The sequence below is a fragment of the Carcharhinus amblyrhynchos genome, chromosome 9 (genome assembly GCF_965287045.1).
Source record: "Carcharhinus amblyrhynchos chromosome 9, sCarAmb.v2.hapA, whole genome shotgun sequence".
NCBI classification, from domain to species: Eukaryota; Metazoa; Chordata; class Chondrichthyes; order Carcharhiniformes; family Carcharhinidae; genus Carcharhinus; species Carcharhinus amblyrhynchos.
The window spans coordinates 49,453,329-49,730,430 of NC_137332.1; the positions used below are offsets into that span (position 1 = coordinate 49,453,329).

General features: G+C 41.5%; 4 protein-coding genes and 1 pseudogene across 9 annotated transcripts; 4 read left to right on the forward strand and 1 right to left on the reverse strand.

The window, feature by feature from the left end:
• Window positions 1-24,837: 24,837 nt before the first annotated feature.
• On the forward strand, window positions 24,838-80,097 carry slc35d1a (solute carrier family 35 member D1a). The gene is made up of 12 exons (XM_080195581.1): window positions 24,838-25,155; window positions 27,042-27,075; window positions 27,186-27,272; window positions 41,307-41,374; window positions 41,465-41,536; window positions 59,074-59,142; window positions 60,299-60,401; window positions 65,230-65,322; window positions 70,813-70,880; window positions 72,255-72,333; window positions 74,705-74,787; window positions 76,447-80,097. Exons 1-12 carry the CDS (start codon window positions 24,887-24,889, stop codon window positions 76,553-76,555), a joined length of 1,134 nt encoding a protein of 377 aa, XP_080051707.1. The 5' UTR covers window positions 24,838-24,886; the 3' UTR covers window positions 76,556-80,097.
• LOC145348219 (adenylate kinase 2, mitochondrial pseudogene) lies at window positions 68,636-69,299 on the forward strand (annotated as a pseudogene).
• An 11,020-nt stretch (window positions 80,098-91,117) lies between the features above and the next one.
• Window positions 91,118-138,658, reverse strand: LOC145347783 (mesoderm induction early response protein 1-like). Of its 2 annotated transcripts, none has more exons than XM_080195589.1 (13): window positions 138,645-138,658; window positions 137,644-137,668; window positions 137,098-137,243; window positions 119,399-119,602; window positions 113,785-113,917; window positions 112,480-112,544; window positions 109,637-109,709; window positions 107,844-107,995; window positions 104,494-104,575; window positions 103,303-103,397; window positions 101,161-101,288; window positions 99,324-99,463; window positions 91,118-93,775 (listed from the first exon to the last, which is right to left on the reverse strand). In XM_080195589.1, exons 3-13 carry the CDS (start codon window positions 137,194-137,196, stop codon window positions 93,408-93,410), a joined length of 1,539 nt encoding a protein of 512 aa, XP_080051715.1. In that variant the 5' UTR covers window positions 137,197-137,243; window positions 137,644-137,668; window positions 138,645-138,658; the 3' UTR covers window positions 91,118-93,407. The 2 variants fall into 2 exon arrangements, with proteins under 2 accessions (XP_080051715.1, XP_080051714.1); XM_080195588.1 differs by lacking the exon at window positions 138,645-138,658 and adding an exon at window positions 138,449-138,489.
• Window positions 138,659-138,902: 244 nt separating this feature from the next.
• On the forward strand, window positions 138,903-240,608 carry dnai4 (dynein axonemal intermediate chain 4). Of its 5 annotated transcripts, none has more exons than XM_080195583.1 (18): window positions 138,909-139,066; window positions 146,361-146,541; window positions 150,231-150,412; window positions 159,995-160,101; window positions 169,311-169,467; window positions 176,208-176,347; window positions 181,522-181,683; window positions 188,517-188,711; window positions 190,348-190,502; window positions 195,464-195,550; window positions 200,587-200,738; window positions 204,094-204,251; window positions 207,549-207,673; window positions 211,462-211,560; window positions 215,075-215,304; window positions 223,988-224,138; window positions 229,136-229,252; window positions 239,829-240,608. In XM_080195583.1, exons 1-18 carry the CDS (start codon window positions 139,041-139,043, stop codon window positions 239,838-239,840), a joined length of 2,436 nt encoding a protein of 811 aa, XP_080051709.1. In that variant the 5' UTR covers window positions 138,909-139,040; the 3' UTR covers window positions 239,841-240,608. The 5 variants fall into 5 exon arrangements, with proteins under 5 accessions (XP_080051713.1, XP_080051712.1, XP_080051709.1 ...); XM_080195584.1 differs by lacking the exon at window positions 138,909-139,066 and adding an exon at window positions 144,898-145,121; XM_080195586.1 differs by lacking the exon at window positions 181,522-181,683 and having other exon boundaries at window positions 138,908-139,066.
• Window positions 240,609-255,504: 14,896 nt separating this feature from the next.
• insl5a (insulin-like 5a) lies at window positions 255,505-257,122 on the forward strand. Its single transcript, XM_080196474.1, has 2 exons — window positions 255,505-255,966; window positions 256,691-257,122. The coding sequence occupies exons 1-2, from the start codon at window positions 255,792-255,794 to the stop codon at window positions 257,005-257,007; spliced, it is 492 nt and encodes a 163-aa protein (XP_080052600.1). The 5' UTR covers window positions 255,505-255,791; the 3' UTR covers window positions 257,008-257,122.
• Window positions 257,123-277,102: the final 19,980 nt, after the last annotated feature.

The following is a 277,102-nucleotide window of genomic DNA, read 5'->3' on the forward strand; positions in this document are numbered from 1 at the left end:
GCAAAAGTTCCATTATCACCCTGTCTAGCCTGCCATCAGCATGTAATGGCTACAGAGCAGGCTTCTTTCAGTTGCATCAGCTACCATCATTTAGAAGTGTGGTACAAACAGGTTGCAAACATAGAAACAAAGGAAATTGGAGCAGAAGTAGGCCATTTGGCCCTAAAGCCTGCTCCATCATTTAGTACGATCGTAGCTGATCATCTATCGCAACACCATACTGCTGCACTCCCCAATAACCCTTGACACCTTTAGAGAGTCTAGAAATCTATTTCCTTCTTAAATATATTCAGTGACTTGGCCTCCTGAGGTATAGAATTCCATTGGTTTACCATAATCTCAATGAAGTTTCTCCCCATCTCAGTTTTAAAAAGCCTATCCAGTATCCGGACACCGTGACCTCTTGTTCTAGACCCTCCAGCCAGAGGAAACACCATCCTTGCATACAATCTGTCCAGCCTTATCAGGATTTCATATGAGATCCCCTCTCATTCTTCTAAATCCCAGTGCACATAGGCCCAGTTGACCCAACTTCTCCTCACATGACAATCCTGCAATCTCAAAAATCAATTTGGTTAAACTTTGCTACACTCCTTCCACGGCAAGTGTATCCTTTCTTAAATAAGATGACCAAATCTGTACACAATACTCCAGGTATAGTTTCACCAAGACCCTGTATAGCTGCAGTAAGATACTTTGCTGCTGTACTCAAGACCTCTTGCAGTGAAGACCAACATACCATTTGCTTTCCTAACTGCTTGTGTACTTGCATGCTTGCCTTCAGTGACTGGTGTATTAGGACTCCCAGGTCCCTAATGTCAACATTTCCCAATCTATCATTGTTTAAATAATACTCTGCCATTTTGTTTCTCTGTCCAAAGTGGGCAACTTCACACTTATCCACGTTATACTGCATCTGTCATGCATTTGTCCACTCACTCAACTTGTTTAACTCACCTTGCAGCCTATTAACATCCTCCTTACCATTCACATCCCCACCAAGTTTTGTGTTGTCATCAAATTTGAAAGTATTACTTTTGGTTCCCTCACCCAAATCTTGATTTGATTTGATTCATTATTGTCGCATGTATTAACATACAGTGAAAAGTATTGTTTCTTGGGCGCTATACAGACAAAGCATACTGTTCATAGAGAAGGAAATGAGAGAGTGCAGACTGTAGTGTTACAGTCATATTAGGGTCTAAAGAAAGATCAACTTAATGTAAGTCATGTTCATTCAAAAGCCTGACAGCAGCAGGGAAGAAGATGTTCTTGAGTCAGTTGGCACATGACCTCAGGCTTTTGTATTTTTTTCCCAAGGGATGAAGGTGGAAGAGAGAATGTTGGGCTGTGTGGGGTCCTTAATTATGCTGGCTGCTTTGCTGAGGCAGCAAGAAATGTAGACAGAGTCAATGGGTGTGAGGCTGGTTTGCGTGATGGATTGGCTACATTTACAACATTTTGTAGTTCCTTGCGGTCTTGGACAGAGCAAGAGCCATATCAAACTGTGATAAGACCAGAAAGAATGCTTTCTATGGTGCATCTGTAAAAATTAGTGTGAGTTGTAGCTGACATGCCAAATTTCCTTAGTCTTCTTAGAAAGTAGAGGCATTGGTCGGCTTTCTTAACAAGAACACTGTGTTGGTATAGGGGGAGCATGGTTGTTGGTGATCTGGACATCTAAAAACTTGAAACTCTCGATCCTTTCTACTTTGTCCCTGTTGATGTAGACAGACGCATGTTTTCCTTTACACTTCCTGAAGTCGATGACAATCTCCTTCGTTTTGTTGACATTGAGGGAGGGATTATTGTTGCCGCACCAGTTCACCAGATTCTCAATCTCATTCCAATACTGTGTTTCATCATTGTCTGAGATCTGACCCACTACGGTGGTGTCATCAGCAAAGTTGAAAATCAGATTGAAGGGGAATTTGGCCACACAGTCATAGGTATATAAGGAGTATAGTAGGGGGCTAAGAACACAGCCTTGTGGGGCACTGGGTTTGAGGATGATCATGGATATATATTGTGAATAACTGAGGGTGAAGTACTAATCCCTGCAGGACCTCACTATTCATTGCCTGCCACTGTCGTGGTTCCCCAAGACGACAACTTATTTAACCCGATTGAAACAGAGAGTCTGAGTTGTAATCTTCCAAGCAGTAGACTTTATTTTCCAGTACAAGAGAAATAAAGCCGGGAGGTCCGGAACACTCCACAGAGCCCTCGGCTTACAGTCTTTTTATGCACATTTCAGCTCCATATCTCAAGATTCTTATCTCGCTTTTACAATGCGACCTCGTTTAGCCACCATTGTTTCTGTACTGACCCCTTATTTACCTTGCTTGAGATTGGTCACCCATTGTTATGTCTCTTTTCCTCTCGAAACCATGGTAGTTACATCCTTTGCCCTTATCTTTACGACTCTGCTTGTACAATAGTGGTTTAGCTGACTTAGGCCGAATGTGAAGAAAAACATGCTCACTTTATTCTTTCTTGCTTGTTACGATCATATATTAAGCTGGACAGCTGTATAGTACCCATTGTCTCCCCAAGTGACTGCTGTTTGCATTTGCTAATAAGTAACTGCTATACTACTTCTCTGGGTCTCCTGCTCTGATCACATTTGCTACACTTGATTATATTAGGTTACAAATCAGCTATACTTGATTACCCATCCCAATTCTACTTCAAGGAAGACACTCTAATACTATCCGTGATTCCATATTTCATACCCAGTTTAGGTACAATTGTTCAGTACAAATTCTCTAAGTACTAACATGCTTACATATTGAGTACAAATTTCCTTACACCACATTGAAAAAGACCCATTTATTCCTACTCTCTGTTTCCTGTCAGCTAAACAATTTTAACTTTTGCATACTAATCTATGAAATATTTTATCAAAAGCTTTCTGAATATCTAAATACATCACATCAACTGGTTTACACTCACCTGTTCTACACATTATGTCCTCAAAAAACTCCAGTTGATTTGTCAAGTATGATTTCTATTTTAGAAATCCATGTTGACTTTGTTTAATCCCATTGATATTTTCTAAGTGTCCTGTTACCACACCGTTTATAATAGACTTTAACATTTTCGCTACTACTGATGTTAGGATAACGGCTTTGTAATTCCCTGTTTCCTCCCTCCTTTTTCAAATAGTGGGATTACATTTGCCACCTTCCAATCTGCCAGGACTGTTCCAGAAGCAACAGTGATTTGGAAGATGATAACCAATGTGTCCATTATTTCCATGGCCACCACCCTGGGATGTCAATTATGGGCCTGATTTTACCATTTTCATTCTAAGTGCTGAATCTGGGTGCAATTCAGATCCGACTTAGAAATCTGCTTTCAGGCATCCCCACACGCACTCAGCCTAAAAAAAAAATTGCAAGTCTGAATCACACTGTGGGCGGGACTTACTGCACCCGAAATGATTGGAGCTCTGAACTGCGCGTGCGCAGTTAGAAAAAAGTTTGAAAAAGCGTGCCCATGTCAGATCGCTCCCAGGCCACGGAAAGCAGAGAAAGCAGTGCAGGAGCGAAACTAGACAACGATAAGCCCTCCTTCCCCCACCAGAGAATGATCTGACCTCCCCACCGCCCCCATCATCGATCTGAGTCGTAGAGCGGTTGGAAGCTCTGAACTCACCTCTTCAGCAGCTGGAGCGCCGGAAAGAAACCTTTATTTAGCATATCCATTTCGGCGCAATTCCAGATTGGCAAACGTGGTGGTAAAGGGGGAAATGCTGATAATGTTGGGCGGGCAGTTCATTAATTCAATTGAAATGCCCGTTTCGGGCACAAATTGGTTTGTGGCTGTTCCCAGGCCTCAGTAAAGTGGCCATCTGCACGAATGAGTTAATGGCTCACACCCAACTTTATCATATTTTTGCACTCGAAATTGGGCCCACTGAGTCCTGTGGATTTATCAGCATACAGATCCATTAATTTCTCAGCCTTTTCTTTAGCGATACTTTCTCTTTCTTAATAGACCCTTGATTCTCTAGCACTTCTGGAAACTTATCCGTGTCTTCCTCCATGAATTCAGAACATATAATATAAGAATATAAGTAGTAGGTGCAGGAGTAGGCCATCTAGCCCTTCGAGCCTGCCCCGCCATTCAATAAGATCATGGCTGATCTGAAGTGGCTCAGTTCCACTTTCCCGCTTTCTCCCCATAACCCTTAATTCCCTTGCCTCCCAAAAACCTATCTACCCGTGTCTTAAATATATTTAATGAGGTAGCCTCCACCACTTCAACGGGCAGAGAATTCCAGAGATTCACCACCCTTTGAGTGAAGAAGTTCCTCCTCAACTCCGTTCTAAACTGCCCCCCCCTTATCTTGAGGCTGTGCCCTCTAGTCCTACTGTCCTTTCTGAGCGGGAAGAATCTCTCTACCTCTACCCTATTCATCCCCTTCATTATCTTATACGTCTCTGTAAGATCCCCCCTCATCCTTCTAAACTCCAACAAGTACAAACCCAGTCTATTTAGTCTCTCTTCATAGTCCAACCCCCTCATCTCCGGTATCAGCCTAGTGAACCTCCTCTGCACTCCCTCCAAGGCCAAAATATCCTTGCGCAAGTGCGGCGACCAAAATTGCACACAGTACTCCAGCTGCGGCCTCACCAGTGCCCTGTACTGGTGGATTCAATAGGATAGATATAGAGAAACTATTTCCTTTTGTGAAGAAAAATAGAGACTGAAGGTACATAACCTTGCTAAGCCTTCTGGGAGAGAAAGCAGATTCAGGCCGATAGGTCTTTTTGAAATTAGGAGAATGCACATATAATTTGAGCAATCATGAGTAAATTGAATTGAGGTACAAATAATGATTCACATCTTTATTTTTAAATTCCCCTATGGCTTTACACCTCTATCACTATCCTTCTCCAGAACAAAAGTAGTTATTTAATTAATCCACCATTTCTTTGTTCTTTATTATAAATTCTCCTGTTTTGGACTGTAAGGGACCTACATGGCCGAATGGTCTACTCCTGTTTCCATGCTTTTGCATTTATCTTCACTAATTGTTTTCCCTTTACATTCTTAAAGGAGTTTCTACCATTCTTTTGTTACTTGCAAATTTTTCCCCTCTTAATCAATCTCTTGGTCCTCCTTTGCTGAATATGGAACTTTGATTTGATTTGATTTATTGTTGTCACATGTATTAATATATAGTGAAAAGTATTTTTTTCTTGTGTGCTATACAGACAATGCATACCATTCATAGAGAAGGAAACAAGAGAGTGCAGAATGTAGTGTTACAGTTATAGCTAGGGTGTAGAGAAGGATTAACTTAATGCAAGGTAGGTCCATTCAAAAACCTGACAGCAGCAGGGATGGAGCTGTTCTTGAGCTGGTTGGTACATGACCTCAGACTTTTGTATCTTTTTCCTGAGAGAAGAAGATGGAAGAGGGAATGTCCATGGTCCATGGGGTCCTTGATTATGATGTGGGAGGTGTAGACAGAGTGAATGGATGGGAGGCTGGTTTGCGTGATAGACTGGGCTTCGTTCAAGACCCTTTGTAGTTTCTTGTGGTTTTGGTCAAAACAGGAACCATACCAAGCTATGATACGTCCAAAAAGGGTGCGTTATATGGTGCATTGTAAAAGTTGATTAGAGTTGTAGCAGACATGCCAAATTTCCTTAGCCTCCTGAGAAAGCAGAGGCATTAGTGCGCTTTCTTAACTATTGCATCAGCATGGAGGAACCAAGACATGTTGCTGGTGATCTGGACACTTAGAAACTTGAATCTCTCGACCATAGACAGGGGCATGTCCTCCACTACACTTCCTGCAGTCAATGACTATCTCCTTCATTTTGTTGACATTGAATGAGAGATTATTGTTGTTGCAACAGTTCATCCGATTCTCTATCTCTTTCGTGTACTCCATCTCGTCATTGTTTGAGATCTGACCCACTATGGTTATGTCATCAGCAAACTGGAAAATCGAGTTGAGGGGAATTTGGCCATGCAGTCATACGTGTATAAAGTTTATTAGTGTCAGAAGTAGGCTTATATTAAGACTGCAATGAAGTTACTGTGAAAATCCCCTAGTCGTCACCGTCGGTGCCTGTTTGGACACACTGAGAGAAAATTTAGCATGGCCAATGCACTTTAGCCAGCACATCTTTCAAACTGTGGGAGGAAACCAGAGCAATCAGAGAAAACCTACGCAGACACAGTGAGTGCACGGACAGTGACTCAAGCGATGAATTGAACCCAAGACCTTGGCACTGTGTATGGCAGCAGTGCTAACCACTGTGCCACTCAGGAGTATAGTAAGGGGCTGAGGACACAGCCTTGCTGGGTACTGGTGTTAAGGATAATCGTGGAGGGGATGTTGTTGCCTATCTCTATTGATTGCGGTCTGTGGGTTAGGAAGTTCAGGATCCAGTTGCAGAGAGAGGAGCCGCTCTCCCAATCCTTAGGCTTGCTACTTTTTCTAGCAACGATACATAACTCCTCTTTGGGTCTAATACCATCCTTAAATTATCTTGTAAGCCGTGGATGTTTCTTGTTTTGCTTTTGCCCCAAAAAGGAATGTATAACTGTTGCAGTGCATACATTCATTTTTTAAAGAGTTTTCCAATCTATCTCAGCCTCATACCTTCATAGTTTCTTTCGTTTAGATTTAAGACCTATGTTTCAGATTGGATTTCTTCACTTTCCAGCCAAATTAAGAATTCAGTCATGTTATGGTCATTGTTCTCTTAAGGACTCTGCCCAACAAGGTTATTAATTAACCCCTTCTCATTGCATAATAGCAAATCTTTGAAAGCATGTCCCCTTGTCAGTTCCTTGACATACTGGTCTAAAAAAACTATCTTGCACACCCTCTAGGAATTCATCCACCATAGTATTTTTGCTTATTTTGTTTGCCCATTCTATACGTAGATTAAAGTCACCTATGATCACTGCAGCACTCTTGTTACTTGCATCTTGAATTTCCTATCTAATTGCATCCCCTAATCCACCACCACTCTTCTGAGGCCTATAGGCAACTTCCACTAATGGTTTCCATCCTTTGTTGCTTCTTAGCTCCATCCAGAATGATTCTACATTTATACTTTGTGAGCCAATATCTTAGATTAGAATCACTGAACCTCTACAGTACAAAAGGAGCCCATTCAGCCCATCATGACTTCACTGGCAACAATCCTACCAAGGCCCTATGCCCCTAAACCCATGTATTTATCCTGCTAGCCCCCCGATACTAAGGGGCAATTTAGCATGGCCGATCCACCTAACCTACACATCTTTGGAACAAAGAACAAAGAAAATTACAGGACAGGAACAGGACCTACGGCCCTCCAAGCCTGAATCAATTATACTGCCAGACTGAACGAAAACCCCCTATCCTTCCAAGGACCATATCCCTCCATTCTTATCCTATTCATGTATTTGTCAAGATGCCACTTAAAATTCACTATTGTATCTGCTTCCACTACCTCCCCCGGCAGTGAGTTCCAGGCACCCACAACCCTCTGTGCAAAAAAGTATATCTCCTTTAAACTTGCCCCTCGCACCTTAAACCTATGCCCCCTAGTAATTGACTCTTCTGCCCTGGGAAAAAGCTTCTGACTATCCACCCTGTCCATGCCTCTCATAATCTTATGGACTTCCATCGGGTCGCCCCTCAACCTCTGTTGCTCCAGTGAAAACAAACCAAGTTTCTCCAACCTCTCCTCTTAGCTAATGCCCTCCATGCCAGGCAACATCCTGGTAAATCTTTTCTGTGCCCTCGCCAAAGCCTCCACATTCTTCTGGTAGTGTGGCAACCAGAATTGAACACTATATTGCAAGTGCGGCCTAACTAAGATTCTATAAAGCTGCAACATGACTTGCCAATTTTTAAACTCAATGCCCCGACCAATGAAGGCAAGCACGCCATATGCCTTCTTGACTACCTTCTCCACCTGCGTTGCCACTTTCAGTGACCTGTGTCACTACACCCAGATCCCTCTGCTATCAATACTCTTAAGGATTCTGCCATTTGCTGTACATTTCCTATTTTTATTAAACCTTCCAAAATGCATCACCTCACATTTGTCGGGATTAAACTCCATCTGCCATCTCTCCACCCAAGCCTCCAACCAATCTATGTCCTGCTGTATCCTCTGATGGTCCTCACCACTATCCGTAAATCCACCAACTTTTGTGTCACTAACAAATGTATTAATAAAACCAGTTACATTTTCTTCAAAATCGTTTATGTATGTTATGAGGAGCAATGGTCCCAGCACTGATCCCTGAGGAAGGCCACTTGTCACAGCCCTCCATTCAGAAACACACCTTTGGACTGTGGGAGGAAACCCAGAGCACCTGGAGGAAATCCACGCAGATGCAGGGAGAATGTGCAAATTACACACAGACAGTGACATAAGGCCAGAATTGAACCGATTCCCTGGTGCTATGAGACAGCGGTGCTAACCACTGTGCCACCATGTTGCCCAGTGCTCTTTCATAAGAACGTAAGAACATAAGAAATAGGAGCAGGAGTAGGCCATCTAGCCCTTCGAGCCTGCCCCGCCATTCAATAAGATCATGGCTGATCTGAAGTGGATCAGTTCCACATCCCCGCCCTCTCCCCATAACCCTTAATCCCCTTGCCTATCAAAAACCTATCAACCCGCGTCTTAAAAATATTTAGCGAGACAGCCTCCACCACTTCAGCGGGCAGAGAATCCCAGAGATTCACCACCCTTTGAGTGAAGAAGTTCCCCCTCAACTCCGTTCTAAACCGCCCCCCTTTATCTTGAGGCTGTGCCCCTTAGTCCTACTGTCCTTTCTGAGCGGGAAGAGTCTCTCCACCTCTATCCTATCCATCTCATTCATCATCTTATATGTCTCAATGAGATCTCCCCTCATTCTTCTAAACTCGAACGAGTACAAGCCTAGTTTATTCAGCCTCTCCTCATAGCTCAACCCCCTCAACTCCAGCATCAGCCTAGTAAACCTCCTCTGCACTCCCTCCAAGGCCAAAATATCCTTGCGTAAGTACGGCACCCAAAACTGCACACAGTACTCCAACTGCGGCCTCACCAGTGCCCTATACAGCTGCAGCAAGACCTCCCTACTTTTATATTCAATCCTCCTCGCTATGAAGGCCAGCATCCCATTAGCCTTCCTGACCACCTGCTGCACCTGCAGGCTGGGATTTTGCGACTCATGCACAAGGACCCCGAGGTCCCTCTGCACCGTCGCATGCTGCAGTTTTTCGCCACGTAAGTAATAGTCCTTCCTACCATTATTCCTACCAAAGTGGACAACCTCACATTTGCCAACATTAAATTCCATTTGCCAGTTCCTGGCCCATTCGCCCAGCCTATCTAGATCCTTCTGCAGACTCTCCACACCCTCCGTACAATTTGCCATTCCACCAATCTTGGTGTCATCAGCAAATTTTGACACCATACACTCGGTTCCCTCCTCCAGATCATCTATATAAATGGTAAATAGCTGAGGCCCCAGCACCGACCCCTGGGGCACTCCACTAGTCACCAACCGCCAATCCGAATAGCACCCATTGACCCCCACTCTCTGCCTCCTATTTGACAGCCAATCCTCTATCCACGCTAACACCCTACCCCCAACTCCATGCCCCCTGACCTTCTGTAATAACCTCTTGTGCGGCACCTTATCAAACGCCTTCTGAAAATCAAGAAACACCACATCCACCGGCTCTCCTCTATCCACCGCCCTAGACACATCCTCATTATTGCACTAATTTCATTCTTAACTAACAATACCTTCCCTTCTCCTTTCTCTTTTTGCCCGTCATTCCTAAATATCAAATATCCGTCAATATTCAGTTCCCAGTCACCTGACAGATATGTCTTTTGTAATCACCATCATATTGTACTGGCATGACCAATTTGCACTGTTTATTCATCTACTTATTCTGAATATTCCATGATTTCAGATACAGTGTTTTTATACTTGGCCAGAATTTTATGTTGATCGGGTGGGTGCATGCCTGACTCTGAAGTGCATAAAATTGCAAGAAAAGATGCGGGCACACATCCCAATGTCATCGCACAATCATGCAATGTTTCAGTTAGTGGGCACGCTTGAGTGAAAGTGCACCTGTCAACCGTCAAGCAGTAATTTAGCCCATTAAGGGGCCAATTAAATGGCATTTTACATGGTCTGTCTGTATTTATAGTTGGTTGGCTGGACAATTGGCCAGGCAGTCTTTACATTTTCGCTGCAACCTCGATCCAGAGTGGGATAAACTATCCGAGCTGAAATAAAATAAACTAATGTGCCTGGGATCAAATGTCTATTCTTGATTGTGCTGCATAGACACACGTGGCATGGTTTGACATCAATATTTATTTTTCATGGGATAGCAGCTCTCTTGAGAGGAAGCACATTGGAAATGGAAGCTTGCACTCTCCCTTTTCTTGGTGACTGAGCCAGCTTCTTCCAGGATGCTCCTCTGTCATCTCTGTTAGATGTTTATTACTGGGAGGGACAGTAATTGCTTTCATGCCAAACATATTAGGCCACAATCAGGCATATTTCTATATGCACTGAGCCTATTTTATTTTATTGCCTATACCAACATGGTAGGTGGCACACTCCCATCTATTTCATAATGAACATGCATTTCAAGGTTTGGGGGTTCATTTGCTGCCTGAAAAATGGAGGTGATGCCTTGAAATTTCTATACAATTATATAGGGTGGTATGGTGGCACAGTGGTTAGCATTGCTGCCTCACAGTGTCAAGGATCCGGGTTTGATTCCCGGATCCTTGGGTCATTGTCTGTGCAGAGTCTGCGCGTTCTCCCCGGATCTGCATGAGATTCCTCCAAGTGTTCCATTTTCCTCCCACAGTCTGAAAGACATGCTGGTTAGGTGCATTGGCCATGTTAAATTCTCCCTCAGTGTACCCATACAGGTGCCAAAGTGTGGCGACAGGGGGATTTTCACAGTAGCCTCAATGCAGTGTTAATGTAAACGTACTTGGAACACTGATAAGTAAACTTTGAATTGAATTAGCTGATAAACCCTGGCTCCTCGACATAAAAAAGTGGAGGATTTGAAAACAAGTAAAATAAGTAGATGTGAAACGATGATGCTTTTTATTTTGATGTCTTTAAAGTAACAGTTAACGTCAGCCGCCGTCCTTTCTCACAGGTTGAAAATGAACCATGCCCTTTTGACCCTGAAGTTTGGAATCAAACAGTTGAAGAAATAAACTTCGGTGGTCTTCTATCATTTACTTCTTTTAGCAAATTTGAGGACCTACCTCCCTGTATAAAAGCAAGTGATGAAGCAAAATCTTGTGACAAGTCTTCAAAAAGGCCAGCAAGAACAAGAAGAAAAAACACGAAACTGCTGAATCAACAAATATATTTTCTGTCAGATGATGGGACGATCAAACCCTCAGATACTACACAGCACATAAAAAGTCAACCAACAACGAAAGCAACTGGGAAGACTTACGGAATGAAAGGTGTTGTTTGTCCCAAAAAATGTTTTCCTACTGTCCAAACAATTTCACCTCGTCTTATGGATACAAAAGAATCTTCAGTCTGCAAGAAACAGGCTCGAGAACTGGAATCTGTAGGTATCATCAATCCAGCCAAGACTAGTATGAGTAATAATACTTTGTTACGTTTGACTGGTAAGGCTTTCTTGCGTTCAGAAAATAATATTGTAAATGAGGGACGTCCTGAATCTGTACAAAATCCTGAAGCTTCCACTTCAATTGCTAAGTTGTCTGTTTCCTTATCTGACACAAAAGTACCCGCTGAAAGTACTGCTTTTGGCACACAACATGAAGTCAAACCAGGAGCTCAATCTTCTCAATTCATACATTCAGTGAAACAGCTGGATGACAATGCTCTGATACACTCTCTCTAAAATCTTGAGGGCCAAAAGTCATCTGTACGTATATCCAGCTCTTTACCATTACTTGATGTTATGCCAATTCTTGCACTTAAATCTACTCCCAACAGCTCTTTGCCTTCACACTTCAACCCATCTCATTCCTCTTCATTCACAGAGAAAGGTACAAATATTAGTCCATCAAAAGGAAGAATAATGATGGAAGAATCTCTGAAGCATAATCCTGCCATCATATCATCTGATACCAGCCAATACCCTGTTCTTAGCATACCATCTATGAGCATTTCTGGAGAAGACAATGCAGACTTGGATGAACAATTGTCATCAGACACAACAGTACCTCTTAAAAGATCTGGAATCAAAGTCTTCAATGAATTGATTGATAATGATGATGAAGGTAACAAGAAGTATTTCTGAAATGTTAAATGCTATTTCAGGTGGTTGAAAATGAAGTAGGCTTAAAAAAGAATTAATTAGCATTTCCTCCATAAGGATATTACTGAACATTTTTTCCCCTATTTGAGCTACAGTTCAAAGATAAAGAACTTAATTAACATTACTTATAATCTCAAGATACCTCAAAGTATTTTAAAGCCAATGAAGTACTTTTTGCAGTGAAGCCTCTAATGTAATGTAGGAAATCTAGCAGCCAATTTGTAGACAGCAGAATCCTACTAGCAACCATGTGGTAACGATTAAGTCAGCTATTTTAGTGTAATTGATGAGGGGTAGATTTTTTAATACTTTTTGTGGGATGTAAGTGTTCTGGCAAGGCCAATATTTCTTGCCCATCCTTAATTGCCCTTGAACTGAATAACTTGTTCAGTCATTTCAGAGTGCAGTTAAGAGTTAATGACATTGCTGAGGGTCAGGAGTCACATGGCGGTCATATAAGATAAGAATGGCAGATTTCCTTACCTAAAGGGTGAACCAAATGGGTTTTTAACAGTTGCCTCTTAAATTAATTTTACACAAAGAAACAGGTTCATCCCTTCCATTCTTATCCCTTATTAATATGTTTGCCTTCATAAAACTATCTGGAATACAAATTGTATCATCAGTCACCACTGTAAGACCATAAGACATAGGAGCAGAATTAGGCCACTCGGCCCATCGCATCTGCTCCACCATTCAATTGTGGCTGATGTTGGTACTTTTCTCTCATCTCTACCACATCTTCCTAGATTTGATTCCTTGCTCACTCTATTTAGTTTTAAACCCATTATATGACTTGCTAGAAAGTTGAATGCACTCATATCTCATTCCACCCCCTCTTTTATTTGAAAATGAAGGCCAGTTGTAGACTAGTAAATGACATGGTTCTGGAATCTTGTATTTGGTTTAGTCATACACCCTGAACTTATGATTCCCAGTTGGCTGTGCTGGAGGTGGCCTCAGTATGGATGGCATCGGGCATCCTTGAGGTGTATGCAGTGGCTGCACGGCTTGCTGGGATGGCCTCCATTTCCATTGGAGTAAAAGGCCTGGATTATAGGCTGGATATTTAGTGTGCTGTGGTGGAATGTCAACCTTGATTTTGTGTTCAAGTCTCTGGGCTGGGAAACAAACCCACTTATGATTTAAAGGCGTTAACACTAACCACTAAACCATGACTAAGTATTGATTTTAATATCCTTCTTCAGTTCAAATCCCGCATGATGTAGTTATGAGTCATAGAGGTTATACAGAAAAACCTCCGATTTTGTGATGAATTAACTGATCTCAGTTATGACAATTGGAAGATTACTAAAATTTGAATGTCCTGAGCCAAGCCAGAGAAACAACAGTCAGGCTTCCTGTTCATGAACATTGTAGAAGTGCTGGGTTCCAAGGATTTAGAATAATAACATTAAATACTCTTCCAAGTAGCTCTTATAGTCTATGTGTCCGGGGAGCACTCCGTGCTACTGACTTGTGACCCCTTACGTACCCGCACCATCCCAGCATCCACATGACCACCCAGTCTACATTTTCCCTATTTAAGTTTGGACTACCGGTAATACTGAGATATATCAATGTGCAGGAATAGGCACTGGAGGTGAACTATTTACAACATACAAATTAAACAGGCTAAAGCACACAACTTTTCACATTGTGTGAAACACGATATCACATTCCACCTCCTCTTTTATTTAAAAATGAAGGCCAGTTGTAGACTAGTCCATGACATAGTTCTGGAACCTTGTATTTAGTTTAGTCATACACCCTGAACTTGTGATTACCAGTTGGCTGTGCTGGAGGTGGCCTCAGTATGGATGGCATTGGGCATCCTTGTGGTGTACGCTGTAGCTGCGTGCCTTGCTGGGTTGGCCTCCATTTCCTTTGGAGTAAAGGGCTGGATTATAGGCTGGATATCTGGAGTATTGTGGTGGTTGATGATGCTGGTTCAGGTGCCAGCAGTCGTGGTGTTGCCAGTTTCGTATGTAATGGACATTGCCTAAACCATTTGGAATGCCAGTGTCTGTTGGAATTTTGGAGGGATAGAATGCTTTGTAGTGCATCTGATGACATGAAGATGGACAGTAAAGTAAATTATGAAGAGGACATAACGTAGCTAAAAAAAGGACATAGATGGGTTAAGTGAATTGGCAAAGATCTGGCAAATGAAGTATTGTGGTAGGAGGGAAAAAAATAGCTTATTATCTAAATTGAGTGATTGCAGAGCTCTTGAGATTTAGATGGAACGTGGTGTCCAATCACATGAACCATGTAAGACTAGTAAGTACAGCAAGTAATTTAGAAAGCTGATGGAATGTTATCATTCATTGGGAGAGGAATCAATTACAAAAGGAGGGAAGTTATGCTTCAGCTATAAAGGGCACTGGTGAGACCACAGCTGGAGAACTGTGTGCAGTAATGGTCTCTTTATTTAAAGAAGATTGTAAATATATCGGAAGCAGTTTGGAGAAGGTTTATGTGATTAGTACCTGGAATGGGTGGGTTGTCTTACACGAAAAGGGTGGTCAAACAAGGCTTGTATCTGCTGGAGTTTAGGAGAATAAGAGATTACTTGATTGAAATGTATAAGAATCTGAAGGGATTTGACAGGGTGGATGTGGAAATGATCATTCCTCTTGTGGGACAATCTAGAACTAGAGTCTGCTAGTAATCCAGAGACTCAGGGTAAAGCTCTGGGGATCCGAGTTTGAATTCCAAGTTTGAATTCAACAAAAGAATCAGCAATAATCAGACGGACTTGAATAATTTATATTATATGCATTAAGATAAAGCACAAATGGTAGTGTATGTGTGATAAGATCTTTGACAAATGTTTAATCTGCCTCTCCTTCAATGTTACAGATGAAGATGCCACTGAAACATAGACACAAATGCTGCCCTACAGTGCCCTGATTGTTGCTATTCCTCATCAGGAAATTAACTGCTACCACACTCTCCAAATATTTTGATGATTGCTGTCTTGTCCATTGTTAATCCATGCACTATGCTTAATATTGTTTTACATTCATTGTGCAATAAAACTTCACAGTAGCAACATCTGCCACTTCTAAGTGTATGTGATATATTTTTATTCACAAGATTATGTTTAATTTGGTATTTCTAAAAAATTAAATTCATTAAACAATGTTTTGGTTTACTTTCATCCATCTAATCCTGCCTCCTAGAGTTAGGGGGATTAGCAGGGTAAACACATGGCCTAGGTGGGATTTTGTCAGTGCAGGCTCAATGGGCCGAATGGCCTCCTTCTGCACTGTAGTGAATCTATGATTCTATTGACTTGTGCAAGATATCAAAATGGGATGGAATGAGACTTCACACTTGTACAAGTAAATTCTTCATCTCAGAGAAATTGTTTCAAGTAGTTATGACTTACCATGTTGTTATAAATTCAATTACATTTGAACAGGCAAGCGCTAACTTTTTCTATGTTAATTAATGAGAATCTAGTGGATAAATTCACAACTTCATGCCCTTCAAGTGTTTGAAAATTGAATCTCATGGCACAATATTATTATAGCAAAGCTTGTGGAGGAAGTAACAGGACGACTTGAACAGCTTGAACAGCAACTGCCTGATATCTGCATTTTACCATGTCTGCAGAGATTTGATATGCTGTTAAGTAACAATGAACACCAATATCCTCACCATTATTCCTACTGCAAAAGCTGGACCATTATGCCAGCTAGTAATATGCATCTACATGCTAATGTCGTGATGTTGCACAATAATGCCACCACATTACCCTCCACAAACTGTTCTGCAATCATACATATTTTTAATGAGGCCAGGTAGATTAGTGAAAACCAGCAAGTTTCAGTAAAAGCAGTGTCCCTGAAATTCCGAGGGATTTTCCCAATTCTCCTGTTGACATGCCTAGTTATGGAATGGAGAAAGCTAGGTGATTTTGAAAAAAATGACCCAAGATAATTCAAAGAGTTACACAATGAATAACTAAATAAATAGTAAATGGGGTATTGACATTTTTGTGAGGTTCTTCTGATTGTCCATTTTAAATCTTAAACATTTCAAAAAATAGAATTCCTACAGTGCAAAAAGAGGCAATTTGGTCCACACCGACTGTCTGAAAGAGCATCTCACCCAGGCCCTCCCCTCTACTGTATCCCTGAGACAATGTACATTTACCATGGCTAATCCACCTAACCAACACATCTTTGGACTGTGGGGGAGAAACTGGAGCACCAGGAACAAATCCATGCAGACATGGGGAGAACATGCAAACTCTACATAGAGTTCCAAGACTGGAATTGAACCGGTGTCCTGGCATTGTGGGGCAGCCATGCTAACCACTGTGCCATCCTTTGGAGCTTTGCTTAGATCTTCCACCAAAGCTTTGGTGGATTGGTCAAGAGGCCTCTAGGTCAAATATTTGAGTTCAATATATCTTCTCTAGCAAGTTCCTGAAACCCTGGGACACACCTGACGTCTGTTCAATGGAATGTGAAAAAATCATTTATTTCTCCATGATTTTGAGCTAATGATAATGAAAAAAAAAATGAAGAGCTGATGTAAGAGATAAGAAACCCAGAATTATACTTTTAAACTGAACACAAGACTGATAACTTCAGTGACCAGGGCTAGAAGTGTCACATTCCTTCAAATGTGTTTACTCTATTGTTATAGCATTGAGGTCAATTCTGATTGACAAACCTCAGCCACATGGGCTTCATGAGGTTGGGTAAGTTGCAATTTGGAGGATTGAATCAGTGACTGTAGAAGAAAGACAAGAAAATAGAACAGTGAAAAAGTAAAGAACAGAAAACTAAGGAAGGGAAAAATGAACCTGCAGTAGATGTTGAAAAACAAGAAAGAGAAAAAGGGCTATTGTTCAGTTTCATGATGTCCCTAATGATTTTACTCTAAAGAAGATGGATGTTGCTACTTTCCTTTTCTGAGCCCAAGAAACAAACCAAAATTTGAGGCTTGCTGTGTTAAAGAGTGGGATTTAACTTGAAGCTTGAACCACGTTGCTCAATCTTACTGTTCGCACAGCATGGAGGTAACAACTACAAAAATAGTCACATAGTCTGGGACATAGAATTGAGAGTATTTCCCTCTGCTGAGCCCATTGGGAAATCTTGGCAAATTGTGCAATGCAGGGCTCATTAATTTTGGTAATTTTTGGTAATTGCAAGTTCATTGACTCTTGCCACACAGAGAGTTCATATTGTGGCAAGTATCATTTGCACCAAACAAGTGCTGGGCAATGATCATCTCCAACAAGAGAGAATCTAACTATTACCCCTTGACTTTCAGTGGTATTATCATTACTGAATCCCTCACTATCAACATCCTGGGTGTTACCATTGACAGAAACTGAACTGAATTAACCATATAAATACTATAGCTACCAGAGCAGCTCAGAGGAAAGGAATCCTGTGGTGAGTAACTCACCTCCTGACTCCTGTCCACCATCAAGGCACAAGTCAGAAGTCTGATGGAATACCCTCCACTTGCGAGTAATTGAGTGATGTGATTGATTGCCACACTTCTGTCCCCAAGAATCATCACCAAACAAATGGATAAAAGCAAATTACTGGGGATGCTGGAACCTGAAACCAAAAGAGAAAATGTTGGAAAATCTCAGCAGGCCTGGCAGCATCTGTAAGGAGAGAAAAGAGCCGACATTTCAAGTCCAGATGACCCTTTGTCAAAGCTGAATCTCCAGAAGCTTTGACAATGGGTCATCTGGACTTGAAACGTCAGCTCTTTACTCTCCTTACAGAAGCTGCCAGGCCTGCTGAGATTTTCCAGCGTTTTCTCTTATGGTCACCAAATATTTCCTTAAGGGGAACTTCTAGCCATCATTGCCCTCTGCTGTGAGTGCACATTGCCATTTGCAAATAAGACTGGATGACAATGACCAAGCCTTTCCCTGCAACTTTCCCCATTCATCTCTACTCTGCCTATTATACAAGTGACAGTACAAGCAACACGGTGATATCTCTATGCATAATAACACATAGAGCAGCCTATCTCAATTCAAGCTTTACTAAACTTTACCAATGCCTAAATTTGTATTTCTTTCTTAATTTCACTAAATTATCAATTAACATGAACATTGAAGAAATTTAAATTTCTGGAAATTTATTTTCCATAGTGTATCCACCTCTATCTATGATAAGAAGGATAGAAGGGAAAGGACATGGAAGAGGCTAAATTAGAGGAAAGTAGAGAGAAAAATGTTTGTTTCTATTACACTGATATCAATTCACAGCAAATATAGAGCTAAAAGGTCTTATTTATGTTTCTATGTCCATCAAGCAACCTCATAGATGCTACTGAGTATTCAATATATTGACTGAAAATTTGCAGCCCAATTTGATAAGACTCTCTGCATTTTCTGTAACAATGAAAGTAGTTGGTCCCTTTTTTTACCACCGGATCTTTCCAGACAGTTTTGGCAGACCTTTTATCATATTTGTCAGACTGTAATTCGCGACTGTATTGCGCAGGTCATTGATGCTTCTTTTATATATGTGTTGCAGATTGTATTTTATCAATGAAAGTGCTGAGTAGTCCAATTTTATGTAATGGCAGGGTCCCCACAGATGCAAAAAAGGAATACTTGTGGTTTTGAAAGCTACAAATAACAATACTAACCACCCCACCTACCTGCAATTTCATTAATTAGAGAGATTTGATTCTATCAAAGAATGTGATACCAAATAATTTATGGTGCACTTTAATGGCTCCTATGCTTAATTAAAATTTATCACATAACATCTCACCATACCAGTCCAGATTACTCAAATCCATGTAAAGGAACAATTGATGAGTCATGAGGAATATTCCCTGCAGCCATTGCCAATGACTCAGTAAGTATCATTTATCTGTGCATAGTGACATACATTCAGGGGGAAATGGTTCTGGAGCTGTTCAACATGTAATTAAGCTGTTAGATTGTGGTCCAGCATCATAAAATGACAATGAGGGATGTTGAATGATGCAAAATGTTGGTTGAAAGACTTGATTCACTAAATATCATTAAGTATTATATCCCTAGATGTTGCTTAAGAAGACCTTGCAAGGTCCATTTGGGTAGGTATGCATTTAATTTGTCTGGGGTTTAGATTAATGTGGGGTGATCTGTCTGCTTTTATTCTTATTGGACTGTCATAGTAATTTGCTATAATTGAGTGCTTTGCTGAACCATTTCAGAGGATAGTTAAAAGTCAACTGCACAATTGAGAATCTAGAGTCATATATTGACCAGACTGGGTAAGGATGGCAAATTTCCTTCCCTAAAGGACTTCAGTGAACCAGATTGGAATTTACAACAATTCTGTGGTTTCAAGGCCACAATTACTGATGCTAGCTTTTTGTTCCAGTTATTTCATTAATTGAATTTAGATTCCACCAGCTGCTACGATGAGAGAGCAGGAGCATCTTTGATTTGAGGTTCATGTCTAGATAGATGGTATCAAATGTGATTTTGAGTCAGGCCTTGGGGCTATTATAACATCAAAAGCATAAGAGGAAATGTTTCAAGAAAAATTGCCTTACAAAAAAAATTGTTTTGCTGAAATTTTTTTTTTGGGCATCCATGGGCAGTCCTCAGAGATGACAAACATCCAGGTAAGGTATCAGAACCAACAAAAATAATGGTCTGTAATTGTAGTTAGAATCCCTCATTGAAGATGAGAGATTTGTTTTGTAGCCTGAAGTTAAATTGTGGCAATATTTTTAAAAAAGGCCATCGCTCAAACACTTGCGGACGTACTTATGCAAGAGTAGGAGGGGGTTGAATTGGATAGTCCCTGAACTCAAGCATGGAAAGATATGATCAATGTATGATTTGAAGTGATGCAGCATATAAGCATTGTGCTGTCTGCTCATTTTTGTGATTGTGGCTTGTATTCAAGCCATGGCACAGGCTAGCACTGAATGCATTGCTGAGCAGTTGGATGACTCAGCAGCCACTCAGGTTAATGCCAAGTCTGCACCACTTGGAGCCGGACTGAATCCCTTAAAGGTAAGGTGCATTTTGGCTGTAGTAAGGACTGGAAAAGTCTGGGCAACATTGGAAGGGCTTGAGGAAGGACCTGAAATGGCAAAACAAGTAAGAGTGTGTGATTCCAGGTTTTCTGACGCTGCATTGGAGTCATTGATGCAGTCATTGGACTAGAAGAGAGAGATTCACACTCCTCAAGGGGCCAGGAAGTCCTATGACAACTCAACAGAAGGCATTGGAAGCAGATAATTGGCAGTCAGCAACAACAATCTGAGCTGAGGATATGAATGCAATGTCACAGGAAGTTTAATAACCTCCTGCATTTGGTAAAGGTCAGTGAAGTATCTTTACATGCCAAGTTCTATCATAGTACCAGTGCTCCAATCACTACACTTACATTCCACATGTATCAGTGATCTATATCAACCATGGCTTAAACCCCATATTTATTTGCTTCACCTCACCCTCACATACTTGGCACTGGTTGAATATGCACACTCATATTTCACAGATTCCACATACCGCCAACAATTCAATTCTGCAAGGCACATTATCTAAGCATATTACAAAGCAATCAGTTTTGGAGGAGCAGGTGACACATAATAGATGGTAGCAGCAGTAAACTAATGGAGCCAGATATGATGCATATGCTAACCCCCATGGGGGAACATGGTGCTGGAAATAATTGCCATAGTCAGAAGCCCTCACTGGAATAATCCAGGATAATAGTGATCTCCTCCTGCCTTGTGCACCTTCTCCAATCTGACTTCATCTTCTTCCCACAGTCTGGAAAATGCACAAGCTGCAGATGGTATAATCATCAATCTCTTGCTTTCCTCCACATACCTTTCTCTTACCATAACCTTCCCCTTGAGTATTTATACTTTCAAAGACCCAGGAACTGCTGTCCTACCAGCCAGACAAGGCTTGAATCTGAAGGCATTTAAGTAGAGCAGACATCTGAATAAGAAACTCTGCCACTTCATCTAACAGTCACAACCATCAACTGGCATATTGGGACTGCACATATCTTGGGGAATAATGTAGAGTGAGGATCTGCATATAGTGAGTGAGCCAAAGGCATAAGAAGGCTTTGGCCAGGAGGACGAATGAAGTGTGCCAGGTGATTGAAGGGAAATCACAGATGAGTTCTGCTCTTCAGGACTCAGGTGATACCTTGATGGGATGATATACAAGAGAACACAAGAGGTCCTGGACACAAAAACATTTGGTGCATAGAAGTGCCTACCAAACAGCATGTTGCCACTGTCAAGTTCTTCATCAGTTGGATCAAGGACTGGATTTTATTAAATTGGGACCTTCTCCATCTCTTTGTCCATAGCCTCATCTCCATCACTTGTAGGGTCTGGTCAGGATGGCGTGTAATGGATAGGGGAATGCCTATCCTCAAAGAGCCACACAGGAGGGTCATTCTCATTGGTGACCTCTACTGGGTGTCTGCTGCCTCTGTCTCCATGTCCAAGCCAGAATCTTTGTCATCCAGATGACTGGCTCTTGAAATTTAAGAGGGTGGAGATCCTGTTCACAGGCCAGTGTGAATGGTACTGACGATGGCGCATCTGCAGAAACAATTACCTTTGGAAGGTTCCCTGTGATGGAGGTGATCTATGTGCTTCTTTGAGGTCTTCCCTTTTTTTTTCTGTTAAGACACTGGTCCTTTTTTTTTGACAATGACTCCAGGAGGCCATAGGACTGTCTGTACAGCCAGGCCATCTAAGGAATGGTAGTAGGGTGCCAAACAGGTGTACTCATAAAGTTCTGCAACTCCCTATTGGTAAACAGAGTCCCATTGTCTGTCATGAGAACCTCAAGTATACTATGCATACTAAAAGATTGATGGAATTTCTGTACAGTATTGCAAGAGGTAGTAGAGGCCATCCGGTGCACATCAATCCATTTTGAATAGGTGTCAATGAGAATTAAAAACATGGAGCCCATGACCCAATGAAATCTTCATGTACTCACACCCAGGGTCTCCCCAGTGATTCCCAAAATTGTAATGAGGCTATGGTTGGGGGGGGGGGGGGGGAGCTTCCGGTTTTCCTGGTAAGGTTTGCACCGCTTGACTAGGTTTTCAATATCACTGTCTATGCCAAGCCACCAGATATAGCTCCTTGTGAGCGTTTTCATTTTAGAAATTCCTGGATGGCCATTGTGCAATTCTTGAAGTACGGGTTGCTAGCCTGGACATGGGACAACCACCTGGGCTCATCGCAAGATGAAGCCAATTTCCATGCTCAACTCCTGATATTTAGAGAGATAAGGTTTCAAATCCTCCATAGCATGCCCTTGTGGTCGACCACTTAGGATAACGTGACATAGTTTCGCCAACATGGGGTCCTTTTGGGTCCATGCTTGCATTTCTTTTGCAGATACTGGCAGACTGTCCATAAAGTTCAGAGTTATGACAACTTCATCCATCTTCGAAGGAGAAAGTAGGCTGGTGGGTAGCAGCAGGCAGCTCAAGGCATCTGCGTTTGCTATATGTCACCTGGAAGATGTTTTAATGTATAGTCACCTTTAGTGAAGGTATACAGTGGTGCCCAGCATTAGATCTAGGTTGATGTGATGGGAAGAATCACCAGAACCCCATGTATTTTATCTAGTCCCATGTGTAACAAACCAGTTTCCAGAGTGTTGTTTGTGCTTCTGATTCCAGTGTGACTGTAAACTGTGTAATTGTAAACTCTGACAGTGTTGAAACTGGACCTGTTGTTACTGCCAGTTTACCCATTGTTAATCATACTCAAAGGAATTTCAAAGGCCAAGGAAATCTTGAACTCATTTGATCAGTAGATGGTTAGAAGATGTAACTTTCCATCACAAATAGAAATATAGGGTGGGATTTTCCAATGGCGGAGATCGTTCACCATTTGCAGCCAATGTGATCTTCCAGTCCCGCCAATGTCTACACTGTTTTGCATAGCTCGGCCATCCCACGACTAGGGAACCTGCTGTGGTGGGGTTCCCTTTGGCAGACCAGATGATCACACCAGTGGGAAGGGCCAGAAAATCTCATCCATGGTCCATAAATTCTATTAGAGTATTTCAATAATTGCTTGAAAAATGCTTTTAAATCCATAGAATCCCTACAGTGCAGGAGGCCATTTGGCCCATCAAGTCTGCACCAACCACAATCCCACCTAGATCCTACTCCTGTAACCCCACATATTAACCTTGCCAATCCCCCTGACACTAGCATTGCCAATCAACTTAACATGCACATTTTTGGACTGTAGGGGGAAACCAGAGCACCCAGAGGAAATACATGCAGACACAGGGAGAATGTCTGTGTGGTTTGCACAATGACCTGAAGTCGAACCCAGGTCCCTGGCACTGTGAGGTAGCAGTGCTAACCACTGTGCCACCATGCCACCCAAGTAGTGGTCTTAGTACTGAGCACTGGGAACCTTCTATATATATACACTACAAAAAAAAGTTCACCACTACTTTTTATTTTTGTCACACAGAAATGCTGCTACTGTCCCTCTTTTTAATGAGCTTTAACTTTGCTGACAATTTGCAAAACTTTATCAAACACCATTTATAAATACAAGGCTTGGCCTCATCTTAAGAGATTTATTTTGCCTCCTCTTCAATAGTTTTGAATCTTTCTTACATCTTGCCTAGATTTGTCAATGACAGATCTGTAACATACAGTTGTGGCACAGTGGTTAGCACTGCTGCCTCACAGCTCCAGGGACCTTGGTTTGATGCCTGGCCTGGGTCACTGTCTGTATGGAGTGTGCACGTTCTCCGTGTCTCTGTGGGTTTCCTCTGGGTACTCCAGTTTCCTCCCACAGTCTGAAAGACGTGTCAATTTCGTTGCGTTGGCCATTCTAAATTCTCCCTCAGTGTACCTGAACAGGTGTTGGCGTGTGACAATTAGGGGATTTTCGCAGTAAGTTCATGGTAGTGTTAATGTAAGCCTACTTGTGACATTCATAAAAATAAATTGATAAAAGTTTGTTAGCAAGATAAATGTAAAATACTGCAGATGCTGGAATCTAAAACAGAAAAATGCTGGAAAATCTCAGCAGGTCTTAACAGCATCTGTGGACATGGTGTGGAGATGCTGGCGTTGGACTGGGGTAAATACCAACAGGTAGCTACCAAATAAATCTGTCGCACTTTAACCTGGTGTTGTGAGACTTCTTACAGCATCTGTGGACAGAGAGATAGATGATCTTCCATCAGAATTCTACTCTCTCTCTCTCTCTACAGGTGCTGTCAGCCCTGCTGAGATTTTCCAGTAATTGAATGGTTTTGAACTTTATTGGGAAGTTGCCTTTGGCCACACTATGCATGAAGCAAAGCCCTTCCCGGAAGTGTCCGAGCTGCTGGGATTGGGTCTGCACCGCACGTCGCTCAGCTGAGTGATGTCAGCACGCTGGGGGGAGGACGCAGGCTGGCAGCCTTCATGAAACACAAAGAAATCCCACCACACCAGTTTAAAGTCCAAACAGGCTTGTTTGGACTTTAAACTGGTGTTGTGGGATTTTTTTTTTGTGTTTCACCTCAGTCCAACGCCCGGCATCTCTACGTCATGAGCCCCCATGAAGACATCTTGTAGCTCCGGCAACGTCACTGTCACCATGTTGGAGATCCGGCAACGTCACCATGTTGTGGTTAAAGGGAGGCGAGAGGGGAGCGAGGCGGCAGCTGGAGATGCTGCTGATGTTAGAGGAGCCGGAGCCGGAGCCGGGGAGGCGGACATGTCGGCCGAGACGCTGACTGTTTTCCTCAAGTTGTGCGCGGCGGTTTTCTACGGAGTCAGCTCCTTTTTTATCGTGGTTGTGAATAAGAGCATCCTGACCAGCTACAGGTGAAAGGCAGGCGCCAGCGATGGGGAGAGGAAAACCGTTAGGAGCAGACAACACCCCCACCAAACTGAACCCAAACCCCCTAACCTCTTTCCCCCCATCCCCAACCTAATCCCCACCCCGAGCGTCCCATTGATCTAGGGGCACCTCACTTCTTCCTTCCTCACCTCGGGTGTCTCTCCACCCCCGCCCCATCAAATCCGCCCCGTCCACACCCCCATCAAATCCGCCCCCCCCCCCGTCCACACCCCCATCAGATCCCTCCCCCCCCCCGTCCACACCCCCATCAGATCCCTCCCCCCCCCCCCCCGCCGTCCACACCCCCATCAGATCCCTCCCCCCCCCGTCCACACCCCCATCAGATCCCTCCCCCCCCCATCCACACCCCCATCAGATCCCTCCCCCCCCCCCCCCGTCCACACCCCCATCAGATCCCTCCCCCCCCCCGTCCACACCCCCATCAGATCCCTCCCCCCCCCCGTCCACACCCCCATCAGATCCCTCCCCCCCATCCACACCCCCATCAGATCCCTCCCCCCCCGTCCACACCCCCATCAGATCCCTCCCCTCCCCCCGTCCACACCCCCATCAGATCCCTCCCCCCCCCCCGTCCACACCCCCATCAGATCCCTCCCCCCCCCCGTCCACACCCCCATCAGATCCCTCCCCCCCCCCGTCCACACCCCCATCAGATCCCTCCCCCCCCCGTCCACACCCCCATCAGATCCCTCCCCCCCCCCGTCCACACCCCCATCAGATCCCTCCCCCCCCCCGTCCACACCCCCATCAGATCCCTCCCCCCCCCGTCCACACCCCCATCAGATCCCTCCCCCCCCGTCCACACCCCCATCAGATCCCTCCCCTCCCCCCCGTCCACACCCCCGTCAGATCCCTCCCCCCCCCGTCCACACCCCCATCAGATCCCTCCCGCCCCCGTCCGCACCCCCATCAGATCCCTCCCCCCCCGTCCACATCCCCATCAGATCCCTCCCCCCCCCGTCCCCATCAGATCCCTCCCCCCCGTTCACACCCCCATCAGATCCCTCCCCCCCCGTCCACATCCCCATCAGATCCCTCCCCCCGTCCCCATCAGATCCCTCCCCCCCCCCCGTCCACATCCCCATCAAATCCCTCCCCCCCCGTCCACATCCCCATCAAATCCCTCCCCCCCCGTCCACATCCCCATCAGATCCCTTCCCCCCGTCCACACCCCCATCAAGTCCCTGCCCCCCTGTCCACACCCCCCTATCAAATCCCTCCCCCCCGCCGCGTCCACACACCCCCATCAAATCCCTCCCCCCCCCCCCGTCCACACCCCCCCCCCCGTCCACACCCCCCCCCCCCCCATCAAATCCCTCCCCCCCCCCCCCCCCCTGTCCACACACCCCCATCAAATCCCTCCCTCCCCCCCCCCCGGTCCACACCCCCATCAAATCCCGTCCCCCCCCCCGCCCCCGTCCACACCCCCATCAAATCCCGTATTCCCCCCCCATCGAATCTGCCCTATCCCCCCGACCCCCTCCCATCAAATCCCCCGTTCCCCCCCCAATCAAATTCCCCCTGTCTCCCCAAACCACATCCCCCACCGTCCCTCCCTCCCCCCGTTCCCCATGCTGTCAAATTTGAGCTCTGCTTTTCTAACTATTTTTAATTCGCAATAAAACAGTTTTAACTTTTTGTCAGCATCACTTTCTGTATTGGAGTACTGTGGGGTTTTTTCAGGAGAGAAACCGAAGGTGGTTTGGCAAATGTTCATGTTCTCCACTTAATCGGTTTGCGAATTGTGGGAAGAGGCACAAAGTACATGATGTCCCTTAATTCTCTCTTGTCCTGACTTGTATACACTGTATGGAACTACTCCTTAATGTCAATGCAATTACATTTGCAGATTTCCATCAATATTATTTGTGGGCATTGGTCAGGTAAAGTTACTTTCAAATTTACATTCTGCATGTCAAAGTTAATTTTCATTTTAAGTCAACAAATAAAAAGTAACGTGACCCATTTTTAAAACCATTTCTTTCACATGTAGATGTTGGCAACAGTGACCTTGCTGTGGGTGGGTAAGGCATGCAGGGTGGTGAAGTTTCCCGGCCTTGACTACAGCATACCTCGAAAGGCAAGTCCAATGTTTTTATTTTCAGGCAGGCATCAGATCAAGCCCAAGATCAGATGCAATGCCTTTTCTTGTCAGCTTGGATCTTGTCGCTTTTGTGATGATCATGAATGGTATTCAATTTGAATTGGTTTTTGAACAAGTAAGGAGATGAGTTAAGAACTTGCCCTGTCCACTTTGCACATGTGCTTTGTGACTTTAAGAAAGGAATAAAAATGTAAAAATTCTTATAAACAGCCCTTTTACATTAAAATGATAGCATTGATAATGATTTTGCATGGTATTAACAGAAGTAGACATGGTGATGTGCACTTTTGATTGCATTGTTTTTGTGAACATGAAACTATTATTATGAAGATTAGTTTATTTCTTGGTGGCAGCAGAGGTAGTGGAGGCATTGGTTATAATATTCCAAAATTCCCTGGACTTTGGAAATGTTTCAATGGATTGGAAAAAGGCTAATGTATTGCTCCGTTTAAAAAGGAAGGCAGAAAGTTGGAACTGTAGACCAGTTAGTTTGTCCTTGGGGAAACTGGGAAACTGTTGGAATCCATTACTAATGAAGTATAACAGGAAAATCAAAATTCAGTCCATCAGAACCAGCATGGTTTTGACTAATTTGCTGATGGCCTTTGAAGATGTAACAAGCACGGTGGATAATGGGGGTCCTGTAGATATAGTGTATCTGGACTTCTGGAAGGCATTTGATCAGATGACACCCAAAAGGTTGATAAACAAGATAAGATCCCATAGGTTTGGCTAACCAACAGGAAGCAGAGAATGGGGATAAATGTTTTATTTTCTGGTTGGCAAGCTTTAATTAGTGGTGTGCCACAGGGTTTGGCCCTCGGGGACCCCAACTATTTAAAATCCGTATTCGTAATTTGGATACAGGGCTGTAAGGTATGATAGCCAAATTTGCATATGACACTAAAATAGGTGGGAAAGCAAGTTGCAATGAGGAAATAAATCTACAAATTAATATGAATAGGTTAGGTGAGTGGGCCAAAGTTTGGTAGATGGAATTTAGCATGGATAAATGTGAGGTTATCTGTTTTGGACAGTGGAATAAAGAGGCAACTTATTATTTAAGTGAAGAGAAACTTCAAAATGCTTTGGTGGAGAGGGATCTGGGTGTCCTCGTGCACAAATTGCAGAAAGTTAGCATGTGGGTGCTGCAGATAATGAGGAAGGTAAATGGAATTTTGTCATTAATTTCTAATGGAATAAAATATAAAAGCAGGGAAATGCTGTTGCAATTGTATAGGGCATTGGTGAGACTGCATCTGGAATAGAGTGCATGGTTTTGGTGCTTTTACTTGAGATGGGACATAAATGTTTTAAGGCCTTTCAGAGAACATAAGAACATAAGAAATAGGAGCAGGAGTAGGCCAACTAGCCCTTCGAGCCTGCCCCGCCATTCAATAAGATCATGGCTGATCTGTCGTGGCTCAGTTCCACATTCCTGCCCTCACTAGATTGATTCCAGGGATGAAGGACTTGTCTTATGATAGAGTGAGTAGTTTAGGCTTATACTTGCTGCAGTTTAGATTTAATCAAGGTGAGTAAGATGCTCAAAGGGGATTGACAGAGTAGAAGTAGAGCAGATGTTTTCCTTTGTTGGATGTTCCAGAACGATTGGCCATATTTTTAGGCTAAGGGGTGGCAGATTTAAAACAGCAATGAGGAGGAATTACTTCACTGAAAGGGTTGTGAATCTGTGAAATTCTCTATCCCAGAGTGCAGTGGACGCTAGAAGACTAAACAAATTTAGGGAGGGGATAGATAGGTTTTTAGTGGGATGAACGGTTATGGGAAATGGCAGTAAGTGGAAATGATGCTGAGATGCATTCAGCCATGTTCCTGTTGAATGGCAGAGCAGGCTCGATGGGCTGAATTGTTTCCTTCTGCTCCTCCGTTCTGATGTTTAATCAGAATTAAAATTGAAGTCTCCCTTTAAGTCTCCCCATATTGTATATTTTCAGATTATGGTGTCTTAAATGCTGTTTTAATCCTGTATTGGATATTACAGTATTTTGTACATGATTTGACATTTACAGCAGGGCTACACAACGATGCTTTTGTAGTTATTTCCTGAGTTCATATTGGATGATCTGAGTTTTGTTTGAACTATCTCTAGGTTGTTCTTGAATTAAACGTTGACCATTTTGCCTTTTAAAAAGTGCAGAAATGTTTTCAAGATATTAGCAGATATACAAGACCCAACATTCTTTACTACTTTTTAGATGGGTGAAGGTAGTTTGATGTTTTAAATTGCACCCTCATCCTTCCAGTTGGTGATACTTTATAGCAGACTTGAGATTATGAATTCCTCTGGATTGAATTGATATATCACTAACTTTATTCAGCATTTGTTGTAATTATTGTAAAATTGTCTTTTTTCATTTTTGGCTTGAAAAAGCAGTTGGATGGGCAATATAAAGACTCCTTTTGATTCACTTGCTGAGTGATGTGATACTGAAATACTTAAATCAGGAATGTCAGTTTTGGTTTCTGGCTTGTGACAATGAGAGTGCAGCAAGTGACCTGAGCTCCTCTGGACAAGGAGTGGAGGAGAAAAAACAGCGTTTCTACTTCTGGTCCTTATTGTGTAATCTCTTTCAAAAGAAAATTGCATGAGGGCAAGATCTATTTTAGCTGTAATACCTACACCAAAAGATAAAGGAAGACCAAGAGATAAACACTAATCTCTCCCTCAATGTCAGCAAAACGAAGGAGATTGTTATCGATTTCGGGAAGCGTAAAGGAGATATGCCCCTGTCTACACCAGTGGGGACGAAGTAGAAAGGGACGAGAGCTTCAAGTTTTTAGGTGTTGGCCGGCAGTATGGTTAAGAGAGCCCACCAAAGCCTCTACTTTCTCAGAAGACTAAGGACATTTGGCATGTCAGCTATAACTCTCATCAACCTTTACAGATGCACCTTAGAAAGCATTCTTTCCAGTTGTATCACAGCTTGGTATGGCTCCTGCTCTGCCCAAGACTGCGAGAAACTACAAAAGGTTATGAATGTAGCCCAATCCATTACGCAAACCAGCCTCTCCTCCATTGATTCTGTCTACACTTCCTGCTAGCTCAGCAAAGCAGCCAACATAATTAAGGTCCACACACATCCTGGACATTCTCTCTTTCACCTTCTTTCTTCTGGAAAAAGATACAGAAGTGCGAGGTCACGTAACAACCGACTCGAGAACAGCTTCTTCCCTGCTGCTGTCAGACTTTTGAATGAACTTACCTTGCATTAAGTTGGTGTTCCTCTACACCCTACCAATGACAATAACACTTTGTTCTGCACTCTCTCGCTTCCTTCTCTATGAATGGTATATTTTGCCTGTATAGCATACAAGAAACAATAGTTTTCACTGTTAATACATGTGACAATAGATCAAATCAAAGAACCTAACGTACAGTGCGTGTAGCAGATTTCTCATGAGTGACAATGTTCAGTGCTTATGAACAGCAAATACTTTAAGAAGATTTAAAGTATTGGGCAACAATATTGGTGGCCTAATTCTGCTTGTATTTCTTGTGGTCTTGTGAACTAGTTGTAGCTAAAGGATACACACGCACATTTCATTGAGTACAATATACAATGGAAATTGCTCTTTTTTTTAAGTTGGATGTAATCTACAATTTACTGCTATTTTATATTTTTATAATGCAGATGAGGGCTTCATACTACATGAGTTATTTTTGTCTTCCCATTTATATGCTATATCCCATGGTAATAGAATTTAGAGTACTTTCCTAAGTGAAAAAGAACTTGGTCCTTTGCCTATCTTCCCCAAAATTACCCTGCTGACAGGGTTGAAAATGTTAGTCAAAATCATGATTGCTATTCTGTTACTGCAATCATTGTGCATGTTAATTGATGGAATTCATTTGATGCTTTTCCCCACAACCTGAAAGATTTTCCTCTTCAGATAATTACCAATTACTTTTTGAAAGCCAGGATAGAAATCATAGGTTTTTGCATTCTATGTCTTTGCCACTTGTTAAGCAGGATAAAACCTTTTTGTCCTCATATAGCCATTGCCTCTTTTGCCAGGCTGATGCTCTTGAATTCTCAGTCCTTGTATCAATGGGAAATGTATCTCTCTCTATCCAGACTCCTCATGAATTTAAATACCTTATCCAAGGAGAACAGCCTCAACTTCTCCAATCTAGCATCCTTGTGAATCTTTTTCACATCCTCTCTAATGTCTTCACATCCTTCCTAAAGTATGATGTCCAGAACTGATTTGATTTATTATTGTCACATGTATTAGTATACATGAAATATACTGTTTCTTGCGTGCTATACGTACAAAACATAGCATACATAGAGAAGGAAAGAGAGGGTGCAGAATGTAGTGTTACTTTACATAGGGTGTCGAGAAAGATCAACTAATGAATGATAGGTGCAGTCAAAAGTCTGGTGGCAGCAGGGAAGAAGCTGTTCTCAAGTTGGTTGATACGTGACATCAGACTTCTGTATCTTTTTCCCAATGGAAGAAGGTGGAAGAGAGTATGTCCAGAGTGCATGGGATCCTCGATTATGCTGGCTTTTGATAATGAAGCTCTCGACCGTTTCCACTTCATCCCCATTGATATAAACAGGGCATGTCCTCCACTACACTTCCTGAAGTCGATGACTATCTCCTTTTGTTTTGTCATCAGTTCCCCAGATTGCCCCTCTCTCTCCTATATTCTGTCTCATCATTATTTGAGATCTGACCCACTATGGTGGTGTCATCAGCAAACTTGAAAATCAAGTTGGAGGGGAATTTGGCCACACAGTTGTAGGTGTATAGTAAGGGGCTGACGACACAGCCTTGTGGGGCACCGGTGTTGAAGATGGTCGTGGAGGAGGTGTTCCTGCCTATTCTTACTGATTGCAGCCTATGGGTTAGGAAGTCGCAAGAGGAGCCGAGCCCCAGTACATGGAGCTTACAGAGAGGTTTTGTAGGAATAATAATGTTGAAGGCTGAGCTGTAGTCAATAAATAGGTGTCTGACATAGGTGACTTTGTTAGCCAGGTGTTCCAGGGTTCAGTGTAGAACCAGGGAGATGCTGTCTGCTGTGGACCTGTTGCGGTGATAGGCAAACTGTAGTGGATCCAGGCAATCTGTGAGGCCAGAATTAATTTGTACATAACTAATCTTTTGAAGCACTTTATAATGATGGATGCAGAACTGGTTGCAGTACTCCATTTGAAATTGAATTAGTTTTGAGTTTATAATAATTTCTTGCTTTTGTATTCTATGCCCCTATTTTGAAAGTACAAGATCCCATTTGATTAACCACTTTCAACCTACTCTGCCACCTTCAGTGATTTGTGCTCATGTCCAGGCTGCTGTGACCCCTTTAGAACTCTACCCATCATTTTGTAGAATCATTGAATCCTACTGTGCAGAAGGAGGCCATTTGGCCCATCAAGTGCACACATATCACAGCCCTACCCAGACCTCTATCCCCATAAGTCTATGCATTTACCCTAGCTAGCCGCACCCCCCCCCCCCACCCCACCCACTAAGGGGCAATCTAGCAGGCTAGTTCACCTAAGCGCACATGTTTGGACTGTGATATGAAACCAGAGCACCCAGAAGAAATCCATGCAGACAGTGATCCATGCTGAGAATTGAACTGGGTCCCTAGCGCTGAGAGGCAGCAGTGCAAACTACTGTGCCACCATACTCCTCTATATTGTATGCTTCTCTCCAATCTTCCTGCCAAAATGAATTACTTCACTGCATTAAATTTCAAGAACTGGTCTGCCTGTTATTCCAACCTGTTTGTCTTTTCAGATTTTTACAGTATTCTTCTTGCATTTCAAAACACTTCCAAGTTTTATCATCTTTTTTGAAATTGTGCCCATTAAACCAAAGTCTGGGTCAATTTGTGTGTATATCCAAAACACTGACACCTGAAGAACCCCATCTTCCTCTGGTCCTAAAAACAATTCTGCACTACTGTTTCTTGTTAGTCTGCCAATTTTTTTAATCCATCTTGCTATTGTCCCTTTTATTTAATGAGCTCTAACTTTACTGTTATGTGGCACTTCATCAAATGCCTTTTAGAAATCAATGTGCTCATGGTCTGCACTCATCAAAAAACTCAATTTAAAAAACAAAAATCATTTACTGGGTGTTGGTGTTGTTGACTAGGCCAGTATTTATTACCTATCTCTAGTTGCCATTCAGAAAGTGGCGGTGAGCTGCCATCTTGAACTGCTCCAGGCCCTGAGGCATAGGTATGCCCACAGTGCTCAAAGAGGGAATTCCAGGATTTTGTCCCAGTGATGGTGAAAGAATGGCAATTTATTTCCAAGCTCAGTGGTGAGTGACTTGGAGAGGTTTCCCAGGTATCTGCTACTCTTGTCATTTGCACTGGTAGTAGTTGTTGGTTTGGAAGGTGCTATCTAAAGAACCTTGGTGAGTTCCTGAGTGCATCTTGCAGATGTACGCATGGCTTCCATGTTCACTGGTGATGATGAATGCTACCCCTTCCACGAACAATCAAGAGGGCTGCTTTGCCCTGGATGGTGTCGAGCTTCTTGAGTGTGGTTGGAGCTGCACTCATCCAGGCAAGTGGAGAGTATTCCGTCACATTCTTGACAAACCTTGTAGATGGTGGATAGGTGTTCAGGAGTCAGGAGGTGAGTTACGCACCACAGGATTCTTACCCTTTGAGCTGCTCTGTTTTTATTTGGCAAGTTCAGTTCAGTTTCTGGTCAGTGGTAACCCCCAGGATGTCGATAGTGGGATAGTGACTTGATAGATGTTGATAGTTATATGCCCTGTTGATGAACAGAACTCTCACTCACCTGGTGAAGGGGCAGTGCTCTGAAAGCTAGTGGCTTGTGCTACCAAATAAACCTGTTGGACTTTAACCTGGTGTTGTGAGTCTTCTTATGATATTGGGGGATGCAGCCAATGGTAATTTGCCCTCTCTTAATTAACCTGCATTTGCCTGAATGACTATTAATTTTCTCTCAATTTATTATTTCTAAAAGTTTCACTTGCTAATTAAACAATAGCAGAGTCCAATGGTGGTAGGACTGGAGGGTCTTAATGACATTACTGTTACTAGAGAGGAGGTGCTCGACAGACTGGAGGGACTGATTGTGGACAAGTCGCCAGGACCGGATGGAATGCATCCGAGGGTTCTGAAAGAAATGGCGGAGGTGATAGTGGATGCTTTGGTGGTTATTTTCCAGACGTCGCTGGATTCCGGGGAAGTGCCGGAAGATTGGAAAGTGGCTTATGTTACGCCGTTGTTTAAGAAGGGTGCCAGGCAAAAGGCAGGGAATTATAGGCCGGTTAGTTTAACGTCTGTTGTAGGTAAAATGTTAGAATCCGTCATCAAGGAGGAAATAGCGAGGCATCTTGAGAGGAATTGCTTGATAGAGCAGACGCAGCACGGTTTCATTAAGGGGAAGTCGTGTCTGACAAATTTACTGGAGTTCTATGAGGATGTGTCTAGGGCGGTGGATAGGTCTTTCTGGATTTTCAGAAGGCGTTTGACAAGGTACCTCACAGGAGGTTATTGCAGAAGGTCAGGGGACATGGAGTTGGGGGTAGGGTGTTAGCGTGGATAGAGGATTGGTTGTCAAATAGGAGGCAGAGAGTGGGGGTCAATGGGTGTTATTCGGATTGGTGGATGGTGACTAGTGGAGTGCCCCAGGGGTCGGTGCTGGGGCCTCAGCTATTTACCATTTATATAGATGATCTGGAGGAGGGAACCGAGTGTAGGGTGTCGAAATTTGCTGACGACACCAAGATTGGAGGAATGGCAAATTGTGCAGAGGGTGGTGAGAGTCTACAGAAGGATCTAGATAGGCTGGGCGAACGGGCCAGGAAATGGCAAATGGAATTTAATGTTGGCAAGTGCGAGGTGGTCCACTTTGGTAGGAATAATGGTAGGAAGGATTATTACTTACGTGGCGAAAAACTGCAGCAGGTGACGGTGCAGAGGGACCTTGGGGTCCTTGTGCATGAGTTGCAAAAACCCAGCTTGCAGGTGCAGCAGGTAGTCAGGAAGGCGAATGGGATGCTGGCCTTCATAGCGAGGGGGATTGAATATAAAAGTAGGGAGGTCTTGCTGCGGCTATATAGGGCATTGGTGAGGCCGCAGCTGGAGTACTGTGTGCAGTTTTGGGCGCCGTACTTACGCAAGGATATTTTGGCCTTGGAGGGAGTGCAGAGGAGGTTTACTAGGCTGATGCTGGAGTTGAGGGGGTTGAGCTATGAGGAGAGGCTGAATCAACTAGGCTTGTACTTGTTAAAAGTTTAGAAGAATGAGGGGAGATCTCATTGAGACGTATAAGATGATGAATGGGATGGATAGGACAGAGGTGGAGAGACTCTTCCCGCTCAGAAAGGATAATAGGACTAGGGGGCACAGCCTCAAGATAAAGGGGGGGCGGTTTAGAACGGAGTTGAGGGGGAGCTTCTTCACTCAAAGGGTGGTGAATCTCTGGAATTCTCTGCCCGTTGAAGTGGTGGAGGCTACCTCGCTAAATATTTTTAAGACGCGAGTTGATGGGTTTTTGATAAGAGAGGGGATTAAGGGTTATGGGGAGAGGGCAGGAATGTGGAACTGAGCCACGACAGATCAGTCATGATCTTATTGAGTGGCGGGGCAGGCTCGAAGGGCTAGATGGCCTACTCCTGCTCCTATTTCTTATGTTCTTATGTACTCAAGCTCAGCATGTCTGTGGAGAGAGAAAAACATAATTTGTGTGTTGAGTCTGTGTAAGTCATCAGAGGGAGAAATAGAGCCCAGCAATGTAACAGTATGACTCCCTAATGAACTGAAATAGATATTATGCCATTCTCTTGTATCCATCTCTAATCTTTCTGAAGGTGGACTGCAAATAACTTAGTGTGACAAGGTCAGACATGCTTATCTGCTTCATTTATAAATAGCACAGTCAATGTAAATTCTACTTAACTTCATTCAATATTCCTTAGCAATGGGGAAATCTGATGCTCCTTCTAAGTTTAAGTTGTTTTGGTCATTACGTTTTTCCTGAATAGAATGTAACTGGCTTCTTTGCATTTTACATTCCAGCTCCTGACTTCCAGACTATATGTTGTCATCTCTTGTTTTCAAACAAAAAACCTTGCTATTTGAAAGTGATGTGTTTTCAGTCTTTGTTTCGACTCCTCTTTTTCTCTCAACACATCGCTCTAAATTCCTCTCTTTAAATAAATTTTCAAACCCATATTTGTGGTAATCTCACAATCTTGTCATCTCCCATGACCTCTACTCCCATTGTCTTTGTCACAGATCAATACACCCTTTGACCACACACTTTATTTCTCTAATCAGCAAAATCCTCTTTCTTTCAATCCTTTTTCTCTTGTGTCCGCGCCTACGTTAATTCTTCACTCCCTCACCCAAGTCACCTGCAGACACGTTTCCTAAACTCTGATTGCCTGGCATTTGGCCCTCCATTTATCATAATCTTTGTGTTTAATCCTAACACCATGTTTTCAGTAACCCAGACCTTCACTGCCTCCTATTCTGGTGCTTTCCCACCTTTGCTCTCATGTGCATACCTGCACATATGAAGGTACTTAGCACATAACTGGATTGTCATCCAGCCTCAGATCTGGTTGGTCAAATGCCATCCTGCCCCTTTCTATCCAAAACTACTGCATCACTATAGGATTCTTCTAAACAGCAAATATCACTCCAGCTACTTTTCTTCAGCACCAACTTTTCCCCTAAATATCTATTCTACCCACTCCACCATCACCTCCGACAAATGTGAGGACCGCAAGGACTTTTTTGTTAACAAAATTGAGGTAATCTGTTCAGCTGCTTCCCTTTGTCATTAGCCACAGGTTCCATAGAAAATTACAGCTCAGGAAAAGGCCTTTTGGCCCTTCATGTCTGTGCCGAACCATTTTTTTTGCCTAATCCCACGGACCTGCACTTGGACCATATCCCTCCGCACCCCTCTCATCCATGAACCCATCCAAGTTTTTCATAAATGTTAAAAGTGACTCCACATTTACCACTTTATCCGGCAGCTCATTCCACACTCCCACCACTCTCTGCGTGAAGAATCCCCCCTAATATTCCCTTTAAACTTTTCTCCTTTCACCCTTAACCCATGCCCTCTGGTTTTTTCTCTCCTCTAGCCTCAGTGGAAAAAGCCTGCTTGCATTCATTCTATCTATACCCATCAAAACCTTGTACGCCTGTATCAAATCTCCCCACGTTCTTCCTCGCTCCAGGGAATAAAGTCCTAACCTATTCAATCTCTCTCTGTAACTCAGCTTCTGGAGTCCTGGCAACATCCTTGTGAACCTTCTCTGCTCTCTTTCAACCTTAGTTGCATCCTTCCTATAACTAGGTGACCAAAACTGTACACAATACTCTAAATTCGGCCTCACCAATGCCTTATACAACCTTACCATAACACTCCAACTTTTATACACGATACTCCAATTTATAAAGGCCAATGTACCAAAGTACCACTTGTCCTAATTCTGAACTAATCTTTGTATGGTTTCCTCCAATTCCTTGTGCCCTCTCTGAGCTCATCTTGACTTTAGTGCTGATGGGGAGCATTTAAACAAGAATGGACCAGAACAGGGAGAGACAAAAGAGGGAAACAAAGATAAAAATGGAAGGCAAAGGAAACCAGTGCTAGCAGCAAATAGGGCCATTGTAAAAATGTTAAAAAGACAAACCTAAAGGCACTGTTTCTGAATGCATGAAGCATTTGCCATAAGGTACGCAATTAAAACATAAATTGATATAAATGGGTAAGATATAATTGCGATTAGAGGCAAGACAGGGAAATGAATATCCAAGAGTATTGCTCAGTAATTAGGTAGAAATGTAGGGGTAGTAGGGTGGCATTAATAGTTAAGAAATCAGTGCAATAGTGAGAGAGGATATTAGCATAGAAAACCTCGATGTAGAATCATGATAGGTGGAGCTAAGAACCAACAAGTGGCACAAAACATTAGTGAAGTTAAGTGAGCAAAATACTGCGGATGCTGGAATCCAAAACAAGAACTAAGAATGCTGGAAAAACACATTAGCTCTGGCAGCATTTGTAGGGAGAGAAAGCAGCTAGCATTTTGAGTCCATTTTACTCCTCTTCAGAACATGAGTGGGAGTGGTCCATAGGTCTCCAAACAGTATTGGTAAGGTAGAGCATGGCATTAAACAGGTGATTAGAGATACTTGTAACAAGTGTGTTACAGTATTCATGAATAAATTTAACCTACATATAGATTGGGTAAACTACAATTAACAATAATGCTGTGGTTGATGAATTCCTGAAATGTGTACGAAATGGATTTTTAGACCAGTATGTTGAGGAATCATCTAGAGAACGTGATTTGATATAACGAAATGAGAAGGGGTTAATTAATCCTATTATGCAATAGAATGCTTTATTAGGATGGAAAGTGAAGAAGTCCGATCTGAAACTAGGATCCTAAATCTAAACAAATGTAACTACAAAGGTATGAAGTGGGAATTAGCTAAGATAGATTGGGGAACTTCATTAAAAATCATGACAATGGATATGCAGTGGCTAATATTTAAAGGATGAATGCATGCATTGCAACAGTTGTACAACCCTTTCTGGTGCAAAAACATAAGAAAAGCAGTTCAACTATGACTAACAAAATAGATTGAGGATAAATTAGATCCAATGAGGAGTCATGTAAGATTGCTAGAAAAGGTAGCAAGCCTGAGGATTAAGAGTAGTTCTCAATTCAGCAGAAGAGAACCCAGAGATGGATTAAGGGGGAAAATATGAGAGTAAACTTGCAAGGAACATAAAAACGGACTGTTAAAGCTTCTGAAGTATGTAAAGAGAAAAAGTTCCTTACATTCTGAATTGGAGAATTGAGAACAGGGAAATGGCAGAACAGTTAAATAGCCACTAGTTCTGCCTTCATGGAGGAAGACAAACTTTCCAGAAATGCTAGGGAATTCAGGGTCTAGTGAGAAAGAAGAATTGAAGGAAAATAGTAATATTTAAAACAAAGTGCAGAAATATTAAAGATGATAAATCCCCAGGGCCCGAATATTTGCAGGGTACTGAAAGCGGTGGCCATGGAATAATGGATGCTTTGGTTGTCATCTTCCAACATTCTGTGATTCTAGAACAGTCCTAGCAGACTGAAGGGTGGCAAATGCTATTTAAAACAGGAGGGAGAAAATAGAATCACAGTCTGGTTTAGCCTAACATTAGTAGTACAAAGAACAAAACAGCATAGGAACAGGCCCTTTAGTCCACCGTGCCTGCATGAAGCCTCTAGGCAGTTAATATCCCTCTATTCCCTGCCTAAAAGAACAAAGAACAATACTAGGGAACATGCTGGAGTCTACTGTAGAAGTTGTTAAAACAGGACATTTAGAAAATGTCTGTGGTATAATGAAAAGGAAATCTTTGACGAACCCTACTGGAGTTTTCTGAGGATGTAACTAGTAGAATAAATTAAGCTCAAACACTGGATGTGATTCATTTACATTTTCAGAAAACTTTTGATGAAGTCCCACATAAGAGATTAGTATGCAAAATTAAAGCACATGGGATTGCGAGTAATGTATTGGCATGGATTGAGAATTAGTTAGCAGACAGGAAACAAAGTAAGAATAAGTGAGTCTTTTTTAAGTGGCAGGTGGTGACTAACGGGATCCTGCAGGTCACAGTGCTTGGGCTCCAGCTATTCACAATATACATCAGTGATTTGGATGAGGACACCAAATGTAGTATTTGCATGTTTGCTGATGACACAAAACAAGGTGAGATTAAGAGGCTTCAAGGTGACTTAGTCAAGTTGAGTCTGGGCAAAAACATGGCTGATGCAGTACAATGTGGATACATTTGGAGCTGTCCGTGTCACATGGAGAAACAGAATGGCAGAATAATATTTAAATTGTGATAGCTTGGAAAATGTCAACATAGAAAAAGACTTGGTTGTCCTTGTACACCAGTCACTGAAAGCAAGCATACAGGTGCAGCAAGCAGTTAGGAAGACATATATGATCAGCATCCTCTCCCTCTGTGTTTGCTGCACTCCCCACTCCCCTCTCTCCCCATACAAATTTCATACTCCTGACACTGATTCCATCCCCCTTCCTCCTGTTGTCACAGGTGGGCGTAGACTGATTTCAATCTTGATCTGAGATACTGACCTCCATATTCTCCAACAAATTACTTCCTCTATTGTCTGCCTCAGCCCTTAAAATCCTAGAGCATTTGTTAACATAAAACATGTTACGTTTTAAAACAAACGTACTTGTGTGTTTTAAAGTTGTCTTGTCCAGCCTCCCTGCTCCACACTTTGTAGATTTCAGTTATTCTAAATTCTGCTGCCAGTATCCTGTTACCTAAACCAATGCTGCTTGCACTTCATGTTGGCTGTCAATTCCCCAGTGCGTCGTTTTATGTATTACACAGTGTGATGAACTCTTTTGCCGTTCTTCAGCACTATTTGAAGAAGGACAGAGATGTTCCTCTGACATCTAGGCCAACATTTGTCTGTCAACCATCATTCCTAAGATAAATTATCTGGACGTTCTCTCATTACTGTTTGTGGAACTTTTGTGTGTGCACATTAGCTGCTCATTTTCTACATTACAACAGTGACATGCTTTGGAATGTTATGAGGTTGTGAAAGATTTTACAAGTTTCTCTTCCTGTTATCCTTCAACTACAATGAATGAATGAATATAGGAGATTCAAGTTTAAGTGAAGCTGTGTATATGTTGGATAAACAGTTAAATTCGATCTTTTTTTTATATAAGTGCCATCTCTTTTGCCCCATCATTTGACTTGTGACATTTAGTAAGTAATGACTGCAATAAACACTTTTAAAGGCCCTGAGTTATGACAAATTTTAAATATGATTTCAGGTAGATTACAATGTTTGATTATAGCATTACATGCTTTGAGGCTGCAATGATCTGTGACTTCTCCACGTTTTTTTTATATCTGTGAAATGGGCTCTGCAGCATACTTTTGTTAATGTTGACAATTATTTACTTTTTTTTAGGTGTTTCCACTACCTCTTTTATACCTGGGGAACCAACTTACAGGATTGCTTGGCACCAAGAAGCTGAAGTATGTATTAATCAATTTTGAGAGGGTTGAGGAAAATGTTTTTGTTTCAACAGTGACTTTTTCTAACTTAGTTTAACCTTCTTTTTCCAGCCTACCAATGTTTACAGTCCTAAGGAGATTTTCAATTCTGTTTACAATGATAGCGGAAGGGTTGTTACTCAAGTAAGTATCAACAAAGTCCTAGTTTCTTTACGTAATATTCATTTCTATTTGTTGTGACATCCATAAAGTAAACTATAGATAGGGCAAATGTTTTGTCATGAGAAACTTGTGGAATTGCTGAGCAGTTATAAGCCCAGCAAGGGCTGTATGCATCCTCTATATCACAGCTGGTCATGCTCTGCGTAAACCATTTTAGGCAATTGATAAGAGCAAGCAGCCAGTTTATCTCTATTTCAATTAAAAGAATTGTGAATATTATTAAAAGAATATATCTCCCACTTCACCCCACTGGCTTTTGAGGCAGATTCCTACATGATTTTTATTTAAATGCAGTATTACAGAAAATAATAGGTGCAAAATATTGTACAATACTGTTGTGACAACCCCTTAATGCTTATTTATAATTTCCTGGATTTAAGAAAGACAGTGAAAAGTCTGACAACACCAGGTTTTAGTCCAACCTATTTATTTGATAATATACTCACAAGCTTTCGGGTTAGTCCCTTCGTCAGCTGCATTGTTAAGAGAACGCTGTTTCCTACGAGACTCATTACCAAACTTCATGGCCTGGGCCACGGCCCTTCCCTCTGCAACTGGATCCTAGACTTCCTAAACCACAGACTGCAGTCAGTAAGGATAGGTAACGACATCTCCTTCATGATCATCTCAGCACTGGTGCTCTGCAAGGCTGTGTCCTCAGCCTCGTAGTACGCCTTTGGCTGTATGGCCAAATTCCCCTCCAACTCAACTTTCAAGTTTGCTGATGACACCACCGTTGTGGGTCGGAGCTCAAACGGTGACAGGACCCAATACAGGAAAGAGAGGAGAGTCTGCTGAACTGGTGTGATGACAATAATCTCTCCCTCAACGTCAACAAAATGAAGGGGATAGTCATCGATTTCAGGAAACGTAGTGGAGGGCACGTTCGTGTCTACATCAATGGGTCCAAAGTGGAAATGGTCAAGAGCTTTGAGTTTTTAGGTGTTCAGATCACCAAAACCTGTCCTCGTTCCTCCATGCAGGCACTATAGTTAAAAAAGCCCACCAACATCTCTGCTTTCTCAGCAGACTAAGGAAATTTGGTATGTCCACAAGAACTCTTGCCAATTTCTACAGATGCACCATAGAAAGCACTCTTTCCAGATATATCACAGCTTGGTAGGGATCCTGCTCTGTCCAAAACTGCAAGAAACTACAAAGGGTTGTGAATGAAACCCTATTCATCACTCAAACTAACCTCCCATCCATTGATACTGCCTACACTTCTCCCTGCCTCAGAAAATCAAGGACCCAACAAACCCCAGACATACTCTCTTCCACGGGAAAAAGATACAAAAGTCTGAGTTCACATACCAACCAACTCAAAAACAATTTCTTTCCTGCTGCCACCAGACTTTTGAGTGGACCTATGTCACATTAAGTTGATCTTGCTCTACACCCTATGACTGTAACTCTACACTGTCTCCTTTCCCTCCCTATCTGTGGTATGCTTTGTATGTTTAGCATGCAAGAAACAATATTTTTCACTATATATAGTAATTCATTTGACAATAAATCAAATCAAAACTGTTTCTTATGCGCCTGTTGACTGGGTAGAACATATTACTGGACCAGTGCTGGTGTAATATTCTCTGGGCAAGCATGCACTCTATGGGCTGAGTGGCCTAATTCTGCTCCTGTGTCTTATTGCATTGATCATATTCGGAGCTTACTTCCACCTTGAGTTGAAGTTGAAATTCTGCAAATACTTAGGAACTTCGCACTTTTTCTTCTGAAGTATGAATGATAGTGTCACATTGTCTTTATACAGTGCTTGCTCGTTTTCTTGTCATTGATATGTACTGTATAGGCAGGAATCCAATTCTGTTATTGTGATTTGTGCAATTTGTAGCCAAAAATTATAGTTTTATATTCATTTCAAGGCAGGGGTGTCTGAGGTGCTGTTCATTGTTTAATTCTGACTATGAACTCTTGTTGTTCCAGTTTTTGAAGCTGTGGTCCATTATTTCCTTAGCGCATTTGTCTGCTGTCTCCTAGCTAGTAACATTAGGAGCTAGTTGAGGATGGTTTGGTTCACTTGGCTGGACAGCTGGTTCATGATACAGAGTGAAGTGCATATTCCTGTATTGGTGTAGGTTATTCATAAAGGTCCACCTTCTTAACTTTTCCCCTTGCCTGAGATATGGTGATCCTTTGGCTAAGTCACCTCCAGTCAGGTCTCCCCCCTCAAACAGCCTATGGTCAGCTAGGACAATGGCTCTGCTAAAAATTTGAAATTAACTTAGCACATGTGGGATAGGAGTGGTATATTGTATCCCATTTTGTCACACTTTGTCAAATGCTTTTCCACTCTGCTGCACACTGCCAGTTTGCAGTATTTTCTTTCAAAGGATTTGAGAATCAATTTATCACAGGGACTTCTTCAACATAATATCTGCCTGCTTGATTTGAAGAAGGTAGTGCTCTGATGTTGGAGGTGGTAGATGTTTGCTCTCTTCACCTTCCCCAAGCAGCTCCAGAAGCTGCTTGACTGGTAATTCCTGGGTCACTAGTCTTTTCCTGGTTAGTGGATAATTGTGATGAGTTGGTTTCCAGCATTTATGGAAATAACCCAGCACCATTAACTAGTATTGCAGCAATGGTCTTGACAACTACCTTGCTTAAACCTACATTTATCATATCCTCCTCTCCTGGAGCTTTTTTTTTATGCTCTTTAACCCAACCAAAATTCAGTGGCAGTAATTACCTGAACCAAGGTGTTCATTTTACTTTTGATGTATTATCTTTACCGTTGGTATATTATCTTCATTATTTAACAATAACTTTGGTGGAGTGTTTGGACCAGTTTTCTTTTTTGGTTAGTTATAATGGTCTACTTTTTCCCTTTTACTATTGAGTTCCTAGTGATTTTGATTTTTTGATTCTTTTAAAATCCCTTCCTGAGATTGTTCTATTATCTAGCCCAGAATATACAAAGTTGACAACATAGAACATAGAACGTTACAGCGCAGAACAGGCCCTTCGGCCCACGATGTTGCGCCGACCAATTAAAAAAGCAATGACCCTCTAACCTAAACCAATCCCTTTCCATCCATAAACCTATCCATGGATCTCTTAAACGCCCCCAAACTAGGCGCATCTACAACTGCAGCAGGCAGGGGGTTCCAATCCCTCACCACCCTCTGGGTAAAGAACCTACCTCTGACATCGGTCCTATATCTACCGCCCCTTAATTTAAAGCTATGCCCCCTCGTGCTAGCTTTCTCCATCCGAGGAAAAAGGCTATCACTGTCCACCCTATCTAAACCTCTAATCATCTTATATGTTTCAGTAAGGTCCCCTCTTATCCGCCTTCTTTCTAACGAAAACAACCCCAAATCCCTCAGTCTCTCCTCATAGGACCTCCCCTCCATACCAGGCAACATCCTGGTAAACCTCCTCTGCACCCTCTCCAATGCCTCCACATCCTTCCTATAATGTGGGGACCAGAACTGCACACAATACTCCAAGTGCGGACGCACCAGAGTTTTGTACAGTTGCAACATGACGTTGCGGCTCCTAAATTCAATCCCCCTACCAATAAACGCCAAGACGCCGTATGCCTTCCTAACTACCTTATCTACTTGATTCCCAACCTTCAGGGATCTATGTACACATACACCTAGATTCCTCTGTTCATCAACATTATTCAGAGTCCTACCGTTAGCCCTATACTCTACACATCTGTTATTCCTGCCAAAGTGAATTACCTCACACTTTTCCGCATTAAACTCCATCTGCCACCTCTCGGCTTAGCTCTGCAACTTATCCAAGTCTCTCTGTAAACTATGACACCCCTCATCACTATCTACCACTCCTCCGACTTTGGTGTCATCAGCACATTTACTGATCCACCCAACTATACCCTCATCCAGATCATTTATAAAAATTACAAACAGCAGTGGCCCCAAAACAGATCCCTGAGGCACACCACTTGTAACCGAACTCCATGACGCATACTTTCCATCAACCACCACCCTCTATCTCCTATCTGCTAGCCAATTCCTGATCCAATTAACTAAATCACCCCCAATCCCATACATCTGCATTTTCTGCAGAAGCCTTCCATGGTGAACCTTATCAAACAACAAGGTGCACACAAGCTGACACTGCATGGTATAGTAGCTGGAGTCTGTTGTTGCCTTAGGGATTTGATGCCAGAGTTACTTGAGATCGCACATTTATTTAGCTTTGCTGCAGAAAATATTCCCTAACTAGTCTATCCAGACCATTCATAATCATCAATATTGAATATCTCAATCGAATCTCCTCTCAACCTTTTCTTCTCCAAGGGGAACAGTTCCAATCTATCTACATAACTGAAGTTCCACATCCCTAGAACTATTCTCATGAAACCTTTCTGCACGCCCACTAATACCTTTGCTCTCTTCCTAAAGTGTGGTGTCCAGAACTGGACTCGGTTCTCTATAGCCTGGACCAGTCACTTATGCAGTTTTAACACGACTTTCATTAGTTGTGCTTTAATGTAGGCCTTTCTGAATTTTTTTAAACAAATTAGTCCAATAGTGTATTTGGATAGCATACTAAGATTGCTACTTTGTTTAGGGCATCAGTCAGTAATTTAGTGGCTAGCTGTTGGTCCTTTTTAAGATTTTCACGTGGATGGCTAATTTTTGTTGCTTTAGTCTGAGTACAGATTTTGTAATCGGAGGAACAAGAGAAGGCCATTCAGCCCTCGAGTCTGTTCTGCATTCACCTAAGGTCATGTCTTACCTATACCTTATTTTCATCTAGCTGCCTTGGTTTTATAACCCTTTAATAGCCTTGCCTAAGATAAATATATTAATCTCCTTTTGGAAATTTTCAATTTCAATTTTGAGGATAGAGTTCCAGGTAACCACTCCCTTTTGTGTGAAAAAGTGCTTTTTGATGACACCACTTCGAATGGCCTTGCTGTGTATAGAACGTTGCAGCACAGTACAGGCCCTTCGGCCCTCAATGTTGTGCCGAGCTACATCCAACCCCAAGATCAAGCTACCCCCTCCCTATCATTCTGGTGTGCTCCAAAAGCCTATCCAATAACCGCTTGAAAGTTCCTAAAGTGTCCGACTCCACTATCACAGTAGGCAGTCTATCCCATACCCCAACCATTCTCTGAGTAAAGAATCTACCTCAGACATCCCTCCTGTATCTCCCACCATGAACCTTATAGTTATGCCCCCTAGTGACAGCTACATCCACCTGAGGAAATAGTCTCTGCACGTCCACTCTATCTGTCCCCCTCATCATCTTATAAACCTCTATAAAGTTGAAGTTTTTCTATGGTTTTCTGTATAATTTCTGTGTAATTCTATGGTTATAGAACTATAGGTGTCCTACAGTGCCATTCGGCCCATTGATGTGGGAGGAAACCCATAGAGACACTGAGATCGTGCAAACTCTAGTCACCGAAGACTACAGTCAAAATTCCTTGGCGCTATGAGGCAGCGGTGCTAGCCACTGTACTACCATGACTTTCTCACTCGAATAAATCAAATCTTTTAATTATCTTAAACATCTCAATTAATCTCTCATATTCCAGAGAATGCATAGCGGATGAGAGTGTCGGCTCTTGATATCAAGGCAACATTTGGCTGAATGTGGCATGAGCCTCCTTAAAATTGAAATCAGTGGAAACCAGGAATGGAGTGGCTAGCAATCTCTACTGAGTGGAATCATGCTACCACAAAGGAAAATGTTTGTGATTGTTAGAGGCCAGTCATCTCCATCCCAGGTCATAGCTGCAGGAGTTCCCTAGGGCAGTGTTCTAAGTCTAGTTACCTTCAGCTGCTTCATCTGTAAGTTTACCTTCGTCATAAATTCTGAAATGGGGATGTTCACTGACAGCAAGTGATGGATCAGTCCTCCCTTCTCTTGCCACCCTGACCCTTGCATCTATTTAGACATATAATCCAATACATATGTTGCATAGCTATTATTGATTCCAGCTACTATTTCATGCTATGTCAGCCTTACAGATAATCCCACTGTGACCAGGAGGACAAATTTTATTTTAATTGCATCATGCAATATAAATTCATAATATCCCATTTATAGTGGTGCAGATGGTAATACTTATTTTGGTGACTGCCATGCTGCAGCTTGTATTATTTCATTATTGGAGAGTTGGCAAAGGGAACAATAGAGGGAGGAGGAGAGGATACAGTATTATTCACTTGCTTCCATAAGCTCCCTCCTCCCTCCCCACACGCTGACACAGCACTGATCCTCTCACTTGTTAACTTTGTACCACTAGAAGAGAAGTTCCAGTTCTCTGACAGTGACTTGTGCTGCGAGCGCAGGTGGCAATTGTGCAAGATCTGGCATAAGGCAGCATGATGTCTTCCCCTGGCCTGTTGTGGCCTTTTTACAGGCGGTGACTCCATCTTATTATTTCTTTTTCTATTTATTGACCTCGGAAGATATCGTCACACATTGTTCAGTACAGGTTAAGGATCTCTTGTATGGTAGCCAGAAGGATCTGCGGAATAATGGCTCTAGCTCTCCAGTCACAGTTTCCTCTCTCCCATCCTTGCTACTCCAATCTTAGAATTTTTCAGTGCTTAAGTAACAAGAACAGGATGAATGGAATCCATGATTGGAGGAATTGGAGCAATGATGAACAATGAATACACAGGGCTGTGACGAACGGTCATCTTGACTCAACATAAGAACATAAGAAATAGGAGCAGGAGTAGGTCATCTAGCCCTTCAAGCCTGCCCCACCATTCAATAAGATCATGGCTGATCTGAAGTGGCTCAGTTCCACTTTCCCGCTTTCTCCCCATAACCCTTAATTCCCTCGTCTATCAGAAATCTATCTACCCATGACTTAAATATATTCAACGAGGTAGCCTCCACCACTTCAATGGGTAGAGAATTCCAGAGATTCACCACCCTTTGAACGAAGAAGTTCCTCCTCAACTCCGTTCTAACGTGCCCGCCCCTTATTTTGAGACTGTGCCCCCTAGTTCTGTTTTCCTTTCTAAGCGGGAAGAACCTCTCTACCTCTACCCTATCTAGCCCCGTCATTATCTTATATGTCTCTATAAGATCCCCCCTCAGCCTTCTAAACTCAAATAAGCACAGGCCTAGTCTATTCAATCTCTCCTCATAAGCTAACCCCCTCATCTCTGGTAACAGCTTGGTGAACCTTCTCTGTACTCCCTCCAAGGCCAATATATCCTTTCACAAATAAAGGGGACCAAAACTGCACACAGTACTCCAGTTGCGGCTTCACCAGTGCCTTGTACAGTTCAGCAAGACCTCCCCTGCTTTTATATTCTATCCCCCTCGCTATAAAGGCCAACATTCCATTCACCTTCTTGATCACCTGCTGCACCTGCAGACTGAGTTATTGCAATTCGTGCACAAGGACCCCCAGGTCCCTTTGCATTGTAGCATGCTGCAGCTTTTCACCCTTTAAATAATAATTCCTCCTATTTTGTTTACCAAAGTGGATAACCTCACATTTGCTAACGTTATACTCCATCTGCCAGGTCCTTGCCCACTCAGCCTATCCAGATCTCTCTGCAGACTTTCTGCGTTCTCCACGCAATTCGCTTTTCCACTCATCTTCGTGTCATCAGCAAATTTTTTTACCTTACACTCAGCCCCCTCCTCCAGATCGTCTATGTAAATGGTAAACAGTTGAGGCCCTAGCACCGATCCCTGCAGCATGCCACTAGTCACCAACTGCCAACCAAAAAAGCACCCATTGATCCCAACACTCAGCTTCCTGTTAGGCAACCAATCCTCAATCCATGCTAACACTTTACCCCCAATTCTGTGTACCCTAACCTTCTGCAGCGACCTTTTGTGAGGCATCTTATCGAATGCCTTCTGGAAATCTAAAAACACCACATCCACCGGTTCCCCTCTGTCTACCGCACTAGTCACATCCTCATAGAAATCCAATAAATTCATTAAACACGACTCCCCCTTCACAAATCCGTGCTGCGACTTCTTGATCAAACCATTCTCTTCTAGGTGTCTTGCTATTTCTTTGATGGATTCTAGCATTTTTCCAACTATGGACATTAACCTAACCGGCCTATAATTCCCTGCCTTTTGTCTGCTACTTTTTTTTAAACAGCGGCGTAACATTAGCTGTTTTCCAATCCTCCGGCATTTCCCCAGAGTCCAGCGAAATTTGATAAATAATTACTCAGGCATCCGCTATTATTTCTGCCATTCCTTTCAGAACCCTGGGATGCATTTCATCCGGTCCCGGGGACTTGTCTACCTTCAGTCCCGTTAGTCTACCAAGCACTACCTCTCTAGTGACAGTAATTAAGGACCTCATCTCCTACCATCCCTCTATCTTTAATATTCAGTAAGCTATTTGTGCCCTCCTCCATGAAGACCAACACAAAAAACTTACTTAAAGCCTCAGCCATTTCCTCGTTACCCACCGCTAAATCCCCCCTCTTGTCCTCCAAGGATCCAACATTCACTTTAGCCAGTCTCCTCTTTATATATTTGTAAAAACTTTTACTATCATGTTTACATTTTAGAGCTAGTTTAGCTTCATACTCTATCTTTCCTTTCTTTATTGCTTTCTTAGTCATTCTTTGTTGTTTTTTAAATCTTTCCCAATCTTCTAATTCCTCACTAATTTTAGCCGCTCTGTATGCATCGGCTTTTAATTTAATACTTTCCTTTATTTCCTTCGCTAACCACGGCTGGTTATCCCTTCCCTTACAGTCCTTCTTTACCATTGGAATGTATTTCTGCTGAGTACCAAAAAAGATCTCCTTAAAAATCCTCCACCGTTCCTCAGCTGTCCTACCAACCAATCTGCGCCCCCAATCTACATTCGCCAATTCCGCTCTCATCTTATCATCCTCCCCTCTGTTCAAACAAAGGACACTGGTTTGGGACCCTACTATCTCATCCTCCATCTGCATCAGAAATTCAACCATACTATGATCACTTGTGCCAAGAGGATCCCTCACAAGAAGATCCCTAATTCTACCTGCCTCGTTACACAGTACCAGATCTAAGATAACTCGCTCCCTCGTAGGTTCTGTTACGTACTGTTCAAGGAAACTATCCCGACAGCATTCCAAGAACTCTTCCTCAAGCCCACATTGTCTGACTTGAGTCAACCAATCAATATGCAGATTAAAATCCCCCATAATTATCGCTGTTCCGTTTCTGCACGCATCAATTATTTGCTTGTTTATAGCTCGCCCCATGACTCAACGTAGGCTGAATTCTCTTTCTGCAGATGCTGTCAGACGTGCTGAGATTTTCTAAAATTTTCTGTTTTTGTTTCAGATTCCAGAATCTGCAGCATTTTATCTTTTAATACACAGTCTTGCCCTGTCTCATTGGTTCCCTGTTAGATTGCATTCACCACATCTTAGCAACTCCAAAGGAAGAAAGTCCTTAGCAGTGCATTCACACCTGCCAATCTGTTGTATAAAGTCCTGGAACTCCCACCCCAACAGCATCATGGGTGTAGTTGCTCCACATGGGCTGCAGAAGTTCAAGCAGGTATCTCACCACCTTCTCAAAACCAATGGTGGGCAATAAATGCTGACCTAATGATGCTCACGTCCCATGAATGAATTTAAAAAATCTTTATTTTTCATCCATAAAATGAAGTACATTGCAAGATGACCTTCATAGACAAATCAACATTAGGGAGAGAGGATCAGAAAATGAGCTTAGCAAGCACATCACCAACAATCAAAAAATGAATAGAAGAACTTGTTTACATCCAGCGTGGGAGGGATATAATCTGCACTAAGGAGCAACTCTGCTCTTTTCTGCATTGCTACTGCTTCAGCTACTGCTCTATCATTTCCTGCTGTCAGCAATTGAGAGTTAATTTTTTTTTAATATTCTGACAGTTGCTGAGAGTTTTGGAGATGACCTGCTTTTTTAAAAAAAAACCTGAACTCTGTTTCACTCCGGTGATTAGATTTCAAGAGTAGTTCATTGCAAATGCTTTGTGGTGACATGGTCAGTCATGTGAGGTGCTATAAATCCAATACTTTCTTTTTCTGAATGTAGGAATATGCACCTTCATTAACCACTCAAAATGCAAATAGATCAAATTGTATTACTTCTATATTGTAGAAATTCCAATGTGTTTTATGCATTGGATGGTTGATGACAAGGTAATCTTTTTTGCTTGACTCATTATTTAAGAACATTCTGCTGTAATATCTATAGTTGATAGATCTTGTTGACATCAGGGTTGTTGCTGTCCGAACAGTGCAGAGTCATGATATAAAAATATTGGATAGTGATGTAGAATCAGTTTGCGTTGAAATTGTGAATAACAGAGGAATGAAGACAAAGGTGGGAATAGTCTACAGACCCCTAAAATGAAACCTCTCAAAGTCGGAGCATAAATGGGGAAATATCAAGAGCATGTTTGAAGGGAACTGCAATTCTCATGTGAGCTTTTAATTTGGACAAACCAAACTGGCAAGAATAGCATAGAAAAAGGAGTGTATGAGGGATTGCTTTTTGGAGCAGTATTTTATGGCACCTACCGGGGAATGGGCTATTTTAGATTTGGTTTTGTGTGAAGAAGGACTAATAAGGGATCTTGTGGTTAAGGACCCCCTGGGGAATAGTGACCACAATATGATAGAATTCTGGATACAGTTTGAGGGTGAACATCATAGCTCCATAACCAGTGTCTTCAACTTGAGTAAGGGCAAATAGTAGTATGAGGGAGGAATTGTCTAAGATGAACTGGGTAAACAAGCAAAGGCAGATATTCAGGTAGCTGGTTCAAATGCTCAGCAGGAGTTTATCCCAATCAAAAAGAGGGATTCCGTGAGAAACAGGCAAAATCCATGGTTAACACATAAGGTCAAGGATAAAGTTAACTTGAAAAGCAGGATAAACAAAGTGGCAAGGCATTGTAGTAGACCAGAGGACTGGGAAGTTTTTAGGATCCAGCAGCAAAACACTAGAAAGGAGAAAATGAATTTTGAGAGAAAACTTGCATGCAGAATTAAAACAAACAGTGAGAGTGTCTATGGATATATAAATAGGAAACAGGAGTCTAAGGTGAATGTGGGATCTCTACTGAACGAGGCATGTGAATTGATAGCAGCAAACAAGGAAATGGCGGAGATGCTAAATAAATTGTTTGCCTCAGTCTTCGTCGTGGAAGACATTGCAAATGTCAGTAAGTGATCAGATGAACTGAATTCATAGATAACATAATAAAACTATTACTGTTTTAGACAAACTTCAGGAGTTAAAGGCAGACAAATCACCAGGACAAGATGAACTGCATGCTAGGGTTTTAATGGAAGTGGCTACAGAGATCGTGAACTCATTGATTGAAATTTTTCATAACTCACAGAATTCTATGAGGGTATCAGAAGATTGAAAAACAGTCAGTGTGACACCCCTTTCTCAAAAAGGGAGAAAGGCAGAAGGCAAGAAACTATAGGCTCGTAAGTTTTGTCTCTACTTTTGGCACAATGCTGAGTCAGTAATGAAAGAGGAAATAGCTAATCATTTAGGTTTGTAATTTTTATTAATGATCTGGATGAGGGTATAGTTGGGTGGATTAGTAAATTTGCTGATGACACCAAAGTCGGAGGTGTGGTAGACAGTGAGGAAGGGCGTCATAGTTTGCAGGAAGACTTAGACAGGCTGCAGAGCTGGGCCGAGAGGTGGCAGATGGAGTTTAATGCGGAGAAGTGTGAGGTAATTCACTTTGGTAGGAATAACAGATGTGTCGAGTATAGGGCTAACGGGAGGACTTTGAATAGTGTGGATGAGCAGAGGGATCTAGGTGTATGTGTACATAGGTCCCTGAAAGTTGGGAATCAAGTAGATAAGGTTAAGAAGGCATACGGTGTCTTGGCGTTTATTGGTAGGGGGATTGAATTTAGGAGCCGCAGCGTTATGTTGCAACTGTACACAACTCTGGTGCGGCCGCACTTGGAGTACTGTGTGCAGTTCTGGTCCCCACATTACAGGAAGGATGTGGAGGCTTTGGAGAGGGTGCAGAGGAGGTTTACCAGGATGTTGCCTGGTATGAAGGGGAGGTCCTATGAGGAGAGGCTGAGGGATTTGGGGTTGTTTTCGCTGGAAAGAAGGCGGCTAAGAGGGGATCTTATTGAAACATATAAGATGATTAGAGGTTTAGATAGGGTGGATAGTGATAGCCTTTTTCCTCTGATGGAGAAATCTAGCACAAGGGGGCATGGCTTTAAATTAAGGGGGGGTAGTTATAGGACGGATGTCAGGGGTAGGTTCTTTACCCAGAGGGTGGTGAGGGATTGGAATGCCCTGCCTGCTGCAGTTATAAATGTGCCTAGTTTGGGGGCGTTTAAGAGATCCGTGGATAGGTTTATGGACGAAAAGGGATTGGTTTAGGTTAGTGGGTCATTGTTTTGTAACTGGTCGGCGCAACATCGTGGGCCGAAGGGCCTGTTCTGCGCTGTTATGTTCTATGTTCTAGGAAAGCTGAATGTAATCAGACTTAGTCAACATGAGGCGGTGCTCGACAGACTAGAGGGACTGATTATGGACAAGTCCCCAGGACCGGATGGAATGCATCCGAGGGTTCTGAAAGAAATGGCGGAGAAATGATAGTGGATGCCTTGGTGGTTATTTTCCAAACGTCGCTGGATTCCGGGGAAGTGCCGGAAGATTGGAAAACGGCTGATGTTAAGCCGTTGTTTAAGAAGGGTGCCAGGCAAAAGGCAGGGAATTATAGGCCGGTTAGTTTAACGTCTGTTGTAGGTAAAATGTTAGAATCCGTCATCAAGGAGGAAATAGCGAGGCATCTTGAGGGGAATTGCTTGATAGAGCAGACGCAGCACGGTTTCGTTAAGGGGAAGTCGTGTCTGACAAATTTACTGGAGTTCTATGAGGATGTGTCTAGGGCGGTGGATAGAGGAGAGCCGGTGGATGTGGTCTGTCTTGATTTTCAGAAGGCGTTCGACAAGGTACCTCACAAGAGGTTATTGCAGAAGGTCAGGGGACATGGAGTTGGGGGTAGGGTGTTAGCGTGGATAGAGGATTGGTTGTCAAATAGGAGGCAGAGAGTGGGGGGTGTTATTCGGATTGGCGGATGGTGACTAGTGGAGTGCCCCAGGGGTCGGTGCTGGGGCCTCAGCTATTTACCATTTATATAGATGATCTGGAGGAGGGAACCAAGTGTGTGGTGTTAAATTTTGCTGATGACACCAAGATTGGTGGAACGGCAAATTGCGCGGAGGGTGGTGAGAGTCGACAGAAGGATCTAGATAGGCTGGGCGAATGGGCCAGGAACTGGCAAATGGAATTTAATGTTGGCAAGTGCGAGGTGGTCCACTTTGGTAGGAATAATGGTAGAAAGGATTATTACTTACGTGGCGAAAAACTGCAGCAGGCGACGGTGCAGAGGGACCTCGGGGTCCTTGTGCATGAGTTGCAAAAACCCAGCCTGCAGGTGCAGCAGGTGGTCAGGAAGGCTAATGGGATGCTGGCCTTCATAGCGAGGGGGATTGAATATAAAAGTAGGGAGGTCTTGCTGCAGCTGTATAGGGCATTGGTGAGGCCGCAGCTGGAGTACTGTGTGCAGTTTTGGGCGCTGTACTTACGCAAGGATATTTTGGCCTTGGAGGGAGTGCAGAGGAGGTTTACTAGGCTGATGCCAGAGTTGAAGGGGTTGAGCTATGAGGAGAGGCTGAATAAACTAGGCTTGTACTCGTTCGAGTTTAGAAGAATGAGGGGAGATCTCATTGAGACATATAAGATGATGAATGAGATGGATAGGATAGAGGTGGAGAGACTCTTCCCGCTCAGAAAGGACAGTAGGACTAGGGGGCACAACCTCGAGATAAAGGGGGGGCGGTTTAGAACGGAGTTGAGGAAGAACTTCTTCACTCAAAGGGTGGTGAATCTCTGGAATTCTCTGCCCGTTGAAGTGGTGGAGGCTACCTCGCTAAATATTTTTAAGACGCGGGTTGATGGGTTTTTGATGACAGGGGATTAAGGGTTATGGGGAGAGGGCGGGAATGTGGAACTGAGCCATGACAGATCAGCCATGATCTTATTGAATGGCGGGGCAGGCTCGAAGGGCTAGATGGCCTACTCCTGCTCCTATTTCTTATGTTCTTATTTTATGAATGGTAAATCATAATAAATTTGCTTGAAGTCTTTGAGGATGTAACAGAGGGATTAGATAGAGGGAAACCTGTAGATGTAGTGTATTTAGTTTCCAAAAGGCATTTGTTAAGGTGCTGCATAGGATGCCGTTGCATTAAATAAAAGTCCATAGAATTGGAGGAGTGTGTTAGCATGGTCTGAAAATAGAATTGAAGTGAATGGCTCCTTTCGGAGTGGAAAGATGTAACTGGCATAGTACCACAGGGATCTTTTCTTGGCCCACAATTGTTCACTATTTACATAACAATCCAGAGGAAGGAACTGAATGTAAGGTCTCCGAATTTGCGAATGATATGAAGAAAGGTGGAAGGGCAGCTTGTAATAAGGATATTATGATGCTGCAATAGATTGGATAACTGGGTGAAAACCTGGAAAGTGGAGTTTAATGTGGGGAAGTCTGAGGCCATGCATGTTTGGTAGTAGGAATCAAAAGGCAGATTATTATCTAAATTGAGAAAGACTGCAGGCGAGTGAAGTATAAAGGACTTGGGTGTCGGAGTGATTTTTTTAAAAAATTTATTTGCCCATTGAATATGGGTGTCACTGGCTGGGCCAGCATTTATTGCCCATCCCAGAGGGCATTTGAGAGTCAACCAGATTGCTGTGGGTCTGGAGTCCCACATGGGCCAGACCACATAAGGAAGGCAGATTTCCTTTCCTGAAGGGCATTAGTGAACTATGTGGGTTTTTATGACAATCAGTAATAAATTTGTGATCATCATTAGACTTTTAATTCCAGATTTTTATTGAATTCGAATTCCACCATTTGAACCGGGGCCCCAGAGCGTTACCCTGGGTCTCTGGCTTATTAGTCCAGTTACAATACCACAACGCCACTGCAGGCTCACTACCCCACCCCACCCCACCAGAATTGAGTTGGCTCTGAATTGGTTCTTGGGATTTCACTTGACGTTTTTCAATTAGATTAGGCCAAGAGTACTCCCATGTTATGAACTACTGCAGCTGACCTTCGGGCAGCTTTGTGATTTTCTGTCGTAGTTATTTTTTCATTTCGAACCATGAAGCTGAGGGTCAGAAGCAGCAACTTGTCAGTAAAACTGACCTGAAAGACTGGCTTTAAAATAAAAATTGGATGTGACTGTTCCTAATTTTTTGAAGTCAGTGTTTCAGGGTTGAAGTCCTGATGCTCAATCTAGACAATGATGAGAACTACATGCAGGAAACTGAGTCAAGGTCTCCCAGTTTTTACATCTTGTTTGCTTTCCTCTCCCGTGCCTTGGATTGAGGCAGTCCATGTTATGCACATGGTATAGATAATGGATATTTCCTTGTCAAACAAACAATATTTCATAATATTGATACAGTAGAATTTGTACACTCTGGCTTGTTTAATATTGGGATCACCAATAGATTGCACATAAACTTGCTGCAGTAACTAGATGTTGTTCCTAATATTAATGATCCATTTTGTATACATATCGAACACAGTATTTGCAAGCAAGCCAGGGCTCATGATTCTTCTCCTTGGCACTGTCTATATCCTCTACAGTGTCTACTTTAACACCAAAGACCATACCACTGCACATTTGTAGAGTTAAGGAAGGAGCAATTGTAATGTTGCTTCAAAACCTGAATCCAAAACATGGGGTTTATCATTGAATAAGATTAACATTTAGGAAGCTTTTTCCTTTAATAGTTGTTGAAAGCAGATTTCAAGGAAAGAAAGCTTTCATTTCTTGAATAGCACTGAATACATCAGATATAAACCTTTCTTTTCAGCTTTGGAGAAAACAGTTCCCAATTGCGCTTTCATATTCTATGACCAAGTAAGTCACAAGGCCACAGTCCTGACATGTTTCTCTATTCCTAGGACTGCTTGTACACATGGAAGCTTTTCCAAAAGCCTTAATTATGTTAAAGTTTTTGGGTGGAAGAAGAACTAGAAATCTTGTAACTAAAGAAGCACTGTTGTAATAAAGATACTAATTTAATTGCAGATATTTTTCAGTTCTCTATGAAGCATTTAACAGGTTATTTTGTTATCCTGGGCAGATTAGCAGATGTCAGGGAAGGTAGAGAGAATTTTCTGATACAAGTGGTCTAAACTATGGGAAGCTAAAAATCTCAAAGGAGGGTAGAAAAGACTTTTTTTTTAAAAAACTGCATCTTGCATTTTTTTAATACAGCAGTGGTGAACAGCATATAGCTCAGGTGATTTTTTGGAAATTATTTTTGGGGTGATTTCTTAAAAATGTTTATGGGCTCCCTTGACAAAAATTGTTTTTTCCCCCAATGGACTTGTATGAATAAACTTTGCTATGCAAAGTCAAGATAAGTGAATGCTGCTTTAATCAACTAATCCTGTAGATTGGTGATGGTCATTGGAAGAGTTGTTCTTTGTGGTTTTAAAGTGGAAAATTAACAACGCTTAGTTAGAAATTAGAGGTTTAACACTATAAATATTTACAAAACAGCATTTTGCTTTAATATTGGGCAGCACTGTTCTACACTTGCTTGCAGACTGAATGGAAACAAAACTGTTGCTAAGATTGTCTTCCAGTATTTGAAGCTCTTTCTGGCTGCTCTTGGGGTTCTTGTCTTTGAGACTACCTTCATTCCTCCCTCTCTCCCTCCCTCTCTCTCTCTCCCTCTCTCTCTCCCTCTCTCTCTCCCTCTCTCTCTCCCTCTCTCTCTCCCTCTCTCTCTCCCTCTCTCTCTCCCTCTCTCTCTCCCTCTCTCTCTCCCTCTCTCTCTCCCTCTCTCTCTCCCTCTCTCTCTCCCTCTCTCTCTCCCTCTCTCTCTCCCTCTCTCTCTCCCTCTCTCTCTCCCTCTCTCTCTCCCTCTCTCCCTCCCTCTCTCCCTCCCTCTCTCCCTCCCTCTCTCCCTCCCTCTCTCCCTCCCTCTCTCCCTCCCTCTCTCCCTCCCTCTCTCCCTCCCTCTCTCCCTCCCTCTCTCCCTCCCTCTCTCCCTCCCTCTCTCTCTCTCTCTCTCTCTCTCTCTCTCTCTCTCTCTCTCTCTCTTTCCCCCCCCGCTTCACCTTCACTCATTCTGTCTTCTCATGAAATGCTAGGTGTTGTAACATGATTACACGTACATAACCAAGTTACAGACAATTAAATCTTGGATTATAGTTCAATATATTAAACTAATTGTATTTGGAATAGTCTTGTGTGTTTCTGCTATTATGTAAATTTGTGGATTTCTGATTTATTAGGGATGTTTCTGCTATTGAAAATCAATGGATTATTAATAACCACTTTTAAAAACTGTCATTTTGTTTTTCCTTGTATCTATTAATAAAATGCATGGGACGTTTCTTACTGCAAAGTATCATAAATGCAAATCTTTCATTTTGAAGTTCAAACTAATCATTTTTTTTTTCACCCTAATTGCAGTAAGAACTTCTCTCGTTCTGTTCAGGTGACTGTATTTGCAATGATACTTGGTGCATTTGTTGCTGCCAGGTAAGATTCATTTAATTGAAGGATTAGCTAGGATTGTTAATCTTTTGTTTAATAAATGTTTTATTATTTTACTAAAAATTCATCAGCGAACTCTTAACTGTTCAGTAGCTGTTCTCCACATTTCCAAACAAAATGATAAATGTTATAATCTATTGGGCTTAGTTCCACCCTAAGATCTGACTTGCCCAGTTGTGTAACAAATTGGGATCATAACATAGATGGCAATCTACCTAATCACATTCTCCTCACTCTAACACTTCATAATCTTTTTCAAACAACTACTACATTTCTCTTTTTTTGAAAGACAAAATAATTGATGGAATAGTCTTAAACAATGATTTGTGAAAACAAAATTGACATTGTATACCACCTGCTCTAAGTAATTATTTACCAAAGTTCACTGTCAAATCTTTTTTCGTCTTCAATTTTTCCTCAACTGCTCATCACTTTTTTAAGGATCAAGCTCTACAATCTTTTCTCCAGTGTCTCTTCCAAAGAATCGGAGACGATTAGGCAGCTGTCCTGCTGTTGAGCTCCTCCTCTTTCAGGAATATTGGATCAGGATTGGCTCAAATCCATCAATAATCTGTAGACCCCTGACTCCATCTGACTTTGACTACAGATGCTGGTGTACTGTGGCCAACATAGGCTAAAATAACTCTAATTTTTCTTGACGCTAAGAGGATGGGTAGTGCATGTTTAGCCCTTACCGAATGTACAGTTGAGTTAACTGAGGAACATCTTTGGGAGAAAAATAATTATTTTTTCCACCAGTCCCCACCTGCTTTCTCCCCCTGTAAGAACATCAAGCATAGAAATCATAAATACACCTTCCTATGTGGTTCCTTCGGTTCCACAAACATTCTGTTGTGAGGAACGTGAGCATTAGAAGATAGACAAATCAGTTGTCACCCAAAGAACCTTGAATTTGGGTTTCTTAACATGGAGCAAGCACACTTAATATTGGATTGAAGTTAAGATTCTGATGCTAGCCTTGAAATAATAAAACTGAGTACGCTTGCTTCCAAAGTTATACTCAGAGATGCATTCTAGACATTTTAAATTATGATCTAAATATGATAATAGTGTTTTGTGTGTGCATTTCTGTTTTGATGTAGGAACTGAAATGCAATAAAAATGCACTGGTTTCTTTCAGTTCTGACATGGCATTTGACTCTTTTGGATATGGATACATTCTTACAAATAATGTATTAACAGCTGCCAATGGAGCTTACGTCAAGCAAAAATTGGAGTCAAAAGTGAGTAGTCGTTTTTTAAAAATTGTTTCAAAACCTAATGTTGAGAGTTTATTCTGGAACATTTTGGAAATGATTCAAAATCTTTAAATATCATGTTCCAATCCTCTGAAACTTCCTGGCATTTCCAATTACAATTCTATGCTTCATTGAAAGTACTATTTCTGAAGTGGTTGTAATTAGATATGTTTTCCTCTTCAAGAAAAATAATCAACAGGGGTTAAAAGAACACAGCGCATACGTGAAATCCTACTATTGGGTAATGAAGTGAGGTTTTCTTTTCCCCCAGTTTTCTCCCCTTACCTCTTTTATGGATGTTGAAGTGTCATCTCTACAGTACTACAACTGTTGTACTGAAGATGTACTTGGCTAAGCTGTTGCAGTACTGTTGCAACAGGGTACCTACCTGTCAATGTGGAACATTAAAAGGACTGTGCAGTGAAAAAGTGAAGAACATTTCAAGGAATCTTTGAGGATGCTGTTAATTTGAGATGGGAACTCTGACCAGTTGTAAAATCAGTGTTGAGTAGGACAATGTTTTTATTTTTTGCTTGCAGCTCTCCTGTCTTTTGAATCATGGACTGAAACAGCCTCCATAGTGTTTAACTTTTAGAATGATGGTTGTTGGAATAGAAGCTCTAGTTGAGAGGAAGTGCATTGTTGGCTAGGAGATTACGTCAGATGGGATGGAAATCTTTTTACTTTATAAAATATATAATGGGGAACTTAACACACAAGCTTTGATTCTCCAAAATTTACGGAACATTACAATTCTTTTCAGTTGCTACAGATCTCAGTATTTGTGAGATAAGCCATGTTTTATGTATAAAAATGTAATTCTTACTCTTGAGCAATTTTTTTTTGTTTAGTTTTATCTTGGCATTTTATTGAAAAAATCTTTTATTGTGGTGACTCCTTCATGTTCTTTCTGAAGGCCAGACAGCTAAATCCTTTCAAAACTGAATCAGGTTCAAAAATCTAGATCAAAATTCTTTTTAAATAAATGTTTGCTGAGCAGTGATTGAGCCTGTAGAGATGTCCTGTTGTAGGAAAACTTGAATTTGTGGTTAACTTGTGCAAGATCTTAATTAGACTGCAGCAGGCTGTTGCCCTTCATTCTTTTCTGCTGCACCTTATTCTATGCCCCTTTAAGCATTCCTTATTTTTTTGGTCATACACATTCTCTCCTTTGCACTACAGAGAATCACAGATTTGTTATGCTGCAGAAGGAGGCCACTTGGCCCATCATTTCTGCTCTCCAAAGGAGCCATGATGTGGGTATGCCAGCGTTGGACTGGCATAAACACAGTAAAAAGTCTGACAACACCAGGTTTTAGTCCAACCTATTTATTTGATAATATACTCACAAGCTTTCGAGGGACACCCTCTTCGTCAGGTGCACCATGGCTGTACTTTTTCTCATACCTCTGTACACTGTTTCAATTCAGGTAATCATCTAATGCACTTTTGAATGTCTTGCTAGAACCTGCCTCCAAACTGAGGTGACTGTGCAGAATCTGCATGTTCTCCCTGTGTCTGTGAGGTTTTCCTCCCTGTGTTCTGGTTTCCTCCCACAGTCCAAAAGATGTGCTTGTTAGATGGATTGGTCATGCTAAATTCTCCCTCGGTGTTCCCGAGCATGTGCTGGAGTGGAGCAACTAGGGGATTTTCACTGTAACTTCATTGCAATGTTACTGTAAGCCTACCTGTGATACTAATAAGTAAACTTAACTTAAAAAATTTGAACAGCATCACACTTCCAGGCAATGCATTTCAAACCTGAACCACTTTTTGTGTGAAAATTTTTTTCTCACATCACATTTGCTGCTTTTGCAAATCAGTTTAAATCTGTGCCTCTCATTCTCGATCCTTTTGCAAGCAGGAGCAGTTTCTGTCTATCCTGTCCAGTCCCTTCATGGTTTTGAACATCTCTATCAATATTCTTCTTAGACTTTTCTCGAATGAAAACGGTTCCAACCTCTCCAATTTATCCTCATAACTGAAGTTTCTCATCCCTGCAGTCGTTCTTGTAAACATCTTCAGCACACTTTCCTGTGATGTGGCACCAAGAACTTACATGGTTTCCAGCTGAAGTCTAACTATTGTCTTGGACAATTTCCTTATTCTTGTACTCAATGTCCTTGTTAATAAAGCCCAGAATACAATACATTTAATTAACAGCTCTCTCCACCTGTCCTGCTACCTTCAATGATTTATACATATATTCAGGTTCCTCTGCTGCTGAGCTTGGTCTTGCATGTGCTTTTTGACGTCCATTGTTAAATTTGCTTGCTCTTGTGTTCGCTTCCTCTTTCACATGCTCACTCGTTTTCGTGCATACTGTGCCAGCTTGTTCGTTTCTGTGTACACTCACACATTCTCTTGTATAAGTGCAAACTTACACTTATTTGTTCTCTGGTGTTCCACCCTATCACCATCCCCTATACCCTTGTTGCCACCTGGAATTAGTTCACCTTGATTGCATGTTTGTGATGCAAGAAATTATTAGAACTCAGCTAGTCTCTAGCCTATGACTGCTATTTCCATTGAGAAGCCTCTTACAGTAAAGGAATGCCTTGGAATGAAAGTTAGAGCATCTGTTTAGTTGCAATATTGCTACCTAGGGAACATGGGAGCACCCATCTTACATCTTTCTTCAAGGGCTATACAAAAGTTGTGATGATACCAGCATATCTCTGTTTTTGCAAGTAGGTACAAATAATCTTGGACAATGTGGACATTCTTTAGCTCAGTTTTACAGGCTGCTGCCCTTGGTTTATCTGCAGCTGTCCCAATAAGCAGGGTTCGAGCAAACTTTCCCAAACGTTGAGCTGCAGACGACACACACACACACACACACACACACACACACACACACACACACACACACACACACACACCAAGGAAACCTCAAGCATTCTCATCATATCGGCACCCTTTTCTGCCTTGAAATGGGTGCAAACACAAAAATCAAATGTAAACAAATCTTTGTTGCCTGTGTCTATGCATGAATTAAGAAGAGGCACACCGTTACAAATACATTTGCCAGCTACATGGCTCCCTCACATTAACCCCTGGCCAAGCCACCCTCCTGTGTCCCCTTAACATTAACCCCTAGAAGTACTATCCACTTCAGGAGTGAGTAATCTGGTAATTATTTTTTAAAAAACTTATACAAATTGTCATTTTTAATGGGAGGAATGATGTTGGAAAGCTGATTCTCATATTCGTCACATGCACCTCTCTTTCCTTCACAAACATATACACACTCTCATTCCTCATTCACACACATACACACCTCTTTCCCACCACCACTACCACCCCACCCCACTTGTCTGCTTGCTTGCCCCCTCAGTTGCGAGCTTGTTCATGCTTGTATGTTACCTGCACTCCTGGGGATAACACCCATGCTCCTCTTCTGTAACCATGGCATCACATAACCAATTGACCTCCCAAAAGGACATCAGACTATATCTTGATTGTAATTGCAAGTAAAATAGGATTGACCCAAATGGTGGGGGTACGACTCATAAGTGAGCTGTCTTCCACATGGAAGTAAACTTAATATGTGGAATAGTTAATGTTATCACTGATCTTACTGTGGTGCCTGCAGATCAGCCTCATTGTTCATTGGAAAAAGGGCAATTTGTTTAAAAATCCTTGATTGAGGAGCCCACTTCAGGTTTTGCTTCAGAAGCATGCTGTGCAATAAAGTCAGAGTGCTACTCATTTACTCTTTGGATCCATGTTTTAATATAGCTTAAATTTCCTTTCCTGAACCTGGAGTGGAACAAGTTGGTGCTGTTCGTTTCTTAGCAAGAAGGTAATTGATGTAGAAAATTGTATTGCAGGTGTTCTTCTGTAGCTGAGCTCTGTTTAATGGATACCAGTGCAGCTTTGAAATATCAAGCTCCTAAAAATAATAGTATTTTTCTGGGCAAGTACCTGACCTCTGCTCAACAGTTCAGCAATAACAACTCAGCTGTATTCAAGAATTCCATGGGTGGAAATTCCAGGTGCAACAATCCTTTTTACCACTGCTTCATTGTGATTAGGTTTGAAAGATGTTTGTGCTGAGGAATAGAAGACTTCTTGTTTTAAACGCTAAATGTCAAATGCAGAGTAAAAATCGCACTTTTCTGTCCAAGGTGTATGCCTTTGACTGTACAAATGTGAATTTTTTTTCTATGTTAACCATACAAATAAGATAGAGAATGATGTTGAATTGGGTTTTGTGCTGAAGGCCCTTAGTTGAAGGAACTGAGATTGAAAGAATAGATTTTTTTTAAAACAGAATCCCTACAGTGTGGAAGGAGGCCATTCGGCCCATCGAGCTTGCTCTAACTCTCAAAGGAGATTTTACTCACCCCCCCCCCCCCCCCGCCCCCCAACCTCCACTCGCGCCCTCCCTGTAAACCCATGCATTTATCATGGCTAATCCACCTAAACTACACATGTTTGGACACTAAGGAACAATTCAGCATAGCCAATCCACCTAATCTGCACATTGTTAGACTAAGAAGAGAAACTGGAGCACCCAGAGGAAACCCACACACATGATGAGAATGTGCAAACTCTACACAGAGAGTCACCCAAAGTCGGAATCGAACCTGGGTCCCTGGCACTGTAAAGTAGCAGTGCTAGCCACTGTGTCCTGGTGCCTCCGTGTTGGAGTTTTTGAGCTCAGTTCCAAAGTGCTTGGCGAGAAATCCTCCTCCCACAATTTAAACTTTGGTCTCAAAAATTAAAGGCTAATATTATTTCACTGCACTGCTCAGAGCTCCAGTATTTATGTTATGTGATTATACTGATTACTGTGGTTTCTTTTTAGGAGCTGGGTAAATATGGATTACTTTATTACAATGCCCTCTTTATGATTTTGCCTTCAATGGCCATTGCATACTTCACAGGTGATCTTCAAAAGGTAAGCATTTGGCTTTTTTAAACAAAAATTTGAAACGCTGGTGTTCTAATTTTCAGAGTTTAACAATGAATTAGTTATCTCTGGCACAAGTTAGTAACTGAGATATGCATCAATCTGCCCCTGATGCATTCTTTTTCGTCCAACTATCTTCCTCAGCATCCTTCCCTTTTTTCTTCTCGAGGATATCTATTGCCAATGCATGTGTCATTGCGGTTCCCTTTACAGTCCAGAGTCTTGCCTAAAGTTGTATTGCCCTAGATGCAGACTGTTTCTTGTCTTGTGAGCAGAAATTCCTAATCCTGCAGTAATTGTTTGCCACATCAGAAATTCCTAGCTGCAATGTGGCAATGAATCTATGTTCAGAGCTGAAGATAGTTTTGAGTAGTACCGTGCATTTTAGATTTTTTGGCTTTCTGCAGATACATTATTACTGCTAAGTACAAAACATCATTCTTAGCAAGTTCTTGTACCTTACAAACTGAGGTATGACGAATGTAGCATTGCCCTAGCTGATGACATGCACCTTCTAGTGCACCTATTTCGTTCTTGAAAGACCAGATTGCTTAGGCTTAACTGTAAATATATGCAAAACAAGTTTTTGAAAAATACACACTAAATACATTGTATTAGATTAATTTAACTTACAACACTTAAATTCATCAAACAATTAAATGCAACCAAATAAGACTGATTTTGGACTACAATATACCTTGCTGGACTTGAGTCCACCCCATGGAACCATCATCTGTTCATCCCTACACAGGCTACAGTACAGCAGAAAGGGAAATGCCATTGAAAGTAGCCAAAAGCTACCAAAAATATCTCTGAGCATAGAGCTGTCAATCAATGCCATCAGAGCTCGATGCCTAAATTCCCACCACCATTGACCCCCAACAATTCAGGATAGATTGGTAGATCCCTCTTATCAACAGCTTCCAAGCAATAACATCTTGCAGGAGTAAAAGGCTTTTGATACTTGTACGTTTATACAGCCATATGGCTGGGACGAGCCAGCTTTCAAAGTGGATGACTGAGACATCTGCAGCTGATTTTGAACTTCAGGGAGCTTTGAGATCATTGCTACTACAGAGAAACTAGATCTGCAGTGATCAGTTTAAAGTGAAGCTCAGTTGAACTTTTTTTTTAAAACATCTGAATTCTAATTGCTGGAAACAGGTTCTATCTTTACAGAGATGGAAAATAGGAACTTGCATAGAAACTAGTCAGAGTCAGCAGTGATAACATAAGAAATAGATACAGGCACCTGATTCACCATTCATTTAAGCTCATGACTGATTTACATCAGCAATTCCTAATACTGGAATATCTGAGCTGCGCTAAAGTTGGCATCAGCATTTTAAAATCTGAAAATACTCTTTAGCTTTGGATACTGTGTTCTAAACTTAGATTGACCATTAATATGACACAACCATTCCCTGACTTATTTAAGGATCCCCTGTTACAAAAAGGAACGTTTTGCGACTGCTGCTTGTAACTATGGTTAGTCCGTGATGGGTTTAAAATATTTCAATTTCCTTCAATGAAAAGGAAACTATGGTTAGCCCTTGATGGGTTTAAAGTATTTCAGTTTCCTTCTATGAAAAGGACTCCTTGTTTTGAGAGGGTATGTTTCAAGTCCTCTTTTCCATCTACTGAGTTAACTAGTTTGTCTGATGGCCAGATCTATTTCATTACAATCACAGACGCTAACCAAAATGAAGGTTTCTGCGAGGGGAGCAAAGCTGATCTCCAGTACCAAACCAGCCAATCCCTCTAGCAGCTGGTAACTTTCTTCATTATCAGGTGAATGGAGAGAAACAGAACAATGACACTTCCGTTTTAACCAAAATAATGTATTAAAGTTCCAGCTACTGGATAAACTGTTGAGAAAAGCTGTTGGAATAGTTACAGCCCAAGAGAACAGTTTGATAACACTCCAGAGGAGTACTCATCTTGTTCAACTGTGTGAATTGTAACAAAACTGTGAAATTTGTGAATGTTGTTTCGATGTATTTATCTCCAGAGTCTGTCTAATATAGAAAAACAAAAATGGTTAATTTTTGTAGCCTGGAAATTTATTACATACAGTATGGGCCTTCTAGAATTTTTTAAAAACCCTTTTTTCCTCAAGGGTGCTACCATGAAGAAAATGAACCTGACCTAAAAAGACAATTTTATCAACTGCAAGGAAACTTGGGAAAAGGAAGGCAAGAAATGTGTAGTGGGAGCCTGAAATTAGCTCAATGTGTTGATTGTATTCTTTAATTTTGGTGAAATGCTTTTGTAGGATTCTTAAAGTGCTTATTTAACTTGGATAGTACTTTAATTGTGCCACTCCTATTGCAAGGCAGCTAGTTGGAATATGTGAACACTGGATCATTTGTGAAAGATCCCCTGCTTGTGGCTGTAACAGTACAGAGCTGTTAGAGTAAATGCCCAGACTTGATGTCTGCCCAGTTGGAATCTTGTCAAGAAATATGTACCTTGTGGGGGAAAAAAAGAGACCAGGGAGCCCTGAATAGAATGGAGCTTCTGTTTAATATATTGCAGTGATTTAATTGACCGTGCTTTTGGCAGGTACTGTGGAAAATTCTGGGGAGAGAGAAAAAGTTTGCATATTTACAAGTTTGCAGATTTGTACATTTGGGAGCAGTAGCTTCAGAAACTTTTTTTTGTTGTGAGTGGTATTACTAACCAAATTTGCTTTCACCTTTTGAAATAGTTGCAGATTTTGAACATCAAATCTGTTCGCTGGTGCGATGTATCCAAAACACGCCAGTAATATGTTTAGTTGAATGATGGCCTGTTCCATGAAGATAGCTCATATTTTCCTAGAGCATAGAGTAGGACAATGAAAAATACCAGTTTCATTTTTGGTTGTCAAAAGATAATTGCTTAAAATAATTACTTTGGCTGAAAGGAGAAAGTATTTAAATTTCATGGAAATTACTCAATTCTTTACAATATTCTTTAATCAATTCTTTGCACAAGCTGTGCAGTGAATTAGTCTGATATACAGCATTCTGGAAATTTATTACGCTTACCATTGATTCCTGTGATGCATTCCATATTAGTGAAGAATGAAATTAGAAGATGAGCTGTTCTGGAGCAATGTGTTTTGCAGCTTTTGGAACTGATAGTTTTGACAGGTGTTTGGTAGCATGTTGCATACCCGTGTTTCCCAATATAGCCTGACGGAGATGGTAAAGTAGAGAAGTAAGTACTACTGTGTGAGGATAAGGGAATCCCTTGAGTAAGCATGGCAAGCAGGGGTTTGTCATCAGTTTTAAAACCACTTAACGTGCAATAAAAGATGACTCCAGGAGCCAGCAAGGAACCAAGAGCTAACCACGTCCAGAAGGAAATCAAGGCCATTCTAATGGGGTCACTCAGGGTGGGGCAGGGCCCACATGCTCATAGACTTGGTGATCATTAAAAGTCTGTCACTTAGCAATAAGTGATATGTTGCAAAGCCATAGTAGCAACAGGATCAGGATTTGGTCGCAAGTTAAAGAAAACACTGGAGGCTAGCAAATTAGTCACTGGTGGTTGAATTGATTTTTAAAAACCTGGACACCCCAGCTTGCAAAAATGTATTTCTACTGGATGGATTTCCATGCATTGTAATTCAGGCGTAGATTTATGATAAACAATTGGAAAAGTGATCCTTGAAACTGGACTGTGTGTTAGAGCTGACGGTTGCTGATAACCACAGTCTGTAGTAGACTGATTCATGAGGCCAGTGGGACGGAATTGTACAACCCATCCAAAAAAAACATTGAAAGGTGATGTTACTGGTGAACCTTCATTAAAATGCTTAGATGACAATGAAAAATCATTAAAACCTTGTCTTGCTGCTTACCGTACCAAAACCAAACCTCTGTTTTTTGTACTATCAAAAAAAAGGGCTGCATATAGCTGTTGATGTCCCACAACTCCCTGCTGTTTTCTCTACCATTCTAGCTGCATTCATCTGAAAATTGATGCCCGAGGCAGTGTTTTTCCTGTTGCAATAGATCAAGTTCTTTACGTAATTTTGAAAGGGATGACGGTAGTAGATTACGGAAATGGGAAGGGGTATTAATTTTAAATCCCAGCAGTTTGTTAATTTGATACTGGAGAAGTTGATGAGTGGATTATTGGAGTGCTGTGCAGCAATCAGGCTTTTAAATTCAGTTTAAAACAATTCAATTTTGAAAAATTGCCATAATAGGGAAAGGGAATATTTGTGGATTGTGCAGAGTCAACTTTGTCAAAGTTCAGATCTAATTGCTGCCCCTTTTTCCCCCTGCTGACCTTAACATAAGTGCGTATTAATCTTTTTAGTGTTGTCTTGTAAGGGTGTGGTTGATAACAGTACCAAATATTGCTATTTTTTAAATTAATGGATGATGATTCAACATTAAACCTGAGATTTTTGCATTGACAAGTAAAACCTGTATTTAAATTTATTGCATATCATACAAGGATCCATTTCAAACTAGTTAACTTAAAGATGTGGACAAAAAAATGAATAAGGGTGCTTAAAAGTAACTAATTTATAGACCAGGACGATGTGTGGGGCTGCTGTGTGTATAGGAATTGTTGCCTTTCCTTAGTATCTGCTTTATGCTGCAGTTTTACTGCTTAAATTTGAATGCATTCAAGATATTTTCTATTTTATGAGTACTATTGTACCCATTATTTTGTGTTTTCCATCACTATTTTTCTGACCAGTTTCCTCCTCCCTCTTTGGAAACTATGAATTCCTACTTATTGGAGTATAATTCATAAGTCAATGTTTATTCCCTGGTGTTTACTCAAGTCATTGTGCTCGATGTGCTTTGTTTATGTGCACAGACTATTTAACTAGAGGTGGCATTACGGAGTCTGAATGTATACTTGTCCAACTCCCCAAATGCATTACTTCTTTATTGGGATTTGCTGGATAATTAATCAGAGCAGGAACCCTGCACTTTTCCCTTTTTCATAAACCAAAGGGTCACCAAGACCACATTCCTGATATCACTCAGTACGACATTGCAACAGTTTTCTTCCCTGTCTTGATTGCATCTTTCAGATCATTGTATGTGGGGCAACATATGTTCACAGCACTTAGAAATTGCAAGATGACATAATTTGAAGTTGAAGCATCCGCATTCAGTAATGATTCTAGATTTCCCCCCCTCATAAAACGCCAACTTTTGCCTGCAGACTAACTGATGTGTGGGATCCGTGGAATTCACAAACTAAGAGCATATTGCAATATTTGAGTTAGAAAGCAATTTGAGCTGGCAATGTGCTGGGTAAACTGGTGTGCTGCTGTGCATGATGTCATTGCATTTCTATGCGTGCGTGGATGGATATCAGCTCGTTATATTGTGTTGACAGGAGTCAGTGGTCCTAATGTAGTTTGTTACTCGATGGAAAAACTGAGATATGTTTAATATACATTTTTCACATTTTAAGACAAGATTATGCGAGTTTTAAGAAGTTATTTTCCTTTTCCAGGCAATTGATTTTGAAGGCTGGTCAAATACATTGTTTGTCACACAGTTCCTGCTGTCCTGTGTAATGGGGTAAGTACATTTTCTTTATTTTAACTCCCCCAAATTGAGTTCTACTGTTGTATAGAAAAAATAATAGATTTGTGGCTCCTTTTTCCTATGAGTAGCTTTCATTTAAACCTGCGGGAGGAGCAGACAGTAAGAAACCAATGACCTACTTGTTATGATACTCAGCTGTACAGACTAGGAAGGTTCTAGGTTCAAATCTTTACTCTATATTGAATTATCTAATACCATCTGAGATAAAAATGGTATGCTTCAATTGGTCACTGTGTCCCTGGGCTACAAGAGCAGTTGGAAAAGAGGAGAAAAGTCAGTTTATACTTCTGAGGGCCGTGCAGTTATCATTTGAATGAAGGTAAGATGCAGTTCTGTTGGGATGCCACCCATAATCGAGTACTATCCTCAAGTTTGGTACTAACCTTGCACGCTTGTAGGACTGTACCTGAGCACCAGAAATGTATTTAATCTTTTAAAAGCATTTAGACGTTCTTTGCCCCTCTTTCATTCCATTCTGTTCCCAGAGCAGAAGACCAACTATCCCACTTTGTGAGTCAACCTGCCCTCACAATTTAGTCCTTTGACAGCGTTAGCTAGAGATTTGGCTATAAATCGAGGCAGTGTTGTATGTGTATAGAAAATTAAGGAAAATTCCTTGTTTCCCTATTCCTTTTCAGGTAAAGTTCCATAACCACCTTGCAGCTTGCCTAATTGAACATCTTCATTTAAAAGATGTGATATTTAGGGCCACTAGACCATCGCAACCAAATCTGCTTTTCTTCTCATTAAACATGCATGATCAAATATTAGTCTTGGGTGACAATCAGCAGTGGGTTACTTGCCTTCCAGGAAACCCAGGGTACTGATGGCATTTTCAGAGTTTTCCACTGGTATCCTGGTTGACAGCCAGATCCTGGGACCTTTGAGTTTGAATGACTCAGCTGCAGGTCAGTGAGAATTAGAAGATTGATGTCAAATGACACAGTTTGAACTCTGACTGTCATATTCTGGTTACTTGCCACTTACTATCTAGCTGTCTTATTTGGTTAGGTGAAAAATCAGGTGATGCGGGTAAACATAAGTACCAGCTATTATTATAAATAGCTGGGCATGGAAATGTGGGGATTGGGATGGTTTGTGAATAATTCAACTGCCAATCCTGTTATCTCAGTTCAATTTATCTCCTCTTAAAGAAATCTAATTCCCAATGGATTAGTTCTCAATGCCTGATAGCGATTGTTTTCTCTTAACGTATTGAATTTTTAAAATTTACTTTTTGATATGGTGCACATTATGTTGAATCTGTAAAATCATCAGTTTTTTTTGGTGTTCAGAATATTTTCTAAAGGCGAGGCTTTAATTGATCATTCAATTTTCTTTTTAAAGGTTTATTCTCATGTACTCTACAGTTTTATGCACTCAATATAATTCTGCTCTTACTACCACGATCGTTGGCTGTGTAAAGGTAAGATGGTACAGACTTGTCTTAAGTATTTTTTTTTCTATAGTGCCTTTTCAATCCTCTTTCTGAAGCTGAGAATTTTGAGGTTGCATGGCTGTTGGCTATGCTCCATTAGCAAGTGGCCAATTATCATGTGGCATACAGAAACAAATGTTATTGGTTATAGACCATAGTGAGAGTAAGGGATGCACAGTTGAGTCTCATCTTCTGTGCTCAATTAGCTCTAGAGGTTGCTTGATGGCAGTTATTATTGGAAACCTGAGTATATTATCTTTTTCCTCCCTGCTTGGCTCCAAATCTTGGGCACTGATGTTACGAAGAAAGTTTTTATTGTGATACCACACATTATCCAACATTGTGTTTGAGGATTGGAGTTCAGAGGTGTGCCCTTTTTCTGGTTCTATTATGGAAAAAAACAACAAAACTGAAGTGTTTGGGATGAAAGAGGAGGGGATAAGAGTACAAGTTTAAGATTTTTCAAATTAAAGACTTTTCCTTTGCAACGTGAGAGAGTTCCCTTTGCAGCTGGAATATGTAGGAAAATTAACTTTAATAATACAATTGTTTTATATAACTGTCTTTTTAAAATATAGAACCAACATTTGGATTTCACTTGCCCAAATGGGCTGTTATATGGAGCGGAAATAGTCTGAAATCTAGATTAACTGCATTATAAATATTCCTATGCATCAATTTAGATAAAATATTCCAAACCCAAGTATAACCCATATTGCTTCATTTCATTTATAGCTGGTCAACTTCTGTATCATTTTGTCATTAATGGGTGCAGCCATTACATGTTACAGTGTTAGATACAATAAGCATAGTGAGAGTCAAATTACTGGAAGGACTGGCAGTGTTGAATTTGGATAAATTACCAGGGCCAGATGGATTGTATCCCATGCTGCTAAAGAAAGTCAGGGAGGAAACAGCAGATGCTCTGAGAATCACTTTCCAATCCTCACTTGAGGTCCCAGAAGATTGGAAGTCTGCAAAAGTTGTACCATTATTTAAAGAGGGTGCTAAGGATAAGCAAGAAACTGTCGGCTGGTCAGTCTGACTTCAGTATTGGACAAATTATTGGAAACAGATCTGACACACAGGATACACTGTCACTTAGGCTCATGTTGATCAGGGATAGTCAGCATGGTTTTGTCAGGGGAAGAGAAGTGTCTTAACTTACTGTAATTTTTTGAGTAAGTAAGTAACGAGGAGGATTAATGAGGGTAACACAGTGGATGTTGTCTACATGGATTTCAGTAAGGCATTCGGCAAGGTTTTACATGGTCGGAAAAGTGCAATCTCATGAAATACAGGAGACGGTGGCAGGTTGGATCTAAAAGAACAGAAAACAAGGAGTTATGTTCGATGGATGTTTTTGTAAACAGGAAACTGTTTCACTGGTGTTCCCCAGGACTCTCTGTTGGGGTCTTTGCTGTTTGTTGATTGTATGTATTAATGATTTAGACTTACATGTAGGAGGCATGATTGCAAATTTTGCAGATGACCCAAAAATTGGCTATATAGTTGATAGTGGAGAAGATGGCTTTCAACACAAGAATGATATCACTGCTTTGGATAAGTGGGTGAAAAAGTGGCAAATGGAATGAAATCTGGAAAACGTGAGGTAATGCATTTGGGGAGGGCAGGAAAAAAGGCAACAGTAAGCAAGAAGATAGCGAGAAGAATGGAGGAAGTGAAAGAGTGCAGCTCCTTGAAGGTGGCAGAATGGGTAAATGTAGTTAAGAAGGCATATGGAATGTTTCTGTTCAATGGATGAAGTATTGAACAGAAAAGCAGGAATGTGATGCTGGAAGTGTGCAAAACACTGGTTAGGCTCCAACAGGAGTTTTATGTAGAATTCTGGTCACCAGATTACAGGAGGGACATAATTGCTGTGGACAGAGTACAGAGGAGATTTACAAGAATGTTACCAGGGCTTGAAAATTGCAACTATGTGGAGCAATTGGATAGGCTAGGGTTGTTTTCTTTAGAACAGAAGAGGCTAAGGGATGACCTAATTGAATTGTAGAAAACTGAGGAAAATCTTGTTTCCCTGAACTGAAGTGTCAGTTACCAGGGGATGTAGATTTAAGGTGATTGGCAGAGGGATTACAGGGGGGCATGAGGAAAGAACCTTCACCAGAGGGTGGTGGGTGCCTGGAATTCATGTACTAAATTGGTGCTTAAGGCTGAAAGGCTTAAGTTACCTGGATCTGCATCTGAAGTGCTGTAACCTGCAAGGGTACAACCAGTTGCTGGAAAGTGAGATTGGCCAGCATAGATATGATGGGCTGAATGGCCTCTTTCTGTCTGTAACTTTTCTTTGGTTCTATGTTAAAATATATATTAAAATATGCTTACCTACCCTCAGAACATTTTGGTGACCTATATTGGAATGTTTTTTGGTGGAGATTATATATTCACATGGACCAACTTCATCGGGTTAAACATTAGGTGAGTGATGAACTTTCTGATTGAACAAAGGAAATAGAAAAATAGCATTTTGCATAAGGTGTTTTCTCTATCATGCTGTTTCATAGTTCTGATTGTATAAATCTAACAGCATTATAAGAGACAACTGATACTTAGCTTTACCTCTTGTGTCAGCACATGGCATTATACTACATCAGTTACATTTTTCCGTGTGCAATCACTTGCTACATGGCTGAATATGGTAAGCATTTTGTACCCATTAATATACCACAAATGGCAATGAGACTAATTACCAGTTATTGTATTAGCTGATGGTGATTGAAGAACTTGACCAGCAACTCTGGTTTAACATCCCATCCATGAGTATTTTACTGAAATTGTATTTGAGTTTTGGAAAGGGACTTGAATCGGCAACCTTCTGACTCAGCAGATGTTATGAAACCTGGAAAAATAAAGTTAAGTATCTGATATAAAATAAAGGATGCTGTAAAATGCAGATCTGGAGAGAGAAACAGTTTAATGGCCTGTAATGTCTTAGCTCTCCAGCTTCAGATTTGGGGGGGGTGTACCCCATAAAATGCTAGTGAATCCCTCAATGGAAGTTCCCTGACGTTTACTTGGCAATTGTCCAGAAACACAACTTTCCTTGGATGATTGCACTGCACTGGGGACCATCCGATAATGCAGTTTAAAACTGTAACTTCAGATGGTTCTGCTAGTGACATGCCGATACTTAAAGCGTTAGAACTGAAAACACTTCTAATAATGTAACTATTTCAAATATCAAGACTGAGTTCTGCACAAACACACCACCCCCTCCTGTCATGCCCTGATGTCCAAACCCCCATTTTCCATTCACTTGCCTTCTTCCTGGCCTGTTATTTTCAATGGGACATTAACCTCAGCTAGTGCTGTAAAAGAGGGGTGTGCCCTCCTTGACATCTTTCACACTTTGCTGCAGGAGCTGGAGAAATGCTGCGCTGCTTGAATCTCATCCGACCTGAGTTAGGAAGGTCGGGGCAAGACATACTTAATTTAAGCACAAGCAAGTTGGTATAGAGCTGTAATCTGCTGCTGATACCTGCTCCGAGAAAGTTATCATCCATTTTTTCCGAGTCCATATGACTCTTCTTCAGAGCATTTATTAAAGTCGTGTTTATCAACTTGGTATTCTTCATCCTGATAATCTACATAGTTGTACATTTGCTTGATTCAGTTCTCAAAGGAGCAGTCATGAGAAGTGAATCTGAACTATAGAAGGAGTTGTGCAAAGAAAGTAGACTAATCCAAAAGGAACATCACTAAATCTAGCTGCATGGGTTAACATGGGTGCACCTTTGGAGTTCTGTGATCCTCACTTTGATCTATTTCTCTGAATTTGTCTTCCTTGCTGTTGCTTTATATTTACCTTTTTATTTCTTCTCAGAGTGTATCATGAATTGAAACTAGTGGATGCTGGAAATTGGATTTAAGAACAGAAAATGCTGGAAATATACAGTGGGTCAGGCAGCATCTGAGAACAGAGAAACTTTCATCAGAACAAGGTCATTGACCTAAAACTTTTAACTCCTTTTTTTCTCCACAGTTGCTGCCTGATCTGAGTGTTTCCAGTATTTTCTGTTTTTATTTCTATAAAGAGCAAACTGGCTGTCATATTTTTAATACTTTTTGTTTTGACAGTATTGCTGGAAGTTTGGTCTATTCATACATTACATTCACAGAGGAGCAATCAGCCAAGACATCAGGAAACAGCAACAATGTGGACATCAAGGGGAAAATAGCTGTATGAACAGGAAGGAACTTCAGAGAGGCATCAGCTATTTTTAGTGCTTTATTAGTTTTAACTTTTAAAAGTGAAATTGTAAATCCATACTCGCGTAGCAAAGAAATTGTAGATGGTTTTGCAATTTTGGTGGACTGCTATTTGAAGGACCAAAAAAAAAATTTAAAAGGGCCCTCTTTTAATAAAGCCTTGGAGTAGCTATAGGCACTGCCGATTTCCCCCATTCTGGTCTTCACCTTCATTCCAATGCTCCAAAAAACAATCCCTACAAGTTGATGTTTCAATCAAAATGTCTATTTTGCCTCTTCCCACTCCTTTTAAACTGGTACGGTTATCAGGTGGTCTCGAGAGTTGGGTACACGCCCTTCTTAAAGTTAGATTGAATTAAACGCTGAAGAGTAGTGTATCTGGTTATAAGACTAGTTGATTATTGTGCCCTCTGGTAACTTTCTTCATTGTTGGTACCCTGACTTTCTCTGCTCATCAGCAATTTTCAACATGCTTCTGATTCTCAATTCATGAACATCAATTTTAAATGAGGGATGTCTTGTGGAACATTGAGCAGCAAGTCATCTTGTGCACTGGTACTACCAAATTTTGATCGCTGTCAGATCTCTAGTAAGATAAAGTTTTACTGTATTTGTAGGTAAATTGAATCTTGGTCTTACAGAAGACTAATATTTAAAAACCTGTAGAAAGTCTGAGTGTTATGGAATCATGGCATTGAGTAGAAAGACATCTTATTCTGTTTCCCTGTCTTCTAATTATAAAAATGAATTTGGGAACAAGAATATAATTACTGATGAAAACTTGCCATTTCAGCACAATTACCAACCATTAAAAATGCATAGAAAATCTTTACAATGCAAAGAGCACAGTCCTGTCAGTACACATATCCCACTAAGTATGAAGTTGTACATGGAATTTTCATGTGGATTATTAGTTGGAGAGTCGTAATCCATTTCAAAATTAACTTCATGGAATACTGAACTGGTTTTTCATAGAATTATTTCTGAAATGCAGTTAGTTCTGACATTGTTAAAAATAATGAAATTTGTAAATTTGAGTTGAATGTTAAAAATTTGAATCAGTAATATTAAATTTTCCAGTGATAACATTTTTAACACATGCCATTTAAATGTGTTTTAAGGCCTGCTAATTCATTTGTGAAGTCTGAATATTACAAAACCCTTGTTTGGATGAAAAATGATGGTAGAGCAGCTGCAAATTATTCACCATTTTTCTTTTTTCCAATCTCATCTGACTTTTCTGGAACTACTTAGTAGATTAACTTAATACTTCATTTCTAAATGGTTAAGAATTAGATGTTACAAAGTGGCAATTGTTCTGCATTCCAGCAACTTGCTTGAAGATATACAAATGTAATGGTGTGACGACTTATTACAATGGAATGTAGATACGAGGGCAGGGTTTAGTGCACATGTGCAATGCTTGAATGAAAACATTTTCTAATTTTTTTAATTCTCTGAAATGTGTACTCTGGCAGAGTAGTTAATCCAATGACATTTGCTAATTGTGATTTTGTGAATGCAATTAAGTGGATGAAATTGATGTTTATGCATATTTAAAGGTTAAATAGGGCCAATGGACCTAATAAGAATCCGCACTGCCCAGACTTTTTGTGGCAGCATTTGCTTTTGTGCAGTACTAAATGTGCTTCTGTGATACAATAAAGCTCCATATGGAGCTTTGCTGTAGTCCGCCAAGATGCTGTATGTTTAGTGGCTGATTACAGAAATGCTACTTTCAGTATTTAAACAAAAATCAAATGCTGGTCTTAGTGATGTGTAAACATGTTGCAATGTTCAACGTTTGTAAACACTGAAGTGCCTAGAAATTGAATTAGAGCTGACTTCTGAACATTTTTAAAATACTTGTGTATTTAACCCATCAGAACCTAGATGTAATTTGGTTTGGATTTTGTAAAGTCTAGATTTTTTAATGCAATTAATACCAAAAATGGATAGAAAGAAGCCTGTAAATGTTTTTTTTTGCTATTTCCTGTTCCAATACTTCGGTTTTTTTTTAATGATGCATTTTACACATCCTTTTTTGATTGTCGTTTGAAATTTGCTTTACAAATATACTTTGTAATATAGTTTTCACAGTTAATTGAGGACTTGACTGTTACAGGTGGAAAGAAAATCACAACCTCCACAATTTAAAATTAATTTGAAAATATGTGGCAATAGATCTTTTTAATTCATTTTGTGGAATGATGGATTCATTTTATATTCTCAAATGTGAACATTTGGACAAAAACTGCTGCCCTTAGAGAAACCGAATTTGTGAATCCTTTAGATGACGGTGCATCATAATGTAATGATTTTAAATTCAACTTCATCAGTGACTAATTATTTTACTTTTACTAAGATCTTTATCCTAATCCAGCAGTCATCATGCATTTCAATAAAACTGAACCTGTCGGTTCTGTTCTGTGATTGACGTTTCTGGTTCATCCAGAGAAATGATTTCATAGTTGTAATTTCTACTACATGAACTATTGTTAAAAGCAGTCACCATATGTATGTTAGTGATATGAGTCTTATTTATATTTAGGACAAGCACCATTGCTCTTGCTATCAATAGCCAAGCAGCTACTAAAGAGAGTGCAAGATAGATTGGTAGGTCTGGATCAAGACTGTCTTTGGCTGTATTCATTTTTGTGATTATGTAATTGTATCACTTCATGTTAAACATAAATCATAAGTTTAGGAAAAGATGATAAGATTCCCCAATTGGCATTCATGGGAATTAATTAATCCAGAGTATGAGAGACGTAGGGCAAATCATTTTTTACAATAAATACTCCTGAGATTGTACTGCTACCAGTTGTAAATAATTGCAATAATAAAGTGTGCAGTATAGCTGCTTTATTCAGACTGATCGGAAGTTCTAAAATTATCCAAACATCCATTAATACTCATCCAAATATTAATTTGAGCCTGATTTTTGTATAGCAGACAATACTATACTTTTGGTATTCATTTCAATTATGTTCTCTTTTAATTTCATGTTATTAATGTATTCCATCATTTAAAATTGATCTTTTTGTGTCCAAATCATTTCAGAAGTGGCTTCAGTCACCATTTGCAAGCTTTTCTGCCAAGTCACGAATATCCTGGCATACTCTAGGTATTGCTTGTTATTACAGAATTCATCAATAATTAGCAAATCTTCTGTTAGACCAACTATCCCATTGGTGTTTACTTGGTATACAAGCCTTTTTTGAACTCTACTCAAAATGACCTTGAATGCATAGCATAACATGTCAGTGCAAGGGTGTGGTCGAAGTCATACTTTGATTATATTAATTGAATATTTTGCAATGGTAACATTTCATTAAGGGCTGCAGGGAGAATATAAAATGTTTCAGATGTAATTGTTATGCTAGGAAAACTGTCCAGGTTATCTAAAATGAGATAAAGTGAGCATGAAAGATAATGTGTAAAAGTGCAGAATGTCACTTGATTCACAAGTTGATGGATATTTTTATATCTTTTCCAAAATAAATATCTCCAGTACAAGTCTGAATACTGTCATGATTGCCTGACAACTACTGGATTTATGTGTTGCTAACTCATTTGTTAATTATGCAGGCCATGTAAAATTAGGCTGTTGCCACCTGATTCTTTTTGAAAATAGGATTTTTCAACTGACTGGATCACCTGAGACAGAGCAAACTGCAACTTAAAATCTTGAAAAAGCAAAGCCACATTTCAAGCTGAAGGTGCCAAACCAATCACCTTTGGGAGATGAAGAGAGAAACACATCCATTCATCTAGACACCCATTGAAACTCAACTGTCTTTAAGGAAGAGACATAAATGCAAAATACCTGAGACAGACACACCCAAAACCTCTTGGAAGTTCACACTAAGTGAACTGTTTCAAGGCAAAATTGCCCACTTGTGCGAGATGAAAAGTTTGTCAAAATCAGCAGAGGAAACAAGCTGAAGGTTGCCCTCTTTTGGGGAAAATGTATGTTGCCAAGTACTAGAAATCTACCACTGAGCAGTGATCTTGTAATAATTGTAACATCTCCCGCATCTGGTCAAGAAATTAGTTAACCTAAAGTGTTTAAAATTTATCTCGCAAAGATGATCAAAAGACACAACCATAGATCTTTTAGTTTTATTGGACTAACTCCTCATTTCATGTTGTGTGTGTCTGAATGACTGCATGATGGCTGAATGCTTGATATTGTATTTTAAATAATTTTCCTGGTTTAGTGGTTAATTTTCTGACTGATTGAGAAATCCATGTTTGATCGGCTTCTTGTTGCTCACAGTTACAATAATTAAATGCATTCTGATTTGGGAAAGGCATATATATCCTCCATAGGGAAAAAAGAAGTTTTGTTGTGACCAACCAAGGAGGCTGAACAGGGAGGTACAAGTTCATTTCTTCTCTCGCCTGGTCAGAATGCATGATATATTTGAATTAGATAGCTCCATCTTGATGGAGCGGCAGAGAGGGGATAAAATGTGTCTACCTTTTAATTATTGTCCAAAAGTCTGCCATTTGTAATTTTTGAATACCTTTGAGTTTTTTTAAATCATGATCTCTGGAGTATTATTAGGAGGAAACCTGGTTGAACATGAGAACCAGGAGCAGGAGTAGGCCATTTGGCCCCTTAAGCCTACTCTGCCATTCAATAAGATCATGGCTGATCTTTTCGTGGACTTGGCTCCACTTACTCACCCAGTCTCTATAACTCTTGATTCCTTTACTGTTCAAAAATTTATCTTTGTATTAAAAACATTCAAATGAGGTAGCCTCAACTACTTCACTGGGCAGGGAGTTCCACAGACTCTCAACCTTTTGGGTGAAGAAGTTGCTCCTCAACTCAGTCCTAAATCTACTCCCCCTTATTTTGAGGCTATGCCCCCTAGTTCTGGTTTCATCGGCCAGTGGAAACAACCTCTCTGCTTCTATTTCATCTATTCCCTTCATAATTTTTGTATGTTTCTATAAGATCTCCCTTCATTCTTCTAAATTCCAGTGAGTATAGTCCCAGTCTACTCAGTCTCTCCTCATAAGCCAACTCTCTCAACTCTGGAATCAACCTAATGAATCTCCTCTGCACCCCCTCCAGTACTAATATATGCTTTCTCAGGTGAGGAGACCAAAACTGTACTCAGTATTCCAATGTGGCCAACTGGAACAGGAAGAAATAGTGAGACATCTGAATATAAATTGTCCAATTGATAAGATGCAGCATGGGTTCATGAAGGGAAAGTCATATTTGACTAATTTGGTGGAATTCTTTGAGAACATTACATGTGCAGTAGACAATGGGGAACCTGTGGATGTGGTGTATCTGGATTTCCAGAAGGCATTTGACAAGCTGCCGCACCAAAGACTGCCACATAAGATAAAGGCGCATAGTGTTGAGGGTAATGCATTAGCATGGATAGAAGATTGGTTAACTAACAAAGCAAAGAGTGGGGGTAAATGGGTGTTTTTCTAGTTGGCCATCAGTGATTAGTGGTGTGCCTCAGGGATCAGTTTTAGGACTGCAATTGTTTATGATTTACATAGATGATTTGGATTTGGAGACTAAGTGTACTGTGTCAAAATTTGCAGATGACACTAAGATGGGGGTGACAGAGCAAAGTGTGCAGAGGATGCTGAATGTCTGCAAAGGGATATAGATAGTCTAAGTGATTGTACTCCATCTGCAGACCCTCGCCCAATGTTGGTAAATGTGAGGTCATCCATTTTGGTCAGAATAACAGCAAAATGGGCTATTATTTAAATAGTTAAAAATTGCAGTATGCTGCTGTGCAGAGGGATCTGGATGTCCTTGTGCAGGAATCTCAAGGAGTTGTTTGCAGGTGCAGCAGGTAATTAAGGCAGCAAATGGAATTTCCTCTATCATTGCTAGAGGGATGGAGCTTAAAAACGGATATGTTGCAGCTGTAGGAGGTGCTAGTGAGGCCCCACCTGGAGCACTGTGTACAGTTTTGGTCTCCTTGCTTGAAAAAGGATATACTGGCACTGGAAAAGGTGCAGAGGAGATTCACTAGGCTGACTCTGGAGTTGAGAGGGTTAACTTATGAGGAGAGACTGAGTAGACTGGAGCTATGCTCATTGGAATTCAGAAGAATGAGGGGAGATCGTATAGAAACAAGATTCTGAAAGGAATAGATAGAAGCAAGGAAGTTGTTTCCACTGGCAGGTGAAACTAGAACTAGAGGGCATAGCCTCAAAATAAGGGGAAGCAGATTTAGGCCTGAGTTGAGGAGGAACTTATTCACACAAAAAGGGTTGTGAATCTGTGAAATGCCCTGCCCAGTGAAGTAGTTGAGGCTACCTCATTGAATGCTTTTAAGGCAAGGATAGATACATTTTTGAACAATAAAGGAATTAAGGGTTATGGTGAGCGGGTGGGTAAGTGGAGCTGAGTCTTTTTGTGGATCAACCATGATCTTATTGAATGGCAGAGCAGGCTCAAGGGGCCAGATGGCCTACTCCTGCTCCTAGTTCTTACGTTCTTAATGTAATCTCCCTCTAGCAATGAAGGACAAAATTTCATTTGCCTTCTTAATTACCAGCGGCACCTGCAGACCAGCTTCTTGTGATTCATGTACAAGGATGCCCAAGTCCCTCTACACACCACATGCTGCAATTTTTTACCATTTAAATAATTGTCCATTTTGCTGTTATTGCTACCGAAATGGATGACCTCACATTTATCAAAATTGTACTCCATCTGTCAGGCCCTTGTACACTCACTTAGATGATCTATATCTCTTTGCAGACTTTGTGTCCTCTGCTCACTTTGCTCTACCATTCATCCTAGTGTCATAGAATCCTACAGTGCAGAAAGAGGCCATTCAACGCATCGAGTCTCCATAGACCACAATCCCATCTAGGCCCTATCATTATAACATCATGAATTTACCCTAGCTAATACCCCTGACATTAAAGGGCAATTTAGCATAGCCTACCTACCTAACCTGCACATCTTTGGATTGTGGTAGGAAACCAGGGTACCCAGAGGAAACCCATGGAGAGTCTGCAAATTTCACACACAATGACCCAAGCTGGAATCGAACCCAGTTTCCTGGCACGGTGAGGCAGAAGTGCTAACCACTGTGCTGTCATCTGCGAACTTTGACAAACTACACTTGGCCCCTGACTCCAAATCATCAATGTAAATTATAAACATTTGTGGTCCCAACACATGCCTGAGGCACACCACTGGTCACTGATCGCCAGCCAGAAAAACACCCATATATCCCCACTCTTTGCTTTCTGTTAGTTAACCAATCCTCTACCAATGCTAATGTGTTTACCCATAAACCGTGCACCTTTATCTTATGCAGTTGCCTTTTGTGTGGCACCTTGTTGAATGCCTTCTGGAAATCCAGATGCACCATGATGGGAATAATGTAGAATTCTAGGATGAGGTCCTTCTTTAGTTATACTATAATAGACTACGTTAAGGTAATTATAAAGTGCCTTATGTATATGGTAAGAATTCACAATGGGCCTGGAACAGTATATTCAAAGGTATTATAAACTAGTGAATATCCATAAATTAACCAAGTATTATAAGCTTAAACTGTATTTTCAACCCTATATTGTGTGCCTTGGCCAACTTCGTTTTGTATGCAGCATGATGGCAAACAGTGGCAGACCAAATTCTGTTAATACAATGGAGCACAGAAAAACAGCTTTGTTATGTTTTTGGATATGCAAAAGGCAAGTCTAATTATAGGCCTGGTATGTAAGGGAGTGCATTTGTTCATGGGTAGCAAGGCTGGAGCAGTCTCTCAAGCTGATGAAAGAGTGACTCTTTTCACCAATTAAAAGTCACAGGTGTTCATTATGGCCTTGGTTACTGGTAATGATGTGGGTTAGGTTTCCTTGGTAAAGGAGAAGGAACCAGACTGGAGAGCCCAATCACAATATTCAACATTACCTTAGCCAATAACGTTCCACTTGCCAACAGAAATAGGAGCTTATTGCCCTCCTATTTCTGTTGACAGGTGGAGCATTATTGGCTAAGGTAATGTTGAATATTGTGATTGGGGGGCCCCCCCAGGTCTGATGAGACTGGGTGGGAGATTGAAATGTTCAGAATAACATAATAATTTTACTTGGCAATATTTGGTCAACCCTCAATGATAGAGAGAGTGTGTGTGTGTGTGTGTGTGTGTGTGTGTGTGTGTGTGTGTGTGTGTGTGTGTGTCTCTCTCCTGACGCACGCATTAGCAAATAGATTTCCTTTTTGTTCTTTAAGTATATGCTGTCTTTTGCAGTCTAAGTATTGGTGACTGAGGTTCAACAAATATAAGGCACCCCAATGGAAACATCCTTCAGAAAATTCCTCTTATGCATCACATCTACCAGCTTCCCCTTGTCCACCACGCATGTAATGTCCTAAAAGAATTTCATTAAATTAAACATGACTTGCCTTTCATAAACCCATGCTGTGTCTTCCCAATGGGAGAATTTCTATCCAGGTGTCTTGTTATTTCTTTCTTGATGATGGATTCAAGCATTTTCCCCACTACAGAAGTTAAGCTAACTGGCCTATAGTTACCCACCTTTTGTCTACTTGTTTAAACAGTGGCGTCACATTTGCTGTTTTCCAATATGCTGGAACTGCCCCAGAGTCCAACAAATTTTGGTAAAGTACCACCAGTGTATTTGCTATTTCCCCCTGCCATCTCTTTTAGTACCCTGGGATGCATTCCATCAGAGCCAGGAGACTTGTCTACCTTTAGCCCCCATTAGCTTACCTAATACTGTTTTTAGGTTCCATATTTCTAGGTCCTCACCTGTCATAGTCTTGTCAACAGTTTTTGGCCTGTTATTTGTGTCTTCTACTGAAGACTGACACAAAATACCTGTTCAATGCCTCAATTCCTATTATTAAATCCCCTTCTCATCCTCTGAAGGACCAATGTGGTGGCTTTCTGTTGACCTTTAAACATATCCCAATCCTCTAGTTTCCCACTAATCTTTGAAATTTGGTATGTATTTTCTTTCAATTTGATACTGTCCTTTATTTCCTTAGATATTCATGGCTAATTATCCTTCCTTATCACTGTATATACTTTTGCTGAGCACTGTGAAAAATTGCTCTAAGTTTTCCACAGTTCTTCAATTGTCTCACCATAAAGTTTTTACCCAGTTTACCTTAGCCAACTCCTCTCGCACCCCATTGTAGTCTCCTTTGTTTAAGCACGAGACACTGGTATTGGATTTATCTTCTCGTGCTCCATCCACATTTTAAATTCAGCCATACTGTGATTGTTCCTTCCGAGAGGATGCCTAACTGTGCGACCATTCCTGTCTCATTACATAGGACCAGATCTAGGATAATTTGCTCCCTAGTAGGTTCCATTACTTACTTACAGTTTGAAGAAAGTATCACAGATACATTCTATGAACTCCTTTAAGATACATGTCAATTGGTCAAACCAGCCTAAAGTCCCCCATGATAATTGCTGCACCATTTTTACATGCATCTGTTATTTCCTTGTTTATTGCTCAACCCATTGTGATATTATTTTATGATCTATAGATGATGTCTATCTGTGACTTTTTTCTGCTTTTATTGTTCCTAATTTCCACCCAAATAGATTCAATATTTTTCTCCATAAAACCATAATTGGCAGTTCAGATGACAGGAGCTTTTTCATTTTTTAGTTCTGAAATGCAGGACAGCAAGTGGAAAAGAAGTGTTTCCCTGTTTTATTTGGAAATTCTACTGCTTATCTGAAAACAAGGTCTTGCTTTTCTGAAGGGAAGGGGGTGGGGGTGGATCTGCTGTTGGTGGCTTGAACAGAGTCTTTCCCAGGGATTCTGGGAGGCTGTCCTGACTTCAAACTGTTCCGAGTCTATCAAGAGAACTGCAGAATTCATCCAAGGGACTCCATTCCAGTATTACATAGATTAAAACATAGATATGTATTTGTTGATGGTTATATATCATTGTGTTGTTTTGTTTTTTATTTGTAACTGATAAAAGTTCTTGCTAATTTTCTTACTATACATGTTAATTATATTAATTAAACTTTGTTTTATAAAAGCTCCCTGGTAGTCATTTGTATCAAATTTGATGTGAAACATATCATGCTTATCCTAGTCAAATTCAAGGTGCAAAACATATGATTCAGGTGGGTTCCATAAAACACTTTGGAATTTCTGACTTGAACCATAACAACTGGGGCCTTGTCTGGGATTAAAATTTACATTTCTTGATTGACTTGGGATTATTGAACTCAACAGTGAGTGGTGAGCATATTGGTATTTTCTTTTCGGGTGTTGAACAATAACACATTACTATTGGCCTCATCTTGGGTATATGGATCTGTGGCACAGTAATGTTATTGGGGCCCAAAACTGAACAAAAGGCTGAAGGTGGAATTTTACTGTAACATCCACCTGAGCTTCATATGATTCCACCTGAGGCCAACAAAGAATGCTGTTCTCCAGATGGAGTGCCAGTAAAATTCCAGCCTGAATGTGAGGTGAGTGACTCTTCCTGACGTTAAGGTCATTTGACCCAGTGTGGCATCAGGAAACCCTCAGCAAATGGGTACCTGGGAAAATTCTCCACTAATTGGAGTCATAGCTAGCACAAAGGAAGGTTGTTGATGTGTCTGAATCATTTTAGCCACAGGACATCACTACAGGAATTCCTCTGTCTGAGGCTCAACCCTTTCCTGTTGCTTCATTGATAATCTAGAGCGAGCCTGGAGCTACATTCAGACTTGCGCTAATAGATAACGTTACTACCTGACACCTAATGTGGCACGGTGGACCAAAAACAGGAACAAAACTGCAGTAAGTAGCTCCAGAATTGCAAAAAGCATTGCTTAAAGTAACAGAAGAATATCTGAAATCTTTAAGATTAATGTGTTGCAATCCCAGGTATTCCTAATGGACTGGCCAAGTAGCTTTACCTTTCAAATTAGTTTTTGAAATGTTGGGTTGCCTGTGGCTAGGTAAAGAAGTCAAGACTTATAACTTACCCACTGCAGTCCCTCAAATATTGCAAATATTCCTAATTGAGCTTCACCTCCTATCACTGAGTTTTTTCCATGAATTTCCTGTAATGTTCCCTTGGTCTGTAATGACATTTATCCTACCAAGAAGAAATAATCTGCATATTTCTAAAAGGAACTGAAACTGAATGTTTGTTTTTCTTTTAGTAGAATTTATTGCAGGCAATTGTATTTTAAAAAGCTGATTGAGCCAAAAGATAATCATTGATAATCTGCAAAGCAGTAAGCCTGGGGCGATGTTCAGACTAGTGCTGATAACTATTAGATAATGTTTGTTCTACACAAGTGTCAGGCAATGAGGACCAATAGGAACATTCATGTTGACTAAGAATTGCTTAAAAGTAATAGAACATCTTATAAATGATATTATCACATTACATACTTTTACTGTTTTCCTGTTTCATGTTGACTAAGAATTGCTTAAAATGCTTAGACCTTGTAAATGATTTTATTACATTACATGCTGTTTTCCTATCCAAAGATGTCAAGAGTCCCTGTTTTTTATATTGGCTGCCAATCTTGTCTCAATCTCTCTTCACTTCTCATGTGCTTTTTTTTTAACCACTTCTCTCTGAACTTTCTGTATTCTATGTGACGTCTGGCATGAGCACCATGTTTCTTCCTCATCTTAATTTCAGTATCCCTGTTCACCTAGGGAGCTCTGGATTTGTTTACCCTACCTTTCTCTTTTGAGGGATATACCTTGACTGTCCAAATCATTTCTGGTGTGAAGGTAACTGATTGTTCAGGTACTGTTATACCTGCCAACCTTTTATTCCAGCCGAATCAGCCCAGATCCATTCTTGTCCTATTAACACCAACTATCCCCCAATTATTTATTATTGCTTTGAATACCCTTTCTTTTTATCATCTTAAATGTCATGATCTAGAATGAGATGTCAGTTTTAGGATAAGGGGTAAATGAGGAGAAATTACTTCTCTTAAGTCATGAGTTTGTCCACACTCTGGGGCAATAAATTCCAATGCTGGGACCTTGAGTAATTTTACGTAAATCGTGGACAGAATTTTAATTAGGGGTTTGAAGGGCCATGGTGAATGGGCAGGTAAGTAGAGTTGAGGCTGAGATGAGATCAGCTATGATCATATTAAATGGCACAGCAGGCATGGGGGTGGGGGCTGAATTATCTACTCCACCTCCACTTTCCTGAACACATTTTAGAAACTTATGCCCCTCACTGCCCTTTCTATTACCACTGTCTCAATCTACATTTGAGTAATTATCCTCCATTATAACCACTAACATTTGCATCTCTTTGTAATTTCCCTGCTGATTTGTTCTTCTGCATGTTAGAGACCAGAGCAGAAAATAAGATATTTTCTGAAGTTAGCCTAGACCACAATTTCTCTTTCACAGATACGTCTAGAAAGGATGCTTTCTGTGGTGCATCACAGCTTGGTACAGCTCCTGCTCTACCCAAGACCACAAGAAGCTACAAAAGGTTGTGGAGGTAGCCCAGTCCATCACGCAAACCAGCCTCTCACCTGTTGACTACACTTACACTGCCTGCTGCTTTGATTATGCTGGCTGCTTTTCCAAAGACCCAACACACCCTGGACATGCTGTCTTCCACCTTCTTACAGCAGGGAAGTTTGAGATCATGTACCAACCGACTCAGCTCCTTCCCTGCTGCCATTAGACTTTTGCATGGACCTACCTCTTAAGTTCATTTTTGTCTACACCCCCTTAGTGACTGTAACACTATATTTTACTTCCTCTCCTTTCCTACTCCCCCTTGTACTCTCTGAACAGTATGTTTTGTCTGTAGTGTACAAAAAAAATACTTTTCACTATATCCTAATACATGTGACAAAACAAATCATTGCAGGACTTTTATATTCTATCCCCCTTGCTATAAAGGGCAGCATCCCATTCGCCACCTTGATCACCTGCAGACTGGGTTTTTGTGACTCATGCACAAGGACCCCCAGGTCCCTCTGCACCATAGCATGCTGCAACTTTTCACCCTTTAAATAGTAATCCCATCTACTATTATTCCTGTGAAAGTGGATAATCTCACACTTGCTAACATTGTACTCCATCTGCCAGGTCCTCGCCTATCTAGATCCCTCTGCAGACTTTCCACACCCTCCGCACAATTTGCTTTTCCACTTATCTTTGTGCCATCAGCAAATTTCGACACCCTACACTCAGCCCCCTCCTCCAGATCATCTATATAAATGATAAATAGTTGAGGGCCCCCAGCACTGATCCCTGCGGCATTCCACTAGTCACCAACTGCCAATCAGAATAGTACCCATTGATACCTACTCTCTGCCTCCTATTAGACAACCAATCCTCTATCCACGCTAACACCTCACCCCCAACTCCATGCCCCCAAACCTTCTGAAGCAACCTTTTGTGTGACACCTTATCAAACACCTTTTGAAAATGGAGAAACACATCCACCTGTTCCCCTGTCTACCGCACTAGTCACATCCTCATAGAATTCCAATAAATTTGTCAGACACAACTTCCCCTTAATGAAGCCGTGCTGCATCTGCTCTAACAAACAATTCTTCTCAAGGTGCCTCGCCTAATAAAGTTTATTAGTCACAAACAAGCTTATGTTAAACTGCAATGGAGTTATTGTGAAAATCCTCTAGTTACCACAGTACCATGGAGAATTTAGCATAGCCAATTTATCTTACATGTACATCTTTGGACTGTGGGTGGAAACCCAGGCATATGTGGGGAGAATGCACACTTCAGAGACAGTGACCCAAGCTGGGAATCAAATTCAGGATCCTGGTGCTGTGAGGCAGTTGTGCTAACCACTGTGCCAACCACTATGCCACCTGCAGACCATGTATAGAAATTGTGTCCCATTTCATCTGAACAAAATGAAAGCATATTGCTGGTTCCTTCCTCAGGGCATTGCTGTGAACAACTTGCTGGATTAACACTTGGCAGTTAACTGTCAGTCACCATCAGTTAGTACATTCTCTATGGCAAGATCTTTATCAGTCCATTTGACAATAAGCACTCCTTTCATTCAATATTAAGTTTTCCCCTCAACTCTGATATACTTGTGAATGGTCCTGATGAGTGCAAAATGAAAAGTTTTTAAGCAATATTAAAAATAGGGAAAAAATTAAACAATTGTTCATATGCATTTCAAGCAAACAATAGAGATAGGTGAAGATATGAAAATTCAAACAAATGTGCAAGAAACAAAAAAGGTAATATTTACCCAAAATTCCCAAGATTGAAAGTAATGCAAATGATCAACAGTATAAAAATTTTGTTTACAACTAGGACTTCTGTCTAGATTAGTATATTTAAAGTAGATGAAAAGGGTATTTTGGAGGTCAATGATGGATAGATGAATGAGATACAAGGGTAGAGAAAGATTTTCTAATATTTTTGCAATGATAGTAGAGATAAGTTAATTGGAATGAATGCATCATGGAATACTTTGCATTGGTTTTTATAATTGAGCTGGAAGACACTGTATGTGCATAGAAAGAGAATATCAAACAACTGAGTTAATTGTATAAAAAGAACAGTTTATTTAAAAAAAATTGTCAAGCACAAGATAAATAAACTTTTATTGCATGCATCCTAGGGCTTTTGAAATAATTCTGTGGCAAATAGTAGAAACTTTGGCCATAGATCTTCAATCCTCAAATTACACAAATTATGCCATGGTGACAATATGAAGACAGTAATGTGGAGATTCAGCAAATGGGAAAACAAGACATACGAAGGAAAAGATAATGCAGCATTATTCCCTGATATGCAATTACACTGAAGCCCACATTTTAAAGCACACCTTTTCCTGGACAGTCAAATTGTGTTATTCCATAATGGATAACATACTGTACTCAACAGGATGGGTGACTGACTGAAAAAGAGCGAGCAAAGATACAGGCATCATCTTACATATTGAGCTGACAATATTTAAGCAAAGTATTCTTAGAATTTGCAAGAAATGTGATAAAATTGTGGCTATGTCTTCCAAATGTTACAGGGTAATTAGAGAATAGAAGAATCAGGTGGAATCTAAATGAATCTGTACAGCTCTTCCAACTAAATGGGAAGCTCATGTACCTAGACAATTGGGTGAGGAGGAGTTGTGTGGGATTGATTCATCAAAGAGTGAAGGCCCACCATACAAATCTAATTGAAACGCGGGTATTTTAGCTGACGCTCAAGAGTAAATTTTTAAGACAAGAAGCCAGAATAAAACCATTGAGGTCTCAACAGGATAAATAATCAGTACCAGACTTCATTACATCCTTTGTCCAAACACTGACATGAGCTTAATTCCAGAGATGAGATGAGATGAGGATAGACCAGCTATATAAATACTTTGGTTGCAAGGGAAGAGGTTTAGACCACAATAAACTTCATGACTTCACAAAATCTATATTCCCCACTTGCCTGAATGAGTGAATATCCATCAACAAGTGAAGCTTGACATTAGCACAAAACAGCCTGCCTAATGGGTTCCCTGTTCACCTTAAACTCCCTCCACGACTAGTACAATATGCTGTAATATGTACCATCTTCACAATGCAATTTGCTAAACTCTTAACAGTATGTTCCAATGACATCTATCTCATCTCTGGTTAAATAGGTTACCCTCTCTGAATGATATCATTATGGGAGAAGCCAACACATGCAAACATTTTCCCAAGACTTTAACCCTTTAATTTGTCCAGACAACAGAATCTTATTGCAGCATTTAACTGGAGGCATTACTCATTATTGATCACTATTTGGAGTATTTCCCCATTGGATAGTTTAGCTCTGTACCATCCATTTACTCAATTTGCCTCATCCTTAAAATAATGCTAGCAGAGAGAGCACATAATAAATGCACGATGGCTGCTGCTGGATATCGCAGATTCATCTGCATTTCCCTAGAACTATGACCAATTGAATCTTCCAAAATGCTTTGCAGCCAGAAGTCACAAACAGGTGCTATATAAATGAAAGTATTTTTAAACTTATGATTCTGGATTGTGCTTTGTCGGTCAATTTAGAATTTAACTGCTAAAATAAATGTACAATATTAGAGAGAATAAACTCAATATGAATCCTGAGAAGAAAACAAAATTAAAAAGGTTCATTTTTTAATGAAAAATATCACAGCTCAGTCTTTGCACAATTTCATTTTGTAACATGCATATCCAACATGTTGTAGGTAAGTCTTATCAAAAATAAAGAAAATGCAGCATATAATCAGAACTGTGACTCAGCAACAGAGGGATGAAGTTTTATATTCAAGCTAAAATATTTGCTGCAGTAATAGAATAGCATACAAAAAGCTTCAATCAATTACAGTCTTGTAAAAACTGTGACCCCGGTAAACATCATCACAGCTCCAGACAGTGTAAAACCACTACCTCTTAAATATTTTAAACATTCCATATTTTAATAATTTAAAAACAAAGTTGTACCAAAATGGAATGAGTCAGACATTATTAGATTCTTGGTATATTTATTATCTTTCTCCCTCCACAATAAAGCTTAGCAACTGTACAAATCAGAGAACTGTACAAGTTTTACAGAAAGGACTGCAAGGAAACTTGAGTACTTATTCAAAAAAATTTCTCAATTCTATGTAGAAATCTGGCAAAAATATAGAATGCATTTTGAGCCCAGATAGTCAGAAGAATTTACATATATATATTAATATATATATTAATATATATATAGATATATATAAAAAAGACATCACTGATGTCAATGACCAAATTTGTACAAACCAACCCAATCATCAATCAGGTTTTTTTTAAAAAAAATGCCATTAAGACCAAAACTGGGTTATTACAAATTCTTCAGATTTGTGAAGCATCCAATTCAACAGACATATGGTGCCTCGATGAGTCAGTCAGAACAGCTAAATTCTCAGAGTCTTCAGATTTCAGATGCAGGCTTGCTTCTGAAATGTTTATACTGTTCTGCTCATTTCCAGAGTCATTATCAGTTTTTGGTCTCTTAGCTTGTCTTTCACACTTTGATCCAGACTCGTCATTATCATTCTGTACATTTAGCAGTTTGACATCACACAAATCATCTTTCTCACAGCCATTGGTGTTCATTTTTGCATGCCCAGAATTGACAGGTCCATTGTAGTTCAATCCCTTGATTTCGTCATAATCATGCCACTGATCTGATGTTTCAACTGGACCATTAGCATTTGTCCCTGCATCAGATACAACAAAAAGATTTCAGTTGGCTCTTCAGTCTATTACCTGCAGATATTTTCCAAAACACAAAACAAAAGTTGTTTTAACATTAAATCTCATTGAAATGTACAATGTTTCTCAGCAGGCCATCAATTACATAAACATCACAGATTTATACACTAATTGCCCTGGTTAGACATGAACATCACATTTATGGGGTAAAATCATTTCCCCTTTCCTAATCATCACACCCCAGTTCCTACTTCCTCTGAAAACATACTACTAAAGGGGCAGGGACAGAATCATTCATGAAATTCTAAATGTACTACAAGTTCAGATAAGGCACAAACCTGCCTGTATTTATTTTTCTGATACTACTGGGAGAAAGCAGTTTTAAAATATACAACAAAATAATTAACTGCCTAAAAAAGGTAAATAAAAGTTTTAACAGAATTGAGATAAAACAATGAAAATGAACTAAATGCCAGAAATCAAACTTTCTTGGAGAGAGCATGTTTGCTAACTCCTCAAAATAAAATAAAATTCATGTTCAATTCCTGCATCATTCCACCTGCGAGGTGAATGGTGGCAAACAGCTTTCTTAAGCTGCTGAAGTCCATTTGGTGTAGGTACACTTACAGTGCAGTTAGGGAGGGAGTTCCAGTATTTTTGACCCAGCGATGGTGAAGGAATGGCAACATATTTCCAAGTCAGGTTGTAAGTCGCTTGAAAACTATCTGGTGGTGGCGTTCCCAAGTATCTGTTGCTGTTGTCCTTCTAGGTTGTGTGTTTGAAAATGCCGTTTAATGACCCTTGGTGAGTTCTTGCAATGCATCATATAGATGGTACACACTGCTGCCAGTGTATGTTAGTGGTGGAGGGAGTGAATGTTTGTGCAAGAGACACCAATAAAGCAGTGTGCTTTGTGTCAAGTAGATGGTGGACAAGTATTGAGTTGTCGGGGGTGGGGGGGACAAAAGAGTTACACTCTGCAAAAGTCTCAGCCTCTGACCTGCTCTTGTATCCACAATATTCATATTGCTAGTATTTCTGGTCAATGACAATCCCTGGCATGTTGACTGTTGGGGATTCAGGATGTAGACACAGAATTGGGTAGAGAGACGATGAGGTTCTTTAGTTTGAAGCAGGGAGTGAGGGGTACTGAAGGTTTAGGCAAGCTTAAACGTGGCTAAATCCCGAGATCTGGATGATTTGTGTCCCAGGCTGCTGTGGGAGGCAAGGCAAGAAATTATAAAAGGCTCTCAACCAATTTTTAAAAATTCCTCTCTGACCACAGGGGATGTGCCAGAGGATTGAAGGATAGCTAATGTGGTTTCATTTTCAAGAAGGTAGAGACCACCCATGAAATTTCAGACTAGCAGATCTCACATCAGTGGTAGGGAAACAACTGGAGAAAATTCTGAAGGCGTGGCTTTGTCAGTAGGAGTTTAATGATTAACAAATTTGACTTGAGTTTCTCAAGGTGACGATCTGGTATGTAGATGAGGGCAGTGCAGTTGATGTAGCTTGTATGGATTTCAGCAAAGCCTTTGACAAGGTCCCACATGGGAAACTAATAACGAAGGCAAAAGCACATGGGATCCACTGTAACTTGGCTAGATGGATCTAAAACTTGCTTAGTAGTAGGAGACAGTGTGATGGTAGAAGGCTGTATGTGTACCACACAATATGATGGAGGATATCCTCAATGTAAAGATGGGACTTTGTCTCCGTAAGGATTAGATGGTGGTCACTCCCACTGATCGTCATGAATAGATGCACCTGCACCTGGCAGCTTCATGAGGATAAAACCAAGTGTGTTTTCTCCTCACCAACTGCCACACAAAAAGTCAGGTCTCAACCAGCTCAGTCAGTAATGGTGTTATTCAGCTACTCTCGGTGATGGACATTGAAGATTCCCACCCACAGTACATTTTGCACCCTTGCCACCCTTAATGCTTCTTCCAAGTGCTGTTCAACATGGAAGAGTACTGATCCATCAGCTGGTGGGAGGGGCAGTATGTGGCAATCAGCAGGAAGCTTCCTTATCTATATTTGACCTGATGCCATGAAACTTCATGGGCCCAAATTCAATATTAAAGACTCCTAGGGAAGTTCCCTCCTGGCTCCACTGTGCTGCCACACCTTTGCTGGTCTATCTTGTAGGTGGGACAGGACATTCCCAGGGACATTGCAAAGTATGATTCCCTCAGCACAGCAATATCAGGCTGTTGTTTGATATGTCTATGAGACAGCTCTCCCAATTTTGGCACAAACCCCAGATGTTAGTGAGGACTTTACAGAGTCGACAGGGTTTTTCACCTGATATTGCTTCCAGAGAAGAGAATCGATTGATTTTCTTTTAATCAACTTCGTAGTACATTCATACAACTGAGTGGCTCATAAGGCCATTTCAGAGGGCAATTAAAAGTCAGCCATATTTCTGTGGGTCTGGAGTCAGACCAGGCTCTCTTTCCCATAGGACATTAGTGAACCATTTTATGACATTCAGAATGGTTTCACGATAATCCATACATTTTATTTAATCCAAATTCCACCACCTGCTGTGAATGGATTTAAAGCCTAACCAGAACATTACCCTGGGTCTCTAGATTACTAATGCAGCAACAATACTATGCAATAGGCACTAGCACTATGATTGAGAGTATCCTGTTAGATAGATTCATTGTGGGAGCAGAAAACTGCAGGCATACAGCTTTGGATTCATGGGGAGGGGCAGGAAGAGGAGCAGCAAGGGAAGAGCAGGTAAATGGTCCACTTAGAATTGTGGTGAACTGACTGGAAGACGAAATAATTCATTAACACAGTCCAAATTACATTATCAACAAAAGTGACTTTTCCAACAATTCTAGTGGGGGAATAAAAGTTTAATACAATATGCACCAAGGATGCTAATCCTTAAGATAACGCTGTAACATAAAACTAAGACTGCTCCCATACCCGATGATAAAATGTATGCGCCACATGAAACCACTGACTGAAACCAAGTTAATATTTTGCAAAATCATTATTTTCCCATCAAGAATATATAACATTTCACTGTTTGATGTTTACAAAGCTTTACATTACTTACCTGATTTAAGAAAAATAAAATCCCCAGGGTCAAAAGAAAATTCAATCAGATTTCCCTTAACCCAGAGATCCAGAGCAAGACAGCAAGAACCTTGGTATGCAGGAGCAGCAACACATTCAGGCAAGAAAGGACAGCGCATTGATTGAATAAGCCATTTGTTATCTTCTTTTATTTATTTACACAATGGTAATTTTTATTAAAGCATTGCACTTTTGAGGATCAGTCAGCTTGCAGGAAAAGCCTAAAAATTCTGTTAAATATTGGTGATACTATCAGCACGCACAGAGCAATAATTAATGAAAGTTACAAGAGTCTAATGAATTTTAAATGGCTGATTACCAAGTTAAAACTGCTGCAAGTTAAAGCAACATTTAGTTATCTGTTATGTTCCAATTATTAATAGCTTTCAGGCAAACATATGCACTGATATGCCCTGCCATGTCAAAAAGGTTAGTTTTAAAAATTTTTGCACGTTTAACTGATGATATTTTGTTATTCCTTCTGAACTGCATAGTTCAGAACAGAGACAAGTATGTATGTTAATGGATCCAATCAGTAAACACCCATATTAATATATACACAGATTCCTCAAAGTCAAATCAGTTCTGCAGATACAGGATCCACCCCTCAACCAACCAGGCCTACACCCTGTGCATCCTTTTACTACTGACAAATATTAGGAATCTATCAGTGAGCCAGAGCTTAGCTTTCTCACTGGTTTTACTTCAGACAAAAGAGCTGAGAATATTATACAAACTGATAAGATATTCAAGATTCTGGAGGTTTTGACGGGCTGGTCAGTATAGGACATAACCCAAGTATTTCTTGGCCGAGCGTGATTAAAATTATGCATACTCTCAAGAGTTTTGAAGTGATCCTTTCTTAAAAAAATTAGATACTTGATTGAAAAGAGATAAGAGGTGCAAGCAGGAGAATGGGGTGAGATTAGGCTGCTCCTGTAAAAAACATTAGTATAATCTTAATGGACTGAATATACTGTCATTGTTGAATTTTCCCTTGATTTTAACATCACAACTAAACGTGATAAAATGTATTGCAATCCAGTTGGATGATTTAGGACTGTGACATTCAAATATTTAGAAATAAATGTATTACACTGGCGTATTATTTAAAAATTAAGATTAAAATTAAAACTATATCAATACTATTAGACAATTTGCACCAACATCAAATTGCTTAAAAATAATCACCACCACTACTACTAAAACCACTGCTGGTTTTTACAAAACAATGAAGATAACATTAGAATATTTCATATCACTAAACATAAAGCTTGTGTGACTTGCTATTACATCAATGTTATCCCTCAACTGATGTTACGGTTTTAATTTGTGGAAACAATATCTTAACAGTTAGAATATCTTGAAGCTAGCAAGACAATACAATACCTGAAAAAGTACCTTAAATCAAAGTAGTAGGTACTTTGAGTTGCACTCAACTTATTTTGTCTACTTTTGATATTTGGTGGTGGAGATCTTTAAAAACCAACAGCTGCCGAGAATATCAGTGTCAGAGATTATCAGAGGTAAATACCTGAAACTAAATTTTAGTACTGATTTCTACTCAATTTTGTATGCATGCTGTTAAGTTTAATATTTTCAAAAGGCCTTAAGCACATTCAACCAACTTCACACTGTAGGCCTCAAAACAGTTCACATTTTCTGACCAATTTATCAAGAGTGGTCTCTTAGGTATCAACACAAATGCAGGTACATTCCAAATCAAAAAGAGCACGGGGGTTGGCATGGTGGCACAGTGGTTAGCACTGTTGCCTCAGCACCAGGGACCTGCGTTCAATTCCTGGCTTGGGTCACTGTGTGGAATCTGCACGTTCTCCTGTGCTTGCAGGGGCTTCCTCTGGCTGCACTGGTTGCCTCCCATAGTCCAAAGGTGTGCACATTAGGTGAATTGGCCATGCTAAATTCTCCCTCAGTGTACCCAAAGAGGTGCCAGAATGTGGCAACTAGGGGATTTTCAGTGGCTTCATTGCAATGTTGGTGTAAGTCTACTTGTGAATAATAAACTTTACAATTTACTTTAGTAAGGAAGGTAAAACAAAGATAGCTCTTCATCTAGTAATTTTCCAGTCTAAGGAAAGGAGCCCAGAAAATATCAAGTAGCTTGTGACAAACTAACCAAATTAAGATGCACGCTCAGTAAAAGACAATATTACATATTTTCTCCCACTTGGCTACTGTTTCTGTAGTATACATACTGAAAATAACAATGAGATATACTAAACATGCAGATCCTTTAAACTTGAGAGCAGTAAAGGGAATAAACATAGCAAATGCAAGCAAAACATAACTGAAAGTTGTTTTAGTATGCATGTTTTATGATGACAAAGTTAATAGTAAAAGCAACATATAGCATCTTTATATCCCAATACACAAGCAGAAAGAAGAGAGTATTAAAATCAAGATGAGACAAAAAGTTGATTCACAACTCACCATTCACATTACTTCCTACTGCAGAAGTATCTTCCCTCTCTGTCTGGCTACTGCTACTGTTCGAGGTGGTTGGAGGTGGTGAAGGTGCACAACTGGAAGCTGTGCTCTCAGTTTCATCCAGTAGGCGGTCCATATAATCCCTAAAACCAATTTGACATTTATTATACAAATACCTGACTGGCCATTTCAAATTGGGTGCACTTGTGACTTGGTCCACCAGAAATTTTTTTTTGTGCCATGACTTTATTTTTCTGACATACACAGCTCCAATCCCTTTCCTGCTTTGTGAACCCAACCTGCAAAACCTCTTTGCTAGCCACAATAACATTTCTACATAACCAAACTAAAGCTGATTTATGATTCACTTGGACTCCATGCTCTGCAAGGATGGGATACCGAACATCCACCATGAATAGAAACAATGAAATTAAGGATCTTGGCTAAAAGTATATTGCTCAGATCTCCTATTGAAATTATAGTCCTAGAATATTATTTCATTGCAGGCTTAAGTTCTTCTGCTCTGACTCCTTGTCAGTTTAAGAATGGGATTCTGAACAGATGGGTTTCAATACTGCTACTCTGATGGATTCTCCACCAGAGAGATTACCTCTGAGGTGATATTACTTGCACAATGGCAGAGTGTTTACCATTGCTGCTTCACAGCACCAGGGACCCAAGTCTGATTCTGACTTTGTGGAGTTTGCACATTCTCCCTTTGTCTGTGTGAATTTTCTCCCACAGTTCAAAAATGTGCCGATTAAGAGGTCTGGACACACAAACTGCCCCTTGGTATGCAAAGTTGTGTAGGTTAGTTGGATTAGCTATGGTAAATGTGCAGGCTTACAGGGGTAGGGCTGAGAAGGGAGGCTAGGTGGGGTGCTCTTTGAGAGTTGGTGCACACTTGATGGGCCAAATAGCCTCTTTCTGCACTGCAGGGATTCTGTAGTACAATACTGGTCTCCAAATTCAGACAAAGACATAGAAAGTAAATAGTGCTGAATGCCTGACCCCCGTCAGAGAATAAAACTCTGACGGGGCAGCAGCAGACCAATATTAAATAATGAGCGGGACTAATATGCCATTTGTCCTGGGAATACCAGGTCAGTTTTAACAAAACAGATATAACTACAGAAAGAGCTTAGAAAACCAGCAGCAGGTGAATACAATTGAGCTGAAAAATTATACCTAATATACTACAGTTCGACTTTGTATCCATTCTTCTCTTCAACCAGATTAGAACAAAATCTTTGCTATATTATGCCTACCTTGTATTTAAACGGTTTTATACAACAAAACTAGACTATGGAAGGAGAAAGGGTCATGGCAGTTTAAAACACACACATTGCTGGCCTTTCACAATATATCAATATAGAACACACTTGCTAATGCAATGCCAGAAAATAAATTGCCACATTACAATGGATAGAAGCAAATTACTGCGGATGCTGGAATTTGAAACCTAAAGAGAAAATGCTGGAAAATCTCAGCAGGTCTGGCAGTATCTGTAAGGAGAGAAAAGAGCTGACACTGAGTCCAGATGACCCTTTGTCAAAACTCTTTTGGTGCCATATTATACAACTGGGGGCTGGAGGGGAGTGGGGGGAGGGAGGCAGATAGATAAATGGTTGGCGTGTGGATCAGATTAATGTCAATTGATGGAGTTTGATCTCTGTTCTGGCTGAGGTGCAGATCTGGGGCCTGCTTCTCATCCCACCCATAGTAAAACAACGTGGCACTTCCCCACAGTTTGTTGATTAATTGCCAAGGACCTGCCTTCCAGAATAGAACCAAAGATGATTATATAACTACTTACTGTCAGTAATTCAAAAACACTTACGTAACACCTGGATGAAGATTGTATTTCTTTTTTCCGAATCTAGTCTGCTGTGCAAAAAAATCATAACGCTCAGACTTCTTCCACATGTAATAAAATGCTACACAATCCCCTACTGACCGTGTTCTCACCTGAAACACAAAAAAATCAGTAATAATTTACCTTAAAAAAAGATACACAAGTGTTACTTTCTGCAAGACAAATTTTGTTTGCTTCTGTATTTTACTCCAAATTATTTTGCTATTTAACATTTGATATAAAATGTGTTAGTTTATTTATAACTAGATTTATCTTGCACATGAATTGTCTTTATAGCATGTCTTCTAATAGATTTTTAAAATATTTTGGTTCAAGACCTGAACATGCCTCATACGCTAGGCTTCAATGAAAACATACACAAGGAAAATGCTGCAGAATCTCTATAGTCTGGGAACATGCAATTTTCAAGAGTTTCCTAGCATGAAGTACTAGATTGATCTGAAACAGCTGCATTGCTTTTCCACATCCTGGAAAATTTCTCCTTTTGCTGAATGGCTTTTTAACAAAAACTAGAGACCGAATTCAATATTTAGGCATGGTAAATGTGTGGTGTTATGGGTATAAAGGTAGGCAGGGTGCTGAATGGAATGCTCTTTGAGAGTCAGTGCATGCTTAATGGGCTGAATAGCCTCTTTCTGCATTGTAGGAACTCTATGGAAAAAAATATTATCTTATAGCAACATTTGTGGTTTGTTTTCGTCAACAAAAGTTGTTAAACTTTTTTTGGGCTGGTGGGGAAACGAGGGATTTTTAAAAAGTTTTATCTGGGAAATGGCAATAGTTTTGGGCACTGAGATAACTTCTGTTTGGGGGAAAATTTATTTTAAAAACTACTCAGATTGACAAACGTATCAATAGTGCACTAACAGCTATAAGGCAGAACACATTAAAATCTAGCAAAGTTATAGCTGGGGTGCCTGATGGCATATCTGGTATATTCTTGGGGGGGGGTGGTTTTGGGTACAATGGCCTGGAAGCATTCATGCAATTTGAGTCCTAGTCTTAACATCACAAAGCTGAATCTATCTGACCAGTACTGCCAGCTATCAGCAACCTCTAATTCCACCAGTCTCTGTTCTCTCAAACTCCCAAGTCATCTTTCCCCAGTCCAATTCAATTCTTCAAGATCACCTGGCCTCATACTCCATCCCACTCCCAGGACACTAGTTCAACGCTCAAAAACTCCTGCACTACATTCCTTACGCTCCCTGATCTGTCCTTAATGCCAAAGATTTTTAAATGCCAAAATCTTTCCAGGAGTTCCTAGAATGCACCAGTCTAATTTTCCCAGAATCGTGGATGTCTTCCCACTTCCCCAGACATTAAACTCCCTCTCAAAATACTGGTAGATATTGAACTCCATCCTAGTACTGCTAAACCTGAGGTACCTTTCCCAATGATTTCAGATGTCTGGGCCAACCCCAATACTGATAATTGAGTGATGCTTGACACAGAGCCCTTATTATCACAAACGTTGATTCACTGAACATTGTCAAAAGAGAACTTCTATTAGCTTAAAAAAAATAACCATATAATTGATGGATCAGTGACAATGGGAGGAAAGGTCAGTTTCATTATATTGCGTGAAAATGACTTTACATGATTATTTGTACTAAGTAGTAAAATACTTTTCTCAATGCAACTCTGAATGGAGGAAAATTGCTGTTTATGTAGAATCCACAGGATTCCACTATAAAGGTTCTAATGGGTTCTAGTTCTGCTGACAATGTCAGGGAATATATACACATCAATAAAGAACACCTACAAGAGTTCACAGGATCATTCCATTTTAACTGCAGAACTATCCTGTTGGAATGCCTCGCTGAAATAAAAGAACGTAATATGAATAACCTTGTTGTATAGTAGCTCTAGAAATCACGTTTGCAACTTCCCCAGTGCCACTTTACTTTGAGGAAAACTATGAAACTATCTTTCAAAGTGAGTTTGGACAAGACACATGTTAGCTGTATTATAGTATAAAATGGGGCCTGCTAATTAGCATTTCAAATTCTGATAACATTTTACATTCAGAATTTTCTAACAAAAGCAAAATTTAATCCTAGAAGTTGAGTCCAGGATTGCAAACGTGGATGAGATTTTATATACCTTGTTAGCCTGGATCAGATGGAAATCTTTTCCGTATGCCTTAAGTCCCTGTTCAAAATTCCTACATTCTTCTTCACTCCAAATTGAGAGTTCTTCTACAGTAAATGGAGGCAAAAAAAAACAGCAAATATAGTATACACGTCAACACAACAAGTGTTACATATACAGGTACTGTAATTCAAAGAGTTGTGTAATATTTGCAATAGTGCTTATATATAGCACTTGGCTATTGACAGATAAAAATCCTAGAAAATTCACCAAATGCATGATTTTTATTGACAGATTTTTGCCAAGTTATGAGTTATGAGAATGGTACTTACGACAAATATAACTTTGCATCCTATTTTGGCTTTACAATGCCAGTTTTGACATTACACACCATCCATCTTGTATATTTTTGGATGGCTAACTCTGAATGAGCCCATGGAAGTAGAGAAACCTCCCTCTGATTTTCTAGTTAAACTGTGATCTCACAGCAGAGGTATGGGGACAGAGATAGGCAAGATTATAGATGAACATGGAGTACTGGAGTGGGAAAGACAGAGACAATGCTGCTGTCTTGGTGGGGTCTGCCTACTTTAGGCAGAAATTACCACCAAGAGCAGGAGAGCACAATAAGTATGCCAACACAGTAAAAGGCTCATCTCCTAGTGCGTGTGTGGTTTAATCTACAATTACTTGTTGGCTGACAAATAGCTTCAGAAAAGTTGCTTACCGCAAGTAGATACATAAAAACTCAGATATTGATTTGTGAACACGTCACTCATTTTTAACATTTTAAGACTTTAACATAATTGGTTCCTGCAAACTCTATTGCAAGTCAGAGGACTTCAATTTTGGAGAAACAAGCACGCTGCAAATAGGGGTAGGTATATTATGGATGCAGAACTTAATTTTATGACCCATAGGAACTAAACTAAAACAATGTTGAAAGTTTTCAACCAACATCTTTCAAGTGGAGAAAATAAAATAACTAAAGCATCTGAAGAACAATCCTGAAGTTAGAATTTGGGGCAAAAAACAGATACAAGGAAAAATGTATATGAAACAATCTATTCAATTAACCTTTACTACAACTAAAGTAATTATTGCAAAGCCAAGTGGAAATGGTAGTGAGGAAGCAAGACTATAATGCTTTCATCAACTGTAAAGGAAACATCACCACCTAGTGGGAAATTAATATGCTTTTACCTCTGGCTGCCTTCACATTAAATCTCAATCTTCGCAATGCTTCCTCCGTATCAAAGTTGCACTTAACCAGTTCATACAATGCCTGAAAAAGATAAAAGAAACTCCTATAGGTGTGGATTTTTCCAGATTAGTAATCAAATGTTATTTTTTAAGATCTTATTGCATGATATTTTGAAGGATGCTCACCAGAAATGCTTGGTTTATCAAATTAGATTCATTTTTTTTAGACACAATCTATGATTATAGGTATTCATTTGAGTACATTTAATAATTAGAATTCATCTAATGATAACATTTTCATTACATTTGTTTAGCTTAGAGATAACAATATACAACAGGAAAACTACACTTAAATGATGTAATACCATTGAATGTCAAGAGAAGAGTCAGATTCTCTTGTTAGAGACATTCCTGAAACTTATGTGGCATGATTGTTACAGGCCACTTATCAGCACATGACTGAATCTTGTCTGGATCTTGTGACCAACTGCTTTAGTATCTGAGGAGTTGTGAAGGGTGAACACAGAGCAGTCATCAGCAAAGATTCCTATTTCTGACTTCATTGAAGCCTAGAACACACCCAGAGGAACTCCTGCTGTGATGTCCTTGGATTGAGATGATTAACGTTTAACAACCTCAACCGTCATCCTTTGTCCTCAATACAATTCCAATCATGGAGAATTTTCCCTGATTCCTATCAATTCAGTTTTGCCAGGGCTCCTTGATGCCTAGGGCTGTGATTCACTCCCCCCAACTTGCTTTTAGTTCTTTTCTCCATATTTGGACCAAGGCTGCATTGAGATCAGGAATGGAGCAGCCCTGGTGGAACTCAAAGCTGAGCGTTACTAAGCAGGTTATTACTGTGCAAGTGTCATTTCAAAGTACCGGTGATGCCAATTTCCATAATTTTATGATTGAGCAGTAATTGGCTAGGTGTTGAATTTGCCCTGATGCTTTTATTGGATAGGGCATACCTGGGCAAGCTGCCACATTGGCAGGTAGATACCAATGTTGTAGCTGTACTGGAACAGCTTGGCTAGGAGCGTGGTTAGTTCTGGAGCACATATTCAGTACAATTGTCAGGATGTTGTCAGGGCCCACAGCCTTTGCAGTATCAAGTTCCTTTAGCCGTTTTTTTTGATAACATGTAGAATAAATCAAATCAGCTGAAGAATTGGCACCTACTGGAAACCTCAGGATAAAGGTGATCATTCACTCAGCACTCCTCACTAAAGATGGTTACAAATGCTTCAGCCTCATCTTTTGCACTGATGTGTTGGGACTCCCCTATCATGGAGAGTGGAGATATTTGTAAAGCCTCCACCTCTGCTTCACCGTTTAATTGTCCACCACCATTCATGACTGGAAGTACAGGACTTCAGAGCTTTGAGCTGATGTTTGTGAAATCGCTTAGCTCTGTGTGGCATGCTGCTTTAGATGTTTGGCATGCAAGAAGTCCTGTGTTGTATAAAGCTGACACCTCATTTTTAGGTATGCCAAGTGCTGCTACTGATATACCCTCCTGCACTCCATTAAACCAGGGTTGTTCCTTTTGCTTTATGGTAATAACAAAGAGGGGAATATGCTGGGCCATGAGGTTATTGATTATGATTGTACACAGTTCAGATGCAGCTGATAGCCTTCCACGCCTCACTGCTGCCCAGTTTTGAGTTGCTAGATCTGTACTGAATCTAGTCTGTTTATTAAGGAGGTGGTGCCAAATCCAATAGAAGGCTTATGCTCAGTGAGGAGACACTATTTTACCTCAGGAAGGACTGTAAGGTGATGACTTGTAGCCATACTGTCATGGACAAATGAATTTGCACAATCGAGATTGGGAAGGACAAGGTCTAATAGCATTTTTTCCCCTTCCTTTTGGTTGCTTCACCACCATTGCAGGCCCACTCTGGCAGATATTCCTCAAGACTCAGTCAGCTCAATCATTTATGTTGCTACCAAACCACTCTTTGGGATGGATACTTTATCACCTTCAGGAATTGCATTGGTGATACTCAGCAGATCTCTTGCCCATGTTTGACCTGACACCATGACAATTCATGAGATCTGCAAACATTGAGGGTTATCAGAACAACTCTTCCTGACTGAATACTATACGGTGCCACTGTCTCAACTGGGATGGTGGAGAGAGAGAGAGAGACAAATGTTGCATCAGAAAAATTATGTTTTCAGCTAACTATCCTCATAAGGATAGGATAGCCAGTAGGCAATATAATTAATTTGGCATCATGACACATAGACTAGAGAATGAGTGGATGTTATCGGGGGCCGGGACGGTAAACTGAAGGAAAAACGGCATGCATTTATACAGTATTTTTCTTGACCACTGAACAGCTCAAAATATTTTAAAGCCAATTAAGTACTTTTGAAACACAGTCACAATTGGTGCAATGTAGCAAACATGGCACCCAATTTGCATACAGAAAATTCTTGCAATGTGAAAACGAACAGGAACTGTTTTTTGAATGTGAGGGATAAAATATAGAGAACAATGGAAATAATTTTTCCTGTGGTTCTTCAAAATAGAGTCAAGGGATCTTTTACATCAACCCAAGCAGACAGATGGGATCCCAGTTTAACATCTCTTCTGAAAGACAGCAGCAAAAGTGCAGCTCTCCCTTAGTTCTGCACAGGAGCATAGGCCTCAGTTTCTTTTGTGCTCAAGCCCCGGAATGGGGCTTGAATCAGGAACCTTGCAACTCAGGGACAAGAGTGTTACCAACTGAGCTAACACAAACACAAAGAGCTGTTGATATAGTAGCCATTATGGAAACATAAAATGATTTGAGATTGTCTGACACAGGAATTGAACACATTTTGAAATTGAATGATGATTCCTCCAGGAATATTAGTAATTGATAAATGTTTTGTTTTGTTTGTGCTGCAGAAATTATTTGAGAATGCAATTTGTTTCGTATTTTAAATAAAAGCAAATCATACTATTTTTGAACAGTAAAACACATTGCGATGGAATACGTCTATCAGCAAGAGGAAATGTTTTAGTAACCAAGTTTTTTAAAAATTGCACTTCCAACTAAAAAATAACATTTTAAATAGGAAATATCATTTATGTGATGTTACACAAGGATGCGTGTAGTGATTTTACCCAAGGCAAGAGTTTGCCCCACAACCTCCTTATGATTCCATGTGATTGGTTTGAAACAAACCTATGTATGCTATTTTCTCATGCTTCACTGCATGGAGTCAAAAAGAATAGATATATTGTAGTTTGAGCATTGATTTAGAACACTACTCAAAATTCTGATTCCAGTTGTAAGTTGCTCCTCTAAGAGATAAAACAGACAATTCCAATTTTAATTTGCATGACAAACCTGTTCATTGTCTTTTATGTGCGAGCCTTCTGGTATTGCATCCAATCCTTTCTCCTCACCCGTGCGCTTACTAGCATCACAAAGAAATTCCACCACTTTATTCTCAGGCAGAAAATCAGGATTCCACAACAACTGGTCTTCATTCTCATATACTAGACATAGATTTTTATAAGATCCATTAGTGCACAGCTTTATGGAGGTCACATACTTGCGTTTACGACACGTCTTTCTTTTCAAACAAAAGGGCAGCATTTTTACAAAAGATACCAAAGATTTTTTTTACTAATCTGTAAGGATTTGTCCTATCTGAAGGAAACATTAGCAGATTAAAAACAAACAAGGGGGAGTTCATTTCACTACATTTTTTGTCCCCAAGTGGCAACTTATTATAACAGAATGTTTCATATGCTGGAAGAGCTGTGGTAGTTCACCCAAGTGACATCGCTTCACATGCATACCAAAGAATACCAACAGGCTATTTCATAGAAAAGGACATCAGTGCCATGTACAAAACCTTTCAACACAGCTTTCAGGAAGCTGGATAATGATCAGGGCAGAAACCTATGCTGACTGCCTCCTGGCCCCAAGACACCAAAGTTCATTTTGGTATCACACCAACATCCTGGCAGAGATCAGCTAACACCACAAACCAAAAGGCTTCTTGGTCATGTGACACCAGGACATAGGTTTAAAACAAAGAACGCACCCAAGCAGTGGGATTAAATTTTGAATTGTGCCAGCACAAATCAAATGAAGCTAGTGGCCTGGAAAACTTTAAATTTTAGCTTTTACGGTTGTCATACATAACTTCCAAGCGTCCAAATAAAATGAGGTTATACTCTTGCTCCATAGTGCTAAAGATGTCAGCTTGATGAGGAATGCATCAACATCAAATGTTATCAAAACTGACCACAGTTGTGATACCCCACATTAGAACAGCCTGCCAGTACTCATTATCCAAGTTTGGATAGAATATTCAAGGGTTGGTGGCAGCTATGGAATCTTGCCCCAGCAGCAGTCATTGGTTAAGGATAGGTTTGCACTTGAATTTTTGGAAATATGTACAAATTATATGCAAAGTTGAGAGCTGTGTGCAGATCATCATTACAAAACCATTAGGCATTAAAGAATACTGATGGCATAAATGGTAGGGGCTAGTTTCATCACAGTACTGTGTTAATAACACACTGGTAACAATTCTGTAGAAAATAACTCTGAAAACGTTGAAGTTAATCTGAATAGGTTAGGAACTAAATGGCTAATTCAGAATGCTATGGTTCTATTGGGCAATATTTAGTCTGGTCAGATCAGGGACAACATTGCTCAAAGTATTTCACTCCACTTTGACCACTGAGGTGAGGGTAATACTAACACTAATGAATTTCAATTCTTGACGTTAAGATAGTTTACATGGTGTGAAACACAGGGCATAGACAGCACTGTTTCCCACATCAATGCTTAGTGGGAGAAGTCAAATGCTGGGATTACAGGCATATACTTTCTTACAGAATTTAAATATAATAAGTATCCATGAAACCTGGCAAGACAATAATAAGATCTGAAGGGCAGCTGAAAAGTCAGAGGATTATGCACAGGTTTTTTCACAAAATGCAGACTTATTTCAATATCTGTTTTGTATAAGTTAAAATTAGTACGGTCTAAATGTAAAACTTTCTGCTGTCAATAAACAACATAACTGGAACACAGTATCCAACAAACGGTGTCCCTCAGCCAATGCAGACTTACACGTTTCATCTTTGCAAAAACAGACTTGAAAATCTTAAAGAACTTACCTTTTTCATTTTCTTTATATTTATAAAAGTCTATAGGAACTTCAGCCTGGTATTGGGAACCCACCATGATCTCCTGAAAGCAAGAGTAACCATTTTTAATCAGTATATGAAAGCTACTGTACTAAGCAATTCCTTTTAAGTTACTGTTATATTGCACTTACAAGGCTGGCAGTCGGTAAGATACAGTAAAATATGGGTCTTCCCGCCTGCTGGCCTTGGAAAATCTGACAAGTTTACTTTGATATTGTTGCTGGCTGCAGGGGGCCCATGAGTCAGAAGTCGGTGGCACTAGCACTACACTAGAACAATACAAAAGCACCTGCAATTAGCTCAGAGATTTTGAACGTCTTAATAGATCACTGATGCTAAACTCAATTTATGTAACATCTATGAATATTTTTACATTTAACTTTACATATAATTTGAGAGTGATAACACATTCAATTTTATTTTCCCAATATTAAAACTAAACATGTATCACTGCCTCAGAGCAGGGAAAGGGGAAGAACACTGGCCATTAAAAAGAATCTTGCTTACTACAAACTGCTAAAACTGTGAAAGTGACAACGAACAGTGCAAGTTATTAGATGACATAGATTAGTTAGGTTATTGGAAAATATTGCTTGTCACCTGTCAACCCAAGGTCAGACCAGTTGAAGAATTGCTTGGACTGTGTCATGGCCAGGAGATATGAACAGAACATTGGAATCATCAAACTGAATCTTGGCTTGATGATAGAGGAATGGTAACTGAAGAAACAACAAAACAGTTGGCTTGGGATGCTCCCATGAAGCACTTCTGCAGTGACACTCAAATCACAACTATGTTTGTGTCAGGTATGATCTAAAACAATGAATGTTCTCACCTTTGATCTTGCTAAGGCTCCCTCTGGTATCAAATGTTGGCTTCATATTGAGGCCAGATTATGAAACCTCTCCACTGAAACTTTGTGCGCCCAAGTTTTGACCAAGGCTATGAGGCAATCTGCAGCCAAGTAGTAATGACAGAATCCTGAACTCTGCTGCCAGCAAGCATGTTATTGGCTAATAGGTATCACTGAGTGGGAACAACAATGATTTGACACATGAGAATTAGAAGTTGGTAGCAGGTGGAAGTTGGATGCAGAAGAACTTGCATCAATTTGGTCAGAAATAAAATTAACTAGGCAATCTCAGGGCTTCCCTTAGGCAGAATTCCTGCCTGTCTTATTGCCGTCAGGAACAGTGATGACTACTGCAGGTAATGCTTGAAGGCCTTCTTCTGAGTGAGGGGGTTAAATGTGTGTTTTGGTGTCATGTATGGAGGGTGTGCGGGGCAGGGGCTCCCCGGTAAGCTGTTAGGCAGTCTTCAAGACACAGGGAAGCCATGCAACTCATACTTAATCCTGAAGCCTGGTGGGTTTAGGACTAATTGGCTCATTATTGGTAACGTCCCTTCTCACCTCCAACTTGCACGAGGCTTTTATGTTGCCAGCAGGTTGACTTCTGGCTTCTCTTGCAATTAGGTGGACCCAACTGTTGTGTATTCATGTTATTTCTAGGTGTTTCCTCACTAGCAAATTAAGTACATGATGTCACTGATGACATTACACGCCATTTGTGCGGGCAAACGGCAGTCTACCGCAGCAGCCTGTAATAATAACATCCTCTCAATAAAGCTCTCTGTTTGAATCTTTAAGACCTGCAGCCTTTTTTCTCAAAACCACTCAACTGACCATGTTTCCAGCCAAGACGGGCTGGATTAAACTCCACCACATATATTTCTAATCTAATCAATTTACTTGAGGCTATAGAACATCAGAAAGTAGATAAAGGTCTCATCAGTACTTGTTTTCTCAGGCACACAGCTTCTCTTTTCAAAAAGAATATTGAATAGGATTTTAAAATCTCTCCTGATTTTCTCCAAATTGTGAAAAGCCTTTTGGCAAAAATAGTTAGAATGATTCATTCATCCAACTGAAGTATCCTGGAAATTAAGGCATGCTGCACACTCAGACTCTGCAATCTAAATTCAGCTCTTAGAATCAGAGCATTAGCAAAAATATTGAGTCTCTTTTGAGACTTGCTGAACTATTCAAATCAAAAGGTGCAAAAGGAATTCAATTGATTAAGTTTAAACATGTTTATTGCAAAGTTATTTATTTTCACTATTTTAAAAATACTTAAATCCTTATTTTGGACATCAGAAATTGCAATTACTTAAAATAATAAAAGTTGAAAATATTTTCAGAAATAACTTTAAATAAATTATATGAACCTGGCACTCTAGGTTACTAGCTACTGCATATGATCCAGGTTGCTACAGTTCAATGTGGCCCCTTTAACAATCAAAATGCCCACTATAGCAGTTATTAGCACTATAGCAGATATGACATCACATCCAGGAATAATGGGTACTTAAAAATTTTCAGTGATGTAGATCTTCATACACCAAGTTTAATACATGACACATAAATGTACTTTGATACAAAAAAATCAGTGAGTTTGAAATCACATGCACTTGGAATGCACTACATTTTACAATGTTATCCTAGACAGAATTTAATTTGGAGCTTTGAGATTAGATATAAAATACAGCCATGTAGGAAGACCAACATACACCACATAGCATACCAATATTAGTGTAATGGATGCATCAAGCAGAAACAATGCTGTTCCATGCACATTTTAACAGCCTGGCATTTAATATTCGTGGAGGCTAGATTGGTCAGCTACAGATGATGTGGTGCATAGGGACAAGTGGAAAACAATTGGGAGAATAAATGTTTTATGTCATCAGAAACATACTTCCAAATAACAGTGTATCTAGGCCACAGAGTATAAACTACTGAAACACAATGGTACCTTTTTCCAGTCTTCTGAGGGCACATAATCTTCATCATCTTCAGATTCTTCTTCCCCTTCATTGCCTATGGATGTTAATTTTTTGCCCAGAATTAGTAATGAAATATATCAACATTTGATTTTTGAACACGTGCTTTTTTTTGACACTAGGTACAGACTCATACTTCCTACTTTGTTGCACTTATGCGGGTGCCACAGTTTCAATCGAGAAATGCACATCCAGGATTTTGCAATGTTAAATGCTCATAAATCAGCACTGCACCATGTTACATCTTGGTACACCTTGTTCAGGAAAGAATTATACCACTTCTTGTGGGCACAGATGGATCCTGGCATACTAATCGTTACAATTTTGACTTGATTAAAATAAATATTGCCACAAACCAGATTTTTCAGCCACCAATTTATTTGATGGTCTAAATTGTTCTGACCACTAATAAGTTTAAAATAAATACAACTTGAATTAATGGGGAAGGAAAGATGAATAAAAAGAATTAGGTTTTACTTGGGTCATCACAATATAGACAAATGGCAATAATGACAAACACAAATCCAAAACTACAGATGGGCATCCTAAGAGGGTTTAGACACACAGATGGTCCCATTTAGTTATGAATAATTGATGCCATTTTTATCAGAAGGCAATAAAGTAGTTATTAAAGATGCTTTAGGACAAAGTACAGAAGTACATAGGAATGCTCTGTGGTTATACGAGGCAATAGCTTGTTTACAATACAAATTTATCTATTAACTCTGGTGCAAATGCATAAAGGATTTCAAATCAATTTTAAAAACTGATAGCTAACTTGAACGCTACCAAATTTTCAAATGTGAAAGAAAAGTCAGGGGCATTGAATTCCAAAATGGCAATGATTGCCAAATTCAACTAAATTTAATTGCAACTTTTATATTGAAAATTGTGTAGCCAAAGTTTATTCTGTATCAATAGGTTAATTAAGCCCTTAAGATAACTGGTTTCCTGAAAGAGCACTCTCATTTTCAGTCTAACATTATGGCATCTGTGGTTACAACCTAAATTCAAATGATTGCAAACCTGCTGATATCAATTGCTGAGCAATAAGTGAAATTTATATTTTAGGCCAACTACTGCCCATTAATGTCACTCCTTAACCAATGAGTAACATCACTTGAGGCAAAGGGTTTATTGGAATGGTTCTCAGTTATGAAAAAAATCTTTGTTACTCCAGGAATAATGAAGGCTGAAATAGCTGTTGAGAACATCTTGGATAACTGGAGTAATTGCTGAAGTTGGCTACCTTCACATACATGCACAAAGAAGTATACCTATGTCTAAGTATTTACATCTGCGTGGACGGATCATCTCTTGTACATCTTGTGAGGTAATCAATGGTGTAAGGTCATCGTTAGAAGACAGAGTTTCATCATCTTGTCCATGCGAGTTTTTTGGTATTTCTTGCTATAAAAACCAAAAGATATCCAAAACACAGTTCAATCAATTCAGTCTTATGGATAAAGGGAAATAAAAGTTTATAAAGTTCTTGAGCAATATTACTTTGGACATATGTGATAGAAACAAACTGTGAAAGGCATATGGAAGCATAATTCATTTAAAGTTAACATTGTCCTGACTATAAATGGCAACATTTGAAAAAGTGAATTTTATGGCTAGCAGAATCGGAGTCCACAACAGTTATTCAGCTTAATTAACAACTGGATAAATAAGTTTCCAACCTGTGCAATTCCAAATTCTTAAAGTTTGATATTACACAAGATTTTATAAACACCTTGCATGAATCAAAGTTGAAAATCTACTTTAAAATAACCATAGTTACTCCAAAGGATGAAAGACTTAGATTGTGTTTCTTTAAAAGAGAGGAGGAAGAAATACAAGGATATGCAACACAGTTCGGAGGCACAACAGCATGTTATCAACTACGGAAACACAAAATAATTACTCAAATTTTACTTCTTAATTCTCTTCAGACGTATTTCCATATACTTTCATCACTCTTTACAAACGGGCTCAATGTTCTGCTCAGCTCCTCATTTATAAATATATTTATATAGGAACGAACAAAGTTCATTATACAAAGGCGAGTTTATCTTTGCCAGAGATCAACTATTTCAATAAGCTTCAGTGTCAGAACACCAAGTTAGCTATAATTGATGGGATTTGAATTGAAACTGAGTTGTGGGATGAACAGAATGGAGAGTCTATACTCAGCCAGACAATCAACCAGGATGGAAGAATGGTGCCAGTGGCAGGCAAACAACATATGGGAATAATTTGGTTACGCCCCCATGTGCATTTGGAGAAAATCCCGGTGCAGCTGTAAGTAATGCAGCTTCGGCAGTCTGATTGCATGTTTGACAAGGCAGATGTTGAACAAGCAAAGTTGAATATCAACACAGACACAATAGGAGACCCAGTCACTGATGTTAATTAAGGAAAACATACATATACACTAAGAATGGCAATAAAGGGGCCCAGGATGGATTTTTGAGGAAGTTTAGAGATACCAAGCAGAGGATATGAGAAAATCTGTTAGTTCTGATGAACAATCACAAACAGGAAATGAGCCTAAACAAGGGCAGTCTCAGAACTGGACCATGAAGACATGAGAGAATGATGAGGTGATGAACATACCAAATAGGAGCAAAAGTAGGTCATTTAGCCCCACAAGCCTGCTTAACCATTCAAAAAAGACCATGGCTGATCTGTTTCAAATTCCAGTTTCTCATGCAGCTCCAAAACCATGGCTTCTCTTGCCCAACAAGAATCTATCTCTACCTTAAAAACACTTAATCACCCCATCTTCTGAGGCAGTGTTCCAAAGTTGCATAATCCTCAACAAAGATTCTCCTAACCTCTGTCCTAAAAGCCTCCTAATTTTAAATAGTACCCCTTTGTCTGGACCCACCAACAAGAGGAAACTTCCTTTCCATGTAAATCTCAACACCATTCAGGAAATCATATGCTTCAATCAAGTCACCCCTCACTCTTTGAAACTCCAGAGGAAACAAGCCCAATTTGTCTAAGCATTCCTCATATAGATGTCAAGTGCGGTAGCTACTACTGGATTTTGCATATAGCTTAAATCTATGGGACGTTGCTTGGGAAGGATAAGCCCCGAGGTTTTGAAAGTAGAGGAACTTTGAACAGCATCACGTTAAATGTATTGTGTATAATACAATGTAATGTCATTAAGTGTGTGCTTTTAGTTGCTTTGTGTTTACTGCTAACATTTAATTTGTTTAATTATTAAAATAAGACTGGAACATTCTTTCTTGGTCTTCATATCTTTCTTCACATTATACCAAAATGCAAAAAAAAAAGTTAGGAACTGAGATTTCATGTTTCCCTTCTGGGATTTGGAATACTCTAGCAGTTGTCAGCTAGGTTCTTAATAGTAACAATCAAGTAAAGCTCCTTTGAAACATCTCCAATATATCTATATCCTTCCTTAAGAAAGCAGACTAAAACTGCACACAGTATTCGCTTTGTACGGCATGATAGCACAGTGGTGGGTGGCATGGCAGCACAGTGGTTAGCACTGCTGCTTCACAGCTCCAGTGACCCGTGTTTGATTTGCGGCTTGGGTTACTGTCTGTGTGGAGTTTGCACATTCTCCTTGTGTCTGTGTGGGTTTCCTAACGCAGTCAAAAGATGTGCGGGTTAGATTGATTGGCCATGCTCAAATTGCCCCTTAGTGTCCTGAGATGAGGGGGATTAGCAGGTAAATGTACGGGGATATGGCCGGGATGGGACTGTGGTCGGTGCAGGCTCAATGGGCCAGATGGCCTCTTTCTGCACTGTAGGGTTTCTATGATTCTATTTGAGATCAAAGCCCTACATAAATGAAGCACAACATCCTTACTTTTATGTTCAATTCTAACATGCCTGCACATTAACTTTTTATGCTCATACACTACAACTTCTATATCCCTGCAGCTGTTTTCCAATCAAGTAATACTCTGCTTTTTAATTCTTCCCAAGTATACAACTTCACATTTTCCCACATTATAATTCACCTGCCAGATTTTTGCTGTCTCAACATCCGTCTGCAACCTTCTAATGTCCTCCTCATAACCTACTTTCCTATCTTTGTGTCACCTACAAATTTAACTACACTGCCTTCCCTTCCCTCAACTAAGTCATTGACATAAGTTGTAAAAAGGTGAAGCCCCAACTCATACCACTACGGGATTCCACTTGTCACCTCTTGCCAATTGGTTAAAAATGATTTCCCTACTACAAAACCATGCGGTCTTTTCAATTACCTTGCATCTCTCTCTCTAAATGCCCAGCCATCTTATTAATCAATTCTAACACTTTCCACACAACAGACATCAAGCTAACTGACTTAAGCTTCCTGCTTTCTGACTCCCTCCCTTCTTGAAAAAGAGGGGTTATATTTCCTACCCTCCAGTTTGACTTTCCAAAATCTAGTGAATTTTGGCAAATTAATATCAATGTATTTACTATTGAATTCACCAACTCTAAAAGATCCTAAGGCTCAACCAGAGATTTGTCAACCTGGAGCTCCATCACTTTGCTCAGTACTGCTTTCTTAGTGATCGTAACTTCACTAAATTCTTCTCTTCCTTCCACTCGATATACTGCTATTACTGGATTTATTTTGTTTCTTTTATAGTGAAGATGGAAACAAAATACTTGTTCATCTCATTATTACCCACTATTAATTCCCCATTGGTTGAGAGAGATTCAATTTACTCGTTTTTTTTTTAAATACCTGTAGAAATTCTATCCATTTTATCTAGCACTCTCATATTCTCAAATTTATTTCTCCTGATTAATCTATCATTCCCTGCTGTTCTTTATATTCCACCACCCATCTTTGCAGTTGCATGTTTTTTCCTTAAGTTCAATTAACCTCATTAACCTCTTTAGTTAATTACAAATGCGGGGTCTTCCCCTTAGAATTCTTTACAGTAGGAATATAGAGTATTTTGCAATATAAAAATTTAAATACTTTGTCAATTTATCCTCTAGTCTAGTGTCGCACTTCACTTCAGCTAGCTCAGTTTTCATGCCCATGCAGTTGCCCTTATTTAAAATATTAGTCTTAGATTCACTCTTCTCCCTTTCAAACAGGGCAAGGGCTCTCTTTACTATTAAGTCTTCAAATCTTGAGGTTGAAACAGACCAGATACCATACTTGTAGCATAGCTGGTGGCTGACCAAGAAGAGCACCAAATTCAAGGTGTTTGAATAAAAGTAGGCAGGTTATACAGCAGATTCAAGGGCCTAAGAGATGAAAGGGTGAAATGAAGGATTGGCTGAGGAGTTGTGGTGGTGTTGGGGTGAATAATTAAAGATTTAATTCCTGAACAATGCTTTCATTCCACACATACTTCCCTGTAAGGTGATGGGATCAAAGGAAGAGAAACTGGGTCTTAAAGATGAGAAGAATGGAAGGTGTATAGAGAGTGTGTGGCTAAGGAGAGATGGTAAGGGAAGAGGCACCAGATGAAATAGACATGCCAATCTCAGATAAATAAATTGATCTCATTTTCTTTTTGTTTGCACTAGATATTAGAAATGCAAGAGATTTAAGGCAGCAGATTGACAGATAAATTAAGTGGGCGTGCTTTCTGATGACTGATGACAACAATTACTCACAAAAAACGTGGCCCAGAGATAAATGTGGTTGCAAGTTCAAGAGCACATCATTGAGCCTGTTAGTGAATAGATTGCCCCTCATTCCTAACTTTCAGAATGCAAGCAGCTACAGAGTTGAGTAGTAAGCAAAGTTTCAGAGAGACTATAGATTGTGGCATACATGTCAACCTCTGAAGCTTTAAAAAAAAATTTTTTCCTGAAGCAGGAGTCAACTTGCACATTGAGTAGGAAATGTGAACTGCCTGTATTGGTCTAGGAGCTTGTTATTTTCGAAGTTTGAAAAAAAACCTGGTAATTCAAATTAAATCAATGTGATCTATTGTATTGAATGAAGTACATCTATAAAACTATCTTTAACCAGACTCTAAAGACTGTCAAATTCATTGTTTTCAGCACCTAATGCAAAGTTCATCAAATTCATTGATTTGTTTTGGCTATTCTGGATCAGATCTGGCACACACAGTTTCAGGATCATTCTTAACGAATCACCTCACATTCCATTTTACTAAATTGGATATTCTGTGTTTTTTGAATGATGAGTTTGTGCATTACTAAAATTTGAATACAAAACCACAAGCAGGGCAACACACATTTCCATTTATGCTGAAGGTATTTTCTTCATTAACCATCATCTATTCGATTTAGCATGAACATAGTTCATAAATGGTTTGTTGAGGCCCAAATCCAAATGGTGGGCTGTGGACCCATTTTTGTTAGTCATTTGTCACATAGGTGCTTCTTCACGTTTGTCTTAAATTCCCGTGTATATTCTTAGCAACATGGTTCATATTGCCTGCTTGATCCCATGCACCAAGGAGAATAAAATATGCATTTCTGTGATGAAAAATTGAAGTCGACTCCTAATGCAGATATATAATTTCTTAGCAGAAAATAGGATCAGCTGATATACTTAGTGTAGGACTAAACTGACTTTTACTACCTGTCAGCTTGTACACCACAATCTCTAGTATCTGTAATAATGACTGAAATAGTAAGGTCATTTGAATTAGCCATCAGAACAGCACATCTTGGGAGCATCTGTAACAAGGATAAAGTTGAGTAATGACCAGAGCAAAGAAATCAGTCATTATATTTTGACACACACAACAAAACGTGGATGGACAAAAATCTGGAATGACATATCGTGCACATTTTTCACAAATGGTTGAACAACGAAATTTTTTTATCCATCTTACTCACCATTACATTTTACTGAAGCCCCAGTAACATTGAAGCATTTGTAGTTCCAAAAAAATTCCAAACTCTAAACAGCAGAGGTAATTTTTAACTAACCTGATTTAAGTCGGGTAGATCCTCAGTCTCCGGAACTTCACTACTTCCACTATTTTCTTCATTATCTCCTTCATCCCCATCATCATCCTCCTCTGCTTCATCATCCTCCTCATCATCATCGTCATCGTCTTCCTCATCTGGGAATGGAACATTTTTCCCATAGCCGTACAAATTTAATAAATCTTGGATTGGCATTTCACCTTCCTAAAAAAAAGTAAAGCACAAGATGTCCACTTAAAAGTCCCACTATTTTCAAAAAGGTTGACAAAATGCAACTACTAGGTTTCATCAATTCAGCAGCTGCCTACCTCTAAAGATTCACTTTTTAATGAAATTTATCAAAATTGGCAAGGAGGGGGCAGGGGGGAGGAGAGAGGAGAGAAAATCTATAAGATGCTTAAAATAGTTTGGTATCTAACACTAGGACACAGGTAGGTATCATCTCAGGTCATAGCTTGGTGTTCTAAAGCAGGCATGACTTCCTTACCTCCAACTCTCCAGCCCTTGACAAAAGTCTCATGGGCACACTGCCCTTACTTTTCCTGCCTGGCTATGTCAGCAGATTGGGAGTGGAGCTGTTGGATTCCCAAATGTTACTGAGAGTGGCGTTGCATGGCAACCCAACTGATTTTCGCACTGCAAAGGTTCAGGCCCCTTGTGATTTCAGAACTATAGTAACATGGCCAATGTTCTACTGTCCTCTGAAATGGTTTTGCAAGCCACTATGTTTGAGGCAAATTGGGATGCAAAACAAAATGCTGGCCTTGCCAGTGACACACGTTTGCTGTGAACAAATAAAACTCAGTCTGTGATCTGCTCCGGGCAGCATGGTGGCACTGTGGTTAGCGCTGCTGCCTCACAGCACCAGGGACCTGGGTTCGAGTCCCAGCTTAGATCACTATCTGTGTGGAATTAGCACGTTCTCCACGTGTCTGCGTGGGTTTCCTCTGGGTGCTCTGCTTTCCTCCAACAGTCCAGTAATGTGCAGGTTAGATGAATTTAGCTAAATTTCTCCCTCAGGCTCCCACTGCCGCCGGAGTGTGGAAACTAGGGGATTTCCATAGTAACTTCATTACAGTGTGAATGTAAGCCCACTTGCAAGTAATAAATAAACTTTAACTCTGCTCTCGTAAGCACAGTATACACATTTTATTCATTCATGGGATGTCGATGTCACTGGCAAGCCCAGCATTTATTGCCCTTTATCCGAGTGGTTTGCTCAGCCATTTCGGAGGGTATCGAAGAGTTGACCACAAAATTGTGAATGTCACATGGATGCCAGATCAGATATGGGCAGTAGTGAACCAGATGGATTACAACAATCGACCCTGTTTTCTGGTCATCATTAGGCTTTTAATTCCAGCTTTTATTAGATTTAAATTTAATTATCTGATGTGATGGGATTTGAACCCAGGTCCCTATAGCATTGCTAGCCCAGCGATAATATTACTATGTCACCACCTCCTCCAAGTCTTTGGTCAATGTTGACCCCCAGAATGTTGGTGGTCGAGGAAGGTGGTTAGACACTGACTGTACATCGTCAGGCAATTAATTGAACAAAAAAAAAGTACAGCACAAGAACAAGCCCTTTGGCTCACCAAGTCTGTGCCGACAGATGCTTCTCTAATATTTTCTTGCCTCTACCTGGTCAATATTCCTCTACTACCTGCCTATTCATGTATCTATCCAGATGCCTCTTGAATGTTGTTATAGAATCTGCTTTCACTGCCTCCTCTGGCAGCAGGTTCCAGGCATTCACCACCCTGTGTGAGAAAAACTTGCCCCTTACATGTCTCAAACCTTTCCCTCTCTCACTTCAACTTATGCCTGAGTAATTGATGCTTTGACTCTGGGTAAAACTTGTCATGATCTCATAAATCTCTATCAGGTACCCCTCATCCTCCGATGCTCCAATGAAAACTACCTTTCTTCTTAGCCCACATCCTCCAAACCAGGCAACATCCTGGTAAATCTCTTTTACGCCCTTCCCAATGCATCAACATCCTTCCAATAGTGTAACAACCATGTTTGTACACAATACTCCAAATTCTGCCTAACCAAAGTCTTATACAGCTGCAACATGATTTTCCAATTCCTATACTCAATGTCCCAACTGATGAAGGCCAGCATGCAGTATGCCTTCTTGATCACCCGAGTTGCCATTTTCAGGGAATTGCAGATCTGCATGCCTAGATCCCCTGGTATGCTAATATTTCTAAGATTTCTACCATTTACTATATACTTTCACTTTGTAGACCTTCTAAATCGCATCACCTCATATTTGTCAGAGTTACATTCCATCGCCATCTTTCGGCCCAGCTCTCCAACTGATTTACATCCTGCTGCATCATCTGACAATCCATCTCACTATCTGCTACTCCCACAGGTAACGGGGGCCTGGATGGAACTGGCAGCAGCAAGAGCATGGCTTTTTCAACTTTGATATCGTGACCAAGAGGATCCAGTACAATGGGGGGCATGACAGGTGAATGATAGAACACTTTCTGATGACAGTCCCTAGACTATTCTTGCTTATTATTTTCCTGCACAGCACACTACAGATCAATATGCTCTACAGCTCCACTCAACCTTTTCCTACTGGCATCTCGCACCTCCAACTGAACAATCAGCACTCAAACTTATCTCAAGCTGTTCCCTCTTAACAACCTCCTAAAAATTTTGCCTCTCCTTGTTGTTTATAGGCTATTATCATCACTCATTCTTCCTGCTTTCTCTTCTAGCAGAAGAGAGCATAAAACTTGGTGGAGGTGGGATGAGGGAAGCAGGGTTCAGTTCCAAGACAAGCACTTTGACAACACACCCACATGTTCCACTGAGGTCTTGTTCCAGCACGTTGCAGATGTCTGTAACTGACTGTTTGCCTCTGGATCACGTACAGGTGTCTCCTTTCTTTCTAGTTGATCCTGGTGTCCGACTTAACTGCCACGTGGAGGGGCACATGGCTGAGAAGGGCGATGGCTTTGATTCTGCTGATGCATTTGGCATAGGTGTACCTCGTGTCCTTCACTCTTGATGTGGACTTGCCAGCACTGGCGTAGGATAGACACAGCAAGTAGTCTCACAACATCAGGTTAAAGTCCAACAGGTTTATTTGGTCGCACGAGCTTTCGGAGCATTGCCCCTTCATCAGGTGAGTGCAAGATTTGGTTCACAAACAGGGCATATATGGACACAACATCAAATACAAGATAATGGTTGGAATCTGAGTCCTAACAGGTAATCAAGTCTTTATAGATGCAGACAATGTGAGTGGAGAGAAGGTTAAGCATAGGTTAAAGAGGCATGAATTGTCTCCAGCCAGGACAGTTAGTAAGATTTTGCAAGCCCAGCCAAATGGTAGGGGTTACACGTAGCGTGACGTGATCCCAAAATCCTGGTTGAGGCCGTCCTCGTCTGTGGAACTCGGCCATTGGTTTCTACTCAGCAATTCTGCGTTTTCATATAGGCCCCCTTGGAGAACACTTACCCAGAGATCAGAGGCTGAATGCCCTTGCCTGCTGAAGTGATCCCTGACAGGAAGGGAACACTCCTGCCTGGTGATTATCGAGCAGCGACCATTCATGTATTGTCATGGATGGTCTGCACGGTCTCGCCAGTATACCATGCTTCGGGACATCCTTTCCTGCAGCGTATCATGATGTCGACAATGTTGGCCAAGTCACAAGAACATGTACTGTGTACCTGATGGATGGTGTTCTTACATGAGACGGCATCCATGTAGATGATCTGGCAAGTCTTGCAGAGGTTACAGTGGCAGAGTTGTGTGGTGTCATGGTCACTATTCTCCTGTAGGCTGGGTAGTTTGCTGCGTACAAATGATTGTTTGAGGTTGCGCGGCTGTTTGAAGGCAAGTCGTGGGAGTGTGGGGATGGACTTGGCGAGATGGCAGTCTTCATTGATGACATGTTGAAGGTTCCGGAAAAGATGTCGTAACTTCTCTGCTCTGGATGACAAAGGGTACTCTGTTCGCCATGTTCTGCGTTTGTTTTCTGAGGAGGTCGGTGCAGTTTTTCACTGTGGCGTCTTGGAACTGTCAAACCGATGAGTTGAGCGCCATATTCTGTTCTTACGAAGATGTCTTTCACCATCTGTAGGTATCTGTTGTGATCCTCCTCATCTGAGCAGATCCTGTGTATGTGGACGGCTGTCCCTAGGGGATGGCTTCTTTAACATGTTTAGGGCAGAAGCTGGAGAAGTGAAGCATCAACAAAGAACAACCTGGCACGGGAAACAGGCCCTTTGGCCCAACGAGCCCGCGCCGCCATTTTGAAGCATTTTCCTACACCTACCTTGCCCCATGTGTATGCGAATGGTACCCCTACTGTAGCCAGATTCAGGGGAGAAGAGTGTAGAGAATAGAGCATCGTGATTGTCTATCTGATACACTGCAGAAAAGGATGTCCTGAGGCATGGTACGTTGGCGAGACCATGCAGGTGCTACGACAATGGATGAATGGACGCTGCTCGATAATCACCCGGCAGGAATGTTCCCTTCCTGTCAGGAGGCACTTCAGCAGTCAAAGGCATTCAGTCTCTGATCTTCGGGTAAGCATTTTCCAAGGCAGCCTTCACGACACACAACAATGCAGAATTGCTGAACAGAAACTGATAGCCAAATTCTGCACACGGCCTCAACTGGGATCTTGGGTTCACGTCACACTATCTATAACCTCCATGACTTGCAAAATCTCACTAAATGGCTGGAGACAATTCACATCTTTAACCTGTGCTTAACCCTCTCTCCACTCACATTGTCTGCCCCTGTAAAGACTTGATTACCTGTTAAGACTCATATTCCAACCATTATCTTGTAATTGAGTTTGTGTCTATGTATGCCCTGTTTGTGAACCAAATCCTGGACTCACCTGATGAAAGGGCAGCAATCCGAAAGCTCGTGCTACCTGTTGGACTTTAACCTGGTGTTGTGAAACTACTTACTGTGCCTTCATTCTTAGAGGTGATGGTGGAGCTACACAAGCTGCTCAGATGCCTCGGTGAATGTGTGGAGCAGGGAAGAGCAGCTGAAAGCGGGTAAAGTGATCAACAGCAGGTACCTTCCAACAAATTGGCAACTGCCAGGTGAACATAAAAATACTACTATTTGGATCACCAGGTTCTCATGTGGTTATGGTTGGAGCTCTTCAATGTAATGGATCAAAGTTTTCCAGTTGGACAGTTCCATTCAAGAAATTCTTGAGGTATACATGCCTTCTCCAGAAACAGCTTGCAACTTTCAGAAAGGTTGGGAACGAGGGAATCCACGTAAAAATTATTTGCCCTTCAGTTCTTCAATTGGTTTCCCAACAGACTCTCAGTATCTGTTGCCACCTGCCCCAAATATTCAGAAGTGGGTAAGCTCAACTTGGGATTCTGCAATTTTCAGAACTCATGCTTTCAAACACACCTCCAATGACCTGAGAAAATTCCATCAAGTGTTTCTTGCCCATCTGGATAAGAAGTCAACAATTTTACTTCTACTTTTCTCATCAAGAATTAATCAGTAAGGTTACCAATTATCACTGCTGCCCCATATTAGGGCCAACAAGAAACTATATTCTGATGTTGTTCAAAAGAATAAGGTGATTCGGAACTAATGAGCCTTAAATGAATTACAAGTAGTCAGAAATGCACGAACACTAGTTTTCCTGGAATAATTTAATGGTTAATAGAATCTCAGGATGCAGTGTTATGCAGACTGGTTTGTTCTTTGGCTCAATGTATATTTTCTTGCTATCCTGGTCAGAGAACTTAGCTCCCAAGAATAAATTTTAAAGGCAACAGTTTAATATAACTCACCCAAGATGATTCTTGGCAAGTGCAGCACATAGTTTGATTAAAAAAAGTATGTATAAAACCACAGGCTCAGAATCACCATTGTTTTAGTCCCAAACATAATTCGACTTTAGACATGTAGTTTAAGCTTTGGTTTCCAAATTTCAGCTATATTTATTCTTACAGCCTTGTGTTGCACTCCTATAATTTTATTGGTAATTTTAGGATTCACAACCTTCCACAAGAGTTCAAACAGTCACAACTCATTTCAATTCTCATACTTACACAAAATCCTGTGAAAAAATAAACTAGTTCGTGAATTTAGTCTGCTTTAATCTTCACTATCTAATCCAAGTTAGAGACTTGTCCCCTAACTTTTACTCTTTTTCAGTTCAATTTAATTTTGCTAATGAAATGACAATTAAATCATTTATTCCCAGAGAAGGTAAACAGCTCAATCTGGGTCAGTTGCAATTTTGGAGACGTTCACCACTAGTATAAATGCAGATCAGTACAGGTCCCATCTCTCCCAGTATGCAGTGTTTGATGGGCAAGATCATGAACTGGGAAGGTAATTTGAAACTTTTTACTGGAGCCAAAGATGACCTGAAGTATACATTTAATGTGACCAAATGCATGTAAATCAACATTATCAATGTGCAGCTTTGTATTTTCAGTATTAAAAGTTTGATATTTTATATATAGTACCAAACAAACTAGAGTTAGACTTTCAAAAGAATCCTTTACAAGAGCCTGTGGACTACAGTAACTAAAATTTCATCGAGAACCAATAATGACAAAACATTTTTTCTCCTAAGCAAAGGATCTGGACTTTAAAAATCACTGAACTGTAGTTTAAGCTACACCAAGATCAGTGGAGTAGTGGATTGGGGGGTGGAGGGGGTGCTGCTCTTGCAGGCTACAAAGAGACATTGATAGGATGCAGAGCTGGGCCAAAAAGTGACAGATGGAGTTTAACCCTGATAAGCATGAGGTGATTCATTTTGGGAGGGCAAATTTGAATGCAGATTACAGGGTCAACGGCAGGGTTTTAAGGAATGTGAAGGAACAGAGAGATCTTGGGGTTCATATCCACAGATCTCTGAAGGTTGCCACTCAAGTGGATAGAGTTGTGAAGAAGGCTTATAGTGTGTTTGCGTTTATTAACAGGCAGTTTAAGAGCTGTGGGGTTATGCTGCAACTATACCGGATGTTGGTGAGACCACATTTGGAATATTGTGTTTAGTTCTGGTCACCTCATAAGAAGGATGTAGAAGCATTGGAGAGAGTGCAGAGGAGATTTACCAGGATGCTGCCTGGTTCGGAGGGTAGGTCTTATGAGGAAAGGTTGAGGGAGCTGGGGCTTTTCTCTTTGGAGCGGCGGAGGATGAGAGGCGACGTAGAGATTTATAAGATGATGAGAGAGATTGATAGAGATTATTTCCTCAGGTGGATGTAGCTGTTACTAGGGGGCATAACCATAAGGTCCATGGTGGGAGATATAGGAGGGATGTCTGAGATAGATTCTTTACTCAGTGTGGAATAGACTGCCTGCTGTGATAGTGGAGTCGGACACTTTAGCAACTTTCAAGCAGTTAGTGGATAGGCACATGGAGCACTCCAGAATTATAGGGAGGGGATAGCTTGATCTTGGGATTGGACATAGCTTGGCATAACATTGAGGGCCGAAGGGCCTATACTGTGCTGTAACGTTCTATGTCTAAGTTTCTAAGCTTTAGTTTCCACATTTCAGCTATATTTGTTTTTACAGCCTTAGTTCTGCATCACATTTAACACATCTTAAACACATAAGAAACCCTAACTTACATTAAGGTCAACTAATGGTACAACTTAGCCATATTGCTATGTTCATTTCATGCAAGTGGTAAGATAACATCAAGGGGATTCAACAATTAAACATCCAATGTACAGGTATTTGAAAAATGCTTCTGATCGGTTTAAAAAAACTTGCTGGAAGGTGCATGCATAAATATTAAGTATAGTGTTGGGTTTGGTTAAGGTGCCTCCTGCTATCGATTCTCATGTTCTAGGCACATTTGAGACAAGGAGGATATCTGGCACCCATGGAACTCTCAAAATGAACATTAACATGAGTTCAATGCAACAAGTTAGAATCCATCATAAAGGAGGAAATTGCGAGGCATCTTGAAGGCAATTGCTTGATAGAGCGGACGCAGCATGGTTTCATTAAAGGGAAGTCGTGTCTGACAAATTTATTGGAGTTCTATGAGGATGTGTCTAGGGCGGTGGATAGAGGACAGCCAGTGGATGTGGTCTTTCTGGATTTTCAGAAGCCGTTTGACAAAGTACCTCACAAGAGGTTATTGCAGAAGGTCGAGGGACATGGAGTTGGGGGTAGGGTGTTAGCGTGGATAGAGGATTGGTTGTCAAATAGGAGGCAGAGAGTGGGGGTCAATGGGTGCTATTCGGATTGGCGGTTGGTGACTAGTGGAGTGCCCCAGGGGTCGGTGCTGGGGCCTCAGCTTTTTACCATTTATATAGATGATCTGGAGGAGGGAACCGAGTGTAGGGTGTCAAAATTTGCTGATGACACCAAGATTGGAGGAACGGCAAATTGTGCGGAGGGTGTGGAGAGTCTGCAGAAGGATCTAGATAGGCTGGGTGAATGGGCCAGGAAATGGCAAATGGAATTTAATGTTGGCAAGTGTGAGGTGGTCCACTTTGGTAGGAATAATGGTAGGAAGGAATATTACTTACGTGGCGAAAAACTGCAGCAGGCGACGGTGCAGAGGGACCTCGGGGTCCTTGTGCATGAGTCGCAAAAACCCAGCTTGCAGGTGCAGCAGGTGGTCAGGAAGGCGAATGGGATGCTGGCCTTCATAGCGAGGGGGATTGAATATAAAAGTAGGGAGGTCTTGCTGCAGCTGTATAGGGCATTGGTGAGGCCACAGCTGGAGTACTGTGTGCAGTTTTGGGCGCCGCACCTGCGCAAAGATATTTTGGCCTTGAGGGAGTGCAGAGGAGGTTTACTAGGCTGATACCGGAGTTGAGGGGGTTGAGCTATGAGGAAGCTGAATAAACTAGGCTTGTACTCGTTGGAGTTTAGAAGAATGAGGGGAGATCTCATTGAGACGTATAAGATGATGAATGGGATGGATAGGATAGAGGTGGAGAGACTCTTCCTGCTCAAAAAAGACAGTAGGACTAGGGGGCACAGCCTCAAGATAAAGGAGGGGGGGGGGGGGTTTAGAATGGAGTTGAGGAGGAACTTCTTCACTCAAAGGGTGGTGAATCTCTGGAATTCTCTGCCCGTTGAAGTGGTGGAGGCTGCCTCGCTAAATATTTTTAAGACGCGGGTTGATGGGTTTTTGATAAGAGAGGGGATTAAGGGTTATGGGGAGAGGGCGGGAAGGTGGAACTGAGCCACGACAGATCAGCCATGATCTTACTGAATGGCGGGGCAAGCTTGAAGGGCTAGATGGCCTACTCCTGCTCCTATTTCTTATGTTCTTATGTTAAGTGGTTAAGATCTGGAATACATAGCCAGAGTGTGGTGGTAGGCAGATTCAATTGCGGCTCTTAGAAGAGAATTTACAATTATCAGAAAAGAAATAGCAGGGCTATCTTGAAAGAATGGAGGAGTGGATTGGGCAAGTTGTTCTTGCAGAGAGCCTTAACACAAAGCTGGCATTTAGTGTTCAGATGCTGCCATTGCTTTTCAAAGAGGAACGCGTGTGTGTTTGTCGTGCGCGCTGGGGGGGGGGGGGGGCTGTAAAAAAAAGTACTGCATTCCACAGAAGTCTCTCAAGTAGGTAATGCTCCCTGTTCCAAGGTTTCCAATGTCAAGTATTTTGGCAAACGAAGGGATCACAGTAAACAATGATAGGCATGGCAGTATCATAATGTTACTGAACTAGAGGCATGGAACAATTGCCTGAAGACTTATGAAAGCAAGGCTTATCTTGGAGTTACCAACCACTGCTCAATTCCAAGTCCCAACAGATCTCACTGTTTCTGAGCATGCATATCTCTGCATTTTTAAATTCTTTTGGCCCAACATGCTTTACATAAAGAAAAACAGCACAAAAATGCATGTGTGACTGGAAGGAGAGTGCCATTGACATTAAGAGTCCCAGGCAGCAGAGAGAAGTCAGTCAAGCTAAAGAGAGGGGAAGAAAAAATGATCTGCAGCTAGCAAAACAAAGTGAACAGGGTTCAGGAAATCCCTGAAGATTCAAGAATGCAGAAGGTTGGTCACTCCACGCTGAAGACTGTTGAGGCAGTTACTTTTTGGTGCAATCGTGTTCTGCTTGATACAATCAAGAACTGAAGTTGTGCTTGTGAGTTGGTAATTCGATGCATACTCAGGAATCTTGGGAAATGAAACCAAACCCCACGACCATCATGGTGACCATCTGAGTCGCAAGATCTTTAAGAATTCTCAGGTTAAACTTCCAAAGGGGAAGACTGGAATACTTCACAAGCAAGAGGAATAGCCTTCATTGAGATTGGCTCACTATTTCCTGATACTTGGGTGGATTATTGAGAAATTATTAGACACGTCATGGTTATAATTGCCATTTATTATACAATGGGATGTGTTCCACCACAGTTTGCCTGTTAATTCACATTGCATCTCTATCAGACTTTTGAATGGATCTACCTGCATTAAGTTGATTTTTCTCTACACTCTAGTTATGACTATAACACTACATTCTACACTCTCTCATTTCCTTCTCTATGAACTGTATGCTTTGTCTGTATAATGTGCAAGAAACAATACTTTTCACTATAAGTTAATACATGTGACAATAATAAATCAAATATTAACCGTTAACGTCAGAAAGATAAAACAATATCTAGCACACTAGGTCAGTAGAAGCTAAAGTTTATTTTGGTTTGTTGCAGCTGGAGTACTGTGTGCAGTTTTGGGCGCCGCACCTGCGCAAGGATATTTTGGCCCTGGAGGGAGTGCAGAGGAGGTTTACTAGGCTGATACCGGAGTTGAGGGGATTGAGCTATGAGGAGAGGCTGAATAAACTAGGCTTGTACTCGTTAGAGTTTAGAAGAATGAGGGGAGATCTCATTGAGACGTATAAGATGATGAATGGGATGGATAGGATAGAGGTGGAGAGACTCTTCCCGCTCAAAAAAGACAGTAGGACTAGGGGGCACAGCCTCAAGATAAAGGGGAGGCGGTTTAGAACGGAGTTGAGGAGGAACTTCTTCACTCAAAGGGTGGTGAATCTCTGGAATTCTCTGCCCGTTGAAGTGGTGGAGGCTGCCTCGCTAAATATTTTTAAGAAGCGGGTTGATGGGTTCTTGATAAGAGAGGGGATTAAGGGTTATGGGGAGAGGGCGGGAAAGTGGAACTGAGCCACGACAGATCAGCCATGATCTTATTGAATGGCGGGGCAGGCTCGAAGGGCTAGATGGCCTACTCCTGCTCCTATTTCTTATGTTCTTATGTTCAAAACCCATGAAATTGTCTGGCCTTTATTCTGAAGAAGTGTCTTGAACTTTTGTTTATTTTGAACAAAGTTCTTTAGCAGATCTCACCAACAACGTGGGGGTCTGGTCAAAGACCATAACACTTAGATCAAATGCCATGCCAACTGGGGAACCTAAAGCTACTAATCAAATAAATCTAGAATAAAAAAAATTAGTGTCAGTAATTGTGAAACTACTAAACTGTTATTCAAAACCATCTATTTCATTAATGTCTTTCATAGTAGATCTGCTGCCCTTACCAGGCCTGGCTTCTTTGCAATCCCCAGCCCCACCTCAACATGCTTGACTCTTAAATGCCCACCAAAATGGCCTAACAAGCCACTCAGTTATATCTAGCTGTTATGAAAGGTAAATGAGAATAAAACTAGTCGAACAACCTGGCATCAACCACAGCACTTATTGCAAGAAAGGCACATCCAGCTCAATCAACTACGCAAAGTCCTCAGTGGGGACCTGATGACAATATCCTGGCATAGAATCATGCAGTCACCTTTCAACCAATACCTAAACCTTTTCTATTACCAGCCACAGGGTACAGTTATATCAATCAAGAAAAGGTGAACATCAGTTCCTTGAAATTAACTCAATCAGTTTCACAGCATCGGGTCAAACACGGGCAAGCAAAATGCAGATTAGAACCTACTTCAATCCCTTAGCTAATGGTTCATCGCTCTTGCATGTTAAATACTATCTAGAAGAAGTAATGAGGGTAGCAGGAGCTCAGAACATGATTTAGGTAATGAGAATCTGTAACCATGTGGCTCATCATATCCCCCACTATTTTTACCATCAAGCCAAAGGCTCAATCCTGGTGTAGAAGAGCAGCAGCTGTAAAAAACAGAAAACACTACAAACATTCAGCAGATCTGGGAGTATTTGAGAGAGAAGCATGTTTCAAATTGCTGACCATTTATCAGAACTGTATCTAAAGCGACAACATAGGGACTGCACAATGCCCACCAGCAGAACACAGCATGCTGTAGACAGGTGAGATTAGTGTTCTTGCCCTCAACATTGAAACAGCAATTAACAGAGTACAGGCCTGGTAAAATTGAAGTCAGTGAGAATTAGAGGGAAACTCTTCACTGGCTGAAATCATATCTACACCAACAGATGGCAAGCATCCACCACCATAAACATTTATTCCCTTCACTGCTGGCACAGTGGTTGCAGAGTACACCACCTACAAGATGAAATGCAGCAAATTGTCAAAGCTTCTGGAATGACATTTTTCAAACCTACAACCTCTACTGACTAGACTATGGCCAACAGGAGTATGGAAACACCACCTGCATGTTCCCACCAAGTCATACACATCACTGCCAAAATCTTGAAACTCCATTTCATCGCACTGGAGGTGCACAAAAAAAACACACAAACTACAATTCTTCAGGAACATGGCTTGCCACCTTACTACCTATCCCTATTTTCCCTTGAGAAATACAGTTTGTTTGTTTATCAGCATTTAAACAAACTGGTAGAGGAGTATAATAGCATATCACATGTCCACAAAGGATATTAGCAAACGACTATAGTATAATTAAGAACAGGACTCTGACCACTTGAATTGGTACACAGACTGAGAGTGGTCCACTAATACCAATTAAGTCACAGACAAGGGCTCGAATGCAATACAGAATGTGCTGCAATCAAGAAAATATACAGAATTTCCATCAGAAAACCTGGTTCAATTACAATGCTAAACACTCCAGCAGTTAGGCCAAAGTGTGCTAATGCTGTCACCAAGGAAAAAACTTGGCTAAACATGTGCCAAGATGGCCAAAAGAGAAAAGCTGAAGAAGTTTTCCCTCAATTGCTGTGGAGATGATAGCATCAGGCTCTTCATGGACTAGATTACACAGCAATTAAGCTACCTTTTTCAGAAAATTGGAAAGGTGTAGAAATATTGATATGCTCTCAATGACTTCTCTAGGAAGGTAGAATAAGCTTATTCAGAAGTTAAGCATGAAAATCTTCAGGCCATGCACCAATGTCACACAACTTCAAGGAACCCAAATCAGAGAACCATGGAAGATAACTAACTAAGTGTAATAAGGCCATTTCTGTGCCACATGCATCACTCATGCACTGATCCTATAAAAGTAAGCCATATCGTTGTGTATGGATCATCAGAAATTAAAGTTAATGCATATCATGTAATTCAGACAAGGGATATCCTGGAATAGCTAGGGATTTTAAGTATATGACCAGTGCCTGACAAAAGACTAACCAACGGTGACCAATAATGCTCATTCTTTCCCAACCCAATATATATGTTGCTTGATGAAAAAAAATGCATGTGTTCTAATGGCTTTTGGAATTCAGAATGCAAAAGCCATCAGGCCAGTCAAATTGCCTGAGGCAGCATTTGTGTGCTGCCTCTTTCAAAGGTTACAGCTGCATGTATCCATTTATGGTTAGGATGAACCTATGATCCTAGCTGTGCAACACAAGGATTATAAGTCAGGTCACTTGGCCAGCAGCATGCACCTCTGCCTGGTTGGGAAGTTTCTTCCTATCTGCATGATGACTGAGCCTATTCATTGGCAAAGTTGCAACTGATTTGCTTGGCCATGTTTGTATATTGCCAACATGGAAAGGCTGTTTATCCCATGTCCAGATAAGGATGACTTATATCTGGGTTTGTCAGAGCACAATTCATAGCCTATTAGGACAGAATCTATCAGTAACTGCATAGGAACACTATCCTCTGCAAGTCTCTTGCATCCTTCCACTCCACTCCCGATCTCTATCAGGTCACTCTCACCCTTCTCAGCTCATGTGGAAAAAGCCCCAATTTTTCAATCTCTCTTCACAACTGTAATTTTAGAGCTGAATAATATCTGATGAATCAAACACTGAAACATTTCATTCAGCGTTCTAATAATGTAATGCCCAAAATCGAATACATTAAATAAATCAAACATTATCTGTACTTGCTTTAATATTCTTTGCTAATAGTTACAAAATCAACAATTCAGTTTATTTTCAATTTTAACCTAATCTACTTGTATTGCTATTTCTGATGACCTATGTAACTGTGTTCATTTTTATTGCTTTGCTACTTCATTTAAGTAATCATATCATAATGACCATTAACCTTTCATTTATCTAAATTACACTGCCTGCCACTTATCTATCTTCCTTGTCTCTAATTTTCAGTCTTCACAGCTCAAAACAATTTACCCTCATTTGTGTATGCAACAAATTTCAAGTTTATTTCTATGATTCTAAATACAGATGTATACACAGTAAAAGTTGCCAAATCATAGTGCCTGATGAACACTGCTCCCCTTTATTCCCTCTCTTACCTGCAGGATGATCTCTAATGTTTCATGCAATCATATCTCTTAATTCCATCTACCAGCAATGATGACCTTTGAGAGGTGGCTGGGAAGGTATAGCAAAAACTATGCCTGTAAGTTTGACAACAAAGACTTCTGCAAGTTAACAAATGTGTGCAAAGCAGCTGTTGTCATTGTACTCCTGTACTGCAACAAGACCCAGACTACATACCTACAACAAGGTACTAGAGAAATTCCATTAGCAATATCTGTACCACATCTTGCAGTTTCAACGGGAGCTTCATTGAACAAACATTAGCACCCTTCTTGAAGTCAGCTCCACAGCATTCAGGCAAAACTCTGCAAGATTAACTTAAACAGACTAGACGATGTCTGGGTGGTCAAAAAGCATTCCCCCTGCTGAGTTCTCTTTCTCAATGCTCAAATGGCTAACATTCCACAGAGAAAGAACGAAATGCCTCGAGGACACTCTGAAGCACTGCAGAGTTGAAACGATTGGGAGAAGCCCGTTATCAAATCATTCAAAATGACAACAAGCTGCAGAGTCACATCTTAACGATGAGGCAAAACAGCAGCAGAGGGATAGCAAATCCTAAGCTCCATATCCGACCACCTCGTTAGACATCCTGTCACATGTAGCATCTGTGGACCAAGAATCGGTGACCCATGGCAGAAACTTGCAATTCGGAATCCTTGAATCAACAGCAATCACTATCGAACAGGCTAAATCACCACCTCTCTGGACTAAGTTACGGTATATTGTAAATCCATCAGATAAAAAGCAGATTCCTGGATGAATGTGCTAGAACTACCAAGCAGTACTAGATCGATCCATGAAGAGATGGGCTAGAATGTGGTTGCGCTAGTAGATTCTTACATTAACTCTGCCAAGTCTGAATTCTGTTGCCTATGGAAATAGATTAGTGGTATTGGAGCTTTAGTCAAAGAACTTAATTTGTCAGGCGTATATCTGGCAATAAGCAGCAAAAAACACGTTAGGAGTAAACAACTGAGGCCTCAAGTAAATACTTCAACCTAATCAAATGCAATCAAAAATTTTCTGAGATATGTATTAATAAACTGCAAATTGAAACTGGTGACAGCTGTGGCTCAGTTGGTCGCATTCTCGCTGTGTTAATAAGCATTGAGCTCAAAAGTTCCACTGCAGTACAGCACAAAAAAAAGGGAGCTTGACATGGTTGGAGTTGCTATCTTTCAGACAAGAAGTTAAATCAAGGCTCTAGATGGACGTAAATGAGATCCCATTTAAAAGTTGTCCTGATGTCCTAGCCAACGTTTATCCCTTAATCAACATCACTAAAACTGATCACCTCATTGCTATTTATAAGGCCTTGCAATGCACAAAATGTCTGTTTTTCATAACATTATACTTCAATACAAGCCTTTTACTTGACTAAAGTGTGGCGGTTAAAGGACAATATCACACCTTTATTCCAAACTGCTGTTCCTCTTGCACCTTAAAGTAGTGATCAAATTTGAAAACGGATCAACGAGAGATATATGGATATAGGAGAAGGCAGACACATGGGATTAAGGCAACTGCTCTCATAGAGGACAATGGTTAAAATGAAATGTCCTGGCTGAATGGCCCATGCTCGCACTATATCACCATTCCTTCACTATTGCTGGGTCAAAATCCTGGAATTCCCTCCCAGAAGGTGCAGCTCACATTAGGGACTGCGGTGCTCAAGAAGGCAGTTCATTACCACCTTCCGAAGGACATCTGGGGATTGGCAATAAATGCTGGCCTGACTAGCGATGCCCATATCCCACAAACAAATAACAACTTCCACAGCAATCAATGTTGCAGAACGTAGAAGCTTGTTAATAACTCATTTCTTTAGAATCAAATCCATAGATTTTTAAGATATGGATCTGTTTGTAAATCAATGAATATATTCATTGCATGAATATTACATCACCACAAACTTAATAAGATCACATATCAGGGATGCTAACCAATAAGCACAGCTCACATAAGCATCAATAACCAAATGTGAAAACAGATCAACTTCAAGGAATCAACACCATAGAGTAATTTACAGCATGCAGTGAAAGGCTTGAATACTTCAACTGCATTATTATTTGTGTTTATCATTGCGTTACGTATTTCCAAAGTCTAGTTAATATAGCGACAATTTGACCATTACACATCACTTCTTTACTTTATAACTTGTAATCTTCATTTGGATCAAGTAAATCAACTAAGATTAAGTTTTAATGCAGTTAGTAAAATTTTCATAAGTTTTTGATAACACAATATCCAAAGGAAAATTAAACATTTTCTAGAAAAACTCCAATCGTAACCTTTCCCCCCAAACTCTGTAGCGCTACAACTTCTAATTTATGGGCGCTGTGGAACTTCAACATGGGGGAGAAAAAGTGTGCTGCGAAGCCAGGCTCCGGGACAGCACCCAATAATTAGAAGTTGTAGCACAACAGAGTTTGGGGGAAGTTCTAATTTATGACAACTTTATGCTTTTCAAAAAGTTGTATCACAAATATTTAGAACTGCCTTTGTTAAAAGTAACCAATTAAAATAAACAGTTATTTATGAAAGTGATTTTCCTACCCACATTAAAAGCACGGGAATAATTTTGCTGAATCCACTGATGCGCACAGTACAAGAGAAAACTATTATTTTCATGAGAATAAATGACAATGCCAACCATAATAGTTAAAACAGATCAGTAAAACCACAATTCTCGAGTAAACATTTAAATTTAGCTGATACCAACTGGAAAGTCTGCCAAAGGTCAAATCATTCAATGCAACACAACAAAGCAATATGAAATGATTAAAATTACAGGGCTTTAAATTCTGAAACCAACCGCAAGCAGGAAATATGGATAGGTCTGACACCAGACAGTTGCATGCTATGGTAGATGAACGAGTGCATGATGAGCATATCGCCAAAGGATTTGGGATAAAAAATGTTTTTCCATTCACTGTATATGCAAGATTAAGAGAATTACAAAATGGCAAGAGATCAATCAATCCAGCCATCAAATCTGCATTCTTACAAAATTGGAGAATTCAGTAGCAAAGTCCATAATTTTAGAAAAAGGTATATTAGTTTTCACTTACTCTTTCAAGATCCTCAATTTCAGAGCTGAAATTGTTGTCACCTTCCATCATTTCCTCTTCCTCAAGTGTCCGTTCATCATCAAAATCGTGTACAAGCATATCAGCAGATGGATCAAAATCATGGTCCTCTGAGCCTGCTGAACCCCCTTCAGAAGGTATTTTTGGAGGGGTGGAGGGGGAAGCACAATATATGACTTCTCAGCATAGTTATACGCCATCTTTAACACTAGAATAGGTTCCCTGAACATTTAATAGACTCCCAATTTGATTTTAGCATTGCAATATTGATTTGACTCTAAGCCATAATTACACAACTGTCAGAGCACATACAGAATATACAGCGAATTCACCAGAGCGAATGCTAAAAATAAAACAAATCCCTACTTTGGAAAATGTGTTTTTAGCTTTACGTAGAGTTATAAAAACATGCGCTTAAAAACTTTGCAATTTGCAACACTACTTCCCCCCCCAGCCACAACTCACTGCAATATAACAAAAAGCTTTAATATAAATACCGACCTTAAAGAAAGTTTGAATTTACTGTACCTGGGCTCGAGCTTCCAACGGAAGGCTGTAATTTAAAACAGAAAACCTTAAAGATACAAAATAAATTCCCTACTGAAAACATTTCAAAAACAAAAGCAATTTCCAACATCAAGTCAATGGCGTTTTATAAATTATAAAAACCACGGAAAACCTAAGTACAGGTTAATGCAAATACTTTAAGCGCATTTACAAACTAACACCACCACCCCCCCCCAAAAAGTTTCGAAACAATGATAAATATACAAAGGAAAAAGTTGAGACGCCTGACTGCGATATCACGATTGGGAATGGGGGTGAGGGTGCTGAAAAAGTTTGCTTTTATATGAAGCTGGCGGAATTTCTCATCAGACTTGAAGCTTAGGAATAACTACTGAAATTTAAAAATAAATGTGGTAAGTACTACAAGTTTTGTTGGGGGTCGGAAATTGTTTGATGAAAAACAGTTCTTTTTCTGTAAAAAGAGGTAAATTCTAGGAGGGAAAAAAATACCCAAATAAGGCCTAGCGGATATGGACGGAACTTCAACATGGGGGGAAAAAAGCGCGCCGCGAAGCCAGGCTCCGGCACAGCGCCCAATAATATTTCCACAACTTAATAATTTTAAGTCAAAGGGAAAAACGCAGAAAAAGTTTATCACTTGAATGTTTCCTCTTTAAAATTGCATTTCCTTTTTTAAAAAGGCGCTGATTTGCATTCCGATGTGACATAAGATAAAGTTTGAGAACAAGTATTAAAATTAAAATTTGAAAATTAACTTTTTTTATTTTTTGTGAATAGATAAGTCTCACTGACGGGTCCGCCTTACCTCCGCCATTTTCTAATCTCGGGTCGCGGATTGAGGTCATAACTTGACCCGGATGTACTCGCCGGAGCAGCCCCGCCCTCTCCCCACCCCCGCCCTCCCCCTCCCCCTCCCCCTCCCCGGCCCCCGCGCATGGCCCTGCCCTGCCCTGCCCCCACCCCGCCACTTAACGAGCTCGTTGATTGGTCCCGATAACAACCTGCCTCCTGCACCCGTAAAGTGACACCGACCGCCAGCCCGTCGATTCCTGTTGACTTTTGGAAAATGGCTTTCATCATCTGGTGTCGAGAGTATTTTGCAAAGTGCCTGCTATGGGCTCAAGTGGCTCTCCTCCGAACAGCGGCCAATCAAATCCGAGTTTCTTGCGAGATGGGCGTTGGGGAAGGGGGGCGGGGCTTTGTAACTGTGGCGACGGCCCCACGCAGCGTTGGAACGCGGTCGCTTAGGAACCCAGCAAGCGGCTTCCAGAGCCGTCGAGCGGCTGGGGTTGGGCCCGACCCGTTTGTTCAGCATCCTGTTGGAATCTATCAAATAAATCGGTTGGACTGAAACCTGGTGTTGTCAGACTTTTTACTGGAATTACCTGAAAGCCATAATGAAGAAGGGAAGCCCCTCATTGACGTGAGTGTGCTAGGTTTATGGCTCATTTTACTAATACTGTGGTGAATAAGGAGTATTTCCTCAAATCTCCCGCCCCAGGGTGGAAGTCAGTCTCACCCCAGCCCGCTCAGTAAATGTTGTTGCTCCCACTTCCACATTGCAGTTGTTCGAGGCCTGCCCCTTTTTTCAGTTGTTGTAGGCCGACTTTCCTTGTTTTTTGATCTGATTTATTATTGTCATACTGGGATACAGTGAAAAGTATTGTTTCTTGTGCCGCCACACAGACAAAGCATACCGTTCGTAGAGTACGTAGGAGAGAGGGAAAAGAGAGAGTGCAGAATATAGCGTTATAGTCATAGCTAGGGTCCAGCGAAAGACCAACTTAATATTATAGTGGGTCCATTCAAAAGGCAGCAGGGAGGAAGCTGTGTCTTGAGTCAGTTGATATGTGATGTGATCTCAGATTTTTGTATCTTCCCGGGAATTGAGTCGTGCTCCTCACCCTGCGGCTGTGCAGTTTCATTTTCAGTATGACTTTAAGGCACCTACCACAGGCCACCTCAGTTGACCTTCAAAGTTTTAGGGCTAATATGTTTATGTCTTTTTCTTGTTGTTATTGTTACAGTTTTTCACTTTTGAGATCTTCACTATCCTGCGGGTGCCATTCAAAATGCAATAGTGCACAACTAAACACCTTCAGCCTTTTTATATGGAGGAGAATGATACGAAGTGGAGTTGTTTTGATATTTGAATGAAGAGTGGCATGTATTAATATTTTCCCATCAAATGTCACATTTGTATCATATTACTTTAAATCGTTCTGTGGCTCTTGTGATTTTTTTTTATACACCACAACCATGATCTTAACACCTTGTCACACCTGTTGTTCAGCTTGGCAAGCTGGGAAGATAGTGTGAGATGCTAAAAATCAGGTTTGTGCCTGGTGCCAAACAGTTGGCTATCTTCCTGACCACTTTTCATGGTGAGAAATCATTTTGGGCGCGGTCAGGGTATTAGCATGAATTTGCATGGAGTTCAATATCATTAGCGAGGTTGGCACACTATCATTCCCCCTTCTTAATTGCTTTCCACCTCCACAGTGTGATGCCACACCAGTGCAAATCACTACTGCTCTATAAAAGTGTGGTTTAAATGCAACAGTAGCAAAGGGATCAAGAGGTAAGTATGACTTGAGTACCAACCGCTTGGGGTTAGCAGGTTGGTAGGTTGCACCCTGCTAAGGTACAGAGTGGGATGGGTGCCTTGCATGAGTGCAGGAGATTGGGGGAGCTCGTGCTGGTCCTCAGGTCAGGGATCACCACTGGCTTGGGCTTGTGTTGTGCGCATTTCCCCTAGTCTTTGAGTGACCCCCTAGAGGTTGCTTATGAGGTCAATTCCCAGCCCCAATGATGTCTCCGCCGTGGTGTGCAAGCCCTCAACGATAGCCCTCTGAGTCTCTGTATCTTCTGATTGATAGACCTCTAAGTCTGGGCCAAGCTCTGGAGTGCTGTCTGAGACTAGGCCATGCTCCTGAAGCCCACAGCCTTGGCCCTCCGTGTCTCAAGCAAACTACTGGGCTCGCAGCCATGGTCCTGAGTGACTGGGCCATGCTATGGACCCTGGCTTCCATGGCAACTATTTCCTGTCCCAGGTTTTCCACCGCGATGGCCACCCTTGCAGTGTTGGCCTGAATGCCACACAATGGTGGCACGACCTCCTACAAATGAAGGCTGTGGGACTCCTCCAAAGAGCCTTGCAGTTACTACAATGTTGCTGACAGCCTCTCCTGCAATCCCTGGCTCTGCTTTTGCATTTCTAGCACCTTCTGGAGAACTGATTTCTGCAGCCTGGCACCAGGCTAGGGTGTGGGTATGCTGGCGTTGGACTGGCGTAAACACAAAAACCTGGTGTTGTCAGACTTTTTACTGTGACCAGGCTAGGGGCCAGGTGTTTCCTTGGCTCCAGGTGACCTCTGTGTACCTGAGCCCTCGGACTTTCCTGCCTCCACATGATTTGTGTCCATGATTGTGTGGTGCTCACCAGAAAGTGCCCCAGAAACTTCACCAGCAACATGTTCCACTGAGGTGACAGTTGAATGGTGTATGTGATGTCTGTGTCAACTGTTGGATGCTTTCCTCAGAGTTGTGGTTGGAGATTTTCTTTGAGGCACAATAGTGGTCTCAGCAGGGGCAGCAAGGAAGCCGGGCCTGGCTTCATCAACGTTGTCTCCTGCAAACAAGACACATGGTTCAGTGCAAAGGAGGCACATGTGTCTGGGCAGATTTCAACTTACTCGAGATATGTCATATGAAGAAGATTTTGTGGCTCCTCACTCCTGTGGCACATCCTGATTTGGCTGTCGGCCGCAAATCTATTGCCAGATTCCCTTGACAGCTCCATCACATGATCCTTAAATGTGCTGAGGAAATGTAGCTTGGGGACCCCATCTCTGGACTTTGCCCACTCCCTGCAATAACGGGCCATCTTCTCCTATAGGGGCAGGGGGTATTGAAAGCCTGATGGCTGGAAGAACATGGGGTGTCAGAGATGGAAATTATTAGGTGGTGTTTGTCGGGACTGTGGTTTGGCAGGCAGAGGTTTGTCAAGGTGTGTGCCAGAGGCGTTGGAGGCTGGAAGGCTGCAGGGTTTCAGGGAGTGATGCCAGGATGGGATGGACACTCACTCTTGCTGCTTGAATGAACTATAAACTCATCTTCAGGACTACCTTTGCCAATTTAATTTGTCCAATCTATATGAAGATTAAAATCGGTCACAATTATTTCAGTACCTTTCTTACATTATGTCTTGATTGTACTACAATGCAGATAGTGTTATGGGGCTTATGAACTTCTCCACACCAGTGATTGCTTTCCCTTGCTATTTCTTACCTCCGCCCAAGTGATTCTCCTCTTGATCTTTGGAGCCAAGGTAATTTATCAATACTGTACTGATTGCGTTATTTATTAACAGAACTACCCCATCCTTTTCATTTTTTCCTATTTTGAAATGTCAAATACTAATGAATATTCAATTTCCAGCTTTGGATACCTTACAACAATGCCTCCGTAGTGGCTGATATGCTCATTTATTTCTTTGCTATCAATTCTCTATCTTGTTATGAATCCTTTGTGCATTTAGATGAACGGCCCTTTGTTTTACCGTTTTTCTTCCTGTCACATGCTGGTAATAATTACTGGTATTACTACCTTGCGCTATTGCCTTTTTAACTTTGTAAATCTTCCCTGTTCAATTTGGCAGGAAGCTGGTCCAAGTGCAATTTAAGTGAAGTCTGTCCAAATGGAATAGCATCCCCTTCCTCAGTAGTGTTTCCAGTGCTCCACGGGTTGAAACCCATTTTTCTCACACTGGTCTTTTCACCACACACCCAACTCTGTGATCTTGTTTACCCTACGCTAATTTTCTTGTGGCTCAGGTAGTAGCGCAGAGATTACCATGGCTTTTTAATTTAGCCCCCAGCTGCTCATATTCCCTTAGAGAATCTCTTTTTTGGTTCTACCTAGGTCATTGATAGTTCTGTCTATTAACTGGATTCTTTTCTAGATTAGCTCTCCAGACCCTAATCCTAACATAAAAGCAGAAAATGTTGGAAATACTCACAGGTCAAGTTGTTGAAGGTTCATATTCTGGTAAAAGATCATGGACTTGAACCCAGAAGGAATGGAGCAGAGAACTAAATTAATATGTGACCCGAGACCTGGGGTCATGCTTACAGACTGAATGGAAGTGTTCCACAAATCAGTTACCCAATGTAATTTTGCCTCGCAAACGCTGAAGAGACCGCATCATGATCAGCAGACACAGTATACTAAATTGAAAGTAGCACAAGTAAATCACTGATTTGCCTGTAAGAATCGGGGAGAGTTTAAAGCTTTTGTAGGGAAGTTAGAGCAGGGGCCAGCATCCTGTTTTACCCGAAGAGCCTTTTAAGAATAAAAATTTTTGGAAGCTGCAAGATGTATGGCATTTCTAAGCCAAATGCTCTGGTAAAATGAATAACTTGCATATATAATAAACGCACATACTAAATTTAGAAATCAATTGAAAAAAGATCAGCTCAGATAGATCTAACTCTGAATTATCACATTTCTTAATTATAATTTTGCCAATAAAATCATCTTTAAAACAAACTTTAATTTCAGATCGTCTCAATTTTATGCAACCTTTCAGCTAATGATTAAAACATTGCTCCTAATAGCACATTCAGAATCATTTATCATATCAGTTTTCTTAGAACCACTAATGGTTGTAACCATAAACCTGTTCCACAAGCTAAAAGCATTGTCTAGAACTGGTTTAGCTTGGACAACTTGTGTTGATTTATTTTAGAACGCGATGTTGCCCGTTAAAATAATCACTTGAAATTATAAAATACAACATAAATATTAGCCTTTTATTTCACAATAAAAATATGACTCTTAGTTTTCTTGACTTCAATATTTTTAGACCATGAGCAGAATTTTACGACCTCATTGTGCCCATTTTTGCAATGGGAAAATGTTTTTAAATTGGGTATAAAGCAGCAAGTGGGAATGGCACCCATTTCCATTTTACCACAGAAAAAAAACAGCAATATTGGGAGCCTGCCCAAAATGGGTGAGATGTCTATTTATATGTTTTTGCATTCATCATAATGTCATTAATGAGTTCCATTGCCCAATTGTCCCTATAAACATCTCCTCTATAAAAGTTGGATCCTAGCGCTTGATCAGTGAGGGTGAGTGAGGAGCAAGTCTCTGTGTTCAAACTGTTCCGCGCTGCTTAGAGGGAATTGTTTTGTGGGGGCATATTGCGTTTTGGGTTGGGGAGGGCCTGCAAGTGTGTGGAGGGACTGTTGTTGGCAGGAGAGAAGGGATTGGAGATCCTGGCAATTCCGCTTGCGGGCGTCCTTCGAGCAACTGTCGGATATCACATCCTTCCAATGGCTTTGGCTCTGAAAGGAGACAGTGCGACACTGTGCCAGTTGTTGCAGGACCTGGCACCTTGGGGCACTGGGGCCACCCACTCCCGGTGGCTATGAAAGTGGCAGTCACCTTTAACTTTTATGCCACCAAGTTCTTTCAGACCGCCAGTGGCATTTTCCAATCACCCATCCGTAAGTGTGTGAAGGTCAGGCTGGCCAGTATATTACATTTGACTGGACCAAGCCCAGCAGGAAGCCCGGCAGGATTTGTGGCCATCGCGGGGATGTCAAATGTGCAGGGGACTATAGACTGCACCCACATTGCCCTCAAGGCCCTTGTCAAGAATCCAGGAAGATTCATGTACAGAAAGGGCTTCCATTCAATAAATGTGCAATTGATGCGTGACCATCAGCTGAACGTCATACACATCTGCACCGGACACCCTGGCAGTGTGCATGACATCTTCATATTGAGGATTTCACATATCCTGGAGGTCTTTGAGGAGGAGCCCAGAGTGCAGGGAAGGCTCATGGGGGACGTGGTACCCACTTCGGACTTGGCTGATGATGCCTCTGCGGAGGCCTGAGACAGATGCAGAGAGCTGATATAATGAGGCTCACGTTGCCACTGTTCAATAGTGGAGCGGTGTATAGGGTTCCTCAAAATGTGGTCCAAGTGCCTAGATCGCTTTGGCCAGGGCCCTTTGATACAGCCCTCTGATCTTTTTAAAGTATTTATTAGTCACAAGTAAGGCTTACATTAACACTGCAATGAAATTACTGTGAAATTTCTCTAGTTGCCACACTCGGGCACCTGTTCGGGTCAATGCACCTAACCACGTCTTTCAGACTGGGAGGAAAGCGGAGCACCCGATGGAAACCCACGCAGACAGAGGGAGAATGTGCAAACTCCATACAGACGGTGACCCAAGTCGGGAATTGAACCCAGGTCCTTGGCGCTGTGAAGCAGCAGTGCTAACCACTGTGCCACAATGCATCCTGCATTTGCCATGGTGTGCTGTGCCTTACACAACTGGCACAGCAGCAAGGAGAGCTTGCTGCTTGAGAAGGAGGAGGAAGTGGAGGCCGACCAACCAGGTGTCACTGAGTAGGAGGCCGGTCAGCAGGAAGAGGAGGAGGAAGAGGGGGACAAAGGTGAGCAATACCACCCAGGCGCTGGAGGACTGGCAGCAGCAAGAATCAGGCGTGTGAGGGTGGTGAGGGAGGCTCTTATCAGCAGGCACTTTGGTCACTAGGGGCTTGTGTTGACACATGTGGGTTCCGTTTCACCCCCCCCCCCCCCCAGAGTCTTCCAACCTCCTGAAACATTGTAACATCAGGAGTGGTGGACCTGGGTATGCTGTATTAGCAAGTTTCTGATGACTTGCTAAGCACCATTATGATGATGCCCATGTGCAAACTAGTTTGACTCCTACCTAGGTTCAGGTGCCAGCGTACACATGGAGCTTATGTCTGGGTGGTGGGTAGGGGAGCACTAAACCACAATGAAGGGCCCTGAGAGGGGGGAGGGGAGGAATCTCTTGTGTGTTCTGGGTATATCATGGTAGCCCCTGTAAGTCGCTGCCAATGTATGCCACCTGCTCTAACCAGTGAATTATTTGAGTGCCTTGATTTCCTCAGTTGCATTGAGGTGCCTCCTCCACTAACATCAACGTGCAGGGTCCCTCCAGCAGCCGCCAAGCTAAGTACATTTCTGTTAGAGGCTACCTAGAGACAAGTTAGTCACAGGTGTGGGGTGAAATAACATTTGTTGTTACCAATAACAGTGCTTTCAAAATAAGTGATAATATAAAATAATTTGAACGTGAGACTTTAAAGTGCCTAAATACTCTATCTACCTATTGTTGACCTTCATTCATGCAGTCCTAGTGCCCCTATAACTTCTTAAACTTATGTGGCCTACCACCATGTCTCAATGTCTCCCGAGGATGTACATCGGAGGTGGAGGTGGCCAGCTGCCCACCACGTCCTGTGGCCTGTGATGCCTTGGTGAGTATCCTCGGGAGGGCCTGGACCTTAAGGGCCCTGGCCGGCTTTCAAGTGTCTGGGACATTTCTATGACGTCGTCTTCATCCCACTGCCTCGTGAGATGTCCTGGTGTCAGGAGGGGGAGTCAAAAGGTGTAGCCACAGCCACAGTCTCCTGGGTGGAAAGGCCCCAGCACAAGCTCGAGCCCTTCCTCCTCCTTATAGCTCTGTCACTGCTAGTAATCAAGATGGGAACAAATGACAAATCAGGAGTATTGCAATATAAATATATCAAACATTAAAGTAATTTGACTGAAGTGATTTTTTTTTTGTATCATTTATGCTGGTACCAAAATACTGCAATCTGTTTGAATCTTGAACAACTTCAATTGATTTCAAATTGTAGGTCTTCCAAAATGGGAGGAAGCATGAAGAAATTTTCTAGTCAAGCCAACATAGGGAACTTCAGTAGACACAGCCATAGAAGCGCAAGTTTTCTAGGGTCAACTAGTCGCCAAAGGGTAAACTTGCAAGGAGAGAGGATCTTGGATAAAGGCTACAGTGCAGCAGGAAGACCATCTATACAGGTACTATTTTATGTAATGAATATCTCAAATTGCTATAAATGTGAATTCTGGGACTTGTGCCCAAAATTCTCTGAATAAGCACCTTACCAATCTTAATTGTGCCAGAAGTGGAGGCTCCAAATGGATGCTGGGAATTTTCTTTCGCTCCTACCTGTGCCACCATCATTGGAGACTCAAAAACACTCGATCACACAGTAGCCATTTGGCAGGTTGTGTCTATAATGGTTCTCCAAAGGATTACCACTTCCTTCCCTTCTTCCTATTGTTCTTCCTTTTCAGATAATAATCCAATTCCCTCTCAAATGCCTCAATTGCACCTGCCTCCACCACACTTTCAGGCAGCGCATTCCAAAATCCAATCATTTGCTGTGTGAAAAACCTTTCTCTCAGGTCTATTGCTACTTCTGTCATTACCTTAATTCTGTGCCCTCTTATTCTGGATCCTTCCACCAATGGGAATAATTTCTGCCTATCTACTCTGTCTAGACCCTTTGTGATTTTGGATATCCCAATCAAACCTCATCTCAACCTTTCCTTTTCCAAGAAGAACAGTTCCTACTCCTATCTGTGTAACTAAAGTCTCTTACCCCTGCAGCCAATTTCATGAATCTTACCTACATTCAGAAGTGTAGTGCCCAGAACTAGATGCAATACTCCAGCTGAGGGAATCAGCGCTCGATACAAGTTTAACAGAATCTCCTTGCTTTTATCCTTCATGCTTTAAAAGCCATGGTCTCAATCTGTCCTCTCACCAATGATCTGTACACATATATACCCAAGCCCTTCTGCTCATGTACTCCTCTTTTATGTTTCTCTGCATCTTTTCTATTAATTGAATCACTTCACTCTTTATTTCCTAATCAAGTGCCATCTGTTTCTCTGTTTCCCGCACACCTTAGTATTCCTCTCTAGCATTACCACCTGGTTCTCACACCCTTATCGAGCACTGATTCTCTCAGCTGTGGTATTGCGTCTAGTTCTGGGCACTACACTTCTGAATGTAGGTAAGATTCATGAAATTGGCTGCAGGGGTAAGCGACTTTAGTTACATAGATAGGAGTAGGAACTTCTTCTTGGAAAAGGAAAGGTTGAGATGAGGTTTGATTGGGATATCCAAAATCACAAAGGGTCTAGACAGAGTAGATAGGCAGAAATTATTCCCATTGGTGGAAGGATCCAGAATAAGAGGGCACAGAATTAAGGTAATGACAGAAGTGGCAATAGACCTGAGGGAAAGGTTTTTCCACACAGCAAATGACTGGATTTTGGAATGCACCACCTGAAAGTGTGGTGGAGGAAGGTGCAATGGAGGCATTTAAATTGAAATCTTCCTCAACAGAACTAGCAAATCGCCTTGCAAGGAAATCAATTATGGCTATGTTTAAGTGTAATCCTCTTGACCTGTTCACATCCTATCTCCACCAGAACTGCTCCCTATGTTCCAGAAATCTAAATTGCTCTTTCCTGTAACACCTTTCCAGCCATGCAATCATCTAATTTAACCTCCTATTTCAATGTTCACTTGCATGCAGAAATCAGAGTCATCCAGAGATTATGGTACAGCTTGCTAATTTCCTACCTTCCTCTCCAAATTCTGACTGCAGGGCACCATCCCTCTTTCTGCCTATGTCGTTGATATCAGGGTGGATCACAATCTTGGGTACTTCTGCATTTTAGTTTCAAAGCATCACTGATGATGATCTGAAGAATCTTATTCATTTAATTGAAATGTTTAAGACGGAGATCAATAAATCTTGTCCGTCAAGAAGTATAAAGAAATGACAGATATATTGAGTTATAGTTCAGATCAGTCATAACTGAATGGACTTCAAGGACTGTAGTACTTGTTGCTATGTGCCCAACTTCCACTCTTTTTGCCTTGTACAGTGTATGGCTGGGTTTAATGAAAATGTTTTAAAGTTTATTTATCAGTGTCACAAGTAGACTTACATGAACACTGCAGTGAAGTTACTGTGAAAATTCCCTAGCTACCATGCTCTGGCATATGTTTGGGTACACTGTGGGAGAACTTAGAATGGCCAGTGCACCTAACCAGCACTTCTTTCAGACTGTGGGAGGAAACCAGAGCACCCTGAGGAAACTCATGCAGACAAGGCAAGAATGTGCAGACTCCACACAGACAGTGACCCAAGCCGGGAATCACACCTCGGTCCCTAGCACTGTGAGGCAGCAGTGCTAACCACTGTGTCACTGGTTAAAATAATCATCTGAAAGGAACAAGTCATTTCTTGGCTCAACAAGTTTATTCAGAAAGGATGTAAAGAATGGAAATGTGCAGTATGGGTCCAACTGGGTGCTGTGACGTTTGAAAGGTCTAATGAAAAGAGACTTTGAAATTGGAGGGGATTTTTTACTAGAGCTTAGAATGTTAAGAGTGACTCATTAGACAGTTTCAGAATTGTGAGCTATGATGATGGAATACATAGTTTTAAGATGTTTCCTAATTCATGAGTAATGAAATCACAAAAATAAAGGTAGATCCAAAATTATTTAAAGCAGAAATAAGAAAAAATATCTCTAAGAGCATGTTTAGGATGTGCAGTTCTTTGTCAAACATAACTTTGAATTGGAGTCCATAAATTCTTTTATAATTAAATTAGACTGTTACCTTTACTTAATGTGTATGCAGAACAGGAGATTCACATTGAGATGAACATTGATGGATTTGTTGATGGACTAGAAATTTAGCTACCTGCTACCATTTTTTTTGGATTCTAGCTGGTCAGTAATTTCTCAATATGGTAGCAGGAAATGCACTGATTTCCGATTGGAAAAATTTGTCTGCCTTGGATAAGGTGATGGCAGGAGTGCGTGCCCGCAATATTTAAAAAGCAGAATAATTTATTTACGTTAAGGTCCTGCATGTCTTGTATTCATTGTGTTGCTCATTTTCAAATGACTTAGTGTTTTGTTTGCCACATGATGACTCTCAGAGTACTAGAGTGCTCTATCCATTTCACTTGTCAAATTGTACGGTGTCTCTTGCAAGAAACCCATGCAAAATTGCTGCTGATACTTGTCCATGCATGTACATTTGTCTGTGCATGTGCAGAATCCATGACATCACTTGCAGGGACACAGTACTGGTTGGATCTTGTTTTGATTCTGAAGTCATTCTTCCAGTTTTTGAGCTCTGCGGTGAGCAGGCAGTTAGATTTCAACCACTGCACAGTTTCCAGGGATTAGGATGGGGAGGGAGGGGAGGCTTCTGATCCATTTGTTGACAGCCACAATTTCATTTGCAGCTCCATGACTTTTCACAGTAGCCTCACTGCATTGTTAACGTAAGCCTACTTGTGACACTAAGAAATAAACTTGAACTTCTTCCCAGTGACAGACACAGGTTAAGGGGAAGGCGACCAGAGCAGGATGTTCACAAACTGTGAAGAGACCATAAATGCAAACATTGTTGCCATGTATTTCACCCTATTGCTTGAAGAACATACTGACATGAATGTTCATTTGAGCTAATTATTGGGATGGCTGCTAGAAACTGTACAGATAAGATCCTTAATGAAAGGAGAGAAAACTGGAAAAAATTAAGAAGAAATAATGTTGAGCCCTAAGCTGGATTTCCGTGTTACTAAATTTTCTTTTGATTTACAAGTGTTCTGACTTGATCTGTTAATCATGTTCAATTGATATTGGTGTATGTCTGTCATTTCCAGGTGTTTGATGAGCATGGAAAAGATGTGACTCCTCATCCTCTTATTATCTCCGATGCTGCTTTTACACAAAGCAGGCAAAATAAAATTTTCTCCTCTCAGGATTTATCATCTACTGACTACACGACCACTGGTACACTGTACCAGTCAGTTGCAAATGCTAGTTTTGGCGGACCTTTTACCAGGTAATTTCGCATTCTGCCTTAACGTACATCTTATTAATTTTTTAAATCTGACCAAAAAATGGTAGTGTGTTGTTTCTTTTGAGTAAGCCAGCATGTTTTAGAACCGTCATTAAGCCATTTGGTCTGCTAAAATGCATTTTTGCTGAATGGACTGCTTGAGTGGTGCCATGCAATAAACACTTGTTGAAAATCTCAAGTCTTCCAATTATAAATACTCTTATTATTTTTTACAGCTCTCTGTGTATTTTCCTTGTTCTTCTGTATCTCTCCTATGAGTTGGGCCAATGGAATACAGCTAGTGGTCTAATGGTATTTATATTGTTTCTCAGTTCAAACCAAACAGATTTTGTCCTTGACCCCACTAGAACACCTTCACTTTCCAACAATCTAATCATAGAATAGTCACTGCACAGAAGGCCAGTCGATCCATCATGTCTGTGCTGGCTGTCTGAAGGAGCAACAATTAACCTTATGCTACTTCAATGCCTTCTTCCCTGTAGAATAATGCTCCTCCTAATCAAAACTGCCACCCCTCTATCTTTCATTCCATGCATATTTTTCCTGAACAAATTTGATCCTGTAGTATTTAACACCCAGTTACGTATAACTTTGAACCAGGCTTCCCCTATTTCCATATCCTATACCATCACAAACACACACAGTAAATCTAATTTATTCTTGTGTTCCCTCTTACTCTGCTCCTACTTAATACTCTACTATTTCTTACTCAAATGATAACTATCTTTCTTAATTCTTTGCGCACCTTGTTTTGCCATCTTAATGTTATCTCTTGGTTTTCATTCCTCTGCCAAATCAACTTGCATCCTGCCAAATGGCCACCCTGTACAGACTGGTCCTGGCTCTGTTTTGGTACAATCTCTCTGGTCCCATTTCTCCTGAACCAGTTGCAATAGACTAATAATCTAAAACTCTCCTTGGATAATTGTTTTAACCATGTTTCCTCCTATTTTTACACTCACTGGCTCTTGGCACTGGAAATTATTACTTTTGGTATCCTGTTTGCTAGTTTCTTTCCATCTTCCTAACAGCTACCTGCAGGATCTCATCCCTCTTTCTAGCCATGTCACCTGTACTGATATGGATCACAACCATTGACAATTCACCATCTCATCTATCATCCTGGAACTGTGCAGTGACATTTAGACCCTTTCACCAGGGAGGCAACATACTATGCTGGATTCACATCTGCGGCCACAGAAACACCTGTCTGTCCCTGCAACTATATAATTTTTTTTTCAGGAATGTTTTCCCAACCTTTCCACTGCTCCCCTGTACAGCTGAACCAGCAGTAATGCTATTCACTTGGCTCTGGCTATATTCCCCAGAGGAATCATCACTCACCAATATTCTGCAAGATGCGTCCAAAGAACATCTGCACTACCTGCCTGGTTCTCTTTGACTCTCTTGCAATCATCCCTTCTCTGTCTGAATATTCAGAATGCGGGGTGATCACATACAGAAATATGACAACTATGAAATGTTTGATCTTGCTGATGTACCATAGTGGACCCAGCTGCAGCTGAAGGTCTAAAACCCAGGACTCAAGCTGTTTCGGTTGACCACATTTTCTGCATGTCTGTTGTCCGGGACACAAAGAAGCATCTTGGAATTCCAGACAGAACAGAATCTGCATTCCATGGGCCTAAGTGCTCTCATTTATTAGACTATTAACTGACTTAATAGAAAGAAATTTACACTTAATAAATACATTTACCAGCTACCCATCAATCAACTGCTTCCAATGTTATTGACATCACTTTATTTTCCATTTATTTGCAATGTAAAATAGTTAAACTGCAACGTTAGAAGTTTCTCAGCCTGAGGTTAAGCCATTGTCTGAGTTTAGAGATTTAAAAAAAACCTTACTACTCGGCAAGCAATCATCTACCTACTGTCACATGGTGTGAAGATGCTGGCATTGGACTGGGGTGGGCACAGTAAAAAGTTTCACAACACCAGGTTAAAGTCTAACAGATTTATTTGGTATCACGAGCTTTTGGAGCACTGAGACAATTGATGAAGGAGCAGCACTCCTAAAGCTTGTGATACCAAATAACCCTATTGGACTTTAACCTGGTGTAGTGACACTTCTTACTGTACTGTCTTATGATGTCACTTGTTGATTTTTTTTTTGATTTTGTTCTCACAATTTCTTTCTCTTCCTCACTCTATCACTACATTTAACCTACTTATTCTCAGACCTCCTGCTGTTCTCGCAGTGAATGTTTCTCTTCTCCAAAGACATGCATCAAGACACAGCTACTAGTCATAGATGGAATGTACTGATGAGGAGAGATTGAGTAGAGTGGTTTTATTTTCTCCAGAATTTAAAAGAATGAACGATGGTCTTGCTGAATTGTATAATAATCTTACTGATCTTGACAGATTAGATGCTGAAAAATTATTTCCCCTGGCTGTAGAATTTAGAACTTACAGTGGTCATTGTCTCAGGATAAGGATTCAGTCAGTGTTGTGGATCCTCAGAATTTTTAACCTTGAAGAGTGCTCAGCGAAGACTGAGATTGATGAATGTTTGGGCACTTGGTGAGACATGGGATATAAGGGCAGGTGAGAATGTGGAATTGATATAAAGATCAACCATAATCTTCTTACTAAGCACGGCAGATTTGAGGGTCCATAAGTTCCGCGCCTTTACCTATTTATTCTGATCTTATGTCCCATAGAAAATCATAACAAAGGTCTGAAGTGGAAATATTCACAGATAATTGCACAGTGTTCCATTCCATTCTCAATTCCTCAGATAATGAAGCAGTTCATACCTACATATGACAAACCCAGAAAGAAAGTAACATCCATGCTATGTGAAGCCAGGCAATGAGCAAGAGAGAATCTAACCACCTCCCTTTGACAGTCAATAAGCTGAAAAGTAGGACCTCAGAGATAGTGATCTCAGGATCACTAACTATGCTGGTCAGAGTAGAAACATAGGATGAACACATGGCTGAAGAGATGGGATGAGGGAGAGGGTTTCGGATTCCTAGGGCATTGGGACCAGTTCTGGGGGAAGTGGGACCTGTACAAACTGAACAGATTATACATGAGCGTCGGGACTGATATCCGTGTATATGGGGCGGGGGTGGTGCGATGGAGGTGGGGGAGGGAACTTACTAGAATGGTTGGGGAGGCTTTAAACAAATATGGCAGGGGGATGGGAACCTTTGCAAGGATTCAGAATAGGGGGAATTAAGAACAAGAGGAAAAGGCAGTAAGGAGAATAAGGAAAGTGATAGGCAGAGAAATCAAGGGTCAAAGACAGACAAGGACTGAGATAAAACTAGTAAGAAAGGGAAAAGAAATCAAAAGAGAAAATGAAAACTCTTTTGTCATCTGGACTTTTCTCTCCTTACAGATGCTGCCAGACCTGAGATTATCCAGCGTTCTAGCTTTTGATTTCAGATTCCAGCATCCGCAGTAATTTGCTTTTATCAAAGGAAAATAAATGTTAGAAGTGCTCATCTTGAGGTTTCGTTTCGAATGCTCGAAGCATTCAAAACAAAATGGATGAATTAATTGCACAAGTAGATGTAAAGGGATATGGTATAGTTGGCATTACGGAGATGTGGCTCCATGGTGAGCAAAGGTGGGAACTAAACATGGAATACTATTCAGTGTTTACAAAGGATAGACAGAAAGGAAAAGGTGATGAAGTTGCAATGTTAATTAAAGATGATATTGATACGACAATGAGGAAAGATATTAGCATAGATGATGTGGAATCTGTATGGGTTGAGTTAAGAAGCAACAAGGGGCAAAAAACATTGGTGGGGGTGATATGCAAACCACCAAACTATAGTGGTAATGTTGGAAAAAGCATTAGGTAGGAAACCAGAGATGTGTGTGTTAAAGGGACATCTGTGATTATGGGTGACTTTAATCTGCATATAGATTGGGAGGGTCAAATTATTCACAGTACACTAGAGGAGGAATTTCTGGAGTCCATAAAAGATGGTTTTCTGGAGCAATATGTTGAGGAACCAACAAGGGAGCAGGCCATCTTGAACGGGGTGTTATGCAATGAGGAAACATTAGCTGGCAATCTAATTGTGAGTGACCATAATATGATAAAATTCTTTGTCAAAATGGATAGTGATGTAGTTGATTCTGAGGCCAGGGTCCTAAACCTCAATAAAGGTAACTATGATGGCATGAGGCATGAATTGGCCATGATGGACTGGGAAACATTACTGAAAGGAAAGACAGCGGATAGGCATTTCCAGAATGAACAGTGAACTCCAGAAGTTGTTTATTCCTGTTTGGCACAAGAATGATAAAGGAATTATGGCCAAACCATGGCTTACAAGGGAAATTAGCGATTATATCAGATTTAAGGAAGAAACATACAAATTGGCAAGAATAAAATAATAGGCCCGAGGATTGGGAGCAGTTTAAAATTCAGCAAAGGAGGACAAAGGGATTGATTAAGAAGGGAAAAATACAGTATGAGAGAAAGCTAATGGGGAACATAAAAACTGACTGTAAAAGTTTCTGTACATACGTAAAGAGAAAAAGATTGATAAATGTAGGCCCCTTAGTCAGAAATGGGAGAATTCATAACCAGGAATAAAGAAATGGCTGAAGAATTGAATTTGTACTTTGCTTCAGTCTTCACAAAGTAACATGAATAATGTACCAGAAATGCTGAGAGAAACATGTAGTGAGGAGCTGAAGAAAATCAGCATTAGTAGAGAAATGCCTTAAGGGGAATTGATGGGATTGTAGGTGGATAAATCTCCAGGTCCTGATAGTCTTCATCCCAGAATACTTAAGGAAGTGACCCTGGAAATAGTGGATCCATTGATGATTATTTTCCAAAATTCTTTGGACTCTGGAATAGTTCCTACAAAATGGAAGGTAGCTAATATAAGCCCGCCATTCAAAAAGGGAGAAAGCATTCAATTATAGAGCCTAATGTTGGTATTGGGGAAGTTGCTCGAGCCTATTATCAGGATTTCTTAACTCGACATTTGGAAGGCAGTGGTATAATCAGTCAGTCAGCATGTGTTTACAGAGGGGAAATGTTAGAAGTGCTCACTTCTATCAACCCATACAGATTCCACATGCTTGATGAATCTATTGGAGTTTTTTGAGGATGTAAATAATGGAGTTGACTGAGGAGAACAAGTGGATGAGGTTTATTTAGATTTTAAGAAGGCTTTTGACAAAGTTTCACAAAAGACTACTATGTAAAGTAAAGCACATGAGATTGCAGTAATGTCTTGAGATGGATAGAAAGCTGGTTAGCAGATAGAAAGCAAAGAGCTGGCATAAATGGGTCTTTTTCTGATTGGCAGTCAGTGCCAAGATGTTTCCCAGGGATCTATGCTTGGATCCCAATTGTCCACATAATATATTAAGGATTTGGAAGACGGAACTGAACATATTATCACCAAATTTTCAGATGATCCAAAGTTGGGTGGTTGGGGGAGCTGTGAAGAGAATGCAGAGATGCTTCAGCGTGATTTGGCAGGCTGAGTTTGTAGCCATCCGCATTGGCAGATGCAGTGTAATGCGGATAAATATGAGATTATCCACTTTGGGAGCAATAAGAGGAAGACAGATTATTACTTGAATGGGTGTAAATTGAGAGAGGTAGATACTCAACGAAACCTTGGAGTCCTTGTGCATCAGTTGCTGAAAGTAAGCGCGCAGGTATAGCATGCAGTAAAGAAGGCAAATGGTATGTTGGCTTTTGTAGCGAGAGGATTTGAGTATAAGAATAGGGATGTTTTGCTGCAATTGTATGGGCCGTTGGTGAGGTTACGTCTAGAGTATTGTGTGCAGTTTTGGTGTCCTTTATCTGAGGAAGGATATCCTTGGTATAGAGGGAGTACAGCAAAAATTTACTAGGCTAATTCCTAGGATTAAAATGGTTTACCGGTTAATTGCTGAGAGACTCAGTTAGGATTATAGTCACTGGAATTTTGAAGAGTGAGAGGGGATTTCATATAAACTTAGAAAATTCTAACAGGATTAGGCAGGGTAGAAAGAAAGAATATTCCAGATGGTGAGAAGCCCAGAACCAGGGATCATAATTTGAAGATAAGGGGTAAACCTTTTAGAACCGAAGTGAGGGAAAATATTTTCACCCAGAGGGTGGTGAATGTGTAGAATTCATTAACACAGGATGTAGGTGAGGCCAAAACATTGTCTGATTTCGAGAAGAAATTAAATATAGCTCTTGGGGCTAAAGGGATCAAGGATATGGGCGGAAGGTGGGGATCAGGATATTGAATTTGATGATCAGCCATGAACAAAATGAATGGCGAGCAGGCTTGAAGGACTAAATGGCATCGGAGGTTCTATATTTTGCAATGAGTGGCTCACCTTCTGTCTTTCCAAAGCTGTCCTGTCTTACAATCCCAGCATGCTTGCATTCCCACTACTCACTCTGTCAGTGCCCTTTCTGCTGCCATGTTGCCTGCTGGCTTAAACTGCCACACCCAAACCAAGATAATGCAATCTGCAACAGGGTTTTGTAGCTCCAGAATTGCTTAGGTAGGCCTGTAAAGCAATTTGGAGTATCCTCCATGGAAGCTCAACAGCCTTTCACATCACATTGTTGATTTGATTTATTATTATTATATTAGTATTACTATCGCATGTATTACTTGTCATAGAGGTGTACAGGCCCTTCGGCCCAACTTGTCTATATGGCCCTTTTTTTTAAACTGCCAAACTAATCCCAATTGCCTACGTTTGGCCCATATCCCTCTATATACCAATCTTATCCATGTAACTGTGCAAATGCCTTTTAAAAGACAAAATTGTACCTGCCACTACTACTACCTCTGGTAGCTTGTTCCAGACACTCACCACCCTCTGTGTGAAAAAATTGCTTCTCTGGATCTTTTTGAATCTCCCCCCTCTCACCTTAAACATATGCCCTCTAGTTTTAGATTCCCCTACTTCTTGGAAAATATAAGAACATAAGAACATAAGAAATAGGAGCAAGAGTAGGCCATCGAGCCTGCCCCGCCATTCAGTAAGATCATGGCTGATCTGTCGTGGCTCAGTTCCACATTCCCGCCCTCTCCCCATAACCCTTAATCCCCTCGCTTATCAAAAACCCATCAACCCACGTCTTAAAAATATTTAGCGAGGCAGCCTCCACCACTTCAACGGGCAGAGAATTCCAGAGATTCACCACCCTTTGAGTGAAGAAGTTCCTCCTCAACTCTGTTCTAAACCGCCCCCCCTTTATCTTGAGGCTGTGGCCTCTAGTCCTACTGTCCTTTCTGAGCGGGAAGAGTCTCTCCACCTCTCTCCTATCTATTCCATTCATCATCTTATATGTCTCAATGAGATCTCCCCTCATTCTTCTAAACTCTAACGAGTACAAGCCTAGTTTATTCAGCCTCTCCTCATAGTTGACTATCTTGCTGATCTATGCCCCTCATTATTTTATAGAACTCTATAAGATTATCCCTAAGCCTCCTACACTCCAAGGGAAAAAAAAGTTGCAGCCTATCCTTATAACTCAAACTGTTAATTTTTTCCGCACTCTTTCTAGTTTAATAATCTGGGAGGCTAGAATTGATTTGTGCCATGACTAACCTTTCAAAGCACTTCATAATGAAGGCTGTCAGCCACCACATGATAGTCATTAAGACACTGTTTAGCTTTTGTTTGGTACTGGGATGATAGTCATCTTCTTGAAGCAGTTAGGGATCTCAGTTTGTGGTAAAGAGTGGTTGAAAATGTCTGCGCATACCCCTGCCAGCATGCAGGATCTGGGTACTCCATCCAGGCCAATCGCTTTCCGTGGGTTGACCTGACAGAAGGCTGCTCTGACATCTGCAATGGTGATCTCAGATACAGGTTCATCCGGACAAGAGGGCATGCTCTCACTGATCTCATGCTCAGAATGGGCATGCGATGCACTGAGCTCATCAGGGAAGGGTGCGTTGGAGGTGACGATATTACATGCCTCATCTTATAGCCTATTATGTCTTGCAGACCTTGCCATAGTCAGTGGGGGCCCATGTGCCTAGTCTGGGACTTCTGTTTGGTCCAGTGCTATCTTTTGGCATCTTTGATAGAACTCCTTAGATCATATCTGGATTTCTTATATGGCACAGTAAGAAGTCTCACAACCCCAGGTTAAAGTCCAACAGGTTTCTTTGGCAGCACTAGCTTTCGGAGTCTCAGGCTCTTTCATCAGATGTTCACAAACTCAATTAACAAGATAATGGTTGGAACCATTATCCAACCATTATCTTGTAAATTGAGTTTGTCTCTATGTATGCCCTATTTGTGAAAACAGCTCTTCATAAGAACATAAGAACATAAGAAATAGGAGCAGGAGTAGGCCATCCAGCCCTTCGAGCCTGCCCCGCCATTCAATAAGATCATGGCTGATCTGTCGCTGCTCAGTTCCACTTTCCCGCCCTCTCCCCATAACCCTTAATCCCCTTTCACTCACCTGAAGAAGGAGCCTTAGACACCGAAAGCTAGTGCTGCCAAATAAACCTGTTAGACTTTAAGTTGGGGTTGAGAGGCTTCTTACTGTGCTTACCCCAGTCCAACGCCGGCATCTCCACTTCATTTCTTGTATAGATCAGTGATAGTCACTGGGCTATCACAGATCATCCTTTTATTCTTGTTCCATTCAACCTTTGCTCAAAACCTATTTCATCTCTAACTTTTCCCAGTTTTGATGCAAGTTCACCAACCGGTTTCTCTCCACAGATATTGCCTGACCTGCTGAATATTCCAGCATTTTCTGTTTTTATTTCAGATTTCCAAAATCCACAATATTCTTCTTTTCCTGGTAATTCAGCTTTTGAAGTGTAGACAATTTAATTATTGCAATCTGGCAATTTGTTCCCTGCTGGTTTGTCTTGCTTGATTTTGTAGATGTGGAGATTTCAAAAAGTCTGTCTTCAGGATGAAAAGAAAACAAACCATTAACATCCTGGGTCTAACCCATTATATCACCAATTTCCCATTTAAAATATTCTATTTTGAAGGTGTTATCAGGCTTATAGGAAATGTTTTGGAAATTCTACAGCTATGTCATTGACAGTGTCACTAACCCATTTCCTTTTGAACCCTGTCGCTCATCCTTCTCATTCATGTTTGCAATAATTATATTTTCACCTTGTTTTCTATTTGCATTTTTTCTTGGATTTCCTTCCCCTTATTTTCATTGTCCACGTAATGTTACTTCATCCTTTAGGAATTTTACAATATTCTTGTTATATATCAAATCTTTTTCTTCCTGAATATGTAAACTTAATTTATTGTTTTCCCCCATTTTCTAGCCACGCTTTGTTCATTGTGTCTGCAGAATCTACTTTATAATTTACATCTTAATCTTAGCCCATTGTTCAAAGCAGCCCATTCAAGGCACAGGAGAGGTAGACTTGCATACAAAATGCAAGGGCAAAGGCTGTACTTGAGACTTAAGTATTTTCTAAGGGTCAATGTATAACTTGTGGCAATTAAAATTGAATGTGTGTGTCATCCTTGCGCAGGGGCCAAGCTCTCTTGTACTGATTCATGTTCTAAATGAACGTTTTTTTTCCTGCTAATCTCCAGGTCCACTTTTGAAAGTAGCAGTGTCTCCCGACCAAGTCGTACCTTTTCTGATTCATTGGAAGACATTGGAGATACTAGTATTCAACACGATGTCCCAGGTGTACAATGTAAGATTTATCACGTTGTATCATAATTGAATACTTTGTATAGTGTTATAATTATAGTATTTTGGTACTTGAATCATTTTTGTTTCTTTGTCAATGAGATGAGGGCATTATTGACAAAGCCAACATTTTTGCCTCATCTATAATTGCCCCTGGACCCAGAGGCTTGCCAGGTCATTGCTGTGAGTCTGAGTCACATATAGGCCAGACCAGGTAAGGACAACAGATTTTCTTTCCTAAAAGGACATTAGTGAAAGAGTGGTTAGCATTGCTGCCTCACAGCGTCAGGGACCCAGATTCGATTCCCGGCTTGGGTCAGTGTCTTGTGTGGAGTGCAATAACTCCATGGAGGTGAAAGTCCCATCACCAACTTACTCTATTTACACCATAAATCTGTACACAGCCAGATTTCCAGTTGCTCCCTGCAGAATGCAGGCTCGGAGTCAAGCACACCTGCTTGAAATAGGGAGCTTGAGGCTCCCTGATTTAACCAATTAGGATCAGATACTTCATACTCTACCAAACCAACCTCATTAGCCTGGCTGAAGTCATCACACTCTTTACCCCCCAAAGTCTGAGGAATCGCCTTTGCTTCCCTCAGGGATCTTTTCCTCCGCTTGAGCGCCGGTTCAGGATTCTCCAACTTGGCCTCTGATATCGGCAGTTTGTAACAGTTGGGCGCCTGTTTCTTCCACCACGAATACCAGAGCTCTGGTTCCTTGCCCACATCAGCTGGTAAAGGAACCGCTGTAGCTTCATCTTGTGTCCATTTTGGACCCTGAGGTCCCCATCAAGGGTGCAGGGGAGGCGGTACTGGCTTGTCGAGGGGGACTCTGCTGGTTCCTAACGCTGCAGGGCGGACTTAATTCTGGAACAGGTGGAGAGAGTGAGGCCTGTACTTAGTGGTAAGGTGTTTCCTTACCACTGCCTCACCAACACATACTTGTTGGATACTGGTCCAATTCTGGACTCGACTGTTCCAATTACCCAGGTAGCCCATTTGCATAATTTCTGACCCAAACTCTCCTCTCTCGGCGGGTGTTGTTATGGCCCCTGTACTGGGCTTCCTGGAGTCTTTCCAACTTTCCTCCCAGGTTTGGCAACAACAACCATCTGCCTGTCAGTAACTCTGCTGGTGCAGTTCCCATGGTGGCGCGTGGAGTGGTCCTGCAGTCAGATAACCACCTTGAGAGAGTTTTGTCTCTAATGAGGCCACTGGCTGTATTTTCAACCCAGCCTTTAACGTCTGGACTGCTCTCTTTGCTAGCCCATTTGATGTTGGGCAGTAGGGTGCTGTCTTGATGTGCCAGATCCCATTTGATTTCATAAATTTTGTGAACAATAGGCTGGTGAACATTGAACTGTTATTGGAAACTAATACCTCTGGGACCCTGTGCGTTGCAAATGCGGTGCAGTTTCTCAACTGTTACTGTCATGTTTGCTGAGTTTAGTTTATAGACGTCTAACCACTTGGAATGGACATCTATTATCATCAGAGACATGGACCCCATAAACCTGCCTGAAAAATTGACATGGAGTCGTGACCATGGTCTGCCTGGCCATTCCCACGCGTGCCACTGGGCTGCTGGTGGTGCCTGCTGCCCCTGTTCGCACTTGGGGCACTGTCCTACCAGTTTCACTATGTCTATGTCTGTGTCCAGACCTGGCTACAGACGTAGCTCCTCACCAGCATCTTCATCTTTGATACTCCAGGATGTCTATGGTGTAGTTCGGCCAGTATGTCCTGACGGCCCTGCCTTTGGACGATGACTCGTGCTCCCCACAGCAGTATCCCATCTTCCACTGTGATTTACTCCCTCCTGTTTCAGTATGAGTGGAGCTGTGGATGGACTGGTCTTTCCAGCTGCCCTGTTAGCACCAGGGCTTTACCTTCACCAATACAGGGTCTTTCTGCATCCACTCGCATATATTGTGTGCATCCACCGGGAGGGTATCCATAAAGTTTAATGTCATCATGGGCTCCTCCATTCTAGGTACCAATGGCTGGGCGTTCAGTAACGGTAGTCAGCTTAAGGCATCGGCATTTGCCACTCTAGTCTCTGGTTGGTGCTCCAATTGATACTGATATGCCACCCAGCAATAATGCCCAACGCTGGATCTGGGCTGACGCTATTGGCAGCACTGCTTTGTCTTTCTTCAGTAGGCCCAGTAAGGGTTTAAAATCTGTTACGATCGCAAATTTTCGCCCATATAAATACTGGTGAAATTTTTTTGACTGCAAACATTACTGCCGGTCTTTCCTTTTCAATCTGGGCATATCTTTGCTCTGCCGTTGCCAGGGTCCTGGAGGTGTACGCTATAGGCCACTCTTGTCCGTTCTGCCACCTGTGTGCCAGGACTGTGCCCACTCCATATGGGGACACATCACAGGTGAGTACCAATTCCTCCTTGGGGTCATAATGTACCAATACATTTTAGAATGAGAGTTGCTTTTTAATTTTCTTGAAGGTCCTGTCCTGGTGGGCGGACCATTCCCAAGTTTGTTCCTTTTTTTAGCAACTAGTGGAGGGGATCTAGAATGGAGGCCCTATTCTGTATGAATTCCCCATAGTATTTTACCAGTCCTAAAAACAACCGTAGCTCCTGGATGGTTGTGGGAGCCAGATCGTCTTTTATTGCTCACACCCGATCCTCCAGAGGATGTAGACCGGACTTATCCACTTTGTACCCGAGGTAGGTTAGCTATGGTGCTAAAAAGTCGCAATTCTCCCTTTTCAGATGCACTCCTGCTGCTCCAGATCTCCTGAGAACTTCCTCCAGGTGCTGCAGATGTTCTGCCTTTGTTTTACCCATAATGAGGACATCGTCTAGGTAAATGGCAACCTGTGGTAACCTCTGTAAGATGCTCCCCATTGGCCTTTGGAATATGGCACAAGCTGACGAAACCCTGAAGGACAATCTTTTTTACTGGGAGAGGCCTTTCAGCGTATTTATTGTGGCGGATTTTTGCAAATCCTCATCCAGCCATAGTTGCAGATATACCATGTCCAGTTTTGTGAATAGGAATCCTCCTGCCTGCTTTGCGTACAGGTCCTCAATCCTGGCAATTGGGTATTTGTTTAGCTGAATAACAATTTACTGTCTGTTTGAAATCGCCACAAGGTGCACCAAGCCATCCGGCTTTAAGATAGGAACACTTGTGCTGCCCATTCTGCAAACTGGACTGGTTTTATTATTCTTTCATGCTGTGATCTTTTGATTTCTGCATCTACCTTTTCCTTTAACACAAATGGTACCAGTCAGGCTTTGCAAAACTTTGTCGACCTGGAGGCTGTCCCATGCAATTTTGCATTGACTCCTTTGATTGTCCCTAGGCCTTCCTGAAAAACCTCTGGATATTTGCTCAGGGCCACACTCAGGCGACCATTTTCCAGCTGGAAGATATTTGCCCAATTTAGCTGGATCTCTTTTAGCCAATTTCACCCTAATAGACTCGATCCCGAACCTTCCACCACCATTAATGGGAGCGTAACTAATTGTTTCCTGTAAGCAACTGGCACTTGGGCTGTACCCATCACTTTCAGTGGTTCCCCCTTAGGCTTGCCAAAGTTTTGGCCAGGATTAAGGGTTGGAGTCCACTGTTTCCCCTGTGACTGATATGGCTGCACCTGTGTCAACCTCCATTAAAATTGGACGTACATTCAGTCTCACTGACAATTTGATGGGTTCTGATTTTTGTCATCACTACGCACAGTAGCTGTTCCTTGTCAGAGGTAGGGGAAGCTTCCAGATTGTGCATTCTCCTGTCTCTCAACCTAGGTGTTCCCTTCGGCCATGTAGGTTTAGGGGACTTGCTTTTCCTCTGTGCATCCAGACACTGGCAACCATAGCAGTCATGTTGGGCGGGGCTCTACAGGAACCGCTATCACTCTGGGCTTAACCTGACCTTGCCTAGGTGTGGTTCTATAGATGGACATAGGCTCCCTTGTATTAAAATCCTTCTAGAGGGCTGCTATATAGTGGCCTGCCCTGGAATGGTAGTCTGCTAACTCAGTCTCCCTGGGTGTTGGCCTCTACCACCGTCAGGATACCTTGCAGCTCATGTGCTCTGCTTACTGCTTTTTCTGATGACAAGGCCAGTTATAATGCCTGTTTACAGTCTAGCTGGGCCTCTGCCAACAGGCATTTCTGTGTAGTCATATCATTAATTCCACACATCAACTGTCTCGGAGCATCTCATTTAGTGTCCCCCCAGATTCGTAAGCCTTCGCCAGACATCTTAGTCTTGTTAGGAAACTGGTGATTGACTCCCCCGCATCTCTTAATGTGGAGTAAAAACGGTACCTCCTCAACATCAGGGGTGGCTTTAGGTCATAATATTCTTGAACTAAGTTTGACAACTCTTGGAAGGACTTTGTGTCCAGTGCCTCCGGAAAAGTTAAACTGCATAATCCACACGCAGTCAGCAGGATAACTCTTTGCTTCTCATCTGAGGCTATGTCATTTGCCCTGAAGCAATACTTCATCCTTTCCACATATTGGGCCCAGTCCTCCACTGTGGGGTCAAAAGAGTCTAATTTCCCAAACAGCTGCATGTTTCCTCAACAATGGCTTATCCTCAATGTGTGCAGTGGTTCAGCAAGTTCCTTCAGATCCCATCCTTGTCATCACTGTAATAACTCCATGGAGGTGAATGTCCCATCACCAAGTTACTTTATTTGCACCATACATCCATGCACAGTCAGCTCTTCAATTGCTCCCCACAGAATGCAGGCAGGGAGTCTGACATATCTGCTTTAAATAAGGAATACAAGACTTCCTGATTTAACCATCAATTAGGACGCATCAGGATCTCTTTCAGATTCCAACCAATTATACAAAATCAAAATAACTAAGGGACAAGTTAAAAGGGACAGCTCCCCAAAAGGAGGGGGAACAGCCCAAACCAAAAATCAAAGCGCAATGGAAACTTAAAACATCAAATTAAAATGTGATTATCGAGGTTGGTAATACACCCCAGCCCCTGCAGTGCCCAGCAGGCATGGAAGGCGTCAACCGTGCTCGTGGACATCGCATGCTCCCTCTCCAGTGACACCTGGTTGTGATTATAGCCATGGTAGAGGGGCAGGATAGACAACCCCGTTGATTGCCTGCTGCCTCGACCTATTGTTGGCATGTCTCATTAGGCCCAGGAGCAGGTTCAGGAGGAGATCCTCCCACCTGCCCCCACTTCCCACCAGGCATTTGTAGATCAGGAATGTGGGGCTGAAGTGCAAACAAAACATAAATAAAAGTTTTCTCAGGAAACTGAAAAGGGTATGCAACCTAAGACATAGAACGTAGACATGGTCCATGGACTTCAGAAAGTTACAAAAAGTAAAACTCATCAGGTGGTTCATACTCTAGCAAGCCAATGTCTTTAGCCTAGCTGAAGTCATCACATGGAGTTTGCACATTCTCCGTGTGTCTGCGAGGGTTTCCTCCGAGTGCTCCGGTTTCCTCCCACAGTCCAAAGATGTGCAGGTTAGGTGGACTGGCCATGATAAATTGCTCCTTAGTGTCGGGGGACTAGCTAAAGTACATGGAGTTATGGGGGCAGGGCCTGGGTGGGATTGCAGTTGACATTGATGGGCCAAATGGCCTCCTTCTGCACTGTATGATTCTATGATTCTATGATTCTATGATTCTAAACAGATGGATTTTTACAACAACCAATGATAGTTCCATTGCAGAGATCATTACTGACACTAGCTTTTCAATTCCTGATTTATTAACTGAATTCAGCCTTTGCTGGGTCTCTGTATTGCAACTATTGTTGTCATTTCATCAAAGTATCAGAACATAAGAACATAAGAAATAGGAGCAGGAGTAGGCCATCTGGCCCTTCGAGCCTGCCCCGCCATTCAATAAGATCATGGCTGATCTGTCGTGGCTGATCTGTCGTGGCTCAGTTCCACTTTCCCGCCCTCTCCCCATAACCCTTAATCCCCTCTCTTATCAAAAACCCATCAACCCGCTTCTTAAAAATATTTAGCGAGGCAGCCTCCACCACTTCAACGGGCAGAGAATTCCAGAGATTCACCACCCTTTGAGTGAAGAAGTTCCTCCTCAACTCCGTTCTGAACCGCCCCCCCTTTATCTTGAGGCTGTGCCCCCTAGTCCTACTGTCTTTTTTGAGCGGGAAGAGTCTTTCCACCTCTATCCTATCCATCCCATTCATCATCTTATACGTCTCAATGAGATCTCCCCTCATTCTTCTAAACTCTAACGAGTACAAGCCTAGTTTATTCAGCCTCTCCTCATAGCTCAACCCCCTCAACTCCGGTATCAGCCTAGTAAACCTCCTCTGCACTCCCTCCAAGGCCAAAATATCCTTGCGCAGGTGCGGCGCCCAAAACTGCACTGGGAAATGCTGATGCAGCTGAAAAGCAGACTATATCAATATCAAATTCATTAACTGACATGTTACTGAATCAAAATTTACCATATTTACTCTTAGTAAGGTGAAAACATTCATTACACATACACAACTTGTTATTATTTCTGTCCTTGAATGAAATTGGCTGCTGTGTTAATTCAGACAAACTGAAGCAAGAATTTCCCAGGCCCTTTGGGGACGGACTGGGAAATGGGAAGTCTAGCAAAATGGTGCAGGAAAGTGACTGGAAGTTGGCTACTTGGACGCCCACTGGGAGGCCAATTGAGTCACTTAAGGAGCCAATTGAGGACCATTTCCAGCCACCGAGGGCATTTTTCTGTGTTGGAGGGCCCACTACTTGTTGGGGAGATTACCAATTGAAACTTATGACCCTCCCGGTGGATTGTGCAGGGGGAGCGTCTTCCATTTTGGGCACTGCAGAACCCTGGGTGGGTTCCTCCCTCCCATCCCAGTGTCAATGTGCACCCTCGTTGTAATGGCAATGATACTGCTCTTGGCAAAACCCCTTTTCCGCTTGTCACCGCAACATTGCGGGCTCTAGCATCCCCCAATCCTACTTTTCTGTCTTTGAGCGCACCCATCAATTGAGGAACTTTCTTGCTGTTGCAATCTTAAGAATGGCCACTGCAATGGCTTAGCTGCTGGCTCTCTGATTATGCTGCTGCTCTTAGGGTAAGCTTCCATTCTTCATTGGATGGTGGCTTCTAAATAGCGAGCAATATGTCATAGTGGTTCCGTTGTCAGCCAAAGCAGAGTCGTCAGTGGTGGAACTCCCCTGTTAATGGCAAAATTCAGCCCTGAGAGTCAATTTTGTAATAAACTTGCATTTACTTTGAATTGGATTAAGAGTTCACTTATTTCAGAGTTAAAATAAGATTGATCTTTCTCAACAGGAATCTGATAGCTTGATAATTTAGCAAATTAACTACTTGTCTCAAGAATTGATAGTCTGAAAATAAAAATCTTGCATTTTCACAATAGTGTTAGAGGAAACTTAATATAAGTTTAGAAGGATAGAGGCATTTTAGTCTAATCAGTATCCCTGCCAGCTTTTTGTCATAGGTCACAATGCCAAATTGTTTGGTAGTCACTCTCAGAAACGCTCCAAAATACACCACAGAATAAAGGCAAGTGGATTTACAATTGTGATTACTCATTCAATGAGCTTCTGATTTTATTTGCACCATTGCAATTGGATGTTGAATGTAGGTTAATTTTTCCTTACTGTTACATTTATTTAAACTAAGAGTTATGGGTTTCAGTTGTTTTCAATAACTCCCAAATTGTAAATCACACCAGATTCTACAGACACAACCACATGGCAAGTGAGAACACTTTAAATGGTAAATTCAGAAAGCTTTTTAACTATTAAAAAGGTAAAAGAACAAACGATGAAAGGAAAAATGTCAATTAATAGTAATTAGCAATAATTTACAGTGAGACGAGAAAGCTTAACTTTAAGAATTGAACAGTCTTCTCAGACCAGGATATGGTAACATGGATAACATGTTAAAACAATACACCTCAACATTCCTTTAATGTGGCTTCTCGAGACTCCTTTTTATACCTTAAAGTTGTTGAAAGCCCACTTTAGTCAATTTTTGGAAAATAGCCAGTTGGACTATAATTTGCCAGTAATGAAACAGTTTTATTTCAGCTAATTACACACATTGTTTCAACTTTAAGACAATGGCTTCTCTTAAGCTATATCCTGTACCTTGAGTTAGCCTAAGTGTCGACCAATAATTGATTGACATTATTGACCATCATTTGTAATTGAGATATCTTGAATAAAAGCCTATTCATTCCTACAGTTAAGGTTAAACAAGTTCATGTTATCTTTTTAGCCTGTTCAGGCAGGGGCATCTTACAATTCCCACATTTTAAGAATTTGTATTAATAATCAAGTGTTAATTATATAATGTGTTTATAATTATATAAATGTAAAACTTTTTGCATTGCAGTTTATATTAACAGCCTTACTAATTCATCTATTAATGAATTACTTATTCTTTAATTGTCTCAAAATTATTTAACTAGTTGGCTGGTTTTCAATAATGCAGGTTTAGATTTTTTTAATGGCTTCTGTCATTCAGCACAAAATGCTAAGTTACATATTAATTTAGACTACAAAATGATAATCACACTAAAATTATTGGTTTTGAAACTACCTGCGTTAAGTAAAGAGAAATTACATTTCTATCAATTTTGTAATTTAGTTTTACCCTTTCAGTTGAAGGATGGCAACTTGCTCAACTTGACTTTTGTTTGGCTTTTTTTTTTGGAGATCCAGAAACTAAGGGGTTACAGCACTGATTCTTAGCTCATCAATGTTTCACAGCTGGTTAACAGTGTGAATGTAGATCCAACTGCAGTAGTAGGAAGGATACAAATTTAAAAATGTGATGGAAGTGGGCTACACAAGGCAATAGACATGAGCAAAATGTGTACACTACTGCCATATGTACATAGTTTGGCTGACTACAGTGTTCTTGGTCTGGATCATGGAAAAATCATTGAATTGTAAATTTTTACAGCATAGAAGGAGGCCTTTTGATCTTTTCTCCGGTGGAAATTCTGCATATATTTTAATTTTCCATTTATCTTTTAAAAGCTCTTATTGTTTCTCCTTTCAGCACTGGTGTCTGGTAGGATATTTCCTTTCTAAATTACTCTCGGTATTAGAATATTTGTCCTAATTGCCCCCTTTTAGTGATGTTAAATAACTTGCTTATTTGAACATGCCTATTGGCCTTTGATCCCATTCCTGATTACTATCAGGTGTCTCCTCATACAATGTATACACTTTCAGATGTCCAAGTCCGAAGAGAAGATGTACGAGAACAGCTGAACGAGGATGATCTTAATAAGATTGTAGATGTGTTTCTAACAGAGACTGAAACATTTACATTTCTGGATCTTCCCGTTGAAATCATTTCAGTGGATTCAGTAGAAGCGGATGCTGTCAAGTAAGACTTCATTATGTATTTCATTATATCATCATATTAAATGGCTTGATTAATATATTATTTATAGAGCTAATCTGCTTTCACTGGAAACAGTTTCTCAAAGTATTGTGCCTGCTGGTCTTGAAATTTCTCTTGCTTATATTGCAGAATAATTCTACAAAGAGTAAAAATTTGCATTTGGAATATAATGGTTTTGTTGCTCCTCTGGAGTTTCAAAGGCAAAGTTTTGCTGGTAATAAAGGCAAATACTCATCACTAGCAATGCATTATGCTATGACTTATATTCTGTACGAGCTACAGGTGGGGTAAACCCACATGAGAAACTCGCAACAAAACCATTATATTCCAAATGCAAATTTTTACCCTTTGTAGAATTATTCTGCAATAAAAGCAAGAGAAATTTCAAGACCAGCAGGCACAATAGAAACTCCTCTGGAGTTTCAAAGGCAAAGCTTTGCTGGTAATAAAGTTGTCATATATGGAATCTTGGAACAGTTACAGCCAGAAGGAGGCCATTCAGTCAATCATGTCTGCGCTGGCTCTGTTCAAGAGCAATTCATCTAGTCTGACACCCAGCTCCCACCTTCTCCCCATAACTTTCCTCTTCAGATAATGAATCCCTTTTGAATCTGCATTCATCATACTCTCAAACCAAAATCTAACCACTCACTGCAAAAAAAGGTTCCTCCTCATGTAGCCGTTACTTTTTTTTAATCAATCACCCTAAATCAATGTCCTCTGGTTCTTGATTCTTCCACCACTGGCAACAGTTTTTCCCTAGTTATTCAATCCAGATCCCTCATGTACAAAGTGCAAAGCCTTACTTCAAATTGTGTAATAAAGACGAATTAAAATTCAAAATGTCAGAATTACCAGCAGAAATAGAATGAGGCCTTCCAGCCCATCACCCCTACTTTGTACCCTAGGCAGGGGCCTAGGCTGGTACTGATAGTGGATGATGCAACAATGTAAACAGTTGCACTCATCCGTCTGGTGTTTGGATTCCTTAAATTTGATTAGTGAACTTCCAGATCTTAATGTTCTGTTTATTCGTAGCTTGCCATTTGGAGGATGGGAAATCCAGTGGACTTGCTCCTTCTAAAACTAGTTTGTGGCTCTTAAATTGAAGGTAGGTTTTAATACAGGAGTATGGTACAACTGGCATGATATTTAATAATATTTAACAGAACAAAGCCTTGAATTAGGCCAGCCTTCAGATGTTGGATGGTGCCACATCAAATAAATCAGCAAACATGGAGAAGTAGGCTGAGAATTTCAGTGTCATCCATATTGCTGCAGGAATTTAGCTACGGTTTGTTTAATGACGTTATAAAGACAGACATTTTAAGGCTCTTTGAACGTGGCTTTACAATGGCATGGTTTCTTGACACTACCATTAATTTCCTCTTTGATATACAACAGTGTCATCTAATTAGAATGGGAGATTTTAATACACATCTTCTGCTTATCCTCCCCTACTCAACAGTTGATTCTGGCCCCAAAACTAACAAAAAAACTCAAATTTATGGAGCAAAATATTCATTCTTTGTTTCATAACTGCTTTGATATTTAACACTGCATGCTCATTTAAATGATTTCCTGCTTTTAAATATCCTTGATGCTTGTCAGGTAAGATCCTGCTCTCTTCTTGCAGGTTTTGGTTTTATCTCACTCCACGAAGCAGACAGGAAGATCCTTCTGTAAATATCTAGATGGACTTCAATTAAACCATTTGGGCCTGTCTGCTACAGTATTTCAATCAGTGACCTGCATGTGGAAGTTGCTGTGATGTTCTCATTGTGCCACTCCACTGGGGAGAAAATGAACCTGAAGCATAAGAGACCTAAATTTCACTGTTAGTTATTTTCTTTGAGGTCCAGGAAGCAGGGTGCATCCCCAGCTTTCAAGTACAGTTTAGGCCTCCAGTGTCCCAGGATTTTCCCCTCCCTCAGGATCATGAGACTCTCAGAAAATCTCTTGCCATGACTTACCCGAGTGCTGGCTACAATTCCTGTGGTCCCTAGCACAGGTTCCTGCTGTCCAGTATTCTGCACTGCTATCATGTGACAGCTTTCTGATAGTTTTGAGGAGGAACATGACTGAAGCTAAGCAGATGATATCCAGTTAAAATCTCTGCCAGGGTTGCGATGGTTTAGCACTGACCTTAGTCTCTAAGTGTCCAACTTCCACCCCCAAGTTAAAAGTAAGCTCCTGCCAAAACATTTTGGCTACAGGCTGGTAGCCCTCTCGCTTCATCTGAGCCCTCATTATCATCTGTGACATTCTTTGTCATTTGCTCAATGAGTGCTCTAGTTACTTCTGAATGAGTTAGTGCAGTTTAGCATAAGCTTCGGTGAGATTTATTTTTTTATTAAATTATTTTATATAGAAGTCTGTGGGTAGAATTCTACCAACCTATCTATGGCAGACTCGTTGGTGACCAGGCATAGAGAATTTGGCAGGAGCCAAAATGTCAGAAATGCACTGGCAGGAAATTTCTTTGCACTTGTCCCAATGGTAGGTCAATCTCAGGTTAGTTGTTTTGCAGGCAGATGGCACAATGGCAATTTGCATTCATTTGCATCCCATAAATGCTCATAGAGCAGCTGCCTGCCTAGTGTCCCATCAGGCCTTCCAACTGTGCATCATGCCAGAGGGAAACCATGCTGGTGACAACCCCGATTGCTAAAGAGTAGCATGTACAAGGAAGCCCTCAGTTGCCAAGAGACTTTGAGTTGAGTGTAATGACTTCCCTGCCATATTAATGTGCTGTTTCTGATGTGCTGTTCACCACACAAGAGGAAAGACCAGTTCCTGCCCATTTATGCGGAGTTGGTCTTTATGAATAACACTGGGCTGCTGGACACTTGGACCCACCTGTGTCACTAAGTCAGATTGGTTCAGCACCTGGGATTGAGGAGTACATGGGTTGCCTTCTCCCCTGGTGCCACACATCAATGCTTATCTGTGCTTCTGGTCTCATGCAGCCACCAAAACAAAGCTCCTAAGTTTGAACGGTAGCGGAATGTAAAGTGAAGGGGGAGGGAATAGTGGCTGGCAAAGACAAAGGGTTGTGCAAAGGAGGGTAACGTGAGGACTCATGATGGCAGACAGAAGAGCAAGAGGTGGATGAAGAAGGCAAATAATAGAAGACAGAGGGAAGACCAAGGGGCGGGAAGCTGGACCCAAATAAGCCTGAATAAAAAGCACACCTTTTGGGATTGTGGTCAATCCAGACTCAATGGGTCGAATGGCCTCCTTCTGCACTGTAGGTATTCTATGATTTTGTTTTGATTCATAAACATAATGGACTTATTTGTAGGAGTTCTTATGATGATGTGTATGCAGTCAATATCACATGGACTTGTGGACGGTTGTCAAAATCTATACAACTTAGAGCAGTATCCTACAATGCTGATTGTCTGTGGTGAATGTGATGAACTTGTTCGATTTGGCAAACATGGAATCAGTCACATGCTTCATACAAGCATGAGCTGATGATGCATTACCAACAGTGCCAGAGGTCGGAAGTTTGTTTGAAAGAGACAGCATGGTCAGTGACAGCTTTCCTGGAGAAGCACAGCCTCCAAATGCATTGCACTTCTGTGAATTGCAGATATGTCACTTTGGGTCTACACATTATTTTGGAATAGTCAGGGTGTCTGCAAATTCTCTTGCTCCTCTATATGTCCCTGAAGCTGCAGCCCTTTGCAATCCTTTCTGCTTTTCATGCTGCTCAACTTCTAGTCAGAATGAAGTTCCAGAATTGGATTTCCAATTCAGACTTGCATCCACAGTACTACAGGCAAAAATAAAAATGCAGTGTCCCCCGTAGACCTGGTAGCTATGGTCAGTTTATGTTCTGAATTTTCAATTTATCAGAAGACACATGGTGATGTCCAACCTGCCTCAGTAGTGCTGAGGTGAAACTGCCAAGGCTTCTGAGCCACTAGCGTCAAGAGTCCACTCAATGCCCTCAGTTGGATGGTAAACTTCAAGGAAGCTAATTAGGAGTCTGCTTCCAAGAAGATCTCTGAGCCTGCCTTACTGGTGGCAAGTGTGGGATTGGGACTTCCATTTGATATTGGAAAACACAGACCATGAGAGTGAGGAAGTGGTGTTTGACAGAATATATAGTTCAAATTTTCTTAAGGTGTGGCCAGCTCCTGTTACACTACCTGGTAGGGCATTACACTTTTTGCAGCATTGATAAGATGTGTGCTGAATAGTGGAATAAGAACTCATTGTTCAGGTTATTTCTTTCTAATTATTTTCTGCAACTCTCCTTGGGGCCCTGCTTTTGTCTGTTTCAAAAAGGTCTTATTCTTGAACATGACTTCCAACATCAGCAATATCACAAAGAGAAAGGATCTGCCATAGCCCTCTCAAATACTTAATGGCAAAAACATTTATTATCTGTAAAGTAGCCATTTAAGAACATAAGAACATAAGAAATAGGAGCAGGAGTAGGCCATCTAGCCCTTCGAGCCTGCCCCGCCATTCAATAAGATCATGGCTGATCTGTCGTGGCTCAGTTCCACATTCCCGCCCTCTCCCCATAACCCTTAATCCCCTCTCTTATCAAAAACCCATCAACTCGCGTCTTAAAAATATTTAGCAAGGTAGCCTCCACCACTTCAACAGGCAGAGAATTCCAGAGATTCACCACCCTTTGAGTGAAGAAGTTCTTCCTCAACTCCGTTCTTAACCGCCCCCCCTTTATCTTGAGGCTGTGCCCCCTAGTCCTACTGTCCTTTCTGAGCGGGAAGAGTCTCTCCACCTCTATCCTATCCATCCCATTCATCATCTAAACTGATACAAACCATATTGCAGAGGCACACTGTTTTCTGTCCCATTAGCACAAACATTTTCTATGTCTGGAGATCATCCTGATCCAGCAAATCATATTGCTACATGAAATTAATGCTGGGTCAGCACCTCGCATTCTTTATGTAAGTGCAACTTAGTTCACTACTTGGTTTGTTCTAAAATTAGTCATGGAAAGTAAGGAAATTTGGGCTCTGGCTGAAATTAATATTACCTATGACCAAAGCCACATGCTGCTTTTCCTGTGGACTGATAAACCAGTCTAAATCTAATGTTACTATGTTTCAACAAACTTTGAAAAGAGTCTTGACTTCCCATTGATTGACTCAAAGGACCATATGACAAACTTTCATATTTTAATATTACTAAATATTGCTTCATAGACAACTGATCGTTTAAATTCCAGAAAAGATATCAATTATCTGAGAATCTCTGACTAACTTCCAGCAGCAAGTCCTACTCCAGTACCAGGGCAAATCTTCCAGTGTCTGGAATCCCTGCATCTTTTCAATCAGAGGATGAACTCCCATGGCAAACAGAGAATAGGCTTTTCCCCTGCTTTTCGTAGCAGCTGTTGACATTTTTTGCCTGAAATTCCATGAAGGATGCTTCAAACCAGTGAAAATTCATCAGAGAAAAGGTGTAAAGAGTCATTTATTATTATTAGCTATTGATAACTTTATGTAAAGGTTCTGCTGATCTTCCTCTAATCTACACTAGGAGATTGTTGGGACAACTCCATTTTAGGCCTAAGTTTTAGAAACATTGAGCAACTGGAGTTACCAAATAATAATTTCTGAAGAATATGTTAGTACTATGCTCCCCCTCCACCCTGCTGCTGTGTTATATAATTTCTCTCAATTTCATATTCTGCAATTAGTGCTGACTCACCATTGCCTTTAATTGTTTGCTTTCTCCGTGAATACAAAGAGCAGCTACCTGCTATATGGAGGCAGCTTTGGTGGTGGGTGGGAATTGAGGGCTTTAGCAAGAGTTGAATTCAGGCCTGCAACTTCAACTTCATCTGCTTATGGGTTTCAGTGCCACCAGGTGATTGGTAGTGAGGGTGTAGTGTGACTGCACAAAAAACAAAGAAACATGGCTGGATGCCACTCCAGAAGGTTTCCCAGATCATTTTAGAAATATGGGTCAAAACAATCCCGAGTGGAAACAATATGAGACCCAGTACAATCTGTTAAATTATGGGACAACTCGGATAGTTGATCACCTGAATAGACAGTTCTTCCCTAAGGAAGGAGATGTGGGGCTCCTGCTGGCTCACCTCAATTAATTGCCGATCTTTTAAGAGAGAATTTATGTCAATTTTAGTCATTAGATTTAATTCCCAAGGATAGTTAATTACTGGGCAACATTACATTACAAAATGTTTTATGAATAAAGTTGCCCTTTGATTTGTAAGAATTATAGGCTTGCCACAAAAGCCTTCAAATTAATTTATTCTTGAGGAGCTCAAAAATATGCCTAAATTCCCATTTGTGGAGCAGTGGTGTAGATAGCTAACATGAAAAAGATCTTCTATTCTAATAATTAATAGAAGAAATATATTGGGGTTGGTGAAAAATCGCCTCTTATTCTCATTCCTGATTAATATCTGGAAAATGTGCTTATGTTTCGAACCAATAATAACGGGATTAAATTAAATTTTGCATGGTCAAATAGTATGTCAACCCCCAATCCCTAGGCTTAGAGGAACACTTCCAACATGATAATGACCACTTTGATAGGATACATCAAGAACAGCTGACGTTCATGGAATTACACTTTAACCCTTCAAGGAGAGAAAGGATAAAATGACAACTCATTACTCTGTTTTTCTTTGCCTCCATTCACCCATCACCCAACATTTGTAGCTACAAGTTATTCATATGAACTTTGGCATCTTTTATTTTAAGGGCAAGAAACCATATGTACATTGAACTCTGCAAAGAACGAGTTGGCAATGATCGCTACATTGAAAGGATGGCACAAACATTCAATGGAGCACAAAAATCCAAAGAGGTTCAATGTGACAAAATTAACACTCAAGAAGCAGGTAAACTGTTAAATAATCTAAATGTACTTACTTTTAAATTAAGAAAGCTAGCTTAATAACCAGGACACACAATGCAGAACATTTCCAATTATAAAACAGTAGGAGAGAAGATGCCATAAATTAAGTCAGACTTTATGTTCTGCAGGAAAAAAGAACTGAGGAGGTAAAGCACTACTTGTGACTTTGTACAATAATCTAAAATGGATGACAGCAAATTGGCAGGCCCCCATTACGAGATTGGTTTGCCCAGCTGCATTCAGGAAAACCAGGGGCAGAATTTTACATTCCCTGTAAAATTCCCTCTTATGGGTCTGAAGTCACCTCATTTGCCACTTAGTAATTAATACCTCAACAGATGATGAATTCCGGCAGGTTGATAGGACTAGGCAGGAGCAGATGAACTGCCCATGGATGCTTCCGTTCATGGTTCCTACTCGCTGGATATAAAATCCAGCCCCAGGTCTGTTTGGCCAACAAGTAAGCAGGTAATATTTCAAGATATACTTACCTGAATGTGGAACTGGAAGGATCAGCAGTGTTCCTTTAAATATTAACTATACAGACAGCACTCAGATTATTTCCTTTACAAAACTGTATCAGAGAGTAACTTGTTCCATGTAGACAACCTTAAACTTTGCAACATTTATAAGACGATTATAAAATGTCTGAAACGTTTTCTTTACTGTATTGAAGCATCTCAGAAGGTTAGCTGATGTATTTAAAAGGACTGACTTTTTTTTTGTGTGATGGCCATTTTGGAATATTTGTAATTTTCTTGCAGATTTGTTATGAATAAAGTATATTTTTGGAAAAAAAGGTATCAGTACATCACTCAGCCTTTTGGATAAGATCGTGTGTCAGATCAAGCCCCAGATGGGGTGCAATGCCATATTGTGTCAGCTTGGATCTTGTTTGTCTCTCATGTGAGGACCATGAATTGGATTCAACTGGATCTTGAATTTGGTTTTTGCAGCAAGCAAGGAATGGATAAGGGACTGCTGGTCCACTCTGTAACTAGGAATGAAGTAAAATTTTTTAAAAATTTGTGAATAGCTACAAAGAACAAAGAAAATTACAGCACAGGAACAGGCCCTTTGGCCCTCCAACCCTGTACTGACCATGCTGCCCGACTTAACTAAAACCCCCTACCCTTCTGGGCACCATATCCCTCTACTCCCATCTCATTCATGCACTTGTCAAGACACCCCTTAAAAGTCACTACCATATCCGCTTCCACTACCTTCCCTGGCAACGAGTTCCAGGCACCCACTATTCTCTGTGTAAAAAAAATCTGCCTCTCTTTTAAACCTTGCCCCTCGCACCTTAAACCTATGCCCTCTAGTAATTAACTCTTCCACTCTGGGGGAAAAAGCGTCTGACTATCCACTCTGTCCATGCCTCTCATAACCTCCGTTGCTCCAGTGAGAGCAAACCAAGTTTCTGCAACCTCTCCTCATAGCTAATGCCCTCCATACCAGGCAACATCCTGGTAAATCTTTTCTGTACCCTCTCCAAAGTCTCCACATCCTTCTGGCAGCATAGCGACCAGAATTGAACACTGTATTCCAAATACAGCCTAACTAAGGTTCTATAAAGCTGCAACCTTTTATCATTCACAAAATTAATCTATTAGAAATAAATGTGATCTCCCATTAGAGATATATTCATACCTCCTGGAATATCATTGAAAATTCAGCCCAGAAAGTGGGCAAGCTGCCTCTTCCTGTCGTGAGTGAGTGGGCAGCCAAATGCACATGAAGCTGAATAGTTAAAATAATGTAAGTTTCAATGGGTGGTACAGTGGGTAGAACGGCTGCTTCACAGCACCAGGGACCCAGGTTCGATTCCTGGCTGGGATGCTGTGCGGAGATTGCATGTTCTCCCTGTACCTGTGTGGGTTTCCTTTAGGTGCTCCAGTTTCCTCCCACATTCCAAATCTCATGGTGGTTAAGTGCATTGGCCGTGCTAAATTCTCCCTTTGAGGTACTGAGGAGGGTATCAAAGTTGCAGGAGTATACCGGCAGACAGGAAGGTGGGTTGAAGTGTGTCTACTTCAATGCAAGGTGCATCTGGAATAAGACAGGTGAACTTAGAGCATCGATTGATTCTTGAGACTACGATGTTGTGGCCATTATGGAGACATGGTTAGAACAGGGACAGAAATGGTTGTTGGAAATTCCAGAGTATAGATGTTTCAGTAAGAGTAGGGAAAGTGGTAAAAGAGATAGAGGAGTAGCATTGTTAATAAAGGATAGTTGAACGGCTGCAGAAAGGCAGTTTGAGGGGGATCTGCCTAGTGAGGTAATATGGGCTGAATTTAGAAATAGGAAAGGAACAGACACGTTGTCAGGAGTTTTCTATAGGGCCCAAATAGTGATAGAGATATGGAGGAAGAAATTACAAAGCAGATTATGGATGGGTGCGGAGGTCACAGAGTAGTTGTCATGGATGACTTTAACTTTCCAAATATTGGAACCTTTATAGGTCGAATAGTTCGGATGGGGCAGTTTTTGTACAGTGTGTGCTGGAGGGTTGCCTGACACAAAATGTGGATAAGCTGACAAGAGATGGGGCCACATTGGACTTGGTACTGGGTAATGAACCGGGCCAAGTGTTAGATTTGTTTGTGGAAGAGCACTTTGGAGATAGTGATCACAATTCGGTGTCTTTCATTATTGCAATGGAGAGGGATAGGGCCATATGACAGGGCAAGGTTTATAATTGGGGGAGGGGTAATTAAGATGCGATTAGGCAAGAATTAGGAAGCATAAGATGGGAACAGAAACTGTGAGGGAAAGGCAGAAATGAAAAGTGGAGCTTGTTCAAGGAACAAATACTGCATGTCCTTGATAAGTATGTCCCTGTTAGGCAGTCAGGAAATGGCAGAGTGAGGGGACCACGGTTCATGAAAGAGCTTGAATGTCTTGTCAAGAGGGAAAAGAAAGTGTATATAAGGATGAGAAAACAAGGTTCAGTTGGGTCATTTGAGGGTTACAAGATATCAAGGAATGAGCAAAAAAAAGGGCTTAAGAGAGCTAGGAGGGGGCATGAGATGTCCTTGGCAGGTTGGATCAAGGAAAACCCCAAGGCTTTTTACTCTTACGTGAGAAATAAAAGAATGACCAGGGTGAGGTTAGGGCTGGTGAAGGATAGTAGTGGGAAATTGAGCCTGGATCAGAAGAGATAGGAGAAGCAATGAATGAATACTTTTCTTCAATGTTTACCCAGGAGAGGGGCCATGTTTTTGAGGATGAGAGTGTGATGTAGGCTGATAGGCTGAAGGAGATAGATGTTCTGAAGAAAGATGTATTAGCAATTTTGAAAAGCCTGAGGGTTGATAAGTCCCCTGGGCCAGATGGGATATATCCTGGGATTCTTTAGGAGGCAAGGGAGAAGATTGCAGAGCCTTTGGCTTTGACCTTTGGGTCCTCACTGTCCACGGGGATAGTGACAGAGGACTGGAGAGTGGCGAATGTTATTCCTGTCTTCAAGAAAGGAAATAGGAATGACCCTGGTAATTATAAACCAGTAAGTATTACTTTGGTGGTCGGTACGTTAATGGAAACGGTCCTGAGGGATAGGATTGATGACCATTTGGAAAGATGCAGCTTCATCCAGGATAGCTAACACAGATTCATGAAGGGAAAGTCTTGCCTCACAAATTTGATTGAATTCTTTGAGGAGGTAACTAAATGTGTGGATGAAGGTGGAGCAGTTGATGTCGTGTGCATAGATTTTAGTAAGGCGTTTGATAAGGTTCCCCATGGACGGCTTATGAAGAAAGTAAGGAGGTGTGGGATAGAGGGAAATTTGGCCGATTGGATAAGTAACTGGCTATCTCATAGAAGACAGAGGGTGGTGCTGGATGGAAAATTTTCAGACTGGAGACCAGTTGCCAGTGGTGTACCACAGGGATCAGTGCTGGGTCCTTTGCTATTTGTGATTTTTTTTTATCAATGACTTGGAGGAGGGGGCTGAAGGGTAGGTCAGTAAATTTGCTGATGACACCAAGATTGGTGGAGTAGTGGATGAGGTGGAGGGCTGTTGTAGGCTGCAAAGAGACATTGATAGGATGCATAACTGGGCTGAAAAATGGCAGGTGGAGTTTAACCCTGATAAGTGTGAGGTGATTCATTTTGATAGGACAAACTGGAATGTGGATTACAGGGTCAACGGTAGTGTTATGAGGAATGCGGAGGAACAGAGAGATCTTGGGGTTCATATCCACAGATCTCTGAAAGTTGCCACTCAAGTGGATAAATCCATGAAGAAGGCTTATAGTGTGTTAGCGTTTATTGACGGGGCTTGAGTTTAAGAGCCATGAGTTATGCTGCAACTGTACAGGACGTTAGTGAGACCACATTAGGAATATGGTGTGTAGTTCTGGTCATCTCACTATCAGAAGGATGTGGAAGCATTGAAGAGAGTGCAGTGGAGATTTACCAGGCTGCTGCCTGGTTTGGAGAGTAAGTCTTATGAGGAAAGATTGAGGGAGCTGGGGCTTTTCTCTTCAGAGCGGAGGGGGATGAGCGGTGACTTAATAGATGTTTATAAGATGATGAGGGGGATAGATAGAGTGGACGTTCGGAGACTATTTCCTCGGGTGGATGTAGCTGTTACTAGGGGGCATAACTATAAGGTTCATGGTGGGAGATATAAGCGGGATGTCTGAGGTAGGTTCTTTACTCAGAGAGTGGTTGGGGTGTGGAATGCACTGCCTGCCGTGATAGTGGAGTCGGTCACTTTGGGAACATTCAAGCGATTATTGGATAAGCACATGGAGCACAGCAGAATGATTGGGAGTGAGATAGCTTGATCTTGGTTTTGGACAAAGTTTGGCACAACAACATCGAGGGCCAATGTGCTATACTGTTCTGTGTTCTACCTGAACAGGTGTCGGAGTGTGGCGACTGAGGGATTTTCACTGTAACTTCATTGTAGTGTTAATGTAAGCCTACTTGTGACACTAATTAATAAACTTAAATCTTAAAAAAAGTGATGAGTTCAGATATGTTTGTTGCTTTCCCTGCACTCTGCCAAAACTCACTCCATTTAAAATAACACCCACATCTTATTTCTGTTGGAGGTCAAAAGACCTTTTCCAGAATTGGAAAAACTAATTGCAGTATGCAAATAAGAGTTTGGCAAACTATAACTGTTTCTTTTCTTTCTAGGTGTTATGGCTACAACATGGGACATGTATGATAGTTTTAAAGAAGGGGAAGTTCATGAAGCTATTTCCTCTGATCAACTGAATCGGCAAAAGGATTTGTCACAAGTTAACTTTGACAAAACTGTCCTTCGAACTTTATCAGCTCTAAGTTCTATAGGACTAGGTAAGCATGTAATATAAAATGTTTATCACAGATAGGTTAATTCAAATGAACTCCAGAACTATTTCTAAAAGGGATAAGCAGAAAACTTAATTAAGGATTGATGATACATTAAGAAGTCTCACAATACCAGGTTAAAGTCCAACAGGTTTATTTGGTAGCATGAGTTTTCAGATGCCCTTTCATCAGATGAGTGCAGGATTTGTTTCACAAACAGGGCATATATAGACACAAACTCAGTTACTAGATAATACTTGGATTGCAAGTCTTAACAGGGAATCAAGTCCTTACTGGTACAGACAGTGTGAGTGGAGAGAGGGTTAAGCACAGGTTAAAGAGGTGTGAATTTCTCAAGCCAGGACAGTTAGTGAGATTTTGCAAACCCAGGCAAGTCGTGGGGGTTACAGATAGTGTCACATGAACACAAGATCCCAGATGATGCCATCCTCATGTTTGTGGAACATAAGAACATAAGAAATAGGAGCAGGAGTAGGCCATCTAGCCCTTCGAGCCTGCCCCGCCATTCAATAAGATCATGGCTGATCTGTCGTGGCTCAGTTCCACTTTCCCGCCCTCTCCCCATAACCCTTAATCCCCTCTCTTATCAAGAACCCATCAACCCGCTTCTTAAAAATATTTAGCGAGGCAGCCTCCACCACTTCAACGGGCAGAGAATTCCAGAGATTCACCACCCTTTGAGTGAAGAAGTTCCTCCTCAACTCCGTTCTAAACCGCCTCCCCTTTATCTTGAGGCTGTGCCCCCTAGTCCTACTGTCTTTTTTGAGCGGGAAGAGTCTCTCCACCTCTATCCTATCCATCCCATTCATCATCTTATACGTCTCAATGAGATCTCCCCTCATTCTTCTAAACTCTAACGAGTACAAGCCTAGTTTATTCAGCCTCTCCTCATAGCTCAATCCCCTCAACTCCGGTATCAGCCTAGTAAACCTCCTCTGCACTCCCTCCAGGGCCAAAATATCCTTGCGCAGGTGCGGCGCAGGAACTTGGCTATCAATTTCTGCTCAATGATTCTGCGTTGCCATGTGTCATGAAGGCCGCCTTGGAGAACATGGGCTGAATGCCTGAATGCCCCCTTCCCGACAGGAAGGGAACACTCCTGCCTGGTGATTGCCGAGCGGTGTCTATTCATCTGTTGTCATAGCACCTACATGGTCTCTTCAATGTACAATGCTTTGGGACATCCTTTCCTGCAGCGTATCAGATAGACAATGTTGGCTGAGTCTCAAGAATATGCACCATGTACCTGGTGGATAGTGTTCTCACGTGGGATGATGGCATCTGTGTCAATGATCCAGTACGTCTTGCAGAAGTTGCTGTGGCAGGATTGTGTGATGTTGTCACTGTTCTCCTGAAGGCTGGGTAGTTTGCTGCGTACAATGGTCTGTTTGAGGTTGCGAGGTTGTTTGAAGGCAAGAAGTGGGGGTGTGGGGATGGCCTTGATGAGGTGTTCGTCTTCATTGATGACATATTGAAGGCTCCGGAGAAGATGACATAGCTTCTCTGCTCCAGGGAAGTATTAGACGACGAAGGGTACTCTGTCCGCCTTGTCCCATGTTTGTCTTCTGAAGAGGTCTGTGCGGTTTCTCACTGTGGCACGTCAGAATTGTCAATTGATGTTGAGTGCCATATCCTGTTCTTATGAGGGCATCTTTCAGTGTCTGTAGGTGTCTGTTGCGATCCTCCTTATTTGAGCAGATCCTGCGTATACGGAGGGTTTGTCCGTAGGCAATGGCTTCTTTAACGTGTTTAGGGTGGAAGCTGGAGAAGTGGAACATCATGAGGTTATCCGTGGGCTTGCAGTACGACACTTCACTTCAGACCATTGTATGCAGCAAATCTGTTTGTGAAACAAATCCTGCTCTCGCCTGATGATGGGGCAACAGTCCAAAAGCTCGTGCTACCAAATAAACCTATTGGACTTTAACCTGGTGTTGTGAGACTACTTACTGTGCTTACCCCAGTCCAACACCAGCACCTCCACATCATGGATTGATGGTGACAGCGTACCTGGAAAATTTGTTTTCATCTGAACCATAATTTGAGGTTATTTTTATTTTGATTACTCAACACCATTTAGTTTCTGTAATGTAACCAACCACTTTTTTATTTAGGATTTAGATATTTAAAAAAACATGCAAAAAAAAATGGAACCTACTGTTACACAGTTCCCTGTCAATGCAAGTCACTTTTGAATATGCATCAAAGCAAAATAAATAGTTCCAAAGGGGTCTGAGGTTGGCATTCTGACTGAATTGTGGAGGAAGCAAGAAGATCTTGGAGTTTAACCCTGATACATGCGAGGTGATTCATTTTGGTAGGACAAACTTGAATGCAGATTACAGGGTCAACGGCAGGTTTCTGAGGAATGTGGAGGAACAGAGAGATCTTGGGGTTCAGATCCACAGATCTCTGAAGGTTGCCACTCAAGTGGATAGAGCCGTGAAGAAGGCTTATAGTGTGTTAGCGTTTATTAACAGGAGGTTTGAGTTTAAGAGCCGTGGGGTTATGCTGCAACTATACCTGACCTTGGTGAGATCACATTTAGAATATTGTATGCAGTTCTGGTCACCTTACTGTAAGAAGGATGTGGAAGCATTGGAGAGAGTGCAAAGGAGATTTACCAGGATGCTGCCTGGTTTGGAGGGTAGGTGTTATGAGGAAAGTTTGAGGGAGCTGGGGCTTTTCTCTTTAGAGCAGAGAAGGATGAGAGGTGACATAATTGAGGTTTATAAGATGATGAGGGGGATAGATAGAGTGGACGTGCAGAGACTATTTCTTCGGGTGGATGTAGCTGTTACTAGGGGGCATAACTATAAGGTTTCATGGTGAGAGATACAGGAGGGATGTCGAGGTAGGTTCTTTACTCAGAGAGTGGTTGGAGTGTGGAATGCACTGCCTGCTTTGACAGTGGAGCTGGAGACTTCAGGAACTTTCAAGCGGTTATTGGATAGGCACATGGAGCACACCAGAATGATAGGGAGTGGGATAGCTTGATCTTGGGTCTGGACATAGCTCGGCACAACATCGAGGGCCAAAGGGCCTGTACTGTGCTATACTGTTCTATGTTTCTATGTTCAAATAGCCATGGACTAAAATTTGGTGCAAAGCCAAACTTAAATAATTCCGCCAGTATTTTTTGTGAGGGCATTCCCACGTATCTGTTAGTATTTTGGCATAAAATTGATAACCTAGGACAATGACATGTCTCAGATTTACTGCTGATCTTCTACTGAAGTTAGAGTAGGAGTCCCCTGCAGAAGTTATACCCTTTCAACCTAATTTGAATATTTGTGCAGCAAAAAGCCAATGATCATGTCCATTTCCTCCAACATTTGTAGTTTAACTTTCCATTGGCAACCAGTAAGTGAAGTTCTGTGCAGAGAGGAAGATGGTGGTGTAACATTAATGTCACAGACTAATAATCCAGAGGCCCAGTTTATATTGCTCTGGGAAAATATGTTTAAATCCTACTACAACAGCTGGCGAAATATAAAGCTAGTCTCGGCTGTGGTAACCACGGTAACTATCATTGACAAAAAAAGAAATCAGTTTTAAAGAAGGAAAATCTGCCTTTTTATCTGCTTGGCCTACATGCAACTCCAGCAACATGGTTCCTTTAACTGCCTTCTGAAATGGTCACTCAGTTCAAGGGCAATTAGGGATAGGCCACAAATGTTCTTGTCACGAAAAGATAATAAAATGTTGTTTAAATTAGTACCATCAGGTGGAAGGGGTTGCTGGTATTCACAATTAGTTGTTAAATGTCTAAAAAGAAGACAACCCAGAATTTTTGTCTTTGGCATATGCTTCGTCAAGATAGCGATCTCTGGCGGATTGCCATTCTGAATAAACTTACCCATGTTGAAATTGCAAAGCCCCTGTCTTGCCCAACCATCCTCACTCAGGCTGGGGCACAGGAAACAAAGGAACAATTTATGGCAGTAGCTGGCATAAAGAAGATGTTTGAAGGGAGAAGGTAACTTGCAAAGGTAAGTGGTTCAGACAGTCAAGGGGACTGCAGGAGGGAGATGGGGTGCAATGGGACGGAGGGAATTCAGCAGGAGGGATGTCAGACTGGGAAGGGGGGGGATGGGACCGGGAAGGAAGTGTCATAGAGGGGGACTCAGATCAAGATGGGAGAGTCGGGTCAGATTGGACTGGGAGGGGTATTTGGACAGAAAAGGGGTCAGGTCTGATCAGGGTCCCAGCTCAGTGCAATTTTCCAGAGGAAGTTAGCACTTCTGGACAATTGTAAAGTAAACCCTTAGGAACTTCCCAGAGGGATTCGCAAGTGCATCATTTGGATACCCTCCAAATGCGATGCTGGTGAATCAGGAAGTTATGGGTCATTTAGTTTATAACAAAATAAATCAAGTCTGTTGAAATTGTTTGTAAAACCTAATCAGAAAAATGTGTGGTTTTATAACTCATTAAAACTACATTAATAATACATAAGTTCCTGGAAATAATTGGGGTGATTCTCCGACCGCACCACACCAAACTGGAGAATAGTGTGCAAGCCTAAAAATCACTTTCACACCTGGCGTCAAACAGTTTGTGATTCTCCCAGTCTCTTTCTAATGACACAAACCAGATCATGCCCAGAAAGGGCCCAGAAACTCCCAACACTCCAAAAAAGTAACTGAGTATGGGAAGATTGCGGTATGGGGTGTGCCTGAGAGATCGGCATGGATCACTCCATTATTCTTGCCATTATAACACTTACAAAGTTTTTGGGAGAATTCCACCCAATGAGTGAGTTATGCCATTATTTAGGTTTGATCATAATTTGCCACCGCTTGTGTGCCACTCCACTTTAGCCTCACTTAAAATGATAAAAATATGTTATTATCGTTCAGCCTATCTTTGTAGTTGATGGTGATTGTTAATCTGCTGAATTTATGTGGCATTATTTGCGGTGTAACCAATTAGACTGAAATAATGATGTGGGTGACTTGATAATGAAATAATTTATAGCCCTCATAGAATTCATGGGACGGGAATTTATGGCCTCGCTCATCCCGAAACCATGAAGTCCTGCTGAAAGACAATGGACCTTTCCATTTACTGCCCCTCGCCCACTCTGATTCCCGTGGCAGGCGGGGTGGTACAATTCCAGCGATACAGATTACGGTGCACTAAAGGCCCTTCGGCCCATCAGGTCTGCACTGACAATAACTACAACAACAGCCATGCTAATCCCATTTTCCTGCACTTAGTCCATATCCTTGAGTATTATGATATTTCAATGCTCATCCAAATACTTTTTAAAGATTTCCGGGCTCCACTCCCTTCCCAGGCATTGCATTCCACATTCCCACCCCCACTTTGAGAGGAAAATGTTTTTCTAAAATCTTCCTGAATCTCCTGCCTCTTCCTGAAAACTATGCCCTCGTGTGATTGACACCTTAACCAAGGGAAACAGCTACTCCCTACTCACCCTGTCCATACCCCTCTTAATCTTATAGACTTCAATCATGCCCACCCTCAGTCTTCTCTGCTCTAGAGAAAACAATTCATCCCGATCTGGTCTTTCATAGCTCAAATGCTTCAACCCAGGCAACATCCTGGTGACTCTTTTCTGTCTGTTAGTCCTCTAGTACTATCACATCCTTCCTATAGTGAGGTGACCAAAACTGCACACAGTACTTCAGCTTTGGCCTAATCAAAACTATGTACAGCTCCAACACTAGCCTTGCTCTTATATTCTATGATGTGGAGATGCTGGCGTTGGACTCGGGTAAACACAGTCTTACAACACCAGGTTAAAGTCCAACAGGTTTATTTGGTAGCAAAAACCACTAGCTTTTGGAGCGCTCGCTGCTCCTTCGTCAGGTGAGTGGGATTTCAGTTCACAAACAGGGCATTTAAAGACACAAACTCAACTTACAAAACAATGGTTGGAAATGTGAGCCTTTACAGGTAATCAAGCAGCGAGCGCTCCAAAAGCTGGTGGCTTTTGCTACCAAATAAACCTGTTGGACTTTTACCTGGTGTTGTGAGACTTCTTACTGTTTATACTCTATGCCATAATTGATAAAAGCAAGTGTCCTGTATGCCTTCTTAACAAAGCTATTCACCTGCTCTGTTGAATTCGGGATGTGTGATTAAGTGCCCCAAAATCCATATATTTCTCTGAGCTTCCCAGTGCCCTGTCATTCATTAAATACTCTGTCATCTTCTTTCTTCTTCCAAAGTGTATCACTTCGCACTTATCAGTGTTAAATACCATTTGCCACCACTGTGCTCATCTGATCAATCCATCTATATCTTCCTGTCACCTACGACTGTCTATCTATCTAAACTATTAACCACCCTACCAATCTTGGTGTCATCTGCTTAACATTCCCCCAGCCTCCAGTCACTCAAACAGCCTTCTACTACAACTCTTTGTGTCCTAGTGCCAAGCTAGTTTCTGATCCATCTTGCAAAGTTTCCCTGAATTCCATGTGCTTTAACCTTCTCAATTGGTCTCTCATGTGGAACTTTGACAAAGCTTTGCTCAAGTCCACATGAACTACATCAACTGGAATTCTCTCATCCATTCAGCATAGGAAGTCAGAAAGGAACTGTTAAAGCTGTGGACCCCCATCTCAGCAATCTGGACAAGATTTGGAAGTATTAAAATTCACTTTTTGTCAACTTTGCCATCCATGGTCCTGTTCTGTTGAAGTTTGTATGCAATTGCTTTCATAATTCCCACCTAGAATTAGGAAGGCGAAAATAGTGTAATATGCTATTCCCTTTTAAAATAATTGTGTGCTGAAGCAGGTTAAGAATTATAGTTTACACACGTAATCCTGTTGTAATTGTAGAAAGTCGATCCTCCACTTCGGCAGAGTCGGAGAGTGTTGTTACTGTCCAGGCACCTGAAGAATTAGAGCATGATCCAGAAGAACTCCTGAAAAATGAAAAGCTAAAGCATGATTTATTCATCATGGAACGTGTCATTATGGAGAACATTTTCCAACCTAAACTTGCTGCTTATCGACAACTACCAATTTTACCTGGTAATTAATAACCATTAAGAACCTGAAAAGAGTAGAAATTTACAACAAGAGGATATTTACTTTATCATGTTTGTCAGCTGTTTGCTCAAGCAACTCAAAAGCTCAATGTTTCTGAGCTCCTATTCATCTTGTGCTTCTAATACTTGTCTGGTTGTCTATTTAGTGATGCCGAATTCCTCTGACTTAAAATATTTTGTTGCAAAAAAGATTTATGCTGCAGGGGCCTTTTTCAAAATGCATTTTCTCCTATTCTTTTTGCCCCACTCTCTTAATGACTATTTTAGTTTAATGACCACCCGCCACTGGTTCTGCAAATCTTGGAAATTGACAAAGCTGTCATCATTTGACATGTATGTAAAAATAGAACACTGGGCAAAATTTTACAAGAAAAATTTTAAGTGCTGAAAATGGGACAGTTGCAGATCCATTTTTTGGGCAAGTTTTTACTCCCAATCTTATGCACATAGTGTTTGAAAAAGTGAGCTAGACTGTTTCTAGCTATTAGAGGCAGTGGGTGGGGCTTAATTCACCAGTCAGCTTGCTCCAACAGCAGAGGGAGCTACTGCACATGTGCAGACCTCTGGTTGCATATGTGCAATTCCAACAGCAGAGGCCTGACAGAGCTGCTAGGTCTCTGCTGCAGCATCCTCCCACAATTGCAGAGGCCCACAGCTGATCGCAAGCTCCACACAGCTCATAAATATAGCCCCCGCCGTCCAGACTGATCATGCAACCCCCAAACGATCACAGGCAAAGTGGTAGTGGACTTCCCTCCCTCCTCATTCTAATCACACGCACAATGCACAGTGGCGCCCTTTCCTCTCTGATTTGGCCATGCCTCCATATGCCCATCCCAATATGCCCTGTGGAATTTGAGCCCTGCCCCATCGGCTGCACCCCCTTCAGGACTTGCCACTTCAGACTCCACTCCTGGCACTGCCCAGTGGACAGTGTCAAGGTGGCAGGATGGCACTGACTAAGGGGCGCCCCCTTGCCCTCAACTTCCCCAGGTTGTCTCAGTGGCCTCTGATTCTACAACTATTCCCCATTCATGGGGAGCAGGTGTTTTCCTCGCTGGAGAGAATTTCTCTTGACAAGGCCATAAAGACAAGTGAGCCTGGACAATTGAGCGCCGGACTCACTAAACAGATGAAATGATGTTTATCATAAATTTAATTAATTTAGTTAGCCTATCTCTGGAAATGGGTAAGAGGCTGATGGCATCAGAAATCTGGAACCGGTAAGATTGCGAGAGCCAAGAAATTGGACGTGATCCTGATTTCTCGGCTCCTGTGCAATTTTACCGGCTTGCTCCTCCCATCAATGGGCGGGGCAAGCTGGTAAAATCACAGCCATCAGGAGTCAAAAAAAAACTTCCTAAGTAAAGTTCCCAAAGAGTAACTAAAAAAGAAATCAAGAAAATGATGGGAATCATCTTAATTACGCACCTTAAATTAGGTCACTGTTCCTCAATGGAACTGCTTTATTGAAGGATTCCTCCCGGGAAGTTGAGTGACTGAAACATTTCGGCATGTTTTAAGATTCAGGTTTCAATCATTCATTTTTTTGTTACTTACTATTTCCTCACTGGGAAGTGTATACAGTATTCTAGTATTTAACTCTTGACATTACCTAGATCCAGATGGGACACCTAATGCTGAGGAAGAGGTGGTAGACAGCCTAATGCTGCTCGATTTCATGAGTCCAAAATTGCATTCTCTATGGTCTTTTACCTGTCATCTCACCAAGGGACGCAATGTTAGCTGTATGGTTTGGAACAAACGCAATGTGGTAAGTAAATTTAAGGAGACAACTAATTAAAATCATAATGATTAACTAATACAACAGTGATGTTAAATGGTCATTTTATGTGTGTTCAGATGATACTGAGAAATTTGATTACAGCAATAAATTGGCCCAGGGAACAGTGATTTACTCACCTGTTTACGTGGACAGGTAGTGGTGGCTTATTATGATGGGTAAGTCATGCATCCAGCTCTACAATAGTTATTAATTGGTGCTTTTGCAGCTAGAGGGAGGGGAGAAACCAGGCATCTCTAATGCACTTCAAAGTGTCCAGCCCTCTTTAAAAATGCTGATGCAAAGTGGCTGCTGACAGGAGGAATGCTTGTGAAGGAAGAAATGGCTGAAATATTTGTAGGATTGACCCAGCAGCTGCTTTGGAGATTGTGATCTAGGTGGTGGGAGAGGAAGGTGTGATTTTCCCCAGGAATGAGGGGAGGCGGTGTGTGCAGTGGTGTTGGTGGGGAGGATGCAAAACACTGTCCAGTCACTTGTCGCCAGTGGAAATTGGTTGCAAAGGAGGTCAATTCAAGGAGCTGAACTCCCAGCTACAAAACTGAAAGAAGCTGAATGACCTCAGCAGAGTTGTCAAGTTCAGAGTCCCATCCCTCACCTCAGCTGCTTTCACCTCACACCTGCTGCAACATCAGTAGTTCCACGACTCATAGTGCTCCCTTCCCCCAGTTTCCTTTACTCTTCTGCAATCACTTCACCTCACTTCACTTCATTTTTGTCTTCTATTTAGAAACTGCACCTTCTGTTTTCATTATTAGTGTAATCCTTATCTGCACATGTAATATCTTGCAAACAATATCTGTACTTTTAAGCATGATAGGAAGAATCTCAAATCAATCCAGAAAGAAAACAGTAGCGTATTTTGATTATGTTACTCTATTAGCAAAGGCCTTAACCAATGATCCAGAGGTATGAGTTCAACTTTCATTAAGGCAGTTGTGGAATTTAAATTCAATCAACTAAAATAAACAGAATCTAAAAAGCTAGCATCAGTAGAAATTTTCAGATTGTCATTAAAAACCCACCTGGTTCATGCATATCCTCTACATTCTTAGCTTGTCTGGTCTGTATGTGATCGATTCTTAACTGCCCTGTTAAACAGCCACAGAGTTGTGTTCAAGAAGGTGGCCCATCACCCACATATTTTCATTGGTAATTAGGAATGGACAATAAATGCTGACCTTACCAGTGACACCCACATCCTGTGAATGAATAAATAAAATGACACTGCCAGTTATAGTCCACCTATTCCTTTCCAGAGAAAGTCGTAGACAACATGAGGCAGCAAGTGTCCTGTTCAGACTTCAGGAGCAGGTTTGAACATCATGTGCAATGCCTGAGGAGTTATTGTTCAGGATCACTTCACACATTTGCCCTTATCACCTCATTATTTTTGAAGTTCGCCTGAGTATGGCCATGGTTAACAAACCTAGCATTCACTTCCCATCTTCTTGAACCATTAGATTTGGTGTGCTAAAAATGCTGCCAAACTGATCTTGATTATCTCACCTTCATACTCTACATGCTTTCAAAAGCTACTCACCTCCCTCTGCACTCACAAGAAAAACTGACTTTTGTTCCCTTCCTTTATTTCACGCACTGAAATTCTCACAGTTCCTGTCAGTGCAGGAAGAGGAGAACAACCTTTCTAAAAATCTGATCTTAGCAAGCACCAGTTCAGAGACTGGCATCATGTTCATTTTAGAGGGTACACTAGAGAAACAGTATTACATAGTGAATCTCTGGCCACGTTTGCTTTTATTCTGGGATATGAACATCGCTGACAAGGCTAACAGCTATTGCTCATCCTAATTGTTCTTAAGGTGTGATTCTGAGCCACCTTCTTGAATCACTGCAATCCATCTGGTGTTGGGACCTAAATTGCAGTTACAAATGTGTAGAAAAGATAGCAGGAGATAGGACAGTACAGGTGCCAGCTTGGTGAAGAGTGAAGTCACAACCTGGCTTTGTTGTAAAAGTCTTAGTTGCTGTTTTTGAAAGCTGAGGCTACTGAAGAAGTTTGCCAGTAAACTTTTGCACAATGTTTGAGAGCATGAAGAAATCCAGCCCCATCTTGTGGCTGCATTTCATGTACAGCAGGGAGATCATTCTGTCAAGCTTGAAGGAGTGCTTAGCTCCATGAATACAAATTGACCCCACCATATTGGATCCACTCTGACAACTGCCATGGCACATCATATTACTGCATGGAAGGTCACATAGCTTCTGTTCTGATTCTGGGGTTTAGTATTGACAGAGGCTTCCAAAACATCAGACCACTAAGACTATGTGAGATGCCCTCAGTGGAAGCTCAGCACATGCATTTTGTAGCTATTAGGAATACACCTTATAGATGTGCTTTGATAAATGATTGAGGATAAAGACAAGCTTTCACAACAGTGATTCTTAATTATTTCTACCGACTATTGCTCATCTCTGAAGTTATTTAATAAAATTTCTGTTTTGTGTGTCAGTCAAAAGAAAGACCCAAGAAGCTGGTGATGGATAACACATAGGGTGAAATCTGTGCACCTTTTTGATGCATCAAGATGCAGCAAAGTAATATATTGTTGATAGAATGACCCTGTGGCATAAATGGCAAGGGATAAAATATCTTTGACAGGAATCAACAGTGCTAGCCTTCTTGTATTGAGGCTCCACCTTCAGCTGCAATAGATAACCTTGTGCTGTGACAGCCTCCTTGGTGAAGCATATGCATTTCACATGTTGCTTCTTGGTGAAGATGCAATATGAGAAATACTCCCTTAAGACGGTACTTGGATGTAGCATCCTGCACAGAGGTCTCTCTCTCACAATTGTCTCTCCCTGTCACAGTTGCCTCAGGTATTCCTGCTCAGTCCTGTCTTTGCTGCTTCTCCCCCTCCTCCAATCCCAAAAGCAACCCAGCAGACTACCCACAACTGGAACAAATGGTTTGCTAACCACAAGAACAAAATTGTTCCCATAAATCAAAATTCGCTTCTGAAACACAGAAAATAAACAAAATAAAACCCAGAGGTTGTTTACTACCCTAGCAAAACAGCAATTAATTTGTATGCTTTAGAAAGCTTCAGATGGCTGACATTGTGAGTTGCTGCGTGAGTCAGGCACTGGGAAAGATCAATTTCACATAAGGATGCTACAATTAGGGTAGGATCCTGATTTAAACATTATAACGTACTACTTGAATTGTTCCAAAGTGCAATCCAGTATGGTGGGCAGCATACTTTTAGCATGAGATGGGCCTGCTATACCTGTTATATTGAATCCTTTAGCATATGTTTTACACCTGCTAAATAGGTGTGGTGCAATTAAAATTCTATACCATAGTAGTTCATTCACTCCTAATACCTCACCATATTATAAACCAATTATTGAATTTAAAAGTTGGCAGACTATTTTCTCGTCATTTCTGCATTTGTGTCTTTTGCATTACTGACTTTCCCTTTGAAACCATGCATTGAATAATAGGACTGAAAAGCTCCAACATCTGGAGCTATAAGAAGTGGTAAGTGTGATCGATGATAGGTAAAAGCACAACACAGCTACATTACTAAAATGACATTTTATAAAACAGGAGAGTACATCAAACTGATATGAAAGGATAAATGACCTGTTAAGTATTTCAATCCATATGTTAAAATAAATGAGCTAGTTTTCATATTCTATAAGTTATAAATGCAAGTTAAAGAATGGAGCAAGATTGTCAGGGTTTTGGTATTGGTCCGTGGCAGTTGGCTGAACCAAATTACTTGGTGGTAAACTCATAAATCCAGCTAATGTGGGTTTGCTATTGGATCATGTGGTGAGAGGTTGGCTCTGATGTCAGGAAGTCTGCATGACCTGTTGGCCTTGCAGCATCTGGTGTCATATTTAAAGGACAAGCAGTCTTGTGTTAGAGCTGGAAATCACTTGCAGGCTTTTAGGAAAGCTTTGCAGCTTAAAATTCCAGTATCCGAATTTTTGTTCCTCCAGCACAAAAATACATCCCAAAATCCTGGGAGATTCCTCCAACGTCACATAAGATAATTCAGTGGCACCAATGGGTTCAACTGAGGACTGAGATGTCACATTCTTGCCAGCACATCTCCTCCAGTGCTTGAGGATGCGAAAGGACAGGGTGGATGATCCCCACGTGGCCATTACCTCTCCCTTTCCTTGCAGGTAGCCTCCTAAGTATCCTCCCGTCAGGAGCTCCGGTGTATAATGCTCCTTTAAGCACTTGTCCCTCAGTTGCGTGCTGTTCCTTTAAATTTTGGCCCTTAGTTCTGGATTCCAAATTTTATGTCAGACACTTTGCCCCTGAAGAATATCAGCAGGTTTTCACAGTGAAAATGTTTCCAAGATCAATCCAGTGCCCTGTGACTCAGTCTCCTGGAAACCCAAAGGAGTCTCAACACTGAGTCCAGAAAGCTGTATGTAAGTCACCAGCTTTCACTGTGCAGGTTACTGAAGCATGAGAGACGTGTGAGTTCTGCTAAATTGGGGAGGCAAGATTAAATCATGTCAAATTGCACTCAAATTATATATAAATGAGCAATTAAGCAAATCAATTAATTTCCTGCTTCTTATGGGTGAATTTCCCGTTTTGTTATTTTTCCCACCTCTGACTTAATTGCTTACAGTTTTCTCCATCAGAAGTCTAACTCACGACTCCTGCCCAATTCTCTATGGCTACCCACCATCTTGCATACTCTAGCGGACTCCACAAAATCCATCCCATGAATTCTGAAAATTGCATTGATATTGAGGTTCTTTTGGCTAATGTTTTATCAAATTTCAGGTTAGTGGACTGAACTTCCAGTAAATAGACATTGATTAGGTAAGTGTTAAAGTATGCTGTTCAGTAACAACTTATAATAATTGTTTAGGATAACTTCATAATAAAAACATATTATGATGACCATAAATTATTTTATTGTGTTGGCATACAGGATCTACTGGCGGTGGGTTATGGTCAATTTGGATATAAGGAACAGAGAGGAGGATTGATTTGCTGTTGGTCACTGAAAAATCCTATGGTGGGTTGAACAAGAGCGTAAGTAGGATTTGAGGCTAGTTGTCAAAAAACGCAATTGGATGCAACACTTTTATTGGGCCTAGAATTACATTGAAATGACTAACCATCATAGCTGCACATTAAAAAAAATGTTGCATCTGTCAGTTCTATAATCATCATAAAGTTAATGATGTAAAACCAAAGTACACCAACCTCTTCGATCTACTTTTTGCACACCTCTTGTAAGATCCTCTGTTTGCACTTGTTCATTATCCACCATTGCTAACTGTGCTTGCAGGGAGAAGAACAGAATTTTCCATTTGCTATTGTGGTTCAGATTGCTCCCAACAGTTGTCATTTCTAGCTACCAAATTCTGTAACAGACTGAGGCTCCTATGAACTAAAACTGATGAATAGTCACTACCACGCTTATTGTTACAGCTAAACTGAGAATATGTAGGATGGCCACCAATGTTTCCAGGCACAATTGCTGATTGAGATAACATTACCAGATCAATGCATACTAGCTAAAACCACTTGACCAAATTTAGTTATGAAAAATAATACATGGATACAGAAAATTTAAATGTCCTGTGCGTTGAGATAATAGAATTGGAATCAGTTTGCAAATTTGGAATATTGTGAGCAATTTTGGGTCCCGTACCAAAGGAAGGTTGTGCTGGCCTTGGAAAGGGTCCAGAGGAGATTCACGAGAATGATCCCAGGAACTAAAAGCTTGATGTATGAGGAGCGTTTGATATCTCTGGGCCCGATTTTACCATTGCGTCATGCCCGTATTCGGACGTGAAAACTTGGTAAAATTGGACGTGAGGCAATTAACGCGATCTGCGCCCAAGCAGATGCCCACTTTACCAAAGATGCCCACTTTACCGAAAATGGATACGATCTGAACCGTGCCCGAACATGGGCGCAGTGGCGATTTAAGTGCATTTGCATGCATTTAAATTGAATTATTAGGCTGCCTGCTCAACTTTACCAACATTCTCCTCTTTATCATCACGTTCGCCTGTCCAGATTCAGCACGAAACAGACGTGCTCGGCAAAAAGTCTGTTTTGGGTCCTCCAGCTTCTGAAGACGTAAATTTAAAGCTTCTAGTGGCTCTCTGACTCACATCAGTGGTGGGGGGCCAGATCATTCTCTGACTGGGAGGTGGGGAGGGAGAAGGAGTCGGCCAGATGTATCGCTGGTGGGGGAGGCGTGGGGGTGTGGGGAGGAGGGAGGCCAGGTCATTTTCTGGTGAGGGGAGGGAGGAGGGAGGCCTGATCATTCTCTGGTAGGGGGGAGGCCAGATGGTTTTCTGGCAGGGGTCGGGCAGACCACTGCCATTCTGCGGGCGATCAGTTGGGGGGAAGGAGGGCAGCGGTTGTTATTGGTCTGGGTAGCAGAGGTGGGGTGGGTGGACAGATAAGGGGGATAGTTATATTGTGAGGCTGGGGCGATATCTGTGGGGGCCATCACTATCGCTTTTTACTCCCAGGCCACTTTGTACGCTTCCTGCAGCCCAGGAGTGATGTGACAAGGGCACGTTTCTCAAACTTTTTCTCTTGGTCATGCGCAGTTCAGCATTTTGGGTGTGATAATCCCCAACCACAGCGCAATTCAGACCCACAATTTTTTTTTTCAGGCTAAGTGCATATGGGGGGCGTCTGAGAGCAGTTTTCCAAGTCGGATCTGAATTGCGCCCAGATTCAGCACTTAGAATCAATTATGGTAAAACCAGGCCCTCTGGGTCTGTACTAGATGGAGTTTAGAAGGATGAAGGGGAATCTCATTGAAACTTATAGAATACTGAAAGGCCTGGATAAAATGGATGTGGGAAAGATGTTTCTATTAGTTGGTGGGTCAAGGAGACTAGGAAGGCACAACTTCAGAATAAAGAGACGACCCTTTATAACCAGTAAGAAGTCTCACAACACCAGGCTAAAGTCTAACACGTTTATTTGGAATCATGAGCTTTTGAAGCACTGTCCTTCTTCGCCTGAAGCAGGGTAAATGTGAAAAATACTTACAATGGTGCAGATTATGTGCCACCACTAGATATTAAGAACTTGTTAATTTTAATAACCTACTGATACATTTAGGCACAATCCCAGCAACCGCAGCAGTGCTGGAGGCAGCCTGCTGACAGCTATGTCTTATTGTCTGTGATGACTTTGGCAGATATCTTCTAGAGACAAAAGAGGCCTGGATGGCCCTGGACTGCTAAGGCTCTCCTGCTCCGGGACAGGTGCACTATTTTGAGCATGATGTGCTGGAATTGATGGGGTCGCAAGTGGAGAAGATTTGGAGTGACAGGACACCTTTAGAGTGTCATAGGTAGAACACCCCAGAGTACCTTGAAGGTACTCACTTTGGGTAACAAAGTGTCCCTCCCTGACAAGAAGGGACACCAGGACAATGATAAAGGTGCCCCATTCCTCCCTTATTTAACAACTACTGGAATTCCTCCATAGCTGGGGCAATGGTGTGCATATCCAAGCACAAATCTGTCAAATCTGTAGCAAGGTAGAGAGATTCTTCCTGCTCAGAAAGGATAGCAGGACTAGAGGGCACAGCCTCAAGATAAGGCGGGGGGGGCAGTTTAGATCGGAGTTGAGGAGGAACTTCTTCACTCAAAGGGTGGTGAATCTCTGGAATTCTCTGCCCGTTGAAGTGGTGGAGGCTACCTCGCTAAATATATTTAAGTCATGGGTAGATAGGTTTTTGACAGACAAGGGAATTAAGGGATATGGGGAGAGAGAAGGAAAGTGGAACTGATCCACTTCAGATCAGCCATGATCTCATTGAATGGTGGGGCCGGCTCGATGGGCTAGATGGCCTACTCCTGCTCCTATTTCTTATGTTCTTAAACTTTGCTGGACCTAGATGGCCTCCAAGTTCGAGTCCACCCTTCCCAAGGACACCTCAATGCATTTGTATGCTGGAGCGATGACATCAAACAAAGTGGATTCCTCCATCCTTTTTAGTGTGGTGACAGCCTTAGATAACTTTGTCTGATGTTCCCCTATTGCTTCTGCATCTCCAACATATCTCTTAGGGCTGATTGCAAAGGCTCTTCATTAGACTAAAACTCTACTGGGGCCTAATATCCACCAATACTCAGATGGTCAGAGACCTCAGCTGTCACTGCCTCTGCCTGCTGTGGACATGTGTCCATGAGATGGTCACCAAATAGTGACCCCAAACCTGTTCTGGAATTGGGACTTACCCTAGTGTGTGTATCTGCACTGGGTGGAGATTGAAGGTGAACACAGTAATGGACCTTCATCTGATGGTTCCTCACTTGAGGTTGACTGGGGGCTGGGGCTGAGGCTCTTGCTCAAATTCTTTTCTTGCTGGTAGCTGGAATAGGGAAAAGATAATTAGTGATTGATTAAACAGGCTGCTACACTCGATCACTCACCATCATTGTCTGCATATGACTGAAGTATACTGGATGGACCCTTGTTGTGGGAGACCGAACTCACCTCTGCACATTCTTCAGACTGCAAACTTCTTCAGTGATGCATAATTAATTAGCTGAAAAACAGAAAATGCATGTGAAATCCATCCTGCTATTCAGCGGGAATCATGCTACTTTCCCACCTGTCGCATCACTTAATTCCACCCAAGGTTTTAATTTGCCTTGCACTTCCTGGGTAAGTACCACCGAATTGTCCAGTAGAGTCAGAGATTTCTATGGAAGGTCTCGGGTGCAGGGAATTGTCTGTTGGAAATTCAAACTTCCTGGATAATTCCCATGTAGACCTGTGTGTCAGGATTTCCACAGGTACCAAACATGCATCTTCTGTCATAAGTCTTAGAGACCAGAGGAGATCAGAAGATTTGGTGCTCAAGGGTTTCTATCTTGTAATATATTTTGCTACTGCCTTTACAAAGAGAGAAAATGCATTTGTCTCCATCTCCACCTGTCAATCTGTAGACTTATCCACAACTCAAAGAAATTGCAGACATTTTTTTAATCAGCAATCTGTCTTCTGGCAGCACCAGGAACTTAGTGATAGTCTCCATTTCAGGCCTGGATTAAAAGGAAACATAACATAGCCAAAACAGTTTTTTATTTGCCATATTTATATTTTAACATTAATATATGATGAAATATGTAGATATATTCTGTTACCCAGGACAGAAATTGTGAACATGAAATTAAACAAAGGATTGGAATGACCAAAGATGCATTTCAAAAAAATAAACATGATTATAATTAACACAAAATTAGTCATGAAAACAAAGCTCAAAATCTTGTTCTGCTACATAACACCAGCTTTGACATAGGAAGCGAGTGTTGGACAACGAGTGAAGCAATGTAGAGAAGAATTGAAATTGTGGAGTTGTGGTTTTATTTTTGAAAGAAATAATGAAGAGATTATGGACAAGTCACACTAACCATGAAGAGTAAAATTTGAGACCGAAAGAACTCTGTTGACCAAAATCAAGAAAAGATGATTGGAATTTCTTGGCTTTGTAATCAAGTCATAATTTAGGAAGTCTATCAGAAAGATCAGTAGTAAAAGAGATTGAGATCAATGAAGAATGATCTATTTAGAAGCCTTATAAGCTGTATCATCAATGTGGATGATCCATACCTCTAGTGCAAAACTAACAAAGGCGATCCATGGTCGCCAATGCTCTTGTAGTGCATGATGATGAAGAGAGAGAGACTGTTTGAGGGTTCTTGCAAATATGGAACAAATAAGTATTAGCTATTCTTTTGATCCCAGAGCATTTTTGTGACTCTACTCATCTATAATAATCCTTCTTCATTTATCCTTCTTTGCATGATATGAGCACTTCTAAAAGCTGACAAAGTTATTTCTATTTGTTTACCTCTTTAAGAATGAGCAGTTGCATTCCATATTTCCTTTTTTTAAAGTTCCAAATGCATGAAATCATTGAAAGTGAGTCGGTGGCCTATTTTACATCTCTGGATTTATGTTGTCTCAGATTTCATTAGAACAATCTTTTCAGTAAAAATGTGACTTTAATAGATTTAATTCTACTTTCCTCACTAAAAAAAACTTTTGTATTTACATTAGTGGCCTGAACGCGTTTATTACTGTGACATTGGTGTTACAGCCCTGGAGTTCTCTGCAGATAGCCCCAATCTGCTGGCAGTGGGCCACTATGATGGAACTGTGGCAATCTACAATATACGCAACCCTGAAAATGGGCTAGTTCTGGACAGTAGGTGAGATCATTGGATGATCATTGACATTATTTTAGCATAGTACCAGCCATGTTGCATTACTTCTTGTGGAAATTGAGACTAATTTGCGGATAGTGATGAGGACTATCAGAGGGTACAGCAGGACATAGATTGCTGGAGACTTGGGTGGAGAGATGGCAGATGGAGTTAATCCGGACAAATGTAAGGTAATGCATTTTGGAAGGTCGAATAAAGATAGAAAATATGCAATAAATGGCAGAACCCTTAAGAATATTGATAGGCGAAGAGATCTGGGTGTATAGGTACACAGGTCACTGAATGTAGCAATACAGGAGGAGAAGGTAGTCAAGAAGGCACACAGCATGCTTGTCTTCATTGGCCACGGCATTATGTTTAAAAATTGGCGAGTCATATTGCAGCTATATAGAACCTTAGTTAGGCTGCACTTGGAATATGCTGTTCAATTCTGGTCGCCACACTATCAGAAGGCTGTGGAGACTTTGGAGAGGGTACAGAAAAGATTTACCAGGATATTGCCTGGTGTGGAGGGCATTAGCTATGAGGAGAGATTGGAGAAAATTGGTTTGTTCTCACTGGATCAACGGAAGCTGAGGGGTGACCTAAGAAAAGTCTACAAGATTTTGGAGGCATGGACTGAATGGATAGAAGCTTTTTCCCAGGGTGGAAGAGTCGATTACTAGGAGGCATAGGTTTAAAGGAGATGTACGAGGCAAGTCTTTTACAACAGAGGATGGTGGGTGCCTGGAACTCGTTGCCAGCAGAGGAAGTGGAAGTAGATGCAATAGTGACTTTTAAGGGGTGTCATGACAAATACGTGAATAGGATAGAAATAGAGGGATATGGTCCCCAGAAGAGTAGGGAATTTTAGTTTAGTCGGGCAGCATGATTGGTGCAGGCTTGGAGGACCAAAGGGCCTGTTCCTGTGCTGTAATTTTCTCTGTTCTCAACACAATCACCTATTAGACATAAGCAATAGGAGCAGGAGTAGACCATATATCCTCTCAAGCCTGCTTCACCATTCAGTATGATTATGGCTGAACTTCTGCCTCAATTCTACTTTCACACACACTCCCCATTTTGCTTGATTCCCTGAGAGACCAAAAATATGTCTTAGGTCAGCCTTGAATAAACTCATCCTTAATCCTCTTTGTCTATATTAATGAAGATTAAAAGTAGCTGGAACCCCATCAATACTCCCTGTGGCATTCTTCGAGTCAATCTGTCAATTTGCAAATACCCTGTTTATTCCTATTTTGCTCCTCTCTGTTAACCAATCTTCCATTCATGCCAGTGTGCTATCCACAGTGCCATCATCCCTTCCCTTCAATATTAACCTTTTATGTGGCACTTTATCGAGTGCCTTTTGGAAATCAAAGTATATTAAAAATATGGCTTCTCATTATCCACCCTAGTATTAAGACCTCAAAAATCACTTATAAATTTGCCAAACACAATTTATCTTTCACAAAGCTATGTTGCCTCTATCTGATCATACTATGATCTTCTTAAGCATATTGCTAAGATTTTTTTAATAATAGATTCTGACATTTTCCCAACACCTGTCCCGACTCTTATTAACTTGTTAGTTATCTTTTATTTCTCTGATGGAATTTGTGTCTTCTACTGTGAATGCAGACGCAAAATATTTGTTCAACATCTCTGCCATTTCCTCATTCTCATGATAATATTCATGTTTCTGCTTCTATGAGTTGAACATTTACTTTAGCTACTCTCATTTTCATATATTTCTAAGAGCGTTTATTTATATTCCTGGTTTACTTATTCTTATTTTAATGGTATATGGTATCACTACAATTCAGGAACCTATAGACTATTCCCACCAGTATTTACTGAGCCATGTTAGTCCTAATTTCCACACTTTTTGAATCTTTGTCCTGGTATTCTGAGCCAAGATCTTTTCTTGCTGTTTTCCTTGTGGCATTCTTTATTAACAGGATTATTCTTCCCCCTTTTTCATCTGTCAGACTTTATTGAAATATTGTGAACTCTGGAATATTTATTTTTCCAACCTTAGTCATATTGCAATATGGATGGGATTTTCTGGCCTTTTTGAAGATGGCTTATAAGGGTGAGGGGGAGGGAGACGTGAAGTATTGTTGCGGGGGGGCAGGTGGGGGTGTGAACTTGGCAGGTTACTGATTTTATGAAGGGTGATGGCATGCCTGGTAGGAATTCAAAACTGAAATCAAGGTACTTGGTCAGGATGTTACTGGTCTAATCCAACTTTGCACAAAGTGTAGAGAGCCGTAGGGCATCAGAGTCATAGCAGGTACAGTAGGGAATCAATCAAGTGGGGCGGGGGGGGGGCGGTGCAGGTCAGTGCTGGAGTCAGCAGACATCAAGGTGAGGCAACATTCCTTCACAGCAAGACTGGAGAAACACAGCCACAATATATTGCAGCTTGAGGGGAGTTCAGGTGCCGGAGCTTTGGGCTGAAACTCAGTTGAGCCACCTGGCTCCTTACTTGAGGACAATGAAAATGAACTCAGTAGGAGTGGATGGGTGGTTGGAAGAATGGCCCTAGAGACCAGGAGTACCCACCTGCCATTGGCATTGTCCACTGGGGAGCAAGCCCTTCAGCAAGGAACACCTGAAAGGAAGGGAGATGAAGTCACAGGGATCTCTACACTTGCAACCTTAAAGCCAGCTGCAGAGGCAGCCTCTGGGTGGTTAAGCGGGAGATGGATGGAAGCAGAACCACGAGCAGGCTCTTATAACAAGGACGTACAGTCAGAGATGTACTTCTTCTAGTTGTCAAAGTGGAGTGTTGCACCTCTCCTGAGAGGCTGTCACAGATCCTTGCGCAACAATGACAGCTGAACTGAGCCTTATTGACGATGCCAGTGCTGAGGAAGGCCCTTAACTTATATGCCTCTAGTATATTCCAAGATTCCAATTGATACATTTTTGGCATTTCTTGATCAGTGTCATATCACTGTATCAATGTTGTTTTCAAGAGGACCAACAAATACACCCATTTTCACAGGCAGGTAGTCAGAGAGAGACATAGGATTCCCCCAGGTGCAAGTTGTGATTCACTAAAGACATTTTGTAAAATAAGCCTGCTACATTAGATTATCTCCAGCAAAACATGCATACCTGTTTAGATTCAGGAAGACAAATCCAAGTTTAATATTGATTACATTAATCTTTCAGGCTCAGAATGAAAATGTCCATTGGGCGATTTTATTTAATTGCATTTCGATTCCAGTCTGCAAATACTGACAAACTAATATCCTAATGAAATATTTGATATAATACTTTCAGATAGATGTCCCAAAATTACAATTTTTAATTTGAGAATTTGCATTGTGACCTCTTTAACCATTTACAGTAATGATCCAAATAAACATATTGGCCCCGTCTGGCAACTGAAGTGGACTGCACAGGACAGAAACTCAAAAGGAGATGAAAAGGAGGGGACCTTGATCTCCATTGCTGCAGATGGCAGGGTTGCCAAATGGACTCTTGCAAAAGGACTGGAATCATCAGGTAGGTGTGTGGCTGCTAGAGCATTTAACAACTGTTTAATTTACCACAACTAAGCAACTATAAAAGGACATCTAACTGATAGCCTGATGATTCAGCCAGTTAAATACAGGCCTTCAGTTTTAGATCAAATCTATATTCCATACAGTTTATTACAACATGTTATGTGCTCAAATTGCCTCGGTGTTTCTAGGTTGATGAAGGGGAAATCAATCACCATTCCTAATCACTGTCAAGTAGCCCTGACTATAAAGTGCCTACATACAAAAAGCAAAAGGAAAGACTAGGCATGGTTCTAAAGAATAAGTTAAGCATTCATTATAGATTGACACCTGAACAATTTTCCATTGATCGAGGTACTAGTACCTTAGCACAGTGGCAAGTGGTTAGCACTGCTGCCTCACAGCGCCAGAGACGCGGGTTTGATTTGTGGCTTGGGTCACTTTCTGTGTGGAGTCTGCACGTTCTGCCCGTGTCTACATGGGTTTCCTCTGGGTGCCCTAGTTTCCTCCCTCAGTCTGAAAGACATGCTGGTTCAGTGGAATGGCAATGATAAATTCTCTCTGTGTACCTGAACGGCGCCAGAGTGTGGTGACTCAGGGATTTTCACAGTAACTTCATTCCAATGTTAATGTAAGCCTACTTGTGACTAATAAATAAACTTTAACTTTAGTAGTGGCGAAATCTCTGGATCTGAGAAAAATATCCCCTACCAATTTACTATCTACTCTCCCTCCTGTCCTGAAGTCTGTAACAGTACAATGGAACTAAGAATCAAGAACTCCAATTTATAGAATGTGTTGCCATCACTGTTTGCATAGTCCTAAATCTCAGTTGTGCAGTTTTGTACTTTCAGGCTTGAATTATTCTGCAAATTTACCTGAAATGCCTATGTATAGAGGTTTCATAGCTCTCAGATTTTAAGTGCTTGATTGTCCTGCGACTCATAGTTACCTTTACCTTGATGGGCTGCAAATTGGCATAGAGTGGGAATGAATGTTATTTTTTTAAATAGTTTTGAGCAATGTTGGGTTTTTCTATAAGAAAGGTTGTGTATCTATGTGCGTGTTTAAATGATTTAATTAAGCTGGGGAAAATTTAGTGGAAAAGCAAAATATTGCAGATGCTGAAAGTGAAAGAAGAACAGAGGATGCTGGCAAAACTCAACAGGCCTGGCAGGATTTGTAAGAAGAGAAAGCAGAGTCCTTTGGCTCTTCATTAGAACTAAAGGTGGGAAAATGTGTTGGAGCTATGAAAGAGTTGGATGCAGACAGCCGGCAGGGGATTTGCATTGAGGCAATACATGTAAGGGATATTTATGAAAAGAGTTTTAAGATGGAGAAGAATGGTCTTCCAACTTGTGCCTGGCTTCACTGAAGCATTACAGAAGGCCCAGGACACAGATGTGGTGAGTATGAGTGACTGTTTTGTGGATCACCTTTGTTCAATCCTTAAAGAAGGCCCCAACCTTACCATTTTAACTTAGCACCTTCCTCTCATGCCTACATGTTCATCCTTGGTCTTCCTGCAGTGCTCCAGTGAAACCTGGCACAACCTGGAGGAGCAGCATCTCATCTTCCGGTTGGGCATGTTGCAGCCCTCAGGACTCAATGCTGAGATCAGCAGCTTTAGATTGTGACCTTACTCCTCCGTCCAAAACCCCTTTTTTGAATATCTCATACATGTATTGTTTCAATGTAAACATCCATTTTCCCCCTCCAAAGCAGACCTCCTGTCTTTTGTTTTTAAAGTTGCTACCTTTTGTTGCAATTTCTCACATTCCCCCTCCCTTTGGTTCTGATGAAGAATTAAATGACTCAAAATGTGAACTCTACTTTCTCTCCTTACGGATGCCGCCAGATTGGCTGAGTTTCTCCAGCACTTTTTCTGTTCTTGTTTATGAAAGGTTAAAGGAGAACGTTTGTCCTGAAGAGTTGAGGCTTGAAAGGAGTGAAAATCCGGAATGCATACATTTGTAACAAAGCTACAGTCAATGGTCTTGTAAGTAAATAATTAAAGTTTAAAAATTTGTATTAGGAGTTCGAAGGGGGTTTAATTTTTTTTTTACCTGTTAAATTTCAAAGGGGAGCTAAGTCCCTGTACAGCTTGCAACAGTTCCATCAATAAACAAGAGAAGGGTATTAAATTGTAGTTGATCCCAAAAGTGTGAACAGTAAGAAAAGACTTGTATGTTTTGTATCAGGAAGATTTGTATGTTTTGGAAAAATTAAGTTTAAAGAAGAATTGAGAACAATGATGGCGTGAACCCTGCCCACTTAGTTTTTGTTTTCTTCCGAGAGGCTTCAGATCTGTACTAAAATCTCATCTGTATAGCTGGTGAGCTGCACGCTGGTTTTCATTTTGAGCCTGACACTTCAAAAAAAAGGAAAAATTCACCCCTTGTGTACAGTTTTGGTCTTATTATTTAAGAAAGGATGCTAATGCATTGGAGGTGGTTCAGAGGAACTTTGTGATTTTCGGAGGAAAGGTTAGACCAACTGGGCTTGTTTCCACTGGAGTTTAAAAAGAGCGGTGACTTTATTGAAATATATAAGGGCTCGAATTATCTTGACAATGTGAATGTGGAAAGGATGTTTCCTCTTGTGGATGAGTCCAAAACTAGGGGGCACCGTTTCCAAATCGCGAGTCGCTCTTTTGGGACAGAGGTGAGGAGAAATATTTTCTTTCAAAGGATTATGCAACTTTGTAATTCGCTGATGGTGATGGAGGTGGGGTTATTGAATATTTTTAAGGCAGAAGTAGATAGATTCTTGTTAGGCAAGGGAATCACAGGTTATCAGGGGTAGATGGGAACCTAGAACATGTAACAGAAACAAATCAACCATGATCTTATTGTTTGGTGGAGCAGGCTCAAGAGGCTGAATGGGCTACTTCTGTTTTTACTTCATACGGTTGTATGGTTTGTCTTGTTTTAAGAGAGCTTTTTCAAGTAATACCATACAACTGAGTTGCTTGCTTAGCAATTTCAGAGGGCAACTAAGAGTCAACAATATTAATGTATTTCTGCATTCACATACAAGTTGGGCCATTTAAAAAATGCCAGATTTCTTTCTGTAAAAGATCTTATGACCCAGATTGGATTTTACAACAATCTGACACTTTCATGGGCACTATAACTGAAACAAACTGTTTATTAAATGGATTTAAATTCTCCACCTGCATGTAAACATTTGAATTCATGTTTCCTGAACAGTAGCCCAGGCCTCTGGTTTATTGGTCCAATAACATAATCATGATGCTACCCTTCCCTGATAATTTAATATTCCTTTTGTTGTACAGATTTAATGAGATTAAAACGAACAGGAGTACAGACATCCAAGAAAGTAACATCTGATAAAGAAAAGAAGAGTGAAGCCTTCATTTCTCGCCAAGCACCAGGAATGTGTTTTTCCTTCCACCAAAAGGTATATTTAATGAAATCCATTTTTGTGTTGCCCATTGCCCTGAGCTATTCTTTTTGGTTTCTTGAGGACTTTTATTAGATATTACTCTTCAAGACTGCAAATTTTGAATTTTCATTTTCCTATTTCATTCGTTAAGGAAATTGACTACAATTCTGGTCCCTTATCACTGTTCATTGAATCCCACTGCAAACTGAGTGTGTCTAGATATTGGGGCAAGGTCAGAAAAAAACTTCAGCTCTTATTTTTCGTGCAGAAAGAGGCCATTAAGTCTGCACTGATTCTCTGAAAAAGCATCCTACCCAGGCTCTCTCCTCTGCCTATCCCCACAATTCACCTACCCTACAAATCTTTGGACACTAAGGGATAATTTACCATGGCCAATTCACCTAACCTGCATAATTTTGGACTGTGGGAGAATGTGCAAATATCCACGCAGTCACCCAAGGCCAGAATTGAACCCAGGTCCCTGGCATTGTGAGGCAGCAGTGCTAACCACTATGTCACCTTGCTGCCCACACATGAAAGATATAACGCAAGAGTTTAAAGGAATAAAAACCTCAAGAAAGAGGCAATGCTGGAGCTCAGAGGAGATAATAAGCTCTCAAGCAAGAGGCAGTGCCAGTCTCAGCGTAGGCAATACTGAGAAACCCCAGAGAGGGGGAGGACCAGAAGGAGGGCAACGAAAGATCCCAGCAGGGCAACAAAAGACCCTTGAAGGAGAGTACTGATGGGCACCAGAAGGAGGGTGAAGGAGCACCATAAATGATTAAATGAAAGGCTGTAGCAACAAGGCCCAGTTGTGCCCATCTTTTTGTATTGTAATGAGAAGTTCTTTGGAAGTTTTAGCAATAAACTACAAGCAAACAATAAAACTTAACCAATCTTAAAGTAAGACAAGCCATAGAAAAAGAAGAGTGAAGAAAAAAATTTGGGTAAACTTAACTGAGAACTGTAGAAAATGAAGTAAATTTTTGTGACCCCTAATCTATTGATTGAAGTGATAGATGCTATATCAAAGCTAAGAAAAAAAAACAAGCATTCTGAATAAGATGGAAGTAGTTAGAAATTCTAGTAGGGCCAGTAAGAAACAGTACAACATTTACCAGCAAGCAGGGAAGGAATTGGAGTTAGAGTGTGAAGAAAAAAGGTGAAAACAATTGAGAGAAAAAGCCACAAGCAGAACTCAACGACAGAGATCATAGCATGGAACTCGAGAAGGACCAAGGAAATACCATATAATGGATGCTATCAGTTTCATGGTCAGTGAGAGAACTGCTTGTCTCAGAGTGAAGCACCTTAAGATTTTGATCCATGGCACTTGTGTACGATATCTTGTATCATTTACTGCAAGACCATACTGTTGAAGCAAAAATTGGACCAGGGCCACTGTTGGGAAATCTCCAGAGATCCAATTGAATGATTGAACTACCAGTCATGTGGAAAACACAAATGAGCTGGAGAAATTGACATTCTGCAGAGAGGCGGAAGGTGCTGTACTACTCAGGTCCAAACAGAAGATTGCTTGATGCAAAAGACGAAAGGAAGAGTTTGGAAAATTAAGCCACTCAACTGAAGAAGATGTACTGGAGAGAACCAGGCAAAGCAGCAATTCAGGCAGAGAAAGAAACAGATTACATGCCAGAATAAGATTGCTGAAATAAAAACAGAAAATTCTGGAAAATCTTAGCAGGTCTGACAGCGCCCATGGAAAGAAAATAGAGCCAATGTTTCAAGTCAGGATGACCCTTTGTCAGGATGCAAACACATATCAAGCCAAAATGGAAGAGATTTGAAGAGATGGCTGAAGCTCAGACATGACTTTTTTTAAAGGTTTTAGCAGAGGGGAAAGAGGTCAGGACAACATTTGACTACCAAAGTACAATGTCCTGCCACATCAAGAGTTGGAGGGAGATGTACAAAAGGTGTGGTCAGTGAAACAGGGTATTTCAGAGGGGATAAAGGACTAGCAAGAATTGCAGACATAAGGTGGGAAAAGCCATGGAGAAACTTGTACATGAAAACAACAATTCTGAAGATAATTCATTGAGGATTGAAGCCAATGTCAGTCAACAAAGGGAGTAATGGCATGAGGGGCTAATGGATAAATGTCACAGCACGTGTTGCAGATTTTGGACAAATTGGAATTATAGAAGGATGGAGGCTGGAAGAAAAGCATCAGAATAGCTGAGTCTAAAAGTGACAGAGAGTTTCAACAAAGATGGGCTGAGGTCGAAATGGTAGCAGGCATTTTCATGGGGCTGGAAGTAAGTGGCCTCCACAGTTGTTAATTCAGGACACTTTCACTATCCAGGACAATTTCAGCCTCAGCAATCCCTCAAAACTGACAGATTTTATCTATGCTTCGAAGCTAATGCACATGTACGTATTGAATAATTTATTTTAATCTGGGCAATAATCTGGTTTAAAACAAATTAACAGACAAACTTGAAATTAGACTCTGTTTTGAACATTATTGATATGTATCAATTAAAGATGAACAGTCATCTTTGCATCAACTTTTTGTTATAGCCACATGGGGAGGGGTAAGTATGATGAGTCCTTTGTCCTATATTCCAAGTGTGACCATAATAAGTTTCCTTGTGATTTAGTAAAAAAAAAGTTTTGCTCATTGTCTGTGTTTGACCATTTACATACTGATTACAAAAACAAGTCTGACAGGCTTTCTTGAGATTCAAAACAAAAGTTTATTTTAATTGAATTAAAGATGATAGAGATAGCAAAATATTAAAAAAGATAAATCCGCACTTCTCGAACTTTTGTGACGCACAGTCACATACACAAGCATGTAAAATTTACAAGTTATTTTGTGGGCAGTTACTTTCTTAGCTAGTTCAATGATGAAAATTAAAATATAACTTGCAGGTTTACAGTTTGAGTCATTGGCTGGTTTAGTGGCTTTTTCCAAGTTCAGTTAGATTCCAGGAGTGGAGCCTGTGTAACTTTATTTCAGTAACTTTTAATTCATAATCTGTTTCTTCCAAAACTTGATGATTTTTGTGCAATGAAAAATTCACTATTTCTGGGCTGTATTTCAGTCACATGACCTCCATCTCCCCATAATAATTTCTGAAGGTATTTGTTTCTCTGATGTTTGAGCTGTGACAGTGCTTTTGCATCATGGGCGGGTGTCAACGGATCAGTGCTGGGACCTCAACTGTTTACAATTTATATAAATGACTTGGATGAAGGGATCAAAGGATGGTTTCCAAATTTCCCGATGACACAGATAAGAAAGTAAGTAGTGAAGAGGACATAAGGAGGTTCCAAAAAAAAATGGATACTTTACTTGAGTGGGCAAAGAACTGGCAACTGGAATATAATGTGGGAAAATGTGAAACTACCCATTTTGGCAAGAAGAATAAAGAAAAGCATATTATCTAAATGGTGAAAAATTGCAGACCTCAGATACCAAAGAATCTCTTCACACTCTTGAGTATCTACCTCTCTTTCCCTTATAAGGGGGGGAGGGGGTTCTGAGCAGAGGCTAAGTGATTCCATGCAAGAAAGGAAAGTGCCATTTCAAGGTTGAGATATCTGCTTTTGACAACTTTGCAGAGATCTGATTACAGCAAGCTACCTGTTCAACCTCTCAAACATTGATTTTGCATGGCCTATAGAGAAAAGTTAAAAGATAAAAATTAACAGTGCATCAAAAATTCTTTAATGTCAACCCAATTTTGCTAGGTTAGCTATGCAACATATAGCTCTGTAAATTGTATTTCACTTCATTATGTGACTCTTGAACTTGATGATTTGATTCATGGCAGGAACCTTTTATTTACCTGGCTGGCACAGAAGAGGGTTATATTCATAAATGTTCACGCGCCTATAATGAACAGTTCCTAGAAACCTATGGAGTCCACAAGGTATGCAACATTTGAAATACAAACTTCAACTTAGCTCTACTAATGATTTAATTAATAAAGAGATAGAAACATAGAAAATTGGTGCAGGAGGAGGGTATTCAGCTATTCAACCTTGCTCAGCCATTCATTATGGTCATGGCTGATCATTCAACTCAATAGCCTGATCCTGCCTTCACCTCATATCCTTTGCTTCCCTTCACCTTAAGTGATATATCTAACTACTTGGAAACATAAAATATTTTGACCACTCTCTGAGTGAAGAAATTTCTCCTCTCTCTGTCCTAAAAGGTCTTGGACAACCCCATCATTGGGAATATCTTTCTTGCATTTACCATGTCTAGTCCTGTTAGAATTTTATAGGTTTCTATGAGATCCCTCCCTCATTCTTCTGAACTCTAGCAAATATAATCCTAACTGACTCAATTTCTCCTCATACATCAGTCCTGCCATCCCAGGAATCAGTCTGGTAAACCTTCTCTGCACTCTCTCTCGAGCAAGAACATTCTTGTGCAGGTAAAGAAACCAAAACTGCACACAAGATTCTAGGTGTGGTCTCACCAAGGCCCTATATAATTGCATCAAAACACCCCTGCTCCAGTACTCGAATCCTCTCATTTTGAAGGCCAACATACCATTTGTCTTTTTTACTGCCTGCTGTGATTAGTGTATGAAGACACCCAGGTCTTGTTGCACATTTCCGTCTCCTTATACACTGTTTACATGGTCCCAGCTCTGCTTACAGTGCTAACCAAAAAAGGTGGCAGGAGTGCTATGCTTTGTATCTCAAAAAGAAAGTTTAGGTCATACATTCCCAGACCAACTCCCACCACCCCAATATGCAGCTGGAATTTGGCCTTTTCGCTAAGATCAAATGGAGGATCAAGTGTCAGATCAGGTGTAATACATGTTCTTGTCAGCTTCTTTTTAGTATGTATCTTTTATGGGGACCATGGATTTAGTTTGATTTGAATTGATTTTGGAGCAAGCAAAGGGATGGATTAAGGGCCCCGTCCACTCTGCCCACCTGCTTTGTAACTCTGAGAAAGGAATAAAATTACAAAAGCCACAACTGGAATTCCGTTTTGTCACATTTATCTGAATGCTGACTGATGGCTAACGGATTTTATATTCTGAAGGCAATCAATTTAGTCAGAACAGGCAGGAAGTGTATGAACATCATTCCAATGAGGCCTGATAGTTTAATGTGGCCTCATACTAGGGTAGGAGACAGCAACTGAGCATAACTGAAACCAACAGTAGCCAACTGGAAACAGGCTGCTATTCACTAGTATTGCCAGCAGGATTTTTTGCAGATATTTCTGTTCTGCTATTAATACTGGATGGTCTTTGCCATATGGTTTATTTGGAATTCCGTGTAAATGACAATAATATCCAAATTCCACTTCTATATGAACAGCAGCAAATGAATTTATGGCAAGGTTTCCCATAAGATCCCAGTGCAGAAGGAGCCATTCAGCTCTTCAAGTCTGCACCAACACTCCAAAAGAGCACCTTAACAAGGCTCACCACCGCTCGCGCGCCCCCCCCCCCGCCCCCCCAAATGTAACTCCATGTATTTACCATGGCTAATTCACCTAACCTACTTGGACATAATGGGGCAATTTAACATGGCCAAACCACTTAACCTGCACACCTTTGGACTGTAGGAGGAAACGAGAGCACCCGGAGGAAACCAAACATGGGGACAATGTGCAAACTCCACACAGACACTGAAGGCCGGACTTGAACCTGGGTCCCTGGCACTGCGAGGCAGCAGTACCAACCACTGTGCTGTCCACAAACAGAAAGAGGGATTTCATCAATCTCCCACCAGAACTCCTAAAGAGATTGATAGAACCCTGAGGAAAATGGTGCAAATATCCATTTTCAGTCACTTAAGCTATTTCCATGTAGTTTTATCTGTTCTCTCGTCAGAGTTGCAAAGGGAGATCAGTTGTGAATATCAAATTCTATTTTTTTCTGAAACTGAAGTGCTATTAATTGCCAGATTGATATTCTGATTGTTATCATAGCTACATCGCAAAGTGAAGTGTAATTGCTGTAATTACCACATCTATTTCCTATTGACTAGTTCTGCATCAAAAAACCTGATAGAACAATCAACAATGTTCTAGTTAACGATGCTAAAAACCTATAATGCAGAAAGACAATATAATAAATTATGTGTACAACAACAGGCAAATCATTCTATGGCTCATTGGGTATATAGTCCTGTGCTCCCAGAACTGGGCCATATAAATTAAGAGGGCCTTGGGCTAAGAGCACATATGACTATAAGCTCACCCAGGAAACATTACAATTGATCTTAACATTGTTAGGCAAATGAGAAAAAAATTGTCGTGGATCATGTCCTAATTGTTGTTCAGTAAAGCTTTACAATCAGTCGCTCTAGGTGGATATTAGGCAAGGACTAGATTGTGATGCTTTCACAGTCAAAAGCCTTCTGAAACTTGTTATCTAGGTTCACATATAAAAAAATTATTAACAATTACCTAATGGGAGTTATTGCCTCCAGGAATAGGGTGATAAGAAGAAAATTCAACTTTCAAAGATTATAGCTTCTTCATTCCTTCAATTCTTCTTAAATTCACTGATGCTGTTTCTCAGTTGGGAGAGAAGGAAATTGCGCATAAGCACATTTCTCAAATGTAGAAAAAGCTGAATAACAATACATTAGGAAGACCTCACTTTGGAGTCATCAAATTATGAGACTGCTGATCATAGTTCATAGGCAGCATTGCCTTTGATTTGATTTATTTTTGTCACATGTATGAGTATACAGTGAAAAATATTGTTCCTTGTGCACTATACAATGTATACTCTTCATAGAGAAGGAAAGGAAAGAGTGCAGAATGCAGTGTTACAGTCATAGCTAGGGTATAGAGGAAGGTCTCCAGAGTCCTAAGGATTGCCAAATCTGTAAGATATTGAATTAACTCATTATTAAAGAGTGTAAAAGATTTAGAATTAAGTTTTAGAAGCATTGAATAAGAGTAAAAAATTGAATTAAAAGGTATGCTGAGCACAGCTTGCAAGAAGTCGCCTAGCTCCAGCGCCATCTTGTGAATAACTCACTGAATTCATTTCAGTAAATGAAATATGACCTATTTTCATGGGAAATCTGGATGAAGAGCCAAAGCTTGTACTACAGGACCAACCAAGGATGAAAAAATAGCAGATAGGAATCAATTGGTTGGTATTAATAGTCTTAATTTTAGAAATCTTTAAATTATAAAAGGAAAGGACAGGGAAGTAAGAAACTGCACATTTTTAAAATCCTGGAAACAACACAATTGGAACTAAAAATTATGTAATGAATCCAGATTTGAATATGGAAGTGGAGAAAGAAGAAAGAGTGATTAGGATGATGTTTTTATAAACCTGAAGAGGAAAATGGGTAGAATACTCAGACAAATAATCAACATCAATATGTCAAGTTTATTAACTAGTTTTCATGATGTGTAAGACTGTCTGTTTTATATTTCTATTCAAGGGGCCAGTATATAAAGTAGCATGGTCACCATTTTCTTCCGAAACTTTTCTGAGTTGCTCTGCTGATTGGTCCATTCATATGTGGAGTCAGGAAGTCCTGAAACCAGTTCTCCGCTTTTCTTCGACTATTACAAAGGCTGTGCATGACATCATGTGGTCACCAAAGACTGCCACTGTGTTTGGAGCAGTGAATGAGGACAGAGTGGAAATCTGGGACCTTGCTGTTAGCATGTCAGTATTTATCTTGCCTATTCAAATATTGTTGATTAAGAGTTGCTGTTAATCTTGGAAACATATGTTTCTCAGTTGATGAAGGTGGCTTCTGGTATCTTTACAAAGACAGCCCATCTAGAAGGTCTTAGTTTTGATATTTGGTCTGTGCTGAGTTAATTAACCCACCCAAGAAAGCATTTGAAGTTCTGCAATTAGTCTTAGCTGCCATTTGACTAGGGCACATTGGGGCATGGGAAGGCAGGAAGATAGTTTAAATCCACCAGAAATACCATTTTTGACCAAATAATTTCTTTAATACAGATAGGGGAAGAAAGAGAATTTGATATTCCCAATTATCCCACTTTCTGCCTGCAATTAGTGTGATTTTTTTTAAGGTGATATATGTCTGTATTTTTAAATCCCCATCAGTTTTACCACCACCATTAGTACCAGCAGAGTAAAGATGGAATGCACTTCGACAAGTACTAACCCCAAAGAATTAACAGTTTGCATATCATTGTGACTCCAGTGAAGCAGGAAACATCTTCACATTCTTAAATTGTAGCTCTGATAAATTCAAATGACTAGCAGGTAGGATACCAGGATTACTTTGAAGATAAGGATGTTCAGTGGGTCATGAAGTTATGCACTCACAATTATTGTATTAGAAGATCAACTTTCCTTACAAATGAACATGGAGCTTTGGAAAGGGGGTGGAAGGCTTTTAAAAACCTCCCAGCCTGATGGTTCTTAAAAGGCAAAGGTGGTATAGCCTTTCTCTTAAGGTGCTGCCTCGCCAGTGTTACTCTGCAGACTGCCATCAGATCCCTTTGGAAACTTGGAATAAAAGGATTTCAGTATCAGATAACCAGTTTCAGACTCATGGCCAACAGGCATTGGTATATAAGAGTAAGTAGGTGGTGGTCTTTCACATTAAACTTGTAGATAGCTGACCTCATCAACTTCCCTTTGTTGCATTGCAAATCTGGAGACATGAAGTCTAGCTATCCATTGGCTTGCTGTTTGAAGTAAGTTTTGAATAATGCAGTTGTGAATTCCAAAAAAGGAGTGCTGTCTCAGCATGTTTATTCAAGGAGAAGACCTCCTATCGATTATGGTTCAATTTACAACTTTCCTGAAGCTTGATAGACTGAGTTGAACCTGAATCTCTGGCTGCCATCTTAACAGTTAATCAGTGTCCAATTTTAAATGAAGAACACCAATTCTACAAGCTTCCATATGAGCACAGTCCATGTTTAAAAGACTTGACTGTATTGTCTGCCATCGTCAAAAACACTGTTAATTTTCGCTGCCTAGGATCACATAATAAATAGCCTTTGCTTAGGTGAATAACCTCCACGAGTTTCATGGGGAATTATTGATTGCTCTCTCTTTAGGGATTGTTGAGTATGAGTTCCCCTGGTTGTATGCAGTGGCAACCCAACTGGAACTCATTACCCCAACTGGAACTCATTACCTGAACCTTTCATAAGGCAGGCACATGACTGTACTGCAGTCCAGGTAGAGACTGGTGTATGTACACTATGGTAGTAGTTTTACTTTGCATTCTGTAATAAACTATATTCCTTTTCAGTGGGTCATCCTGACTCATTACATTGGCGACAGAAAACAAGATAAGTTTCCGACAATCTTGCCTTTCAATGAAGCCACTAAAATAGTGAGAGGAAAATATTGAAAATGCTACTATTTGGGAAATTGGAAGCTTATGATGCAGATGTGGAAGACTGCCCCCGTATTTTGATTTGATTTATTATTGTCACGTATTAATTAACAGTATTGTTTCTTGCACACTATAAAGGACAAGGCATACTGCTTATAGAAAAGGAAAGGAGAGAGTGCAGGATGTAGTGATACAGTCATAGCTAGAGTGTAGAGAAAGATCAATTTAATGTGGGGTAGGTCCATTCAAAAGTCAGGTAGCAGCAGGGAAGAAACTATTCTTGAGTTGGTTGGTACGTGACCTCAGACTTTTGTATCTTTTTCCCAACGAAAGAAGGTGGAAGAGAGGATGTCCGAGGTGTGTGGGGTCCTTACTTATGCTGGCTGCTTTGCCAAGGTAATGGAAAAGTAGACGGAATCAGTGGATGTGAGGCTGGTTTGCGTGATAGATCGGGTTACATCCATGACCTTTTGTAGTTTCTTGCAGTCTTGGGCAGAGCAGGAGCCATTTCAAACTGATACAACCAGAAAGAATGCTCTCTATAGTGCATCTGTAAAATTTAGTGACAGTCATCATAGAAATCATAGAAACCCTACAGTACAGAGAGAGGCCATTTGGCCCATCGAGTCTGCACCAACCACAACCCCACTCAGGCCCTATACCTATATCCCTACATGTTTTACACACAATTCCCTCTAATCTATACGTAGAACACTAAGGGGCTATTTAAGCATGGCCAATCAACCTAACCTGCACATCTTTGGACTGTGGGAGGAAACAGGAGCACCTGGAGGTAACCCACGCAGACACAAGGAGAATGTGCAAACCCCACACAGACAGTGACTCAAGCTGGGAATCGAACCCAGGTCCCTGGAGCTGTGAAGCAGCAGAACTAATCACTGTGCTACCGTGTAACTAACGTGCCAAATTTCCTTAACCTTCTGAGAAAATAGAGGCATTGGTGGACTTTCTTAATTATAGTGTCAGCATGGGGGGACCAGGATAGATTGTTGATGATTTGGACACTTAAAAACTTGAAGCTCTCGACCATTTCTACTTTGTCCTCATTGATGTAGATAGGGACATGTTCTCCACTACGCTTCCTGAAGTTGATGACAATCTCCTTCGTTTTGTTGACATTGAGGGAGAGATTCTTGTCACCACACCAGTTCATCAGATTCTCTATCTCATTCCTATTCACTCAAATCGAACTTGGCGACCCTGCTGGCATCCCTTCACACTCAGGCCTAGGACTGGGCTTACTGACGGGTAGTCCACGGCAAGAACTAGTGTGTGTATACCACGGTGGCGGTTTTACTTTGCATTGTGTAATAAACTATGTTCCTTTACAGTCAGGCTTCCTGAGTCATTACAATCAAGTACTGGAAAACTGCAAGTATCAGTGGAACCCTATTCTAGTAAAAGATTTCAGCCCATTCAGGAGAGGAGGGAAGAAATTGGAGAAGAAACAACCTGCAGTAGATAACATTTTACAATGTGATCAGGTTCTCACCTGATCCCAAGGGACCCTGACATATGAGGGAGTAACACGGAGGAAGATTCTTTTTGCTACAGGTCTGCTGGTGGAATGGCTTAAATTGCCACCTGGGCATCAAGAAATGTGGAAAGCACTGGCCTTAAACTACAACGGGAGGAGAGTACATTGATCACTCTGTGATCCATTGCTCTTACTGGGGAGGGACCTTTGGAATTTAAACTCAATTTTTTAGCCCTTGCATCACTAGATGTCAATAAAATGCTGCTAGTAGTAGTATCTACTGCAGTAATTTGAGCCAATCATAGTGAGTGAATAGTGATAAGTGCAAGGCAGTGAGGCTCCTAAACTGTGTGAATACAAAAAGGTGCCTCACATTGCAAGTAATAGAACATAGAACATTACAGCGCAGAACAGGCCCTTCGGCCCACGATGTTGCGCCGACCAGTTAAAAAACAATGACCCTCTAACCTAAACCAATCCCTTTTCATCCATAAACCTATCCACGGATCTCTTAAACGCCCCCAAACTAGGCGCATTTACAACTGCAGCAGGCAGGGCATTCCAATCCCTCACCACCCTCTGGGTAAAGAACCTACCCCTGACATCTGTCCTATAACTACCCCCCCTTAATTTAAAGCCATACCCCCTCATGCTAGCTTTCTCCATCCGAGGAAAAAGGCTATCACCATCCACCCTATCTAAACCTCTAATCATCTTGTATGTTTCAATAAGATCCCCTCTTAACCGCCTTCTTTCTAGCGAAAACAACCCCAAATCCCTCAGTCTCTCCTCATAGGACCTCTCCTCCATACCGGGCAACATCCTGGTAAACCTCCTCTGCACCCTCTCCAAAGCCTCCACATCCTTCCTATAACGTGGGGACCAGAACTGCACATAATACTCCAAGTGCGGCCGCACCAGAGTTGTGTACAGTTGCAACATGACGCTGCGACTCCTAAATTCAATCCCCCTACCAATAAACACCAAGACACCGTATGCCTTCTTAACAACCTTATCTACTTGATTCCCAACTTTCAGGGATCTATGTACACATACACCTAGATCCCTCTGTTCATCCACACTACTCAGAGTCCTCCCGTTAGCCCTATACTCGACACATCTGTTATTCCTACCAAAGTGAATTACCTCACACTTCTCCGCATTAAACTCCATCTGCCACCTCTCGGCCCGGCTCTGCAACCTATCTAAGTCTCTCTGCAAACTATGACACCCTTCCTCACAATCTACCACACCTCTGACTTTGGTGTCATCAGCAAATTTACTAATCCACCCAACTATACCCTCATCCAGATCATTAATAAAAATTACAAACAGCAGTGGCCCCAAAACAGACCCCTGAGGCACACCACTCGTAACTGAACTCCATGACGAATATTTACCATCAACCACCACCCTCTGTCTCCTATCTGCTAGCCAATTCCTGATCCAATTTCCTAGATTACCCTCAATCCCATACATCTGCATTTTCTGCAGAAGTCTACCATGGTGAACCTTATCAAACGCCTTACTAAAGTCCATATATACCACGTCAACTGCCTTACCCCCATCCACCTCTTTGGTCACTTTCTCAAAAAACTCAATAAGGTTAGTAAGGCACGACCTACCCGCTACAAAACCATGCTGACTATCTTCAATCAATTCATTACTCTCCAAATAACTATAAATCCTATCCCTAATAATTTTTTCTAAAACCTTGCCCACAACAGAAGTAAGACTCACTGGTCTATAATTCCCGGGGAAGTCTCTGTTCCCCTTCTTAAACAATGGGACAACATTCGCTATCCTCCGATCTTCCGGTACTATACCTGAGACCAACGATGACCTGAAGATCAGAGCCAGAGGCTCTGCAATCACCTCTCTTGCCTCCCAGAGAATCCTAGGGTAAATCCCGTCCGGACCAGGGGACTTATCTATTTTCAAACCCTCAAGAATATCCAGCACATCCCCCTTATCAACTGCAATACTGTCTAGTTTACACGCCTGCAACCCAGTGTTCTCCTCAGCTACATTCATGTCCCCCTGCGTGAACACCGAAGAGAAATATTGGTTCAATGTCTCTCCAATCTCTTCCGGTTCCACACACAACTTCCCTCTGCTGTCTGTAACTGGCCCTAATCTTGCCCTAACCAACCTTCTGTTCTTAACATACCTATAGAATGCCTTAGGATTCTCCTTAATCCTATCAGCCAAAGTCTTCTCATGTCCTCTTTTAGCCCTTCTTAACTCACTCTTCAACTCCCTCCTAGCCAATCTAAAGCTTTCTAGTGCACTACCTGAGCCCTCAAGTCTCATCCGAACATAAGCCTCCTTTTTCTTTTTAACCAACGAATCAACTTTTTTAGTGCACCACGGTTCCCTAGCTCTGCCAATTCCTCCTTGCCTGACAGGGACATACCTATCAAGGACTCGCAGTAGCTGCTCCTTGAAAAAACTCCACATTTCGGACGTTCCCAGTCCCTGTAGTGTCCTAGTCCAACCTATGCTTCCTAATTCTCTCCTAATAGCCTCATAATTACCCTTCCCCCAGCTAAAACTACTGACCCAAGGTTCATGCCTATCCCTTTCCATCACTAAGGTGAACGTAACCGAATTGTGGTCACTATCACCAAAATAAGAACATAAGAAATAGGAGCAGGAGTAGGCCATCCAGCCCTTCGAGCCTGCCCCGCCATTCAATAAGATCATGGCTGATCTGTTGTGGCTCAGTTCCACTTTCCCGCCCTCTCCCCATAACCCTTAATCCCCTCTCTTATCAAGAACCCATCAACCCGCTTCTTAAAAATATTTAGCGAGGCAGCCTCCACCACTTCAACGGGCAGAGAATTCCAGAGATTCACCACCCTTTGAGTGAAGAAGTTCCTCCTCAACTCCGTTCTAAACCGCCTCCCCTTTATCTTGAGGCTGTGCCCCCTAGTCCAACTTCCAAGTCTAGCATCTGGTCTGGCTCATTTCCCAGCACCAAATCCAATATAGCCTCACTTCTAGTTGGCCTATCTACATACTGAGTCAAAAAACCTTCCTGCACGCTTTGTACAAAAACTGACCCCTCTAACAAGCTAGAGCTATAGCAATTCCAATCAATATTAGTAAAGTTAAAGTCCCCCATAACAATTACCCTATTACTTTCACTCCTAACCAGGATCGTCTCCACAATCCTTTCCTCAACCTCTCTAGAACTTTTAGGAGGTCTATAAAAGACTCCCAACAGGGTGACCTCTCCTCTCCTATTTCGAATCTCCGCCCATACTACCTCAACAGACAAGTCCTCATCAAACTTCTTCTCTGACACTGTGATACAGTCCTTGACTAATAATGCTACCCCTCCCCCCCTTCTACCTCCTTCTCTACTCTGACTAAAGCACTTGAACCCCGGAACCTGCAACAACCATTCCTGACCCTGCTCTATCCATGTCTCTGAAATGGCCACAACATCAAAGTCCCAGGTACTGATCCACGCTGCAAGTTCATCCACTTTATTGCGAATACTCCTCGCATTAAAGTATACGCATTTCAAGCCCTGCTCCGCCCCACCCCCACGATGCTGTGCAATGCAGTCCCCATCTATTCCCCCCTCACTTTCACCCCCTCTACTCAGGATCCCACCCCCCCCTCCGAATCAGTTTAAACCTCCCTGCATAGCCTTTGCAAATTTACCCCCCAGGATATTGGTTCCCCTCTGATTCAGGTGTAGACCATCACTCTTATAGAGGTCCCACCTTCCCCAGAATGAGCCCCAATTGCTCAAGTACCTGAACCCCTCCCTCCTGCACCATCCCCTCAGCCACGAGTTCAAACTTTCCCTCTCTCTATTCCGCTCTAAACTATCCCGTGGCACAGGCAAGAGTCCGGAGATAACCACTCTTTCTGACTTGGCGTTTAGTTTCCACCCCAACTCCATAAATTTCTGCTTAATATCCCCTTCCCTTAACCTCCCTATGTCATGCATCCCCACATGAACTATAACTTGGGGTTGATCTCCCTCTCCCCTAAGAGTCCTGAATACCCTTTCCGATACATCCCGGACCCCAGCCCCTGGGAGGCAACACACCAGCCCTGAGTCCCTACCATTACTTCCGACTCTCCTATCCGTCCCCCTAACTGTGGAGTCCCCAATCACTAGGCCCAATCTTTTACATCCCCTAACCACCTGAGCTTTCACAATAGGCTCACCCCCAGAGACCTGCTCCCTTTGGCTATCTCCAGTTGATTCCTCCTCAACTGTAGCCTCCAGGACCGAAAACCTATTTTGGAGGGGAACAGCCCCAGGGGATTGTCCCCCCAATTGCTTCTTTCCCCTCTTCCTGGCATTTACCCAAGACTCATTTCTAGGAGTGACTATCTCCTTATCTCCTATCGATGTCCGCCTCCACCTCCCGAATTATGCGGAGTTCCTCTAATTCCACCTCCAGCTCCTTTACACGCTCCTCCAGAAGCTGCAATCGAACACACTTCCTACAGGTAAAATCACCAGAAACACTACTGGAGTCCCTCACCACATACATCCCACAGGAGATGCAGCTTACTGCCTGAACTGCCATCCCTGAAACAATTACCAGCAGAAAAAAAAACAAAAAAAAATTTAAAAAAACTTCCCACACACTTATAATTAGGTTAGAGGAGGTGGGAGGGTGGGATTCTCTACCAGTGTAGAGGATCAGGTATCCTCTCTGTGCTAATTTATACGGTCAGGGACCAGAGGAAAAAAAACCTAAACTACCGGTAAGCGTCCTAGTGACGACTTCCGGTTTCTAACTAATTTTAAAAAAACCGCCGATACTCGCGACTTTAAACTAGAAATAAAAAGTTAAAAAATATAAACAGAAAATGTACCTTTCTTGCGGCCTCCTCACACGCCCAAAAATCGCTGCCTCTCGATGCTGCTCCTCAGGAACAATGAGGCCGATACTCGGAGGTAGGTGCTTATAAAACTGAGGGAAAAAAAACTACAACTACCGGTAAGCGTCCTAGTGACGACTTCCGGTTTCTAATATTTGGGATGGGCAGCTCACACCTGTATGATGCAACATGGATCCTAATTAGCTTTTACAAATAGTCATGCTGTCTTCCTGAACTTTCTTTATTGTTATATTTATCTAATGCCTTTCATATTTTTGGAACATCCGTTATCCTTAAGTATAAGTACTGTTGTTAAGTAGGTGAATATAACAGCAAGGTTCACTTTATCTTTATGAAGCTCTATATGGTTTTAAATCTCACATCCGAAGTGTGATTCAGCGTTTGCTTTGAGATTTGGGAAGGATTGAATAGAGACTTCACTTACTTTCAATTCTGATTGTTCAACTTAATCTGAATATTGGGATGATGGTCAGTGATTAAAAATCCATGAAATACAGATGTGATCTGACACATTTTATAAAAATAGACTGCAAAATTCATCTACAGGTTTTAAAGTGTACTCCTTTGTACTAAGTGCAAAATTACCAGAATAAATAATCAAAATATTCATTCTTGTACTCCTTTGCTATTGCATCCTTCGGTAGATTGGATCCTGTTATTATCTGCCCAGCTAATGAAGGGTTAAGTTTGTCTACCATACTTTTTGCTGAAAACACAGACTGTATTCTCGTTGGTGACAGCAATGGAGAGGTCGTGGTATATGAGATCCATAATATGTTACACCAAGATAATTCTGTAAGTTACCTTTTGGACACAGCACTTAACATCACCACATAAATTTTTGTCTTCTAACTAATCCCCAGCATTGATAGTGCCTATGTGTTGTGCACATCTTCTCTTAGATAAAGATGTGCACAGATAATCAAGTCTTAAAGGTACAGACAATGTGAGTGGAGAGAGGGTTAAGCACAGCTTAAAGAGATGTGTATTGTCTCCAGCTAGGACAGTTAGTGAGATTTTGCAAGCCCAGGCAAGTCATGGGAGTTACAGATAATCTCCAGCCAGGACAGTTAGTGAGATTTTCTCTAGATTCTCCAAATAATAGATTTTCTACTCTCTGTAACCGCCATGACTTGCCTGGGCTTGCAAAATCTCACTAACTGTCCTGGCTAAAGACAATACACATCTCTTAACCTGTGCCTAACCCTCTCTCCCCTCACATTGTCTGTACCTTTAAGACTTGATTACCTGTAAAGACTCGTGTTCCAACCATTACCTTGTAAATTGAGTTTGTGTCTATATGTGCCCTGTTTGTGAACACAATTCCCACTTACCTGATGAAGGGGCAGTGCTTCGAAAGTTTGTGGCTTGTGCTACCAAATAAATCTGTTGGACTTTAACCTAGTGTTGTGAGACTTCTTGTTGTGCTGTCCAACATGCTCAGAGCAATGGCATGGTGATGCCCTTACTGGGCATTAATCGCCTACTTAAGCGCCTCAGTTAGGTCATTGTTGCATAACTCACCTCATGTCTCCACCACCACTCATAAAATCATGGCCAATGGCGCAGCACTCATCTGTTTGCCTACCCCCAGATGGCTTGTAGAATTCAGCTCATGGAACCTCCACGCAGCTGCTGTCCTCAACAGCAAAGTGGCTTTTTTGCAACTGGTAAAATGCTGGAAGCCTGGGAGGATCACCCTCAACTGTGCCCTTCATTGGCTAAAATAACCATCCATCTTCTGTATACAAGCAGCTGAAGGTGATTGGGCCTTGGACAATATCCTGAGAGACTCTGTTACCAATAAAATTCTTGCCACCTAGAACCTAGCAAAATCTCACCCTTACTCTCACAACAAAACATAAATCTAGGCAAAAGTAGTAATCTGAACTGTCACATGGATATAAAGAACAAATGGTATTAACATACTGATGACTCCATATTCTTGCACTGACTTGGTAATGTCCCTCACCAAGGCCCTGTATAATTGCATCAAGACATCTCTGTTCCTGTACTTGAATCCTCTTGCTACGAAGGCCAGCATACTATTTGTCTGCTGCACCTGCATGCTTGTCTCCAATGATTGGTGTACGAGGAAACCCAGGTCTCGTTGCACATTTCCCTCCTAATTTATGGCCATTCAGATAGTAATCTGCCTTCCTGTTTTTGCTATCAAAATGGATAACCTCACATTTATCCAAGTTATATTGCATCTGCCAATCATTTACCCACTCCTTCAACTTGTCCAACTCACACTGAAGGATCTCTGCATCCTCCTCACAGCTTGTTCTCCCACCCAGCTTTGTATCATCTGCAAATTTGGAGATATTACATTTAGTTCCCTTATTTAAATCATTAATATACATAGTGATTAGCCGGGATCCCAGCACTGACCCATGCGGTGCCCACAAGTCACTGCCTACCATTTGGAAAAAGACCCATTTATTCCCCTTCTTTGCCTCCTGTCTGCCAACCCGTTTTCTATCCATTTCAATATACTGCCCCCAAACCCATGTGCTTTATTTTTACATTCTAATCTCTTATTTGGAGCTTTATTTAAAGACTTCTGAAAGTCTAAATAAACCACATCCACTGACTCCACCCTCCCCAATCAACCATCAACTCTACTAATTACATCCTCGAAGAATTCCAGTAGATTTGGCAAGCGTGATTTTTCTTTCATAAATCTATGATGACTCTGCCCAATCCTGCCACTGTTTTCCAAGTGCTTTGCTGTACAATCTTTGATAATGGACTCAAGAATTTTCTCAACTATCAACATCAGGCTTATTGGTCTGTAAGTCCCTGTTTTCTCTCTACGTCTCTATTTAAATAGTGGGCTTACATTAGCTACCCTCCAATCTGTAGGAACTTACAAGAATGTATAGAATCTTGTAAATTGACCCCAATGCATCCACTATTTCTTAGGCCATTTCCTTAAGTACTCTGGGTTGTAAATTATGAACCCCTGGGGATTTTGCAGCCTTCAATTCCATCAGTTTCCCCAACACCATTTCTCTCCTTCAGTTCCTCCCATTCACACTCCCCTGTGTTCCCTGACATTCCTAGTATCTTATTTGTGTCCTCCTTTATGAAGACAGAACCAAAGTATGTATTCAGTTGGTGTGCCGATTCTTTGTTCTGCATTGTAAATTCGCCTGTTTCTAAAATATATAGTTCCTCGCAAGCTTACTCTCATCTTCTTTTTCCCCTTCTTAATCAGTCCCTTGGTCGTCCTCCTTTGCTGAATTCTAAACTGCTCCCAATCCTCAAGTCTGTTATTTCTCTTGACCAATTTGTATGCCTGTTCCTTGGATTTAATAACATATCTAATTTCCCTCGGAAGCCCTGGTTTAGCCATCTTTCCAGTTTTACTTTTGTGACAGACAGGAATAAACAATTTCACCCATGCATGAAATGTTTGTCATTGCCTATCCACCATCATCTCTTCAAGTAATGTTTTCCAATCTATCATTGCCAACTCATGCCCCATATCATTGCAGTCCCTTCAGGACCCTAGTTTCAGAATCAACTATGTCTCTTTCCACCTTGATGAAAAATTCTATCATGTTATGGTCACTCATTCCCAAGAAGTCTTGTATAACTAGATTGTCAATTATTCCTTTCTCATTACACAGTATCCAGTCTAGAATAGCCTGCTCTCTAGTTGGTTTCTCAACGTATTAGTCCAGGAAACAATTTCATAGGCACTCCAGGAATTCTTCCTGTACAGTATTGTGACTAACTGCATTTGCCTATTCTATATGCAGATTAAAATCACCCATAATTACAGATATTGTTTTATCATATGCATTTTCTAATTTCCTATTTAATGTCATTACCAATAGCACCACTACACTTTGGGGTCTGTATACAGCCCCTACTAATGTTTTTTTGCCCTTGGTGTTTCTCAGCTCCAGCCATATAATATCCTTCTACAGTATGGTGCTAATTTCCCCTTTTACCATCAATAAAACTCCACTTTCTTTACATTTTTGTCTGTCCTTCCTAAATACTGAATACCCCTGGATGTTCAGTACCCAACCCTGGTCACTGCAGCCATATCTCCATAATCCCAACTATATCACACCCACTTATATCTATTTGTGCAATTAATTCATCTATTTCATTGCGAATGTTCCACTCAATGAGGCACAAAGCCTTTAGGCTCATCTTTTTAGCATCATTGGGCTCATTCCCACTACTTTATACTGAGACCCTGTTTGAATCTGGCTCTTTGTTTCACTGCTGATCACTTTTCTTATTCCCCTTTCTTGGTTTTTATCCTTGATTTCCCCTCTGTATCCCTCCATAGGTTCCCATTCCCCTGTCATTGTAGTTTAAACACTCCCCAAACACTCCAGCAAATAGTTTCCCTCAGACATGAGTCCTGGTCCTGTCTAGGTCTAACCCATCCAGTTTGTATTAGTCCCCCCTCTCCGCTCATACCATTGCTTCAGTCACACATTAATCCGAAATATCCGACAATTTCTACTTTGACTAGCATATGGCACTGGTGGTAATCCTGAGATCACTACCTTCAAGGTCCAACTTCTCAACTTTTTTCCCAACTCCCTATATTCTGCTTTTATGACCTCATCCCTTTCTTTACTTATGTTGTTGGTATTGATATATACCACAACCACTGGCTGTTCACCCTCCCACTCCAAAGTATGCTGTAACTACTCCGAGACATCCTGACCCTTGCACCAGGGAAGCCACATACTATCCTGGAGTCTCGTTTGCAGCCATAGAAACATCTATCTATTCCCCTTACAATTGGATTCCCTATAACTATTGCACTCTCACACTTTTTACTCCTCTCCTCTGTGCAGAACCAACCATGGTACAATAAAATTGGCTGTTGCCTCTTTTCCCCTCAATAGTATCCAAAGCAGTGTATCTGTTTTTCAGAGGAATGGTCACAGGGGCATTGTCTACCTTGCCTTCTTGCTCTGCCTGGGGAATCTTAGGCTATGTTTTGACCACCTCTTTAAATGTGCTATCTATGATACTCTCCACCTCACGGATTCTCCGTGTCCCCATTCGCCACTCCAGCTCCCAAACCCAGGCTTTCAGGAGCTGTAGCTGGAGACACTTCCTGCACACATGTGGCTTCAGGCACTGGAAAGACTGCCAGCTTCCCACATGGCATATGACACGCATACCACAGCATGGAGCTTTCCTACCATGACTTTCCCACCATGACTTCCCCCTATTAGTTAAGCTTTTAATATCAGATCTATTCAATATCAGAATATATCCAATTCTCATAGGCCTTTCTTTCCTGCTCCTCGTTATTACTGAATATACCCTTAGAACAATCAACCACAAAAAAGACCTTTGAAGCTATAAGTGATAAACGAATTAAATACCTGACCGTACCAACTTCTTGTGAATCAGCCCTTTTCCTTTGCCCTCTACTAGTGCAGCAGGGCAAGACCAGTCTCTGAGGATTTACAAGTTGGAAAGCTAGGGGAGAAAAAGCAAGAAGCACCACTTTCCCCTCCGTACCCAATTCCGACTCAGCTCCAAATTCCTGATACCCACTCTCACTCTGGCTGTGTCTCTTTCTGGATGGGTGTTCTCTCCCACAGTTAGTGCAGAAAGTTCACTGGTATTCAACTGATCCACTAATATTAAGCATCAGCGTTCACAAATTTCCTTGTTTCTTTCTTAGCCATCTGAGATAAGTATAATCGAGCTGTGGGATTTTGAAGTTTTGAACCTTTCTAACTTCAATTACGTTTATATCGCAGTGGTTAATATCTTGTTTTCTTTGGCATTTACAGGTGGCTGCATTAGATAACATCATTACATCCACATTGGCTAGCCAGATGATCAGTGATTCTTACAAAGCTTCAGCAGAAGAGCTGGCTGCTGCTGCAGCTGCTAACACTTGTGATCCAGTTGAGTAATTTTTTTAAAAATTAAGATAAAACTAAAAACAATCTTACAAAAGTTAAATTCATTGTTTTGAACATTATTTCCTATATTACTGTTGTAATGTTAGAAGTATTTATGTAACATAATAACTAATTATATTCCCTAAGAATATCTTGCAGCAGTTCTTCAGCTTGGTATTACTCTATGATACTTGTAATCTGTTCTTTTCACATCATATAAATTGCTTGAGAAAGAACTTCTAATTTGTACGTTGGTACCAGATATTTTGATCAATTTGGTAAGGTTGTATGAATATGAATTTGACATATATATGAATTAATAATATTTGATATTAGTTATTGCTGCATATACTCCTTGATATTTAGAAATAAATAAGTGACAGAAGCAACTTATCTGAGTAAATTATTGGAGAGGATTCTTCAAGATAATGTTTACTCCCACTTTGAAATAAGTGGAGATATTAGTGAGAGGCAATATGGCTTTGTGAAAGGGAGATCGTGTCTCACTAACTTAAAAGATTGAATCTTTCGAGGAAGTGACGAAGATGATCGATGAGGGTACGGCAATGGGTGTTGTCTACATGGACTTCACTAAGGCCTTTGACAAGGTCCCTCATGGCAGATTGGTGCAGAAGCTGAAGTCGCGCGGGATCAGAGGTGAACTGGTAAGATGGGTAGAATTGGCTCGGTCATAGAAGACAGAGAATAGCAGTGTGCATTTCTGAGTGGAAAGCTGTGACTAGTGACATTCCTCATGGATCAGTATTGGGACCATTGCTGTTTGTAATAAAGATAAATGATTTGGAGGAAAATGTAACTGGTTTGATTAGTAAGTTTGTCGGCAACACAAAAGTTGGTGGAATTGCGGATAGTGATGAGGACCATCAGAGGATACAGCAGGATATAGTTCAGTTGGAGACTTGGGCAGAGTGATGACAGAGTTTAATCCGGACAAATGTGAGATAATGCATTTCGGAAGGTCTAATAAAGATGGGAAATATACAGTAAATGGCAGAACCCTTAAGAGCATTGATGGGCAGAGGGATCTGGGTGTACAGATACACAGGTCACTGAAAGTGGCAACACAGGTGGAGAAGTAATCAAGAAGCATGCGGCATGCTTGCCTTCATCAACCTGGGCATTGGCAAGTCATACTGCAGCTTTATAGAACTTTATAGTTGGGCTGCACTTGGAATATAGTGTTCAATTCTGGTTGCTGCACTACCAGAAGGATGTGGAGGCTGTGGAGAGAGTATAGAAAGATTTACCAGGATGTTGCTCGGTATGGAGAGCATTAGCTATAAGGCGAGGTTGGAGAAACTTGGTTTATTCTCACTGGAATGATGGTGGTTGAGGGATGACCTAATAGACATCCACAAAATTACAGGGGGCAAGAACAGAGTGGATAGTCAGAAGCTTTTTCCCAGGACGGAAGAGTCAATTACTAGAGGGCACAGGTTTAAAGTGCGAGGGGCAAGATTTAAAGGAGATGTACAAGGCAAGGTTTTTACATAGAGGGCGGTGGATACCTGGAACTTGCTGCCAGGGGAGGCAAAGTACGAAGACACGATAGTGACTTTTAAGGGGTACCTGGACAAATACATGTTTAGGATGGGAATGGAGGGATATAGTCCCCGGAAGGGTAGGGGGTTTTAGTTCAGACAGGCAGCATGGTTGGTGCAGGCTTGGAGGACTTAAGGGCCTGTTCCTGTGCTGCAATTTTCTTTGTTCATTGTATTTGGTTTTAATGTTATCATTATTTGCTTCAGATGAGATTAAAGTCAGCAGTCTTGGGAAGAAACTGTACTGAATATACTATTGCAACTCTATCTTTGTATGAATTGTTTCATCTATCCCAAACAAACACACATTCATTCATGGAAATCCTCTTGATCAATTGATAGAGGGAATTTAGCAGAATTATTGACACATAGCATCAGTAATGTATAGAAGAACATACAGATTGAAATCAGTGCCAAACATCTTTCAAGGCTCCTCTGTAAGCTGCAAACCAAACAAGGTCCATACTGTGTAAGTCTCAGCACCAAAAGGCTCCCAGAGCTTTTCTGATGCTCAACAGCCTTTTGGACCCTTTTGGAAGGAGCCTCTTCGTCTGTGTGGAAAAGTTAGATCAATTAAAACCAGAGAAGTTTTGTAAGCTCTATCCGTCTCCATAATCATGCAGAATTTTAGGGTTCATGGAATGCTTTTAAATTAATTTAGCTCTAACTCTGGAAACATACGAGCATATGCACAAACATAAATTAGGAATAGGTCACTCAGCATCTTAAATTTGCTTCACCATTTAGTAAGACCATGGCTGAACTGATTGTAACCTCAACTCCAAATTCCTGCTTCCTGCCTTTTCCAACAATGTTGCACCCCCCACTCACCTGCAACCACCCCCCACCCCCCCAATCAAGAATCTAACTACCATACATTTGGTTGCACCATTAGGCCCCAACACTGACCCTCGTATCACTCCATTTGTTACGTCTTGTCAAATAGAAAATTATCCATTTATTCCTTCCCTCTGCTTCCTGTTATCAAACCCACCTTTATCCATATCAATATATTACCCCCATACACTTTCATAATAGTTTCTAATATTTTCCTTATGACAGATGTTAGGCTAACTGGCCTGTAGTTTCCTGTTTTTGGTTTCTCTCCTTTTTTGAATAAAGGAGTTACATTAACTATTTCCCAATCTAATGGAAAACTTTATAACTTGCAGTAGCAAGCTGAATAGATATTAACCAAAGTTCATAAACGCTTAATAGTGGAGATGTAAATCTAGGCAAAGCTTAATTAAACGTTTTTGGCTTAAACTACCAAAAAAGGTATGTAGCTGTGCTGGATATATACAACCACTGTGTGGAACCCTATTCATTGAACTTATGAACTTGGCAATTCATGCAGCAGAGTTCAATTTTAACAACGCCGTGTATATCCAAATTGGTAGTGTTGCTATGTGTTCCCCTGTGGGCCCAGCTCTCCCAAACATCTTTTTTGGGTTCCATGAGAAACGTGTCTCAGATGGAATGGCACCTAATTCTTTCTGGACGTTTGCAACATGTACCAACAACTTTTCTTTTGTTCCATCAGATTTCTACAATTTTATTTTTTGATTATTTGGAGTGGGAATCAACCATCTTGTCACCAGTTTACTTTGTGGTATCTTTAAAGAATAGGCTTGCAGATCACAAAGGCACAAACAAGCACTTTATTGGAAAGGTGTCTACTCTACAGGCTGTTAGGACAGGCTGCTTGTTTGCCTGCATGAACAGCCAATTATGACATCAGGATGTCACATGATTCGTCTCTTAACGTGCCCTTGCTTCAACTGGAACAGCATGAATACACAACACTAACCTCCTACGCCTTGGATATTTCCAATATGTTGATGATAAGAACATAAGAACATAAGAACATAAGAACATAAGAAATAGGAGCAGGAGTAGGCCATCTAGCCCTTCGAGCCTGCCCCGCCATTCAATAAGATCATGGCTGATCTGTTGTGGCTCAGTTCCACTTGCCCGCCCTCTCCCCATAACCCTTAATCCCCTCTCTTATCAAGAACCCATCAACCCGCTTCTTAAAAATATTTAGCGAGGCAGCCTCCACCACTTCAACGGGCAGAGAATTCCAGAGATTCACCACCCTTTGAGTGAAGAAGTTCCTCCTCAACTCCGTTCTAAACCGCCTCCCCTTTATCTTGAGGCTGTGCCCCCTAGTCCTACTGTCTTTTTTGAGCGGGAAGAGTCTCTCCACCTCTATCCTATCCATCCCATTCATCATCTTATACGTCTCAATGAGATCTCCCCTCATTCTTCTAAACTCTAACGAGTACAAGCCTAGTTTATTCAGCCTCTCCTCATAGCTCAATCCCCTCAACTTCGGTATCAGCCTAGTAAACCTCCTCTGCACTCCCTCCAGGGCCAAAATATCCTTGCGCAGGTGCGGCGCCCAAAACTGCACACAGTACTCCAGCTGCGGCCTCACCAATGCCCTATACAGCTGCAGCAAGACCTCCCTACTTTTATATTCAATCCCCCTCGCTATGAAGGCCAGCATCCCATTCGCCTTCCTGACCACCTGCTGCACCTGCAAGCTGGGTTTTTGCGACTCATGCACAAGGACCCCGAGGTCCCTCTGCACCGTCGCCTGCTGCAGTTTTTCGCCACGTAAGTAATATTCCTTCCTACCATTCTTCCTACCAAAGTGGACCACCTCACACTTGCCAACATTAAATTCCATTTGCCATTTCCTGGCCCATTCGCCCAGCCTATCTAGATCCTTCTGCAGACTCTCCACACCCTCCGCACAATTTGCCTTTCCCCCAATCTTGGTGTCATCAGCAAATTTCGACACCCTGCACTCGGTTCCCTCCTCCAGATCATCTATATAAATGGTAAATAGCTGAGGCCCCAGCACCGACCCCTGGGGCACCCCACTAGTCACCAACCGCCAATCCGAATAGCACCCATTGACCCCCACTCTCTGCCTCCTATTTGACAACCAATCCTCTATCCACGCTAACACCCTACCCCCAACTCCATGTCCCCTGACCTTCTGCAATAACCTCTTGTGAGGTACCTTGTCAAACGCCTTCTGAAAATCCAGAAAGACCACATCCACCGGCTCTCCTCTATCCACTGCCCTAGACACATCCTCATAGAACTCCAGTAAATTTGTCAGACACGACTTCCCTTTAATGAAACCGTGTTGCGTCCGCCCTATCAAGCAATTCCCTTCAAGATGCCTCGCAATTTCCTCCTTAATGACGGATTCTAACATTTTACCTACCACAGACGTTAAACTAACCGGCCTATAATTCCCCGCCTTTTGCCTGGCACCCTTCTTAAACAACGGCGTAACATTAGCCGTTTTCCAATCTTCCGGCACTTCCCCGGAATCCAGCGACGTCTGGAAAATAACCACCAAGGCATCCACTATCACCTCCGCCATTTCTTTCAGAACCCTCGGATGCATTCCATCCGGTCCTGGGGACTTGTCCACAATCAGCCCCTCCAGTCTGTCGAGCACCACCTCTCTAGTAACAGTAATGTCATTAAGACCCTCCATTCCTACCACCTTTCCATCGCTAACACCCGGCAAATTATTCACGTCCTCCTCCGTGAAGACAGAAACAAAAAAGTTATTCAAGACCTTAGCCATATCCCCATCCCCTACCACTAGCTCCCCTTTCTCATCCTCTAAAGGACCAACGTTCACCCTAGCCAGCCTCTTCCTTTTTATATATTTATAAAAACTCTTGCTATCCTTTTTTATATTAAGTGCTAGCCCAGCCTCATAGCTTCTCCTACCCTCCTTTATCAACTTCTTTGTCAATCTTTGTTGACATTTAAACCTTTCCCAATCCTCTTCTCGCCCACTACTCTTAGCTACTCTAAATTCCTCCGCTTTTAATTTAACACTTTCCTTCACCTCCTTCGTTATCCACGGCTTATTACCTCTCTTCCTACTGTCCTTTTTAACCATCGGAATAAATTTCTGCTGAGCACCAAGAAAGATCTCCTTAAAGATCCTCCACTGCTCCTCAGCAGACCTACCTTCCAACGCACTCCCCCAGTCCACATTCGCCAATTCTTCTCTCATCCTACCATACTCCCCTCTATTCAAACAAAGGACGCGTGTCCGGGAACCCACTTTCTCCTCCTCCATCTGCACCAGAAACTCCACCATACAATGATCACTCTCTCCAAGAGGATCCTTCACCGCAAGGTCCCTAATTCTACCCGCCTCATTACATAGCACCAGATCCAAGATAGCTCGCTCCCTCGTCGGCTCCAACACACACTGTTCAAGGAAACTATCCCGGCAGCATTCCAAGAACTATGTTTGCTATATTTAAATCTGCAACTGGATGTAATAATTTCATTACATATCTTAATGGGGTTCCATCCTATGCTCAAATTCACATTTCAAATGAAGCAGTTGAATTAACTCCCTTTTCTTGAAATGTTAGTTGAGAAATCTGCCACAGAGATGTCTACCACAATCATTGAATAGCAGAACAGACTCGATGGTTCAAATGGTCTATTTCTGCTCCTATGTCTTATGGTCTACCACAAGCCTACTTTCACTGGTCTCTACGCATTGGGATTTTTAAAAGTTGCATACATTATAAAATTGGCATTATCGGCAACCTTGTAAATAGAGCCCAAGCTACTTCTCATCATGCAAGTTTGATGCTGAAATAGGGATGCATCAAAAGCATCCTGCAGGGTGGCTCCCTGATCAAATCATTTTGCACTGTATAGTGTGCAAACTCATGAATGAATCTAAGTCTGTTACTTCTGGTGTTGAAAAGTGCCCAGTCTTCTTCAGAATTACCCTGGTAGGGCAAGGTATATCAAACACTGGAGCAATGGGAAAAGCTAGCTGTTGCACACTGTTACTATGCAGTACCTACATGAATGGTATTTGTCACTTACAGAATGCTGCCATCAAGCTAAGAAGGATTCTGCCTATCAAATGAGTAATGTATTCGGGGCCATTGTTATGCTAGGTATGTAAACTGTGCAAATGAAAGACTGGAGGATTGCATCAAGCAGCATGTCCCAGTCATTGTTCGCAAAAATGAAGGTACAGAACACTGTGTGATCAACAGCGAACATCTCCACTTCTGGGCCAGAATTCTCTGGCCATTCACACCACAGGTATTCTTCAATCTTGAAGATTTGGCTGAGCACTAAATTCTCCGTCTTCGCTTGCAGTGGCGGCAGGGCATGAATGGTCAGAGAATTTCAGCCCAGACCTTATGATGAAGAGAAGGATATTGATGCAGCTACTGAAGATATTTGGGCCTTGAACACTATCTGAGGAATTCCTGCAATGATGTACAGGGACTGAGATGATTAACCTGCAAAAAAAACTACAACTGTCTTCATTTGTATTAGGTATGACTCCAACCAGTGGAGAATTTTCCTCCAGTTCCCACTAGCCCTAATTTTACTAGGGCTCCTGGTGCCACACTTGGTCAGATGTTATTCTTGATGTCAAGAAAAGTCACTTGTGCCTCATCTCATGTTTGGATTAAGATTGCAATGAGGTCAGGAGATGAGTGGACCTGGTGGAAACTCAACTGAAAGTCAATAAGGAGGTTGTTTCTGAATAAGTGCTGCTTGATAAACAATTGATGACCCTTTTCATCACTTTGCTGATGATTGAGAATAAGATAGGGCAATAATTGGTCAGGTTGGATTTATCCTGCTTTTAATAGACAGGATATACAGGATATAGGCAGTTTTCCACATTGCCAGATAGATGCCATTGTTGTAGATGCTCTGGAACAGCTTGACTAAGGGAGCAGTTAGTCCTGACATATAAATCTTCATTTTCATCTTCTATTGCTGGAATAGCCTTTGCAGAATCCATTGCCTTCATTAATATAATGTGGAGTGAATCACCATTAGCTGAAGAGTGGCATCTGTGATGTGGACATCAGGAGGAGGCGCGATGAATCATCCACACAGCACTTCTGGCTGAAAATTGTTGCAAATGCTTCAGCCTTGTCTTTTGCATGTGCTGGGCTCTCCCATTATTGAGGATAGGATATTTGTGAAGCCTCTGCCTCCATTTAAATTGTCCGCAAACACTGAAAATTGCCACACACTACAGAGCTTATCTGTTGGCTGTGGGATCAGTTGGCTCTTTCTGTTGAATGCTGCTTCTGCTGTTTGGCATGCAAATATTCCTGTGTTGTAGGTTGCCCAAGATGACACCTTATTTTTAGATATGCCTGGTGCTTTTTCTAAAATGCCCTCCTAAACGCTTCATTAAACTTGCATTGATTCCCAGCTTGATGATAATGATAGAGTTGGAGATATGCTAGCCATGAGTTTATGGATTATGGTTGAATACAGTTCTGCTGCTGATGATGACCTACAGAGCCTTATGGATACCCAATTTTGAGTTGTTCTATTCAAAATCTACCCATCCTCAATCTGAAGGTGGGAGTTCATCTCCACAAGTACCGTGCAGTACTAGGTCACTCCTTTCAATACCCATCATGGATAGATTAGTGAGGATGAGGTCAAGCATGTTTTTCCCTCTTGTTGGTTCCCATACAACATGTCACAGACCCAGTCTAGCAGCTATGTTCTTTAAGGTTCAGCCAACTCAGACAGTAGTGGGTCTACTGTAACACTGGTGATGGATATTGAAGTACTGTACCACTGGTGATGGATATTGAAGTCCCCCACCCAGAGTACACTCTATGTCCAAGCTAGTCTCTGTGCATCCTCCAAGTGGTGTTCAAATGGAGGAGTATTGATTCTTCAGCTTTGGGGGGGTGGGGGGGGGTGCAGGCAGTAGGTGAATCAAAGAATCCTTGCAATGCAGAAGGAGGCCATTTGGCTCATTGAATCTGCACAGTTGCACCCAGGATCTATCCCCATAACCCCTTTATTTACCTGCCCCCCTGACACTAAGGGGCAATTTACTATGACCAATCAATCTAACCCACAAACCTTTGGACTGTGGGAGGAAACTGGAGCACCTGGAGGAAACCCATGCAGAGATGGGGAGAGTGTGCAAACTCCATACAGACAGTCATCTGAGACCGGAATTGAACCCAGGTCCCTGGCATTGTGAGGCAGCAGTACTAACCACTGTGCTTCTGTGCCACCCTGGAAATCAGCTGGTTTCCTTCCCCATGTTTGACCTGATGCCCATGAGATTGCACGTGGTCCAGTCGATATTGAGAACACCCAGGGCAACCCCCTGTCCCTCCCAACTGTATACCACTGTGCCACCATCTTTGGTGGCAGAGGACATACCCAGGGACTGTGATTGTTGTGTCTGCTACGTTGTTTGCAAGGCTATGATTTTGTGAAAATGACTATATCAAGCTTTTGCTTGACAATCCCAATTTTGGCACAAGCCCTGTTGAGCCTATGTATGGTTTGCTTTATTTATGCAAAGACTTCATTTTAAGATAATTCTGTCTATGCAATTACATTTAAATACAAAGCTTAAAAAATTAACTAACTCAATTTTAACTTGACTACATTTTAAAACTCAGAAGCATGCTGGGTTAGCTAGAAAATTCACTACATTTTTGAAAAATAACAATGCCAGCAAAACAGTTTTTTTTATAAGCCAAACAAACTTTTTCATAAACAACATTTGCAAGGCTAAGCCTGTTTCTCCAAGTTAGAAAGAGCATGTGCCAAACAATTTTGATAACAAGATGACGAATCACATATATTGTAGTTTCAGGTCTACGTGTGCGGCTTTGTTCAGTTTATGATGTGGAAATGCCTTCGTTGGACTGGGGTGGGCACAGTAAGAAGTCTCACAACACCAGGTTAAAGTCCAACAGGTTTATTTGGAATCATGAGCTTTCGAAGTACTGCACCTTTCTCAGGTGAGTGTGGAAGGTGCAACGTTCCAAAAGTTGTGAGACTACTTATTGTTCAGTTTAGTCCAGTCTGTTTTGGAGTTCAATGTGTAATCAGTACAGAGCTAGCAGGAAAGGCCAGTCTCTCTCACTCTCTCTCTCTCTTTCTGATTGCTTTTGTGACGATTTAATTTTAAATTCTCTTCAATAAAAGAAATTCATCATACCAGTGCCATCTTTGTCTATTCAAAGGAATGAATGGATCCTACAAGCTCCTAGATACTAATAAGGAAGACTTTGCAAGGTCTAGGTTAATGCCAGATGGTCTGTCTGGTGTCATTCCTGTTTGTAGCAAGGCCATTTTGCTTGCTAGGCCATTAAACAGTCAACCGCCAATGGTTTTTTTATGACAATGGTTTCAAGATTACTACTACTGGGACTGATTTTTAATTCCAGATTCCCACTAGCTGCTATTGTGGGATTTGGAGCTGTGCCCCAAGAGCATTAGCCTGGGATTTTGCATTATTAATTCAGTGATTTTACTACTACATTGCAGCATCAGTTTCCCTCAAAGAACATTAGTGTTTTTACATCAATTGATGACAGTTGTCATGGTCACCGTCATTGATATTATATTCCAGATTTATTAATTGCATTTAAATTCCACCTTCTGCCATGTTAGTATTTGAGCCGATGGGCCCATAGTATTTGCTTGGGCCTCTGGCTTACTAGTGCAGTGCCATTACTGTTAAGTCACTTCGAGGATGCCATCAAAGGATACTATTTATGTCCTCCCTAATTATTGAATTCCCTACATATTATGATTTTTCTCCTGCTCCATCTTCCTTTTGGACAGACTCCTGCACTAAGTTGCCATGGTCTGCAATCAGGCTGCCCTTCCAACTTTTTCTTTAACGTAGAAAATACGTTATACCTGTTTAAAGACTGCATTGTGGTTCACTGTCTTACATGTTTGCTTATAATTTTTAATGGAATTCAGAAAAATTAACTTCCCAATCTATTCTTAAAAGGACATACCTGCAAAATTATAAGACATTACATCAAGAGCTGTCCAATAACTTGCCTAAGTGGAGGCAACTCATCGGTTAAAATTTTTGCGACCACATGCCCGCAGCAGGACCTTGTATACAGTTGGCATTTAAATTGTTACTGCTTTAAATATTCTACCTAATGATTTCTATATACCCTTAGGTGTTACTGTAGACTGAATCACCAGGCAATTCAAGGGTGGAATGAACTACAGCTGACCCCAATTCAACTTTCTTCAAAATCCACGAATATGCACATTACCATCAAGTTGATCAGGAAATGGATGTCACTGGACTTTATTTTTCACTTTGTAATCCAGGAATACTTCATATCCCAACTATTGCCCTGGTTTTGATTAACTCAACCTATGTTTTTTTCCCACTGAGTCTTCAAAAAATTGCAGAAAATGGATATCTGTTCAGAATTATAACATAACACTATTATTATTAGTCTGGAGAAACAGAATGACCAAAATTGCGTTTTATAGATAGTACAGTCATATCAAACTAGTTTTAGTACTATAAATCTATCAGAGGTTAAGTCAAAAAGAAATCTGTTTAGACTAAAATAGACTACTAGCAGTAGATTTATTTCTCTACTGAAATATGAAGATTTTACATCAAACAGTCACAGATTAAAAATGTTGGCATAGCTATATGATAACTTCAAGATAAAATTTTAAATTAAGTATTAAAATCTGGCATTTTAAATATGTTAAATGAATAGATCTCACACAAAATAAGTTATTAAAGTAAAATTTGCTAATTTTTTTGTCGAAGAAGTGCAAGTTGTTTCATCAGGTCTGCATTCATTATCTGATATAAACCAGAAGTATCACTTCCAAGGCTTCTGTAAATAAACCATATGTGCAGCACAGAACTTCATTTTTAATAATGTCAGAGTATGTATTGATCAGATGATGTATGAAAATGTGAAGGTCTGTTGAGGTCAAATTAAATCTTTTTTAAAGCAAAAATATTCAGTGACGTTTTTCTTTTCTGTGATCCTGTCCTCTCTCTGTCCCCCCTCTCCCACAGATGCTAATTCTTTCTTAGGAATGTTTCATCAATTGGTACCTCCCTCTTACACAATAGGTAATGCAGTGGTAGGGAAGTTGTTGGAGAGGATCCTTAGGGATAGGATGTATATGCATTTAGAGCGTTGCAATCTGATTAGGGATACGCAGCATGGCTTTGTTAAGGGGAAGTCTCGCCTTACAAACCTGGTAAAATTTTTTGAGGAGGTGACAAAAACGTTCGACGAAGGACGAGCCGTTGATGTTGTCTATATGGATTTTAGTAAGGCGTTTGACAAAGTCCCTCATGGTAGGTTGGTTGAAAAGGTTAAGGCTCATGGCATACAAGGACAGTTATCTACATGGATTGATAACTGGCTTGGTAATAGGGGACAGAGTAGTAGTGGAAGGGTCTTTTTCTAGCTGGAGGTCTGTCACTAGTGGAGTGCCTCAGGGCTCAGTACTGGGATCTCTTCTGTTTGTAATATTCATAAATGACTTGGAAGAGGGAGTACATGGTGTGATCAGCAAGTTTGCAGATGACACTGAGATGGCTGGACTGGCAGACACTGAGGAGCAGTGTCAGGCAATACAACAGGATATAGATAGGCTGGTATATTGGGCAGATAAATGGCTGATGGAATTTAATCCTGATAAATGTGAGGTGATGCATTTTTGGAGAAATAATGTAGGGCGGAGTTATATGATAAAGGATAGACCTATTAAGAGTATAGAAACGCAGAGGGACCTGGGGGTGCAAGTGCACAAGTCTTTGAAGGTGGCAGTACAGGTAGAGAAGGTTGTGAAGAAAGCTTATGGTACGCTAGCCTTTATAGGAAGGGGTATAGAGTACAAAAGCTGGCGTCTAATGTTGTAGTTGTATGGAATGTTGGTTAGGCCGCATTTGGAGTACTGTGTCCAGTTCTGATCGCCTTACTACCGGAAAGATGTGGAGACCCTGGAGAGAGTGCAGAGGAGGTTTACCAGGATGCTGCCTGGTACGGAAGGACTGGGTTATGTGGAAAGATTGGACAAATTGGGGCTGTTTTCCCTTGAAAGACAGAGACTGAGGGGAGATGTAATAGAGGTATATAAGATTATGAAGGGTATAGATAAACAGTGGTAAGCTTTTTCCTAGATTGGAAACACACATTACAAGGGGCCACGGACTTAGGGTGAGGTATAATTCGGATGTTAGAGGGAGGTTTTTCACACAGAGGGTTGTGGGGGTATGGAATGGTCTGCCAAGCAAGGTGGTGGAGTCATGCACGCTAGAGTTGTTTAAGGGATACTTAGATAGGCACATGAGTGGGATGGAGATGGAGGAATATAGGACACTGTTTTAAATAAGGATCAGGAGCCTTGGGACATCCCTGGGAATCAATTGATTCCTATGGACCTTCCAACATATTTTCTGGCTCACTTGTTTTACTTTTAAGCTTCTGGGGATTCCCTTGAATGTTTGCATAAGATGTGCATGTTAGTGATGTTTTTCTCTTTTAATCCACAGGTGCTTCAATCCACCTTGTTGTCCAACAGGGGGCATACACGCGGTGGGTCATGTGAGGACTGCTCTTGGATGTTTCAAGAGTAGCCTAGTGCTTCACATCATCAGTGTACACAAACTGGACCAGATGCTGGGCAATACGACAGCTCAATGACTATCACTGTTTGCTGTGCAGATACATGGATTTGGGCCAGTGTCTGTGCGAGTTTGCGCATTCTCCCCGTGCTTGCATGGATTTTCTCCGGGTGCTCCGGTTTCCTCCCACACCCCAAAAATGTGCTCTTAGACTGATTGGTGTAACGAATTGTCCCTAAGTTAGTGTCCCCTCAATCTGGTTTCCAATGTGGAGTACCATAAGCATAGACAAGGGTCATGGGTGGAGAGGGGACTCAAGGTTGAAATGGCAGCGTGGGCTCATTGGGCCGAAGGACCTGTTTCCCGTGCTGTGTTGCTCTTTGTAATACCAGATTTTTGATCAGTGGGCACATCAGTCAATTCCACTTATGACAAAAAGCAATAAATAGACACAACAGGATTTTCAGACATGATCCCTGAGCTTGAAAACCGTACTTGACGATAACTTTTGAAAATTCAATAATGGAGTGTGAGCGTCACTGGCAAGGCTAATACATTGTGTATATATTGCTGAAGCTTTGCGCTGGTGAAGAGAGGAGTGAGTCAGAGGTATATATTTCAGAAAAAGGCCCTTTGGCACATCAGTGCTGTGCTGGTCAAAGACAAACCACCCAACTATTCTAATCCCATTTTCCAGCACTTAGGCCATAGCCTTGTTTGCCTTGACATCACAAGCACATCTAAATACATCTTTAATATTATGAGGGTCTTTGCCTCCACGACCCTTCCAGGAAATGAATTCCAGACCCCCTTTGGGTGAGAACGTTTTTCCTCATATCCTCTCTAAACCTCCTGCCCCTTACTCGTTGATCCCTCCACCAAGGGGAAATGTTCCTGTCTTTCTGTGCCCTTCATAATTTTGTATTTTTCAATCCTGTTCCCCCCCTCAGTTTCCTCCGCTTCAAGGAAAACACCCCAGTCTATCCGATCTCTCATCATAACTAAAACTCTCCAGGCCTGGCAACATCCTAATAAATCTTCTCTGCATCCTTTCCAATATTGTTACATCCCTCCTATAATGTGAATTCCAGAACTGCAGCCAATTCATTGGCTGTGGCCTTAACAACATTCTATATACTTCTATGATGTGGAGATGTCAGCATTGGATTGGGGTGGGCACAGTAAGCAGTCTCACAACACAAGTCCAACAGATTTATTTAATATCACGTGCTTTTGTCATTGCTCCTTCACCAGGTGAATGGAGAGTTGGGTTCACAAACAGGACATATATAGACACAGACCCAATTGCAAGATAATGGTTGGAATATGAATCTTTACAGGTAATCACATCTTTACAGACGAGAGTGGAGAGAGGGATAAGCATAGGTTAAACAGGTGTGAATTGTCTCAAGCCAGGACAGTTAGTGAGATCTTGCAAGCCCAGGCCAAATGGTGGGGGTTACACATAGTATGACATGAGCCCAAGATCCCTGTTGAGGCCGTCCTTGTGTGCGGAACTTGGCTGTCAGTTTCTGCTCACCGATTCCACACTGTCATGTATATTGAAGACCGCCTTGGAGAACGCTTACCTGAAGATTGGAGGCTGAATGCCCATCACTGCTGAAGTGTTCCCGATAGGAAGGGTAGGGAATACTTCTGCCTACTGATTGTTGAGTGGTGTCCATTCATCCAGGTTATTGTAGTGTCTGCATGGTTTCGCCAATGTACCATGTCTTGGGACATCCTTTCCTGCAGTGTATCAGATAGACAACGTTAGCCAACTCACATGAGTATGTACTGTGTATGTGTGCACTCATTCAGGTAGGTGCTGGATATTCTATCACACTGCTGACTTGTGCTTTTTAGAGGGTGAACAGACTTGGGAGGTTTGGTGGTGAGTTACTTGCTGCAGAATTCCCAGCCTCTGTTGCTTTTATGTGGCTGATCTAGCAAAGCACCTGGTCATCCAATATGCTGATAGTGGAGGAATCAGTGATTGCAATGTCATTGAACATTAAGGGAAGATGGTTAGAATCTTTCTTGTAGGACACAATGTTATCCTTGCACTTGTGTGGCCCAAATGTCACTTATCAGCCCAAGCCTGAATGTTGCCTTGGTTTGGTTACAAGTGGGCATGCACTGCTTTGGGATCTAAGGAGTTGCAAATTATGGTACACACTGTGCAATTATCAGCAAACATCCCCACTTCTGATCTTATGGTGGATGGAAGATCAATAAACAGCTGAAGGTGGGTGATTCTGAGAACCCTTGCAAAGATGTCCTGGGGCTATGAATTAGCCTCCGGCACCAAAACCATCTTACTTTGTGCTAAATGTATGACTCCCCCAACCAATGGAAAGTTTTCCCCATAATTTCCCTTGACTTCAATTTTGCAAGGGCTTACTTGATGCTGCACTTGGTCAAATTTGCCTTGTTGGCAAGGACAGCTGCTCGCACCTCACATCTGGAATTCAGTTCTTTGGACCAAGGCTGTATACTTTTCACAATACATTTCACTGTATACTAATACATATGACAATAATAAATCAAATCAAATCAAATGTAATGGGTTCTGGAACCAAGCTCTGGTGGAACTAGGCTGTGAAGCATTTTACCAACTGTGCTTGTCCTGCCATTTCTGATCATTCATTGCTGCTGCCTCTACCTTCTTGTTGCACCTCACCGTTTGCTGTTTGTGACAGAAATGTAACCGGAGACAGTTCTGGGCATACATGGCTTCAGAATATCGCTGATCAGTCAGGGCCCTTAGTACTACTGCCCCAAGCTATTATTACTGGTACAACTACAGTCAATACTAGCATTCATTATACCTGATAGAAACTTTATCAGAAACTTTATGTTTCTCTATTAATAATGCCTTGTGCAACAACTCAGACTGCTATCATTAACAGATAAAACACATGGAAATCTATTGCAAGTAGTCATAATGTACATATACCATCCTAGGAGAACATGTATTCTGTGAAGATACATCTTCAATTCACAATGTATAACCATACCTTGTCCAAGTGACGGAAAACACCTGCTGCTTACGTCAGTGCAGCTGCTAGCTAAGAAAAATCAATGAAATAACCCGGTGCAGGATGAAATAATCCCTTTAGCCTTTTGAACTGGATCTGCCAGCTAAGAACATAAAGGATAGAAGCTGGAGTAGGCAATTATTTGAAACTGCTCTGCTTTGGCTAATCTTTGACCATCAAAGACAAAGCAGGCTCTGATCAACATCCCATCATAATCTGGTGTTGTGAGACTTCTTAACGAACATCCCATCAGCCACCTTAAACCCTCAATAATTAAAACAAGATGCTGGAAAACTTTAGCAGGTCAGGTAACGTTTGTGCAGGGAAATAGAGTTAATGGGAGGGATTTTATGGTCTTGCTCATTCTGAAAGTGTAAAATCCCGCTCAAGGTCAACGGACCTTCCCATTGTCTGCCCCTCGCCCGTTCCTATTCCCAAGGTAGACAATAAAATTTTGGCCAATGTTTCAGGTTGAGTGACCTGAGTTATTTTTATTTCAGATTTCCAGCATTTGCAGTATTTTGTTTTTGCTCTCACCCTCCTTGCCACCAACCTACGTTTTAGCAGTGAATACAATCTACAAAGGCACATTGTAACAATTCAGCAAACGTTCTTCGATAGCACTTCCCAAGTCTTCGACCTCTGACATTTAGATTGACAAGATAAGCAGATGCATGGGACCACCAGCATCTACACAATCCCCTCCAAGCCACCCACTATCATCACTTGTTCCTTCACTGTCATTGGGTCAAATATCTGATACTTCACTTGCCTGGACGAGTGCAACTCCAGCAACATTCAGGAAGTTTGACATCATCCAGAACAAAACAGCCTGCTTGATTTGCACCTTATCCACTGCCTTAAACATTTACTTACTCCACAACCGACACACAGGGGCAGCAGTGTATACCATTTACAAGATGCACTTCTGTGACATGCCAAGGCTCCTTCAACTCTACCTTCCAAATCCATGATATCTACCATCAAAAATAGAACCAAGGGAAGAATAAGGGTAACAGGTGCATGAGGCACTATCATGTGCAAGTTCCCCTTCAATCCACACATCATGCTGACTATATCTTCAGTCCTTCACTATTACTCGGTTACAATTCTGGAACTCCTCCCAAACAGTACTTTGGATGTACTCACACTACATAGACTGCAGTGGTTCACGGCAGCGGTGCACCACCACCATCTCAAGGGGCAATTAGAGATGGATAATAAATGCTGTCTCTAGCCAGGCCCACATCCATTGAAAGCATAAACAAAAACACTTTCTCCCCAACAACTGTGGGTATACATACGTACATTGCATGAACTGCAACAATTCAAGAAGACAGCTCACAACTACCTTCCTGGCGGCAAGTATGTATTGGTAATAATAATGCTGGTCTTGCCAGCAAAACTTATAATGCATGGATAAATAAAAATAAAAAACCCAGCACTACATATCAACAATGTCTGTTGGGCTGGAAATTGAGCTGCTGATTTTTGTATGCAGGTGTTAAGACTCATGAGTTGCTCGGCTAGCCTCTACTTCTTAAAAATGGTCGATCCCTTTTTAAGGAAAGCTGTACAGGATTATGAAAGTCTGCTCTTGAACAATGCAGCAGCAAATTCACAAAAGGAATGTGGTCAGGGAAGGGATTCATGGCTGTGTCACTGGTGGCATTGATAACCAAGGTGCACCTTGGAGAGGGCATGTTTCACAGGGATCCCGATGACCCTAAAGGCAAATCCTCCAAAGGCAATGGGAGCAAGTGGTAGGGGAGCTCCTGTGCATTCCTTTGAGGCTAGTGTAGCATTGGGATATGCCTGTGATGAGCCACTGGACACATGTGAATAGCTGCCAGACCAGAGGGAAAAGGTTCAGGTGCAGGAGTGAGATATTCATCGCCAACCCTGTCTTGGTGTTTTCGCTCATGGTGTGACACTCCTTCACAAAAGGTGATATTGTGTAACCATAAAAGAGTAAGAAGTCTGACAACAACGGGTTTAAGACCAACCGATTTATTTGATAGTAAACTCGCAAGGTTTTGGGGTTTGCCCCTTTGTCAAGTGAATGGAGAACTCTCCATTCGCCTGACGAAGGGGCAAACCCCAAAAGCTTCCGAGTTTACTATCAAATAAATCGGTTGGTCTTAAACCTGATGTTGTCAGATTTCTTACTGTGTTTACCCCAGTCCAACGCTGGCATCGCCACATCATAACCATAAAAGAGACAGGAAAATTAGTGACAACTAGTAATAGTGGGGGGATGGTGGAATTTTCTAGCATCTGAGGAATTGCGAATGGCGCTGAACATTATGCAGTCATCAGCAAACATCCCCATTTCTAATCGTATAATAGAAGGAAGGTCACTGATGAAGCAGCTGAAAATGGTTGGGCCTAGAACACTACTCTGAGGGACTCCTGCAGCAATGTCTTGGGGCTAAGATAATTAGCCTTCAACAACTACTACCATCTTCCTTTCACTAGGCATGACTCCAACCAATGGAGATCTTCCCAATTCCCACTGACTTCAGTTTTGCTTGGATTCCATGTCATTCAGTCAAACGATGCCTTCATGTCCAAGGCAGTCACTCTCACCTCATCTCCTGAGGTCAGCTCTTTTATTCATGTTTGGACCAATGGCTGTAATGAGGTCAAGAGCCAAGTGACCCTGGTGGAACGCAAACTGAACATCTGTGAGCAAGGCATTGTTCTGTAAATATGGCTTGATAGCATTATCAGTAACACCGACGTGAGTTACAACATAGGCACCGGATGACCTAATTTTTACAGAGGGAAGCTGAACAGAAATGAGTTGGAATAGTCAAGTCTAGAAGTAGCAAAGGCAAAGATGAGGGTTTCAGCAGCAGATGAGCTGTGGCAGAGAGGTGAAGTCAGTTGATGTCCCAAGAGTTGAAACGATGATCTTAGTGATGGTACAATTTCTTTCTAAATTGGAGTAATTATTTACAGTTTATAGGCATCAACTTAAACAAACAGAAGTTAGATAAATGCAGCATATCACAGACTGTAAGAAGTCTCTCAACACCAGGTTAAAGCTCAACAGGTTTATTTGGTATTTTACAGGTATAGATAGTACATATTGTCTGTACCTGTAAAAACTTGATTACCTATTAAGACTGCATTCCAACCATTATCTTGTAATTGAATCTGTGTTTCTTTAGGCCCTGTTTGTGAACCCAACTCTCCACTCACCTGATGAAGGAGCAGCTGTTGGACTTTAACCTGGTGTTGTGAGACTTCTTACTGTGCCCATCCCAGTCCAATGCCAGCATCTCCATATCATTATTACAAATGCAACCTTAACTTATGCAATAATTCATTAATTACAACTTTCAGCAAGAACACAAAGATTGTGCACAATGTTTCCTTGTCATTTGGGGAATTTTAGACTCTGCTGAGACATTTAAACAAGATAGTAAAATAAAAACAACAGTACTATAGCTTTAGAATGACTGGATTACATAGCAACATAAAAAAGTAACTGGATAATGGCAGGCCCAATGAATTTATTGTTGATTTTTACAGACTATGATCTGCTGTTTCACTTTGCCTTCAGTTTCTCCACTTTTTCTGTGCCAGTGTGTTATTGGTACGCACAACATTATACTGTTTGTCAATAGATTAAAGCGTCGTTTTTCCAAAGTCAGAAACCAATTTGAAAGACGGTTAATTTTTCTACAACTGGGTAGGTGCTTTATAAGATAATCAAGGTTGACTTACAATTTATTACATTTTGAATTTTTGGTATCATAAATTGCAATATTTACTTTGGGGTCACCTCAAATTTTTATGTGAAGCAAATGTACAATTTACCCTAGCTTTTAAATTGATTATAAGAGCCGCATGATGGTTTAGATAATTATATTTTCCATAATGTAAAATATAGGCCAGCAAGGTCCCAGGTTTGATCTCCAGTCTGTTTTGAATTTGTGATAGAATATTATGATTGACTTTATCAACCTTCAACTAAGGGAGAGAGAGAGAGAAAATGTCATTCAGCCATTCTACCATCGTGATGGCAGTAATGTCCTTGTTGGAAGTCCAAAGCTTATACCTCCAAGTTCCCACAAGAGCAGAAGACAAATACACCTTAGGATTTGCGGACTTATCTTTAACTCCATGTAAATGACTGGGTTTTGACTGATGTAAAATCTCACCAGACGATTCAGTTAGAATCGTTCTCTTCAAATAGAAAGGGGTAATTTTGAATGTAAAAAGGTCCAGTGTGATTTAATAAGCTGCTTTTGAGAAATTAAAATGTCATCTAAATTAAAGAATGAACAAGCAAAATGTGCTAACGTCTGAAAGCAAATGGAAATATTAAATTTCTGTTTTGGAAATGTTTTATTGGGCTGTGAAGTTTCTCCAGGACTCCTGGGTAAGTAATGGGAAAACATTTAGCAGATAGAGACAGAAAATACACTGAATTTGAATTGGAATAACCTATGTTGAATGTAATTCAAATGGATACATTAATCTGGTGTTAAAGTATATTTTATTGAAAGGAAAGCATAGATGAGACTATTAATAGTCAGCAACAGGTCCTACAACATAGGAACCATGCAGGTCAAATTGGCCAGAACGAACAGCCCTAGTAAATGAGCATGTGGCAAAAAAATTGCAAAACTACAATTGAAAGGACTGAGGCTTCACTAATGCATGAAGGTAGGATGCAACAAGATAATGAGAGATTAGAAAAAGTGAGTAAATTAATAGATTCCTCTTGAAGATATTTGTGCCCTAGTCTAGGAACCTTTTTTTAAGAGAACTGAATTTGATAGTCTGGCCATTACCCGAAGCATTGGGACTATGCAGGAAGAGATGAGAAAAGGCTTCAAGATCTTTTGATAAGATCACCTGAGAGTCAAGAATGTCTGACCAGGTATTGGATACCGCATGCATGCAGATGTGTTATATGTGAAGTAACAAACAGAATATGCAAGAAATCAATTCAAAAATGGGCTAGTTCAAAGGTCAGGAGATAGTTAGTAAAATGCACTGAAGAACAGATCTCAGGCTTGTGCAACTACTTGAAAAACAACATGAAATGGTTAATGTGGCGGGTAGTGTGAGACAACATCCTTAAGCTGTCAAGCAAAGCCATACAGAAACTGACTTTAAAACATTCAAGATAGAATTAAACATGCTATTTATCAAATGAGTTCAATTAAAGTATAAGCAATAAAATTTGGACTGGAATTGTTAACGATGTGGGAGTAATGATCCTTAGTAAGAAATATCCGCAAATTGGATACAGGTTTTTTAAAAAGAGCCAAAAGATCTTTTAATTCGATTTGAGTTGATGGCTAAGACATTGATATTTCTATGAAAGTAACTTAGAATTTGAAACACTTTTGTCAGGGAATTCTTTGAGTGAGGTAATCTAGATGTGGGAACTATCATTGCAAATGAAAAGTGACTAAGACTCACATTTTACAGGAGAATCTGTTATCAAAATGCAAAAGATATTGCAGATTACACACAAATTTCATATCAGTCACCATCCACAGTCTATTGGAGTACTGAAAAGAGAGAACAGAACTTCAAAAACAATATTTAAAAAGTTCCACACAGATTGGGCAGCATGGTGGCACAGTGGTTAGCACTCTGCCTCACAGTGCCAGGCACCCGGGTTCAATTCCTGGCTTGGGTCACTGTCGGTGTGGAGTTTGCACATTCTCCCCGTGTTTGCGTGTGTTCCCCCCGAGTGCTCCAGTTTCCTCCCACAGTCCAAAGATGTGCAGGTTAGGTGGATTGGCCATGCTAAATTGCCCTTTAGTGTCGGGGGGGCGAGCTAGAGTAAATGCATGGGGTTATGGGGATAGGGCTTGGGTTGGATTGTGGTTGGTGCAGACTCAATGGGCCAAATGGTCTCCTTCTGCACTGTAAGATTCTATAATTCTATGATTCTATCACCTCATTCAAATGGCTATAAAATCAAATCCTCAGAGAACTGCAGGAGTTTCTCCTTATCAGGCAGGAAGATGACAGGAAGACTCACAAAAACACCAGGCCATTTGACACTGACAGCAACGGGTCCTCCTACAACATAGGAACCGTGCAGTCCAAATTGGCTAGAACGAACAGCCCCAGTAAATAAGCATGTGGCAAAAAAATTGCAAAAATACAATTGAAAGGACTGAGGCTACAATAATGCATGAAATTAGGATGCAGCAAGATAATGAGAGATTAGAAAAAGTGAGTAAAAATTAGATGGAAAAGTAGTGATGGCAGAAAGTTGTTAAAGTAAATGAACGTCTTTGGTTTAGGAATATTCCAACTGTTTTCCTGTTAGTGCAATTGATAACCATAATTGTGATTATTTTCATCCTTTTACTGTTTAAGGATCCTCTCTAGACTACAAAGGCAAGTTATCATGCCTCAAAAATGTACAGAAAGAAAGAGATCAAATAAGTCGCAATGGATCAATATTTTAGCAATATGTCTCATCCCAGGAGATGTAAATAAGCCTAGATTGTAGTGTACCTCAGCCATTTTTAGATTAATCTCATTATGTATGTATTATAATAACCTAACAAAGTCTAACGCATTTTGTGCTAAGAAGCTATTTTGTGTTCTGTACTTTATAATCACTCACGTGATTATAATTAAAAATTATTATACAATTAGGAACAAGTCAAAAACAGATGACTGACCAAATAGTGTACTTCAATTAAGTTACAACTGAAGGAATAGTAATTAATCAAGTAATTAAGTTAAAGTTGAACATAAAACCTTGTAAGTTTAAATGCTATTTTGATTAGTCTGTTTTGGATGAGTATCAATTGGACACGTTGTGATAAGCTTAGCAAAAATCATGATCAAATTGGCAACAGGCAACGGTGCAAAGTCAAATAAGACTCTGGTTAAGAAACATCATCCATTCAAACACCAAGTAAAACAAATCACCATTTAAATTAACCAATTGTGAAATTACACAGATATGGGGCAAATTTTTCCTGTCCTGCTTGCCACAGGAATCATAATGGGCAAAGACTGACCATGCAAAGATCTGTTGATGGAAATTTCTGACCATGGGGGCGAGCACAGCCAGAAAATCCTGCCCACAGTCTGAGATGAGATATTAATAATTTTAGGGATTAAAACTAAAGGCTTTGAATGACATTTTTGCCAACTGGCCATGTACTGGATGCTTGTGAGACAGAACTTGAAAGTGTGGCTATCGTCTTCCTTTATGGTTCTGTCTTATTCAAACCGAACAATTTATTGGGTTAATCTGAAATCGGGTAATTACATAATTAAAGATTAAGTTAAAATAAAATAATCTATATAGAAAAAAGGCATACATCATTTCACATCTGGATTTCAGCCATTTTGTCCATGTTTGGACTCAGGTTGTAATAAGTTCTGGAGTCAGAGAATTCCTGACAGAAATCAAACAGAGCATTGGTGAACAGATGATTGGTGAGTAAATACTGCTTGATAGCACTGCCGTAGACAATGTCCATCACTTTGCCAAAACATTGATCCCTTGCTACTTATTTGATCTCTTTCTTTCTGTGCATTTTTGAGGCATGATAATTTACCTCCACTTCAAATCAATCTTTGCAGCCTAGTGAAGACTTTCAAGCAGCAAAGGATGAAAATAATGACAATAATGACTGATGGAATGGGAATTGACAGGATTGAATTTCTCCTGCTTTTGGTTGACAGGTCATACCTGGAAAAGCTTCCATATTGTTGTCTGGATGCCAATGTTGTAGCAGAACTGGAACAGCTTGGTTAGCAGAACTATTAGTTATGGAGCAAACATCTTCAATACTACCATATAAATACAACACTGTCAGTGCTGCAAATCTGAAATAAAAAAGAAAGTGCTGGCAAAACTCAGCAGGTCTGGCAGCATCTGTGGAGAAAGAAACAGTTAACAGGTCAGATTTTTCCATCCTGCCATCGTAGCAGGTGGGATAGAAAATTCGGCTGACCGTGTAGAGGTCCATTGATCTCCGGTGAGAATTTCTGGTCTTTGGGGCATATGTGGCTGGAAAATCCCTCCCAACATTTCAAGTCCATATGATTCTTGTTCAACGTTCTGAAATGTTAACTTTATTTCTGTCTCCTGCTAACTTTTTCAGTTCTGATTTATCTTCCAGTCTATAGCTAGGATATTATCAAGGTCAATAGCTTTTGCTATATCAACCGTTCTCAAGTGTGTCTTAATATCGTATCAAATGAGTTGAATTTTATTTATTAGTCACAAATAAAGCTTACATTAACACTGCAATGAAGTTTCTGTGAAATTCCCCTAGTCGCCACACTACGGTGCCTGTTCGGGTCAATGCACCTAACCAGCACATCTTTCAGACTGTAGGAGGAAACCGGAGCATCAGGAGGCAGCCCACGAAGACATGGGGACAATGTGCAAACTCCACACAGACAGTGACCCAAGCAGGGAATCAAACTTGGGTCCCTGGCACTGTGAGGCAGCAGTGCTAACTACCTTGCCACTGTGCCCCTCTTGAATTGACTTGGCTGGTTTTTTTGATGGTGAGAATCTGAGGAAGAAGTTGAGATGGATCATCCACTCAACATCTCTGGCAATTGCTTATTATAAACAAATTCATTTTGACCTGATAGAAGTCTACAGGATTATGAGGGGCATGGGCAGAGTGGATCGTCAGAAGCTTTTTCCCAGGGTGGAAGAGTCAATTACTAGATGGCATAAGGTGCGAGGGGCAAGATTTAAAGGAGATATAGAGGTTTTATTCATAGGTTAGTGGGTGGAGCTCGCTGCCACGAGAGGTAGTGGAAGCAGATATGATAGTGACTTTTAAGGGGTGTTGTGACAAATATATGAATAGGATAAGAATAGAGGGACATGGTCCCCAGAAGGGTAAGGGGTTTTAGTTCAGTTGGGCAGCATGGTCAGTGCAGGCTTGGCTCTGCCATCATTGAGGACATGGCTGCTCAGTGTGTCTCCTCCTGTTAGTTGGTTAAGTATCCCCTTCACAACTGGATGTGGCAGGCCTGTAGAGCTTTGGTTTAAACTATTTGTAGTGGATTACTTAGCTCTGTGCATAGCATGCTGTTTCTGCTATTTAGTGTGTATCCTGTGTCATAGCTTCACCATGCTGCTACCTCATTTATAGACATTCATGGTGCTGCTCTTGGAATGTGCTCCTAAACTCTTCATTCAATGAGATTTGGAGCCCTCACTTGGTAAGGATAGTCTAAGGAACATGCTGGCCCATGAATTTACAGGTTGTGGTGTTTAATTCTGCTACTAATGGAAGGTCCTTTGACAGCACCTTCCAAACCCATGACATCTACCACCTAGAAAGTCAAAGGAAGAAGCACATGGGAGCACCATCATCCACAAGCTCTGTTCCGAACCACACACCATCCTGCCTTGAAAATGTTCCTTTGTTGTCACTGAATTAACATTTTGGCTATAGGTTCCAGCAGTAGTGCCTGGGAGATTCATTTGGAGGGGCATGGTGGCACAATAGTTAGCACTGCTGCCTCACAGTGCCAGAGATCTGGGTTCAATTCTCTGGCTTGGGTCACTGTCTGTGTGGAGTTGGCACATTCTTCCCGTGTCTGCATGGGTTTCCTCCGGGTGCTCCAGTTTCTTCCCACCGTCCAAAGGTTAGATGAATTAGCCTGGCTAAATTCTCCCTCAGTGTACCTGAACAGGTGCCAGAGTGTGGCAACTAGGGGGTTTTCACAGTAACAACATTGCAGTGTGAATGTAAGCCTACTTGTAACACAAATAAATAAACCTTTACTTTTCTTCATTCTTGTGAAACTCCAGAGCAATCTGGAATAGTTGGGACTCTAATTCGTTCACATGACTGTAGATCATTACCAATGGAGTTGCATGGTTTAAAGTGCTGTTCAGAATAATGCTAACAGCATTATTCAATTCCATTATTCAATTCAAGATAGAGGTCATTTTTAGGGCCTGCCGCCTAGTCTTGCTCCTTGAAGCAACTAATGAACAACAAAACAAGGATGCTACATGAAGGGAGATTATTTTGAAACGAATCCATTTACTGTGAGGCACTTTGACAATGCTTTAGGTTAAAATGAAGCACTCTGTAAATCTTTGTCTCATTCATGTATTTACCTTTCACTACATTTAGTGTAATATCCTCGTTAGCCTTCCTCAGACCCTCATCTCTCACTCATACCTCATTGTTTTTCATGCTGCACGATTTGTCACTGGTCATTTAACGATCTTTATATGTTTGTCATGCCATCTGTGTGTCTCCTAAGTATTTTTTATATCATCTTTTCATTACTTCATGGCGCCTGGGGAAGTGTTTCACCTGGTTAACGGCGGATTAATGAGCCGTGATGACTGACTGGAACCGAGGTCTTGGGGGTGGTGGGTCTGACCAAGCCACTATATAAAAAAAACTCTGCAGCCTGGTACCAGAGCTCCAAGTGAAGGTTTTGCTACACGCAGCACAGAGTGGCTGGTACAGTGAGTGTCTAACCGGAGGAAGATGCGCTCTGTGCCAGTGGCAGCGTTGCTCAGCCTGCTTTTGTTCCTGGCTCTATCTGGGCTCAGGGCAGACCGGGCGGTCAAGCTGTGTGGCTCTGAGTTTCACAGGGCGCTCGTCCACCAATGCGGCGCCTCTCGCTGGAGAAGAGAGCCCGCTTCAGAGGCAGTCCCCAGAGGTGAGTGAGAGCTAAAAATAAAAACAGTGGGCTAGTTCCCACTTTTAAAAAGTCTAGCATAATAGATACTTTAATGTTATCTGCATTAAATAATATCTCAGCAGGGTTGGCACTTGCATGAGGCAGCACTGGGGCAGCGTGGTGGCACAGTGGCTAGCACGGATGCCTCACAGTGCCAGGGACCTGGTTTGGATCACTGTCTGTGCGGAATCTGCATGTTCTCCCTGTGTCTGTGCAGGTTTCCTCTGGGTGCTCCAATTCCCTTCCACAGTCTGAAAGACGTGCTGGTTAGGTGCCATTGGCCATGCTAAGTTCTCCCTCAGTGTACCCGAACAGGTGCCAGAGTGAGGCAACGAGGTGATTTTCACAGTAACTTCATTACAGCTTTAATATCAGCCTATTTGTTACACTAATAATTAAATTAAACTACTGGCTTCAGTTTGAAATTAACTTTTGTCAACACCTTCAGTGACTGTTTCATTGCATGTTTTCATCAGAATGTACACTTCCCATCTGGAATATAGTGACAATTAGATGGACAAATTATCCACTGCGCTGCATTGTTTAAAGATCAGAACAAGATTTTGTGCCAGAACAATTGATTAGCAACTAAATGAACCAAAGAGCCACAGAAAAATCAACACATACCTTTCAGATAGCTTTCCATTTAGATTATATATTCAGAGCAAAGATAAATAATCATTTCTGGCATGTTGCAGTTGATGTTCGGACAGTCCTATTGTTATTCATACAAACAAAAATGTTTTTTGTCTCCAAATGTCTTTTAATGTTCTTTTCTGTCTTGAAGCACCAGCAAGGAATTTGGCGTCTTCGTCAATGGAAAACTCAGATTTCAACAAATTTCCTGAAGATTCCAACCCTAGATGGGGAAGGTCCAGCGAGGATTTCACTGACCATTCAGACTTGCTGGGAGGAGACCAAAATCTGTACCCCCCAAAAATTAAACGGAATCTGGACAAAATGGCTGACTTTTGCTGCAAATATGGTTGCAGAAAAAAGCACCTGAATTCTATCTGTTGAATCACAGAAGAACAGCATAAAGTTAATGTCACGCTCTCATCCCTGAAGATTAAGTGCAATCAATAAATCTTGCTGCCAGCTTCTGTAAATGACAAAATGCTAAAATGTTCATTGTAGGTGGTGAAAATGTGTTGTACATGTGTTAAACATTGACTTTAACTGAATAAAGTTATTGATCAAGTTGATGGAAATATCAGTGACATGATTTAAATTTTACCATATTTTAACTTTAATTTGAAATTTTTGATTACATATCAATTTTATCAAAATATAGAAATCACTCTTTTGAACTCTTAAATAATTTAAGTTTTTCCTACCATCATGAAATTGGGACCAATAACTAACTCACAGGCTCAAATGAATTATAAACAGCACAAAGCTGTGACAGGTAGCTAGGGTAGGAGTAAATAGCACCATTGGATGAAGTTGTTGAAGGATGGAGGTCAGTTAGAGGAGCCCTGGGTTAGATTCCTCAGTTTTTTCTGAGTGCTGATCAGGGTTCAAGTCCACTTTCCTGATTATCCTCTTTTTTTGAATCTTGGTTAAATCAATGATAAAACAACCAATACAACATCTCCTTTAAACAAATGTATGTAATAGGAGCGGAAGTAGGCTTCTCGAGCCTGCTCTGCCATTTGATAAGATCATGGTTGATCTCTTTATGTTTTAAGTTCTACATTTCCTGGTAATTCTACTACCCCTGGTAATCTTTGATTCCTTTGCCTAATAAGAATCTATCTACTTCCACTTCAAAAATATTCAATGACCCCACTCCTCCGCTACCTCCTGAGGCGAAGACTTCAAAATCACACAACCTTCTGAGAGAAAAGAATCACCTCATCTCTGTCCTAAAAGGGCAACACCCTAATTTGAAAACAGCGCTCTCTCGTTCCATACTCACCCACAAGAGGAAACATCTTTTCCGCATTCACGTTGTCAAGACCATTCAAAATCTTATATATTTCAATCAAGTCACCCCTCTTCTAAACTCCAGTCAAAACAAGTTCAGTCTATCTGACCTTTTCTCATAAAACAACCCATTCATTCCAGGTAGCAATCTAGTAAACCTCCTCTGAACCACCTCAAATGTATTAACATTCTTTCTTAAATAAGGAGACCAAACTACACAAAGTATTCAAGATATGTGCCAGAGTTTTACTGCCTTGCCCATCCTAGGCTCGGAAGATCCTGCCTGTGGCCAATAGAGAATGCCGCTCTGGAAATTGGGGCAGGCATGTCGGTAAAATTCCTGTAATGGTCTCACCAGTATCCTTTATAAATGATGCATAGATCTTTACTTCTATGTTCAATTCTTCTTGTCATAAAATATAGCATTCTTTAGTGTGCTTAATTATTTGCTGTACCTGCATACTGGCTTTTATTGGCTCATGCACTTGAACATCTAGATCTCCCTGCACCTTGGAGTTCTGCGGCCATTCTCCAGATAAGTAATATTCTGTTATTTTGTTCTTTCTGCCAAAGTGAATGACTTCACATTTTCCCATGTTATATTATATTTGTCAGATTGTTGTCCACTCATTCAACCTATCTATATCCGTCTGTAGTCTTCTTACGTCCTCTTCATAACATACTTTTCTGCCTATCTTTATGTCATCTGCAAATTTAGCTACCATGCCTGCAACTCATCTAAGTAATTGAAATAAATTGTAAAACATTGATGTCAGCCAGCCAAACCTCTATCCATGCTAGTATGTTACCCCCTACATCATGAGCTTTCATTTTCCGCTGTAACCTTGATGTGGCATCTTGTCAAATGCCTTCTAGAAATCCAAGTGCAGCGCATCTACAGACTCCCCTTGAAGGAGTAACAATGCATGTTACTTCTTCAAAGCTCTCGGCTGAATTGGTTACACAATTTCCTTTCCATAATACCATGCCGACTCTTCCTAATTACCTTGAGATTTTCTAAGTGTCCAGTTATAACCTCCTTAATGATTGATTCCAACACGTTCCCCACAACAGACATCAATGTAACTAGAATATACTTTTTCAGTTCTGTCTCCTCCCTTCTTAAGTAGAGAGGTTATGTTTATTATGTTCTACATTCTACTGAATTTTGAACAATTAGCAGCAACAGATTGACTATTTCATTAGGGCGGCACAGTAGCACAGTGGTTAGCACTGCTGCTTCACAGCTCCCGGGTCCTGGGTTCGATTCTTGGCTCGGGTCACTGTATGTGTGGAGGTTGCACATTCTCCTTGTGTCTGCGTGGATTTCCTCCGGGTACTCTGGTTTCCTCCCACAGTCCAAAAATGTGTGGGTTAGGTTGATTGGCCATGCTAAGAAATTGCCCCTTAGTGTCCAGGGTTAGAGGGATTAATGGGTATAGTATATAGGGGTAGGGCCTGGGTGGGATTGTGTTTGATGCAGACTCAAAGGGCCTCTTTCTGCACCGTGTTCTATGATCTATGATCACTTGTTACAAGACCTGAGGAGACTTGTCAACCCACAGCTCCATCTGCTCACACAGTACAGCTTTTGTATGATTGCAGTTCCATTAAGTTGCCCTCCCTTCCACCTTTTTATTTGCAGCTATTACTGGAATATCCTTTACATCCTCCATAGTGAAGATAGAAGCAAAATATTTTCCATCATTTCCTTATTGTCCCCCCATTGTCACTCTCCAGATAACTTACAGTCACTTATTTACTCTTTTCATTTTTAAATACCTGTCAAAACTCATGCTATCTGTTTTTACACTTCTAGCTAGATTCCTCTCACACTCTAATTTCTTTCTCACGGTTAACCTTTTAGTCATTCTATATTGTTCTTTCTGTTTTGACTAATCATCTGACCTGCCATTCACCTTTGCATAGTTGTATGCTTTTCCCTTAAGTTTGATGCTTTCCTTAATTTCTTTAGTTAACTATGGTCATTCTCTGAGAATTTTTTTTAGAGTTGGAATATACTTATTCTGAGTATTCTGAAATATACCCCTAAATGTCTGCCATTATTTCTCTACTGATGTATTTCCAATCCAATATCCCAATTCACTTCAGCTCAACTTTCATACCCGCATAGTTGCCCTTATTTAAGTTTATAACGCTAATATCAGACCTGTTCATTTCCTTTTCAGATACTTTTTATGTATTTTCAAGGCTAAAAAAAATCCTTACCATTTTCTCACTACAATCTACAGGTTTTCAGAACCTGAGACTGGTACCTTTTCCATTGTCATACACTAAGGGGTCTTATGCTAAGGAATATTTGACCCCACTTAAGTTCCTTAATAATCAAAACATGTCAAAACATTAGACAGAATGCAGAAGAAAATTTCCGAGAATGGTTCCAGGGATGAGGAACATCAGTTACGTCAATAAATTGGAAAATTTGGGGCTGTTTAACTTGAAGAAAAGAAGGTTGAGTGGCGATTTGATAGAAACATTCAAAATTATGAGGGGTCTGAGCAGGGTAAATAGGGAAAGCTTGTTCCCATTCTCAGAATGTTTGTGAACGAGAGGGCACTAATTTGAGAAGGAATTAAGTTATGAGGAGAAACCTTTTCACACAATGAGTGATTTAAATCTGAAATGCATTGCCTGAGAGTGTGCTGAAGGTAGGTTGAATTGGGGCATTCAAGAGGGAATTGGATTATTAAAGAAGAACTGCAGGGTTACAGGGAGAAGGTGGGGAAATGGCACTAGATGAACTGTTCATTCAGGGAGCCGATTTGAATGGTTTCCTTCTCCGTTCTAATAATTCTGTGATAAAACAAATTAAAATATCACAGCTTAATATTTACATGTGAATTATTTCATATGCTGCTAGGACTATATGATATATCTTATGCAGTGACCATAAATTTATGAAATTGTTCCCTATTCAGAATCATTAAGAGAATGAATTTCACTATAAAACAGATGATTTATGGTGAAAACAGACATATAGTACTGCTTATGACAAAACAGCACAAACACACACTATGCAAACCTGGAACAGAGTACATGCATATAATTCAGTATTAAACAAGGCAATTTAAATGGCATTGTTCATTAGATGGTACTTAATGACCTATAAGTTTTTAATGGGGTGATAGAACAGTGCTACAATATATTTGTGGTTGTCTGGAAGAGGCACTTTATGACTTGCCTAATTGTTAAAATGCCAAGTATTTAATAATTTTGCCATACTCAGCTATTCTCTTATGTTCTAACCTCTGTAAATGTGGAAATCATCCAAATATATGCTGCCCAAGTTTTAACTTGCTCACCATCCCTGTGCATGCATACCTACACTGAATGCTGGTTAATGCAATGTCTCTATTTTAAAAATTATCATTCTTGTTTTCAAATTCCCCCATGGCCTTGCAACTCTCTACTTCTGTAGTCTTATCCAGGTTCACAACCACCCAAAGTCCCTGAACTCCTCTAGCTCCCTCTTGAGCATCCTCAATTTTAATGTTGAGAACTGTGGTTAGGAGTGAAATGTGCTGCTTCTTGGAGTCGGTTATGTGAGAGAGAGTGGCTATCAACAGCTCTAGATTATAGGAAATGAGTTATAAATCAACTAACTGGTTAAGCCAGGGAAGCCTTGGGGCCGTAAAGCAGTCTGGTGTCTGAAGTTTTGAAGTTCCGTGACGGAATGGGAGTGAGGAATGATAGATCGTGCAGTATGCTTCACTAAAGTGACAGTAGCTTTGCTTTTGAGCTAATATCACTGTAATTTTTATAGTTAAACACCTATAAGGGGTTGTTGCCCAGTTAGGTCTGTATTTATGAATCTGACCAAGAAGGAAGTCTTCTTGGGGGAATGTTTTGTAAGAGTAAATTTAACTGTGTAAATGTAATTTTACATTTTTTTTGTAAATAACTATTTTAATTTAATGTTTAAAATCCCAAAAGTGTCACTTGAATTTTTGACTTCTGAATTCAGTAAACTTATCAAAACGAAAAAAAAGGCCAGCAGAGGTGCAGTGGTTGTTATTTAGGAACACATAGAATTGACACTTGTAATGAGAAAGAAGAGGAACTACCATTTCAGGTGAACCAAAAAAGAGATCATTTCAAACATACAGAAAAAGCAAATACTTGTGAAAAAATAGGTGACGGACCAAAAAACTGGACAGAATATAGAAACAGCAAAGCATGATTGAAAGATTGATAAGGAAGGGAAAATTAAAGTAGAAAGGAAAGCTGAATAGAAATATAAAGACACATAGTAAGAACTTATATAGATATTTGAAAAAGAAGAGCAAATAAAGTGAGTGTTGGTCCAAGGAAAAGTGAATCTGGCTAGAGACAATTGATGCATTAGTTTTAATTTTCTAAAATTCCCTAGCTTCGGGGCAGGTTCCATTAGATTGGAAAATAACAAATGTAATTCCTTTATTCAAAAAGTGGGGACATGAAAGCAGGAAGCTACAGGCCAGTTAGTCATGTAATTGAAAACATAAGTGCTTAAGTTTGCTTTTGTTTTGTTAATAAGAATATTAAAAAAAGTTGTGCTAAATGGGCCAAGTTTCCCTTTGGGATATGATTTGTGTGGTAATTAACATCTGCCAGATCATAATAATTGATCATAGGGAAAATTTCAAAAGCTATTATTAAAGATGTTACAGCAGCAAACTTGGAAAAAAATCAGTCTCATCAGCCAGAATCAACATAGTTTTGTGAAAGGGAAGTCATGTTTAACTAATTCATTGGAAATTTCTTTGAAGGAGTAACAAATGCTGTAGATAAAGGGGAACTGTTGGATGTACTGTACTTAGATTTCCAAAAGGCATTTGATAATGTGCCACATCAAATGCTATGGCAAAAAATAAAAGCTCATGGTGTAATGGATAACTTGTTGGCATGGGTAGATGATTGGCTAACTAACAGTACAAAACTAAGATCTCTTTAAAGTCCCCAATCAGCCCCATCCTTCCTTTTACTACATCTGATTACCCTTTCATGTTAGTTGCTTGTCCATTTTGTTATTATGTCTCTCTTATTTCCCTTTATATGTCCCCTTTGAATGTTCTACATTCAGCCCGGCTTTTACTTGCATTATCATCCTTCATCTTTCAGACACCCACCTTTTTTACTTCACCTTACTCCCTCTCTCTCTCTTTCATCATCCAGCTCTGGTCTTTGCTGCCCTGCCTCTCCCCCATGTTCTAGGTCACAACCTCCTCCTCTCCCGCATCCAGGGAGGCAATATACTATCCTGGGATCATGTTCTATGGCCACAGAAATAGCTGTGACTTTCTGTAACTGTTGAGTTCCTTATAAATATTGCATTCTCAATCCTCTTCTTCCTGCCACTGTGCAGCTGCTCCACTGTGGTTAGCACTCCTGCCTCATAGCACCAGGGTTCTGCGTTCAATTCTGGCCTCAGGCCACTATCTGTGTGAAGGTTGCACATTCTTCTCTGTCTGTGCGGGTTTCCTCCGGCTGCTCTGGTTTTCTCCCACAATCCAAAGATGTGTGTGTTAGGTTGATTGGTCATGCTAAATTGACCCTGGTGAGAGGGGGCTTAGATGGGTACATGTGTGGGGTCTGGGTGGGATTTTGGTTGGTGCAGACTTGATGGGCTGAATGGCCTCCTTCTGCACTGTAGGGATTCTGTGATTCAATGCTGTGGACATGGTTGCATTTTCCAGAGGAATCTGCACCCTTGCCATTTTACAGAATACATGACACAATCACAAAACTCTTGAACAACTTTGCCTGCCTTGTAGTCATTCATTCCCATTTTGCCTGCACACTCTTCAGCTGTAGCGTGAGCAACTCCAAAAAGTGCTAGATCAACCTCAGGAACGTACTGCGGTAACGCCAGCTATTGTGGAACTCAAGCTCCTCCCGCTGACAGCACTGGCTTCACATTTTGTTGCTTACAAGAGTATTCTACGAGACTGAAGTGCCCCCCCCAACAACATTCCTCTAATTAATTAGAGTACTTTCTAAACTTACCGGAAATAAAATTTAAGGTTTAAAAATCTTCAAATTTAATACTTAAAACTTTACACTTTTTAAACCCAGTTTAGCTCCTCTAGCTCCTTATCTGGGTTCATAACCTCAATAATCACCCTTGGTCGCCACCTCAGACCCTTGCACTCAATTCTAGCTCACCAATTGTAACATTACTTTTTGCATTCTGTAGTTGTTTTGTATTATTCTATACTTTTATAATTTTTCAATACACCCGCCTATCTGGCCATGTTTAAAAAGGACCATGCCGTAATGCTGGTAAGGAAATAGTTCTGGTTACCTTGAGAAACTCTATTGTTTGGATGGTAAACTTGTGCCATTTTGTCAATTTCAACAGATACACAGGATCACCCATAATTCCGTCTCATTTACCTGCCTAAAAATTACATGTTTGCTGTAAACTATAATTAAACACACCCATTTTGGATGCAGCAAAGTTTTTTTTTAGACACAAATGCATCTACATTGCATTAGAAAATAGGCTGAGCTTCTTGGCTGTGTTGTTTCCATACACCTTTTACAATTTATCTTTGTTAGATTAATTATCCCCTTATGTTTCAAGTATCTCACTTCATCTTTAATCTTTTTATCCACAAAACGCCCATACTTACTCCTTGTCTGAATATATATTTTTTTTATTCATACGTGGGACGTGGGTGTCACTGGCTGGCCAGCATTTATTGCCCATACCTAGTTGCCCTTGAGAAGGTGGTAGTGAGCTCCCTACTTGAAATGCTGCAGTCCAAGTTCTGTGGGTTGACCCACAATGCTATTAGGGAGAGAATTCCAAGATTTTGACCCAGCGACTGCGGAGGAACGGCGATATATTTCCAAGTCAGGATGGTGAGTGGCTCGGAGGGGAACTTGCAGGTGGTGATGTTCTCATTTATCTGCTGCCCTTGTCTTTCTAAATGGAAGTGGCCATGGTTTGGAAGATGCTGTCTAAGGATGTTTGATGAATTGCTGCAGTGCATCTTGTAGATAGCACAGACAGCTGCTTCTGAGCATCAGTGGTGGAGGGATTGAATGTTTGTAATGTGGTGCCAACCAAGCGGGCTGCTGTCCTGGATGGTGTCAACCTTCTTGAGTTTTGTTGGAGCTGTACCCATTCAGGCAAGTGGGGAGTATTCCATCACACTCCTGACTTGTGCCTTGTGGATGGTGGATAGGCTCTGGGGAGTCAGGAGGTGAGTTACTCGCTGCAGTGTTCCTAGCCTCTGATCTGCTCTTGTAGCCATTGTGTTTATGTGGTGAGTCCAATTGGGTTTCTGATCAATAGTAACTCCAAGGATGTTGACAGTGGAGAATTCAGTAATGGTTACACCATTGAATGTTAAGAGGCGGCGATGATCATTGCCTGACATTTGTGTGCCATGGATGTTATTTGCCATTTATCAGCCCAAGCCTGGATGTTGTCCAGATCTTCTTGCATTTGAACATGGACTGCTTTAGTATCTGAGGAGTCGGGAATGGTGCTGAACATTGTGCAATCATCAGCGAACATCCCCACTTCTGACCTTATGATGGAGGGAAGATCATTGATGAAGCAGCTGAAAATTGTGGAGCCTCAGACACTATCCTGAGGGGCTCCTGCAGACATGTCTTGGAGCTGAGATGACTGACCCTCCGCAACCACAACCATCTTCCTATGTACCAGGTATGACTCCAACCAACGGAGAGTTTGCCCCCAATACTCATTGATTCCATTTTTGCCTGGGCTCGTTGATGCCACTGGGGCGAATGCGACTTCAATGTCAAGGGCTGTCACTCTCACCTCACCTCTGGAATTCAGTTCTTTTGTCCATGTTTGAACCAAGGCTGTAATGAACTCAGGAGATGAGTGACCTTGGTGAAACCCAAACTGGGCATCACTAAGCAGGTTACTGCTGAGCTATCACTTTACTGATGATCTAGAGTAGACTGATTGGGCAGTAATTGGCTGGGTTGGATTTGTCCTGCTTTTTGTGTACAGGACATACCAGGACAATTTTCCACATTGTTGGGTAGACCCCATGTTGTAAGTGTACTGGAAAAGCTTGGCTAGGGGAGCAGCATGTTCTGGAACACAAGTCTTCGGCACTATTGCTGGAATGTTATCAGGGCCCATTGAATTTGCAGCCTCCGACCGTTTCTTGATATCATGTGGAGTGAATCAAATTGGCTGGAGACTGGCATCTGAGATATTGGGGACTACTGGAGGAGGCCAAGACGGATCATCCACTTAGCAATTCTGGCTGAATACTTCAGCCTTATCTTTTGCATAGATGTGCTGGGCTCCTCCATCATTGAGGATGGGGATACTTGTGGTGTCTCCTCCTCCAGTGAGTTGTTTAATTGTCCACCACCATTCTCGACTGGATGTGGCAGGACTGCAGAGCTTAGATCTGATCCATTGGTTGTGGGATCACTTAGCTCTGTCTATCACTTGCTGTTTTTGCCATTTGGCATACAAGTAGTCCTGTTTGGTAGCTTCACCAGGTTGACACCTCATTTTTAGGTATGACTGATGCTGCTCCTGGCATGTCCTCCTGCACTCTCCATTAAACCAGGGTTGATCCCCTACCTTGATGGTAATGGTTGAGTGGGGGATATGTCAGGTTGCAGGTTGTGCTGGAGTACAGTTCTGCTGCTGTTGATGGCCCACAGTGCCTCATGGATGCCCAAACTTGAATTGCTAGATCGGTTCGAAGTCTGTCCCATTTAGCACAGTGATAGTGCCATACAACACGATGGAGCTTATTCTCAATGTGAAGGTGGGACTTCGTCTCCACAAGGACTGTGCAGTGATCATTCTTACCAATATTGTCATGGACAGGTGCATCTGCAGCTGGCAGCGTGGTAAAGATGAGGCCAAGTATATTATTTCCTCTTGTTGATTCCTTCAGCACCTGCTGCAGACCCAGCCTAGCAGTTGTATCTTTTAGGACCCGACCAGCTCAATCAGTAGTGCGGCTGCTGAGCCACTCTTGGTGGTGGACATCAAAATCCCCTACTCGGAGTACAATTTGCATCCTTGCTATCCTCAGTGCTTCTTCCAAGTGTTGTTCGACATGGAGGATATTGATTGATCAGCCGAACGAGGGCGGTATGTGGTAACCAGTAAGAGGTTTCCTTGCCCGTGTTTAACCTGAAGCCATGAGAATTCATGGATTCCAGAGTCAATGTTTAGGACTCCCAGGGCAGCTCCCTCCTGAGCATATACCTTAACAATATCATATCTAAATGATATCTACTGTTTAATTCATCATTCCTCATTTGAAGGTATTATCGTGGTTCAACAAGTGCCAGATGGAGATCAGGAACAAGAGCTATAGCTTAGTTTCCTTCCATTCCACAAAGCTTTAGCTAATTTTAGTACCCTGTCTTTTCCCAGCCATGATCTACGAATTCAACACGGGCCATATATCTAACATGAGTTTATATAGCTAAGTGTCATATCACATAGTGCATTGATCCTTTAGGGGAAATCAATATACAGCATGCTGATTTGGGGGTTTGGCGGAGTTGGGGATTGAGGGAGCTGTGGAAAGCGAGGAGGATTGCCAGGATATAGATAGGCAGGAGACTTGGGTGGAGAAATGGCAGGTGGAATTTAATCCAGACAAATGTAAGGTGATGCATTTTGTAAGTTTAATGCAGCAGGAAAGTATACAGTGAATGACAGAATCCTTAGAAGCATTAACACACAAAAGGGTCAAGGTGTACAGATCCACAGTTCTCTGAAAGTGGCAACATAACTGGATAAGGTAGTCAAGGAGGCTTGACTTCATTGGTCGGGACACAGAGCATAAATATTGACAAGTAATGTTTCAGCTGTATAGAACTTTTATTAGGCCACATTTGGAATACTGAATACAGTTCTAGTCGCCACATAACTTGAAGTATGTGGAGGCTTTGGAGAGGGTACAGAAAAGTTTTACCAGGATGTTTGGAGGATATTAGCTACAAGGAGAGATTGGACAAACTTGCTTCATTTTCACTTGGACTTCAGAGGCTGAGGGGCAACCTGATAGAAGTTTGCAAAATTACGAGAGGTATGGATAGAATGAATAGTCGGAGTCTTTTTTCCCAGGGAAGAAATGTCAATTACTAGGGGATACCGGTTTAAGGTAAAAGGGAGGAAGTTTACAGGAGATATGAGAAGCAAGTTTTTTTACACAGGGGATGATAAATGCCTGGAATGCGTTGCCAGAGGAGGTGGGAGAAGCAGATACAATGGCAATGTTTAAGAGGCATCTTGACAGATACATGAAAGGCAGGAAATAGAAGGATATGGACCGTGTAGGGACAAAGGCTCTTTAGTTTAGAAAGGTGTCATATGTCAGCGCAGGCTTGGTGGGCCAAAGGGCCTGTTCCTTTGCTGTACTGTTCTTTGTTTTACATTACCTCTTCCCCTGTCTCCCCACAGCAGTCATGTCTAGTCTAAGAAAGTAAACAAACAAATTTGAAAAACCTGAGGGTCAATAAGTCCCATAGGCCAGATACGATACATCCTAGGATACTTTGGGAGGCAAGGGATGAGATTGCAGGGCCTTTAGCTTTGATCTTTGGGTCCTCACTGTCCACGGGGATTGTGCCAGAGGACTGGAGAGTGGTGAATGTTGTTCCTGTCTTCAAGAAAGGAAATAGGAATGACCCTGGTAATTATAGGCCAGTTAGTCTTACTTCGGTGGTAAGCAAGTTAATGGAAAGGGTCCTGAGGGATAGGATTTATGACCATTGGAAAGATGCAGTTTAATCTGGGGTAGTCAGCATGGTATAGTAATCATGGAGGATCCACAGTTTCATGGATTTGCCTCACAAATTTGATTAAATTCTTTGAGGTGGTAACTAAGTGTGTGGACGAAGGTAGAGCAGTTGATGTCGTATACATGGATTTTAGTAATTCATTTGATAAGTTTCCCCATGGTAGGCTCATGAAGAAAGTAAGGAGGTGTGGGATAGAAGGAAATTTGGCCAATTGGATAAGTAACTGGCTGTCTCATAGAAAGAAATCTCACAACACCAGGTTAAAGTCCAACCAGTTTATTTGATAGTAAACCCACAAGCTTTCAGAAACACTGTTCCTTCCTCAGGTGTGTGGAAAGTTCTGAAGTACAATCAAATAAACTGGTTGGACTTTAACCTGGTGTTGTGAGATGTCTTACTGTGTTTACCCCAGTCCAACGCTGGCATCTCCACGTCGTTGTACATGGTACATTGGCCTTTATAAATTGGAGTATCGAATATAAAAGTTGGAGTGTTATGGGAAGGTTATATAAGGCATTGGTGAGGCCGCATTTAGGGTATTGTGTATAGTTTTGGTCACCTAGTTACAGGAAGGATGTAAGTAAGGTTGAAAGAGTGCAGAGAAGGTTCACAAGGATGTTGCCGGGACTTGAGAAGCTGAGTTACAGAAAGGTTAGGACTTTATTCCCTGGAGCGTAGAAGAATGAGGGGAGATTTGATAGAGGTGTGTAAGATTTTGATGGGTATAGATGGAATGAATGCAAGCAGGCTTTTTTCACTGAGGCTAGGGGAGAAAAAAAACCAGAGGGCATGGGTTAAGGGTGAAAGGAGAAAAGTTTAAAGGGAATATTGGGGGGGATTCTTCTCGCAGAGAGTGGTGGGAGTGTGGGATGAGCTGCCGGATAAAGTGGTAAATGCGGAGTCACTTTTAACATTTAAGAAAAACTTGGATGGGTTCATGGGTGAGAAGGGTGCGGAGGGATATGGTCCAAGTGCAGGTCAGTGGGATAGAAGACAGAAGATGGTGGTAGAGGGAAAATGTTCAGACTGGAGGCCAGTTGCCAGTGGTGTACCACAGGGATCAGTGCTGGGTCCTCTGCTATTTGTGATTTTTATCAATGACTTGGAAGAGGAGGCTGAAGGGTGGGTTAGTAAATTTGCTGATGACACCAAGATTGGTGGAGTAGTGGATGAGGTGGAGGGTTGTTGTAGGCTGCAAAGAGACATTGATAGGATGCAGAGCTGGGCTGAAAAGTGGCAGATGGAATATAACCCTAATAAGTGCAGGGTGATTTAGTTTGGTAGGACAAACTGGAATGTGGATTACAGGGTCAACGGCAGGGTTCTGAGGAAGGTGGAGGAACAGAGATCTGGGGGTTCATATCCACAGATCTCTGAAGGTTGCTGCTCAAGTGGATAGAGCTGTGAAGAAGGCTTATAGTGTGTTAGTGTTTATTAACAGGAGGTTTGAGTTTAAGTGTCGTGGGGTTATGCTACAACTATACAGGACCTTGGTAAAACCACATTTGGAATATTGTGTGCAGTTCTGGTCACCTCACTATAAGAAGGATGTGGAAGCATTGGAGAGAGTGCAGAGGAGATTTACCAGGATGCTGCCTGGTTTGGAGGGTAGGTCTTATGAGGAAAGGTTGAGGGAGCTGGGGCTTTTCTCTTTAGAGCAGAGGAGGATGAGAGGTGACATAATAGAGGTTTATAAGATGATGAGGGGGATTAATAGATTGGACGTGCAGAGACTATTTCCTCGGGGGGCTGTAGCTGTTACTAGGGGGCATAACTACAAGGTTCCTGGTGGGAGACATAGGAGGGATGTCTGAGGTAGATTCTTTACTCAGAGAGTGGTTGGGGTATAGAATACACTGCCTGCTGTGATAGTGGAGCTGGAGACTTTAGGAACTTTCAAGCGGTTGTTGGATAGGCACATGGAGCACAGCAGAATGATAGGGAGTGGGATAACTTGATCTTGGGTTTGAACATAGCTCGGCACAACATCGAGGGCTGAAGGGTGTGTGCTATGCTGTATTGTTCTATGTTCTGCTCCTAGGCTGCCTTTAACTTCCTTTGAAGGTGCAAGGTCTGCAGCCACTAATTTTTGCAATTTTGTATTTCGTTTCTGCTTTGCTCTTGATTTTTAAGCCTATAGTGAATACTTAAAGTCATTTTAATATCACGTTGTAGACACTGATCCTAACTCAGCTATGATTGTGCTTTGTTTACTCAATACTAATTTGTAGTGATCTGTTTGCTTTCGTTACATCCTGGTCGGGGGGCTGGGATTTTATTTATTTTCCATGTTTCAAGCCAAAATGTTAAATGAATTTGTTTCTCAGAAAACCTCTTTTACTGCATTCAGTGGCCAGGACACTGAGTAATCTTATACGGTGAGGTCACCTGAAGCATCAGAAGAGGATATTTGATTGATGGCAGATGAGAAGACAAGAGCTGCGTCAACAACTTGCATGTTACAAAGTCTGCATTGCCTTGCAGAACCTGTGAAGAATTGATAAGAGCTGAGTTTAGTTTTGGAGACAACCTGTACTAGGCCTCGAAAGGTTGGAATGCAGCCAGGAACTAGGCTTGAAAGGGATGTTGCCTCAGGGACTGGGTGCTGCAGCTGTAGTGGAATAGTCACCACTGGGGCCAGGAGGAAAGGACAGGAACAGACTGACTGGCTGTTGCGCCCACCCATTCAGGTTACTCAGCAACTCGGTAATGTCTCTACCAATTTGGGTAGCTGTCATGGGACAGATCAGTTTGGGGTGGTTTGTGTTTAAACGAACATCTGTCTTTCTTCTGTGTCTTCTTTTCTTCAGTTATATACAAAATGCTTCCTCCTTTCAATAAAGTTGTCTTCCTCCCTACTTATTTTTCCTTCTTAACATCATTAATTATACTTGTAAATGTTATCAATTATATTATAATCATTATTCAATAAAATTGTTGTTTTAACATAATACCTGTCATAGTCACTCATCCCTATTACGTTAAGCACACAGCTCCAAACATAACTGAGATTCTGAAAGAGACTTACACACCTCCTTCCATTGTTAAAGCTGCTTGATAATGACAAAGACAGCGGCATAGGGCAGCACAGTGGTTAGCACTGTTGCCTCACAGCGCCAGGGACCTGGATTCGATTACAGCCTTAGGATGAGGGGCGTGGGCCCAGGTAGAATGCTCCTTCAGAGTGTCAAGGCAGCATGTTCCTTGTTATACTGAATAGTTTCATTTTGCTCAACAACTTTCATCTTCCTGCGCAAAATGTTTGGAATGAAACATCCAATCTTTAAAACAGTATTTTGTTGCCCTAGATGCTGGCAATGCTTATGATGTACAATTTATGTGCTCCAACATCATAACAATATTAAAACAAAATCCTATTTTCAGCTACATACCCAGACTTTGAAATTTTGACCTGACTTTTAATTTACTATAGTGCAAACCAGGAAATTAGCGTTGGGTAATAGATGCTGGCCTTATCAGCTATGAATAAGCAAAAATTTTTTTTTCTGTATTTTCTATCCATGGTTAATAAATGAGGCATATTAGGGTCAGTGTGATACATAAATGGGAACATGGAAGAAAAACATTAGCTTTATTGATGTCTTGGTTGGTACAATCAGTAGAGAACTGAACCCAAGAAGACCCTCCGTTCCATCCCTTGTCTGTGCTGAGTAAGCTGACCTCAGTCAGAGTGACAGGGAAAGCTGCACAAACCTCAGCTAAGGATAAAACAAAGTCTGGCTTCACAATTTTCAATGATGCCTGTTGCAAAATGTGGACCTGTGACCCTCAGGTAAGTAAATAACTAGGTTCAGCTAAAATCCCATCAAACTTGATCAACTTAGCAAGGTCGTGAAGGAAGGTCAATATTGTGAAACTGCACTGGATTAAATTCCTGCAGAAAAAAAAAACGATAAAGTGGAAAAACAAAAGGACTTCCAAATAATCCACTCCGTCTTTGCAAAGCAAAAGTCCGGTGGACCTATCTTACCTGCAGTAACCTGCCTTCTACTTGATGTCTCCTTCCTTCATTCACTGCAGGTGGAATCTTTTTCCTCCCCAATGGCAAATTTGGTGGTTGTGGAGTCATTAATCAATTAGGTGGATGCAGACCCAGCACCTTTCCATCTCTACCTCAATTAAGTCTCTGGCAGGAAAGTCAGTGGACAGTCTTCCTGCACTGCCACCAATTGATACCCAGTAACAGGTCTCATTCTGCTACTGGGTGTTAGCTCAGCAGTTGGGGGGGGAGTTTGGGGGTGGGGGGGGGGAGTTTGGGGGTGGGGGGGGGAGTTTGGGGGTGGGGGTGGGTGGGGGGGGGAGTTTGGGGGTGGGGGTGGGAGTTTGGGGGTGGGGGTGGGGGTGGGGGTGGGGGGGGGAGTTTGGGGGTGGGGGTGGGGGGGGGAGTTTGGGGGTGGGGAGTTTGGGGGGGGGGAGTTTGGGGGTGGGAGTTTGGGGGTGGGGGTGGGAGTTTGGGGGTGGGGGGGGGAGTTTGGGGGTGGGGGTGGGGGGGGAGTTTGGGGGTGGGGGGGGAGTTTGGGGGTGGGGGTGGGGGGGGGAGTTTGGGGGTGGGGGGGAGTTTGGGGGGGGAGTTTGGGGGTGGGGAGTTTGGGGGTGGGGGAGTTTGGGGGTGGGGGAGTTTGGGGGTGGGGGTGGGGGAGTTTGGGGGTGGGGGGGGAGTTTGGGGGTGGGGGGGGAGTTTGGGGGTGGGGGTGGGGTGGGAGTTTGGGGGTGGGGGTGGGGTGGGAGTTTGGGGGTGGGGGTTGGGGGGGGAGTTTGGGGGTGGGGGTGGGGTGGGAGTTTGGGGGTGGGGGGGAGTTTGGGGGTGGGGGGGAGTTTGGGGGTGGGGGTGAGTTTGGGGGTGGGGGTGAGTTTGGGGGTGGGGGGGAGTTTGGGGGTGGGGGTGAGTTTGGGGGTGGGGGGGAGTTTGGGGGTGGGGGGGAGTTTGGGGGTGGGGGTGGGGGGGAGTTTGGGGGTGGGGGTGGGGGGGAGTTTGGGGGTGGGGGTGGGGGGGAGTTTGGGGGTGGGGGGGAGTTTGGGGGTGGGGGGGAGTTTGGGGGTGGGGGTGGGGGGGAGTTTGGGGGTGGGGGTGGGGGGGGAGTTTGGGGGTGGGGGTGGGGTGGGAGTTTGGGGGTGGGGGTGGGGGGGAGTTTGGGGGTGGGGGTGGGGGGGAGTTTGGGGGTGGGGGGAGTTTGGGGGTGGGGGTGGGGGGGAGTTTGGGGGTGGGGGGAGTTTGGGGGTGGGGGTTGTTGGGGTGGGGGGGAGTGGGGTGGGGTGAGGGAGGAGTTGGGTGGGGAGTTGGGGGGGAGTGGGGTGGGGGGGGAGTTGGGGGGGAGTGGGGTGGGGGGGGAGTTGGGGGGGAGTGGGGTGGGGGGAGTGGGGTGGGGGGGGAGTTGGGGTGGGGGGGAGTGGGGTGGGGGGGAGTTGGGGGGGAGTGGGGTGGGGGGGGAGTGGAGTGGGGGGGAGAGGTGGGGGGTGGGAGGGTGGGGTTGGGGGGGAGTTGGGGGGGAGTGGGGTGGGGGGGAGTTGGGGGAGAGTGGGGTGGGGGGGAGTGGGGTGGGGGGGGAGTGGGGGTGGGGGGGGGGGGGGTGGGGGGGTGGGGGGGGGGTGGGGGGGGGAGTGGGGTGGGGGGGGAGTGGGGGTGGGGGGGGGAGTGGGGGGGGGAGTGGGGGGAGTGGGGTGGGGGGGAGTGGGGTGGGGGGAGTTGGGGGAGAGTGGGGTGGGGGGGGGAGTGTGGGGTTGGGGGGGAGTGGGGTGGGGGGGAGTGGGGTGGGGGGGGAGTGGGGGGGGGGGGGGGTGGGGGGGGAGTTGGGGAAGAGTGGGGGGGGTGGGGGGGAGTTGGGGGGGAGTGGGGTGGGGGGGGAGTGGGGTGGGGGGGGGAGTTGGGGGGGAGTGGGGGGGGTGGGGGGGGGGGTGGGGGGGAGTGGGGTGGGGGGGAGTTGGGGGGGAGTGGGGTGGGGGGGGGAGTTGGGGGGGGAGTGGGGTGGGGGGGGGAGTTTGGGGGGGAGTGGGGTGGGGGGGGAGTTGGGGGGGAGTGGGGTGGGGGGGGGGAGTGGGGGGGAGTGGGGTGGTTGGGGGGAGTTGGGGGGGAGTGGGGTGGGGGGGAGTGGGTGGGGGGGGAGTTGGGGGGGATGGGGATGGGGGGGGAGTGGGGTGGGGGGGGGAGTGGGGGTGGGGGGGGAGTGGGGGGGGGGGGGAGTGGGGGGGGGGGAGTTGGGGGGGGAGTGGGGGTGGGGGGGGGAGTTGGGGGGAGTGGGGTGGGGGGGTGGGGGGGAGTGGGGTGGGGGGGGGAGTTGGGGGGGAGTGGGGTGGGGGGGGAGTGGGGTGGGGGGGGAGTTGGGGGGGAGTGGGGTGGGGGGGGAGTGGGGTGGGGGGGGGGAGTGTGGGGGGGAGGGGGTGGGGGGGGAGTTGGGGGGAGGTTGGGGGAGTGTGTGGGGTGGGGGGGGGGGGTGGGGGGGAGTGGGGTGGGGGGGAGTGGGGGGGGGTGGGGGGAGGGGGGGATGAGGGGGGACAGACGGAGAGGGGGTGGGGTGGGGTGTAAAACACCAGAGGTGATGGGGTGTCTCACTGTGTAGGGAGTAAAACAAGCAAATCCTACATGTTTACTTGCAACGTCCTGAAATGGCCGCCTTCTCCAAAAGCACTCATTGCCTGATCGAGGGACATGCCATCAGCAGAGGTCACCTGCAATTAAATACTCTCCACCCTGCCAATTCCTTTCCCTCCATCACTTCAATCTGAGGCCTCAGATGGGTGAAGTACCAGCAGCAAACACTGCCTACCTGGTGGCAGTGCCAAGTGCAGATAAACTAACCTTGATTGGCCAGCAGTCCTCAGTAGGCAGGACTTGGGGAAGGCCCAGTGTTGGTTGATGAAGTACCTGAGTAGCACAGACATGTCACAAGATGTGGCAGGCCTTCTCAAAAAGAGGCAAAAAGTCCAGCTCCTGCTTCCATTTGCCCTTTTTCATGCTGTCTGACCCTCTCTGCTTGCTATCTCGTGCACCAACCGTCCTACTTTGTTCCTCTTGGTTGCTTTCTCTCTGACTCTCACTGACCCTCAGAGCTCACTCACAGCAAGAGGGAGAGGGTGAAGCTGTGGAGGCAGCAAGTGAGAAAGGGAGGAAAACAGCAAGCGAGGGAGCTGGGGGAGTGGCAAAAGGGAACAGGGGAAAGCACAAGAGCGGGATTAAAGTAGAAAGAGTTATAGAATGTTAGTAAGTTATGAAACATGGCTAACTGTAGACCTGGTGTACTGTACAGTTACTAGTATTTGCATTTTTCATCATTTTTGCATTTTACACTCCAAGATATCTTTGAAGAAAAAATAAAACACAAATTCAAATATCCCAATTTGTTCTCATTTTCTCATGAATACTACTGCTGGACTACAACACCCAAGAGCAGAAGTCAGCCACAGAGCCCACTGAGTCTGCTCCACCATTCGATGAAATCATGATTGACCTGATGTGATAATCCTCAATGCCACTTTCCCACCTTATCCCCAATACTCTCAATTTGCTTGCTTACTAAACTCTGTCTATTGAGGTGCATGTTTGGCATTCAGTTTCTTTCGCAGCTTAGAATTGAAATGGTTTTAAATGCAAATTCTTAATTCCTAATTAAGTAGTTCATGGGGTAGGGGGTTCTGTTTAATTGCTTACTAACTCTTGCTATTTAAATCATTCTTGCTGCTTCTTCCTCATCTCCCTCCCTCTTCACACTTCCTCCTCTACCTATTTCCACCTCTCCTCCTGCTGCTTGCCCCCCTACTTTATTGCCCTTTTTCAATTGTAATGGCATTGACAATTTAGTTTGAGGCCACACATTATATTCAACTTGAAAATTAAGGTTCTGCACAAGTGGATTATTTGCTGTGTATTATTATGTCATTGATATTATTCTTATGACCCACAATCCCAACTGATAACATCCTTGAAAGATGCTCTTGGAAAAAGTATATATAATCAATTTGTTAGCAGTTGGATCTGTTTCCCCTATTCCATAAACAATGAATTATCCATTTTAATCATATTGCTACCACTTAACTTCAGATTCAGCACAACAATAGAGGAAAGGGAAAAAAAAAAGAGTGGGGTCAATTGATGAAGGTTGCGTGTTCACAAAAATGAAGAGTGACATTCCACTGCTGTACTGAGTGTGTTCCAGTGTTGGGGGTGCTGTTTATTGGATGTGACTTTAAAATGGGACATTATCTGTCATCCCAGATGGGCAAATTAGCATAATTAGGAGGAGGACAAATAGCATAATGAGGACAAATGGCAGGGGGATTATTCTGATGTCCTCACCAGCATTTATCCTTCAAAGTAGTATTCCAAAATTTTTTTGCAAGCATTACATATCAAAGGGGGTAAAGTAATAATTTAATAAAAGATAAAAAATAAAAAACAAAA

Bases quoted from the DNA above. Each gene is read 5' to 3' on its own strand.
- dnai4 (XM_080195583.1), top strand. From the start codon at position 139,041: ATGAAGAAGGGAAGCCCCTCATTGAC. The intron at 150,413-159,994 runs GTAATTTCGCAT...GCTAATCTCCAG, and splicing joins TTTGGCGGACCTTTTACCAG to GTCCACTTTTGAAAGTAGCA. The intron at 181,684-188,516 runs GTAAGCATGTAA...TTGTAATTGTAG, and splicing joins TCTAAGTTCTATAGGACTAG to AAAGTCGATCCTCCACTTCG.
- insl5a (XM_080196474.1), top strand. From the start codon at position 255,792: ATGCGCTCTGTGCCAGTGGCAGCGTTGCTCAGCCTGCTTTTGTTCCTG. The intron at 255,967-256,690 runs GTGAGTGAGAGC...GTTGCAGTTGAT, and splicing joins TTCAGAGGCAGTCCCCAGAG to GTTCGGACAGTCCTATTGTT.
- slc35d1a (XM_080195581.1), top strand. From the start codon at position 24,887: ATGAAGACATCTTGTAGCTCCGGCAACGTCACTGTCACCATGTTGGAG. The intron at 59,143-60,298 runs GTAAGATTCATT...GGTTTCTTTCAG, and splicing joins GGTGCATTTGTTGCTGCCAG to TTCTGACATGGCATTTGACT. The intron at 74,788-76,446 runs GTGAGTGATGAA...TTGTTTTGACAG, and splicing joins TTCATCGGGTTAAACATTAG to TATTGCTGGAAGTTTGGTCT.
- LOC145347783 (XM_080195588.1), bottom strand. The intron at 113,918-119,398 runs GTTAGTTAAAAA...TGGTTTTTATAG, and splicing joins ATCTACCCGACTTAAATCAG to CAAGAAATACCAAAAAACTC. The intron at 99,464-101,160 runs GTAAGTGTTTTT...AATTGGTTTTAG, and splicing joins AATCTTCATCCAGGTGTTAC to GGATTATATGGACCGCCTAC.